This window comes from Mytilus californianus, unplaced genomic scaffold (assembly GCF_021869535.1).
Source record: "Mytilus californianus isolate M0D057914Y unplaced genomic scaffold, xbMytCali1.0.p SCAF_7, whole genome shotgun sequence".
Classification (NCBI taxonomy): Eukaryota; Metazoa; Mollusca; class Bivalvia; order Mytilida; family Mytilidae; genus Mytilus; species Mytilus californianus.
The window spans coordinates 20,115,097-20,403,454 of NW_026262723.1; the positions used below are offsets into that span (position 1 = coordinate 20,115,097).

At 32.3% G+C, this 288,358-nt stretch overlaps 6 protein-coding genes across 12 annotated transcripts; 4 read left to right on the plus strand and 2 right to left on the minus strand.

Moving 5' to 3' along the window:
* Window positions 1–32,973: 32,973 nt before the first annotated feature.
* On the plus strand, window positions 32,974–41,099 carry LOC127709919 (uncharacterized). The gene is made up of 3 exons (XM_052215623.1): window positions 32,974–33,117; window positions 37,221–37,430; window positions 39,519–41,099. Exon 3 carries the CDS (start codon window positions 39,814–39,816, stop codon window positions 41,080–41,082), a length of 1,269 nt encoding a protein of 422 aa, XP_052071583.1. The 5' UTR covers window positions 32,974–33,117; window positions 37,221–37,430; window positions 39,519–39,813; the 3' UTR covers window positions 41,083–41,099.
* Window positions 41,100–56,457: 15,358 nt separating this feature from the next.
* LOC127709922 (uncharacterized) lies at window positions 56,458–74,333 on the plus strand. Its single transcript, XM_052215626.1, has 3 exons — window positions 56,458–57,025; window positions 66,420–66,553; window positions 73,025–74,333. Exons 1-3 carry the CDS (start codon window positions 56,632–56,634, stop codon window positions 73,547–73,549), a joined length of 1,053 nt encoding a protein of 350 aa, XP_052071586.1. The 5' UTR covers window positions 56,458–56,631; the 3' UTR covers window positions 73,550–74,333.
* A 4,133-nt stretch (window positions 74,334–78,466) lies between these two features.
* On the minus strand, window positions 78,467–152,766 carry LOC127709914 (beta-1,3-galactosyl-O-glycosyl-glycoprotein beta-1,6-N-acetylglucosaminyltransferase-like). The gene is made up of 4 exons (XM_052215617.1): window positions 152,570–152,766; window positions 83,986–85,038; window positions 80,347–80,573; window positions 78,467–78,790 (listed from the first exon to the last, which is right to left on the minus strand). The coding sequence occupies exons 2-4, from the start codon at window positions 84,957–84,959 to the stop codon at window positions 78,474–78,476; spliced, it is 1,518 nt and encodes a 505-aa protein (XP_052071577.1). The 5' UTR covers window positions 84,960–85,038; window positions 152,570–152,766; the 3' UTR covers window positions 78,467–78,473.
* Window positions 125,162–132,916, plus strand: LOC127708279 (uncharacterized). Its single transcript, XM_052213123.1, has 6 exons — window positions 125,162–125,289; window positions 127,951–128,017; window positions 128,766–129,315; window positions 129,840–130,010; window positions 131,917–132,001; window positions 132,905–132,916. The coding sequence occupies exons 3-6, from the start codon at window positions 128,918–128,920 to the stop codon at window positions 132,914–132,916; spliced, it is 666 nt and encodes a 221-aa protein (XP_052069083.1). The 5' UTR covers window positions 125,162–125,289; window positions 127,951–128,017; window positions 128,766–128,917.
* On the plus strand, window positions 137,353–145,389 carry LOC127709924 (uncharacterized). Of its 4 annotated transcripts, XM_052215629.1 has the most exons (3): window positions 137,353–141,627; window positions 144,093–145,097; window positions 145,137–145,389. In XM_052215629.1, the coding sequence occupies exon 1, from the start codon at window positions 137,392–137,394 to the stop codon at window positions 138,397–138,399; it is 1,008 nt and encodes a 335-aa protein (XP_052071589.1). In that variant the 5' UTR covers window positions 137,353–137,391; the 3' UTR covers window positions 138,400–141,627; window positions 144,093–145,097; window positions 145,137–145,389. The 4 variants fall into 4 exon arrangements, 3 of the variants coding, with proteins under 3 accessions (XP_052071589.1, XP_052071588.1, XP_052071590.1); XM_052215628.1 differs by having other exon boundaries at window positions 144,093–145,389; XM_052215630.1 differs by having other exon boundaries at window positions 137,353–140,356; window positions 144,093–145,389.
* A 92,359-nt stretch (window positions 152,767–245,125) lies between the features above and the next one.
* Window positions 245,126–279,491, minus strand: LOC127709907 (trichohyalin-like). Of its 4 annotated transcripts, none has more exons than XM_052215601.1 (23): window positions 272,396–272,657; window positions 269,766–269,822; window positions 265,971–266,013; window positions 265,205–265,234; window positions 264,192–264,365; window positions 263,601–263,741; window positions 262,938–263,011; window positions 262,427–262,504; window positions 261,119–261,154; window positions 260,541–260,662; window positions 259,235–259,354; window positions 258,344–258,513; window positions 257,752–257,810; window positions 256,842–256,884; window positions 255,368–255,521; window positions 254,302–254,361; window positions 253,175–253,364; window positions 252,740–253,021; window positions 250,509–250,601; window positions 249,105–249,203; window positions 248,264–248,442; window positions 247,377–247,509; window positions 245,126–245,849 (listed from the first exon to the last, which is right to left on the minus strand). In XM_052215601.1, the coding sequence occupies exons 1-23, from the start codon at window positions 272,423–272,425 to the stop codon at window positions 245,769–245,771; spliced, it is 2,448 nt and encodes an 815-aa protein (XP_052071561.1). In that variant the 5' UTR covers window positions 272,426–272,657; the 3' UTR covers window positions 245,126–245,768. The 4 variants fall into 4 exon arrangements, with proteins under 4 accessions (XP_052071561.1, XP_052071563.1, XP_052071562.1 ...); XM_052215603.1 differs by lacking the exon at window positions 272,396–272,657 and adding an exon at window positions 279,473–279,491 and having other exon boundaries at window positions 245,127–245,849; XM_052215602.1 differs by having other exon boundaries at window positions 245,127–245,849; window positions 258,368–258,513.
* Window positions 279,492–288,358: the final 8,867 nt, after the last annotated feature.

The following is a 288,358-nucleotide window of genomic DNA, read 5'->3' on the forward strand; positions in this document are numbered from 1 at the left end:
ACCTGTTCTAGACACGCTCAGAAAATGTATACCTTGTTCTAGATAGAGACCTATATGTTCTAGACTAGTTCAGAAATTTATACCCTGTCACCAAATAATTCATTAATGTAAGATCCTGTTCTAGACAAATACTTTGTCTAAAAAAGACCCTGTTCTCACCAGCAAAGCATGAAAACGCGACCCAGTTCTAACCAGCAGGACATGAAAAAGGGACCCTGTTCTAACCAGCAGGGCATGAAAAAGCGACCCTGTTTTGCGGCACACTCGTACCACAAAAAATATAGGAAGTAACCCCCCCCCCCCCCCTCCTGGGGTCTTAACTTCCGACTTTTTTATAAAATGCCAAATAACTTTTTTAAAGCAAATAAGCAGTTTAAATGTTCGACTTATGTCCGGTTTTAAATTATGAAAATGTTCTATGTTTATCAATTCCTTGGTGATGTACATAAAGCATGCATCGATAAAATATGTACATGATAGTACCTTTTGGTTTCTGTAACTATTTGTCTTAAGAAATCCATTGTCATAAACAGGAAAAAATAAGATATAGGTCTTGAATTCCTTGGAGGAGCGTCTTGAAGTCCAACATTCTCGGCAAAGTTCTGTTGCATTTCATCTATTTCTGGTGGGTAGATTCTAAACCATGGACGTTGGTTCGGCACATTTTCATCTTCGCTACTCTCCGATTCTGTGATCTCTTGAGCTAGATCAACATCTGAATCCGTTTCACTTTCAATATCGGAAACTTCGGAATCTTCGGAAATGTCTGACATTTTGGAAGCGCAGTGCCAATAGTTCCAAAAATGACGTCATGTTTTTAATTGTGACGTCACTTAAATGTAGAAAAAATCAAGCACTTTTCGAAAAATTAGGAAAAAAAAGGTTATATTAGGCAACAACCATTTTCTTATCTGGGGGGGGGGGGGGGGGGGGGCTGGGATTTTTATTGTGTTTCAGAACCTTCCTCCGATATTTTTTTTTTTCTTATGAGAAGGAAAGCAACATTTTTTTTCCTATCATGTGAAATAGAACTACATGAAGCAGGTGACAGCATAAACATTTGTTCACGCTACAATGCAAAATCTAATTATTTTTCGGTCAGCAGCTAGGCCATCAACATATTTTTTTTCAAAAAAAATGGTGCAATTTGGTAATTGGACTAGAACTCCTCCGGCCAAAACAATAATTTGGAACTCAGATTTTAAGAGGTGGTTCTTCACCCTACCGTGATTTTCCCATTTCATTTTATTATTGTATACATCTGATTTTCAAATACGTTCAATATAATATTGGATCTTGGATCACGGATGTTTCTAAAATGCGGAAATCATAGTAATTAAAACATGCAGTTGAAATTACTTCTAGAATCAGATAAAATCAATCACTTAGCTTCAGAAGCAAAAATGTTCAAATTAAATTTGTTTTTGAAATAATAGTCAGTTCTTTGAATTAAATACATGTATCTGTAAACAAAATCGTTTTTACTGACAATATTGGCTTCCACTAATATCTAGAGCCGGCAAAATAGCATATATATTTTTTTGGCGACGCCAGAAAAATAGCTTCTGCCTTATAAAACTCAAATTGGGACAGAGTCACAGAGTGTGATCATTAATGGGCTTATAAGTACCCGTTTTTATCTACGTGTAGGTACAAATATTTATTTTATTCCTAATAAAATATACATTTTATATTCTTTTACATTGTGTAACATTCCAAACACAAGATTTACCGTTATCGCTTCATGACATGAAATTATTTTATTACTCTGAATCTTGGTTTGCATCCGTCCGTCCGTCCAAATTATGTATCCACATCTCCTCAGTAAGTAACAATTTTAGTTTTATTCTGGGGGGGGGGGGGGGGGGATATGTTTGAGGTCAAATGCAGGACGGGGTTTCTTAGTGAAAATATCAAGGATGAGCAATTGGTTAAAATAAAAAAGCCGGAACACAAAAGGGGCACAAAATTAAAGATTATTTTAATTCAGAAAAAAAAATTGCGCGCACCAGCGTGCCGAAAGACAATGCCACAATCGAAATTTTGCCTAAAAAATAATCAGGATCCATAATTTGATCCGGGCCAAATTCCCCATCTTGAAAATTAAATGATTGCTTTTATAGAGACAAACAAGATTGCATCTCTTTAGGGAAGGAAGCTGGACTTTTTGTTGTAAATATTCTGAGTTGTTAGTTTTTGTAAATATATTATGAAATATCAAGAAACTTTTGTCTATTTTCTTAGACCTCGGCGTTTTATAGTCTTAAGTGTTTCTTGCGAAAATAATATTTTGCACCGGGTGGACCTCTGAACAAAGTTTTCTTTGCTTGATAATATTTGACATAGTATGAAACGGGTGGCAAAAGGGTTTAGTAATGTATATGGTGGCCGTGCCGTGAATTGGGCTTTTCAAAATATCTGACGTTTGCATTTTATGCCAGTATCAATACATTTTTCGGAAGGAATTATAGTTTTCCCCTCATTATCCTACTACATGTTCTGCATAATTTGCATTGCATCACAATTTCAAATATAGCTAGACTTGGTGGTTTTTTTTTATTGATTGTATGTTTATAATATATCGTGTTATTTTGATTTATGTTTCTGAGGGTATAATGATTTGTTATTGAATCAACATTATATATATATAGATATTAATTTTGACAAGTAACAATATTGTATTATTCCGGAAATATCGGAATTGCCATATCACATGCTGTAGAAATGGAAACCATCATTCATTTCTCAATAGAACTTTCTTCTATTGTTGACGTCACAAAGCCTCCTTTACCTTCGCAACGACTTCCAAAACAAGCCGTGGCACTGAACGCAGAATTTTGAAATTTTGCCGTGGCAGCGAAAGGGTTAATCAATATTTGATTGGTTGAGACTATCCCACGTGTCATTGAACAAATCTTCATATTCCATTCTGAGGATCATATTCCCCTCTGAAATGTCGGGATTACTTCGTGCAACGTTACGCGCGGTTAATTTCAGTGCCAGGAAATATTTCGCAATTTTCCTTTTACTGCCAAGCTTGTTTTTTTCTAAAGTACACAAGAATATTTGCCGTCAGTGACGATAACAATAACGTCGCGTCATAAGATTTTGCGTAAAAGGGTACGACGTCTTTCAGTGATTGCATTTGAACGGCAATTTTGAGAATTTTTGCTACCGTATACGTAGAAGTAAATTGTACTTTTTCGGTAATAATTTTATTAAAAATATCAGGGGCATAGGTAGGATTTAACTTTTTTATTTCTTGTTAAATTCGAAGAGATGGTTCCACAGCGCTCAAACAAACAGTTGATAGTTGAACTTCTTCACGGGGTTTTTGATTATGTGATTACTTGGACGTTTTTTAATGATCATTTGATTACCAGACCAAATATTTCATGATTATTTGATTATTTGATAATCTAGGAGTGTATTTTTTATACGCCCGTTTACGGGACGTATTATGGTATACCGTTGTCCGTCCGTCCGTCTGTCGTCAACAAATCGGATATAACCTCAAAAACGCTTTAACCAATTTGCATAAAACTTTGGTGAATTGTTAATATCTATTGACGTGATCTCCCTTTTTTTTTTATAAATTTTAGATTTTACGTTTCCGAGTTGTGGGGTTGTATTATAAAGGAATTTACCAAATTAAAAACTATTATCTTCGAATCGTGCTGCAAAAAAAGTTTCAATAAAATTTTGATTGTGAAAAATAAAAGCGGCAAAATCAAGAGAACTAAACACCGTATTTGTTCACTCTGCAGTCTTTATTTTTTTTTTTACAGCAGATATATTTTTTTTATTTTTTGAAAGAGAGAATGTATAGATGGATGCAATTGAGAAATTCGATTTAAAATGCACATGTATCCTTTCGTTCGTATGTTATATATAATTGGCAGTGATTGGGGTTAAATTCTGGTAAACTTTACATTAATTAAACAGAGAAAATTCGACATTTTCTTGCGATTAAAAAACCAATAAGTGACTGCATAAAAAGGACAATTTATATCATATTTACTTTCAACTGATATTCTAAAAGAAAACTTGCATTCACTGTCCTTCTTTTCTAGCTATTGGAGAAAAACAGATTTTTCCTATATACACTGAACAACACAAACGAAGCACCACTTCTTTCCATACATAGCAATTTTTTATAAAATATAATCTTAAAATGAATCCCCGGGTTTAAGGGAAATTTTCGTTTTTGTGGCGACAATGTGGATTTCAACCAAACAATAGTCAAAAATCAAAATTAGTTATTTTCAAATTGGTCATTACAGAAAAAAAGATCAAATTTTAACATCGTACTAATTTTTCATTGTTTTTAGGTGAAAAGATTCACGCGACTTTCGTTTTTACAACATTTTTATACCCCACCTATAGGGACATTGTGTTTTCCGGTCTGTGCGTCCGTTCGTTCGTCCGTCTGTCCCGCATCAGGTTAAATTTTTGGTCAATGTAGTTTTTGAAGAAGTTGAAGTGCAATCAACTTGGAACTTAGTACACATGTTCCCAATGATATGATCTTTTTAATTCTAATGTCAAATTAAGAGTTTTGACCCAATTTCACGGTCCACTGAACATAGAAAATGATAGTGCGAGTGGGGCATCCGTGTAGTGTGGAAACATTCTTTTTCATTTTTGTGTTGACAAATTGATTTTTTGAGAAGTTTTTGTTGATGTTGATGACCCCAGTAACATTGTGTAAATTTTTGGACTCATTTCAAGCACTTATAAAGCAATCATAGATTTGGCTGATATGATCATAGGTACGTGTACTTGGGGACAGGACGATTTTTTTTACCTTCCCCTATTTTCCAAAAAATATATACACCAGTAACAGCTGTGGATAGTAAGCATGGAATTGATAGTAAATAGCAAATACTAGTTATTTATAGTATATTTATCATTTTATGTTCTTGTAATACAGGAAAAACGCGAAAATAATTGAAATTAATAGAAAACGATAAAATAATGGATTTTGGAAAAAGGGAGAGGGCCAAAAAAAATTGTCCTGTCCCTAAGTACCTATGGATATGATGACAGAGAGTTATTATGATGGACGAAAAACTTTAAAAGTATGGAAAAAGGTTGTTTTTTAATCTTATGCACCGTATTGTTATCAATGCATACACATTATACCAATAAAATACATCGGATAACCTTAAACTGTCAAGATTAGCTTTCACGCAGCAGCTTAATGAGGATCTCGTCAAAGACCAAATGATGCAAAAAAACGAAAATCAAGACAATTTAGACAAAATAAGAATAAAAATGGAATAAGGAAGTTGCTCGGTCATCGAGAGAAAGACTGTGATGTATGTTCAGACAGGAATGGTTACGGGGGTCGAAGGAGGAGTGGGACAGTGTGTCGAGTATGCAGTAAGGGGTGCGCCCGGATTGTAAAGATAATCATTAGTGTGTTGAATCTTGATTAAAAGTATATTATTTGTTTCTGATAAAAAAAAACGTTTTTATTGTAATACCAGGTATCGTTTTAAAATGGAGAAGTGAGAACATAAGACAACCCACCACACCTACATGAATAAATGATTGATAATGCATCAAATCCCCATCCCCTCCCATAAATATGGCTCTGTAGGATCACGACAAGCACTTTAATTACTCAACTTTACTTTTCCCTAGATGGTATTTTTAATTGACTTTTCGGTCATTCTGGTATTTGAAATCGCTCTTCGAACGTTTTTAGGCTTCTTGTTTGTTTGATAATTCCATAATTCGGATCTGGACCACTACTGAAGATTCATTATTTGATGAAACGTGCACATACAGTGCAACAAAATTGGTTTCAGTAATTAAACATTTCGACTGTTATCATGAGGGGCGTAAAGGGGGGTGTCTGCACGGAAGAACGCGAAATAAAATTGCCATTTCACGATGAACGAACAATTGAAAATTTATTGCACGTTGATCTTTTTACCGATTTCACGAAACACGGTGAATAACGAACCTTTTTCACGGCTGCACGTGAAATAAAAATGGCAAAACACGTTGCACGAAAATAACCCTTTACATGTACCACCCTCATTAATGAGTGAAACTTCTCCATTTCTTTAATATGATTTTTTTTTATATAAAACAAAACAGAAAAATCAGCAGAAAGTCCACAAAATGAAAACAAATTGAAATAATTTATATATATACTCTATAAAAGTATGGCCGACGCAACTAAAATGAAAATTTGAAAGCACTTTGCATGCATAACGTTACGTGTTGTTACGGCACAGTTCTTCGTCTGTGTAGCCACTCCCATAGTACACAAAAGAGGCAACGTAACTGAAGCCTATTGTTTGACGTAAGGAAAAAAACATCGGCCGAAAATCGGCCAGTGGCAGTCAACGTAGTATTTACAAATCGGCATAAAATCGGCCCGTGGCACAGAAAACGTTAAAATAGCGATAGCAAAAATCATTATCATGTTCAAATTTCATTCAGACGATAAAACAAAAAGACTTATAATTAAATTTTGATCCTTACTGTTTATCAATGGGTATGTCGTGTTTATTTTGACTTACAAAAACAAGCGGATAAGAAAAAAAATGTATGCAAAATAATATTTAATGTATTGATAGTAAACAAAGCATAGGCAGTGGAATAAAACATTCATTTCCCTTTGCCTCGGGAGATATGAAGATTTGCTCACCCTCGAAAAATCATATTTCCCTCGGGCAGAGCCCTCGTGAATATGAATATTCTTGGGTGAACAAATCTTCATATCTCCCTCCGGCACGGGAAATAAATGTATAATATTGCCTTTTTGGTTTGTTGTGAAGTTAGCTGTTGTATTGAAGACTGTCCCAGGTTAGGGGGAGGGTTGGAATCCCGCTAACATGTTTAACCCCGCCACATTTTGTATGTATGTGCCTGTCTCAAGTCAGGAGCCTGTAATTCAGTGGTTGTCGTTTGTTGCTGTGTTAAATATTTGTTTTTCGTTCATTTTTTTGTACATTAATTAGGCCGTTAGTTTTCTCGTTTGAATTGTTTTACATTTGTGATTTCTGGGACTTTTATAGCTGACTATGCGGTATGCACTTTAGATGTAGTCCCATTTGCGGAAAATCCACTGACGTCATAATCCCGATTGCGCGAATTTGAAAAAAGTACCTGCAATGAAAATCGGCCAAATCACGAGAATTGTTATATTTATTCATTAATAAGGAAGTCAACAATATTAACTTCGAATGGGAAAAAAATCAAATCCACATTCTTAACTTTGTATGTCTGTTATTTCATATATAGGAAATGAATAAGAGATATGAAAAACATAAGACGTCGATGAGAAAGAAACCCAACTACACAAAAAGAAAACCAAAACAATAAGTAATTTATATAGTAACTTCACCATTTGGCTCACAAAAAACGTAATAAATAATGACAGCGCATCTTACTGTTCCTGACTTTGAAAATAAAGAGTTTAACGAAATTTTTAGAATTTAACCCGTGGAATATATATGTGTATGAAGAAGAACTGTCAGTTAAAATGACACAGTTGTAAGCCCCGTATTATATCCCAAAAACAAAAACGCATCCGTTGATGTGCTAAGCATATCCTCTATGTACATATTGAGAGAGAAAAATCGGCACACAAGGAATTCGGTATTTGACAGACCAGAGTTGCAACTCATTGATGTTAAGTTACTGAACAATACGAAGTCTTTTTGTAAAGAAGTTTCTCAGATAAGAAACAAAATATTTGTTGGACCGGACAAACAATGTGGTTGCACTCACTCCTAGATTAAAGGTATAATACAGACAAGTAATTCAATGATTATATGTACCGTAATAAAAAAAAATACAAGACAAGCTTAGGTAACTTATCTATTGATACAGAATCATTAAATTTCATGCTCTTATATCGACTGCTGTATGAAATGTTATACTACACTGTAATGGACTAAGCTGACCCGATTTAATGTGGGTATGATTTTGTGTTCATGTAATGCCTATAGAGTAGGTCGTTAGTTTTCTTGTTTGAATTATTTCACATTTTCATGTCGGGGCTTTTTAAAGCTGACTATACGGTGTGGTTTTTTTTTTTTTGTGTTGAAGGCCGTAGGGTTACCTTTAATAGCGCTTATCTTCGTCATTTGAACTATGGTTGATAGTTGTCTCTTTTGCAATCATACCAAATGTCCTTATTTTTATATCATCCCCCTTACTTTATAATTGTTGCACATTTTGTCATGTCGGGGCCTTTTGAATAATTAAAACTATGTTCAAGCTGTGTTGTCTGCATGAATTGTATGACTAATGTCGGACATGCAGAGATGCAAATTAATTTTTTTATTATATATATCTGTTTTGTTTCCGAACAGTTCTTTTCTAAAAGTAATTTACTAGAATACTTTTTCAATCCAAGTTTCGTAACAATTCATAAAGGTTTGGCAAATATGATGCTATTTACGAGGAGCCAGCTTTATTAATTTTCATGATTAATATCATTGGTTTAAAAAAAAAAACCTTGGCTCTACCACTGAAATTGACAACGTAGTAGTGAACGGCGGAAAAGATTTCACGACGTTGTCATGCGAATAAAACTTATTCCAACGCAGTTTGGCGCCTTATTGGCAAACGTCCCGTTTACCAATAAAAATTAAGGTTTATTGCTTTTATTGAAAAAACAAACACATGGACCCCCAGTTTTTTCTATAGCAATCAATCAAGTTCTGTTTCAAGAACGCTCCGCCAAAATTTTAAGAAAAAAATCAACGATAGAATTTTTTCTGCACTTCTGTGTAGACGCAAAAATATTTTCATCTTCTTTATTTCACTTGTATTAAAAGAATTTAGGATATAATTATTTATTTCAACCGTTAACTTGCTACAGCATGCTGATGCCATGGATCAAGGGAACATTTTACAAAAAAACCCGGTTAAATTATGACTGTTCGTTCAAAAGTATTGGTACTTTCCTTAAAAGTCCTGATTTTTGAAATTTCAGGGTTTTTCCTTCAAATATGCAAATTTCGAACCAAATTATCTCAAAAAGTAAGTTATGAAGGTATATTTTTCTTTGCATATTTCAAAAGTACACATCGAAATTGACCTTCTACCAAAATTTCAAGAAAAAATCAACGAGGGATCTCTACTGTATCGTATGCCCTTAAATATTTGTTTTTCGATCATTTTTTTGTACATTAATTAGGCCGTTAGTTTTCTCGTTTGAACTGTTTTACATTTGTGATTTCTGGGCCTTTTATAGCTGACTATGTGGTATGGGCTTTGCTCATAGTTGAAGGCCGTACGGTGACCTATAGCTGTTAATTTCTGTGTCATTTATTCACTTGTGGATAATTGTCTCATTGGCAATTATACCACATCTTCTTTTTTATATTCTCGACAGAAGAACTACCTTTGTGAGAGCTGGGTTTTGCTTTTTACATTTCGGGGAAAACTATAGCCGTGGACAATGTCCATGGTGGTATTTGTATTACTGCGGATGTAGAGACAGGCCGGGATCGACTGACACCTATAAGTTTCAAAATTCAAATTGTTTTTAATAAAATAAATAAAAACAAAAAGAATACAAAACAGTTTCAAACAATAATAAAGTAAAACAAACATTTTCAACTTATTATTTGCTTAATAGAAAGCAATAAATATTTTAATAAAAACTTTTATTTTTGAAAACTTTAAATTATCTTTAATTTTGCTTTAACTTGTATAATTTATACTTTACTTTTAAATCTTAATAATTATAAAATCACGACTTACATACAAGTTTCAATCATTTGATTGATGTTGTGCGATGCAACATTACTTTCTTGGTCAGCGTAAAATTAGAAATTACCAAATATGGTAACTGTCTGAAATAGGTTCAAAATGTTGCAAGTTAATGTCCTAAATACAATATAGGTCACTATGACAGTGGTGATAATAAATAATTTTTAATTGACCGGAGAACTATTTGAAGTAACCCACGGTATAAATAGTGAAAAACAAAATGCTTGCCTTTCTTAATAAGTTTTAACGTAAAATTTAAGTAATAACTGTAACATCGCCTTTTTCCAAAATGTATGTCAAAATATATCTGCCATAATAAATCTATTGAAGACAAAGATGCAAATTTCAAAAATCGCACTTGCTCTTTTTAGTTTTTTACAGTGTAGTGTCTACTATTGGCGGGACAAACGAAAATCAAAGGACGATAAATGTGGCCCCGGACCTAATACAGGGCAAATACAAAAGGATATAAGAAATTCATAGTAAAACCATAGAAGGGAGCAGGGATTAGGCTAGTATTCTGATCAATCTGAATGATGATGCCTTATGCCGTGAAATGACAGCATGAGATATTTAATGACGAATACAAGATTATATAGGATATTTGTAGATTTGAATTCCCGGTCAGAATAAAAGCCAGATATTTTTTGCGTGAACTGAGGGGTTCACTCTTATATATTGGCGAGTTTTGGAAGCTTCTATGGGCCATTCGATATCCTCGAAAACAAGATTCTCGGAACGTCTCGAAAAGTTTCGATCATTTATACAGGTATTTGTTTATGTCTTTGATACGGTCTCTCTATGGATAGGCTACCACGTGACATTGTATAGTTCAACAATCGAAGTTCATCTGTAGATCGTAATATTGAAAAAAAAACTAGATTGCAGTAAAAAATCTATTTTGGCAGAACATATGCTTTTGTCATAATACGAAATAATCAGTATGTTAATTATAGGATTAAACGCCTTTTTAAAGGAATTTATTGGTGTATAAACTCGACCAATTCACTCACAAACAAATAAAAGTCCGAAGAAGGACTTTTATGATATGTTTGTGAGTGACTTGGTCCAGTTTATAAAGGCGTTTAATCCTTATAATTCTTTAAAATTTGAGATAACGAATTTAAATTTCCACACTCGTTATATCTATCACACGTAATTTGTATATTTGTGTCATTGATTTGGCCTGGCGCATGCATATATTTGTTGATTAAACGCAAAAATATGTACTCCATGAAATTTGCTATCTGATAAAAAAAAAACTACAAAAACTCTTGTCATTCAAATAAATGGTTTATGTTGATCATTTTTTTTAACGATTAACGTGAAGTGAAAATAATATTTTTAACGTCGAGTCGGATTGTGTTATTATCGCCGCCATCTTGTTTACATTGGTTACAAAAAGAAGTTCGGTCAACGTCGTCTATCGAAAAATAAACAACGTCAAGATTAGTTGCCGGAAGTCCTCTCGACCAATCATATCAATGTATTCTCTAATATGCAAATCATATAAGAATTATTCAAATATCAAGTATAATGATAACGCAATTATATACAACTGTAATCAATGGCTGGCAATTGTAGATATTGTTACGGTATTGGATGTACTTACAGAATTATAAGAAAGTTTTGTCAGTTGAGACCTTGTTGAGACAAGTATGAATAAAATGGAATGTACAGAAAACTTTCATTCAATGTAACAGCATCTCACTAATATATGAACAAAGAAATAAGATGAGATCAACAATGGTTTTGCGTCCGTCTTTACGTCACAGAAGATTTACTGAGTATGCATGTCCATAAGACAGCAATCAAACGCACCATACTCAAAATGATATCTAGAATCTAAAATTAAGGAGGTGTGGTATGATTGCAAATGAGACAATGACATGTATCCAACAAAGTTCTGTAAATTGACAGTAGACAGCTCTCTCGCCACAGAAAAAACCATAACTGTATAATATTAGGGCATACACCACAAGCACGGGGACACTTTCTACAGCATCCACAGACAGCATGAGCAATATAAGTCAACATATGTTCTTCATAAACAGACAAATAGTTATACAAAATGTCAAGCTCCGAATATTTCGTTTTGAAATTTGGGAATTAACTAAACCACTATCCATATCTAATTCCTTCAAGAACAAACAAGCTTTCAGAAAAAACAAAAAAACAGCCACTTTCCAGGTCCCTGAATATGGAACGGCACATGAACATGTGACGATATTTGTGTTATTTTAGGAATCAGCCGTGTGAAAAGGGTAAACTTCTTTTTAGAGTTTTCCAATCAACCGTATTTTTTTATTCATGTCAAGGGAAAACCCAAAGGGTACTTGGAAGAAATTTGAATAAAAATCTATTAAAACGCAACAAACTTTAATTTAATTATATAAAAGACAACAAATGACAAATGACGAGTAAAACAATAATAAATAAATATTTTCCACCAATGCTCGCAGTTACTGAAAGCAAGCTCGGTGTATACACTATCTGATAAGAAATAATCGACCATACATTCTTTTATCAGTAGCTGTACCTCTGAAATGAATTCATACACCAACACTATTGCTACGTTTAATATAGGACACAATCTTGTACAATACCAAAATTAGATTTATGCCTCAGAGATTTATGCAGGATTCGATGGAGAAAATTGTTTTTAAACTATAAACTATCAAATTGATGTTTTTTTTTTCTCAATAAAAACAGATATACGAGATACAAGGATTGAAATACAACAGTTAAGCATGTTAAAGTATTATAACCTTTATCAAACGTATATATAGAGTCATCGTCAGTGTGTCAACTGATTATCCACATAAAGTACAGACAATTTTCCGCATTTTAAAACCATGCACACTACATTCCTCATCATCCAGTACAAAAGGAATCGAGCACCACTCATATCAGATTTGCTTACGACTGCAGAAAAAGGAAAAGATGGAAATTCGGATATCTTAGGCCGTTACGTGAATTTCATGGGACAACCGGTAAAAATGAACAAATCAGAAATAAATATATAGACAAGACAAACAGAACATACCGAGAAGAAAAGAAAGTCTTAAAAAACGTCAATTTTATAGTGTCTTTTTAAAATTTAAACAACTTTTCCTAGATATAAAAAATGAGCATTATATTTACGCACAAAGACAGAACTATGTTTTGTGTGTGTATCCTTATCGACGCTATCCTCCCCAACCCTTTCAAAAGTAAACATCGAGGGAAAGTGAATCAGTTATAGATGAAATGTATGTTAGGCGTAAGCCCAAAAGAAAAACAAGCCGAAACGCTGCAACATTTACTTGACTAGGAACAAATGATTTAAATTTGATTTTACGGTTGTCACAAAGAGAAAGTTTGGTGTACCAAATTCTGCAAGCCTTTCCTTTTCTCACACAACATTATGAACATATCATGGAAATCTTTTACCCATTATTATATTAATTCAGTAAATCGCGTTCCAAAAACGTGGCCCAGGACTGTGTTTACCTTAATTAGAATGAGAAAATGAGGGATCATATTTCTCTTATAAAGTGCGTGACTGTCCCTCGGACAAATGCCGAAATGGTTATTTTCCTGTGCCGGGCTGTGGTAGAATAGAAAAAAAGAAAAACTTATCATTTTTAACTTAAAAGGGGGTGGGGGGATTCCTTTCATTTGGAATAATCTTTCTTAAAGAGGGATCCTCTTATTTTCAATAATAAAGGAGATTGATGTTCATGAAAACAATACCAGATAGACATGATAGAAGTCATTTGGGAAAAGTTTTTTTCAAATAATATGAATATGTGCCCTTTTTACTTTCAATATGACAAGACATTTCAGTATGAAATCTCAGTATGAATTAAAGAGGTTGTTAGTTAGACTGCAACCCTACATATGTAAACTTAGTATACACCATGTACATAGCATGATACACAGAGAGACCAATATGAAGTCTTTAACTTCACACATTTGTGACTATTAACCAATGTAAACCTTCCCTTCAATATGTTCACTAACTTGGGATGTAATGCACTCACTCATTAATCACATACTTTATTAGCCATTTGATATTTTTGCACAATGATTTGAACAGAACCTCTTAACACATTATATGCTGCAATATATATAAATTAAATAAGGAGATGAGGTATGATTGCCAATGTGAGTATCCACCAAAGTTCAAATGGTATTGATTTAAGCAATTATTGGTAACTGTACAGCCTTCTACAATGAGCAAAACTTATTTAGTAATCTCCGTCATGTTGTCATGTAAACCTTTCAAAATGACAAATTTTCACATTTGTTCCAGATTCGCGTACCAACAACTCCAATAATGTTTATTCAATTTGATTTGATTTGTGGACGTCCACACATCCAAGAGGTATTGCAGACTTGAACTTTTTTACATGACATCATCACAAGTACGAATATGGTCGGTCTTTCATTTCATCAATCATGACACCCCATGAGGTGCTTTACAACAAGAAAATCCATAAAATAAGAATTATCTATAACATTTTTTTTCAAAAGCGAATTGTTAAAATAAGTTTGTTCCTTCTAAAATAAATTGCTCTGCTGGGCGCAGCTTGATACGATCCCAGAAGTGGAAACCTGAACAAGTATGGACACAACATTCAAGCTTGATACAGCCCTGAATTTGGATTATAATTATATATTTGACACAGCATAGGTTTCTGACACAGAATGAATGTGGCCTAAGAACTTTAAATTTTGAAACTGGATATTTATCTAATATGATCCTATATCCAAAATATAAATACATGGTGAGATTCAGCATATCAAAGAACCAAAAGAATTCAATTTTTGATGAAAACCAAAAAAAAATAATTTTGGATCCTTAAGACCTCAATGTGGACCAATTTGATAATGGGGCCCAAAATCCACAATTTAATACAATTAGATTCAGCATAACAAAGAACCCCAAATCTTCAATTTTTTTTAAAATCAAACAAAGTTTGATTTTGAACCCTTTGGACCATATTGCAGACCAATTTGAAAACGGGCCAAAATTCTAAATACGCATTAAGATTCGGCATATCAGAACCCCAATTATTCAATTTTTGATGAAATCAAACCAAGTTTAATTTAACACCATTTGAACCTCAGTGTGGACCAATTTTTAAATGGGCCCAATATCCAAAATTTAAATACACAGTTAGATTCGGAAATTTATAGAACACTAATTATTCAAATTCAAGACTGACTTGAACCCTATTGAAATTGGTCAAGGAATAATCAATTGATCATGTTACAAAAGGTGTTAGAAAAGTACTGTTTTTGTCACCTAATTCCTAAATACAAATTTGGATAGGGCCATAACCCCCAATACCAATCTCAACCTTCTTTTTGTGGTATTGAAACTTGTGGTACAATTTCATACAGATCCGTTCACTTATACTCTAGTTATTGTCTGTCACACTTCGAATGACGACATCGCCATACCATTATACAGCCACCAATTTCTTGCAATGTATAAAAAATGATAAATGCAGTTTAAATTTATGTTACTTCTGAGAGAGAAAACAAACCTGCCCCTCTCCCTTTTTAATCGATGAATGGTAGATGTTTTAGTCCCAAAAATTATGAAGCCTATTCTTGTTCAATAGATATAAGATGTGGTATGAGTGCCAATGAGACAACTCTCCATCCAAGTTAAAATTTATAAAAGTAAACCATTATAGGTCAAAGCATTCTACCTAGACACCTATCAAATAATTCTTTCAAATTCTGAACCTTGCTGCATTAATTATGACAATATCTTTATTATTCTATTTTTATTTTTGCTTATCAAAAAAATTATCTTGATCCCTTCTCTCTTACATATAATCTTTACTTTTACTGCACATTACCCAATATCAATTATTTAATATACATGATTGGGGACTGGGTTTTAAGCTAACAGATACCTTGGTAGCTGTTACACCAAAATTATGTTCTGATACTCTTGGCATTAATAATAATTGTTATTGTAGTTGTGTGCATTAAACCAAATTGAATGATGAATATATGTACTGTAAATCAATTGCTACTATTTCAAGTTGAAAAGGTTTCTGGTCCAATGGCCCGTTTGTCACTGCTAAATTATTGTCTCACTAGCAACTAACACATCTCATAATTTTTATTCAGTAAGCAAACAAAAACTGGAAACTATACATGGAGCCTGAATTTCTCATCCGGTAAAATATGCCATATTGATATTTACATCAAATTCGGGACAAAAAAAATAATTGTTATTGTAGTAATAGAGGTAATAATACTGAATTTTCTTATGCATAAAATCTACCATTTAATCAAAAGCGGACATGATGTATCCAGTTTGAGATCCAGTTAATAAAATTGAGAATGGAAATGGGGAATGTGTCAAAGAGACAACAACCCGACCATAGAGCAGACAACACGGTTTGCATAATAATAACTCATTTGTAAGATAACTTTTATTACTGTTTTCTTTTTGTTGATAGCAGATCTTTATTTGTTGGGCTCATTTTAATATATTCACACATATTTACTTTTTTTCAGACTGGCCAATTGAGAGTTAAAACTTGTCTATTTTGGAAAACTGTATGTAATTTAAGACTTTTATTTTTTGTGTTGTTGGAATGCTGTCCAATGGACCTATATCCCACATCTCCTTGTATTCATTTGCTTAAATCTTTGAAAAAAAGTTAAATCAGAGTTTTACCTAAACATTACTTAATTTATGAGAAGTACAAACCAGAAGTCTTTTGTACTAAAATTAAAATGTTAACAACGTGTAACATACTACTTTGCTAAAACTGAGAAAAAAATATTCTTTATTTTTCTTTTTTTAATTTTTAACAACGATACGTTCAAAATAAAATTATGAAGACATACAATTTTTTCAAAAAAACAATTAATAAAATGGAAATCAATATTAAAAAATGCACAAATTTTCACATGCAACCAGATTTATTATACACTTCATTCCACTCATTGATACATGAGTCATCTTTGTTTGAGAGCACTTTAGTGTTGTCTGAAAGTTTATTTTAGTGTAAGTCTATTCCATTTGTGTATATGATCTCTGCAGGCTTTCAATACTTCTAATGTAACTTGGTAATCTTCCAAGAATTTGACATAATTATGATCTAAAAATATAAAAAGGACGTATTATCATTATGATTAATATGGTATGCCATTAGAATGTCAACACTTTGTACAATTATAACTTAAATTTGCTTTAAACAATTCTCATGAAATTTTAACACAAAATTAGGATTGAGTTCCCTTTTAATTTTGATTTTTTTGGGTTCGTCGTTCAAAAGTTGCAGGTCAGACCTATCAGATTTTGGGTAATTTTTCACATCTCGCATTGAACGTGAGTTTGCTTAGATCAATAAACTCAAACTGTACAATGTTGTTTGGAACTTGGGATTCAGATAAATAATCTCCTTTTTAATTTTTGCATTTTTTATGTAATTGTTCCAAATTTAAGTCAATTTTTCACACATCACACACTAACTAGAGTATACTTAGATTAGTTTACTCAAAACTGTAGACTGTTATCAATATTAAGATTGATAAAAGTCAGATTTTAATTAATTTTTAATGCTTGGATGAATTTCCTTTAAACTACACACAATTGTTGGATTCGGTACAAGGTTGATATATTTTGATTGTGAAAATTTTCCATTTTTTTATCAGTAAGGAAGGACTGTAATATTTTTTTCTGTCTATGAAGAAATAACATCAAAAATGTGGTGCACACTGAATAACTCGCGTAGCGGGTTATTTAAAAGTGTGACCACATTTTTAGGTTATTTCGAATAGACAGAAAAAATATTACAGTCATTCCTTATAATTAAATTCTAAAAAGGAGTAAATCATGATTAAAACGTTGATGACGTCACGGTCACATGACAAAATTATGTCTAAGAGCTGATAGACAAACACTTGCAGCCAATCAGAAGACGTGTTACATCCAAAATTAAATTATTAATGAGTAAAAGGACCTTAACGGTCAACTTTAAGTTAATTGTTCATGTAACACACTAGCCCTAGTATGCCAAATCAAATTACTGTAAACTAAAACTATCTTTATGCCTTAGTTAGGATTGATGAATATGCAGTAAAAGGATGTATCATTCAGTCTTTGTGCAGCTGTTTATTCATGATGCTTATAAGTGATGGAAGTAGAAAAGAGACAGCAGATTGCCTTTAATAAATATAAATATGTGATAAAATATCATTGTGATGTCTTGTCTACTATTCAATGCAGCTGAAATTTAAAAGTAATAATGAAATAAAAATGAGCATAACTAAAAATGAGGGGCCTGATGGGGGGAGGGGGGGGGGGGTCTCATCACGATTCACGAGTTGATTTTTTTGTCAATCACGATTCACAGAAAATAAATTTCCATGATCACGGATCACGAAAATATAAAAAAAAAAAAAATCTGTAGAAAAACGGATCACGATAGCGAAAATGCGCCGATCACGAAGAACGAAAATAACCCATCAGGCCCCTCAAACATAAAGTTACATTGTGTTGGCAAGGACCTGTCAAGTATTATTTATCATATAAAAAGTTTATATTGGGGTATAATTGACTATAAAAACTGAATGCAACCATTTTTATAATTCTTTCACATGCATCAATCTAATGTATCTTACTATCTTAATTAAGAACGATTTTGAGTATTTTAGTGTCACATACATTTGTAACTATTACTTTAAAATCTAAGATTTGTTAATATTAATTGCTTTGATAAAATACGGCTTCTCATCAAACTCAGTTTTTCATTTTCACAGTTTAAACAGTATTCCTTAGCATTAATATTACACATTGAACCATTTAACATGAGAAGTCACTAATTTGCAAACAGATTTTTTTAAAGTACATGTAAGTAATAATTTTATTCCATGTGACAGTGAGGTGAGATAATTAAATAGTATTTGTTTATAATTTGATAAAGTAATTACATGTAAGTTATGCAAATACATGTACAAATATTTAAAAAATAAAACAATACGTATTTGCAGTGATCTATTTTGCCACCATCTGTAAGATAAAAAGAAGAAAAAAACATTAGAATTCATTACTGTGATCATGGAATTATAGCTCCAGTGTATTTTTTTGCAGGAATAAATTCACTCATTTTGGTTCTGTAATTGTTTTTTGTAACTAGATATAAGAAGATGTGGTATGAGTGCCAATGAGACAACTCTCCATCCAAGTCAAAATTTATAAAAGTAAACCATTATAGGTCAAAGTACGGTCTTCAACACAGAGCCTTGGCTCATACCAAACAGCAAGCTATAAAGGGCCCCAAAATTACTAAATTAATGTAGAACCATTCAAACGGGAAAACCAACGGTCTAATCTATATAAAAAACGAGAAACGAGAAACACTTATGAACCACATCAACAAACGACAACTACTGAACATCAGATTCCTGACTTAGGACAAGTGCAAACAATTGCAGCGGGTTTAAACGTTTTAATGGTACCAAACCTTCACCTTTATCTGAAACAATATTGTAACATCACAACATAGAAAGACACACTAAAAAATACCAATTGAAATGGCTTAACTCAATCAAAAGACATACTAATACCAGTGAACATACACTGAACAAATAAATTTGATCTATGATACAATGTAAATACAAAATAAATAAACTAAGGGAAGAATAATTAAAGTAACATGTTATACCGCTGTGAAATGTTAAACAATTTAAGAAAAACAATATACTTGAACAAAAATATCAGCCATTTGCAATTACTTTAAACACAGGTAAATGAAAGTAATTGTGTTGTTAGGTTTACGTTTACAGTTCAAATGAAGAAAGAAAATAAGGTAACTGTTAATATATAGATATGATATAGTTGAAAGTATAGTAGCTTTAGGGTCCTGTATAGTGAACCAACAAACATGTGACATCTATTATTTTGATTTGAGTAAATGGCTTAATACTGCATAAAAATGCTATTAGACATAAAATTGAGTACATGATAACAAAAAATAAAGTGGTGTCTGTTTTTTTTTTTGGTGTTAAAATTTTGCTTGAGGGCAAGATAAAATATAAATGGATTTTCTTTCTGGCACTTATACATATGTACATGAATATATAGATATTGGTCAAGCTCTTTTATATTATCCAGAACTGGTATGTTAGAAATAAAAACTTATAATTTATAATATACCATTAAGAGTATACAAATGAGGTTCTTAAAGGAGTTAACAGAATAATAATTGGAAAACAAGATTAAATGGGAACATTTTTTAAAATATTATAGAATGGAGAAACATGGGGTGCTAAAGTACACAGTAAAATATAAATACTGGATAATAATGGACAAAAAAAATGAACAAAAAAATATTCTTGAATAAAATAGGAATACAGAAATGAGGATGCTCCCATCCAGACCATTGTAAATTAATACATATAACAAAAGCAAAATGCATAAAAACTTTAGTACATTCAGACATGTACATGTATGTAAATGGAGTCCCTAACTCAAGTTGGCTAAAAATAACCTGTATATATTTTTGATTGTAAGTTGATGAATGTTTTAAATGTAAATAGCTATGAGAAGACGAATCCGGGTCCGTTCGCACCCTACACGTTCGCATCCTTTTTATTGGTTTAGTGTTGAATAATTTTATAATTGTGTTTTGGTTAGTGTATTGATATAATATTTTTGTTTTCATTGTTTCAAAATAAAGGGGCATTCTGAACAAGTTTTTTGTGTTGATTAAATCTTTAATCATGTTTTGGTAAGTGTATTGCTATATTATTTTTTCATTGTTTCAAAATAAAAGGACATTCTGAAAACGTTTTTTGTGTTGATTAACTCTTTAATCATGCTTTGGTTAGTGTATTGCTATAAATATATTTTGTTCCCATCGTTTCAAAATAAAGTGACATTTTGAAAATGTTTTTTTTTTGGTTGAATAAATTTTTAAGCATGTTTTAGTTAGTGTATTGCTATAAATATTTTTTTTTCATTGTTTCAAAATAAAGTGACATTTTGACAACGTTTTTTGTGTTGAATAAATCTTAAATCATGTTTTGGTTAGTGTATTGCTGTACTGAAATACTTTTTTTTCCATTGTTTCTAAATAAAGTGCCTTTCTTTTTTGTGTTGTCATTTTTAAAACTTTTTTTTTTTGTTCAATATTTTTATATAAATATTTTTAACAACAACAACAACAAGGAATAACCAGGGCACAAATAATTAATCATCAAATCAATAATTAAAAAAACAACATTTCATATGATACATTGTGTAATTCCTGAATTTTTATTCATGAACATATAAATATTTTGGTATATACATATAAACAAGAGTGCACACGCTGAAATGTCTCGCATTCTTTACTGACCATTGATTTTATGTTGATAGTCCTAAATATAAAGTTTTACTACAAGTAACACATAAACTTAATATGATCCATGAAAATGAGGTCAAGGTCATATAAACCAAAGGGGGAATACATGTACACCTTACAATCATTCAATACACAAAATTTAGTTGACCTATTGCTTATAGTTTCTGAGAAATAGGCTTAGCTAGGAAAACTAAACATTGAACAATGAACCATGAAAATGAGGTTAAGGTCAGATGAACCATGCCAGACAGACATATACATCTTACAATCAATCTATGCATTAAATATAGTTGACCTATTGCTTATGGTATCTAGGAAACAAACTTTACCATGAAAACGTTGCATTGACCAATGAACCATGAAAATGAGGTCACGGTCAAATGATACCTGCCAGACAGTCATATACACCTTACAATCATTCCATACAACAAATACAGTTGACCTATTGCTTATAGTTTAAGAATAAAAAAACCAAAACACAAAAATAAACACTGAGCAGTGAACCATGAAAATGAGGTCAAGGTCAAATAAAACCTACCAGACTGACATGTACATCATAAACTATGTCTATACATCAAATATAGTTGACCTATTGCATATAGTATTAGAAAAAAAGACTAAAACACAAAAACTTAACTTTGACCACTGAACCATGAAAATGAGGTCAAGGTCAGATGACACCTGGCAGTTGGACATGTACACCTTACAATCATTCCATACACCATATAATGTTGACATATTGCTTATAGTATCTGATATATGGACTTTACCACGAAAACTTAACCTTGTTCACTGATCCATGAAATGAGGTCGAGGTCAGATGAAAACTATCTGATGGGCATGAGGACCTTGCAAGGTACGCACATACTAAATATAGTTGTCCTATCACTCATAATAAGAAAAAAATTAACATTACAAAAAAATCTTGACTTTTTTTCAAGTAGTCACTGAACCATGAAAATGAGGTCAAGGACAATTGACATAAAACAGACGTAAACTTCATAACATAAGGCATCCATATACCAAGTATGAAGCATCCAGGTCTTCGACCTTCTAAAATATAAAGCTTTTAAGAAGTTAGGTAACGCCGTCGCCGGATCACTATTCCTATGTCAAGCTTTCTGCGACAAAAGTCGCAGGCTCGACAAAAACAACTTATAAGTCAACAGGAATTTGATAAAAAATAAGGTGTGAACGTATAGGATGAGAATGGACATATAGGGCGAATGTGTAGGGTGCGAAATTGTATTGGGAGCGAACGGACCGGTCGATACCTGAGAAGACTAGCTCTGTTGCCCGACACTGCGCAAAGTTTTCGTGAGAACGTATACTCATTCAATATATGAATTTGGTTCCTTACTTGGAAGACGAAAAACCTGTGTGTGATCTTGTGTCAATATGACATTATTTGGACCCCCCCCCCCTCTCTATTAAAAAAATCCATAATTTATCCCTGGAGTCCAATTTTGTTTTTTTTTATTAAATATCTTCCATACATTGCCATAAGGACATGTGCTTCTCGGGAAAATTTTACCAACCCAAAAATATTTTTACTATATATATCTGATATAAATTCATATGTTGAAGAAACCACTTTGGGCGTCGAGTTGAGGTAAATCGTGAAGACGGTAGGTGGTCTGCAAACGAGTTTTATTTGCAATGAATGGGCCCCCCTCTCCATTTAAAAAATCCATAATTTATCCCTGGAGTCCAATTTTGTTTTTTATAAAATATCTTCCATACTTTGCCATATGGACATATGCTTCTCGGGATCATTTATACATATTTAGAATTATTTATATATATACATGTTAATATAATCAAATATTATCGGATGCCGAATTGACCTCAAATAGGTGCCGATTTGACCAGATGCCGATTTAACTAGTTGCCGATTTGACATTGAAAAACAAAATTTTAATCCGCTAACCGAGTCCCTGTCATTTGACCAGGTGCCGATTTGACTTGTACCTGTTCCGGACCATATGAGTATTTGGACCATACGCGTATGGTCATGACCAAATGGTTATATACTCATATGGTCCGACCATACGGGTATGGTCCGGTTAATTAACACGATGAACGTTGATAAGGGAGCTACCATTTGATTTTTAATGGGGGGGGGGGGGGGGGGGGGGGAGGGGGGGCTAGGATGAAAAATTTTGTCCTGCCTTTTTATTTTTCCCTCTATTCGGTCCTGCCTTTTTATTTTTCACTCTATTCGGTCCTGCCTTTTTTTTTTAAGTTTATCCTGACTTTTTTTTTACATAAATTGTTTTTTTTTGGCAAATAATCTCATCCTGCTTTTTTTTTTACTCAAAACTCCTGTCCTGCCTTTTTTTTTCAAATTTCATCCTAGCCCCCCCCCCCCCCCCCAAATAAAAATCACATGGTAGCTCCCTAAGGTGTCCCATAAATTTTAAAGAGCTTCTAAAAATGAATATTTTACTCATTCAATCATATAGTAATCATTGTTACATAATTAATGAATTAAAATGAATTTTACTTACAAGTAAGAATTGTAGTAAAATAATTCTTAAATGGTCATTTGGTATTTTATCTTACATATGAACTCTAAGAAATATCTTAATGAACTGTAACTTGCTCAAGAAGTCAATTGCTTAACTCACAGGAACTTTGGTAATTGGACCCTCTCTTTTTTTCTTTTTTTTCTTAATTTATTTTGGTGTTTTTATTAAGTAAAAATTTCTTAAATATTTCCAATTGATTTTTAGTTATCTAATGTGTTCTTGCTCATATTCATACGAACTTATGATAAGAGATCAATCGTATGAATAGGAGAAAAAACACAATTATAGAATAAAAATAACTTCAGATTATAAGAAATTTTGTTTCAGAAATAATAATTTTTAAGCACTTAGAAAACAGGTCCATTCCAAAAAACGCCTGTGGTTTCACTTGCGGACAAAAAAGTCGACAAGATAAATGATGAAATACCTATATTGCGTAAATATTCATATGGTCCGGCCCGTTAATTACCAAACGAGTATAAGAATACTCATATTGTCCGACCATATGGGTATACGCATATGCCCATGATCATACGCGTATGGTTTAAATACTCGTATGGTCCGGAACATACCCAATGGGATAATTGTTATCGGCAGCTCAGTAAAAGCATAAATATTATTTCAGTTGCACAATGTCACATACGATGATACGTGCGGACGTCAAACTGCAGATATGATTTTTATGTTTCTCCAGTGAGGAAGAATTTTTTGCAAAGTCGATCGAGTTATCCAGAATTGGTATCTTCGACGTAACGATACAGATGCAGAAATTTAATTTATTTTGTGACACTATTTGGATTGAGTGCTTTTTACTTACAATGATTGTTTTTTTCCACATATACTGGTGAAGTTGGTAAAAAATATCCTCAGTCATCAATGTTCAGCCATATTTGCTTCAGTAGCAAAGAAAGGTCAATCCAGGTCATACCGCTTGAAGATCGGGTTACGAAAAAAGCCGAAGTGTAGAGTAGTATGCGGATCAGAGCTGGAACTTCCAGGGAGTTTGGTCAGTGAAGTCGCCTAGGGCGGAAATACGTTGGCTTGTATATAAATATCAAACAGTTGTTGTAATACACATTGTCCTAACTATCAACTATAATAATCTATCATTTCACAGAATGAATATATATAGAAGTTTTTCCTCTTGAAAACCATCTTATTAGCAACCAAAAACATGCTTAAATGTTATCTAAATCTCTTCTAAATAACCCGAAATTTCTTTTGAACATGATAACAGGAGAGACAAAATATTGCACCACCTATCGAAAAATGTTTCAATATATTCTTGTGTGACATTATCAAGATTGCATCGTTTTATATGTTGTTCTATAAGAACTGCTTGTTTTGATTTGCTTATGACGACGGTTATTTGAATTTGTAACTTTAAATCAATTTTGCAATTTCAAAATTCGACATTTTTGAAAATGACCCATATAATTCAGGGGAACGTCTTCATTTAACATACGTCCTTCTTCTTCCTCGTTATACGTTTATTATTCTTGTTCCGGAATCAACATCTGTACGCAATAAACTCTCAGACAAATGATTGTAAAGAACAGAATAAGATGACAATATGTATTCCTGTTGAACTTATATTGAATCTGCGTGTTTAACATTGATATCATCAATTTTTCATTTTTGCGTCATGGGTTTGTCTTTACCTCAGAAAACTAATTTCAAATTTGTTCAAAACGTTAACGTTTAAAACAATCTTGGGAATCAATTCCTCAAAAAAGGCGACTTACAAGTGGGTAAATTCTAAATAGTCTAAAAGCATATTTCTCTCAACTTTGTTTTCTTATAAAAGATTTCCAAAGAATACCATTGATAAAGTTCAACAATATTATCTTTCAGGCCTGATATATGTGTTATCCATAGACTTTTTTCTTCCTTTTTTCTATGGTCAATCTTCAAATACACGAACTTTGTATTTTAAACCTTTCCGTCTATTATAGTTCCAGGTTTCTTTTATCGGATAATCAAGTTCATCCTCTTTTATTTCTGAAAACCAAAGTTTACTTTTTGTCCCTTTTATAATGGGATTTACCGGCTTACTACCACAGATGTTCCAATTGGTTAACCACCAATTAATTGAATAAAATATTTATTTGTCACTATCGATCATATATTCTTTTTTCAGTATTTGACCTTTGAATAGCATACGTATGAGATTTGTCGTTTATTTGTTCACGTTCTTACAATGAATATGAGTGAAATATTTGTCATCAAACATCATACAAACTTAACATCTCCATAAATTAGGATAAAAAAACATTAAAAAACATATTTCATTTCCAATTCGGAGCCCCTGTGGGGTATACATACATGTTATGAGAACAGAGTGATCCTAATAGAGATAGCAATACTATAAACCATGTGACATATTATGTTATTTAAGTAATTATATTAAAAGATTTAAGTACAGTTTAAATCCTTTGTTTGATGTCATAATACAAAATGTTTATAGAATAGTATGTAAACATATATTTTAAGAATGTTCCTGTTTCTTAATTATTTCATAATTAATTTGCATGAAATTTGTAAGTATACATAAAATGGTTTTGTCTTCATTATTGAAAAGCCAATAAAATGTTTGCCATTTGTTTAACAATAAATAGATTCAACATAATTCAACAAATAATATTTGTCATTTGATGACGTTATAAAATCAACCATATTTTAGAAGCAAACCGGTAAAGAACCTGCAGATGAACGAACATATTGGTTTTGTGTATTTGACCATTTCCGTAGTTAAACATCGTACTTTGTTTTCATCCTTAACAAGGATAGATCACTGTCAAATGTGGACAAATATAATACAGAAGACAGGTAATTAAAATCTGCGGTAAGTTTAAGATGACAGCTTAAACAATATTTGATCTCTACAACATGCATGAAATAGTTGCCACTGGACATTCAGCAGACAACAATCAATCAATTAATCAATCAAAAATATGTACATGTCCGGTTTTTCTCTTTTTATTATATCTACATCATGCTGGTGTTAATCGTTTGGTGTTTCTTTTTGTTTTTTTTCTTATCATAAAACGTGTATCCAGTCAATATTATGTCGAAAAGGAAAAGACATACATATTATACGTTTAATTCAAAGAGTAAAATGAACGCATCTTTTATTGGTGATTTCTGCGCAAACTTTCAATATTTCATTATATATCATTATTATGTCAGAGATAGATATTTATTTATGATTCTGAAGAATTGAAATACCCCATCTTTGGTAAAAAAATGAATAACAAAAACACAGAAACACTAGCTGATCTGAATTTGCGATACTGCGAAACAGTTTCACCTATACTATTAAATGAGAAGACCTCATTTTGTGTGTCGCTTCTCTTCTTTCCACAATAAATTAATCATCATGCCTTTGTGTCCTATAGGTACAATGCATAGTCGCATTTGTCATCCTCGCTTATGATAATTCCGTTTGGGTTATTTTGGGAGGAAAACGAAAATAAAGGCGTCCGGATATTGTTACCGTCATCGGACGGACTTTTAAGTCATAGACAAGACTTCCGTTTAGGACTGTTTAAAATTACACATATATTTTCATAGGTACTTGGGGACAGGACAATTATTTTCGCTTTTTCTGTATACTATGAACACACATATACTACAATGTATAAATAAAGTGTATTTGCTATTTACTATCAATTCCAAGTTTAATATCAACGGCGGTCATATAATATAAGAGATTATTTTCATAGTATACAGAAAAACGCGAAAATAATTGAAATTAAAAGAAAACAAAAAAAATAACGGATTTTAAAAAAAAAGGGAGGGCTAAAAAAAATTCCTGTCCACAAGTACCTATGACTTTTGTTACCTTTCCTGAAATTATCCAGTCATAAAATCTGTTACAAAAATTCATCCTACAACAGTTTACGTACTTTCAACCACGCTCTAAATGCCCGCGATTTCGCGGGTGTGTTCTAGTACCATTTTAAAATGATTAAACCTCTCTTCATCAGACCGAAACTCATAGCGTTTTACGATAACTCTTTTCGATAGTTAGAATTTCTTATATCGCATATCTTGCTTTTGGAAGACTGCATGTATTCATATCTTTTCCAAACTTCTCCTCTGAAATTTAAACTAAGCCTCAGAAAATCACTATGTATTTTTTCTAATGATACTGCTTTACGGGCTAGACATTATTCATTTGTTTTACTTTGTTGAGCGAATATTTCTATATTCTATATATATGTTACCAGACATGGGGTAATGCCAATTTGTAATTGTAATGCCCTGTAATGCATTACATTTCCCCAAGTAATGCATGTAATGTGTAATTCCAAAATTTGTTGCATTACATGTAATTGTAATGTAATGCATTACATTGGCAAAAATGCATGTAATTTATGCATTACATGGCAGTATATAGCATTACTTCTTGTCTGATAGTGCTATATATTTCTACAAATTTCAGGGATAATAAGTACTACTATTTTATTCTTTCCTTTAAGAAAATAGGAAAATGAAACACAAATCAATGTCTAGTGTAAATTTGAACTGTTGTAAAACTAATGATTTTCATCATCTTACCTTAATACTAGAACATTTATACTAATAACTAAAATAGATTTATTTTATAAACATACAAAAATAATATTGTTTTTTATTTGCAGTCATTTTCATATACTATTATAGTCATTGAAAAACCTATACATAGATATTTAAAGATGAAAGAAATAAGTTGAATGATTGATAATTGACACCTGACAAAAAACGCTAATTAGTTTGTATAGCAATCAATTCCTTGCTTTTGACAAGTGAATTTGTGATTTTAAAGTAATTAATCAACATTGAGATTAAGTTAACAATATAATCAAAAAACATAATGGTAGAATAAATTCCTTACAACATTTCTGTTATTTGTTTAACCTGTTCAGTCACTATAAAGTGTTACAATTCATATTTAGAAGCAACACATAAATAGTGACCAAAAAGGTACCGCTATCGCATGAGAGAAGCTAGAAAAAAATCAAATGTACACATTTTCGACATTTTTGTGGGACCATGAAGATGTGGTTTCATTGTCAATATATAGACAGACCATTCCAAAGAACAAATAAGCAAACAAATTCAAAAGCGGATGTAGGATGAATTATGAAAAAAATGAGTTCCCGGGGCCCCAAACTAGACAACGTTTGGTGTGGAACAGGTAAAAAGTCTGCATTAACAATAAATGTAGCCTTTATAAGGGTCGACCCGAGTCGCCTTCCCCTAAATCCACTTCTGAAATTAAAGGTAACCGCAGGGCCTTCAAAGTTTCATATTTCTGGGCCGGGTTGAAAAATAAATGAATATGACTTTAATAAAAGCAAGAATTTTAAGATAAAAGAAATAAGACCAAATGTGGGTGACATCTATTAAAATGTTTGAAATAATTATGAAGTCGACAAGAAATGAGCTTGTTCAGATAATTTACAGTCAGCCTACAGCCTTGTTGTCTCCTGAAATGTCTGCTTACACAGTGCAAAATGATTTGAAATCAATGTGATCGTTTTCATGATGAAAGCTGAGCGTATAATGACAAGATAAATGTTATGTTATTCACCCAACTAAGTAAAATATATAACTTCTCGTTGAACTTCTAAAACAACGATAAATCTGCTGATTCATATCATATCATTCTATGCTGATGCTATGTGAAAAATAAAGAAATTTGACCTACCCGTATGCTTCCATTATATTCGGCATTGTTATTCAGTTATGTCCAAAGCAGAACTAATGAAACGCATGCAATAATATATTTTCAATAGATGCATTTGAAAAATTTATTTTCTGCACTATTTAACGGATGTCTTTCTGAAAATACAACATATCATACTATGCTCATGATGTCATGTTATCATATTCTATATATAAGAATATTCCATTAGAGTTGATTTATTGGAGAGTGCTTTGAATACACCTTATTGCTATTTGTCCGCGTTTACTGGACATCACAAAGGTTCCCACAAAACTTTGACGTCATAATACAAAATATCTGACGCCACAATGGAAAAGTGATTCTTGTATGACGTCAACGATTCAACCGGGGCAGATTTTCAGGTCAGCCGGGACAGAATTCCAAATAGCGATAAGGTGTATGGTAGTTATATATGGGTACTATGTTTAGGAGGATGAATTCTAATATATATACGTAAAATACCTGTCAGTTTGGTTTTGGAATAAAATCCTGGATCTGGATTCCCTTATCAACCGCCATCATTGTTAACGCATCCAAGTCATAAACTAGAGCCTTTACATAGTCAGTTCCATCTGCCAATATCACATATTATAAATACCTACAAATACAGGCGATAGATTAAACTCAGCACCATTGTATTTTGATGATACATATAGTATCAGCTCATTCAGATTTGAAAATGTGAGCAAAATAGCAGCACCATCTGAAAATGGAAAACCTTGATTATCTCGAGCATGTGAATCAAACAAATAGTAATTATCATCACGACGAAAAATACTTATTGTAAGACCTGATGATGTGAACAAATTATAATATATCGGATATATCAAACGCAGTTCTCAGTGCTGTTGATATATCAATTGACAATGACTGTTGATCGCCACTGTGTCCAACAACTCCAAAGAATAAATCATCATGTACGAGTACATAAATTTAAACTGTCTACCCCACATGAGAACATCATTTGGGACCTCGCTGTGTTGCAAGTATCTTGGGTTTTCAGGAAATAAGATGCATATAAATTGCTGCCTTCGATAATAATTTCATCTATAGTCGTAGACGTCCAGCTATAGGGGTCATTAAACTGAACATTGTAAAAAGCAAATATAGCAACAGCTGCCACTATAGCAGTATAGTGCACTGAAACCCTTGCCCATAACTATACCGTGATGCTTGGTGTATGCTTCCTTGCACACACGAAACCATATTGCTCACTTTATTTGTTTGTTTTCTATTCTTCTAATCAGCTGTTTATCAATCGTCTGTTTTGTTTACACCAGAAATCAATGACGCGATGAAAGCGCGGGAAACGAAAGGACATCTTCGTATCAATACGGTAAATTCCGTGATTAAAATATTTTCTAATCAATATGTCCAAACAATGAAAAATATGAGGATAATATTTTTATTCATAGAGCACACGTTTTGTGTATTTACTATTTAAAAGTATAGTTTATGAAGAAATATAACAAAACACTAAAGCATCATTCAACCGTTTCAATACGCACTATAAGGTGTAGATTATATGTATTATTGTTGTTTTTTTGAAAGAACATTAATGATACATAAATATACACCTTCGTACCAAAACTGCAACATAATTTCAAGATAACATAAACTTCATTATCACAGAATGATATTTGCACCAAATTGACAGGGCTTCGTGGACTAACATTGGTTCATTATGATAGCAATTGAACACTTCATTATAATTTGTACCGATGACCTACTATCATGATTTTTATCCGACCCAACTTACGGACGCGTTGACATATAATGCATACAACTCAATAATACCCAATCAGACGTTAAGATATCCTTCACTCCACCCAGAAGCAGCCCGGAAGCAGCCATTTAATGTTATTTATAACCAATGAGATACCGTTAACAGATTTACCACATTCCAGACGTCCAGCCTTTGACTAATCAGACGGGATCTCAAGTGATCCGGTAATAAATTTAACAAAAAAAAGTCAATTATTTCAAGAAATTAACAACATTTTGATTTAATCGATGTCCCGTTTCATCTGTTCATAATGCATATCTATGATTTCGTAATGCACGGGTATGGTTTCGTAATGCATGACTGAGATTTCGTAATGACTGGCTGTAGCAATTTCTCCGTTCATAATGACCAGTTGTCGAAATTTTCCATTTATAAAGCATGGGCATTTCTATACATATCGTAGTAAGTTGGTTATCGATATTCAAATTCCTTCAAAACGTATACATATAAATAAGAAGAAGTGGTATGAGTGCCAATGAGACAACTATCCATCCAAGTCACAATGTGTAAGAAGTTAACAATTATAGGTCAAAGTACGTTTATAAAACAATGTCTCGAAAAAGGCAACTTACAAGTGGGTAAAGAGTCTAAGATCCCGTTCACACTTGGACATTTATATCGATTTAAACTAGATCGGTTCTCTTTAGATTGATTTCAGCCCAATGTGAACGCATTGAATCGATCTTTAATCGGTCTAAACTAAAACACAAAAAGAGATACTTTAGTTTGAACCGATCTAACGTTAAATGTGAACGCAGAGATCGATCTTAACTAGTACGATTGAATCTAAAATAATTTGTGCGCATGAATGGCGGCAAAATTACACGTGAAATTTATTACAAAATGAATGACCAACATTAAAGGGCTGAAAATTAACGAAAACTATACAAACAGCGGTATCAACATTTGAACTTGTTATTCAAGTGAAACAATAACTTCATCCATTATTTTTGTACAAGCGTGTGCATCAACACATTTATTTGATTTAATATTTCTATTTATACACAGTGTTTACAATTTCACGGGTAATTAGGTCATATCGATTGCATTTTAAATTGTAATGTGAACGCAGTACGTGGTTCAGTATTAGAACGATAGAGATCGTACTGTTAGGATCAAAGATAATGTGAACGCTAACTGGTTATATTTAGATCGATTCAAATTTAGATCGATTAAAAAAATGCTAGTGTGAAAGGGGTCTAAAAGAATGATATTTCTCTCAAATTTGTTTTCTTATCTCTATAAAAGATTTCCAAAGAATACTATTGATAAAATTCAACAATATAATCTTTCAGGCCTAATATATATTATCAATATGATAGACTATTTTGCTTTCTTCCATGGTCAATCTTCAAATACACGAACTTTCCATTGTTTAGCTTTCTGTGTGTTTTTGTCCCAGGTTTCTTTTATCAGAAAATGAAGTTTATCCTCTGTCATTTCTGAAAACCAAAGCTAGGTTACTTTTTGTCCCATTTATAATGAGATTTACCGGCTTGCGAACACAGACGTTCACTCAGATGTTTAATTGATTAAAACATTTATTTATCATTATCGATCGTATATTTTTTTTCAGTATTAGACCATTGAAGAGCATACCAATTAGATTTACCATTTATCTGTTCATGTTCTCACCGTGAATATGAATGGAATATTTGCCACTGAACATTATACAAACTTAATCAATCAATAGATTAGAATAAAACCAACTGTTTGTTAAAGGCAAACCGCTAAAGAACCTGCATATGAACGAATATATTGGTTTTGTGTATTTGAGCATTTCCGTAGTTAAACATCGTACTAACCACTTGACATACTATTAAGATTTTCATCACGACACAAATAGATTACATTTACTTCCTGTAAAATGAGACGTAAAAATAGGAAATAAACTTTGGTTTCTTCCTTAACAAGGATAGATTATTGTCAAATGTGTACAAATATAATACAGGAGACAGATACTTAAAATCTGCGGTAAGTTTAAGATGACAGCATAAAAAATATTTGATCGTCTTGAACATGCATGAAATATTTGCCACTGGACATTCAGCAAACAACAATCAATCAATTAATCAATCAAATATATGTACATGTCCGGTTTTTCTCGTTTTAATTATAAAACGTGTATGCAGGCATATTAGGTTGAAAAGGAAAAGAAATGCATATACATTGCCTTAGAAATGACAACAAATTTAAAGAGAAAAAAGAACGCAGCTTTTAATGGTGATTTAGACGCAAACTTTCAATATTTCAAAATATACTATTATGCCAGAGTTACGTCTTTTTATATTTTAATTATTATTGTGAAGAAATGAAGGACTTCATCTTCAGTAAAAATCACACAAACACAGAAACAATAGCTGACGTACATTTGTGATACTGCGAAGCACCTCATACAATTTTAGAAAGATTAAACTTGTCTACATGATGTTGAAAATGCTAATTCTAATAAATAATAAGACTTTCTTATGATAAATATCTTGGTTGATTTTAAAAGACTACATGTACATGTATTCCTATCGTTTCCAAACTTGATTATACCCCCTCCGCTGAAAATTTAATCTAAGCATAAGAAAAATTCATATAACAATGTTGTTTTTCTAATTATGATTTTTTTACCGACTGGCCATTGTTCTTTTGTTTAAATTGTTTAGCGACTATTTCTTATAATACTACATGTAAAGATGAGATTCTGATATACATTGACAAGAACCAACACAAAACTGGTATGCTATAATTTTAAATTAGCTTCAGAGTTTATTTCCAGAATAGTTCTGTAATAAACACTGTAAACACGTTTTTTTTATCAGTAACGGTATTCTTCTACATGACACTGTATGTCTAATATTGGGGAGAGATATACAGCGTTTTAAAATTAAAGTAGGACGTTTTCTCCTTATTTTTCAAATCATACTTAAAATAACGTATCTATAGCTATCCCTGATTTCTTGTCAGAAAAGTTATCATGCAAAAGTTATATCGACTCAATTAAACATACCTGAGGAGGGAAAAGCTGTCTGCGTACTCAAAAGTTTTAAACACGGAATTATTATAGATTATTTATCTTGTTCTGTATAAGGTACGCTGAATTGAAGCATTTTATCATACAAGGTCTAGGAAAAGGCGTTTTGTTTTGTTCGTGTAAAACTTATTTAGGACTCCTCGTCCGTAGACTTTGCACTTGATTAAACGAGAATGGCGTCATTCGACCAGGCAAAACTAAAGGAATAGATAATCAGATTTCAATTAGTTTATTACAAAAAAATGTATATATAGCCGTGTGGTTGATAACACAAGGTACCTAACTCATATATTTGAGAAATGTCACCCGGTCGCGAACTTCCGTTATATTTTGATTCAGCGGTTGTCTATCCCACTAAACCTTGTAAAGTCGTAAATCTACATTAAATTATCTACAAAATGGTGTATAACACACCTTTTTATAATGTCGAAATCATTCGTAACAGGCCTTCCAAGTATGTCAACCGTAATTGTGAATGATCCGGGTGACATTTCTGAAATATATTAGTTAGGAACCTTGTGTTATATTAAAGTAGATAGGCAAAAAAATTCAAAGACAAGTGCCTGTGGATTGATGGGTGCTTATTGCGTTTGATGCTTGGTCCTCAAATAAGCTTATTCTTGTAAAAATCACGACTATCAAACACGACGTAAGTGAATGACGTAATCAGTCGTCTTAGGGAAACACATTCTTAATAATGAATGATAGAAATAAAAATCAAATAGAAATGCAATTGCTTGAAATTCGAAAAGACTTAAACAGTGCCCCTATTTCTAGCTAAAATTTCGAATTAGCTAAGGATTGTATGGCCACTGTCAAAATGTACATGTATCATTGTTGAAACAAGCAAACATTTTAAAGACGTTTGACAATGTTTTTTTTTAAACAAAATACGTATCTATTCAACGTTGTTGTTATGACACAAAAATTAAGCCATTTTCATAGGTTGTTATGGTATAGGTTGACATGATACAGTGTCATGTGGAAGAATATTATCATGCGTCTGCAAAGATAGCTTTATAAAAGATCAACGCTTTGTAAGACAGTATAGATTACTATGGTTTAACTCCCCTTAATCATTGTTTTAAGCGACCAAAAGACAGAACACAGTCTTGCTGCTTTGTACAATATAAGTTACAATTATTATATGAATTTTACTAACTCTAATTTGCATTCGTGTTTAAGACCCATTGGTGGCCTCGGGCTGTTTTCTGTTCTTTGGTCGGGTTGTTGTCTCTTTAACACATTTCCTGGCCGTTTCCATTCTAAATTTTATTTCCAACACTCCTTGAAACATTGCCAGGCTACATTGTTGCCCTTTGTCGTTATGGATACTTATCTTATTGGAAATCATACCATACCTCCTTATTTTAATATTACGAATTGTTAATCAGTTTTTTATGTCTTCATGATTTTTTATAATAAGTATACAGCAATTAGAAAAACAATTTTATTATTTGGCTATAAGGAGTCAGAGAACTTTAATTTTCATTCAGTGATTTATTCCTTATATTTCATGTAAATTGATCTTATCTACTATTACTTGTCGGATGTTTACCAGACTACAATATTGCTTTCCACACATAGAAGGTGTTACAAGGGCTTCCGTTATGCTGGTAAACTAATGTTACCCCTCTATGTGACCCCTGTCCAAACTATTTCTTATGAAAATTTTGAATGAGATATTTAAATTATTTCATAATTGTTCAGAATAATGATTTATTGCAGTAAAGTATTTGGATATCTTTGGAAGCAGCTGGGATGGTCATATTTCCTTCATTATGAAAATAACATTGACAACAGTATCATGCGTATAGCTATGCTAACTCGGATTATTCTTTTGCATTATTTATTTCTATCATCTTTATCTATGTTTTAGCAACATGGAGCAAAGGCTAGATTGAAATTCACCTGTTTATCTTCGATAATATTTTTTTTACAATTCAGGTTAAATACACGAAATTAAAAAAACTCAATAGATACATCTCCCCCTCTTTATGTGTGGAAGATTGATAGGAAAATTAAAAAAACGGTATTTTCTAGTAATTGTTGTAATGGAGAAGTTCATAAAGTAGGAAAAATGTGGATTTTGATTTTAAATTGTTTTCTTTTTATCCATTTACCCGAATAATTCAGTCGTATTATGCCGCTGTTCTCCGAGTGGGTGAGAAAGACGATCACAGGAAGGGCCAGAATTATTCGGGTTACTTATCCATTTTCTTATTTTGTGTAATATTTATTAGTTTCATATGTAGGCCCGAGTTGAACTTTACGTAATAAGTGAACGGTTCTTTTTGTATTATACCTACATTATCGCTATTTTACGAAATTTTCCTTTGATCTTACTGACTGATAATTTCCTTTCTCAGCACAGAAGAGTGATATGAAAAATTATCGCTAGAAACTAAGGGCGCACGTGCCGTTGTCAATGAAATTAACAACGTCGTCATAGGTTAAATAGCTATTATCATTGGTCATCTCAACTCGATTGCTTTTCTCACTTTCGCCGTACCGGCTCAAGCGAGAAAATCAATCTCGTTGAGATGACCAGCGATAATCTATAAGTACTGTACATTCATGTCGAATGTTTTTACCTAATATGATTTGTTTTTCATAATTTAATTTTAGAACAACTTCCCTGTTTTGAATCATAAAAATGTTTAATTTTAGTGCAAGCTTCAAATTTGGCGTATGAATTAAGCAAGAAAACTAGTATTTGACATGCAATTCTAAATTGTGAACAACAAATATATTCAAAATTATTATTTAACACTAAGTTGGACACATGTGCTGATGAAAAAGGACAATGTTTTAATTGGCTGTCCAATTTTACTAATAGATTTCTTTTCCCAAAGATATAAGCACATACACATATATACATGCACTACTATTATATTGATTTGTCTTCAATCAACTTCTAAAAACAAGACATTGTACAGTTATTCCATATGTATTTAGCATTAGAAATCACGTGTTATGTAAAAAATTTCATTAAAGTAATTATAATAATTCTATTTAAACTTAATCATATATTCCATAAAATTAATATTTATAGGTTGGTAATGGCAGATTTTTGTTTATTGCAATCAGTGGAAAGATCCTCAGAGCATACATTGAACAATGAATCTGAAACAAATACCGTTTAAATATCATATGGGTCTGTAATTTCCGACGACAATGATCAGACCATAAGTGAAAGGCAGAAATCTACAAGGAACAATCAACAGGGATACAAATATGAGATCCAGAAATCGTGTAATGAACGGTAAAAAGTAAAATAACAAAAAATACTGAACTCCAAGGGAAATTCAAAACGGAAAGTCACTAAGGGTATCAAATGGCAAAATCAAAAGCTCAAACACATCTAAAGAATGGAAAACAACTGTCATATTCCTGATTTGGTACAGACATTTCCTTATGTAAAAATGGTGGATTAAACCTGGTTTTATAGCTAGCTAAGCCTCTCACTTGTATGACAGTCGCATTGAATTCCATTATATTGACAACAATTTGTGAGCAAAACAAACATACATAATAGGTAAAAACGTCAAAAATTGAGGTACAGCAGTAAACATTGTAATATAATCTTAATCCCTATAAAAACAAATAACTGTTTCAACAAAGAAACACACAATGGCATATAGACAAAGTACATAAGCAAAAATGAAAGACAAGAATTCAAAATTGACCATAGCACAATAACACAATGGCGGGATGTATATAAGCACCGAGCCACGTCATAAGTATATAACTAAAAATTGTAAGTTATTCTTCTTAGTCCATTTTCTTGACGTCTGTCTATTGTTCTAGTTGAATTTTGTATTTAAAGATACACTGTTACTTTTAACTTGATATTTACATCTGAAAAGAGGATGGTCACATCTGAGGTATTGCGTGCGTTTTCGAAAATAGCCATTAATATTCTCAGATGACAACATGTCTCTACTTCAACAGCCGAGCAAAGATTAATATAAAAAAATATATATCAGTAAATTGTGTATAAGCATCTAATTCATTATGTTTGTATTACCAGAAGTAGTAGTATTAAACTACTGGTATTTCATTAAAATTCTTCATCTTCTTGCCTTTATTGAAGATAACACGACAACATCATAACTTTGTTGAATTTCTTTTTTATATTATATATTGATTTCAGGATGTTGATATCTAAAATTAATTAATTATTCTTTAGTCATTAGGAAAACATTAGATGTAATCGAAATATAATAATAAAGATACAATTTAGATTGCGGATGTAAGATTCCCTTTTGATATGCACGTATCAAAATTACATCCGGGAAGCACATTCTATAATAATTATAAAGTATAAATTAATGAAACAAGACAGTTTTTCTGTATAAAGAAAAGGACAACCCCTTTAGCTCATGATAAACTGTGCGTAGACAAAATATGAATGATCGTAGTAAAATAACCTTTTACATTTGGCGCCCCTTTGAACGTCGAAGAAATAACAAATTGTCGTCTGGTGAAAATGACAGCGTCAACAAGATTCGGATACATTTCTGATTTACAAATATTTGACAATAAAGACTCAAAACATGCATGCAACAAAAGGAGCATTACTTTATACAAAGTTCAGTATAATAATACAATAGTGTAATTTATCAAAATTAATGAACCAGGTTAAATCCACCATTTTCTACATATGGAAATGCCTGTACCAAGTCAGGAATATGACAGTTGTTTTCCATTTGTTTAATGTGTTTGAGCTTTTGATTGTGCCATTTGATACCCTTAGGGACTTCCCGTTTTGAATTTTCCTTGGAGTTCGGTATTTTTTCTAGTTTACTTTTTAGTTAACTTGCGGAAAGAGGGAAAATAACTTTTTCTCAATTTTCAAAACAATTGTTGAATCCGATATGAAATTTAGACGAATGCCATCCCTGTAAATTTGACTCTTTCCTTGGACAAACCATTTATTGATGAATGTTTAAACTGGTTTTGACCAGAAATATTAGTAGGATGATTATGGTGAAATCTAGATTTTGATATAACAAGTTGAGCTGTGAGCTGTGAGCTGTAATTGCTCAAAAATTATATCCATTTTATAAGTGTTCGGTAAACAGGAAGTTGATGGATGTAAAAACACAGCACAATATATAGCATTTCTGACGGAGCGGGGATATAATGACTAACTCATTGCAGACAGCTCCTGTGAACTAATTTTACCAAAACTATAGTTTTCTATTATTTTTTCTTTACATCACTGAAATCATTATGCATGAAGTATAGTTACAAAAAATTAGTGTTTCGGGTTATACTCTTACCCTGAGATTTTTGTAGAATAATAAATGATTTTATATGCAATATTTTCCAACTTTTATTCTTTCAGAACGCCCACCAGGTCAGTGTGCCTTGATATTTTGCATGCAGTGTGCATTCAAACTACAACTGCTGGAGATTTCGTCAAACCTGGAATTTCTCGCGATGGCAAAATTTCATCTTTAGTTTCGTTTACCTTCATTCTAGCAATTATTATTGCTGTTTTGTTTGTCAGCACATGCTCAGAAAAATTGAACATTGACGAAGATGGTATTATATTTCGAGTTTTACTGATTTTTCTTTTGCTGGTTTCAACTGTGATTTACCTGATCTTGATCTGTAGACGACAAAAAGTGTCGAGTGATATGAAGAATAATTCGCCCCACATGGTAAAAAATGTAAAAATAGTTTTTCTTGGCATTTTCACTGTGACGTGCATCACTTTTCATGCTATGAGAGTTAGTATACATATTGTATGCCCAGAATCTTCAACAACAGACAATATTCTACGAATAGTGTATGATTGTGAGATATCTTTGTTTTACGTTTTGCAGTTTACCTTTATCGTGCTATACTCAAAGAGGATTGTTTACCCTTCCTGTTTAACACATTTTGGTGCCACAGTACTCGCAGTAACGAACGCTGCTACATTTATATCTCATTCTACAAAAGCGTACTTCGAGGAAAAGGGGGATCATCAAAGGATAACTGACTGTTTAAACCAAACAATAACATACGAAGTATATCATAGCACAAAACCATTCTTAGATCCCACTTTGCTTGAAAATGCACTATTTGCCATCCTATTCATAAATGACATTTTTCCAAGTTATAAAGTTAGATCTGGAGAGGACAACCCTGCTACAGACCAAACTTTAAAGGAGTCACGTGCAGTGGAACTTCCGGTAAATGCGCAATCTAAACGACCAATTAGGAAGTGGATATCAATAGTATGTTTTGGTTCAATCATATGTTCCCCATATGTCGTCATTAGGCTAGTTCAGTCTCATTACGACCATAAACAACCTTTTGCACTTTATATAACACAAACTGTTTTCTTTCTAATTTTTAAATCACTTAATTATCTGGCAGTAATAAAATGTTTTTACTTCCTGCGCGTGAAAGGACAACAACATGTCAAATCTGCAACAATATCTTTAAATCTTAGCCACTATTTGATTCTATTAAGTGCTTTTGGTACAGTTATTTATTTTGGGCTACATTTGATTGCCAGTTTTGTTTCCCGTGAGAAATTGTATTTGATGGGAAATATAATGAATGTGATGGCTACATTTATTCAAACTATCCTAATACTCCAAATGAAAGATTATCAAAAGATAAATGATAAAACTAAAATATCTTCTATATCCAATATGTTTTTATTTCTGTCAATTACAAACTTAGGTTTGTGGGTATATGCTACGTTCATTGAGGCCCATTTTGTATACAAACAGTTTTACGCGGTTCAGTTTTATGGATCCGAAACAATGTTAACGGTTAAAAATATAGTCTTACCTATGTGTATATTCTTTCGGTTTAAATGTTTTCTAGCATTTTTAGATCTATCAGGGTATTCTTTTTCATGTATTTGCAATAAGCAAACATCAAAAAGGGAAAATTATGAAAGAATGTAAATAAAAGAGAAAATGAAGCTATGTGTTTGTGCTTAATGGCTGGCAATTGTAGATATTGTTACAGTATTGTGTGAACTTACTGAATTATAAAAAAAAAGGTTTTTTTCAGTTGAGACTGCCAAAATTATGAAAGATATGGGATATACAGAAAACGTCAATGAAAAAAGCAACTCACTGACATCAGAACAAATAGATGAGATCAACTATGTTTTTTTTTCAACAAAATTATATATAAAATTAAGAATAGAAACGGGGAATGCGTCCAAGAGACAACATACCGACCAAAGAGCATAAAACAGCCCAAGGCCACCAATGGGTCTTCAACACAGCGCGAAAATCCCGCAAACGGAGGCGGGCTTCAGCTGGACCCTAAACAATATTGTATAGTAGTTCAGCAAAAATGGACATCACACTTAACTCCAAAACATATAAATGAACGAAAATTTAAAAAAAATACATGACTAACAAAGGCCAGAGGTTCCTGACTTGGGACAGGCGCAACAATGCGGCGGGGTTAAACATGTTTCGTGTCTTTTTAAAGGTTTGGTTAGCTTTTGAGGTGAATGACGACATTTTTGTGCTTTGTATAGAATATTACCATAAAAGATGGGATGTGAAATATCTGAACGTATAAGATGTCTGCACGTTGATTTATATTTACGAATGATATCTTTGTACCGATAATAATATTTAGTAAATGTTGTAAGAAGTTTGTGATATCGAAAACCCTGGTATATTATTTTTCAGTAACACAGAGATTTTTTCCGTTAAAATCAAATTCGTTGTTACATACACGAGCAAATCGAACAAGTTGAGATATAGAAACACCAAGAAGGTGCCAAGGGAACGTCACCATCTAAAAATGGATAATTAACAATAGGGGATGAAAAATCATTTCTATATATCTCTATATCCTATGTACGAGACACTAGGATTGAACTATGGTAGTTTGATTATAACCTTTATCAAATGTCTGTCGAGTCATATCCGTGTGTGAACTGATGATCCGCATAAAGTACAGGCAATTTTTCCGCATTTTATCTAGTGATTTATCATTAAGGAAATAAATGCATGATTATATAAGGGTCTGGATTGGGGTTTACAGAATAGAGAATAATGGGCGAAACATATTGAAAAAAGAGAAAAATGGACAAAAAAAATAAAGAATAGAGAATAACAAGATGCTAAAATATAAAGAATAGATAATAATGGACAAAAAGTATAAAGAATAGATAATAATCGTCAAAAAGTATAAACAGTAGGAAAAATGGCCTAAAAATTAAAGAATAGAGAAGACCCTCCATCTAGAACCTCTAATTTGATTGTAAACAAGAATGTGTCCATAGTACACGGATGCCCCACTCGCACTATCATTTTCCATGTTCAGTGGACCGTGAAATTGGGGGTCAAAACTCTAATTAGGCATTAAAATTAGAATGATCATATCATAGGGAACATGTGTACTAAGTTTCAAGTTGATTGGACTTCAACTTCATCAAAAACTACCTTGACTAAAAACTTTAACCTGAAACGGGACAGACGGACGAACGAACGGACGGATGAACGGACGAACGGACGCACAGACCGAAAAACATAATGCCCCTAGGTAGGGCATAAACATCAAGACCATGTATAAATGGTCATGTATAAAAAAAAGGAGATAAGGTGTGATTGGCAATGAGACAACTATCCGACAGAGTTCAAAATGGGTAGATATAAGCAACTATAGGACATCGTACGGCCTTCAATGATAAGCAAAAACAATACCGCGAAGTATTCTATAAGAAACAACGAAATGATTATATAAAAAAAAACAATTCCAACGCGAAAACCAACGGCCTGATTTATGTTCAAAACTATAAACGAAAAGCAATTTATGATATACGCAAAGAAAGATAACCACTGATTCGCATGCTCCTGCAATTGTACAGGCACATTCTGAATGTAGCGGGGTTAAACATGTTTGTTCGCGCCCAACTCTCCCATAACCTTGGAAAATGGTGTAACAGCACAACATTAGAACAAACTGTAAAAATCAGTTGAAAAGGACTTCATACAAAGCACCAAAAAAAATTCAAAAAGACTTAAGACGCAAAGTACCGATCTGAAAGTAGTTGCAAGTATTGAATAGAATAGAGAATAGAAACGGAGAATGCTTCAAAGAAACAACAACCCGACCAAATAGCAGAAAACAGGCCTAAGCCACCAATAGGTCTTCAACGCAGTCGTACCCGCAGGTGAGCTTCACCTGGACCATAAACGATAATGTATAATAGTTCAACGAAATGGACGCCACACTTAGCTCCAAAACAAACAAATGAACCAAAATTAAAAAACACACACAAGACTAACAAAGGCTAGATGTTCATGACTTGGGACAGGCGCAAAACTGCGGTGAGGTTAAACATGTTTTGAGATCTCAACCCTCCCCCTATACCTCTAGCTAATGTGAAATAAACAAACACACATCAAAACGCACAATAAAACTCAGTTCAGAGAAGTCCGAGTATGATGTTAGAAGAGGTAACAAAAGAAAAAAGAAGCAAAATTAAAATGATTTACATAAATATACAAAGGACTACTAGCAGTTACTAACATGCAAGTTCCTTTTTTTTCGTCATGAATATAAATTAAATTTGCCACCAAGGTTTAGCAAACACCAATCAATCAATCTAATTTGACAATTTTGAATTATATCATTTTTTGTTTACTACAACAATTGTATTTAACATAATTGCACTTCCTCGACATTTTATATACATGTATTGAAATTTGATGTTTTGTAAATCATTTTAGATTAAGATAATATATCCCTCATGCATAGCTCTGTATCATTGTTCAGGCTTTCACTTTGATGAGAAAACATGTTTAAGATGCAGCTTAGCATGTCGGTCCATTATATATACTTTACTCAGAAATTTAACACTTTCTTATTTTATAATGCAGTGCAGGCGTGCTATTTACTGATTAACTAAAGAACTGAATCTTCCTTCACTGTTTTGGATACCTAAACTACATAACTGTCCTTACAAACAACGTTTTATTGCTGGGTCTTCCAAGTGCTCCACGAAACCTCTTTCTGAATTATTAACATCACTTTTATCAGCAATCAAAGCCGGGCTTCAAAGTTGTTGCGAAACAACCTGATCTAGGGCTGGCGTGAGTCGGATGTGATACTAAAAAGTTCCAAGAGAGTTCGTTCTGCTTTGTTTCATACAAGGAAATAGCCTGTGTGTATGCAGGTTTCTTGTCTTGGGGAGGAATGGATCGTGCTTTGTGGGAAATCACTCTGATTCAAACAAAAATTTCTCTGAAACTGACATTATCAAGATGCTTGATTTCTTGATTGACAATATATTTGTTACGTTTGGAGGACTTGTTTTTTTCAACAAACAATCGGCATTCCCATGGGAACCAACTGTGCTCCTCTTCTTCACGTTCTTGCCGACTTGTTCCTTTATTCATATGAGGCTGACTTCATACAGAAACTTCTTAGGAAGAAAGAAAAGAAGATAGAAGTATCCTTCACTTTCCGCTATATAGATGATGTTCTCTCACTAAATAATTCAATATTTGGTGAAAATGTTGAACGCGTCTATCCCATCGGACTTGAAATAAAGGATACAACAGATACAGTATGTCCCATATCTTGGCTTAAATCTAGAAACTGACAATGATGGTCGGTTAAAAACAAAACTTTACGACAAAAGAGACGATTTCGCCTTACCAATTGTGAACTTTTCATTTCTATGTAGCAACATTCCAGCAGCGCCTGCATACGGAGTATATATTTCCCAAATGATACGACAGTCCAGGGCTTGTATTTCCTATCATTATTTCCTTGATAGAATGTTGCTGCTCACAAGGAAGCTTTTAAACCAAGAGTTCCAAGTGGTGAAGTTGAAATCGTCCCTTCGCAAATTTTACGGACCCCAGCACGAGTTGGTTAAACGTTATGGAATATCCGTTTCAAAGATGACAACGGATATGTTACATTTGTCGTAACTGCAATCCCGTCCCCTTTTCCCCGAATGTGACCTACCGAATTAGACTTATCACCGGGTTTGTGCTGGCATGGGTAACACGACGGATCCCACATGTGGAGCAGGGTTTGTTTACCCTTCCAGAGCACATGAGATCACCCCCAGTTTTTGGTGGGGTTCGTGTTAGTAAGTCTTTGGTTTGCTATGTAGTGTCTTGTGAACTGTTGTTTGTCTTTTTCTTTTTAGCCATGGTATTATTAGTTTATTTTCGAATTATGAGTTTGGATGTCCCTTTGGTATCCGTCGCCTCTCTTTTTACATGTAAAATGAGGCAATAGTTTGATCTTTTCCAATTGTAAAAGCATCGGGGAAAAAACAAAAGATTTTTTTGATTTGCCCTGAGAAAATAATTTGACTGAATATGTTTATCAAATCAGTTTCAAATTGCAAAAATAACGATGTCAGTCTTTTCATGCTTTTCATTTTCCATAAGATATTCATGAAAAAAAAGCATTTCTTTTGTATCCGATTTTTATTTCATAATCAGTCATGATATTTCAATTATCTTCCCTATTTGATATTTTTTTCTCTTTTCCTTTTTCTTTCTATGAATCATAACTGCTTGAACATCTTATCATTGAAACGAAGTATACCGTAAAGTTTATATAACTTAGCATTTCGTAGAATGTCTTAGGTTAAATAGAATATACATATATACACATTACGAGAACAGCACATTTTCTAAGAAGCAGTATTATAATACATTTCTCGGTATCAAGCTATTTAAAGTGGTCCTAATTTTAAAGTTGTCACAAACTTATACATGTTATAGTTAACAATTCACAAGAAATATAAATTAGTCAGTATAATAAGTACGTGAACAGAGATGATTTTTCCCTTGGGAGAGGAAGGGGCACTTACTATGTAATGAGTGGTAGGTGTGAGATCACTATTTCAAACTTCATAGTATATGATAAGGTCAAGAAATTAGGATGACATATATATGAAAAGGTTTCCGATTGAATCATAAGCATCGGAAACTAATCAGATCTCAATTTTTTCACGAAATCATGATGGCTATATGTATATTTTTATATTATTATATTTTTGTTATTCAAAATATGTGAAATGATGGAGTATTGTGTATCAGCTGTTCATCACTACATCAAAAGAATTGAAGAAACCCCGTCCTTTTTGAGAATTTTCGTTCTAATCACTGATCAAACGAAAAGATGCTACATATATACTGTGTTGCACTTTAAATGCAGCAACTTGAGTTGCTTTAATTAGAAAATATCTCTCCGTTCATCGATATAAATATTATCAAATTATTTAGATGCACGGGACAACCATTACGTAGATTTTTATTTTCATGATGATTTTGGTATTTTCAATTTCTGAGATTTGAGATCATAATATCTGAAATGCATAATCAATTTAAAAATCTAAAGGAATTCAGATATAGACATGTAAAAATGTAAAATCTTTCTACGTTCGATGTAAATAAAGTAAACCTTCACCAGAAACGCTAAGAGCTTAAAGTTCCGAAAGTCGTTGATACATTAATACAGGGAGAAATATGTTAGATCAGTTTAAAGTTACAACCATTACTGAAACCCATTAAATCAACTTTGCCGATCAATATTCTTTCAATTGCATGTAGGACTATTTACAAGGAAATCTTAACTTTTATTGTCACTTTCCTTGTAAAAATCATATAGTTATTATTTTCAAAGAAAGTGTTTCGGTTTTCAGTTTGTTACTTTTCCTCCGTAATTTAGTTTTGTAATTTCACGTGTTGAATATGGTGTATAAATAGTGTGATCATATATGTTATATCTAACCTATTAATTACATCATGTTCAACATATTCCAGCACCAGGAAGTGACATAAAGTTGACTGGCACACTGTGTATAAATAATATCTGTTTCTTTCAAGTTCAGTATATAAAATTTTCGTCTGTAGGAAATTCGTGCATATTTGATATATACTCATGATAATATGATATATAATATACAAGTTCTCTAAACGCTCTATTGACAGGAACCTAAAATTCAACAGAATAGACGGAAATATCAAATCGTTGAAAGTTTCAGTGTTGGACATACCGTACGCGAATAAATATGGATGGTGATGTATAACAATATTTGCTCTGTCAAATAGCACAAATACAGACAAAAGAGACATACAGATTTATGTTTATGATTAAAAGTAACAATTTACCGTATAGTTTTGCTTCCGTTCATCATCGAATGTCTACTTTTAATACTGGTAACAGCATGATTGATAACTTAATCAATGTAAAAATAGCACAACACATAGCAATTAGAAACATGTAGACAGTATAAAACAGTTGCCTAAAAATTGTGAAGATATTGAATTGGAAAACATATACGAATATTTACGAAAAAAAGATTTGTAAAAGGCCGAAATCCAGAAGTTGAGTAGTTAATTAAGTGAATTTCTAAAAGCAATGAGATCGACACTAAAAAAACTAAAGAACGATGGGTTTAATGACCAAATGTGGAATACAAGCTGTGCAAGTCTCCGTATTGAAGGCCGTACTTTGACCTATAATTATTAACTTTTTATACATTGTGACTTGGATGGAGAGTTGTCTCATTGACACTCATACCACATCTTATTTATATGTACACCGCAAACTTACTAAGGAGAAAGGGAGAGTACATGTATGCACTAGGTTTTTATTTATCTGTCTATATTATACAACACCTACGGCAACACATATAAAGATCCCATTGGAAATAAGCTTGTTTGCTTTTATGGGTCATCCTTGGGTTAAGGCATTAGAGGAACCTAAAGTCACAACCATTGCTATATTTAAAGGATGTATTTAGCTAAGGTTCTAAAACATATTATGTATTTGTATTTATTGCCTGTATCTGAATAAATATTATTATTATGATTATTATATTATTTCTCCTTCTCATTGCTTCTGTGTTGCACTTTTGTAATTGAAATTCTCTCGGGGAAAAATAACAATTTTGAATGCAATATTTTGGTGTTCTGTGTATGTTTTTTTTATATTTTGCTTGATAAATTTTATGTTTTTGGCTTTCAAAACTTTTTTATTTGATAAGACGTACTTTATAACGATTATTCCCGAAACAGTTTTCATACCCACAAAAAACCCGTGTCATACTTTTATATTAACTATATTATGGGTGGATAAGTATAGTGAATGAATGTAGTATTCCTTTCTTATTTAGATTTTACCTTCATTCAGTATTGAAAAACGACGCGGACCTCATAGAAGACACCTATAGATTTAAGAGTTTATCACGCTACACAGCAGAACAATATCAAGTATATACGATGGGCAGTAACTTTAATGATTGATAGTTGATAGCAACATTTCATCGAATGCATATGCCATTGCATGAATATTGTTGCAGGCTTGCATAATTCCGGTTGCTATAGCTGGGTGGCTTATCACAAGTCCATGTAGTCAATTGTGTTGTTAGATTTAATATTTCGCCCAAAACGTATAAACTTCAAGATCAACATTATAAAATGATAGAAATTATATGTTTTAATTTTGAACAACATTCCTCAGATTAAAAAAAAACATATTGTATTTGTCAATTCATAATCGTATATATATCAGAATTTTTAAAGTTACAACTTACATGTTACTTTCTTTCTCTCTGAACCTCAGATGATATGATTTTTTCTTTTTCTTTTCTTCATTTCACTGCTTTCTTTCAAATACGCATCAGGAAATAACCACAAAAGTGACCATCCCATTACATTCAGATTTCCTATAAACTTAATTACAAATTTGAAATGTGTCTAACATATCAGAATGTGCTTGATTAACAGACTGGCTGTATCAAATACCACTCTGTATATAATTGCTAAATTATTATGTTTCACAAAGTTTAATGAAAAAAGTTATAATAAATAATTATTGCAATAAATTTAAACTTTTAACAAGGCAATCTATGTTGACGATATACATTTGTTTATTACAGTAATGATATTCCAGAATAAATTTTATCTGGCTTATATATATATAGAGTATAATATAGGATCAACGTTGGCCCAGCATTTGCCCAACATAGAGTTGTAAATGTAATTTCAGTTGATGAATACTTTCGGTATAACATTAACTTTTCATAAAGCATGCAGCGATCACAATTATCCGCCTCCCAAGAGAAATAAAAGCGTAACTATTGCATATTCAATTTTATTTACAAAATTTCATATCGGCCCTATGTTGCTACTAACATAGTGCCAACATTGGCCCGATTATTTATAACTAACATGAGATAATAATATGGATTTACAACAGCAGGCCAACGTTAGGCCAATGTTGTGCAGCCAACACCAATGTGCGACCAACGGACCGACAATTTGCCAACGTTTGGCCAATGTTGTGCAGCCAACATTAACGTGCGACCAACGGACCGACAATTTCTCAACGTTGGGCCAACGTTGTGCAGCCAACATCAACGTGCGACCAACGGACCGACAATTTGCCAACGTTGGGCCAATTTTGTGCAGCCAACACCAACGGTCGACCAACGGACCGACAATTTGCCAACGTTGGCCCACTGTTAGTCTGTTGACTGGGATGTGTCTGAAATACCTTTCAATTGTTATATAAACAAAGATAGAATGTAAAAAAAAAATCAAAAGAAAACTGTGAAACTTTATTGACAAAAGTATGTCAAAAGCGAAATATATGCAATTTTCAAATCATTCCTGTTAAATTGAAAGGAAGTGTGAGTTAAACATATTATTGATATCATAATAATAAAGTTATAATGTAAGACATATCTCAATTGGATTATATTTATCCCTCGCTCGTGTATGATAAATCGCATAAAGGCATCCAAAGATGTACATTTTGTACTGCCGCCGATGCAGAGCTTAGCAACCTTCTGTTTTGTATCTTTAAACATTTAAGGTAGATAATATAACTTCGCCACGTCGGACTTCTAATAGCATGAGAGGCATCTGATATAATACGTAGTTGTTTCATCAAATTCTTGGTGCCTGCTTGATTTATATTCTCAACAGATATTTCATCTTTATCATCTGCGAGTCCTCTTTTTCTTTTGCCTGACGTTTTGTCACTGCGATAGCTATCAGAAATGTTTGATTGATTCTTTATTTCTGTGTTTGGTTAAGTTATCCTTAACGTACGTTGTAGTGGATTTCTGAAAACAGAATGCATGTGCAATACATAAACGATTAAACTTAGATAGAAGCAAGCAAAAGACAAAACTGATTATTTTTTATAAAATTTATTAAGTAGAAAAAACAGTATTATAAAACTGTGTACAAGAAACAGGACAAAAAAGTCTTTATTTGGAGGCTCGTTCATAACATCTTTTCGAATAAAGATAAAGATTGAAATAGTACAATATTTGCTGTAATAAAGCAAAAAATATGTTTTCTTATCACTGTATAAAAAAGAAGATGTGTTATGATCGCCAATGAGACAACTCTCCACAAGCGACCACATGACACAGAAATTAACAGCTATAGGTCACCGTACGGCCTTCACCAATGAGCAAAGCCCATACCGCATAGTCAACTATAAAATGCCCCGAAATCACAAATGTAAAACAATTCAATTGGGAAAACTAACGGCCTAATTAATGTACAAAAAAATGAACGAAAAACAAATATGTAACACAGCAACAAACGACAATTACTGAATTACAGACTTGGAACAGGTACATACATACAGAATGTGGCGGGGTTAAACATGTTAGCGGGATCCCAAATCTCCTCCTAACCTGGGACAGTGGTGTAACAGTACAACATAAGAACAAACTATAAAAATCAGTTGAAAAAGGCTTAACTCATCAGATGGATACAAATAGAAATACATATAACAATAACACGTGGGCATGAATGGATACTTGTACATCCCAACAACAAAAAAACACTAAAAACAGATCTGAGAGTACTCGCTGTTACTGACAGAAAGATCAAAGTTAATAACAACTAATATAAAAAAATCATGCATCTAAGACTAAAAAATCATGCATCTAAGAAGACTAATTGATCATGCATCTAAGACTAAATTATCATGCATCTAAGACTAATTGATCATGCCTCTGAGACTAATTGATCATGCATCTAAGACTAATTGATCATGCATCTAAGACTAATTGATCATGCATCTAAGACTAAATTATCATGCATCTAAGAAGACTAAACAATCATGCATCAAAGACTAAATTATCATGCGTCTAAGACTAAATTATCATGTTCTGTATAATCATCTTCGTTGTCTTCATTAAATAACCAACTTTGAATCTCAGTAACACTGCTGTCCCTCTGATTGCGTTTCGTCTTTCTCTATCAGGTTTTGAATACCCTTTATTGTCTAAAAAAGCAAAAAGATATTTCATAGCCACTTTATTAAAATTTCATTTTTCGTTTTCCGAACAGGTTGTTTGTTTACTTATTGTGATTATTTTTAAGCTGATAGTTCAAAATCACGTCATATTATTTATATCTTTTGTTTCTGTTGATCCACTATCTTCTATCATGGAAGAATTCCAAAACATTTCATTCATGGTTTCTCTGCTTGGAGTGTTACCAAACCTTGATATAAAAAGCTAACTAACATTAAAAAGTGATAGCCTTTATCATCTAACAGTAGACGCCGAAGATACGATTATATTTTATAAAACAAACTTCTGGCCAAAGGGAATGTGTATTAAGATGTTAAAAGAAACTGAGACTTAAAGATGATATAAATATTGAAATTATCATAACTAACGTCTGAAATAAATTTTTTCTTTAGCCCTTTGTTAGATGTCGTTATTATGTTTTCTGTAGCTTCGATGTGAATCATGAAAAAGAGGTTAAAAATACCAAGGGGACATTCAAAGCTCATAACGAGATAAACTGACGCCATGGCAAAAAACAAAAGACGACGAAACGAAAAACAAATTCACAAAACACAACATTCCAAACTAAATTGGCATATTCAAACGGACCTTAATATTACTCCCGACCGATATAAATATTAGATGCGAAAACTGCACATCATGTATAATAAAATCGATGCGACCTATTCTTAAAATCAAATCTTTTAAAAACTTTTAACGGATGCTTTTTTGTAAAACATATTTTAAATTCCCTCTCTTTTTAAAACTTGACAGACAAATCGTTAAATAAAAACAAAGAAAAACAATATGCATCGAAAGTTCCCACGAATATGGTCGAAATCTTCTGCAAAAAGGGTAAATTTCAAAAAGGAGTAGGCCCGATAAGACCCCTTTTTGGCCCCAAAATATAGCATTTAAAAAACTTGTTAAAAATGTAAACTTTTAGCTATTTATTGGAAAGTAGAATACTTTCATTACATTAATATGGAATGTTTTTGACATTACACTGCACATTTATCAGGTACTAGCATCTTTAATTCATGCAAAATTACTGAAATCTTCACAATTTTAGCATTAAATTTTGTGCTAAATTGTAGACGGTTTTTGTCTAAAATGGAAGTGGCCGCACTTGTGTTCAGTCTTAATATTTAGATAAATGTTGTATTTGATGATGATACATGACATATATAAAGGTTGAGACTGATCACGAATGCGGCCACTTCCATTTCAGACAAAAACCATCTGAAAAGTGACGTTTTGTGGCATATTTGATAGATTTTTCATATTTTAGATTGAATGTTGGCGTCTTTAATGACCAACTCAGTTCAAATCTTTTACATAAACTAAATGAATCGACTGGAGAAGACACTTAAACTGTCAAAAATGTTACATCAGATGTACTTCAAATTTTAGGCCAAAAAAAATCCCTTACCGGACTTCTCCTTTATATCATGGTTTGGTCTATTATAAAAAGTTTTAAATTGGTGTTTGGATACATAGCTTTCGATTGTATATGAACATGTTTGGTTTTTTTAAAACATCAATATAAGAAATGTATTATAATCTTTTATGTCGTTGGGTTGCTGTTTCGTTGACGATAATCCACATCTCCTTTTATTCACCAATGTAAATAAATCCCACAGAGGTTACCAAAATTCTAACATCAATAATTCATTATATATACTTCGAAAAAAATTTGATTCTTTTTATTCTCTCAATTAACTAACAGAAGCCAAAACAATCTTCAATCATGTCTATAGATATAAGAAGATGTGGTATGAGTGCCAACGAGACAACTCACCATTCAAGTCAAAATTTATAAAAGTAAACCATTATAGTTCAAAGTCTTGTTTTATGAATTCTTATGACAGCTTTGTTTAACATGCATCTGATATATAAAGTATTGTCGAAGACTACGCATAACAATGATGTAACTAATTAAGTCAGAACGGAATGATTGAGGAATGTCTCACATGTCTTGTTATAAGTCGTGTTTTTGATAGATGTAACTTGTCAATTAGCGTGTTAATGGCATGTCTTAAGGTTTCACAGGTAAACACATTGCACATATTTTGTCGAATTAATGTAATGGGTTGTTAATAGATATCGTCTGTGATTAAAACAAAAGTTCCAATCTCAGATTCCAATGAGAATAAAATTTAATGCATGTGTCTGTCATTACAATACAATTTGTAGAGCTTAATAGATTACAATCTTTATTTACAACTTTGAATGAAATGAAATGTTATCGAATTAAATCCTGTAAATACTCCAAAGATGCGAATATTTAGGGACCAGTCATTATTTATAAGGCGAGGTGGACAGTGCATTTTAGGAGGGGTCATTTCCAAAAGTATTATACCACTAATTATTGAAATTTGAAAAAAAAATCTATTTTATACTTAGGGTGTTTTTAAAGCAGGGTAAAACTGAAAAATGTTGATTAACATTAGCTGCAACAGCTTCAAAACAAAGAATAAGGAAGGTCATGATGAAACATCAAGGAAATTCAACCTAAGGATTAAACTCACTAATGACTTCTTACCAAACAAAATGAATGATCTTTATCAAATAAATTGATTATTTCAAGCTACCTATAAATTAATAGAATTATAGTGTAGAATGTATCCAAAGCCAGTACAAAATCAGAGAATATCAGTATTGTAATCAGGGGAAAATCATGTTCTGTTGTACTTGGTAAAAGGTTGTGTCAGTGTCCATTGAGCTGTCAAACTTTTGAAACTAGGTTCTTAGGGGGGGGGGGGGGGTGATTATGTTGTTCATAAGAATGATAGGTGGTGCAAACTTTTTTGTGAAAAAAATTTGAGCCGACCCCCTCAGCTGATAAATAATTACCGTTCCCTCAATCGATTGTTCAGCATGCCAAATATACCATCGATGTAAGGATTAAAACCAGAAGTGTTTCAAGCTTAATATAGTGTCTATGTTGTTTTAAAGACTATGATAAGTTCCCCAAAACGTTTTGAACATGTTGCATATGTAAGAAGAAACAACAGCAACACGATTGATGAATATCCAGATAAGGCCGTTTGTTGCTGTTTACTTCTTTTGCGTAAATGTCTTTTACAATTTTGTCAGTGTGCATAAAATCTGTTTATTTTGTTTTCTTCTCAGTAGAATTTATATTTTGCTTGATTGATCATACTTCCATGACGTGGAACAATGACATGAAATCTTAGCCTCACAAAAGTTCTGACTACAAATATTGTCATGTAAAGTATATTTCACGACCGTAGAATAGTCAATAATAATAAAAAAAATAAGTGATTCTTGCATTGATCCAAAATATCAGGTTATACAATTGATTCCAATCCTCGAAAATAAGGTTTAGGTTTAAATCGCCCAGAATCTAGCAAAGTGGAATAAGTTTGGTTAGTACAGCAAATTCCTGAGGGCCGATTAATTAAGCTCGGGCTAGTTGTTGTTTTAAAGCTTTGTAAAAGGATTAATTTCTTTTTTTGTTTTGGATCTTTAGCACGGACAATTTTGAAACGTCTTTGATTGTCACTGCAATTACAGTATAATCTCTTCATGTGTGTGCCGTGTGGTTAACTGGATTTGTGTAATATTATGCTATATTCTTTATATATTTAATAAAATACTTATAATAGCCTTTTCAAAACCACTTATTTGATAGCTCTTGACGCAATTTGTGAATGTATCTTACAATTAAACAGGTATGACATTGTTCATACAGACAATCATTAGAATTATTATCTTTGCTTACAAAGATGTCAGTTTCAATTGCTTAAGATTACGACATAATTTTTTCGATCAATGAGTTTGACTGTCCCTCTAGAATCTTTCGTCCCTCTTTTTTTTTCTATTCTCTTGTGGTAGAGCTGAATTTTGAAATTCGACATTTGAAATTTGTGTATCTCTGTTTCGATCTATTTAAAACAATCTTATTCTTAATTCGCACATTTTTAGACTTTCACTAATAAACAACTCGGACATAAATTCTAATTTTTCTGATGTAGAACTAATTATGATTTTATCATAATCATTTCCTTTGCACTATGTGTCCGTCAATATTATTTTTATTCACTTCCAAGCATATATAGAACCATTCAAAATGTTCAATTGCATATTTTCGAGTATAAGCATTTCAAATGTCAAATTATTTCTATTTATTATGTAAAAATTACTTTTTATGTCTCTAATCCGTTATCAATTATTTTCTTATGTATATCTTCTTTGCGTGCTACTAGTAATTGTACGTTTATTTAATTGTCATTCTATTACCGCGTTTCTGTATTAGATACACCTTGAGTGCGATAGCCCGAATGAATGTATCTTATTTACACTAAGATAATATTGTCAATGCAGAATGATAGTTTTCAATAATTTAGGAGGGGGTCTTTCAGCGATTTGACCATATGTAATTGAAAAGCATAATAAATACAGGTTATCCAATTTCATTTAAAGACATCTTGGAGTAAATGATGATATCATTGTAACCTAGCCAAAATTCTTTAATCAGTAGTATGTTTTCTGAAGTCTTTACCTCAGTGAGGTTCAGTCATTCAAACTGACAGCATCTTCCTAATTCTTAAATAACATGTATTCCGTCCAGAAATCATTAGGTTGTTAACTACTGCATAGACTTGTTTCTTGTTCTGCCAGTGGAGTTATAGAGAGTGGCATCACGCAAGTGACTAGGTCTTAGTCATTGTATATCTTTGGCAGTGCCGATTTCTGCAACCAGCTGCGTTGCATCTCGTTATCATCGTCATTCTAGTAGTATGTTTGCCGGTTACACTTTTATCAAAAATACAGATCATTCATCATAGTATTCTCGTGCTAGCTTTCAAATCAATATAATTACGGCGTCAGTTCAATGTAACCTAGTTCTAGAGTTTCATTCAAAAATGCACATTGTGCAAGAATGATGTGTTTATTTATATAAAATTATATATATCGTTCAATAGAACAGTCTTCTTCCCACATATTTCTTGTCGTATCACAAGGCAATGGAAGCATTGGCATAATTTGTTACACACAATGAATGGTTGATACGTATACATCCAAATGAATGGTTCGTGTTTGAAGAATTAAATTATGACGATTTTCGTTTTCAAGATCAGCAATGGGATAAAGTAGTAATACATGTAGGATTATTAGAATTATTTAAAGTACAAACGTCATCTCTCAGATAAGAATCATCATGGAATTTGATGAATTTTCTACACCTCCAGCGTCTCCCTGTGAAAGTGACTGCTCAGTGAATACTTTTACTTATAGTATAAGGATTCGTTGGTTGTTAAATACAATAAACATGATTCAAGAAACAACGAAAACTGTTATGCATGAAATTGACCATTTGATTAAACAGCCTGTAGAAACAATGATGAAAGAAATTAGTTTCGAACACTTAAGTAGAGAAGATATGAAAATGAAGGAAAAAGAACTCCAGGAATGGACTATTTTATTGACAAATAGATTACGAATAATGAGGGAAACAAAGGAACAACTAAGTGCAGACCTCGAAATGTTTTTTAACCAGTTGTGGAATAAATGCTCCCCAAAACAACATAGGTCATGTAAAGGAGACACGAAAGGTATGCTTAAGATTTGGGTAGCTTGCCTCTAAAAATATGAATTTCGAAATAAGATTTACAAAGACAAAGTTATAGAAGCGTTTGGGCGCATTATTGGGGATATTATAATATAGTTTATTTGTTCGGTTTATTCGTGCTTTTGTCATGAATTACTTACCACCTTGTTTGAAAGGTAGCAGTGTGTGTTCCTTTTAAAGTTTTGGGTTTTATGTGAACGGGTAGAGGAATTCAGAATTGGTATTTGTTGCTACCCATAGATGGCGGAATGTACGTCACGGTGTGTGACTGTCATACATGTATGATGCTTCGGCACATGATAAAAAATACGGTTTCAACTTCCTCGCGCAAAGTTCACCTCAGATTAGTTAGGCTATTATTTCTATATGTCCTTTTGTGCCATTCAGCTTCTCACGTATTCAGATAGTTATACATCATAGACTTTTAATGTTTTTGGTTTTAAGCGGTTTTTTTTCTGATGCTAAATCTATGAATTCGCTACGGATGCACCAAACATATAAAGTATTATTTACATTTTCCAGAGGAGAAAGTAAGAACTAAGACCACTATAGACTCGGAGCTGGAGTTTGCGTCTTGCTGTTGTATTATGTGTTCATAATGACTGTTACATTTTGCACACCAATAAGACAAACGCACGTTAAATACCTGGTTCACACGAAAAAAATCTTTAATTTCATTTGATGTTCTATTATATATTATGACTCCATCATTCTTGTATCTTGTTTAAAGAATCGAGTCCTTAACCAATCCAAATATCTCAATACAACCTTTAAGACAGATCCTCTCTTTTTGTACCAGTACATATAGCCAGCGAATCATAATAAGATATCGTTAACTTTTTCTTAAATAAATACAGTATTTATTTCAATTTCCCACCTATAAAGTGACTGGGGAATAGAAATATGGTCACTTTGGTCTTCTTCTGGCAGTCAAACTCTCGCCAAAGAGGGGCGTCCGTTTGGCTGTGCGAGATGTATCAAGTACGCAGCCACGTCCGGTCAGAGTGAGGGACGTGACGTTGCTAACGTAAAATATTATTTTTCGCGACGTCAAACTGCGACATATCGGGAAAAGATGCATTTTTTTGAGTGATTTTAATCATTAGCTTGAAAACGAGTACATGGACCCCTCTTTTTTAACATGATATTTCGCTTGATACTGTATGAAGATTATTTATTCAAAATTTTTATGAAGAAATCACAGATGATTTTTATTTAAATTACTAGTTAAATATACAGCAAAAATGCCGGTTTTTTTCTAAAATCTTGAAAATTTAATAAAATTAATTATTTCCAAAGAATTGTTACACAAATTAAGAGGATAGTTTTGTAAAGAAGATATTCCAGATCGTTTTTACAAATATCCGCATGTGTTTATCTTTTGAAACAAAAATGTTTAATATGTTTATCCAAAGGATAGAAATGTCCAGGAAACCAAAATTTTAGGTAAATGTCTAAAATTTCTACCCCATTTATCTCTAAATTTAGCACATGAAGGTATATTTTTTATTACACATTTGAATTAACCAGGTGAAAAATAGCTTGTATGCAAATTTTCGTAAAAAAAACACCGTTGGATCGAAACTGTATCGTATGCCCTTAAATCCGATGCTTCGTATAGAGAGAGTGTCACGCTCTCTGCACGTTAAGAACCCTTGCAACAACTCTTTGAGGGGTTCGTCGGTGGCCTGTTGCACTTCCAATTTTCTGTCCCTATCCAATGACCCTCATTTTCCAGTGGTGGTCGGGACCTTCATCCTGGACGGCCTATATTACAAGACCTACCTGTTGTAATTATTATCAATTTGTTCTCGTCTTTAACATGCATGAAATATTTACCACTGGACGTTAAGCAACCGAAAATTAATCAATCAATGTAGTTTTTTGAAATAGTAATTAAAATTAAAATTTTTTATCATATGTATCTGTCTAAATGAAAACTGATTATTTTACACCTACACTTGATTTGATTTCATATTAAATTTTATTGTATCTCGTATCTCGTATCTTGTATTGCTGTATCTCGTTACTTTGTATTGCTTTTTATAAATTCCTATAGAAATGGCTGTCACTCACAGCATGTATTCCGAGGATTTATTATATTAAGGTGAAGCAATACTGCAGATAAGAAACACAAGTGGCCATAACCATGATAACAAATTAATAAACAATCTAACTAATTTCAAAGTGAAATTATTAGATAGGGGTTATGAAAACGTCGAAATAGATGATAGTATTACTGATGCTTTATGAATTATGACCGTACTGAATGATTACAGCAAAACAAATTGAAAGAAAAAGAAAATATTCCGCTAAATATAACCCATATATACGTACATTTAAAAAAAAAAGTACAATGAAACACGAGCATTTATTGCAGTTTGACGAAGAATGTGTACAAGTATTTAATGTTGCACCAATAGTTGCGTATAGCAAACATAAAAGTGTAGGAGATATGTACTAGATCAAAGTTAAAGAATTTAACATAAAATTGACAGTTGGGCCCCTGATGATGGCAGATCTGTCATAATATCTAGATCTATAATAATTGATGAAGAATTAAAACCTAGATATATCAATATATGCATGTACATAATCGAACTTTTCTATTTAATTTGACCTGTTGATACTATTTGTAATGCTTTTTTGTTATTTAATGTTAACATGGATCTTGTCTATATACCAGCTTTGATTATCTGGTATTACTACAAATTTTCACTTCTTCGTACTATGAACCTCAAAATTATTTCATGATCCTTAGATGCTGTTCTTGGACCTGTACAGGAAGTTTTATCTAGCACTAATTGTATAGTTTTATTGATGATATTCACCCCATATGTACCAAGTGTTAGATTAGTTTTATTGATATTAAAGAAATTTCTTGGTAATCCTAAACGGAAGATTTTATACACACAGAAGAAGAAGTATACTTAACAACAAAATTATTTTCATTTACCTGTGTATAATATGACGCAGGTTTCTTCAAAAGTGATGATTTTCTAAAAATTAATTGACATTTCACAGTGATATCATACTTTAACTTTGTTTAAACCTGTTTATTTACTTTTGACTTTAATTATTTATCCCTTGTAATTTTTTATTAACTATTTAACTGGACTTTGCCCAATGTCAGGCGACCCTGGGAATTACAAATTATGGGAGCTTCGTTTGGGAGACTTCGTAACAGCATCCTGTTACAATCATTTCTTGTTAACTGTGTATTTGCATTCAGGTGTCACAGGTCAAATTTATTCGTTCATTGTGTGTTAATTTACGTTTTTTGATTGAGTTAAGACTTCCAATTGATATTTTATAGTGTGTTTTTCTATGTTGTGATGTTATACTATTGTTTCAGAAAAGGGAGAAGGTTTGGTACCATTAAAACGTTTAATCCCGCTGCAAATGTTTGCACCTGTCCTAAGTCAGGAATCTGATTACAGTAGTTGTCGTCTGTTTATGTAGTTCATACGTGTTTCTCGTTTCTCGTTTTTAACGGTTTTTCCGTTTGAATGGTTTTACTCTAGTAATGTTTTGGGGCCCTTTATAGCTTGCTGTTCGGTGTGAGCCAATGCTCTGTGTTGAAGGCCGTACCTTGACCTATAATGGTTTACTTTTATAAATTGTAACTTGGATGGAGAGTTGTCTCATTGGCACTCATACCACATCTTTCTATATCTATGAATAATTTTCATATTTGATTATATCAAAGTAATGCATCTTAAGATGACCGTCCCAAGCTTTAACTGCCGAAACGCTATAATAGTGTCGGGTCCTGTCAGGCAATATGGGATGCGTGATGGTATGGGTGATTTATAATAAATCAAATATCTAGATGGAAAAAAAGTATCTAGATAGTTCGCCAGAGTATCTAGATGTTTTCTTACAACCATCTAGATACTTATACGAAGCATCTAAATACTTGTTAAAAGTATCTAGATGCTTTCAACAAGTATCTAGATGGAAAACCCAACTAGATGAATCTACCGCTATTCTGATATGAATGCCCACTCATACACGTGTTGTCCAGTACAGTAATGCATGCGATATTAAAATGATAATTTTGTCGTCTTGAATATACAAATTTAAGGAGATGTGTGTCGTCAATGAGACAGCAACATGATTACCCAAAAGCTATATACACGTTACATACATGTTTATACTTGCTACGATCAATATTTAATAATTACATAGAAGTTTCATACGATTCGGTAATTGTGTGTTTAGACGTCTGTTGATAAAATCTTTATGTTGATCTCTATATAAACCAGATTTCTTTTGACTAGTTGAGTCATGGGTTGCTGTCCCATTGTCATATACCACATACACGTATCTATTTGAGTCATACAAACAATTGCTAAGTGAAATCTAACACAGATTACGATTTTATACATCTAAACATAAACACATAAACCCATTGCTTTAAAAACTTTTTATTTCAAAATATATAATTTTCATTGCTTTATGGAATTTATACTAACATTTGTGTGTTTCTATTCATTTTTAAAAGCTTAATTTGTTTCGTTTGTAACATTCTTGATAACAGATGTTATAGGTGTAGATAAAAAATAGAAAATAGAAATGATAAAATTCCTGGCTCTTCGCTATAAATCTTAATTGACTATGAATCTATATCAAAGATTGTGTTATATTTATAATAACCATAAACAAGAGGCTGTCAGAGTGACAGCAAACCGAATTTTCCTGCAAAAGTCAAACCCTGAACAGTTGAGCAAGTATGGACACTTCATTTAAGCTTAAAACTGATCTGAATTTGGATTGTGGTTGAATATTTGACACAGCATAGGTTTGTGACACAAAATGAATGTAGTCAAAGAACTGAAATATTTGAAATTGGACATTTATTTAATTACCTACTATGGTCCAATATCCAAAATCTAAGTACATTGTCAGAATCAGCATATCAAAGAACTCCAAAAATTCATTTTTCAATGAAATCAAACAAAGGTTTAATTTAGGACCCTTTGGACCACAATGTAGACCAATTTAATAAAGGAGTTCACAATCCAAAATCTCTCAATACATGGTAAGATTCAGCATTTCAAGGAACCACATAAATTCAATTTTTGTGAATCAAACAAAGTTTAATTTTGGACCCTGATTTGGACCAACTTGAAAACTGGGCCTAAAAATCTAATATTTAAATACAGGTTTAGATTCAGCATTTGAAAGAACCCTATATATATTTAATTTAAGTTGAAAACTTGAAATGAAACACAATTTAATTTTATCCATATATTTATCAACAACCAGTGATGACTAAGTTCTCTTAAATTAGATATGATTTAACACTCAAACATTGTTAAAATCAGCATATCAAAGAACCCAAGAATTCAATTGTTGATTAAACAAAAGTTTAATTTAGGACCCTTAGTACCTCGATGTGGTATGAACTAACTAATAATGAAAATAAATACAGGTTTAGATTCAGCATTTCAAAGAACCCTATATATATATTCAATTTATGTTGAAATCAAACACAGTTTAATTTTGGACCCTAATTTGGACCAACTTGAAAACTGGGCCCAAAATCAGAAATCTAAATATATGTTTATTAATAGACAATCTAAGCTAAGTTTTAAAAGGAGTTCACTTAATCCAAAAAATATATATAGCATTCAGAAAATTAGTTTTTACAGAATAACAAACAATTAACAATTTACCAAAGTAAAGAAAAAAAATCTAAAATTTTATTTATCATTAATACAATGTCTTTTAAAAATCTATAAAACTTATCTGTAATTATCTTCAAAAGTCTAATAATGAACTATATAGCTTTTAATCATCAACACTTAGAAAACAGAAAATTTTCAAATAAATCTGTCACTAAAGATAAGACATTAACCATATGTTTAGTAAACTGATTACAGGACTTATAAACAGGTGAAAATTATCTATAAAGGCTTAGTGTAATCAAACTTAATGCATATAATTAACAATTTCTGTTCAAAGGAAAATAACTCAATCACAAAAAAGACCCCAGGGGACTCAACTTTTATTTCATTTGATTTGTTTTATTGTAATATACAAGAAGAAAAATGGTTTCAGGATGGGGATCTTGACTGTTTACAAGTTAACCCAAAAAAAAGGGGGTGGGGGGTTACCCCAGGGGACTCACCTTTTATTTCATTTGATTTGTGTTATTATCCCATACAAGATTATATATGTTTTAGGGGTGGGGATCTCAACCGTTTACAAGTTTTCAAAAAGAAGGGGTTGGGGTTTACCCTTGTGGACTTCCCCTCAATTTCATTTGATTTGTTTAATTGTCCCATACAAGAATATATATGGTTTAGGGGAGGGGATCTCAACCGTTTACAATTTCTCAAGCAGAAGGGGGTGGGGGTTACTCCAATGGACTTCCCCTATATTTCATTTGATTTGTTTTATTGTCCCATTCAAGAATAGATATGGTTTAGGGGAGGGGATCTAGACCGTTTACAAGTTATCAAAAAGAAGGGGGTGGGGGTGACCCCCATGAACTTCCCTATATTTCATTTGATTTGTTTTATTGCATACAAGAATATATATGGTTTAGGGGTGGGGATCTCGACCGTTTACAAGTTCTCAAACAGGAAGGGGTGGGGGTGACCCCAGGGGACTCGCCTTTTATTTTTAATTTGATTTGTTTTATTGTCCCATACAAGAATATATATAGTTTCAGGGTGTGGATCTTGACCGTTTACAAGTTTTCAAAAAGAAAAGGGGTGGGGGTGACCCCCATGGACTTCCCCTATATTTCATTTGATTTGTGTTATTGTCCCATACAAGAATATATATGATTTAGGGGTGGGGATCTCGACCGTTTACAAGATCTTAAAAAAGGGGGGGTGGGGATGACCCCAGGGGACTCGCCTTGTATTTCATTTGATTTGTTTTATTGTCCCATACAAGAATATATATGGTGCCAGGGTGGAGATTTTGACCGTTTACAAGTTTTCAAAAAAACGGGGGGTGGGGGTGACCCCAGGGGAATCCCCCTCAATTTCATTTGATTTGTTTTATTGTCCCATTTAAGAATATATATGGTTTAGGGGTGGGGATCTCGACTGTTTCCAAGTAATCAAAAAGAAGGGGGTGGGGGTAACCCCCATGGACTTCCCCTCTATATCATTTGATTTGTTCCCATACAAGAATATATATAGTTTCAGGGGAGGGGATCTCAACGGTTTACAAGTTCTCAAACAGGAGGGGGTGGGGGTGACCCCAGGGGACTCACCTTTTATTTCATTTGATTTGTTTTGTTGTCACATAGAAGAATATATATGGTTTCAGGGTTGGGATCTTGACTGTTTTCAAGTAATCAAAAAAAAGGGGGTGGTAGTTACCCCAATGGACTTCCCCTATATTTCATTTGATTTGTTTTATTGTCCCATAGAGAACAAAACCAATTTTGGGACATACAGCATACGTACTTACAGACAGACAAATGTAAAACTTAATGCCCCCTCAACAACAGCGCAGGCATAAAAGTGTGGCAAACTGATTTGCCAAACTGAAGGACAAACAGACAGACAGACAGACAGACAGACAGACATACAGACACACAGCCTACCAAAAAAATTTCAAACAATTAACCAATGATATTTCGCCAATAACTAAAATTTATTTCCATGAACCAGTAACAAAACACCAAAATAATTCTCTAAAATTAGATATGACTTAACCACTCATAAATCTCTAAAATCTGATTTTATATCTATCAATTAAACACATCACTTTTGAAAACAAATAACTCAAACTTATTTCCATAAACCAGTAAAAAACAAGCAAAATACTTCTCTAAAATCAGATATGATGTTATATCTATTTCCATATTATAATCAAATTTAATTAATAGTTGCTAATATTGTTTCTTTCAGGTGTCAAAAAATAATACAGATCTGCAACTTATCTATCAATGTCAAAACTTTATCTCATAATAAAAATAGATTATTATCTAATTAAAACAAGTTTAGATTCAGCACTTAAAGAACCCTATATATATTTAATTTATGTTAAAATATAACACACACAAACTGATTAATTTTCCCAGGGGACCTGCCCTTTATTTCATATGATTCGTTTTTTTGTCCCATACAAGGAAATATATGGTTTAGGGGTGGGGTTCTCAACCATTTACAAGTTCTTAAACAGGAAGAAGGTGGGAATGACCACAAGGAACTCACCTTTTATTTCATTTCATTTGTTTTATTGTAACATACAAGAATATATATGGTTTCGCCGTGGGGATCTTGACCATTTACAAGTTTTCAAAAAAAAAAGAGAGTAGGGGGTTACCCCAGGGGACTTCCCCTAAATTTAATTTGCTTTAATTTATTGTCCCATACAAGTACATATATGGTTTAGGGGTGGGGATCTCAACCGTTTACAAGTTTTCAAAAAGAAGGGGGTAGGGTTTACCCCCCGTGGACTTACCCTATATTTCATTTGATTTGATATATTGTCCCATACAAGAATATATATGGTTTCAGGGTGGGAATCTTGACCGTTTACAAGTAATCAAAAAAAAGGCGGGTAGGGGTTACCCCAATGGACTTCTCCTATATTTCAATCAGAAAACAGTAAATTTTCAAATAAATCTGTCACTCCAATGATTATCATATACTACAATATTTCAAAGATCTAATTAATAATGAAAATAAATCATTATCATATGCTGAAATATTTATAATATCTAATTGAACAGAACTATGGTCGTTTAACATAGTACTCTAACATTATTAATAATGTAATAATCTTCAAAATGTCTAATGATATAGCTTATAATCATTACCACTTAGGAAATAGATAATTTTCAAATAAATCTGTCACTCCAATTTTTATTCTGAGATAAGACAAATCATAAAAAGATAACAACAGTAAAATAATTTAAAATTCTACTTTTTGATATTAAAAATGAAGATAACTCACAAAGGAGATATACTAAAATCTTGAAAATTAATAGAGACCTTCATTAAGTCCCAGGAAACATCATATTTAAATTTGAAAAAAAATTATTAATGCGTTTTCATGTTATTGTGCGGACTATGTTTGGCAGCCGCCAGAGCCGCCCAGCCGCCCGCCGTATATAACCATTTTAATAACCGATATTTCCTTCGAAAATCCGGTTAAAAATGACATGAGAAGCAGCCCAACCTGTGAAACAACAAAAGGAATTCGAATTTTATCCATTTAATACTCCTCAACTGAGACTAATTATCATGTGTCCTTGTCATTCCCAGCATCATCAAGAACTTCTTAAAAAATGCTCATTAACCTTTAAAACAAAGCTTGCTTTATGTAGTTCGTCCTTCATTAAAGTTTATATAATCAACATAATCTTTGTGTATGAGTGTATTTTTGTATTTTTTATGTAGACAATGAGACGAATTTCGAGTCAAGTTCAGAAAATTTGAACGCAAAGGGAAAAGAAAATAGTGAACATGGACTTCGCAGCAATCTGTCTAGGGATTGGAGACTTGACAATACAGAAATACACGAGACAAAACAGGTACGTTATAAAGAAGATGTGTTTAGCAAATTGCTAATTCAAGCGGTGGTGCAAAATGTGTTTTTATTTATTTCGGCTATATCGAACATAAAAAAAACCTGTTCGTTCGTCCACATATAATTATTTTATTTATGTATCTTTTTTTTAAATCTTTTCTTCTTTTTTTTTAAGGAGGGGAGGGGGGGTCTTTAACAAATTTTGCACTTTTACATATGCTCACAAATCAGACAGCGCGATTTATTTTAAACCGCCTCGATGGTCTCAATATAGAGTACTCGGCAAAAACGAAGTATGTAGGTATGATCCCTAGCCGGATCAACCTAAGACTTGAAAATTGGTCATTGTTGTTTTCCCGCTAACCACGTGACCTTTAGGAGTAATAACAAAATTGGTCGACTCGGAATCTGTGTCTGTCTAGTGTGACATGTCTTCTGCGAACTGTTAACTATTGAATTAGCACATCAAAGGTCGTAGCGTTTCGGTCTTTTACAAAGCAGGGTTTATTTTCATATAACATTAAAATTTTCACTTCCCTATATATGTAATGTGTAATGTTTTCCATTGGACGTTGAAAATCAATCCATCCATCCGGGTTTAATTGTGATCTCTTGATAGCGTTCAGTGTTTTTTCTCTGATTTTTAACATCTTTGTTATTCATTGCATGAAAAACACCATCAGTTGAACGGCAAACGCCTGAATCTGACAGATAAAGGCCAATCTGTCGACACAAAAAGTACCCGTATGTAAAATGTTTACGCCCACAAACAGCGCCACCTATAATTTTTTCTACGGCGTCTTTGAGAACGATGTTCCGTTCTTTAGTAAATTAAAACATTAAATTAAGTAAAACATAGAAAAGTAAGTGTATAAAACTAATTAAAAGATATATTTGCACATGACTGGTTATGCATGATACGCTGGCAATGTGCGCAATGTCCTTTAATCCAAGATTCAAAATTAGTTTGTTTCCTATGTCAAAATGGCGGATTCCAATGTTTACATTTTTCCATCGATTTGAGAGCTGACACAAATTCGTATCCAATCATTAATTTGCATATTATGTACTGTGTAGGGTAGCTTATCCAATGGGATTTACTGTTATAAAGTGGCTATACGTTACCATCCATCGTTACAAAAGTGCCATGTGTTTTGTGTGTATGTATTCAATATTTACGGTAAATAATCAATGTTATGTTCATTATATTTCCATGCATACACAAGTCATAACAGCAAATGCATTTTTTATAGAACTTATAAGGTAAACAGACATGTTTAACTGTCTGCTTTAGCAAATATTCGTGTAAATAAATCTGATGGGTCGTTTTGAATATTCAAGCACAGCAGACAAACACATGGTAGATTATTGATGTTTGTTTACCTAAATTGAACGTTGTTGTTTCTAAATACTAATATCGTGTTATTATTGTTTAACAGCAGATAAAATTAATTTTACAATTGCATTTTACTACTTTCAAGAGTTATATAATACACCTTGCCTAAGAAATAGGTCTAGGTCCAGGGACTTCCTTTACTAGGTCCTTAAAAAATGAGGCTGTAATAATGTACATGATGTAAATTACCATATTTACATTCCAGCATTTTTTTGCATTTGATATATTTCATATACATGTACATGTATGTACATAGAGAACAATAGAATAAATGAACATACATGGGTTTAATTCCCACCCTAGGTATTAATTTTAATACTCGTTAGGGGTTGGAGCAAATAGGGCAGATTGCAATTGACCATAATGTAGTGTCTAAAAATGCTGATTGATGTGGCCAAGTCCTCAACATCCTTTTTTCTAAGGATTAGTAAGGGAACACTTTACATATAGTCCAGTGGCTAAGTCCTGTCTTTTTTATCTCTATTATTTCCTTTTTTATATTATTATATTTCTTATATTCTCTTGTACATGTAGTAAGCTAAAAAAGCTATCATTACTCTTTTTCCTCATCTGCCTGATAACAATGAAATGTATTCATTGTTGATGTCTGTAGAGTGACTTATAATTTAACTGCTAACAGACATTTGGACTCTGGTGGATAGTTTCTATACTGTTATCTCATTGGCAATCATACCACATCTCTTTATTTTAGTATAGGTTAAGTATTTAAAGTAAGTGACTAACAAACATTATATCATTTGAAAGAAAAATTCTGCTATGATTTCAGTTTACATATATCAACAATAAAATTTGGTTGTATAAATTGTGTCATTATGTTTATAATGACCACTGTAATTGTGAACTGCCATGGCTGTCTTGTACAAAATATATTTGAATAAGTTCCTTTATGAATAGTATATAGATGTTTAAAAAAACAAATGTATGTACTAGTTCCAGATCTATCAATTCAAAAATAATTTATGTTTATTCTAATTAATTGAATAATAACAACTTATTGCAATAATCATGATAATCACGATATTAATACAAACTAGCATTCTTATATGTGATACATATATAACTTAATGCAGCTTATTCTGAAATTGTTATGTATATCATAAAAAAGAGTTTTTTTGTAAAAGTTACCAAAATTGTCTGTATTTCAACCACATTTAGGCCTAGGAACCTTAAATTTTTAAGTGTAGAGGTTGACAAGCTAAGTCATGACTGTGAATTCAGATATTATCATGAGGTTTTTATTAAAGTAAATAATGCGATTAAATTGATTATCCCAATAAAAAGAACTCGCATTCTGATTTGATACTATGAGAATTTTTCTGATATCAGAAAAATTAATATCTCATTGTTGTCCATTCTTCAAAAAAATTCTTAACATACTGTACATGTTTTTAAGTCAGCTTTGTTTTTATCTCAGAATACTATAACATGGGAAGTGACCAATCTCTATACATATTATAGTAGTCTCAGGTTTTTGTTTTGTAGTTCAATTGACTATGCATTTTAGAGCAGTTAAATATGAATTTGGATTAAATTTGAAGTTGATTCAGTATATTTTATGACATAATAACACTCTTTTATTTAAACAAAGCATTTTCAGACTTTATTTACAGATCAGCTTAGCTAATCATTTATTTTTAAACGAATAATTTAATTAAAGGACTCAACAGTTGTTTGTAGGACTTTTGAATTCAAATATAAGGAAAATAAAATCAAAACTTGAAGTAATACATGTAATAGGAATTATGAGAACTGCATGATATCAGATTGCAATACAGCTTTTTGTTCAGTTTTCTTTGTGTTGATTATAATGATTTAAATCCCTTTCTGGCTTTTTGGATGTTCAGATTTTTTCTCTTGATTAAGAGCGAGCAACGGAACTTGTACATTTTATATAGTTTCTTATCTCGGGGGCGGATCAAGCCAATTTTCAAAGACGAGGGGGGGGGGGGGGGGTTTCAACTATATGTTTCCATTCAAATGCATTGGTTGTCGATAAAAAGAGGGGATTCCAATCGCCGGACCCCCGGGAGATCCGCCGCTGTATCTTATAGCAGGTATAATATAAAAATAAAAAATTGTACTTCTGTCCACTGCAAATTGACTTTTTTTTCATTCAATGTCAATGTTCACAATTTTGAAGCATGTTTTGTCTACATATTCTTTTTTTCCATATTGTATTTTAATGTAATGCAAAGTTAAATTCTATTGTAACACAAGTTCTGCTGACAAATGGCTGATAAACCCCTCTTGTATGTAATTATTTGGCATGAAATGAAATATGTTTTTTCTGTATATGGAAATTAAGAAATAATCAACCCTCTCTTTATAAAAGACCTGGATCTGCTTAAAAGTTCTTGCTTTTCTCAGAATTTTCCATTGTTACATCAGGAATAAAGGCTACCAATAATCATGCTTGACAATCATTGAGGTCACACATAAAGAACCCATCTCTTTGCAGATCATAGTAGAAAAACAAAGATACAATGTAGTTGGTAACATAAATGTATTGTTTAAAAATATCAAGAGAAACATTCCCATACAGAATCTCTGTCAATAAGTTATTTTTCCACTCTTAACAGTGAAATCTTAAATATGTAAATTGATCGGCAAGCCTAACATCTTGAAAAATAAAATGTCTGTAGGAGAGAACTATTGTTTCACAATTGATGCTGTGTTAGAATTTATAATATCACTCTTTTTCCCCATATGATCAGCATAAAAATTGACAATCTATAAGTTCTTCAGTCTAAATAACTTTTTTAAATCTCATTTCTGATGGAACATTTTCAGTGCACCAGATTAACAACTTTATATGTTAGATACTTATTTAATTATAAAAATTCAAGTCTAATTTTAGAGTGTAATTTTAATATATTTAAACAAACTGTTCTATAAACAACCAACATGTACAAACACTGAGTTTATTTTCATATCCTTTCTAAGAATATTGATACAAAGAAAGTAAAACAAAGACTTGTATCATTCCATCTACCAAAAGGGTGTTTGAGAATATTAAAATAAGTCCAAGTTTCAGAGAAAAGTCAGTTATCTATAATTTTCTTTTTTGGAAGTTTTCAAAAACCTGTGTTAGGGTACTTGAAAAAATGCCATATTCAACCATTCCATGACTATTTTAATGTTACAAAAGTAGAGGAACATGAAATATTGGATGGGTATTCAAGAAAGTGTCGAAATATAACTACAATCATTAATTTTACTCGAATTTACTGTTGTGAACTTGCAATTTCCTACAACGCGTGTACGGAGTTATCTCCCTTTGATCATCAAAATTTAACGTAAAAAATGGTATTTTATACCCCTCAACACGTTACCATACCTATTTAAGGAATAATTAAGGATTTTCCGTGGACCTACGCAAATTTTCAGAAAAAAAGTTTCACTTCACTCGTGAATTTATAATACTTTAACAACACTTTTTAATAATAATTACAAAGAATAATGAAGCTTATTCAATCTAGAATTGAACACTTTGATTTTTATTGATGTACGAGTACAAATAAGACGATACGAGTAAAAAAACCACCAGGCATGCACGTTTACCAAAAAAAAACCCGTAAACTCTGACCTTTTGTCACGTGACCAATGTCTTGACCTTAGAAGCCATTAAATCGTTTGCCGTCCAACTGCTACTTATCTAAATTTCATGATAAAAAAAAAAGAATTCTTCGAAACAAAATACTTCGTTTTAATTGAAATTCTAGATGTTCTAAAAAGATGAAAGGAATTGTGCATAGTCCAGGTTATTGCTTTAATGAGATTCGTTATGGAGATTTATAGAATGCAAGAGTATAGTTGTTCATTAAAACATGATTGAATATGGTAATTGTTCTTTATATAGAATTGAATTGTTCTTTCTGTATATGCTAGATCGTTTTTTAAAAAGAATGAAATAAAATCAGTATCTAAAATCGAATTAAAGGTATCTCGTACCATTGTAATCTCGTACCAATGTCAACTCGTACCACTAAAAAAGAACTCGTACCAATGCAAACTCGTACCACTGCTAACTCGTACCACGGTAAATTCATACCATTGTAAACTCGTACCAACTTATTTAAATGCATTCAAATGGTGTTTAATGATGAATATATACTTTAATTTCACTCGATACCTCTTAAGTCTGTAAAATGTATATAATTTGAAATTACAATGACCAATTTGTAGCTACCTATATTTCCGCACTTTCTGTGTTGCCATTTAGAACATACATCACACTCTTCTTGTCGGGGTCTAACCAGAGAGAGGCACCATATACAATTGTCGTCTTCCATTGTGGTTATGAGAAACCTCACAAACATGCCCCATTTTATGAGGAAAGTGGGCTTTGAGACAACTCATGTCAGCTTATGTTTTGATAATCAGGAATTTCATTTAATAATAAACATTATACATTTAATTCCAAGCTGTTAAATTATAAAACAACAATCAAAATTTAATAATATGGTTAAACAAGTTGATTTTTGTCTAAGTTTTCATTAAAATCTGGTATAAAATTCAAAGATATTTTAATTTTTTGTATAAAGCTTAAAAAAAAATAATCAAAAAATAAAATCTAGTATAAAATTCAAGTAATTCAACTTTTTTTATTAAGTTTACCAAAAAAAAAATCATAAAACATTCGTATTTTTGAATATATTTTTAATGGTACGAGTTTGCAGTGGTACGAGTTCTGATTGGTACGACTTCCCAGTGGTAATAGTTCACATTGGTTCGAGTTAACTTTTTTGGTACGAGTTTACGTGGTACGAGTTTACAATGGTACGAGTTAACTTGCTTCCTCTAAAATCGACTTAAGGTCTGTTTAATTTTTCTAAGTATCGTTTTAACCCAACTTGTTTTGCTTAAAAGATTTTACCGGCTTTTTTCAATTATTGATTCCTGCTATAATTTTATCTTTAAAACTGCAATGTTATGAATATCAAAAAGTGTGTTTCAACCTACAACCACCTCATGTATATCAACCCCTTTGCATTCTAACTTATTTCTATACAGTGTATTCATAACACGCGCACTAAATGTGATTTTTTTATTTTTTAGAACTATTGCCACACATACCTTGACGATAACTTGAACACGCTTTCGGAAATTCAGAATACCTACCTGTCTGACATAAGTAACAGTGAATGCAGGGATAAAAGAGCGAACGAGAGAAACAAAGAACACAATGAAAGTACGAACAAAGAGGTTGCTTTCGAAAATTATAACCAAAGGCACATGAGTAATATAAGTAAATGCAGACAATCAGAATTCGCATTGCCGGAAGTTAACGGTAAACCAGTTCTTAGATCCGAATGGCGTATTAACCTGTTAAACAACTCTAAAAATACTCAACGGAAGGTTGCTAAATACTGTATCGGAAGTATGAGCAAATGTATATCTTCTATTGCCTTTATTCGATTTTACTTGAGAGAACGAGGGATAAATATACTCCTACTTAGATATATTGGAATTTCATCAAACAGTGTGATGCCTTTTCATTTGACAGTAGACGTTGAAGATAAAGCTAAGCTGAATACTATATTTAACGGAATGCGCATACAGGAAGTACAAGAATCAGAATAACAAATTTGGTGTAATACTGAATTTAGATTTATCTTACGCATGTAAAGCCTGAATTTGATTATAATCTAAAGTGTCTGGAATTTCTACACAAGTGGTTCTTTCGCTGTGTATCGAACCTATCAGACATACCAAAAGTCCAGTCCATTACAAGGGGTTCCTCTAGTAATGGATTTCTGGACATACTTATTATATACATAATAAGGAATTTGTAATATTGGCGATGGACAATCAGTTGATAATTTTCTGGTACAGGGGAGATAATCAAATTTGGATCATGTACCATCGTCCTTAGAAATGCAATATGTGTATGCCTTATAATTTCGATACGTTAGAAAAGTACGGCTAATTTCAAAAGTCATGTTCGTTTCTCTGACATGAATGAAGAAGATTTTTTCACCTAAAAGTTCTTATAGAGAAAATATACATGTAAACAATTTACAAATATGCAAAGGATCTGTGAATTTAAAGTATAGATCAGAAAAATCTGTAAATAAAAAGTGCAATCAACATAAAGTTTCACATAAATGTATTTATGTCTTTATAAAATAAACACACAGTGCTTTTTACATATATACATGTTTGTAATGCATAACAATGAAAGCAGTTTGACTTTTTTTACCAAAGTTCCCCGAAGTCATTATTGTAAAAAAGTCCGATCGATGTTTACTTAATTCACAATGAAAACAGATCCTAAGTATGCATAATACACAGTATTATAGTCTTCCGTAATTCAAAAAATTCAATGTAAGCAGACTTCGTCAAATACCTATTATACCTAGCTTACTTCTTCCTTGAGTTCTAATTTAGTACTTTAGAAAAGTATTCACTGCACGTGATTACTTACTTAATATACATGTGCATATACATTATAAACAGAAAGATAGCTAAATATATATGGGTTCAGACCAGGGATGGGGTAATCGTATTCTGTAATCGTAATCGATTGTAATTGATTACATTTTTTCCAGTAATCGACAGTTATCTGTAATCGAAGACATTTTCGATTACATGTAATCGTAATTTAATCGATTACAGCAAAAATTGTGATGTAATCATCGATTACTTTTCGATTACATTTCGATTACTTTAGTAAAATAGTTTGATGAAATATAACCTATTCTAAATGAAAGTATGTATGTATTAAACAGAATGTATCAATATGATTTAAGAGTTTATCAACTGCTTTATATCTATCTATTGTCACAAGCTGCATTATGATCAACCAGATCCCCTACCAAATTTTTCTTTATATCTAGCTTTTAAAAAAAAAATGGATGTATGTGCTTGTCAATAATTCAAGACCTTATATATTAAAATAAGAAAATTGATTTGAAATAAGAAAATAGAAAAAGAATAATTAATGAGTCTTAAATTAAGTACTGTACTACATTAAAGTAGTAAGCTTATTTGTATTAACATTCTTTAAAGCATAATTTTAAATAAGAGTTGGAATTTTAGATTAGAATAGATAATCAGTTGATTCCTTATAATGTTATGATATAAAAATTAAAAAGTACACAAAATCCTTTCGACAATGAACCATTGGCTTTGCACTGAAATTCTTTTGGAGAAATAGATACATGTATCCCATTTTGACACTATGAATATATATTGTTTATAATTTGATTAGAGAATAAAAAAATCTAAACACAATTCTTGTCTTTACTAATCAGATGATAAAAGACTTCTAATAAATAAGATGTAGACTTTGTTTTCATTTCAATTATGTCTAATTAAGAGGGAGATTTACATTATTTTGCCCCAGGTTATAAATTGTACTCCATTGGCAGTTTTATAACCTGTAATTGGGGTGGTTAACCAAACAAAAGGATTAATTCATGCATGACATTATAATTATAAATATTGATCTTTGAAATTAGCTGAACTAATTAATTATTCTACTTTTTTCAGAGGAAAACTTCCAACATTGCAATTAACTATGTTGAATAAAAATATACCTGTTTTTAATGAGTAAAAACAAAAAAGCTACTCTAAGTCAGTATGAAAGCAAAATTTTTGAAAAAAAACTTGCAATATAAATAAGTGATTGATGCAATGCGATGTCATCTCTCGTTCATGTTGAAAGCAAAATTTCAAGAATGTTTGAATATTTCTGATCCTCAGTAAGAGATTTCATCTAGAAAAAAAATGTCAATTTAAAATTTGAAAACAATGCTCTAAATGCTGTTTTTGGTAAATTTCTAAATATCCACTATACAAACGTTGAGCAACATAATTGTGTTTAACTTTAACTTACTTTATAATTTGTTTTGTAATTTTGTAAAATATAATTGACAGTAATCGAAAAGTAATGTAATTACTTTTGATAAAGTAATCGATTGCAATCGATTACCTACAAAAATCAGAGTAATCGATTATTAATCGATTATTCAAAAATCCTTCATGTAATTGATTATTAATCGATTACATTTGTCAGTAATCGTGCCCATCCCTGGTTCAGACTATATATGTCCTCATACCAATATAAAAAGAATTGCAGAATATTCTGATAAAGAATATAAGTTTCTTACCGGGAAAATGACCTTCTCTTTATTTTTCTGATTTATTCCGCCTTTTAATAATTCAACGGTTTTTCACAGATTTTGCAGTTGAATTGTACTTAATTATATCCACGATCCGATTGTAAATCTTTCACGATCAGATCGCAACGCTTGACCACCATTACTTATTCTTTCACGATAATTTTTCCCGATGAACAGAAACGTCAGTCGTTTACATATAGTTCCATTAAGAGAAAGCAATTGAACTGAAGGGCATGCACTTTATTGCAAATAGTTTTTATTAAATTTAAACTGAGTCAAGAGTCAGACATAAAACAAAAGTAGATCGATGTCACGAAGTATAACCGCCTTCAGGTAATTCTGAACGTTGCTGTGAATTGAAGTGAGGTTGATAAATACAGAGACAAAATACCGTCATTCCAAGATTGATTGATTGGTGTTTTCAAGATAAATAAATATCCAAAGATTTGTATTTTCTGGGCATTTTATTCCTTCAAGTGTAATTTGCATTCGAACTGTGTTCAATTTCTAGACATGCTGACATATTACTTGATGGATATTTATAAATTTTACGAAAACAGAGATGATCTAAGCTTCCCAATTGATAACTTTCTATTTCTAGGTAGCAACATTCCAGTAGCACCTGCATATGGAGTAACACCTCACAGTTGATACGATATTCCAGGGCTTTCGTTTCCTATCATGATTTCCTTGATAGAGGGTTGCTGCTCATAAGGAAGCTATTAAACCAAGAGTTCCAATTAGTAAAGTTGAAATCATCCCTTTTGAAATTTTACGGACACTATCACGATTTTGTTGACCGTTATGCAATATCTGTCCCACAGATGACGACGGATATGTTCCAATCGTCGTTACCACAATCCCGTCCTCCGTTTACCCCGAATTTACCTTCATCTGGAACGCTCAAGGCCAAATATTTGAAAGCCGAGGATGTATCAGACCCAAAACACTTGAAGAGCTACATGATTAAAAGGGACCTAAATAAGAGCTAGTCAAATCCATCCAAGGTCAACTTTGCCTGAAGGATTTGAAACCATAGTTTCTTAATAATTTCATAATTTGATAAACGAACAATTTTAAACAAAAGGTATGTTATAAGTCATGTTAGTATCGAAGCACTGACTACTGGGCTGAATATACATCCTGGGAATAATTCTCTACTTGCATCTGCTAATAAAAGGTTATTAAATGTTTTCAAGATAATATAGAATAATGTTACAATTGGTCAAAACTCGTTTTATGGTTTGATGGTTCAAACTGCTATAAGGAGTCATTTTTGGTATTAGGCATAACGATTTTAGGTAGATTTTATATTAATGATACTATTTGCTGTTTACAGTTTCTGCTATCTGCTTTTCCTTTCGGATAACTAAAACCAACTCCTGTTTTCCTAGGGTTTTTCTTGACCAGTCTTTTAGTTTCTATGAGTGTTTTGAAGACTGTTTGGGGTCTTCAATGCTCTTCAATTTCGTACTTGATTTTGCCTTTTAACTTTTTTTATTCGAGCATCACTGGTGAGTCCGGATAGAACCTCCTTGTATTGATGATCTTTTTAGCTGTTGAATGTTTCTGTTTATCTATTAAAGGTAGGCATTCACGTTTAAACCAATATAAAAAAAAAATCGTCATTTATGAGCAATCCCTCTTATTAAGAACCTAGAAAGAACCATCTTGACATTCTGAACATTACTCAAAACCCCGTCAGATGTTTTGCATCCTGATAACATACAATTAGTTGCATTTTATCGTATGTTCTATTTTGTTTGTGATGGACCAACATATAATAAAGCATACATTCAGACACACTGAAGATCAATCAACTTAAGTTTATCTTTAATCGGTTCAGTAGAGTCAGATTAGAGGATGATTGAAATGTTTTCAAAAGTCGTAGACCAAGTGACAGCAAAAATTTAAAATGACTTCGAACAAATCGGCTAAAACAATTTCAAAAGGAGGATTTTATTCGTAAGTATTTGCAAAATAACATGAGTTATTTGTCACATGTAGAGCAGGATCTGCTAGCCTTTCATTAGCGCATGAGTTCAACCGCGGTTTCTAATGGGGGAATATGTTGTGCAGACATTTTTCTTTGTAGTTGTTGTTGGTTAGTCGTTTTTCATTATTTTGTTTGTCCAAGGCGTTGTCAGTTTGTCCTCGACTTATGAGTTGTAATATCGCTTTGGTATCTTCCGCCTCTATTTGCCTTAATCAATGATTCTTACTTACTTTTTAAGTTTTGTCTCCCATCAGTTATTGTTCTGATTTAGAATAATTTGGGAAACTTTAATGATACGCTATTTTGCAATCACAAATATAAATAAAAAAATCAAAAGACAACTGTCCACCATGGATAGAATGACGAATTTAAGACCAGTTGAGGTTTAGATGGCATTTTTAATAAATGCTAATGACTGATACTTAGCAATGTCAAGTTTAAAGCCATTGAAATATTCGTCTCTTGTTCGATTAAACATCAGCTGGTCCAAACATTTGAGAGTGTATGGCTGATAATTAAGGTGGAATTTGTTTGCAAACATTTCTGGTCTTTTTGCTAATAACGGCAGATCTCCTACTCCAAATATACATATCTGTCTCACAATTTTGCCGTGACAGGGCCAGTTGAAAAAAAGAGATGAAGGTCCCCAGTTTTTAAATCTTGTCAGAAATGGATTTGATGTGCAGTCTGTTTCCGGAACACCTGAAAAAATAGGTTACTGGTTACTGGAAACATCAATTTATATCTGTTACAATAAATTTGTATAACTAGGGATTATGTACATGTATAATCCATGAAACTGTTTGGGATTATTTTATTGACTGGTAACTTTAGTGATTATTAGTCATTTATATTTTCGGGAATAATATGTATAATCAAAAAGAAAAAAATATTAGGGATTATACACAATAACTCGATTGAACTGTACATGAATGAAAGTTAAATGATTTCTTCTATAAAAATCATCTCTCGTTCTAAATCCCGAACATGAATGGCAAACACTTAATTCGTGGCACACGTGTACACTTGTCACTATCATTGAGAATGTTGGTATTATTAATTTCAATTAAAATACTTTTTTGTTGGTTCAACAAATATTTAATTAGCATACACTGGAAAAACTGTTCACTTTAGATTTGATAAATAAACAATTGTTTCATATTTTTCATGTCGGGGCCTTTTATAGTCGATTGTACAGTATGGGTTTTTCTCATTGTTGAAGGCTGTAACGTTTGCTTATTCATGTTATTATTGCTTACATCTACTTTATTTGAACTTTGGTGGGTAGTTGTTTCATTGGCAATCATACCACATCTCCTTATTTTTATATGAAAATGTCTACTTATTCCTTAAATGGGTAAGACAAACACATGATTTATTTTTTATCAAACAAAGAATCATTGTGTTATTGATAAGTTCTAAAATCATATAATTTCGGGTGATAGCTAATGATTTTATTAATTATGCAGAAATAAAAAAAAGTGTTAAAAAAGAATACAGTGTCATAAGATTCGTATACTAAGTTGTTTATGAAATAACTTATTTCACACTCAAAGAGAACAACAAAACACATAGAAAGTCGACAAGAAAAGGGAAATTATTCAAAAAGAGACAAAGACAAAATATCCAAACCAATCAAAAAGCTCTTTGTGTACAAAGTGTGTAAAGAAGTAATAAGTACAACTCATTGAATGACCATAACAGAAGTTATATGTACGACACAGAGAATGATTCTAAAGAAGTTATATGTACGACACAGAGAATGGCCCTAAAGAAGTTATATGTACGACACAGATAATGACCCTAAAGAAGTTATATGTACGACACAGAGAATGGCCCTAAAGAAGTTATATGTAAGACACAGAGAATGGCCCTAAATAATTTATATGTACGACACAGAGAATGGCCTTAAAGGAATTATACGACGACACATAGAATGACTCTAAAGAAGTTATATGTACAACACAGAGAAATACCCTAAAGTAATGTTATGAACGACACAGAGAATGACTCTAAAGAAGTGATATGCACGACACAGAGAATGACCTTAAAGGAGTTACATTAACTACTGAAATAATGACAATTAAGAAGTGGTACGTTCGCACACAGGTAAGCATAATGAATATAAATGTCACGGTACGACAAAGAGAATAATGTATATATATATTTAAGACACAGAGACCGACTCTAGAGTTACATGAACTACCCAAAAAGTTATGACACAACCCAATTGTGTTCAGTCGATTTATATATCTTACCTTTGTACGATCCAGATATGTTAAGTTGCGGATTATAATTAAGTGTATTGAAAAATGTTTCTGAGGCATGTTTAGTATTTTTAGTCCAGTTAAAAAAATCTTTAGCTACTTTGTTAAAGAGAATATATTCTACGAATTTCCTGTTGACAACAATATGCAATGATCCATGTATAGGACGAATTCCATGAGGAGGTGGCGGTAGACCTTCCCACCTTCTTGTATGGGCTCTACAATATAAAAAAAACCTACTAGAGGTTTCATATCAATCTTTGATAGCCTCTATCCAGTTTGTTCACTATTTTAGACTCTATTTAGCAATTTCGAGTTTTAATATGTCAAAATCAAGGTTCTAAGTCCCCTGAACTAAGATTAACTCAGACTTGGAACGGTTTCAGCTGAGAGTGTTCAGTTTAGCTTCTTTTTTTCAATATAAAGTGTTTATGCTTTGCTTCTTAAACGTTTGTTTTCGAACGTTGATGATGAAGGTTATTCGTAAAACACATGGCGTGCACGCGAAAATCGATATCAAAGATGTCTTGTTTGTGTGAAACATTATCGTTGTACTGATATTGAATTCATGCTATTATTTTTCATATTTTTTATATAGATTCTTGAAAAGCTAAGCATATGCAAAACGATCAACAATAATTAAGCTTGTAAGAAAGTCTACACTAATGCTTTCAAGGTTTGATGCGGTTTTAGAGAAGTTTTTGTCATTGGAGGGGCCATACTATCCATTGTTTGATGCGGTTTTAAAGAAGTTTTTGTCATTGGAAGGACAATACTATCCATTGTTTGATTCATTTTTAGAAAAGTTTTTGTCATTGGAGGGGCCATAATATCCATTGCTTGACAAAATAAAAAGTCTACGTGGACCAATTGGGTCTATATCCGTAACTCATTTTAGGTAGGCGGTAATGGTAGCATTTACCTTAATTCCTCTACCAATGTCGTAAACTTAGATATGTTTGATGGCTCGTTTCGACCCAGCGATATTTTCACATAATTTTTTATGTGGTTACATTTTGGGGGTTTGAATTGAACTTCATTTTTCCATAATTAAGCATACCCAAAAATTCCCGTGGCTTCTTTAGGTGAAAAAAATTCCCTTTTAAAAATAATTCTTAAAAATATATTCTGTCATATTTGTTGTCAGTACCTCACAACACGCTCTGAAACTGTGATGTCTAGTCGGAGAATTTTTTCCTTGCAACCGACTATAACAGATGTACTACAACGTACATAGAGCTTTGCATGAAATCATTGCTATTTGACTTTATTTATTCTGTCTGGATGTGGATTCATATCAGTCATCCTGCACAATTAAACGGACTCATTCAAATCCGAGTACAGTCTTATTAATTGACAGACAATGTCCATGGTCATTTATTTACATTTAGGAAAAAAATATATTGATTTTTAACTAATTATGTCCAGGTCGATGATATATTGCTGAAGAAGGTTTCGTCTCCGAGGGTATAACCAGCCCAGTAGTCAGCAGTTGTGTGTTGGCATGAAATATCTTTCATCTGTTCATTTTCTGTAAATTTAATATTTGTAACATGTTGATTTATTCGAAAATGTTGTCCAACCATAGATTGCCTTTGTCGTAATTGGCACACCTTTTTCTGAATTTACGTATTTTAATGCTCTTCGACATCGTATTTGATTTTGAATTCCAAATGTTTTGATTCGAACGCCCCTGATGAGTCTTATGTAGACGAAAACTCGCGTCTTGCGTTCCAAATTATAAGTCTGGTACCCTTGATGACTTTTTAACCACTTATTTTTAATATAAATCAAATCAAATAAACCATCCATTAGAGTATTTGTTAACATACTTGTCAATGAAACGGCAATCCAACATTATAAATAACCAAAAGACCTGTAGTAATAAAAATACAGTCTTCAACATTATATATGTAGACAGGTGTTTATATCGTCCAGAGGTTGCGAGTGAAGAAGAAAAAAAAAAAAAAAACAGAAGCTAGATTTGCCATCGACGTCAAGTTCCCCAAATAATAAAATATACAAATATGACATAAAAACCCCACCGACGAGGCCCCATTTTAGTATTTTGTGATGCCTCTTGTAAAATATTTTTTTTCCAAATGAGGACTAAATGACTTAACCGAATGTCTGGATGAGTAATGAAATATTTGGAATTAAAACGCAAAGATCTTGCATTATTGAACGTGAACACGTACATTGTTATTAAGCTGAAAAGTCCGCAGGTTGAGTGTATTTGGATTCCATGATATTTTTTTTCTTATGTGAGAATGAAAAAAATTTATAACAATATTTTCTCATTAACATTTTATTTTGCATTGACAGGCACTGAAAGATTTTTTTTTTTATATTTAGCTCGAAGTGTTTCTGTACACTTTAAAACGTTGCTCTTCGATTAAGCCATCCAGTGGATTCAAACATTTTATAACATGACTTTGATTAACTTTCTTTAACGAATTAAAAGTATATTTTGACACTTTTCATTCATAAGGTACTGATACAACAACCTTTTAACAAAATATATATTTACAAATATAAAAAATATTCCATGTAGGTCTGGTTATCTTGATAAATGGTAACAGTAAGACTTGTTGGATATCGATGTTCAAAACTCGATTGTCAAGTGTGAAAATACAAATGGAGAGAAATAAACATGGAGGAATCATATGTACTTCAACCGGAGCAAGACATTGTGCAACGACAGGGTAAGAGTATCCTACTATGCATCCATCACTCACCATCAGTATCCAGACTACATAAAAAATGTCACAATTAGGAATTCCACACAATTAGTTAATATTCAGATCTTATGTATCTTTGGATGTAAGTACGCGAAAATATGTCTCTCGTAAGTTGGGACAGAGACACCTAGTTTTGGGTCAACAAATTCGTGATGGTGACATGGGATCTTTTTCAGTTGTTTTTCCACCCTGATATAAAAACCTGGTGGATAGGAATCACCTGGACGAACCCTAAACGGAGCGAAACAGATACACCGACAGAGTAAATGTCTTCTGTTATAAATGCATCATCTACAATCCAATTCTAGACTACGTCAAAAATGGCAAGATAGGGAATAGGACAGGATCGGTTAATTTACAGATCAAACTCTTTTGCTTGTGTCTTTAGATTTAATTGTGAATTCGATAATCATCAGTTTATTTTCTAATTACTAGTAATGAAATGAGGTTTACATATTTGTAGCTGTTGCAGTCTTAACTTTCAAGAATTTTACATGAAACCAACTCGTCCAAACAATTTCTGATGTCATTTGATAAACTCAGATCCTTCAATTTTTTTTCTAAAAATAGCTTCTTATCAAAGGATATATTTCTATTTCTAGTGGAGAACCCCTGGTTTTGATGTTGTGTTAGAAATCATGGAGATTTCCCTCAAAGTAAACAAGAGGCGGAATATTGCTAGGGAGAATCCAAATTCATTAGTCGAACTGTGACTGACAAAATCGTGGCAAAAAACTAAAAACGACGAAAAGACAAACAACAGTCTATAAAACACTACATAAAAACTAAAGCCATATTCCTTGTTTAACCTATTACAATCAGGTCTCAATAGTGATCTTTCTTTCAATTGGAAACAACAATGTATCGGATATTTTATAATCAAACATACCTTTTAAATGTTCCTTCAAGATTATTAGCACCATTGTAAGTCTTCAATATTCTCACTAATTCTAGATTTGTTCGTAATGGAAATTCTTGACCTGTTAAATTTATAAAATATTTCCATTTTTTATGTCTCCAAAGATCTTTCATGCACTCCATGTCAGGTGTTAAACAACTAGTGTCTCCCCATGTTACACTGATTGATCTGGTTGACATAAACACATTGTCAAAGCAACTTGTTATTCCTTTAAGTGCCTGTTTGAAAGTACTGTCTGCCTTTTTATCACAGTGTATACAGTAAACGTTTTGTGGACGATAAATTGACCTTAACAATCTTTCAACTTGTTCTATATGTTTATATACAACTATACTATATGCTATAGGGAAGTTTTCTTCTTCTTCTGTCAAAGATGATGTTATAAAACCAGTCTCCTTTATATATTGCTGACAGTCTGTAGTTCTGTTTAAATATGATGAAGGGGGGACTACCACAAACTGTGTTTTAAGCATCGATCTTAAGATTCTTTTTTGTTCGGTTGTATTACCATTAAAAAGAAAATTACAGTTGACACCTTCCACTTCCCTATTTTGTTGAAATTGCATCCAATTCGGAAACTCTTGGTATTCACGCAATATTATATCGTTTGATTTTATAGTTTGGTAAGGATAAAACCCAGGACAATCGACACCTTTCCCAGGAGCCTTATTTTTTTCAATGTCCTCGTGACTGATAAACAATGATTCATTCGTTGTTTTTATGGAAAATGTATTTCCTATGTTGATACTTTTAAAATGTCCTTTGGTATGTATAGTTTTTTTATCATCGTTACCCTGTTCCGTCTTTCGACTTTTTGAAATGTTTGATATTCCAGAATCAATAGTATAATAATTAAAATTTACGAATATAAATACAAACAAAATTGTACATGTAACGATGAACTTTACTCTTGTGTATCTACGTGGACAGAACATAGTATACATCGTTAGAATACTAACACGTGTGTTTATATTTCTCTATGACAATACTGTTTAAATAAGATGGAAACGTGTTGGCATTTCACTGCAACGAAAATCATATATATATATATTAATCGGTACATATCTATTATTAATGAATATAACTCGTATTTTCCTGTTTGCATACAGTAGTATTTCTTTATGTTTCACTAAGAAAAATACTGTTCTTAAAACAATATAGAAAAGTGTTGTCCTTTCACTGGAACGAAAAAAATATATATATTTATCCGTACATATCATATTGTTAATGAATGTAAAATAAAGGCAACAGTAGTATACCGCTATTCGAAATTCATAAATCGATTGAGAAAAAAACAAATCCGGGTTACAAACTAAAACTGAGGGAAACACATCAAATATAAGAGGAGAACAACGACACAACAGAAACACAACACTAAAATGTAACACACACAGAAACGAACTATAATATAACAATGGCCATTTTCCTGACTTGGTACAGGATATTTTAAGAAAACATGGTGGGTTGAACCTGGTTTTGTGGCTAGCCAAACCTCCCGCTTTTATGGCAATGTTTAATATATCATTAAAATGACAAGATTACATGACAGGACTACAATACGAATAAATGGGAGAACATACAGGACAGAGACACACACAAATTATAGCTATCAAAAGGTACCAGGTTATAATGTATAATTGCATACGCCAGACGCGCGTTTCGTCTACATAAGACCCATCAGTGACTTTCAGATCAAAAAAGTTCGAAAGCCAAAACAAGTACAAAGTTAAAGAGCACTGAGGACCAAAAGTTCCAAAAAGTTGTGCCAAATACGGCTAAGGTTATATGCCTGGGATAAGAAAATCCTTAGTATTAAGAATAATTCATACTTTTGCAAACAGTAAATTTATAAAAATGACTATATAATAGATATACATGTTAACACCAAAGTGGTAACTAACTACAGAATAAAAACGAATACGTAAAACAACCTAAATCGGCACATAAAAAAGGCATAGCCGAACAACGTATTATATGTTAGCCGAAGAGATCGACGCACAATGTGACGTCACATATAAATTTCTATATATTTCCAAAAAATAGGATAGAGTTCAAGATTAGGTTTGTAATACTGATATAACATGTATTAATAACAATGAAAATTACAATACTTATTAATATACAATTGTGGTAGTAATAGATAATTAATTGTATTTTCAAGCTATGTTGGTATTTCTTCTAAATCAAACTGTAAACCAAATGCATCGTATAAATTTAGTTGACCCAAACTAAAATCTTATAAATGAACTGGGTGATTAATTATCTTTACCGTAACACACGATAAACTCGCATTTTCCTGTTTGCATATAACTGTATTTGCCTCCTTCTAATGTCATTAAATTCCAATCGCTAATTATACGATGAGTCGATGGGTCTAATGTGGTGGATTTTTCAAATTTACATATCCTGACTGGTGAATGCTAAGAACTGAATTTTCAAGTACTTCATAGAACTTTGTTTACTTAAGTTAAACTTTTGAAATGTAACATGACGCTTGTCCGGTGTGCAAAGAATCAAGAGAAGATTTAGAAAATATGTTTATTAATTGTGTCAATCTGTCACAATTCACTGGTTTTCTGAAAGATTTTTTGATAAATGTTTATGGGCAATGTTGATACCTTTGTAAACACGCTTGATTTTGACCAAAAGATGCTAATGGCTTTTTGAAAAAAAAATCACGGTTTTTTTTTCGCAAATTTTATTATGAGTATAGCAAGATTAAGTATCTATAAAAGAAGAAATTTCGTATTGTTGAATTCTCAAGCTAAACTCGGTTTAGTAGACATTTTAAAATAGTTTTACAAAAATACATCTCTCACTTTTTTATCTTTTAAATCTGAGAAAAGAACATTTATTATCAGAAAAATATTTTATATCAGACAATCCTGTTATTAAAGTAACAGATAACCGTGCAGAAATATTGTATTGATTCTAAACTATGCTAGTTGATATGTAATAGAAGTAGCATATTTAAACTTTTGTTGAATTGCTTTTGATATTGTTTTAATTGAATGCATGTAACTGTTTGTTTGTGACACCAGGTATTGTCTGGTCAATTTTTATTGTTCATATTTGAATCAAATTTTATCAAGAGAAAATATGGTCAATTTATAATTATGTCATGAATTTGACAGGATTAATGGAGTTTTAATATCTGCATGGGGTTTTTGTAGACAGTGGTTTTGTCCTTATTTTTTTTTCTTTAAGTGATTTAAATCAAATCTAGTCTATATGTTATATTGGTGTATGAAAGTACAGTTAATATGCTCATAAGTTGAAAATTTATGATATTTGTGAAAGCATGCTGTAATACCGATAGAGACGATGCAAACATACCATTTGAGTGCGTCCGAGTTGTACTTGAAGGAATGCTTTGTCTCTTTAAATGTATGTTGAAATTAAAGTACGTGCTTAACATTTAAAATAACATTCCAACGCCATAGTTGTTTGATATCCTCACATACAATGTAAGATCTCCGTGCAGATTAATGCGACACTGAAAAAGTATCAAACTCTCCTCATACACGACAAAATGACTTTTTCTCCGAATTTTTAGAAAATATTACCATTTCCTTCTTTTATTTTTGTTGAAATTTGCATGAGATATATACTGAAGTATTCTTATTATTCAAATACATGCGGAAACAGATCTTATTACACATTGTCAGATTATCAACATTGTTTTAAACAAGATGAATACAAATGTGTCTTTGTACTGAAATGAAAATATAGAAAATATTGGAAAAAACTATTAGAACTGATGAGGGTCAGATAATAGTTTATTGACCCGGAGGTCATTTAGACGTAGAACATTGACCGAAGCAAATATTCCATGTAGTATTTGGAAAATGACTGAACGGTCTATAAAACGCTACATGGTCCTGGGTTAATTTTTTATATAAATAGCGAATTCTTCGCTTAGTACTCAATTTGTGAAAGGGAATTTATTTAATTCTTCAAATGACCAATATTATCTACTGTGGTTGTCTAACAGGCTGTTAATTGATACGTGTCCGTTCAGTAAATGTATTATATGTCAGTCCTGCGCTGAGTGGACATTTAGATCAAAATAAAAGTCGAGAAAATTTAAAAGTTTCCCTTTTAACAAAAATAATGCTCATCTATATCAATATCTAATTTTTGTAGGTATTTTTACATGTTTTAAGCTTACGTTATAAATGTTAAATCAGCTTAATTATGTAACGGACTTAACGTCTTTAAAATGGTGGACTTCCTGCAATTATGAAACTATTGCTTATTATTTTACCTAAAACTTTGTTTGTTTTGAAAAAGCATCTTTAATTTGACTCTCAGATATATTGATGATGTTCCTTCACTCAATAACCTACACTTCAATGGGTGCTTACATCTCATATATCACAGTGTACTTAAGATTAATGATACTACCGAAAGTAGAAGGTCTGCTTCATATCTTGATCTTTTCTGCGATATTGACACCGATGGACGACTAAAATTTAAAATCTATGACATACGTGATATTTTCAACTTTCCAATTTGTCAACTTCCCATTTATTAACTTAACATACCTCAGTTAATACGCTACGCTCGTGCATGTTCTAACTACATGGAGGGCATTAACAGGGTTGTGCTCCTTACACAATAAGTCATCCAACAGAGTTATGATGAAGAAAGACCGAAATCAACACTACGTTAACTATTCTATTACGAATAGTTGACCGGTACGATGTGTCGGTGTCTCAACTTACTAGCAACATGTTTTCGCGGTCTTAGATCTTTAGATATAAATAAAGACGTTTGATCTGTAATTTTATCGATTGTGACAATTTGATTGAGTGTGAGTACGTATGGCGGGTGCTGCATCCATAGCAGGAGACACTTACCCTGTCAAAGCACCCGGTTTCGCTGCTTTTGAAGTTCATGCGATTCATGCAGTTTCTGTTTGTTACTTTAATTTGTCTCTTCTTGATTGATTTACCAGATTTGAACATCGGTAAATTACTGTCGCCTTAATTGTTTACAATACAAGGGCATATTTTATATTTTAATGAACAAACGTATTAGATATTCTGATTTGTATTTGATAAATTTATATATTATAAAGTAGAATTTAAGTACCCATTTTTCTAAATAGATAATTTGCAATCAAACCAAATTTCTTTTCTTGTTATGTCATAAGAGTTTAATTGTCAATATATGTCAATATATCCTCCAAAGCATTTTCACATACTCAGTAAAAGTTATTTGTAGACTGTCATGTTCTATAAATCTTACCAAAGGATTTTTTCCTTGAAGTAGACGCTGTTTATATATATTTACTATTCAAATGCAAACATTCATGTTAAACCTTCTGTTAAACTTTGCTTATAAATAGTATTTGCGAAAAACCTCTAGTCATTTTGGATGAGTTGGTTAAAGGTAAAGTTTATTGTCTCAGTGTCTATCGATAAACTCATAATGTTGGCCTTAAACATCTGAAAAAATTTAACTGCGATAAACTTGTGAAAATTTGATGAAAACGTTTGTTAAAATTTCCGATTGTTTCATTTAAAGAAGATTTTCATCAATTGCGTCTTTAAATTAAGGCAATAGTAGTATAACGCTGTTCGAAACTCATAAATCCATAGAGATAAAAACAAATCCGGGTTACAAACTAAAACTGAGGGAAACGCATCAAATATAAGAGGAGAACAACGGCACAACAAAAACACAACATTAAAATGTAACACACACAGAAACGAACTATAATATAACAATGGCCATTTTTCTGACTTGGTACAGGACATTTGAAGAAAAAAATGGTGGGTTGAACCTGGTTTTGTGGCATGCCAAACCTCCCGCTTTTATGGCAACGTCAAACACAACACCAAAACGACAACATCACATGACAGGACCACAATACAAATAAATGGGAGAACATATAGGACAAAGAAACACACAAATAATAGCTAACAAAAAGGTACTAGGCTAAAAATTCAATACGCCAGACGTGCGTCTCATCCACACAAGACTAACCAGTGACGCTCAGATGAAAAAAGTTTGATAGCCAAAACAAGTACAAAGCTGAAGAGCACCGAGGATTAAAACTTCCAAAAAAGTTGCGCCTATCACGGCCAGGGTTTTCTGCCTGGGACAAGAACATCTTTATTATTTAGAATAATTTATAATTTTCCAAACAGTAAATTTTATAAAATGACTATATAATAGATATACATGATAAAACCGAAGTGGGGACTAACTACAGAATAAAAACGGATACATTACATAAAACAACTTAATCCAACACTTAAAAATACACAGCCGAGTTAGCCAAAGCCTCAACGCACAAAGTGATGTGATGAATCTGTGACGTCATAAATGTTGGTAAATTTCGTTAAAAACTGACTTTCGCATAAATTGGCAAAATTTGTGACAGTTTTCTAAAACTCCACTCAATTTGCTGAAATAATCTTTACATACCACATTTTTACAATTCAACAAATATTCTTTCTTTCCTTTTTTGCGGCTAAATAGCGTCACAGTATATTTTTTTGTAACATTGCAATATTATTAGATAAACAGTGTGCTAGTGATTCCATATAGTGACCCCATATATATCGTATTAGGTCACTAGCACACTGTTTAACGAATTTATCTTATTGACTATCATAACATGTGGCATTTAGACTAGTGGCCTATCAAGTCTTCAATATCAAAAACCTAATTCAAATCTTCTATACAAAAACAAATGCCAACAATAACATTTTGTTAGCTTTCAATGTGTTTTCTGCATTTATTTTCAATCGTTCATCATCAATTTCTTCATCTGTTGTCCGGTAAAACGTTTCAGATTTTTCCTCAACGCCGTGTTGTTTTCATAAAGAAACGTAACACCACTACTAACCGTGTATTACAATAAAACACGCCCACTAACCCCATATCAAATATTCGTGGTCTCCACGTGTTCGCTTTTAACCAATGCTATTCCTAGAAGTGTATAGTAGGTAAGATACAGTTATATTCTTTGTATACCATATTCTTACAATTTAACAAATATTTCAATAGGCGTCGTCACATATTCAATCATGAAAATGGTCAAAATAGTGACAAACTATTAGAAAAATGGTTTAAAGTAAAATCTAAAAAGATATGAACCAAATATACAAGTTTTTATATTCTTATTTCAAAAATAATGAAAGAATTGTTTCGGATGGTTTGTTTTTTAATGTATTTGCGCCTTAAATATATTGTGGCAACTACAAGTACAGTCATATATACAAACAACTTGATTGTTAATTTTTTCTTGCAATTTTTATATGATACACAATCAATCGCAATAAAAAAATTGGATGCTCTTGGCTTATGCTTGATGTTTAGGTAAAGAAGACTCCTCTTTCTTATCTATGTTTTTCGTTTTTGTTTTTTGCGGCTAGATAACATCACCGTATTCTCTTTTGCAACATTGCCATACAATCAATTTCGATGTTCATCACATCGTCATACGATTCAATGTCATTTATTGGAACTAATTGATGATAACAGAGTGTTCAGTCTTTATCTATATTCAGCTTAATGAAATTTTCTCCAGTATTAGATTTTAGGTGCTTCTTTCAAATCATGCTTTCGCTTGAAGACATTTTGATAATTGTCATTAACAGCATCATAAAGATCGCATTAAATTTTGATGTTTGTCATTAAAAACATCAAGAAACAGCGCATTAAATTTTGATGTTTGTCATCAACAATATAAAGAAACAGCGCATTAAATTTTGATGTTTGTCATCAACAATATCATGAAACGGCGCATTAAATTTTGCTGCTTGTCATTAACAACATCATGAAACAACGCATTGAATTTCGCTGCTTGTCATTAACAACATCACGAAACAACGCATTCAATTTTGCTGCTTGTCATTAACAACATTATGAAACAACGCATTAAACGTGCTGCTTTTCATTAACAACATTATGAAACAACGCATTAAATTTAATGCTTGTCATAAAGAACATCCTAAAGAACGCATTAAATTTTTATTCTTGTCACTAACAACATCATAAAGAACGCATTCAATTTTGCTGCTTCTCGTGAATATCATCATGAAACAAAGTATTAATTTGTCCTGCTTGTCGTTAATAATGTCATAAACAACGCATTAAATTTTGATACTTGTCATTAAAATTATAATGAAACAGCGCATTAACTTTTGATGCTTGTTATTTACAGTATAATGAAACAACGCATTAAATGTTGATCCTTGTCATTAACAATATATATAATGAAACAACGCATTCAATTTTGATGATTGTTATTTACAGGGAAATGAAACAACGCATTAAATTTTGATGCTTGTCATTAAAAAAATCATAATGAACACATTTAATGTTGATGCTAGTCATTAAAACATCATGAAACAACCGCATTAAATTTTTATGCTAGTCATCAAAATCATCATGAAAAACGCATTCAATTTTTATGCTTGTCTAAAACAACATCACGAAACAAGTAATTCTCAATTTTGATTTTTGTAACTAACATCATCAAACAACACATTAAATGTTGCTGTATGTCAATAACAATATAGTGAAACAACGCATTGATTTTGTATCCTTGTCATTTACATTATAATGAAACAACGCATTACATCTTGATGCTTCTCATTAACAACATCTTTGATTCGACCATTATATCATAATCTTGCAGCATGTAGATAATAATACATTTACGATCGATGTCGTTAAAAAAAAACCGTCTGCTGAAAAAAATGTTTCTTGTTTCCAAATTGAGTTGTGCAAATGAAAACTGGATATTATTTATTATTTCAATTATTTTCGATATGAATATTCACAATTTTCTATATGAATATTCATAATTTTCTATATAGATATTCACAAAAACTATGCATGTGTATTCGTAAGTCTTCACCGTTACATCCATTGTTTCAGGGAAATGTGTATTTGGTCTCTTATATCATAAGCTTTGAGAAAATGAACACTTTTTTTCTATTTTAGTTCATTGGTATATTTTGGAGTTTAGTGTGGTGTCCATTTCGCTGAAATAGTTTACATTATTATTTAGTGGCCAGCTGAAGTCTGTCTCCGGGTGCGGGATTTTCTCACTGCGTTGAAGACCCACTGTGGCCTCGGGCTGTTTTATGATCTTTGGTCAGGTTGTTGTCTCTTTGGTAGCACTACACAGTTAGGTGTGTAGTTTCACATTTTGGCCACGGTGGGTTTTTCAATTATGAAAGCTAGTGTGCAATAAAATTCATTTTTGGATAGCTTAAGATTAATATAACCTTCATAGTGGGTTTATATGAACATCAAGATTGTGTTATGTATGTATTATTGGCTGTTTTCTGTATGGGGTCCTTATTTTCATATCCATACCAGACATTGGTCCAGGAATTATTGTTATTTTGTTTCAACTTTGTGTCGCACGAGACTTTGTGGTTCAATTTTACAAAAAAAAAGGAGGCGAAAGACAACCAATTGTTATTTGATCGTTTGGTAGATTAATGTCAATAGTTTCAGAAAAGGTATCACTCAAAGGGATTGAAATCTTAGTTTGGATCCAAATTTGGGGGAATACGCGACGTTTTCATGTCCCTCTTTGCAATATTTTATGGTAAATAAATGCAGAATGTTACCATGCATACACAAAAGAGAGGCAAAAGATACCAGAGGGACATTCAAATTCATAAGTCGAAAATAAACTGACAACGCCATGACTAATAAGGAAAATGACAAACAGAGAAACAATAGTACACAAAACACAATATAGAAAATTAAAGACTGAGCAACACGAATCCCACCAAAAACTGGGGGTGATCTCAGATGCTCCGGAAGGATAGGCAAAACCTGCTCCACATGTGGCACCCGTCGTGTTGCACATGTTAGTACAAACCAAGTAATAAGTCTACTTTGGTATGTCACATTCGGGAAAAGGGGACAGGATTGTCGTTACGACATTATGAACATATCCGCTCTCATCAGTGAAACGGATATTCCATAACGGTCAGCCAACTCGTGATGGCGTCCGTAAAATTTACAATGAGACAATTTCAAAAGAGGGACGAAAGATACCAGAGGGACAGTCAACTTCACCACTTGGAACTCTTGGTTTAATAGCTTCCTTGTGAGCAGCAACCCTCTATCAAGGAAATCACGAAAGGAAATACAAGCCCTGGAATATCGTATAAACTTGGAGATATATACGCCGTTTGCATGCGCTGCTGTAATGTTGGTACAAAAAAGTGGAAAGATCACAATTGGGAAGCTGAAATCATCTCTTTTGTCGTAAAGTTTTGTTTTCAACCGACCCTTATTGTCAATTTCTAGATGTAAGTCAAGATATGAGGCAGACTAAACTGTATCTGTTGTATCTGTTGTATCTTTTATCTCAAGTTCGATGGGACGTTGCGATTAAATTTCACCATTTTAACTTTTGAAAATCAAATCTATGGGAGATTTCATACTTATGCACACGTATGAAACAAACATTTGGCTTAATGTATTAGAAAGCCGGGAAAAGAAGATGATTAAACATTTTGTGGTTCAATTTTAATTTTATTTTCTAACTGTGTAGTGCTACCTTTGACACATTCCACGTTTTCATTCTCTATTCTATGTTGAACTCATTTTTGTACGCATGTGTTGCCGTTACCAGATTTGATCTTGCTTCGAACTATAATGGTGTAAAATTTAAAACTGTTGGCGATGAAAAACGTTTATGCTATTTTAGTCAGTTCAGTTTTTCGTCAAAGGGAGTCGAAGTTTTCTAAAATAAAATGCTCCCAAGGAACTTCGTTCTTGTTGCAAGGGTCCATCACCCCACAACTCTATGAATTGCTTCTGACATTTGTAAGTACAATAAAGATTTCCATCCCTCCTCCCAACAGGCAGGTCTTTTTTAATAGTCTTGATGGTTATCGGTGTCGGGTTACAGTTTCACAAATAGATATCCATATGGCCTCTTATTAGCAACCTTCTAAACACAAATTGCACGGATGGGCCCATTAGTGGTTCAGGAGTCAAGATCAATGTCGATCAACTATATCAAGACTTGAGAATTCGTGTGGAACTGAATTATAAACATCATGTCTTGAACTGAAGATGTTATGAACGTTGATTAGTTGATATCACTTTTTGGTGAGTGATAAGGGACAGGTGTCGCGTGACCCCTTTATATCACGACCAAACATTTCAAATTAAAAATTCAAATGCTTATTGACATGTAAACTTTAAGCAATATGTTTGTGACAAAGTACAAAATAAGTATATAATATAATTGACAATTAACATTTGTATGTTACAGTCAATTGATATAATCATCGATTATGTAGAATCCCTGATTTTTCAGGGATTTTGCATAATCACTAAAACTATAAGTGATTATATATAATCCTCAAAAAATGACCAGTGATTTTAGATAATCGCTGAATATTTTAAGAATTATTTTACAAATTAGATTTCAAGGATTATCAATGATCATACAAAAATTCTTTGTTTAATAAAAAAAATCAACATAGACAAGCAAATCATCTGTATGTCGTACCCCTTTAAGGTTTGAGTGGACAGTTTTCATTCCCTGTTCATTTATCAAATCTTAAGTGAACGGTCGTCCGTCGTCCGTCGTCGTTAACTTTTACAAAAATCTTCTCCACTGAAACTACTAGGCCAAATCAAACCAAACTTGGCCACAATCATTATTGGGGTATCTAGCTTAAAAAATGTGTCCGATGACCTCACCCGCCAACCAAGATGGCCGACATGGTTAAAAATAGAACATATGGGTAAAATTCAAGTTTTGTCTATTATTTTGAAAACTGTTATATGATGAGGGCAAAAATGTTCAGAATGTTGAGCCCTACCTTTTGTTTATTGACGTCTAATTGTCAGGCGACTTCTTATAGGAGTTATTGCCCTTAAATGACAAATTTTACCATTTTGTTTCGTTTTTGCCTTTTATCTTGAAAACTTCAATAGATGGAGAAAAATTGTATGTTGCAAAAATGATCAGCAAGACAAGATCTACGATAAGTACGCATGGTTGAAATCGTCAGTCGACTCCTAATTAGAGTTTGATGACAATTTTTACCAATTTTTTTGTGTTTATGCTGTATATCTTAAAAATCATAATAGATAGATAGAAACTTAGATGAAAAATGATCAGAAAGACATAATATACATTTAAGACCAATGGAGGAAATTTTCCGACGACTCCTTATTGGAGTTATTGCCCTTTAATGACGATTTTTAGAATGTTTTGGCATTTTGCCTTAAATGATAAAAATTATAATTTATAAATATAAACTTTAAATAATAAAAATGATCAGCAAGGCAAGATCCACAAACAAGTCAAATTTGCCGATATAGTTAGTAGACTGTCACTCTTCAAGGGAGTGATTGCCCTAAAATGAGGATTTGTTTACCCTTTTTTGTGTTTTGAGCAAACCCTTATGAAGATAGAGAGAAATTTAACAGACAAAATGATCAGCAATACAAGATCAACAAAAAAGAAATTTTTGTCATGAACTCTATTCTTGTCTACAAAGTTGGAGAGAGGCAATTGTAGGTTACGCGCATAGACCTAAGCGAGCGATACAGGCTCTTCAAACCTCTAGTTTTGCATCTTATTATGAATCAAATTTTCAAAGTAGATTTTGTATTTAAATGTCACCATCACAATGTCTGAAACGATTATATCTATGAACAAAACATTTCATAGCACGCACTTCAAAATACCTCTTAGCATACATAGCTTACTGTTCTGTGTGAGCCAAGGCTCCGTGTTGAAGACCGTACTGTGACCTATAATGGTTTACTTTTATAAATTTTGACTTGGATGGAGAGTTGTCTCATTGGCACTCATACCACATCTTCTTATATCTATGTCTAATTGTAAAATTTTAGATATGAAATACACAAAGAAGAAGAAAATTATTTGAGCAAACACCCAACGCACCTCAGATTAAACCGTCCAAAGACAGATGCATGTAAAAAAGATGAAATTTATACAGATTTCAAATTTCATTAAACATGTAGCCGCTGCGGTAACTTTACACTATTAAATAAAAGATAAAGTCTATTTTAACATCTTACAACATCTCGTATAGCTTCTCTTCTGTCTTTTGATTCTCTGGTTGTTTTTTACCATTGGACTATTTTGTTTTCAATTCGTTTGAAGTGTTTGAGCTTTTGATATTGCCATTTGATAAGGGACTTTCCGTTTTGAATTTTCCCTGGAGTTCGGTATTTTTACTATCTTATTTTTTGCACGTTGTTGCAATAATTCACCGTGTTGGTGCAATAATTCACCGTGTTAGTGCAATAATTAATCGTGTTGTTGCAATTATTCACCGTGTTGTTTGTTGTATGCAAATCATGGAATGTGTTCACGTTTCTCCACCATTTGATAATTAGACTAAAACAACATTAAGGATTAGGGGGTTCTCGTAAGGACTAGCATCTTGATATTTACCTGTCATTCACCTGTTTCAGTTCTTAACTAAAATATTGTTAAAAGGGGTATTTTTAAACATTTATTGTAAAATATTTTAACAAAACATATTTTTCGCGACGTCAGACTGTGACATATTGAGAAAAGATTCATTTTTTGACTGATTTTTATCATTCAGACTGATTTAAATTGAAAAAGATTTCATGGACACCTCTTTTTAAAAATGCCATTTGGCCTGATTATGTATCAACATTATTTGTGCCTTTTTTATGAACAAATCACCGATGTAAAATTTTTAAATTAGATAAATATACAGCTTAAAATGCTGGGTTTTTTTTACTGAAATCATGAAAATGTGATAAAATGAATTATTTCCGAAGAATTGTTACACAAATTCGAAACACGCATATGTAGAAGAGATATTCCAGATGTTTTTTTTTTAAGTCACTTGAGTTTTTCTTTTAAAACAAAAAGGTAAGATATGTCTTTCCTAACGATAGAAATGTCAAAGAAACCGAAATGTCAAGTAAATGTCTAAAATTTCTACCCTATTTATCTCTAAAAGAAGCACATGAAGGTATATTTTTAATTACATATTTGAATGGACTAGGTGAAAAATAGCTTGTATGCAAACTTTCGTCAAAAATTCACCATGGGATCAAAACTGTATCGTATGCTCTTAAGACAGCATGCCAATAACATTGACTTCGGCTCTTATGATATACAGACAGAACGACCAGGTAGACGATATATGGTTCATCGCACTATAGAAGACAACAGCTTTCGATGAATATATACTTACATAAAACTTCGTTGTTGCGCATAGTTTTAGATTTGGATATCTACATGTTACATGAACACAAAAACATACCAAGTAAAAGAATAAATTACTAAAATGAGGTACAGTCAGTGAACATTTCAATTTTTCATGTTATTTTCAATAAAAATTCATTTTTTTTCAAAAATCATTATTTCTTGATAAATTTTTATGAAATGTTCACAGTTGAAGAAGAAATATTTGAATTTTCCTTGTTTTTTTATGGATTTTTTTTTTGAAAAACTTTTTAATTTTGTAATACAAACACGGATAAAAATAATTACGTAACATTTTCGGGTTATATTCAACCAAAAAAATATGAAACACCAATTATTGTAAAAAAAATTTATATGTTTTGTTAATGTTTTCATATAATTATATGATCTCTAAACAATACCCCTTTTTACAATAGTTTAGTTAAGAACTGATACAGTTGAATTACAAGTAAATATCAACATGCCAGTCCTTAAGAAGACCCCTTATCCTTAATGTTGTTTTTTGTCTAATTATCGAATGTTGGATAAACGTGAATAAACCCTTCACTTCTGCCTTTATCTTTCTGTCATGTTTTCATTGCGGTGTTCAATTAACTTTTAAATGACTGATAGATATTAAAATGTAGCAACGCACGGTTTACACATTTTATAGTTCTGACATTTTATTCATAAACATTTCATGTACCAATTTCTTGCATGCTTCATAAACAACAAGGAATGAATAGTGGCAAACAATTATTTTCGGAGTTTCACAGGATCAATTTATTTGAAATTTTCAGACATTTTTTTTTAAACGAAAGTAAGATTTTCTTCTCTAAATCATTTCTATTTTACGAATTATGTAGTTCAGACAAAATTTTTTCTAAACGAAAGTAAGATTTTCTTCTCTACATCATTTCAATTTTACGAAGAATGTAGCGGGTTTTTTTTTGTATATTGCATTGCCATATATCATATCAGCTGGAAAATTTAATGTTAGGTTTTAGTTTGAAATATGATGTTAAATTGTATACGAAAGGTTTTATGTACATGATATACATTCAAAGAATATTTAGTAAAAAGATTTACAACGCTTACCTTATCAACATACAGAACTATTCTATAAATTGAAGACGAACTTTGAGTAAACCTCCATGACGTGTGAACAGATATTGGTGTTTGCGCCAAATGGTACAAAAAGTTAATCAGTTACGTTACAAATATAATAAATACAGTATCATTTGAAATTGAATATTCTAGGTTAATTATGTTATTATAAAATTGAGAATGGAATTATACATCTTTTCATAGTAGTATGTAGCAGGTGGTTTGAATACAATATAAGTACAAATGCACTAACTGTCGTGGGCACAGGACGTTTGTGTTTTTTACCTGTAACACTAAAGGATATTTGCGCTCCAAACACTATAGAGATTTGCGCTTTAAACTTTGATGCACCTGTTCTTAATTGACAGGATATTTGCAATGTTTACCTATAATATCTTAATGAGTTAAAATCATTACGCAAATTTAAATCAACTTATATGTGTTCATTGATTGGAAAACGGAAACGTTTCCTCTCGTGTTTGTTCTATTAACAAGAATGTCGAAGGACATCTATCATCATTGTTTATCTAGATATAAGAAGATGTGGTATAAGTGCCAATGAGACAACTCTCTATCCAAGTCACAATTTGTAAAAGTAAACCATTATAGGTCAAAGTAATGACTGTACGGCCTTCAACACGGAGCCTTGGATCACACCGAACAGCAAGCTATAAAGGGTCCCTAAGCTACTTTCAATTAATGAAGATCAAAAACTTATAGCTCTTTCTATATAATTGTATATCCCTAGATTTAAAATATTGGGTTTTTTTTAGCATTAATGATGAAGGTGAATCCAGGAAAGCGCTTCAAACACGATTGATTGATTGATTGTTGTTTGCTTTACGCCGCATTAGCACAGAAAGGCTATATCGCGGCGAGTTCAAACACGAAACTCTGTTACTGTTCAAGTTGAATTTGAGAAATAGTCACTGTTGTTCAAAGGAATTTATTTTTATTCGATAAAGTCTTGTCGTTTTAATTTGACACAAGCATGGGGGCGAAAGATTCAAACATTAGGACTTTCTAAGAAATACAAATTGTACATGAGAAGTATGAAAATTGTTACATGCATTTCTACCAGCCTTGTAAATGAGAAGGGAAATCATAAAACACCAACACTAAAATGTTATGTTGATGAATGTAGAAAAAGCGCAAATGATATTTTTTTCGCAAATGTTCTAAAAATTAAAGTGCAAATGTCCATTTAAAAAGCGCAAACGTCCCGCTCTGACTGTCGTGACGAGAATCTTCATATTTTATCTTTAAAGCCGTCTTAATCATCATTAGGTTTTACAACATTTTATAAGAGTTACATTTTATTCTATTTATTTAAGAAAATTGACCAATTCCATTATAAGTCATTTTAAAGGAATTAGAAGTTATTCCAAGAGGATATCAAGTTTTGGGGTTTAAAATGACTTGTAAAACGTAAACTATATTGAGCAGATAAAAAATAATATTTTTATGAACAACTTGCATGGAATTTACTTATTAATAAATCACATTTTATAAGAACAAGAACAAAAAAATGTTCTAAACGACTCCATGTGATTGAAATAAAACGCTCATACTCATTTATGCCAGAGTACCACATAAACAGATGTGACGTTCCATATGACAGTGTTATTTAACCAGTGTTCACCTATACCAATGGACATCGGACTTAAAACATTCATGGCATTTTCTATCCTTCACTGACTACTATCATTGCTACTGAGGAGATGATGATACTATTACAATAATATAACAACTAGTTATATCCATAAAAGGACATATGGGGTATACACCAATGAGACAACAACCTTCAACAAAAATACCTGAAAATATATCTAGGAGGGTCTGGATAGGAAGGGTCTGCATTTCTGTAATCAGTCATTTCATTTTATTTTATTTTTTTCTCCCAATTTTTTTTTTATCAATTTTTGTAAGCGCCTTATTATCCTTAAATAAAACTATATATTGGGTTTTTTTTTTTTTTTTTTTTTTCTCCATTCTTTAGTTTTTCCCTTATTCATTTTTTGTTAAAACATAATCAAGACCTTTGTCGGTCTTCAGCAAGCAAACACAAAATTTAAATATGATTGCGATCTTTTCATTAATCTACTGTTATGTTAAGATATTCAAAGTGACCCTTAAAATAGTTCAAAACATCGTCTCTCATAATTGCATTTGGTAAGTCGCCCAAAACGTATAATTTGTAACAAACATTTACAAAATTTTAGTGGAGCGAGACTTAAAAATAAAAATGGAGAAAAGTTTTGTTTACAGAAAATAGAAAATCTTTTGCATAAATAAATATCTAGCTCAATTATACAACTGAAGGACGATAAGTAATTATTGTATCCGGTTTAGTACACAGCATCGTGCGCAACATGTCACATTAATTTATCACCTCCTTTAACAATTCTAAAATAAGATTGTCTTCCTAATCAAATATCATTTTATTTTCGGACGAAAGCATCCTTTACAAGAAATAATTGAATTCATTCTTAATTTTCACCAACAACTTTTTTCTTCAATCGTTACATTGATGTGGCGCAAATGAAAGGAAGAAATTGATAAAACTGAAAAGAATCCGATATTAGCAGTGCTATGCAACACATGGTAAAATAAATTAATAAATACATTCGTTAACAATTGACAATTTATAATTATAATAATATTCGATCACCAAAACCATTTGCTCGGTCATCTCCTAGAAAGCAACATGAAAAATTAAGGGGGAGGGAATCAGTCTGTGATAAAAAAAATAGCATGCTCAGGTACACGATACCGATCAGACTACGTTTAAAGTTGGAATCAGATCCATGGGACACCATCATAGGTACAAGGTTAATCAACATAAAGAAGAACGTTATATAGATAGATATATATATATCGCCAATAGCAGTCAGCAGGGTTTAAGAACATCCGTTGTTCGACTTGTTAGTCAAATGCGTTTTGTTTAAATATACCTTTTCACTTTTTTTTTTGTCTTTTGGAAAATGTTGTTTGTGCTGAAATTTGTTTTGCATGCACACGTATAAAAATTGCGGTTTTTATCCAACGTAATCATAGGTTTGAACGTTGTTTTCAATTTAGACTTATATACATATATATATATATATATATACACACAAAAACAGGGAAATCTTTGTAATAGAAACACTTAACATTTTAGCTTTTAGCAATATTACGTCTCACATTACCAACATATGGAAGAATTGGTAAGAATTACACATCAAACTACTCAGAATTCACCATTCACAATGGTAATAAACTTAAAATGAGTCAAATTTTATCTGTTTTAAAATTGGAAACTAACTTTTTTTAATCTATTATTTTCAACCAATCCTAATTTTCATTGTTTAATCGTCAGATAGATTTATGTATTGGTGCTTACTTAACGTCCAGTGGAAAATATGTCATGTGCATATTTGGGAAGCAGCAAATTAACAGATAAATCGAATAAACAATTTCTGCAAAATGGGGTCGACCGGGATAAAGGCAGGGAATGTCACTGGCAAACAAAGATACGTTGAATAAGGGCATGCAACGTTTTTCTACGGACAATTCAAAAAGAGTTGTCGGATTCTTTAACATGTGGCGCTCTCCCTACATGAGGAATCGGTTGAATATTTTAATGTTGAGTAGACGGACGAAGCTTTGTATTAGCACAATCAAACGGATGTCCCTCTTTAGCATGTGTATTAATGGCAAAATTGTAAACCCCGGTCAAGGATTGGTGTATGGTTTGAACTTTGGGAAATATTTCTAAGATCCTTCGAACATTTTAACACATTAATGAACCAGCCACCGACTTGTAAAGTAGCATATGATATTGATATGCTAAAATGTTTACGAGTAGAGTCCCCGAGAGAATATCGGATTTTTTTTAATTTCTTGGCTTAAAAATATTGCTTTAAAACTTCAAACAATTTATTATTAGTTTTCAGTTTTGTTTCACGAAAGTATTCGTTTACAAAATTTTCAAATTTTAGAATCCTGAACCGTGTTTACGCCTTTTATCGTTTTCTCGTACAGGTGTGGCAATAGAGTACATGTAACATAGGAATAGAAAATAATAGATGACATTACTTAAATGACAACAAAACTGAAAAGATAACATATATTACTTTAAACGTGAGCAAAACCGCATTTTTTTCAACAAGCTGTCGGACTATCCCAGTAAATCAATTATTATAACAATGCTCTGGAAAAGTTTTAACGTACATATTTGTGTCTTGTTGTAATTTCCAGTACGAGGGAACCGTAGATTTGTATAAGAAAAGTATTACATATTAAGATGCACAGTAAATCATCTATTGTTGAAGGAAGACTTAAAATCAATAACTAACATTATACAAGGTAATATATGGAAGTTCATAGAATAGTAACAAAGGTACAGTCCGCTCCTCAGTGTCTACATTATGTAAAAGTCCGTATTATATTAAAAGTTCGAATCGCTTTAGTTAAGAATGACGGTAATAATTATAATGTTGAGAATTGACCTTCATTTTTAATTTGGACTATTCACAATTACTCAGCGCAAAACTACATTTTTGGCTAATTGAACGACGGGTGCTACATGTGGAGCAGAATCTGCATACCATTCCGGAGTTCTTGAGATCACCCCAGGTTGGGGTTCGCGTTGCGATAAAAAACTAATGGCTCTTTCTATATAATTGTATATCCCTAGATTTAAAATATTGGTTTTTTTGCATTAATGATGAAGTCGAATCCAGGAAAGCGCTTCAAACACGAAACTCTGTTACTGTTCAAGTTGAATTTGAGAAAGAGTCACGGTTGTTCAAAGGAATTTATTTTTATTCGATGAAGTGTTGTCGTTTTCATTTGACACAAGCATGGGGCGAAAGATTCAATCATTAGGACTTTCTAAGAAATACAAATTGAACATGAGAAGTATGAAAATTGTTACATGCATTTCTACCAGCCTTGTAAATGAGGAGGGAAATCATAAAACACCAACACTAAAATGTTATGTTGATGAATGTAGAAAAAGCGCAAATGATATTTTTTTCGCAAATGTTCTAAAAATTAAAGTGCAAATGTCCATTTAAAAAGCGCAAACGTCCCGCTCTGACTGTCGTGACGAGAATCTTCATATTTTATCTTTAAAGCCGTCTTAATCATCATTAGGTTTTACAACATTATATAAGAGTTACATTTTATTCTATTTATTTAAGAAAATTGACCAATTCCATTATAAGTCATTTTAAAGGAATTAGAAGTTACTCCAAGAAGATATCAAGTTTTGGGGTTTAAAATGACTTGTAAAACGTAAACTATATTGAGCAGATAAAAAATAATATTTTTATGAACAACTTGAATGGAATTTACTTATTAATAAATCACATTTTATAAGAACAAGAACAAAAAAATGTTCTATAAAACGACTCCATGTGATTGAAATAAAACGCTCATACTCATTTATGCCAGAGTACCACATAAACAGATGTGACGTTCCATGTGACAGTGTTATTTAACCAGTGTTCACCTAAACCAATGGACCTCGGACTTAAAAACATTCATGGCATTTTCTATCCTTCAGCGTCTACTATCATTGCTACTGAGGAGATGATGATACTATTATAATAATATAATAAAATGCTCCGCAGGGCGCAGCTTGATACGACCGCAGAGGTCGAACCCTGAACAGTTGGGGGAAGTATGGACACAACATTCAAGCTTGATACAGCTTTGGATTTGGATTGTGATTAAATATTTGACACAGCATAGGTTTCTAACACAGATTGAATGTGGTCTAAGAACTTAAAAATTTTAAATTGGACATTCACCTATTATGGTCCAATATCCAAAATCTAAATACATGGTTAGATTCAGCATATCAAAGAACCCCAAGAATTCAATTTTTGATGAAATCAAACAAAGTTTAATTTTGGACCCTTTTGACCTCAATGTGGACAAAGTTGATAACGGGGCCCAAAAATCAAAAATCTAAATACATGGTTAGATTCAGCATATCAAAGAACCCCATATATTCAATTTTTGTTGAAATCAAACAAAGTTTAATTTTGGACCCCGATTTGGACCAACTTGAAAACTGGGCCCATAATCAAAAATCTAAATACATGTTTAGATTCAGCATATCAAAGAACCCTAAGAATTCAATTTTTGTTAAAATCAAACTAAGTTTAATTTTGGACCCTTTGGACCTTAATGTAGACCAATTTGAAAACGGAACCAAAAATTAAGAATCTAAATACACGGTTAGATTCGGCATATCAAAGAACCCCAATAATTCAATTTTTGATGAAATCAAACAAAGTTTAATTTTGGACCCTTTTGACCTCAATGTGGACAAAGTTGATAACAGGGCCCAAAAATCAAAAATCTAAATACATGGTTAGATTCAGCATATCAAAGAACCCCATATATTCAATTTTTGTTGAAATCAAACAAAGTTTAATTTTGGACCCCGATTTGGACCAACTTGAAAACTGGGCCCATAATCAAAAATCTAAATACATGTTTAGATTCAGCATATCAAAGAACCCTAAGAATTCAATTTTTGTTAAAATCAAACTAAGTTTAATTTTGGACCCTTTGGACCTTAATGTAGACCAATTTGAAAACGGAACCAAAAATTAAGAATCTAAATAAACGGTTAGATTCGGCATATCAAAGAACCCCAATAATTCAATTTTTGATGAAATCAAACAAAGTTTAATTTTGGACTCTTTTGACCTCAATGTGGACAAAGTTGATAACGGGGCCCAAAAATCAAAAATCTAAATACATGGTTAGATTCAGCATATCAAAGAACCCCATATATTTAATTTTTGTTGAAATCAAACAAAGTTTAATTTTGGACCCCGATTTGGACCAACTTGAAAACTGGGCCCATAATCAAAAATCTAAATACATGTTTAGATTCAGCATATCAAAGAACCCTAAGAATTCAATTTTTGTTAAAATCAAACTAAGTTTAATTTTGGACCCTTTGGACCTTAATGTAGACCAATTTGAAAACGGAACCAAAAATTAAGAATCTAAATACACGGTTAGATTCGGCATATCAAAGAACCCCAATAATTCAATTTTTGATGAAATCAAACAAAGTTTAATTTTGGACCCTTTTGACCTCAATGTGGACAAAGTTGATAACGGGGCCCAAAAATCAAAAATCTAAATACACAGTTAGATTCGGCATATCAAAGAACCCCAATAATTCAATTTTTGATGAAATCAAACAAAGTTTAATTTTGGACCCTTTGGACCTCAATGTGGACCAATTTAAAAACGGGGCCCAAAATCCAAAAACTAAATACACGGTTAGATTCAGCATATTAAAGAACCCCATGAAATCAAGAATAAAACCCCATTGAAATTGGTCAAGAAATAAGCAATTTATAGGAAGTATCTTCTTTTGCACAATCCTGTGCTATTAAATATTTCTTGCTATTGCGCAATACTGTACAATTGACAATTTCTTGCTATTGCGCAATATTGTGCTATTGGATATTTCTTGCTATTGCGCAATACTGTGCAATTGAAGATTTCTTGCTATTGCGCAATACTGTGCAATTGAAGATTTCTTGCTATTGTGCAATACTGTGCAATTGAAAATTTCTTGCTATTGCACAATACTTATTATATAATAATTTACACATCCTGTTTGGTGTGTATCTCCTACCATATCATTATTATTTGATTTTAAATATAAATCAGAAATAACCAACTTAAAATGGAAAATTTAAAAAAAAAAAAAAAAAGGAAAAAAAAATAAATCCCCCCCCCAAAATTTTTTGAACCCCCATTATGATTCATCACCCCCAAACTCAATCCAAGCCTTCCCTTTGTGGTATGGTACCTTGCAGTACAATTTCAGAGAGATCCATACACTAGAACACAAGTTATTGTCTGGAAACTAGAAAAAAATGTGTTTTTTGGCCCCTTTTTGGCCCCAAATTCCTAAACGTTTAGGGCAATTACCCCCAAACTCAAACCCAGCTTTCCCTTTGTGATATGGAACCTTGTAGTACAATTTCAGAAAGATCCATACACTAACACACAAGTTATTGTCATGAAACTAGAAAATTCTTGTTTTTTGCCCCTTTTATGGCCCCTAATTCCTAAAATTTGGAGGCAATTACCCCCAAAATCAATCCCAGCATTCCTTTAGTGATATGGAACCTTGTGGTACAATGTCAGAGAGATCCATACACTAACACACAAGTTATGTCTGGAAGTTACAAAAATGCTTATTTTTGGCCCCTTTTTGGCCCCTAATTCCTTTACTGTTATTACCATAACCCCCAAAATCAATCCCAACCTTCCTTTTGTGGTATTGAACCTTGTGGTAAAATTTCATAAAGATCCATTCACTTAAACTAAAGTTAGAGTGCGAAAACCAATGTGTCTTCGGACGACGCCAGACGACGCCGGACGACGACGACGACGACGACGACGACGACGACGCCGGACGACGACGACGCCAACGTCATACCAATATACGACCACAAAAATTTTTTTTGCGGTCGTATAACAACTAGTTATATCCATAAAAGGACATATGGGGTATACATCAATGAGACAAAAACCTTCAACAAAAATACCTGAAAATATATCTAAGAGGGTCTGGATAGGAAGGGTCTTCATTTCTGTAATCAGTCATTTCATTTTATTTTATTTTTTTCTATGGAACGCCACAACTGTCTTATGTGGAACTCTGATATTACTTTATGTTGTTTTATTATTACTTGATGATATTTTGTCTTTACTTAATATGGTTTTGACATTACGTAATGATGTTTTGATATAACTCAATATGGAATAGTCATTACTTAATGATATTTCGATATTACACGATATGGTTTCGTATTGACTTGATATAGTTTTGTCATTACTCAATATGGTTTTGTCATTACTCGATGTGGTTTCACCATTATTTAATGTGGTTGTGTCATTAGTCAATGTGGTTTTAACATTACTTGATGTGAATGTGACTTAACGTTATGTAGTTGTTTCATTACATGATGTGGTTTTGTTATTTTGTAATGATGATTTGCCTATTTTTTTATATGGTTTTAACATTACGTAATGATGTTTCAAAATTTGACGATTTTACACTACATGATGTGTTTGTTTCATTATTTGATGTGGTCCTGTCATTCTTTGATGTGGTTATCCCATTACTTGATGAGGTAAAATCACGTGACCAATTCGGAAAAACCTGTTCTATTTTTAGATAGATTTCCATGTTGTATGTGCCCTGGATGAGTGTGGCCATCCATTGAATTAGAGTTCAAATTAAAGTTCGGGTTACTGTTTGAGTTATACTTTGAGTTAGTCTTCGATTTAGAATTCAAGTCATTATTAGAATTAAACTTTTAGTTAGCATTGAGTTTCGAGTTGAACTTCGAGTTTGAGTCACATTTAAAGATAGAGTTCTAGTTACAACATTAAATTTGAGTCAATTTTTGAGTTTCAGTAAGATTCGAATTTAAGTCTCATTCAGATTAATTAAGATTTTGAGTTGAAATTCGAGCTATCTTATATGAGTTCGTAATTAAATTTTCTATCGCGGAACAAGGACTTTTGCTCGGGTGTCTGAAAAGAGGGCTCCTGGGTATGCGTACAAAAGATAAACAATGTTATAGTATACAAAACGCAACATAGAAGTTGAAATAAAGTTAGATGTGGTGTGATTGACAATGAGACAACTATCCACCAGTGTTTAAATGCAGTGGGTGTAAGAAATCATATTTAGGCAACCGTACAGCCTTCAACACACCGTATAGTCAGCTACAAAAGGCCACCATGCACCATGTGAAAAAATTCAAACGACAAAACAAACGGTCTTATTTATATTTAAACAATCTACAAAAAAAAATGACGTTCATTTATACAACAACAACAATTGAACTTCATGCTCCTGACTTGGGGCAGGTACATAAAGAAAGTGCACGTGGTGGAGTTTAACATGTATGTGAGCGCTAAATCATAACCTTACATCGGACTGTTACAGTTGTGTAAAAGCAAAAAACGAGAAAAAAATGTAAACTAGACAAAGTGATGCCCCCGCACTCAACTCATTTAAATTAACCGCTTATATCCCAAAAATGACAAAAAAAAACTTCAATTATCTCCCAAAAGAGCAAAAGATCATAAAAGTAAAAACCCTGACCACATGCACACCTTCAATAATTGTACAAACAGCCAGCAGAGTGAAAACTTCCTAGGATTCAAACTGTAGGAGGAGTTATGCGGAATAACTATATATCCATAATGGGACGGACAGACGGACGGACGGACAGGGATAAAACAATATGCCCCCAACTTTCAGTTGCAGTGGCATACAAAACAGTTTCATTTGGCTGACTCAATAGATCGGTATGACTGGGTAATATAAATCCATCGGGGTGATCTCGGATGCTACAGAAAGGCACCCGTCGTGTTATTCAAGGAAGTACAAATCCAGTGATTTGGTTTTATTTGGTAGTTCACATTCAAGGACAAGATAACGGTATTATGGTTACGACCACTGGAACATGTCCGTCGTCACATGTGAAACAGATATTCCAAAAAGTTTATTTTTCAATTAGTGCGAGGTAGATCAGGGAATTCAATTGATTACAAATAAAAGATTGATATTCATATAAGTTCGCTAAAACAAAATTCGGAAAATTCTTATTTTATAGTATTTATGCTTTGTCGCTAAGTCCGAGCCCCCCTCCCCCCGTTTCCCTGTAACTTTAGTGTGAGTTGATTTGAAGTGTTTCATTTGTTAACAATAAAGTTCAAGTCTTTTGATTTGTGTCGAGCCTGCGACATCAATGTAGCGGCAGTGAGACACAACAAACCTATATTTCGTCATCGATAGTGGCGTCGGCGTCGGCGTCTCCATCTCCATTTTTTTTTTTATTTCTATTGATTTTAACCTTTCATTATACATGTTACTAAACATGTATGCCATCATAATTTTGTACTTTTAGAATATCATACTGTATTTGTTTACCTCAACTATTGTATTTGTATTTATATTGTATGTTTCTCTGTAAACATGTAATTAGTTTTTAGTTTTTAGTTTTTAGAGAATAAAGTATCTATCTATCTATCTATCTATAGATCGTTAGGTTTCTAGTTTTTTACATTTTTCATTTCGGGACCTTTTATAGCTTACTATATGGTATAAGTTTTGCTTATTGTTGAAAACCACACAGTTTTGTTTTAGTTAAATAAAACCGAATTAAACTGTTTTGACATGATAAATTTGTAAACCCCCATGAAGTGTTTTAAAACTTGCATAGGAGTTATTCCTCAATTTCAAGAAAAAGCATCTACAGAAAAACATTTTTTTTTTATTTTGTTTTTACCGATAAATGTATAGATAAGTGTACAGCCGATCGACATGATACTTTTACACTTACAGCATCAATATCAGGCGAGACACAGGGTTCCGTGGAATATTTACAAATTTATTACAAAAATACTGCTTCCGTTTGAAAACTTAGGATAAAAACAACAAGACCAAGTGGTTTGGGGATATCCCAATTATGTACGAAATACTGTAAACTTTTCATACTTTTTTTCTTATTATTGTCTACCGTTCCCCTTTTTCATACCAAATAACTCTGAACAAACACTCGAACTTTAATTTGAACTTTAACTCAATGGATAGCGATACCCATCGAAAGCACATTAAACGAATGATAAATTGAAATCTGTTTAAAATTGAACATATTTTTTTCCGAATTGGTCACGTGATTTTACCTCATCAAGTAATGGGATAACCACATCAAAGAATGACAGGACCACATCAAATAATGAAACAAACACATCATGTAGTGAAAAATCGTCAAATTTTGAAAAATCATTACGTAATGTTAAAACCATATAAAGAATAGGCAAATCATCATTACAAAATAACAAAACCACATCATGTAATGAAACAACTACATAACGTTAAGTCACATTCACATCAAGTAATTTTAAAACCACATTGACTAATGACACAACCACATTAAATAATGGTGAAACCACATCGAGTAATGACAAAACCATATTGAGTAATGACAAAACTATATCAAGTCAATACGAAACCATATCGTGTAATATCGAAATATCATTAAGTAATGACTATTCCATATTGAGTTATATCAAAACATCATTACGTAATGTCAAAACCATATTAAGTAAAGACAAAATATCATCAAGTAATAATAAAACAACATAAAGTAATATCAGAGTTCCACATAAGACAGATGTGGCGTTCCATATTTTTCTCCCAATTTTTTTTTTTATCATTTTATCAATTTTTGTAATTGCCTTGCTATCCTTTAGTATTACTGTATATTGGGGTTTTTTGTTATGGTCCATTCTTTATTTTTACCCATTATTCATTTTTTGTTAAAACATAATCAAGACCTTTGTCGGTCTTCAGCAAGCAAACACAAAATTTAAATATGATTGCGATCTTTTCATTAATCTACTGTTATAGCAAGATATTCAAAGTGACCCCTCAAAATAGTTCAAAACATCGTCTCTCATAATTGCATTTGGTAAGTCGCCCAAAACGTATAATTTGTAACAAAAATTTACAAAATTTTAGTGGAGCGAGACTTAAAAATAAAAATGGAGAAAAGTTTTGTTTACAGAAAATAGAAAATCTTTTGCATAAATAAATATCTAGCTCAATTATACAACTGAAGGATGATAAGTAATTATTGTATCCGGTTTAGTAAACAGCATCGTGCGCAACATGTCACATTAATTTATCACCTCCTTTAACAATTCTAACATAAGATTGTCTTCCTATAGTCTAGCTCAAGCTTTGCTGTCCATCAAAAAATTGCGATTTTTTTTTATTTGTGCAAACATTTGTTTCAAACAGCGATTTTCTTAAAGAAAATAAAATTACAACACGTTTCACGTACCTCGATCGTGTCATCCAGAAACTGTCTAAATGCGTGTACGTAGCATTTTAAATTTCTCTACGGGAAATTAACATTGCAATGGTCGCCTAGATTTTTCCGGATGTTTTGTTTGGGAGAATATATTTACGTCATCAAAGTTCACGCGACGTTACACATACTAATCAAAGGGAAATAACTCCTATGAAAAACGCTGACTTTGACTTGCAACCAGCTATAAACTCACGTGGGGGGGGGGGGGGGGGGGGGGGGGGTCTCAAGATTTTGGGTACAGTTGTGCAGCTGGGATTTAAAAAGAACACCCCCCCCCCCATTCATATATTGAATAATATTGTGAAATCCCTACCTATACATATATTTCACAGCGAAATCATAACCCATTTATAAATTTATCAGCTCATTATATATCACAATTGGTCAATTACTACCTATTGATATATTTCCTCGGTAAAATTGCACCCCATTGATATATTTGACGTATCAAAAAAGGGACCCATTCCAGCGGCACATATGTATAAACCTTCATGTAGGAAGAGACACCCCCCACCCCTAGGAAGAGACACCCCCCCCCCCCCCCCCCCCCCCCACCCCCCCCCCCCCCCCCCCCCCCGTGTTTAAACTACATGTTGTGGCAAATTAAATAAAAATAAATGTCAGATGTATGTGAAGGAATTTTGTAAATAAACAAATGTGCCATTGGGATTCTGTTACCCTACCCTTTTCATTTAATTTAGATTTTAAAAACGAATACCTTTTCCTACGTTCCGTAGGTAAAAATGTTACCTTTTCCCATATTGTTTGCGTTTCATATGGTGTGTACTGTAACAGTGTAATACAGGTACTAAAGTTTAAAAAGAGAGAAAATTGGTTGAAAAAAAAACCACAGCTGGGAACACCAAGAAAGATGACGAAAGAAGAAGTTATGGGAACTTTATTGACCTTATCATATATTTCTGATAGTTTTCCCGACCGAGGCACGTTCTATCACCTTGTATATATGAAGTGACGCCGGGAACACTGTCGTTAACAGTAAAAGACGAAAATATACACATGCAGGTCCTTATAAAAAAGATGTGGTGTGATTATCAATGTTCATTATAATATCATAATTAATACCCCCATTAAATAATGCATCTATAGTTGGCATTGGGCGTTAAACAACCAACTATTAATTCATCCATCTTATATCCTTTAAGGTTTGTGATTATTTATTTTATTCTCATATAATCTCCTTGATTAACTACATGCCAAAAACTGCAGATTTACACTATACTTAGGAGGCCGAAATAATTGCACACATAAAAAGAAACAAAAAAAGACAAAAAAAACCCAACACTTTATATATTCCATGCATTTTAAGGTAAGGTTTGTTGTCACAGGGAGATAACTCGTATTCAAATCGTGGAATGCCGCCGATTCACTTGAGAGTTTGAAATCAGCGAAATATACTGTGACAGTGTAATACAGGTACTAAAGTTTAAAAAGAGAGAAAATTGGTTGAAAAAAAAACCACAGCTGGGAACACCAAGAAAGATGACGAAAGAAGAAGTTATGGGAACTTTATTGACCTTATCATATATTTCTGATAGTTTTCCCGACCGAGGCACGTTCTATCACCTTGTATATATGAAGTGACGCCGGGAACACTGTCGTTAACAGTAAAAGACGAAAATATACACATATACGTTTTTAGATCAGCTGTTCTGAATCGAGCTCCGTATATTTTTCAATATCTAAATAGCTTTTAGTAATTGTTTACCTTTAAAATTAGGATTATTTATCCTTAACTTTAAGCTATTGGAGTATTCTGTGATTGTTTATAGAAAGACTTTCTGTGACTTTTGCAAAGAAAAAGACATATCTTGTGAACTTGTATTGGATGCGTCCATAGTAACATCCGTTCAGGAAGAGATATTTATTTCTGTTCTTATTAATGTGTGAATTATTCAGTTTGGAAGTGTAGGACAATTATTTTTAAATTCTTCATTCCGGTAAGACAAAATTTTCTCAATATTTTATTTACTTATAGTTATTTTTCATTCAATGAGAAATTATCCATTCCGTTGTTGATAAACATTCATTGTGACGTCATCATTTTGTGTGTACATTCTAATCTCCCGGTTTAAAAATAATCAAGAAATTACATAAGAATATCATTCAAATTACAGAAGAATAATTTTAGTAATTTTATAATTTAATTGTTTCCCAAATATTTATTAATGTATTATAACTAAAAACTAATCCCTGCCAAGGCCCAATTTTTTGAAATCTTGAACCGATAGTACCACCCCCTTTTTTACAGCTATATTTCAACCAAGTACCAGATATATTACATCAAATCTACATGTCCGAAGCCAAACTCGCCAAATATCTTAGAACTCATAACTTTGAGCCTCCAAAAGGCCGGTCAAGGCGGCGACCAGTCATACTATCTGATAGTAAAGGTTTCACATTACGAAACAATATTGTTAACCCATTTGATCAAAATATCATATGGTGGTGCAAGTAAAGTGTGGCAATTGAACAAAGTTTTGCCTGGCTCAAAAGAAATCTTGCAACTCAATTATATGAAATTGGAGACATAGCGCTATATGTCTGGCTTGGAACATGTAATCTCACAATCAAAGAAAATTCTTCAAAATATATATCAATTAGAACTGATAATTCTGATACTGTTGACAAAATTATCTCCTGCATTAATGACATCAAGAGCTATTTACAAGATTTTCCACAAGTTAAACTTATTTTTCTTAAAATACCAGTGTACTCAATAAAAGCTTACAACGAATCTAAAGGGCACCCAGACCCACAAACTTTTAAACAACAAGACGAAACACTCGCACTTCAAGTCTGGCAAGTGAATGAAAAAATAACAGATACCAATCAAACTTTAAATACTCGCTCTGCTAACTTCTCATTATTTCTACAAGCACGCAAACAACACCGTACACGCTCAAGAGTTGAAACCTGGGAATACTTTAACTATAAATTGTACAGGGATGGAATACATCCTGGCCAAAATCTAGCAAGGGCGTGGCTACGAGAAATATCCGAAAGAATCAAGATTGACTGCTGGAACTAATCATAATTTTAAATTAAATATCTACACTTATACTGAACGGTTACAGGTCAGTATGCATGGGATGCCAAGCTAACTGGTTCTGTAACTAATTCATTACATACATTGTCGATAAAATATATGCCAATTTTGTATCTCCAACAACGACTAGTTGATAATAGAGTCTGCATGGGATTCCAAGCTAACTACTATTATAAACATTAAAATCATAATTTAAGAAGCAATTTAATTAATAATCAGATTTATAAGCATAACATCATCATGGACTTACAGGATATAACAAGACCTACAAGATCTAGAAACCCTCCTAAAGCGTACACGCCCAGTGTCACTCGTTCCCATGAAAAATAATCCCACGACGTACATACTTAATGCTAAAAAGGCACTTGATAAAAAATTAGAATCAACAGACAGGGACCATTCCTGCAATATAGAATTTAAAGAAGGTACTCTTGTCATAACATGTAATGCAGGAGCCTATGAAATTTTGAAATCCTCTATTTATAAATATTACGATCAATCTACAGACAGAACATACAGGTTATATACCAAAACAAGCAAGTCAAATCTACCAGAGGTTAATAAACAACTAATGATAGTTGAAGAATCATTATCAATCAAAAATAAAAACACATCCCTGTCACGCCGACAACTATTTAGAATAAACATGTTCAATACCACCTGCAGAATTGATGCTAATGGATATATGTTACAAACATTTATTCAAGTAGACCTACATAAAATATGTCAGGAACTCCAGAGCAATAAATCTTGCTCCCATCTAAATGAAAAAATCAAACAAATGTGTTTGTTCACTATAGGCCAAATAAATAACCCCCAAAACGAACAATCTAAATCCATCTTATCAGCTAAACCCATACTTAATACAACTGTACCAAGTAATGCAAATGATGACATCAGAGTTAATGCCAAGGACAAATGCACTAAGAAAGAACATCATCAGCAACTAGACAAAATGCATACAGAACTGAATGATAGTAACCATGATATAGACATTCATAATCACCAATCTAATTCACCATATAAATTAATGACTATTGTGGACAAAGATCTAACAAACCCCTGTTGTACATATATAAACAATATGGATAAATCAATCTCTAGTCTGAATGATGAGCTTATGGAATCAGAGCTTCAAAAACTAATTAGTGAATGTGAAGAAACAACAAATCAAATCTGTATGGTATGTAGAAATGCTATCCTAAATGAAAATACCATCGACTGTACAGTATGTGGACAATGGCTACACACAGCATGTGAAAGAGTATCAGAAAACTCAATAAACAATCATACAGAGTATATATGCTCGTCATGCCGGATACTAGATAGCACGATTCCATACGATGAGTCCTTGCATGAACTACATAGTGAACAGATTCAACAAAAAGATGAAACACACCCCAAACAACTATATGAATCAGATAGCCAAATGCATACTGACATTATAACAACATGTCAAGCAGAAAATACAAAAAAATCCAATACATACCCACCATTTACGTCAGAACAAAATTTTCATATTCCACCTATTGAAGTAAAAGCTAAACAAAAACGGACAAAGAAGAAGGACAATCTAGAACAAAACAATCTTGAACTACAACTTGCTGAATGTAAAGTGAAAATCAGTAATCTCCAGACTGTCAATCAAGAATATAGTCGGACTATTAATCTACTATCATCTAAATTAGGTATACCAATTCCACTAGAGAACAACCATCAAGATTCTTCTAACCTTCAAATTCGGCAGCTAGAGATGAAATTTGAGGAAAAAATTAATAATTTAAAAATGAATTTTGAACATCAGCTTAATATTATGTCCCTGCAAATAAAACATCATACAGAAGTCAATGAACTCAAATATAAAATGTATCATATGGAAAATGAATGCAATAAATATAAAACTTCTGCAAGTGGTAATCAACAATCGCCTAGTGAACACTATCAGATGAATACACAATTTGTTCCATTTTCGGATTCTCAGTATGGGAACTTAAATCAACAATCACTAAACCTTCCACAAATACCTAATGCGCAATGGACAAGACCCCCAATATGGACTAGACCACCTCCATATCAAGCGCCTACAGGACGGGTATTTACCCCAAATGCTCATCATATGCAACAACAAACGACTAATCATAGGCATAATACAAGACCAAATAACAATCAACCAACATATCAAGCGCCTACAGGACGGGTATTTACCTCAAATGCTCATCACATGCAACAACAAACAACTCATTATAGACATGATATAAGACCAAAAAACAACCAACAATCATATCAATCGCATACAGGACGGGTATTTACCCCTAATGCTTATCATGTGCAACAACAAATGACTCATTATAGACATGACACAAGACCAAAAAACAACCAACCAACCCGCCAAATAATAAATGCCGAAAATCATGGGCAAAATCGAGTAAGAACGCAAAGGGCAAATCAAAAACTGACAAACAACACTAAAACTAACAGTGAACGAGTTCATAAACAACAAACTATAAATCATGATAATCAATCACATGGAAATATTTTACATCAAAGGAGTCAGTCAGAACCAGTCTTAAACAATGAACAAATTAATTCGACCAAGCCTTTTTTAGGAGCAGGCAGAGCCTCAACCGTAAATTGGACAACAGATCACTTGATTTTACAATAGGAACCATCAATATTCAAAACATAAAAGGCAACACCCTATATCTTAATTCAATCCTGGATACGGTACAAATTTTATGCATTCAAGAACATTGGCTACTATCTTTGGAAAAAAATATAGCAAAGGAAATAAATAAAAAATTCTCAACAACTATAAAATCAGTCGATGACGAATATCCGATATTAGATTATAAAGCAATACGTGGCTACGGTGGAACAGCAAAAAGACTTGAACAACGCAGTCAACATAATGCCAGATGGGAATTCTCGCATACAAGTACTAACAATAAACAGCAGCCCAAATCCAATATGCCTTATAAATATATATATGCCATCTGCTCAAAGTAGTGGGGATAATGAATACAAAGATACACTAGATCAAATTTCAGAAATCATGGATAAGTACAAAGAACTTTACCAGATCATCCTATGTGGAGATATGAATGCGTCCTTACATCGTGATAATAGAAAACGGGACAAAATATTTGAAGAGTTCAAAAATTTAAACAATCTTCATATACCAGATAGCTATCCAATAAAGCCAACCTTTTTCCATCACAATGGTAAATATACCTCGCAGATTGATTATTTTTTGTTTAATGAAAAATGTATACAGCAGATAAAACCAGCGGTGAAGATAGCTTCAAGACACCCTACAAATACCTCAGATCATACGCTTGTTACAGCAAATTTTGTTATGAATGTAAAAAGATGTACTCTCCGCCCAACTAAAATATATACAAGACCAAACTGGAAAAAATGTGACAAAAGTGTATACAAGTCAACTATTGAAAACAGTCTAGGCAAAACATCTGGACAAAATAACATACTAAACAACGTAGAATCACGTATACAGAAATTAGAATCTGTACTTCATAAGGCGGGAATGAAATCTATCCCAAACTATAGAAAACTAAAAACACTAAAATCAGTTGGCAAAGGTATATGGAACAGCAAAATTAGTCAAGCATCTACTGAAGCAAAGTCTGCACATAAAATCTGGAAAGATAAAACCATCAAAAATCAGGATGCAGTTTTAGAAAAGCAAAATCTCAAAAACAAAAAACGCCGTCTGCGACAATTACAGAGACAGGCATATGCATCTAAAAAGGAAAAATTCATAACCGAAATTATGCAAGCTTCGGAAAAAGACAGTAAAACATTCCATAAATTAATAAAACAACAAAGATCGAACCATCCATTGAATACTGATATACTTTACATTGGAAATACAAAATATGAAGGAGAAAATATACTTGAAGCCTGGTCTATACATTTCGAAAAGCTTGGAACACCAAATTATGACAAAAATATTTTTGATCTAGAACGTTTTCGCCTAGCAAAATTGCAAAATGACATCATCCTTAAAAATCAATACTAAAAAAAAGAAATTAAACAAACAACTCCTGAGGAAGTCAAAACTGCTATAAAAAATCTGAACACTGGCAAAACATCAGATGAAAATGGTATATGTTCTGAACATTATAAAGAAGCAGTAGATGAAGTATCTGTGGAAATTGCAAGTATAATTAATGATATTTTCACAAATCTGGATGTACCAAAAAGTTTAAAAAATGGTATATTAACACCTGTCCTTAAAAAGAAGAAAAATAAAACCATACCTGGAAACTACAGGGGAATTGTCGTTACAAGTATCTTTTCTAAAATCTTTGAATCCATTGTTAAAGGAAGACTAGAATATGAACTACTATCATCACAGAATCCACTACAACGAGGTTTTACAGAAGGGGCATCAAGTCTTTTTGCAGCCTTTATTACAACAGAAACAATTCTTTTATATCGTTTATTACAAATATTATTAGAACTCGTCGCTCTAGATGCAGAAAAGGCTTTCGACACGCTAAGCCATGAGATCATGTTAAATAAACTTTTTCATGATGGAATTGAAGGAGACATGTGGATTTTACTTCGTAACATTTATCAAGATTTGTCTCTAAAAGTAAAGTGGAACAATGAAACATCAGAAAGCATTAATATTTTGCAAGGGGTACGTCAAGGTGCAAAATTATCATCTCTATTGTACAAACGGTATAATAACACCATTCTCAATGCAATATCCACCAGCGATTTAGGCGCAAAGCTAGGCAACATACATGTAGGTTCACCAACATGCGCGGACGATATCGATTTACTGGGAGAACAATCCGATATACAAGCAATGCTAGGCATTATAGAATTTCACACCAAAAGGGACATGGTTAAAATTAACCCAGATAAATCCGAAATTATGTGTGTCTCTAAAGGATCAAAACAACAATCCCAATCATACAACTTCAACGGAAAAGAAATAAAAAGAGTAGAAAAATTGAAACATCTAGGTATCACTAGAGCTACAAATGGCAAAGTCAACTTGGATGAAAGACTTAAAACAGGCCGACAAACTATATATGCCTTGCTAGGGTCTGGTCTACATGCAAGAACAGGAATGTCACCCATAATGCTTAAAAAAGTATGGAAAACCTACGCTGTCCCACGTTATCTTTATGGGCTCGAGGTTCAAATATGCACAAAAAAGGATATATCTGAACTGGAAAAATTACAAAGGAAGATATTTAAACAATTCCAATGTCTACCAGAAAGAACAGCATCCGCAGCAGTATATATACTAATAGGAGCTGAGCCCATTGAGTCGATTTTAGACAAAAACATGCTAGCACTATTTCTCTCAATCTCTCGCCTGGATAGCTCGATAGAACGTAAAATATTAGAATGGGAATTGGAAATTAGTTCAAATTTTGACAACTCTTTTATTTGTCGTATAAATAAAATTTTGCAAAAATATCAATTGCCAAAAGCAGAAGAAATTATGGAACATCCTCCATCAAAATATATGTGGAAAAAACAATTGAAAACATCAATAAATGAATACTGGTCTTCAATTTGGACAAGAATGTAACACAAAATCAACACTTAAACATTTATCTCTTCAAAAAAATCCGGTCTATAATCCACATAACATTTGGAAATGTGTTAGAAATAACCAATATGACATAAAAAAGGCAGAATTCAAATGTAAGCTAGTAACTGGTACAATGTACCTACATGCTCCAAAGTACTAGGGCAAAATTTAGTAAAAATGCTATTCAACCAAATTGCAAGCTATGCAATGAATCTGAAGAAACCTTGGAACATTTCCTACTACATTGCTTAAGTCTATCTGATGTTAGGCAGCGATATATGGATAAATTATTCAAAATGCTACGAGAAATAGAAAGGGGTGGTACAACAAATGTTATTAATAATGAACTATTACTCAAAATTATATTAGACTGCTCAGCACTAGACATAATGAGTAATCAACCAATAGACAAGTTGCTAGATATAGAAAGGAAGACACAAGATTTATGCTACCATTTACACATGAAGCGTACACAACTTTTATGTGATATCAAGTGACATGAAAATATAACAGTAATATTAAATATAGTCTGAACAGTCTGCATGGGATGCCAAGCTAACTGGTTCAGTCTATAAATATTAGCATAAAAGATGCTATATAATTTTAACATTTGCCTTGGCAGGGCACCTATTGACTAGAAATCGTTAGGTTGTAAAATTTTATTTATTCATATTGGTGAATCAAAGTGCCGTAATTTGTAACGTGTGAATAATATTATTTTTTTTTTGTATTAATATCTTTTAAAATATCATCAAAGACATTATAAACTTTTATTTTATTCACTTTAACTAACTAATTTTATTTTAAAATTATATATTTTTCATATCGTAAATATAAAAATATCCGCTTTTTCGGTTAAGTATTTAAAATTTTAATACTCATTCGATAAGTGGAGTGCTCCGATAAAACGGAGGAATATACCAGAACAGAACAGAACAGAACAGAACAGTTGATGCAAACTTAATTTGCAAACATTCTACTAATCGTCTGCAAAATGTTGAGAACTAAAACAGGAAAATTTCAATCGAAAAAATCCTTTCTTAAACAGTTCAAAGCTCAAGAGTCAAAAAGAAATTTATCGGTAAGTCACCCTGTTGATGAGCCGACAATAGAAGACCACAACTACCTGCATGATAACACTTATCCGGTGCTCTCAAACTCGGATCTTGGACTTGGTGCAAGCTATACGGTTGATCCAACTCAAAATGACGACTGGAAGACAGGTAGACGGATAGTCGAGCTACAAGCCTTAGCCCAACAGATGTATTGCACCTCGTGTGATGCTCGACTACACCTGAGCGACATTGAGAACGAGAGAAGACATGGACTAGGGAGCATACTATTCATACGATGCCAGAACAGTGTGTGCAGTTCATTGAAGGATGTAAGAACTGGAAAGAGAAACAGCGGATCATTTGTCATCAATTCAAAACTAGCACTAGGTAATCACAATGTTTTTCATATATATACATTAAAATACCATACAAAAAATTCGTTATAATAATAAAATGAAAGGGAACAACCATGTAACTTAGGGGGTGGGGGGGGGGGGGGGGGGGGGTATTAAAAAAATTACTGTGATTTCAATGCCAATGGGAAGGAAAAATCAATATTCTGTCGCAGATTTGTTATTTTTAAACCATAACCCCCACACCTTCAACTGCAGTTAAAAGATTGTTTTCGTATTTAAAACAAAAACAAAAAACATACAAGATTAATGGCTGTTGCATTCAACATGTATCTTTAATACTCTATAGTATAATACTTTTAAATGAATTCAATCATTCAAAAAAAAAAACCTGGTGCAAACATTGAAATTGTAGGCTTTTTACAATGTCTTTTCTGTGGATGCCCAAAATAGGACAAATGCCTGTGTCAAAAAGGGTTTAGGGTAGCTACATATAGTTATACTAGTGGCTCCCAAGGCTTTGAGAAATCAACTGGATATTTGGTTCAGCAAACAATACTTCTGAACTGGTCTAGACTGTTTTTTAGCAGACATTACGCATATAATTTGGACAAAATTAAAAGTTTTACTGGTCATTTTGTCATGTTGGTCCAGTAATGCAATACATTTAACTGGACAAGACCAATTTTTACTGGACTTTGCCCAATGTCCAGCAACCTTGGGAATTACTGAATATACACGCATATACATATTAATGATGCCAGAAAAAGATTGCTATCAAGGATCATTAAAAACAAACTTCACATATAGAAATAATACCAGGCTTTTCATGTGATTAATTTAAGTATTGAAAAAAAAATATAAGATAATAGAGAAGAAAAGATATTGGGTATCAATCCATGACACAAAATCAATAAATGCACAAGAAATAACACTAAATTCAAAAGAACAGTCCTTGTATTGCTGTTCTTCCTCTCAAAGTCACAGGGAGACCTTCAACACAGAGCAAAAAACTCTCAACTCAATGCAAGTTTAAGACGTCCCTAGCAGCAGGTTTTTTGCAAAATTGAAGAACAAAGTTGTGCAGTGATACCAATAAAATATATCTGGATTTAAGAAATCTAACATACATACATTGTATACTATAATAAATTTCCTGACTAATTGCAATCACTCTGAAGCGTGGAAAAACAGTACAAACATAATAATTAGTTCCCTAAGGCCTAAGCATGAATTCGAATGTGACTATACATGTACCGGTATGCTGTAAATATGGGCTGCAGTTTACATGGTTTAGAAGAACAACTTAAAGTTCTCTCTACAAAAATAGAACAAATAAAAGGCAGCTAATTTGATGTAACAGATGCTGTTCAGTCTATAAAGGTACTAATTACAGTTCATCATATGACAGTTTTAGACCACAAACATTATCCTTAAGAGACTAGACCAGTTCTTACATCCTTCAATGAACTGCACACACTGTTCTGGCATCGTATGAATAGTATGCTCCCTAGTCCATATCTTGTATTATTTTTAATTTTAGTTTCTTGTGTACAATTTGGAGTTTAGTATGGCGTTCATTATCACTGAACTAGTATATATATTTGTTTAGGGGCCAGCTGAAGGACGCCTCCCGGTGCGGGAAATTCTCGCTGCATTGAAGACCTGTTGGTGACCTTCTGCTGTTGTCTGTTCTATGGTCGGGTTGTTGTCTCTTTGACACATTCCCCATTTCCATTCTCAATTTTAGTATAATAGTTTAATACAATGTTGGATAATTAGCTTTGTACAAAGAACAGATTGAAGATGAATATCAGTTGCTATTTTAGTGTTCAAATGATGAAATCAGTGTTGCAATCTATAGTTAGATTAAAGACCATGGTGATTATTCAATTCTTCATGACATTCTTAAATAAAATAAACTTATGATTATATCATTGTACCATGTCTGGGAACTTTATGGGTAAAAAAATATTAAAAAAGAACAGAATAAATTAGCCGGAATATATATGATGGCTAAATAAGTCGACATTTTTGTGTTATTTTGCACTCCGTCTGTCTGTCTGTCCATCCGTCAATCCGGCAAATCAGTTTTCCACACGTTTTTCCTTGTGCTTGAAGATATTAATTTGATATTTGGTGTATAGATCTATCATGACCAGTTACAGTTCAAGTTTGAATCCAATGCTATAAGGTTAAAGATGAAATTTTACTGCTATACAATTTATTATTTCGGTCTCCATGACAAAAAAGAGCAAGCACATGAACTTAACTTCAGATTATATTTAAACTTGTGTGAATGCCCCCCTCCAACCCAGACCCCTAGAAATAAAACATATTAAATGGTTGTTTCCCCTTATCATCTAACAGTGGTGTTATGTTTTTGTCCAGGTTAATTCATATAATGCTGAGTTAGACAAAAGAAAAGTGTATGACTTGTGTAAATTTCATGCCCATCAAATTTCCTCCCTAAGATGAAATTTTGCATTATAGGGAAAAAAATGGTGTTGGATCAGGCAGTCCTGAATTTTATTTCTTCCTTGAGTAAATAAATAATGGATGAAAGCATGAGTGGCTTATTAGCTCATTGATAAAAAATTCATTCTACTACCACAATGTATACATTTATAACTTCTCCACAGCTTGAAAATGAATACACTATAAGTATGTCAATTTGACAATTATGATTTTAATAATGGATTGATATTTCTGTTGATGCATTTAATGTAATTAAAAATGTGACTGTTCTCTGAAGCAATTGTTCTTATTAATAAGTATGCAAAACATTGTAGCCATGGTACACATAGGAATGGGCCCAGTACAAATTAAAACTTGCTGGCAACTTTAAATTTACCACCAGTTGTGCTGTCCACTCTTAAGAGAAGGGAACAGAAGATTGACACAACTCTGGAGACCATAGCCAAAAAATCCTGTCTTGAGGCCCAAAAGGAAGAAATTGAAAAGGGAAATGGAAAGGTAAAAAACTTAAATTTACAAATGATTATATTTATATTATCATAAATAAAGTGTATTATCATAGAGCAGACAACAGCCGAAAACCACCAATGGGTCTTCAATGCAGCGAGAAACTCCAGCACCGGGAGGTGTCCTTCAGCTGGCCCCTAAACAAATATGTATACTAGTTCAGTGATAATGAACGTCATACTAAACTCCAAATTATACACAAGAAACTAAAATTAAAAATGATACACGACTAACAAAGGCCAGAGGCTCCTGACTTGGGACAGGCGCAAAAATGCGGCGAGGTTAATCATGTTTTTTGATATCTCAAACCTCCCCCTAAACCTCTAGCCAAATCATACATTTTTGTAAATAAAGTTATTTTTATATTTGAAGAAGAAAATTCATGGACAGGTTACTTACTTAAAAATAGTGATTATCGAAAAGTGCACAGCAATTACATATATATAAACACCAGAATTTCTAAACAAGGGGCTGATTCAGGACTGGCTTGGTGTTGATCAGGAGCAATATTTTGGACATTTTTATGCAAAGTAATTATATTGTTTTAGTTAAAAGGAAAATATGTCTTATACTCTGTTGCCTAAATCTGCTTCTGTAAAAACAGCTTTGGGTATTTGAAAAATTATACATGTTATGTATATGTTTCTTCTGGCCTATAGCCTAACAAATACTGTGTTTGTTAATGGCTGAAGTAGCCAGGGGGGAAATTTCAGTGCATGTATTTGCTAGACTTCTTTACCAGTTATTTTATATACTATTTATAGGGATTTTGTATCAAATTCTCTTAGAATATCTTTTCTCATTAAAACATGAGTATTTTTTTTTTTTACAGTTAATCATAATTGCACTGCTAAATTTTTAGTTGTTGTTGAACATAAGGCCACTCTAAAGAAATTCATTGTTTGATGTTGCCTACCCATGCATTTTAGGGTTGGGTAGGGAGGAAGGGATTTTATTTTGTTTATGGCCAACAACAAAAATTACATGTTTTAGACAAAGAAAACAATGTAAAAGCAGGAAAAAATCTTTAAATAAAATGCTCCGCTGGGGCGCAGCTTGATACGACCGCAGAGGTCGAACCCTGAACAATTGGGGCAAGTATGGACACAACATTCAAGCTTGATACAGCACTGAATTTGGATTGTAATTAAATATTTGACACAGCATAGGTTTCTGACACAGAATGAATGTGGTCTAAGAACTTAAATTTTTTTAATTTACCTATTCAAACCATATCATTATTATTTGCTTTTATATATAAATCAGAAATAACCAATTTAAAATGGAAAATTTTAAAGAAAAAAGGAAAAAAAAATCCCCCCCAAATTTTTTGAACCCCCTTATGATTCATCACCCCCAAACTCAATCCCAGCCTTCCCTTTGTGGTATGGTACCTTGCAGTACAATTTCAGAGAGATCCATACACTTGAACACAAGTTATTGTCTGGAAACTAGTAAAATGCTTGTTTTTTTGGCCCCTTTTTGGCCCCAAATTCCTGAACTTTTAGGGCAATTACCCCCAAACTCAAACCAAGCTTTCCCTTTGTGATATGGAACCTTGCAGTACAATTTCATAAAGATCCATACACTTACACACAAGTTATTGTCCTGAAACTAGAAAAATGCTTGTTTTTTTGCCCCTTTATGGCCCCTAATTCCTAAAATTTTGAGGGAATTACCCCCAAAATCAATCCCAGCCTTCCCTTTGTGGTATGGTACCTTGCAGTACAATTTCATAAAGATCCATACACTTGAACACAATTTATTGTCTGGAAACTAGAAAAATGTTTCTTTTTGGCCCCTTTTTGGCCCCTTATTCCTAAACGTTTTGGGCAATTACCCCCAAACTCAATTCCAGCTTTCCCTTTGTGATATGGAACCTTGTAGTACAATTTCATAAAGATCCATACACTTACACACAAGTTATTGTCATGAAACTAGAAAAATGCTTGTTTTTTTGCCCCTTTTTTGCCCCTAATTCCTAAAATTTTGAGGCAATTACCCCCATAAATCATTCCCAGCATTCCCTTTGTGATATGGAACCTTGTGGTACAATGTCAGAGAGATCCATACACTTACACACAAGTTATTGTCATGAAACTAGAAAAATGATTGTTTTTTGCCCCTTTTTGGCCCCTAATTTCTAAAATTTGGAGGCAATTACCCCCAAAATCAATCCCAGCATTCCCTTTGTGATATGGAACCTTGTGGTACAATGTCAGAGAGATCCATCCACTAACACACAAGTTATGTCTGGAAGTTACAAAAATGTTTATTTTTGGCCCCTTTTTGGCCCCTTATTCCTCAACTGTTGGTACCATAACACCCAAAATCAATCCCCACCTTCCTTTTGTGGTATTGAACCTTATGGTAAAATTTCATAGAGATCCATTCACTTAAACTAAAGTTAGAGTGCGAAAACCAATGTGTCTTTGGACGATGACGACGACGCCAACGTCATACCAATATATGACCGCAAAATTTTTTTGCGGTCGTATGAAAAAATATAAAACTATTTGTGACATAATTATTTTTCTGGTAGACTGCTTTTTAGATGGTTAGTTCGGCAACATCAAACAATTCAAATTTTATTTCTTGCCTAACATGAATTGTTCAGTACATGTATTTAAGATATGTATCTATTTTTTAAAGATTGAAGTAAGCTTTGACGGTGGGTGGCAGAAAAGGGGTACAGGATGGAATTATAATAGTAATACAGGTGAGAATTTTTCTGTTTTTTTACTTGTACAAAAAAAAGAAAGATGTGGTATGATTGCTAATTTTAGACAACTATCCACTATAAACCAAATGATTTAGATATTAGCAATTATAGGTCCCACCATGGTCTTAAAAAATGAGCAAAACCAATACTGCAAAGCAAGCCATAAAGGGCCCTGAAATGACAAATGTAAAACAGTTTAAGGTGGATGGGGGGGGTCTTAATTAAAATCCATAGAATTTTTTAATAATTTGTCAAAATGTAGTTTTTATCATGCTGTTTTCCAAAATATAATAAACAATCGACCTGATATATGTACGAAAACAATGAATCAGAAAAAATAAAAGAACCGAGTTCCAAGGTCCCTTGTGTTGCACATTTTTTATTGTCCAAGGTCAATAACTAAAAAATAAATTAAATTTTTAGTTCTTTAAAACTTTTTAAATAATTATCTTATAGAAATATAGGCAATTGGAATGCTTACAATGCAATTTTCAATATAATTGATATTTTCAAGGGACATAACTCTTTTAAAAATAATTGATCTACGCTGATTTTCGAATTTGTCCGAGACATTGCTGATAAAAACCTATGATATAAATTTCATAAAAATCTGGTAAAAATTGTACACATGTAATTTTACATGTAATTAATATTTCCAAGAGGCATAACACTTTTAAACCCTGCCTTCATGGTCATGTATCTGTTTGGCATCACTTTTAAGTAAAAATAACATGCATAATTTCAGGCCATGCATCATTGATTGGGAAAGAAACGGGAAAGGTACTACAGTTCTCTCTTAGAAGTAAATCTTGCCAGATATGTGCCCTTCATCAGAGCAAAAACCACACTATACCTGTACATGAATGTTCAAAAAACTGGGACGGGTCTAGTAAGGCAATGGAGCCTGACATGGCAATATCAATGGCCAGAGAGTTAGAGGAAACTGGATGTTCAATAGATGTCATCCATGGTGATAACGACTCGACCACAACTTCTCGTCTGCAAGCTGTTTTCCCTTCCATTGAGAAAAAAGATGACAGCAACCACACCAAAAAAGGTATAACATCAAAACTATACAAGCTAAGCCAGAAATATAAAGTGCTGAAACAACCAAATGTCATTTCTTACATTGGAAGATGCTTCATGTACGCCATAAAAAATTGCCAGACAAAAGACCCAGATAGCCTTAGAAAATCACTGGATATTATAGTTCCACATTTATATGGTGACCACTCCCTTTGTGCCAATGAAGATGTTACCTGGTGCAGTTATCAGAAGAATCCTTCTCAGTTCAGGTATAGTACTACTATAAGAAATTTACGAATTAATTAAAGCAATTTAATGCTCCTAATACTATTGTATATATTAAGCATTTATTGTACAGGATATCTTTAAAATTGGTTAGCAGCTTAACAATGATGAGTTGTAAAGTCTTAGCAGCATGAACCAAAAAAAAACAGGGATTAACTCAGATGCCCTGGAAAAGTTCTTAATATCTGTCGTCTGTAATCCTCTTATACAGTATATGTATAACACAGTTCAATAACAATAAGGTTTCCCAAGGTGCCAAGTATTCAAGTAAAAAAGTTATAGCATTGTTTGTTAGTTGATATTAATATGTTAATATAAAATGTTTCTGTATTACTATAGGTAATATAAAAACAAGAACACAAAAAAAAATTGTCTAGATTCATAGCCAATAAACACAGACAGTTGAGTAATGAGAATGCTTTGTATAATTGATTTTTTTGTTTTTAATCTAAAAAGTTGTTTTGGGTTGAGATTTTTATCCTAAACATTTAAACAATCAATTTTATAGGTACCGCAGTCTACCGGAGGGTAAGCCTCTCACATGTCCAAGTCTTCAGACAGATCTAAAAGCTATTGTGAACAGCCAAAAGGATAGAGCTGCCTGCTTGACCAACTTAGGATCAACCCAAGCAAATGAGAATTTTAATTTCATCGTTTCAACAAAAGCTCCAAAAAGCAAGTAAGATATCTGTTCATAATCATAATGAATTAGGATTTATATGAGTTTATTTGACATAGCTAATATTCATGAAAATTTGCATACAATGAAATTAAGTTCATGAAAATTTGCATACTATGAAATTAAAATGATATCTTTATATACATTAATGTAACAGATGTAAACATTGTCTGTCATAAATATACGATCAAACTGTCCATTAATCTTGAAATATAAATGCAATTTTTAGCTCACCTGGCCCAAAGGGCCAAGTGAGCTTTTCTCATCACTTGGCGTCCGTCGTCAGTTGTCCGTAAACTTTTACAAAAATCTTATCCTCTGAAACTACTGGGCCAAATTTAACCACTTGGCCACAATCATCATTAGGGTATCTAGTTTAAAAAATGTGTCCGGTGACCCGGCCAACCAACCAAGATGGCCGCCATGGCTAAAAATAGAACATAGGGGTAAAATGTAGATTTTGGCTTATATCTCTGAAACCAAAGCATTGAGAGCAAATCTGACATGGAGTAAAAATGTTAATCAGGTCAAGATCTATCTGCCTTGAAATTTTCAGATGAATCGGACAACCCGTTGTTAGGTTGCTGCCCCTGAATTAGTAATTTTAAGGAAATTTTGCCGTATTTGGTTATTATCTTGAATATTATTATAGATAGAGATAAACTGTAAATAGCAATAATGTTCAGCAAAGTAAGTTCTACAAATAAGTCAACATGACCAGAATGGTCAGTTGACCCCTTAAAGAGTTATTGCTCTTTTATAGTCAATTTTTAACAATTTTTCGTAAATTTTTGTTATCTTTTACAAAAATCTTCTCCTCTGAAACTACTAAGATGAATTTAACCAACGTTGTAAACAATCATCATTAGGGTATGTAGTTTAAAAATTGTGTCTGATGACCCAGCCCGAGAACCAAGATGGCCGACATGGCTAATAATAGTACATAGGGTAAAATGCAGTTTTTGACTCGTATATCTAAACCCAAAGCATTTCAAGCAAATCTTTCAGAAAGAAAATTGTTCATTAGGTCAAGATCCATCTGCCCTTAAATTTTCAGACCATTCAGGCAACCCGTTGTTGGGTTGCTGCCCCTGAATTGGTAATTTTTAGAAATTTTTTCAGCTTTTGGTTATTATCTTGAATATTATTATAGATAGAGATAAACTGTAAACAGCAATAATGTACAGCAAAGTAAGACCTACAAATAAGTCAACATGACCAAAATGGTCAATTTACCCCTTAAGGAGTTATTGCCCTTTATAGTCAACTTTTTACAATTTTCATAAATTTTGTAAATTTTTACAAAATAATTTCCACTGAAACTACTGGGCCAAGTTCATTATAGATAGAGATAATTGTAAGCATCAAGAATGTTCAGTAAAGTAAGATCTACAAACACATCACCATCACCAAAACACAATTTTGTCATGAATCCATCTGTGTCCTTTGTTTAATATGCACATAGACCAAGGTGAGCGACACAGGCTCTTTAGAGCCTCCAGTTTCATTGTTCAATGGATTTAAGTGAAAATAAACAACAACAAAAAAGGATGCACAAAATGAAGCTATATAATTCTTCTCTGTTTGATCCCAGGACAGCAGGTAAAACCATAGACTTGTTACCTTGTGAACTACATGTTGCATGTTAAAAAATCTGGCTCAGCCTGTCAATCTTGTACATGGCAAGTTGCATATTCATTATCATAGTTACATTTGAAATGTTCTTATCCTGAATATGCATTTAATCTGCCACTATATAATTTAAACATCCAATCAGTCATTAATTCTGTCAACACTTGCCTCATTGTTCATTGTAAACATGTTGTGCTGCATTTAATTTTCCTTGCAATTACCAATTCAACTGCATTATATATATATATGAGACCTTCAACTTTAATATTCACAGGTCATTTGGATCAAGCAAATCTCTGACAGGGAGAATTTCAGCATCTGTTCTGCAGAAGAATGAGGGTCACAAGTATTTAGAAAAGGTTTGTGTTAGATATAGAACTATAAATGAGAAACGGGCAGGTAGATTAAGCCTGGTCTGTGGAATGATTGTAAGGTGTACATTTCTGTCTGGCAGGTTTCGTCTGACCTTGATGTCATTTTCATGATTCGAATCTTTGTTCATTGTTAAGTTTTTGTGATTTGGTCTGTATTTCAAATGCTAAAGGCAATAAGTCAACTACATCTTGAGTATTGAATTATTGCAAGCTGTACAGTCTGGCAGGCTTCACATGACCTTAGAACACTAAAGGAAACAATATTCCAAGCCATGTAGTTATAATGACACGGAGACAAAAATATATGGATATTAAAATTTCACACAGAAAAAATGTTCATAAAATTGTGCTACATTTGTGTACATTATTTAATCAACTTTATCAATACCAAGTAGAAATCTGATCCAAGTCAAGGCCTTGAGTGCAGGACTGGAGGTGGTGGATTAGATCCCCGGCTGAGTCTAACAAAAGGCTTTAAAACTTGTATTTGCTGTTTATCGGCTGAACATGCGGCTTTTTATGAGTGCATAGGGGCAAAGTCAAAATAAATGGTTCCCTGCATATAAAGCAATATTTATCAATCATACTGATCCTTTGATTGAATAAAGTAATTTCAAATGATGTGGCTTGATGTGTAGAATATTCCTGCAAAATATATTCTCAATTTTCTGCTCATCAAAGTTGAAGTTGTTGTAGACTTTGATGGTTTGTTTGTATGCACTTAGCCTGTCTGGTTTTCTTCTAAAGTTCAGTTTCACAACCATCTTTCACATCTTTCATAATCATTCAAAGGTTGGATCATAAAAATTGATCTCAAAATGTGCAAAACTGCTTGTTGTGGAAAATTCATGTCAGGAGTTCAACACAATTAATTGTTTGTTATTACAGTTACTAGTATAATAATTTGATTTGTATAACATGCATGACATGAAACCATTATAAAACTTTTAAATTGAAATATGGTTATTTTCTTATCAAAAGACACAGTTTATGGCAATTAGTTTCCTAAATTCAAAAATTATATAAAAATTCATCATTCAGATATAATTGCTTGTGACAAACATTAATTTTTGGATCAAAGTCCTACTTTGAAATTCACTCTTAGGAATTTATTATAACTTATACATGTAGTCTTATTATATATAAATAGTAAGAAAACATATTTGAAGGCAAATAAGTCATAAGGAGCTGATATTATCTTAAAATATAAGTCCAAGAAAATAACATTTTAAAACTGTTGCACTCCTGACATCAAAGAAATGGCGCAAAAAGATAAATTCCTTGTCTAACAGGCTACTCTTTGGGTGCAATCTTGTATCTAGTATAGTATCTTTTGAAAAATAAAACAGAACAATATGTTGGCTTTTGTATTTATTAAGTGTGAGTCTTTAAACTTCAAAGTTGCACTCCTGAAATTTATAGGGAAGCCTTTTTTACTTGACTATCACACATTATTTATATCAATAATCAGGTTAATAAAGTATTTATTCTGGAAAGGACATATCTTTTTTACAGGATTGACTTTTGTTTATGTTTAAGAGTGATTCATATATTCAAAAATCATTCTATTCCTCAGTTGTACTAATTTTTGTGTTGCACTGCTGACAGGGCACTACTTTTTTTCAAACACATCTGTATCAAAATGATTTAATGGAAAAGCTTCATTCTGAGCTTAAATCATCACTAAGACATAATAGTTGTAAAACAAATAAGAATTTAAGGCACATATCTTCAGACAACAATTTGCTGTGTCTTTAAAAAAAAGTATTTTTTCAAAATGTCACAAAAAAGTGTTGCACTCCTGACAATTTTGGCATCTTTTTTTGAACGTCATTTTTTTAATACTTGAGATTTTCCAAAGATATTTTGCAGTTATATTCTACACATCAAGCCACAAAATTCAGCCCATTCTAAAACAGCAAAGACTGCCATTTAAAAAAAAAATAGTAGCGTAATGTGATGAGACTTGAACTTCTGTATACAATAAGTAATAGATATGAAAAAGTTCAAAAATATTGTTTAAATGAAATTAAAACGTTAAATCTGAAAGGTATATACACTTCATCTAGAAATCATGGGCTATTTTGATGATGTATAACTGTTTTGATATGATATATATTGAGTGTCAGGAGTGCAACAGAATAGGAGAAAAAAGTATGTTATATAGGTAATAATTTAAAAAAAATTATAGTTCAGAAAAACTTTAAAGATTGCAGATCTCTTTATAAGTTGTCAAACAACAATTCTGTTGAATATTTAATAGAATTTAGTTCATAGTTTGGTAACTTAACCTGATTTTAATAATAATGTGTCAGAGAAATCAATTTAAATATGATCTGAAGTGCATAAGATGCATAAGTTAAAATAGAAATAACATTCAAATGATAGATTTAGGTCTATATTAATCAGCAATGATTACAAATTTTTAAAAATCATGAGTATTTTGTTCTAGTTTCTGTATTTTTTGTTTGGTGTATAATATGTCAGGAGTGCAACAAAAACAGGGGAAATTGGATGTATTTTCATTTTGATATATCTTCTTTATTAAAAGATTTATCAATCAGTTTTTTTTCCTCAGTGAATTTGAAAAAGGGTTCATTTTAATATGGAGAAGTTTTTTTATCAACTAATTGATGATTTATGTTTTAATCAAAACTTTTTCAATCAATTTTAAATGAATTGATACAAAAAAAAGCCAAAAACATAAAAAAAAATGATAATCAAAGAGGAGATTATTAATTATTGCATCAAAAGTAATGTTTGGATCTCTGCAATCAATTGGGGTGAAAAAAATATAAATATTTGATATTGTTTTTCTGAAATCATATTCCAAAAATGTATACTTGATTTAAATTTTGTTTATTGGTTTATGTCAATAAAGTTTCAGAACTTTTTTATTTCTTTATACTTTTTTATATCCTTTTGGATTTATTAACTTAAATGTATATGTATCAAGATACAACAAAAGAAAATGCACTGAAACAATGTTGAAATTTGGGCAAAAATTTAAAATTTGGACCATTTATTTTGACTTTGCCCATAGACAGGTTGACTTGGAGTTGGGATAATGTGCCTGAGTAGTCAGGAGATATGTCTTCTTGTGTACTGTTACTTTATATGTTACCATGACACTTAAAACATGAATATATTCATAGTTCATTATCATGTTAACGTCCTGGATATGGGTGTAATATTTGCCGCTCTACGTTAAGAGGGCACCGCCAATCAACCCAGGTCAAGCTTTTGTAGACTTTTTATTTCCCCTAAAAAGGAATTTTTAAGGTAGATTCATGGTATACCGCCATCTTGGATTGTACAATCGCAGTACACTTTTGGTCTAGATCTTTGCCCAAATCTGCAGATTATTTAATTTCACTTTCAGATATATTGATGATGTTCTTTCCATTAACAATCCAAACTTTTCTGATTGGGTTCAATTAATATATCCCCCAGAACTAGAAATTTAAGAAACAACAGACACGGCTTCCTCCGCCTCATTTTTAGACTTATACCTCAAATTTGACATACACAGTCATCTCAGTACCAGAATCTATGACAAACAAGACGATTTTAATTTTGAAATTATCAATTTCCCACACCTTAGTAGCAATAAACCAACTTCACCTGCATATGGGATATACATTTCCCAACTTATTCAATATTCAAGAGCTTGCAGCTCCTACTCAGACCAAGACCTTGTTGATAAATATTCTGTATCAACTTTAAAAATAATACATGATGGTCTTGATGTATAGATTCTGCGTACTGACGTTGCTTACTATCTTAATAACGTGTTCTATTGTTCTTTTATTTGTCTTTGTTCTATTATTAATATCGCTTTTAATGTTTGGTATGTTTTCTGTGATATCCATTTGACGTGGCTCGGTACTTAAACATCTCGTCAATGTGTTTGTATTATCTTTCATTTTTGCTGGTGTGTTTTGTACGTGTAACTTTATGTGTTTCTTTGGTACATATGACGTGGCTCTGTACTTTCAAAGATCCCACCATTTTATTATTGGTCTATTTTATTACTATTACAAATGTATGTTATTGTTTGATTATAATTTTGAAAATACTTTGAACGACAAAATTATTTTACTCGCGTAGTGGTATTAACCATATGTGGATTCTTAAAAATTCTAAAGAACTTCTGGATAATTTTAAATCTCGGTCTTTTTGTGAAATAAGTTCTAACAAAAAGTTTTGTTTTTCAAACCTGTATACCACCATTCCCCATATGAAATTATGATTTGGAAAATACTTTGAACGACAAAATTATTTTATACATGTATTTCTTTCTGTGTGACGTTTACATTTTCTGGCATCAAACATTGTTATATTTGATAGATGTTTTATGTGCTTCTTTGTTAAATGTTTGTTTGTTTTAAGATTGTGACACAGTGATGACTGCTGTACCCATATTTTGACAATGTTACCTATTATGTCTGTTTTTGTTCCCGCATCGTTGTAAATATAATGGAATTTGATGCGACTGTCATACAAGCGAGAGGTTTAGCGCTATAAAACCATGTTCAATCCACCATTTTCTACATTTGAAAATGCCTGTACCAAGTCAGGAATATGACAGTTGTTGTCGATTCGTTTGATGTTTTTTATCATTTGAGTTTGCCATTTGATTGAGGACTTTCCGTTTTGAATTTTCCTCGTAGTTCAGTATTTTTGTGATTTTACTTTTTTTGGAGACAGATTTGCAATTTATAGGTCAGACTGTTGATTTATAAAAAGAAAACTTGGTGATTTATTGCATTATTCAAAATGTTTAAATAAATACCAAATTTTTGTGTTTTTAGAATCATTTTTTCAACTTGGCCATTTAAGGGGAGATAACTCTTTTAGTAATTTTTTTTATATACTGGACTGATAGGGATATTTGAGTTTTTTACTTGTTTCAAGAAAACAAGTTCGGTGACACCATTTTTCTTTTAATTTTCTTAAAGCATGTTATAAAACCTATCTTCTCATATTTAATTTCAAAATTCTATCTCATAGATTTCTTTTTATGCACAAAAATGTGTTTATTCATGAACAATCACAGCAAATTTGGACAATTTCGTACGACACGTGGCTTGAAAAAAGCACAGTGACCCATACTTTTTATTATATTTTTGGAAAAAATCATAGAAAAAACGTTATTTTGGCAAAGTATAAAAAAATTCTATCTGAGGAAATATATACCTATGATCTACCTTAAAGGACCATTAGGAAGGATTTGACTCTGGTCACTTTTTCATCAAATGCTCTAAAATCTATATCCTTATCTTTGATTTATAAAGCTAGTTGCAATAAATTCTGTCTCTTTTTCATAGGTTGACAAAGCTGTAGGATTATCTCCTGGAGAATTCACCTTTAAAATGGCCTTAAAAACTGCTGCCAAGAGAAAACTACAAAAAGCTAAGCAGATTAGTTTACAAGCAAAGAGGAAACGTCTGGTAAAAAAAATGTCGAAGAGTTGTAAAGAATCAACTAAGGAAATTCATGAAGGTGTTACCTACTCTGAAGCTGCTGAATTACATCAAGATGAAGAATTAACCCAAACAACAGAAATTCCAAATAGATTGAAACTGCCAGAAAATCCCTTCACATATGTTGTATTTGATACTGAAACAACTGGCAGAGGGAGAAATAGTGACATTTTGCAGATAGCAGCTGGTCATGACTTTAATGTTTATGCTCAGCCACGTTGTGAAATTTCTGACCAGGCATCTGCTGCGAATATGTTAAGATATGATAAAAGAACAAATACTATGTTCCATAGAGGTATTCCAGTTACATCAAAACCTATACAAGAAGCTCTTTTGGACTTTATTGACTATTTAAAGAAAGTCCCTAAACCTGTACTTGTAGGGCACAATGCCTGTAGTTTTGACATTCCCATTATTTGCAATAGAATGGCTGAATTCAAATTATTTGCAGAATTTTCGTCTCATGTTTTTGGTTTTGTTGACACTCTGAAAATTTCAAAAATAATCTTCAAAAAGTCTGATGTTGGCAACTACAAGCAGGAAAATCTGGTCAGTAAACTTCTCACCAACTGCACGTATCAAGCTCATGGTGCGAAAGAAGATGTAAGAGTATTGACTACTTTATTTACGGAAAAAATACAGAAGGAAGTCCTTGATGAAGACCTTTTTCACATATGCTTTCATGATGTGAAGAAAAGATATGATAAAATTTTACAACAGAAATGTATATCATTAGCAGCAGTGACGAAGTTGGCCAGAAATGGTGTCTCTCCACTTCATCTTCAATTAGCGCATAAAAGAAACTCTGGTTTAAAATTATTATTAACTGACCTGCATATAAGATTAACCAACAAGAACTTAACATCTATGATTAGTTTTCTGGAGAAAGAAGAGTGAATTTCACGTTGTTTAGTGTTAGCATCACGTACATACATACGCGTACGGACAAGGGTAAAACTTAATGCCCCTCCACTACTTGGGTATGATGTTATGAGGGTGTGACAGTTATAGAAACTTGGGTATGATGTTATGAGGGTGGAACAGTTATTGGAACTTGGGTATGATGTTATCAGGGTGTAACATTTATAGGAACTTGGGTATGATGTTATCAGGGTGTAACATTTATAGGAACTTGGGTATGATGTTATGAGGGTGGGACAGTTATAGGAACTTGGGTATGATGTTATCAGTGTGTGACAGTTATAGAAACTTGGGTATGATGTTATCAGGGTGGGACAGTTATAGGAACTTGGGTATCATTTTATCAGGGTGTGACATTTATATGAACTTGGGTATGATGTTATCAGGGTGTAACATTTATAGGAAATTGGGTATGATGTTATCAGGGTGTGACAGTTATAGGAACTTGGGTATGATGTAATCAGGGTGTAACATTTTAAGGAACTTAGGTATGATGTTATGAGGATGAAACATTTATAGAAACTTTGGTATGATGTTATCAGGGTGTAACATTTATAGGAACTTGGGTATGATGTTATCAGAGTGTAACATTTATAGGAACTTGGGTATGATGTTATGAGGGTGGGACAGTTATAGAAACTCTGTATGATGTTATGAGGATGTAACAATTATAGGAACTTGGGTATGATGTTATCAGGGTGTGACCATTATAGGAACTTGGGCATGATGTAATCAGGGTGTAACATTTTAAGGAACTTGGGTATGATGTTATGAGGGTGAAACATTTATAGAAACTTGGGTATGATGTTATCAGTGTGTAACATTTATAGGAACTTGGGTATGATGTTATCAGGGTGTAACATTTATAGGAACTTGGGTATGATGTTATCAGGGTGGGACAGTTATAGGAACTTGGGTATGATGTTATCAGGGTGTGACAGTTATAGAAACTTGGGTATGATGTTATCAGAGTGTGACAGTTATAGAAACTTGGGTATGATGTTATCAGGGTGGGACAGTTATAGGAACTTGGGTATGAAGTTATCAGCGTGTAACATTTATAGGAACTTGGGTATGATCTTATCAGGGTGTAACATTTATAGGAACTTGGGTATGATGTTATCACGGTGTAACATTTATGGGAACTTGGGTATGATGTTATCAGGGTGTAACATTTATAGGAACTTGGGTATGATGTTATGAGGGTGGGACAGTTATAGGAACTTGGGTATGACGTTATCAGGGTGTGACAGTTCTAGGAACTCGGGTATGATGTTATCAGGGTGTGGCAGTTATAGGAACTTCGGTATGATGTTATCAGGGTGTAACATTTATAGGAACTTGGGTATGATGTTATCAGAGTGTAACATTTATAGGAACTTGGGTATGATGTTATGAGGGTGGGACAGTTATAGAAACTTCGGTATGATGTTATGAGGATGTAACATTTATAGGAACTTGGGTATGATGTTATGAGGGTGTGACAGTTATATAAACTTCGGTATGATGTTATGAGGATGTAACATTTATAGGAACTTGGGTATGATGTTATCAGGGTGTGACAGTTATAGAAACTTGGGTATGATGTTATCAGGGTGTGACAGTTATAGGAACTTGGGTATGATGTTATGAGGGTGAAACATTTATAGGAACTTGGGTATCTATGATGTTATCAGGGTGTGACAGTTATAGGAACTTGGGTATGATGTTATGAGAGTGTAACATTTATAGGAACTTGGGTATGATGTAATCAGGGTGGGACAGTTATAGGAACTTGGGTATGGTGTTATCAGGGTGTGACAGTTATAGAAACATTGGTATGATGTTATCAGGGTGTAACATTTATAGGAACTTGGGTATGATGTTATAGGAACTTGGATATGATGTGATGAGAGTGTAACATTTATAGGAACTTGGGTATGATGTTATCAAGGTGGGACAGTTATAGGAACTTGGGTATGATGTTATCAGGGTGTGACAGTTATAGAAACTTTGGTATGATGTAATCAGGGTGTAACATTTATAGGAACTTGGATATGATGTTATGAGGGTGAAACATTTATAGAAACTTGGGTATGATGTTATCAGGGTGTAACATTTATAGAAGCTTGGGTATGATGTTATCAGGTGTAACATTTATAGGAACTTGTGTATGATGTTATTAGGGTGTAACATTTATTGGAACTTGGGTATGATGTTATCAGGGTGTAACATTTATAGAAACTTGGGTATGATGTTATCAGGGTGTAACATTTATAGAAACTTCGGTATGATGTTATGAGGGTGTGACATTTATAGGAACTTGGGTATGATGTTATCAGGGTGTGACAGTTATAGGAACTTGGGTATGATGTTATCAGGGTGTAACATTTATAGGAACTTGGGTATGATGTTATCAGAGTGTAACATTTATAGGAACTTGGGTATGATGTTATGAGGGTGTGACAGTTATAGAAACTTCGGTATGATGTTATGAGGATGTAACATTTATAGGAACTTGGGTATGATGTTATCAGGGTGTGACAATTTTAAAAACTTGGGTATGATGTTATCAGGGTGGGACAGTTATAAGAACTTGGATATGATGTTATCAGGGTGTGACAGTTATAGGAACTTGGGTATGATGTAATCGGTGTAACATTTATAGGAACTTGGGTATGATGTTATGAGGGTGGGACAGTTATAGAAACTGCGGTGTGATGTTATCAGGGTGTAACATTTATAGGAACTTGGGTATGATGTTATCAGGGTGGGACAGTTATATGAACTTTGATATGATGTTATCAGGGTGTGACAGTTATAGGAACTTGGGTATGATGTTATGAGGGTGAAACATTTATAGGAACTTGGGTATCTATGATGTAATCAGGGTGTGACAGTTATAGGAACTTGGGTATGATGTTATGAGAGTGTAACATTTATAGGAACTTGGGTATGATGTAATCAGGGTGGGACAGTTATAGGAACTTAGGTATGGTGTTATCAGGGTGTGACAGTTATAGAAACATTGGTATGATGTTATCAGGGTGTAACATTTATAGGAACTTGGGTATGATGTTATAGGAACTTGGATATGATGTGATGAGAGTGTAACATTTATAGGAACTTGGGTATGATGTTATCAAGGTGGGACAGTTATAGGAACTTGGGTATGATGTTATTAGGGTGTGGCAGTTATAGAAACTTTGGTATGATGTAATCAGGGTTTAACATTTATAGGAACTTGGATATGATGTTATGAGGGTGAAACATTTATAGAAACTTGGGTATGATGTTATCAGGATATAACATTTATAGAAGCTTGGGTATGATGTTATCAGGTGTAACATTTATAGGAACTTGTGTATGATGTTATTAGGGTGTAACATTTATTGGAACTTGGGTATGATGTTATCAGGGTGTAACATTTATAGAAACTTGGGTATGATGTTATCAGGGTGTAACATTTATAGAAACTTCGGTATGATGTTATGAGGGTGTGACAGTTATAGAAACTTGGGTATGATGTTATCAGGGTGTGACAGTTATAGGAACTTGGGTATGATGTTATGAGGGTGGGACAGTTATAGGAACTTGGGTATGATGTTATGAGGGTGTGACAGTTATAGAAACTTTGGTATGATGTTATGAGGGTGTAACATTTATAGAAACTTGGGTATGATGTTATCAGGGTGTGACAGTTATAGGAACTTGGGTATGACGTTATCAGGGTGTGACAGTTATAGAAACTTGGGTATGATGTTATCAGTGTGACAGTAATATGAACTTGGGTATGATGTTATCAGTGTGTGACAGTAATATGAACTTGGGTATGATGTTATCAGTGTGTCACAGTAATAGGAACATGGGTATGATGTTTATGATGGTGTGACAGTTATAGGAACTTGGGTATGATGTTATCAGGGTGTGACAGTTATAGGAACTCGGGTATGATGTTATCAGGGTGTGACAGTTATAGAAACTTGGGTATGATGTTATCAGGGTGTGACAGTTATAGAAACTTGGGTATGATGTTATCAGGTTGGGACAGTTATAGGAACTTTGATATGATGTTATCAGGGTGTGACAGTTATAGAAACTTGGGTATGATGTTATCAGGGTGTGACAGTTATAGGAACTTGGGTATGATGTTATGAGGGTGAAACATTTATAGGAACTTGGGTATCTATGATGTTATCAGGGTGTGACAGTTATAGGAACTTGGGTATGATGTTATGAGAGTGTAACATTTATAGGAACTTGGGTATGATGTAATCAGGGTGGGACAGTTATAGGAACTTGGGTATGGTGTTATCAGGGTGTGACAGTTATAGAAACATTGGTATGATGTTATCAGGGTGTAACATTTATAGGAACTTGGGTATGATGTTATAGGAACTTGGATATGATGTGATGAGAGTGTAACATTTATAGGAACTTGGGTATGATGTTATCAAGGTGGGACAGTTATAGGAACTTGGGTATGATGTTATCAGGGTGTGACAGTTATAGAAACTTTGGTATGATGTAATCAGGGTGTAACATTTATAGGAACTTGGATATGATGTTATGAGGGTGAAACATTTATAGAAACTTGGGTATGATGTTATCAGGATGTAACATTTATAGAAGCTTGGGTATGATGTTATCAGGTGTAACATTTATAGGAACTTGTGTATGATGTTATTAGGGTGTAACATTTATTGGAACTTGGGTATGATGTTATCAGGGTGTAACATTTATAGAAACTTGGGTATGATGTTATCAGGGTGTAACATTTATAGAAACTTCGGTATGATGTTATCAGGGTGTAACATTTATAGGAACTTGGGTATGATGTTATCAGGGTGTGACAGTTATAGGAACTTGGGTATGATGTTATCAGGGTGTAACATTTATAGGAACTTGGGTATGATGTTATCCGAGTGTAACATTTATAGGAACTTGGGTATGATGTTATGAGGGTGTGACAGTTATAGAAACTTCGGTATGATGTTATGAGGATGTAACATTTATAGGAACTTGGGTATGATGTTATCAGGGTGTGACAATTTTAAAAACTTGGGTATGATGTTATCAGGGTGGGACAGTTATAAGAACTTGGATATGATGTTATCAGGGTGTGACAGTTATAGGAACTTGGGTATGATGTTATCGGTGTAACATTTATAGGAACTTGGGTATGATGTTATGAGGGTGGGACAGTTATAGAAACTGCGGTGTGATGTTATCAGGGTGTAACATTTATAGGAACTTAGGTATGATGTTATCAGGGTGGGACAGTTATATGAACTTTGATATGATGTTATCAGGGTGTGACAGTTATAGAAACTTGGGTATGATGTTATCAGGGTGTGACAGTTATAGGAACTTGGGTATGATGTTATGAGGGTGAAACATTTATAGGAACTTGGGTATCTATGATGTAATCAGGGTGTGACAGTTATAGGAACTTGGGTATGATGTTATGAGAGTGTAACATTTATAGGAACTTGGGTATGATGTAATCAGGGTGGGACAGTTATAGGAACTTAGGTATGGTGTTATCAGGGTGTGACAGTTATAGAAACATTGGTATGATGTTATCAGGGTGTAACATTTATAGGAACTTGGGTATGATGTTATAGGAACTTGGAAATGATGTGATGAGAGTGTAACATTTATAGGAACTTGGGTATGATGTTATCAAGGTGGGACAGTTATAGGAACTTGGGTATGATGTTATTAGGGTGTGGCAGTTATAGAAACTTTGGTATGATGTAATCAGGGTGTAACATTTATAGGAACTTGGATATGATGTTATGAGGGTGAAACATTTATAGAAACTTGGGTATGATGTTATCAGGATGTAACATTTATAGAAGCTTGGGTATGATGTTATCAGGTGTAACATTTATAGGAACTTGTGTATGATGTTATTAGGGTGTAACATTTATTGGAACTTGGGTATGATGTTATCAGGGTGTAACATTTATAGAAACTTGGGTATGATGTTATCAGGGTGTAACATTTATAGAAACTTCGGTATGATGTTATGAGGGTGTGACAGTTATAGAAACTTGGGTATGATGTTATCAGGGTGTGACAGTTATAGGAACTTGGGTATGATGTTATGAGGGTGGGACAGTTATAGGAACTTGGGTATGATGTTATGAGGGTGTGACAGTTATAGAAACTTTGGTATGATGTTATGAGGGTGTAACATTTATAGAAACTTGGGTATGATGTTATCAGGGTGTGACAGTTATAGGAACTTGGGTATGACGTTATCAGGGTGTGACAGTTATAGAAACTTGGGTATGATGTTATCAGTGTGTGACAGTAATATGAACTTGGGTATGATGTTATCAGTGTGTGACAGTAATATGAACTTGGGTATGATGTTATCAGTGTGTCACAGTAATAGGAACATGGGTATGATGTTTATGATGGTGTGACAGTTATAGGAACTTGGGTATGATGTTATCAGGGTGTGACAGTTATAGGAACTTGGGTATGATGTTATCAGGGTGTGACAGTTATAGAAACTTGGGTATGATGTTATCAGTGTGTGACAGTAACAGTAACAGGAACATGGGTATGATGTTATGAGGAAGTGACAGTTATGGGAACTTGGGTATGATGTTATGAGGAAGTGACAGTTATGGGAACTTGGGTATGATGTTTATGAGGGTGTGACAGTTATCGGAACTTGGGTATGATGTTTTCAGGGTGTGACAGTTATGGGAACTTAGGTATGATGTTTTCAGGGTGTGACAGTTATGGGAACTTAGGTATGATGTTTTCAGGGTGGGACAGAAACAGGAACTTGCAATTGGATATGATGTTATGAGGTTGGAACAGTTTTTGGGACTTTAGTAGAACAGATATGACAGGGGTGACAGATATAGGACCATTTGTATTTTTGGCTGTCTAATGGATTGGTTACAAATGAAGATTTCTGGTAGTTTTGGACCTGCTTATATCCTATTGTTTTTTTTTTTTTTTTAATTTACATTGTTCATGTAAAGAACATTTATTTTTCAAAAAGATAAAAAAAAATTATACTTCAATTTCATTGTTCTTCTTTGAGTATATAAGTGTTGCACTGACCATTCAACTGAAGGGGAAGGCCATAGTGCTACTTTTGGAAAAAAATGACGAGATCCCCCAAACAAGTTTAATGGTCGTCTCTTACTTCTGAAAGGTTGACAATTTTTCACTTTAAAAAATTCCATCTAAACTTGCATAAATACTGTAATCACCAACACAATCACCAACAAATCCATATCAAGGAACAAATGTGAAAAAAAAGACAGATACAAATGTACATGCCAATCACACATAAACACCACAAATCAAATAATGGGGTATACAAAACAGAACTTCATTGAACTGATTTTAATTTATAAAAGTATGTGAAAGTTTTCATATTACAGATATAAAAAAGAAAATGTGGTATGATTGCCAATGAGACAACTCTCCACAAGAGACCAAATGACACAGAAATTAACAACTATAGGTCACCGTACGGCCTTTAACAATGAGCAAAGCCCATACCGCACAGTCCGCTATAAAAGGCCTCGAAATGACAATGTAAAACAATTCAAACAAGAAAACTAACGGCCTAATTTATGTACAAAAAATGAACGAATAACAAATATGCAACACATAAACAAAGGACAACCACTGAATTACAGGCTCCTGACTTGGGACAGGTACATACATACAGAATGAGGGAGGGGGGGGGGGGGGTAAACATGTTAGCGGGATCCCAGCCCTCCCCCTAACCTGGGACAGAGGTGTAACAGTACAACATAAGAACGAACTATAAAAATTAGTTAAAAGAGGCTTAACTCATTAGATGGATAAAAATACAAATACTACAAATATAGGTGGACGTGGCCGGGTACTTGTACACCCAAACAACAAAAAGACACAAGTACAGATCTGAGAGTACTCGCAGTTACTGACAGCTAGTTCAAAGACACTAACAACTAATAAAAAAATCATGCATCTAAGACTAAATTATCAATCCGTATACATCCAACATCCAATGCATTTAGTGTAAAGATGGATTTAGGTCTACATAACCACATTACTTATTTTATATATAATAAACAATACATATACAGCTGGTTTGTGTTCCCTGGCCATCTTCTGTTTCGTCTATCCTCATGTACAATTGGAGAAATCATACCAGAAATCTATCTTTCTCATGCAGGGCTTTTTCCTGCTTATTCATAAATATTTGTACAATATTTGTTGGTGTCTAGATTGAAATGAATGGAATAAACACGGCTGCTGTACATGACTTTCATAGTCAAAACGTATGTCTTTTCATCCAATTGCTGCATGCAAACAATTTACCAAACATTGGGCAATAAAGAAATACTCGTTACTCTCAATGGCAATCAGAATGTTATTCTAAGATTCAAAATATAACAGTTTGAAGCACGGAAACAAAATACGTGTTTCCTTCAAAATCAGATACTTGTACATGTAATACAAAGTTTGACCAAAGTTAAATACCCCCCCTACCGGCAGATAGATGTGGGCATAAAAGGTAAGTTAATCACTATTTCCTCTCATTGGTTATGATAAATCATAAAGTGTTACAAGACAAAATGATTCTGTGAAAAAAGAAGCTATCAAATATGACGTTGACTGTGAAATCATCTTTGAAGATCCTCAAAAAATACATTTTTGCATTTTACAGAGATGACATGATGAAGATATAACGCCCATTTCTGTAAAAACCGAAAATACTAAAATCCCTAAGTTCTCAGTTTTTTACAAAAACGGTGGACTGGGAAACAGTATATTTTTTGGCTTTTTGTTGCCATGGCAACGGTTTTATTTTCATAACAACGGTTTTATAATAACCCAAAAAATTTTGTTTTTGTTTTTTAGTACTTTTTTATGAACTTTTGATTTGAAATTTATTATTAATGAATGGACAACAATTGTTTATTCATGTTTTATTCAGTTTTATTTTCCTATTGTCACTTGCATGCATTATTGAATAAGTAGAGTTCGAATAAAGTTTTCCCTAAAAATCGTCGAAAATCGAAATTTTGAGCTTTTTTCACAAAAAAACGGGACGGGTGATATTTGATTTTTTTTCATTAAATGATCGGGTACTCCTCCCTGAACAAAATGATATATCATATTGGTATAATATCACTAAGAAAAAAATCCAGGTATCATGCAAACCTTACCTTAACTTTCACCAGGAACTCTCAAAGATAGATATTTTAAAGCCAAAGAGCGTATAAAAAAGGATAGGAGTGAAGAGCTATATGACCAATAAAGGAACTACACATTCGCCACATTCCTTATGTACCTGTCCAAAGTCCGGAGCATGTAGTTCAGTGGTTGTCGTTACTTAAAAAGTCTATTACATTTTATAAATTGCTTTGTTATTAATTATGCCGTTAGTTTTCTCAATTGAATATTTTCATATTTTTCATGTCGGGGCGGGGCCTTTTATAACCGACTTTACGGTTGCAGTATTCTTTCATTATTGAAGGTCGTGCGGTTGCCTATATATAACCGCTTACATCTTTTTAATTTGAACTTTATTGAACAGTTGTTATACACTTATCCGGGAATTACATTTAGCCCGATAATTTACTCTTACGAAATACTCTTATCCTAGAAATTTCATTTTTATCAAAAAAATATACTTACAAGTATTAACAAGCGGTTCTATTATTTGAGATCGTAAGTTATATTGATGAATTGTATTTTTTTATGCATTTACTATTAATTTAGTTACAAATTCATTTAACTAATACCGAAATAAGAATCATAGCTGCCGAGATCTAAAATGATGTCTCCCATGTATCTGTTACCCCTTAGAAAACTTGAAATAGGAACCAGCTCTAGTTCGCGCTATTTCCGAAGTCCGTTATCAAGATGAAGTTTTCAACAATATTGATGTTGTTTCACTTTTTATTATTTCTTCTGATGAAAAATGTCAACACTCACAGAAATGAAAAAGAAAAGGTATGTATTAATTATTTGTGGCTATTTTTTAATTGATAAAAAGCTTGTACACACAATTTTAATCATCATGGATCAGATTTTTCTGAATTTTTCCCTTGTTCCATTGGTGTTAGGCAGGGAGAGAATCTCTCTCCTTTGCTTTTTTCCATTTATCTAAACGATCTGGAATTGTTTTTACAGAATAATAATATAGAAGGTTTGTGCACTATCTCTGATGAGTTAGAAATAGAGTTAAATGTTTATTTAAAATTGTTTGTCATTTTATATGCTGACGATACTGTCTTAATGGCAGAATCTCAGATAGATTTACAAAGACAACTGGACTCCTTATATGAATATTGTGAGTTATGGAAACTTAAAGTAAATGTGCAAAAAAGTAAGATTGTAATTTTTTCACAAGGTAGACTACCGCAGAATATTGTTTTTAAGTATGATAATATAATACTAGATATTGTGAGTGAATTTACTTATCTTGATGTATTACTGTCTAGGTCAGGAAATTTTTCAAGAGCTAAAAAAAAGCAATGTGAAAAATCAACACATGCTTTGTACGATATTATTCGAAAAGGTAGAGTACATAATCTGTCAATTGAATGCCAACTTGATCTATTTGATAAAATTGTGAAACCAATACTACTGTATGGGTGTGAAGTTTGGGGTTTTGGAAATAATTCAATAATCGAGAGGGTTCATATTAAATTTTGTAAAATATTACTTGGAGTAAAAAAGTCTACTCCTGATTTTATGATTTATGGTGAATTGGGAAGATATCCATTAGATATTTCAATCAAGTTACGAATGATAAATTATTGGTTCAAGTTGGTAACTGGAAAACATGACAAATTGCCTTATATTTTGTATAACTTAGCAACTGTCAAATATGGTACAAATATTTTATGGTTAAAACAAGTCAAATCAATTTTAGACACGTGTGGCTTGTCATATGTATGGAACAATATCTATTTTGTAAATAAAACATGGCTACATGTAACCATCAAACAGAATTTAATAGATCAATTCAAACAAAAATGGCAAGCAAGCCTACAGGAATCACCAAAAGCATTAAATTATCGTTTATTTAAAGATACTTTGGAGTTTGAGAAATATTTAAATATTTTGGATGACAGGCAGATATCCTTATTTTTTAAATTTCGAACTTTGAACATGAAATTTCCAATAGAAACTGGAAGATGGCAAAACATAGAAAGAGAAAACAGAAAATGTGTATTGTGTAATTCAGATGCCATTGGTGATGAATACCATTACATTTTTAATTGTTCAGCTTTTGATAACTGTAGAAAACAATGTATTGCATTTTACTATAGAAATAGACCAAACACTTTGAAGTTTTATGACTTAATGAATTCTAAAAAATGTACAGAACTGAACGAACTATGTAAACTTATTAAGGAGATTAATAACAAATTGAACTTTTCTGGGTGAAGAATTGTGAATGCCTCTATCTACTTTCGTACATTATTTATTTATGTAATTGTATTGAAATATGTATAATTATCTCTATACCTTTGTAATTTGGTTTATGAGAATAAAGATATATATAGTGCAAGGAATATGCCGAAATCTTTTTAACATATAAAATTCTTTCATGTCAAAACAATTAAATCCAAATGATAAAGAGATAAACAAGAAACTTTTTTTTTTAAACTTATACCGCTCCAACCATAACCCAACTTACCCTATTTGATTATATTGACATGTTCTCAAATACCGAAAATACAGAAAATATAGTGTGAGGGTTCAAGAAAAAACTTTAAGGTTTGTCGAGGAAGAAAAATTCGTAAGATATCTTAAGTTTAGATAGGTAATTGTTCTAAACCTCATAACTCATTTAATCTATGATTTTGAACATCAAACTCTTACATTTATATGACAACGGGACGATAATTTTATTTTTGAGAGGGTGTAAAAGGGGGAGGATTAAAATTTTTGTAACTTAATACTTCATTCTTTGTGGATATGAGAATAGGTGTGCATACTTTTGTAACAAATCTAACAAAGGTGATCCCACAATACCTTATACTCTATATTTCAATTTAGCCGGTGATTAAACATTTGTAGTAATTATTCAATCGGAAAGTACAGCATCAAATACTGTACAGCAACATAAACATTATCACAAATCAAATTTAAATATTACTGATCCGACAGAAATAAAAAGATATCATATTTTTTTTTTTGTTCTGGGATTTTATAATACTATTTAGAGGGTACACCGTGTATACATATAATACATAAAAAAAAAAGAGCGGATCGATTGGTTTGAGCGTGCTCGTATTTAAATGAAATTCTGGTAAGCTCATACTTGTATATTATTTATTTTTTTCCCTTCTCAATAACTAGATACAATATGAGTTTACAAATACGACCGATTTATTTTACTTAAAAAAGTGTTTTCTCATTTAAATGGATATTTTGATATATATGGACCTTCGTATTTTCCTGGAATAAAATTCAAGTAATTTAATTGATTATATTATACACTTACAGTGTATACAAAAAAATCTTGAGCTATACTCCAAAGGTACCACCGCTCTAAGCCCTCTTTGTTTGTTTTAATGTATCAAAATAAGCAGTATATGCAACTGAACCAACCATTACAAAATTAATAAATCTGTCAACATTCAGTCATTACCGTCTCCTCAGACTGCGGCTTTCTTACTACCTGATTGGAAGATATTACTGACGCTGTAATAATTAAAGTTCTTTGATTGGTTGGGACAATTCAAACCTAGTAAATGTCTTTTAATCCCGTAGAGTGTCGGATCTGAACTAATTTAGTAATTAGATGTGCCTGGTTCCCAATCATGCATATCGGTACAGCACAGGTAACACTTATCTATAATAGCCGAATCTCCTGAAGATTTGTAAACACACACGTGATTATTTCAATCCAGTCGCTCACTGTTACGTACATTTTATACGTGAAAACATAAGAAAACTTTTAGGAAAATGTTTTTTTCTTAGGTTATATTTATTTATACTCAGTAAGAAAATCTAAAGGCAACACAAACATTTTAAAACGGAGATATCAAATAATTTCTTTTCGATTAATATTAATTTACACGAGAATTTTTATCTCTGAGGGCGGGGGCGGGGGCGGCGGTACTTCGACCTTTCTATGGCAGGGGTGAGCAGCTGAGACATCCAATACCCCACCCTTTATATATATATATATATATTGAATGATAAAAGAACATACATGTAGTTACCCTAGCTATCATATATTTTTTTACAATAAGTATATATACCTGCACATAGCTATCATTGTTACGCTATTTCATGGGGAGATACTAGTAAATAGATTTGACAAATATCTTAAACATTTACGAAAGTGATTTTAGAGACATCTATACACAATCTCTGGTGATTTTAATTGCATCTGTAAAAAAAATATCGACATCTGATTAGTTTCAGATTCAATCATCAACCTTGTCTTATATTTCACCTAAATTTCTCGACCTCATGCAATATCATGAAGCTTCAAATAGTGATCTATCCCAGCGACTCATCCCTTCCACTCATTACATAATAAGTGCCCCCGCACACACCCCAAGTTCGTTGGGCTAAGTTGGATGTTGTCTAGATCTACCTAGCTAGCTCTTCCTAGCAAGATAACAGACGTTGAAGAACAGAAGGTTAAAAATATATCTAAAAGGGAATATTAGAAGAACAAAAAACTACTCTCAGACGATAAAAGCAATTATACGTGTATGCTAACATATTTTAAGCAATGTTTAATTTCTATGAATGATTTTTAAGGAGATGTGAAGTATACATAATTAATTTAGACAGCAGCCCAATTAAGCAACAAACAAAACGTGACAATTTACTTCTAAAGTTCAATCTACGGTCTTCTTCAATGGACATGTCATTACAACATTTTAAAGTTTTTTTATCCTCCCAAGTCTAACTATAATATATAGAATAGTTGTGAATATGTGAGCCACAATTTGTTCCTGTGAAAAAAGTTCCAGTGGAACAAATATCACAGGAAATATATTCTGGGAGAACTTTTTTCACAGATAATTTCTATATGATTTGTTCCATCTCTATAAAATAAGTTCCACAATTTACCTTGTGAAATAAGTTCTGGGTTTGTGAAATTTGTTCCTTACCTAGTGAAATACGTTCTGGGTTTGTGAGATTTGTTCCTTACCTGGTGAAATAAGTTCCTTGTCTGTGAAATATGTTCCACTAGTTATACAAGTTATCTTTAATACTGAGCATTGTTATCAGTGAGTTTAAAGTTATAATTCAAGTACATTATAAAAACATGTATTAAATTGATAATGTAATAAATAAAAGGTGTAAACATCCAATATGGATTCTGTGGAGTATAGCAAAATGTTTAATTACATTATCCATAAAAAAAAATACCAAAATGACAATAATTTAATGAGTCAGAAAAGCGAAGAATAAGAAAAATCCATCAGAAAATTTTTATAGATCAATCATTTATTTATGAATATTGCAATTCAACATATGCTACTTCATATCATAATTTGTAGAAAAATGAAATAGTGTGTTTTAAATATTTATCACAGTTGTTAATCATAGTTATGCATTTGTTTTTTAATCATATTATCTACGTACAATATACATGATATTGAATTTCTGAAAGATTTACCTTATTTTGAATGTTTTCGTGTTGTTTAAAGACTTCAATGTTGAGTATTAAATTTGTCAGGTACAACTATAGAATGTTTTGCTTGATATAAAGTTAATGCATCATGTTAATTTATTACCTAATAAAGAGTATTTTACTGTTTTATTAATATTTCTATATTATTTGCTATTTTTCTGCCATTTTTTGTTCCATGGTTTATTGCACTGGAAATTATCGTTCTTTTGCACCTGTGTGCAGTCTATTGCACTGACCTGTTATGACCTCTTATTCTGAAATCTGATTAGTTTAAAGGTATTCATGTTGTCCAATCAAATTGGGTATTTTAAACGTTCTTGGGTTTATTGTTTGATCGTTTATTTAATATGTTGACTTTAATGATTTCTTGTTATTTAAATTACTCTGATTTCATGTTCGTTTTATTGAATTTCTAAAGTATTGGTTGTACATGTATGCTCCTTACACATTATAATTAATACAGTTGTTACTTTCATGTGTTTTATTTCTAAAAATTTGCCAGTTAGAACTGACTCAGTATGTATTAGGTAATAAAACAGTTATTGAATGTGTAACAGTGCAATAGATCAAAATATATTTCCCTCGGTATGAAGATCAGCTCATTGTTCTATTGCCCTCAGCCGTTGGCTTCGGGCAATAGAACAATGAGCTGATCTTCATACCTCGAGAAATATATTTTGATCTATTGCATAGTTACATATTAAATAACTGTATACTATAACACCCGGAACTTATTTAACATTTAGTAAACAAATTAGTTCCGGAACAAATTTTACAGTGCTGGAACATATTTGAAAGGCCATATAATTTGCCTCAATTTGGGATAGACTCTTGAATTTTGAAAGAGTCAAAATATGATGAACGGATCATATAAACCCGAAGGCAAATATAATACAAGCCCAAACAAAAAAATATAAACAAGTCTAAATTGAAAACAACGTTCAAACCTATGATTGCGTTGCCAATGGATAAAAACCGCAATTTTTATACGTGTGCATGCACAACAAATTTCTTGGTAGAGGGGTCTAAATACAGCACAAAAAACATTTAACAACAGACCAAATGAGTGAAAAAGTATATTTTAACAACACGCATTTGACTAGCAGGTCGAACCACTGATGTTCTTAAACCCTGCTGACTATATGTATATATAGTGTCTAAAATAGCATCAATCAACATTCAATCTTTCTAGGCGTGGATCAGTTTGAAGATTAACTGATGCAGTTACTAAATTAAATTATATGAATGCCTAAGAATGTAACTTTAATACACTAATGAGTGTTATAAAAATAATTGTTATATTTTATATATTCACGCAATATTTCGCTCATAGAATTAGCTTCATCAGGCGCGTGCAGCCATCCAGGTAAAAAAATCGGAGGCTGTAAAGAAATTTTTGCAGCTTAATATACATGTCTTTAATATATTTTTGCAGCTTATTGTACATTGCGATTCTTAAATCAAAACAAATAATTGTGTTAGTAATAATCACCGGTCATTTTATACCAAAGGAAGAAACTGTCTAATCACGAGACACCTCTTAAGGACAGGACATACTTTTGAGAATATCACCTTTCAAATAATAAAGGTAAACCAAAATTGGAACACCCAAAGTAGAAAGCAGAGAGAAAGATTCTGAATGCATCAGCTACGTACTCTTGACCCTTATGGACTAAATGAGAGACATGAAAAACAGTTTTATCCAAAACCAAAGGAATAAATCCTGAACTTCATACTATTTAACTAACACAATTATTTAGTGTTAACTAGTCAGCAAGGTTTAAGAACATCAGTTGTTCGACCTGTTAGTCAAATGCGTTTTGTGAAAATATACTTTTCACTTTTTGGTCTTTTGGAAAATGTTGTTTGTGCTGTATTTAGACCCCTCTACCAAGAAATTTGTTTTGCATGCACACGTATAAAAATTGCGGTTTTTATTCAACGCAATCATAGGTTTGAACGTTGTTTTCAATTTAGACTTGTTTATATATATATAATCTATAATACCCGGAACTTATTTAACATTTAGTAAACAAATTAGTTCCGGAACAAATTTTACAGTGCTGGAACATATTTCCTTATAATGTATATTCCGGGTATAAATTTTCTGTGATTTAAATTCCGGTGGAACATATTTCATAGGAAATAAGTTCCGGCAGAACAAATGTCACGCCGGAACAACTTGTTTGTTACAAAAAATAATTCAGATATTACTTGAAGCTATGAGCAGGGTCAGGAACAAACTTCTAATGTTTGTTTTGGGGTTTATTGACTATTTATACTAGACATGCTATATGAGAGAAAGAGAAATAAAAGAAAATTATAAATTTAAAAGACGAAAATACTGTTGGCATTTTAAAGGATTATTCTTAATTGTATGTTTTCTACAAGAATTGTAAAACAAGTATAAACATACATATACTATGATCATAAAACAAAAAGCCATTTATATGTCAACATACGAACGGTCTCCAAATAAAAAAGATTATGTCAAGCTTTTAAGGGTAAGTATGATAAGGGCCTTATTCGTCATCCAACATTTGATGGTATAGTAAATAAATATGAAGATATTTACCAGTAAAACAATAACAAAAGATACAGTATCAAGCTGTATGCTTAATAAAGTTTTTGGTCAAATTTGTTGAATCTCTTATGTTGATGGCCTCATAGTGAACTTAAAATAGTTTTGCAGAACTTATCACCTTCTTTATAACCAACGACGTCCATTATAATTTGAAAAAGAATGGCGGCGAAACTACTATGTTTTGAATTGCAGGCGCTTACAATAGGTCTTATATAACTAATTACCCGTCTCACGACTCTGAGTATTTTTCATCAAAAAATATAATCAAGAAGTCCAATAAAACCAAATAATCTGAAAAAAGAAACATTTAATTGTAAGGATACTCATTATTCAAATATAGAAAAAGAGGCGTGGGGCATTCCATATTGCAGTCCAACTACAATGAATAGACAAAATCTTCATCGACAACAAAAATAACCATACATATATGTGAAGCTTTACATTTTAAGGATCATTTTTGAAAAGATGTGAGATACCATTGGAAATATATTAATTGTGTTCTTGTATGTTTAAATTTTACTACGTTTCACTCTCTACACTTTTCGATGACTATTATGAACGAAAAACTTCCAGGTGGAAGCGGCCATACTTTTCTAACACAAATAAATAAGCAAACAACCAAAGAAAAAGTCAACGAACAACTCCGATATCTGTTTGAAAAAAAATAATCGATAAAAAGACATTACCCCTCCATTTCCAGTGTTAATACTTTCCCCAAAAGAAATTGGTAAATCTAAAAAATTGTAAAAGCCTTTTATAATTTTTGTAATCCACTACAATTTACATACAATTCTGAACGAATTAAACTACAGAGAGAAAACATTATCCACTTTCATCAGCTATGAGACGGCTAGCTTTTTAGAAAAGCTATTACTTGTTACTAATAAGCCTTCAAATAGATATTTGAAGGCTTATTAGTAACAAGTGCCTTGTAATCTAGCATCGTGTTTCAAACATTTTAACTTTCTTCAATAGGTTATCATACGATAAAAACTATCATAATATATCCCAAAGTTGTATGGTTTTAAAACAGATATTCAATTTATTCAATTCCTGAAATACAATCGCTATAGGTAATCGTTTTATTGCTGCTCATTCTGAAATTCAACATTAGCAAAAGCTTCATTCTCTAAATGTTGTATATAGCTTTTTTCAACTGAATCCATGATTATGAAATAGATTTATTTAATGATACAAGTGGGATCATTTTTTGGTTTGATCATTTTGTATGAAATACATGGGATAAAAAAAAAATAGTAATTATAATTCAAATTGGATGACTAATTGATTGTTATTTGCTTAAATAAATGTGGTATGAATGCCAATGAGACAACTTTCCATCCAAGTCACAATGTGTAAAAAGTAAACAATTATAGGTCAAAGTATGGCCTTCAACACGGTGCCTTGGCTCACACCGAAGTCCAATTGCAATTTGTTATGAATATTCAGGAGAGAAACTATAAACAATACAGTAGGCACGTATTGCATGGTATGTCGACTGGAATGAATGGTTTGAAATTTGGACTGCCATAACAAAAAATAAAAAAGGAGCATTAATACATATTTTCCCTTCATAACAAATCAGCATGTGCGCAGCCAAAAAAAAAATGCAAAGGAATAGTAATTTTTTTTCATCATCTCAAAGTCAGTGAGGCCTTGAACACAGAGCAAAAAAAAAAAAAAAAAAAAAAGGAGCATATACATTTTTTATCTTTTTACATATTTCCGGGATAAGGGTACCGACATATTAAGTAAAATTGTAAGCGAAATTTTTCAGATAAATTTCGATAAAGGTATAATCTAAAAAAAAAAACATAAAACATTGTTAATCTTTATTTAGATAAAGGTATACACATCGTCGCATTATATATGACTTGAAAGTGAAATGTTTTGTTTATTGGAACATATTGGCCACACGACTTTAAAACGGAAAAGCATTTAAAATAAAAAATGTGAGCAGTTTGCACAGAATATACGAAATAGATATATATATGAATACATATATACAAATATGTTATTTTGATGAGAAAGGGAAGACTTCTGAAAGCATCGCAGTTACTGACCGCTTTTCCCTGCATCACATGTTTTCCCTTCATAACATATTTCCGGCATAAGAGTACCGACATATGATATAAAAATTACAGGCTAATTTTTTTAGACTGATAAGGAAAACGGTCAAATTAAAAAAAATAGCATTGTTAAGTCGCTATTTCTGTTTACTGTGTATTGTAAAACAGTTTGGGGTAAATAATAATATATTCAGTCCGTTTAGAACGTTCAAATATACACAATTTACACATTGTTCAGTCTTTTTTTTCTTTTTTTTTTCTTTTTGTTATATTTTAACCAGTCTTGCAAACAGATTCGGGCATAAGGAAACATCCTGTTCGCTCGACTGTCCGTTTGATGTGAGCAGTTTGTAAAGAAGGTAAGAAACAAAATTGTTTTATTTTGGAAAGAAAGGAAAGGCAACTGAGGGAATTTACTTACCCTTGCAACAAATATTTTCCCTTCATAACATTTTTTCCGGGATAAGGGTAAGACATAAAAAGTAAAATTGCGAGCTAAATTTTCCTGACCAACTTACACTGTAAAAATAACGCTTAAATTTAAATGTAAGTGTTACATGTTTAGGTCTAAATATGTTTAAGATTGTGTTTAAATTCTATAGGGATGGCTCCCTAAAGTGTATTTGATCATTGCATGTTTAGATTTTAAACATGTAATGCCTATCTATTGTGTTTAGGTCCTAAACGTGTAATGTCTATTGTGTTTAGATCATAAACGTGTAATGTCTATTGTTCTTTTAATGATTCATCTACCTTGAACAGGTGGCGCTGCTAATAAATAATATTTGAAATCAAACAAAGGAAAAATGAGGTCCTGTTGGCAAATATTGATGCCGATACCAATGTGACAGAGTGGTGAAATATAATTCGTCATAATCATTTACTTTTGAACTCATTCATATGAGAAGCGAGTCCAAAATCATCTTGGACATTTCAATGGGTTTATGTTTTAAATTTGTAACACTAGAAATAGTGTAGGTGCAAACGGACACAATTCGTCACAAACTTCAAATGATTATCAATAGGGACACCTGAAATCAAAACAATATGTACATACCTAAGCGCGAAAATTCCTAAACATTAAAAATTTGAGTCCCTCAATCCCTAGGCACATAAATTTTTAAAAAGCTTAATGCGTATAGATAAAAGTGTTTAGATGATTTTGGTTTTTCAGAAAGTGGGACAAGAATGTGCTCAGGATTGTGTTTAGGATATAAACGCTATTTGTGTAGTGTAGATAGAGGTATAATAAAAAAGATTATAGTATTGTTTAATTGATATTTCTATTAACTATATTGTGTTTTTTTAGTGTTGGAAAAAAAGTTATGGGTATTTAGGAGTCAGTCTGTCCTCTCGACTTTCCTTTTAGAACGTTAAAAAATATTACAAAAAAGTATTGTGTTATTTTATCAAAAAGCGGAGACACCCGAAATCATTGTAACTAATATTTACATAACTCCATTGCATATTTCCGGGATAAGAGTACAGACATAAAAAGTACAATTGCAGGTACATTTTTGCAAACTTATTCGCATGCAAATCTAATATAGAAATATTCGTTGTTTTATCGTTATTTCTATTAATTGTGTCGTATTTGTTTTACGTCTTGCAAGCAATTTTTAGGGTATATAGGAATCATTCTTTCATACCGATATAACATGTTACTTTTATTATTCTTCCCTTAGTTTATTTATTTTGTATTTACATTGTATCATAGGTCAAATTTATTTGTTCAGTGTATGTTCAATGGTGTTAATATGTCCTTTGATTGAGTTAAGCTATTTCAGTTGATATTGTATAGTGTGTCTTTCTATGTTGTGATGTTACACTATTGTTTCAGAAAAAGGGTGAAGGTTTGGTACCATTAAAACGTTTAAACCCGCTGCATTTGTTTGCACCTGTCCTAAATCAGGAATCTGATGTTCAGTAGTTGTCGTTTGTTGATGTGGTTCATAAGTGTTTCTCGTTTCTCGTTTTTTATATAGATTAAACCGTTGGTTTTCCCGTTTGAATGGTTTTACACTAGTAATTTTTGGGGCCCTTTATAGCTTACTGTTCGGTGTGAGCCAAGGCTCCGTGTTGAAGACCGTACTGTGACCTATAATGGTTTACTTTTATAAATTTTGACTTGGATGGAGAGTTGTCTCATTGGCATTCATACCACATCTTCTTATATCTATTTCCACACGACTGTCCGTTTATAAGTTTAAGTATTTAAAAAGGTATGATATGAGTAGTTGTACAGAATATAAGAAACAATATTGTGTCATATTTGGGCAGAAAGGGGAGAAAACGGAAAGCATCGCAGCTTTCCCTGCAACACAAACTTTCTCTTTACATCATATTTCCGGGATAAGAGTACCAACATAAAAAGTCAAATTGCAGACTGCTTCGGAAGGAGGTATGATATGAACAATATAACATGGTCTTATCGTTTCTTTTTCCGTTAACAGTGTCGTAATTTTACATGTCTTACAAACAAGTTTGGAGGTATATATGCATTATTCTGTCCACACTGCTCAAGGCTCAGTTCAAAGCGCAATTACTTTATTTATATGATGCCAGCAGTTTCGCAAGTTTACAAGAAACTTGGTTTCATTCCGGAAAGAAAGGGAAAAAAAACCAACAGCATCAAAGCAACTATCCACTTTCACTGAATCATACATGTACTTTTCTTTAATAAAATATTGACGGGTTAAGAGTACTGACATTAAAAATAAAATTGCAGACTAAAACCAGACTAATTCAGATGAAAGTAAAAACTATCAAAAGACATATAAATATTTATAAGATAGTCTTATCTATATACATAATATTGTTTTCTATTTCGTACGTGTTTTAAACGATGTTTAAGGTCAACAGAAATTATCATTTCCATATAATCGTGAGTTGAATACGTAAAATGATTTGTGAGAAGTGTTAACAGAAAAATTAGAATTTTTTTTTTTTATATCAGCCTTAATTTTTCAGACTTATTTATATACATGTAGCTGTAATATGATAAAGTGTTATTATAAATACATTTTATCTTATCTCTGTATATATATAGTGAGCCGTTTCTTAGGGAACCGAGGGTTTGGCAGTAGCGGACTTATCTTATTTTTTGTAGTTCTGCAAAACAGCTGTTGGTCGTATGTTTTTCCGTGAAATGAGAACTCACTTTTTATTTCCGAGATAAGAGTATTGACATACAGTAAAATAGTAGACTATATTCAGAATCTTCTATATACATTGTAGTCTGTCTCATATATTCGAGAGAAAATATGTTGCTGCATTTATCGGATAAGAGTTTATTCATTAAACTAAAATTACAAGATACCTAATAGCCTGAATCGCTCACCTGTCAAAAATATATCTTGCATTGTTGATTATTTTATAGTTCCAACCTATCATAGTTTTCGAGATAAAAGGCAAACATCGCGAATAAGTCAAAAGTCGTCATTTTAGGAGGGGGGGGGGGGGGGGGGGGGGGGGGGTATTCTTGAAAGGAGTCATTCAAAGAACCCATCTGATTATTTTGGTGGAAATGGGAAATAAGTAAAAATTGATATTCTGAGCATTTTTTGCGCGAATGATTTATTTCTCTATCTATTATGGTTTTCTAGATATTAGACAATTAATACATATAATTCCTATGTTCAGGTAACATGGTTTTTAGACATGGCAGCCATGGTGGTTGAATTTTAAGAAGATAAAAAACACGAACAAAAAAATATAATACTATCGCGCTCATCCATATATATTAAAGATATCCTGAAATTTAAATACTGAAGGACCTTTAAAAATAAATCAATTTTTACCGATTATTTGGAAAGGTCATGAAATATTTCAGGATATCCTGAATTCGAATTATGAAGGTCCTGAAATACTTTAGGATAAAAAACAAGAGATGTGGTATGATTGCCAATGAGACAACCATCCTCCAAAGTTCAAATTAAGTGGTTGTATTTGCGGATTGGCTATTCATTTCCATGATTCAAGATTCAATAGTTTATTAAAGTCTCACCACATACATACAAGTATAAACACATTATAATATCAAGTACACAATATAAAAATTTAGAATGCATGTGCCATTCTTAAAAGAACTATGAGAGACTGGTATATACAATTATAAAACAACAGAATTAAAACATAATTTTGTTATTTACACAAAACATAAAAGTGCAATATCACCATGCACATTCAAGGATAAAACCTGTTACATATACATAAAAAAAAATAACAATGATTTTTTAACAGTATAAGATACTATTTCGTCGCAATAAAATATTATGGCAGGTTTTGGCAACAGAACTACAAACATTTTCATTTTTGAACAAAAATATAAATTTTTCATCATCTGACAAAGTTAAAAACATATTATTATGTTGAATTATATCAATAAATAAAGACTGCCTTAAATTTTCATATAATGGACATGTTAACAGTACATGTTTTTCATCTTCTATATCATCACAATTGAAACATAATCTTTTATCTAAATTTAATCTTTCGTAACGACCAGTTTCAATTTTTAAAGGTGCTACTCCACATCTAAATTTCGCATATGCACTGCGATATCGAATAGGTATATTTTGCAACAAATATTGTTCAGTAGAGTATGAAAATTTAAACAATTTATAAGTTCTCAACTTATTTCCTTGACCATAAGAATCAAGCCTTGTACTCCATTCAGTTTTATAATTATCAAAAATATTAACTTCTAACTGATAAATTATATATTTATCCAGTATATAATCATCTACATTACAAAATCTGTCCATATTGTAAAGTTTCAACATATCTATAACTTTATAACTCAAATTTTTAATTTTATAACTTCTTTTTCTAATTGACCATATAAATACTTGAATTTATCCTGTCTTTATCCATTTTTGTACATCTTGCCCAGTGTCTTAACATGTTAGACCACTGTTTAACATATGGAGGCTTCCAACCCATGTCACCTGAAACAGCATCATTGGGGGTATACTTTCCAACTCCCATATAAAATCTCATGGCTCGGTTCTGAACTGCTGAGATGCAGGAGAACTCACTTGTACCCCCAAATAGCTGAGCCGTAATTGATGACTGACCAAACTAAAGTGTCAAACAATTTGGTAAAAATATTGTGTTGAAAGCCACCATGTGCTTTACATTTTACTACAAGAAGGCCTAATGCCCGACTTGCTGACTTTGCAACTGCCTTTGCCATAACTTTATAATCTAAAAAATCATTTAATACTAATCCTAAATATTGATAGCTAGAAACATAATCAATGACTTCACTATTTATATTAAAAACAAAATCTGATCTTATCACAGAGGGGTTTCTAAAATGCATGATTTTTGATTTATATAAATTAACTTTTAAACAATTATCATTACACCATACACCTAATACATTAATCAATTTCTGCATATCTTCTGTATTTTCAGACAATAAAACAAGATCATCTGCATATAATAAAATAGCAACCTTTTCACCGTCAATGTCTATACCAATATTTAATGCTTTTATTTCATCAATTAAGTTATTAATGAAAATATTAAACATGACTGTGGATAAAACACATCCTTGTTTCAAACCAGTATTTACACTGAACCAATCAGTAGTATTACCGTTCACACGAACACAGCATTCTATATTTGAATAAATGGCTTGCAAAGCACACATAAACTTTGTACTTATACCTAAGTCTGTTAATTTGTTAAACAATAGTGACCTGTCAATTGTATCATATGCCTTCTTAAAATCTACAAAAGAGACAAAAGTTGACATTTTACATTTTTTCCTAGTTTCAATTATTGACGTTAAAGTGGAGACATGGTCAATAGTACTCCTGCCTTTGATAAAGCCATTTTGTTCATCATTAATTATCTCCCTTTCATCTAACCATTCTGTTAATCTATTATTTAAAACACCACAATAAAGTTTGTATGCACATGGTGCTAAAGTAATACCTCTGTATGACAATGGATCTCTAGGATCAGAAGTTGAACATTTTGGTATTGGATTAATTATACCTTTATTCCAAGTATTTGGAATTTTACTAGATTTAAAACATAAATTAATTAATTTTGTTAAGGTACAAATAACTAAGAAATTTTTACACAATTCAGATTGAATTAAATCTACACCTGGACTTTTATTATTCTTTGAACTCATGACAATATTATGAACTTCATCAAAAGTTATTTCATTATCTAATAAATCAGAAACAATAATATTTTCTAAATTTAAATCTTCTTTTACAAGTTTAGGATCTGAGTTGTTACTCTGATTTAACAAATTATAAAAACAATCCCTCCATTTATGCAATACTGAGTCCAAATTGTTTGTTACAGAGCCGTCTGACAGCACAACTTCATTCGGAATAGCCGATTGCCTTTCATTTCCTATACCAATGTTACCAATTTTCCGCCAAAATTGTTTGGAGTCATTATTGTTCATATATAACAAGTCTTCTAGACATTGGTGCCAATAACAGCGTTTAGATTGTTGAACAAGTTTATCAAAGTCCTTTCTCTTGTTCAAATACAGAGTTCTTAATGCAGATTTATTGCTATTGTTCGTACAACGCAGATACTGGTTCTCGGCCGAACATGTCTCATTCCACTTTGAAGTCAAGTCATTGGAACACCACGGTTTCTTGAAACGTCTTCTTTTATTGTTACAACTATTCAAAAGTTTTGTTTTTGTATTTAGTTTGGAATTCATCTCATTATGCATTATATTAACAAATTCACAATATATATTATCTACATCATCTTGATCACCATTACTTTTTTCTATATCTCTAATACAAGAATTTATACTATTAATCACATTTTCATCTTCAAACCAACTATTCGGAATATTTTTTACATCATATATAACACGTTTCTGAACATTTTGGTTTTTTACATTGATATTTTCCTTTTCAATATTACCACACATATAACTTTCCATTTCCCAGCATAATATCGAATGATCAGGAATAAATCTGGGTTCAACTGACCCTATAGAAACACATCTATCATAACGTTATGCACGCTTACATTTGTTGCGCGAAAATTTATTTTCACTTTTGTGCCCAACTGTTTCCTGCACTTTGTGTTTATTTACAGAATATTCATTTAAATCCTTTCTTATGCAAGGTTATATATTTTCGGCTCTTACCAGGCTAGGATGTTATTTTTCAAAATCTTCCTGCAAACCCCACCCCGGAAAATCAAATGATTGTCTCCTTAATGATACAAAAAATAAAATTACCTTCGACTTTAAAGCTACAAGTCTATTGAGGAAATAAAATTGCATTTGTGTTTGTGTTCATTTATATCTATTTATTTTTAGTTCATTAAATAATGGATATGCCTTTCTGTGTTCAGACAATTAGTCAATAATAAAATATTACATTTTCTGGATAAGAGTAAACGCGTTTCCGTTTAAGAGTAATAAGTTGCAGTTGTCTCCCTTTCCATGAAATTCAATTTTTTAATGTATTCTTCCTTTACAAATAAGAATAATTTCAATATTTGTGCATTATTCAAAAATTATCGAAAGACTATATATCGATAAATGCTTATTAGTTTACTGTAAATCTATTTAACAAAAAATACTTTACAAATTTTGCTTTGTTGAAGAAATATTACAGAATATGTTTGTTCCCTTGTTAAGGGTAATGGGATAAATGTAAATTTCCGGGTTAAGGGTAATTCCCGGATAAGTGTATGACAAACAGTTGTGTCATTGGCAATCATACCACATCTCCTTATTTTTTTGTGCATTGTTCGAAAGATAAACATATGCGAATTTCGGTGAAGAGATTTGGAATATCTTCGTTACAACATTAGACTTTGCATTTGTGTAACAATTCTTTATTCATTTTTGTCGAGCCTTCGACTTTTGTCGAAAAAGCGAGATATAGCGATCCTACATTCCGTCGGCGGCGGTGGCGTCCACAAATATTCACTCGGTGGTTTAAGTTTTTAAAATTTCAATAACTTTCTTAAACTATCATGGATTTCTACCTAGCTTGGACAGAAGCTTGTTTATGATCATTAGATAGTATCCAGAAGTAAATTTTGTAAAAACAATCTTTTTATCCGTATTTTACTCATAAATAACTTAGTTTTTCTACCACTGAGTTAACATTACATTCACTCTGTGGTTAGAGTTTTAAAAATCTTAATAACTTTCTTAAACTATCCTGGATTTCTACAAATTTTTGATAAGGAAATTCATTTTACAAAAAAAGACCTAAAAAATGCATATTCATCTGGTTAAAAAAAAAACCGTCGGTGATTTTCCTCATTAAAAGTTAGGACAAATAATCTTCAAGCATTGATTAGATCGTTGGTTTTCCGTTTGAATGGTTTTACACTAGTCAATTTTGGGGACCTTTATAGTTTGCTGCTCGGTGTGAGCCAAGTCTCCGTGTTGAAGACCGTACTTTGATCTATAATGGTTTACTTTTATAAATTGTGATTTGGATGGAGAGTTGTCTCAGTCATTGGCACTCATACCACACCTTCTTATATCTTTACCATCCCAACTGTCTAAATTACAGTGTCTATTTCATAATAACTGAAAAGAACTCGTTTTAACATGTTTATGTCGTGATTTTTTAAGAGTATAAAGATGTATGCTTGAGGTAAATGCATGTATTTCAATAAATTGTGGGTATGTTTTTTTAGAAGACTGGTTTTTTTTTATCGCCTTGGTGAACGGTACATTTCCTCCGGCTTATTTTTTTTCCCACCTGCAGCCTGAAAATGTTCTCCACGCTGTCAACTGACAAATCTCAAGTAATAGCAAAGTAAAAATAATTGATTTTTATTGATAAAAATGAATACCCCAATGGGATTGATGGCATACGTGAAACGTGAACACATTATACATGTATAATACACCACAAAAATGATAAAATAATCATATATAGAAATGAATTATTGTGCGGCCGATTTATTAATTCACGGCATATATTGTTCAGTTGCGTATGTAATGATTTTGATACGATGTTCCAAGAGATATTATTGACTTCGGCACTTTTTGTAAGGTAGTATTCAAGACTTCGACACTATCTGACTTCCGAGTTTTTACAACACAAGTTAAATATTTTTAAGACGTGTTCATGTGTATACAGTTTCCAAAATGAAACCTTCTTTTCAAAAAATGAAACTCTGATAGGATGGCATAAGAACTTTAGCAATCAATAACACTTAAAACTATTTAAATCGATAAACAATACCGTTTTGCAAGCCGTTGACTGTACAACACTACAAAGGGTACTATTTTCAAGTACCTGCAAGTTACTTTATTTCGACGTCTTACACATAAACGTCACAACTAACACTCTTTTTAATGACGTTATATGCTTTAACGGTACAGTTTGAAAATAAAATAACAATGTTTTTATAATGTCAACTATGTAAACTTAATGTTTACAAAGTAAAAGACATCACTACAGGCATATTAAGTCAGGAATGTCAGGAATGTGTATCCAGAATATGCGTAAAATATGCATTTTACCACGAAAAAATAGGGTTTTGATAATTATTTGGGACTGAGAGGGTTAAAATGTCTATATATAGAACGAATTATACAATATATAATTCTTTTAAAAAATCATTTTATAGGTAAACATTATTAAGGTCATCCGCAAAAGTGATGAGAATAAATTTAAATATACTTATTGTTTTTCATGCAACTGAATTTAAATGCTAAAAGTTACATAAGAGAGAGTTTAATGTCTGACGATTTACATTAATTTAGCGATTTTTTTGGTCTACACCAACATCACGAGAGAGCGAGAGAGAGAATGACAACTTTATGTGAACATGCATACTGTTTCTGATTTGTGATGGGCGTGTTGGCTACAGAAACCGCGCAAAGAAGATGGAAGTTAACGGTTTCGTTGATTGGTTGACGGAATGTCACGGAAATAGTGGAAATAGTCGAAGTGAAAAAAAACAATAACGACTCCCTGTTGTTACCAGGAGACGGAAAATGGCCGGCATAACAATGTTAAACCTCCGTAAGGATCGGAAAGTGGGCGGTACATGATGATCAATGGACCGGTTAGTAAATAAATAAAGCTTAATTGAATGGAGAGACAGTTATCGAATGTAATTTGTTGGTCAAATTATTTAAAACATAGGGGTAAAAAAGTTGCATTGTTTTTTAGCCGGGCAGGACCCCTTGAGCCAGACTATAATCAAATATCATTTTATTTTCGGACGAAAGCATCCTTTACAAGAAATAATTGAATTCATTCTTAATTTTCACCAACGACTTTTTTCTTCAATCTATATATTGATGTGTCGCAAATGAAAGGAAGAAATTGATAAAACTGAAAAGAATCCGATATTAGCAGTGCTATGCAACACATGGTAAAATAAATTAATAAATACATTCGTTAACAATTGACAATTTATAATTATAATAATATTCGATCACCAAAACCATTTGCTCGGTCATCTCCTAGAAAGCAACATGAAAAATTAAGGGGGAGGGAATCAGTCTGTGATAAAAAAAAAAAAATAGCATGCTCAGGTACACGATACCGATCAGACTACGTTTAAAGTTGGAATCAGATCCATGGGACACCATCATAGGTACAAGGTTAATCAACATAAAGAAGAACGTTATATAGATAGATATATATATATCGCCAATGGCAGTCAGCAGGGTTTAAGAACATCCGTTGTTCGACTTGTTAGTCAAATGCGTTTCGTTTAAATATACCTTTTCACTTTTTTTTGTCTTTTGGAAAATGTTGTTTGTGCTGAAATTTGTTTTGCATGCACACGTATAAAAATTGCGGTTTTTATCCAACGTAATCATAGGTTTGAACGTTGTTTTCAATTTAGACTTATATACATATATATATATATATATACATATATATATATATATATATATATATATATATATACACACAAAAACAGGGAAATCTTTGTAATAGAAACACTTAACATTTTAGCTTTTAGCAATATTACGTCTCACATTACCAACATATGGAAGAATTGGTAAGAATTACACATCAAACTACACAGAATTCACCATTCACAATGGTAATAAACTTAAAATGAGTCAAATTTTATCTGTTTTAAAATTGGAAACTAACTTTTTTAATCTATTATTTTCAACCAATCCTAATTTTCATTGTTTAATCGTCAGAAAGATTTATGTATTGGTGCTTACTTAACGTCCAGTGGAAAATATGTCATGTGCATATTTGGGAAGCAACAAATTACCAGATAAATCGAATAAACAATTTCTGCAAAATGGGTCGACCGGGATAAAGGCAGGGAATGTCACTGGCAAACAAAGATACGTTGAATAAGGGCATGTTATGTTTTTCTACGGACAATTCAAAAAGAGTTGTCGGATTCTTTAACATGTGGCGCTCTCCCTACATGAGGAATCGGTTGAATATTTTAATTTTGAGTAGACGGACGTAGCTTTGTATTAGCACAATCAAACGGATGTCCCTCTTCAGCATGTGTATTGATGGCAAAATTTTAAACCCCGGTCAAGGATTGGTGTATGGTTTGAACTTTGGGAAATATTTCTAAGATCCTTCGAACATTTTAACACATCATTGAACCAGCCACCAACTTGTAAAGTAGCACTTTGATATTGATATGCTTAAAATGTTTACGAGTAGGGTCCCCGAGAGAATATCCGATTTTTTTATTAATTTCTTGGCTTAAAAATATTGCTTTAAAACTTCAAACAATTTATTATTAGTTTTCAGTTTTGTTTCACGAAAGTCTTCGTTTACAAAACTTTCAAATTTTAGAATCCTGAACCGTGTTTACGCCTTTTATCGTTTTCTCGTACAGGTGTGGACATAGAGTACATGTAACATAGGAATAGAAAATAATAGATGACATTACTTAAATGCCAACAAAACTGAAAAGATAACATATATTACTTTAAACGTGAGCAAAAACAACAAGCTGTCGGACTATCCCAGTAAATCAATTATTATAACAATGCTCTGGAAAAGTTTTAACGTACATATTTGTGACCTGTTGTAATTTCCAGTACGAGGGAACCGTAGATTTGTATAAGAAAAGTATTACATATTAAGATGCACAGTAAATCATCTATTGTTGAAGGCAGACTTAAAATTAATAACTAACATTATACAAGGTAACATATGGAAGTTCATAGAATAGTAACAAAGGTACAGTCCTCTCCTCAGTGTCTACATTATGTAAAAGTCCGTATTATATCAAAAGTTCGAATCGCTTTAGTTAAGAATGACAGTAGTAATTATAATGTTGAGAATTGATCTTCATTTTTAATTTGGACTATTCACAATTACTCAGCGCAAAACTACATTTTTCGCTAATTGAACGACGGGTGCTACATGTGGAGCAGAATCTGCATTCCGGAGTTCCTGAGATCACCCCAGGTTTTTGGTGGGGTTCGCGTTGCTCAGTCTTCAGTTTTACATGTTGTGTTTTGTATACTGTTGTTTGTCGTTTTTCGTTTTATGCCATGGCATTGTCAGTTTGTTTTGCGGCTTACGAGTTTTAATATCCCTTTGGTATCTTTTTCCTCTCTTGAATTTACCTATACCTTCATTTATCTAATATTAGCCAAATAGCTAGATAATTTGGTACAGTTTAAGTAAAAAAATAGGAGATTAAGCATGAATACCAATGAGACAATTATTGTCCACCAGAGACCAAAGAAGGAGAATGTAAACAACTGTTGGTCACAGTAAGGCCTGCAACAATGAGCAAAACCCATAACGTATACTAAGATATAAAAGTCACCTGCATGAAGACATGTGAGCCAATTCAAAACGGAATCCAAAGGACTTGAATGCTAAAATCAACTTATACGCGAAAAAAAATACACTAAAATTTATTTATTTCATTTTATTAATCACAATAATGAGGAAAAAATTGACGGGATGCGTGTTGCCCAGTTTTTGATTTTCTATGGAGTTCTTTTCAGGCTTTCTTTAATATTTTAACAAATAATATTGCAGATGGTCAAATTGAAGCAATTGATTTTGAATATATATTTCAAGACTAAAAAGAAAGTATGAGCTATACACAGATGAGACAGCAATCCAATGATATAAAAAAAATGAAACCATAATTATCAACCAATGAAATAGTGAAAGACTGTCACATATCAGATATACCATCAAGGTAAGATAAGAACCGTATCCAATTCACAGAAAGTAAGAGATACTACTATAGGCTGTTGAAGAACTTTAGGTAGTGCATTTGAGCCGGTTTCTTATTCTGTCTTCGGCTACTTGGGGCATAGACCCACTTTTTTCTGAATATATATATATATATATATATAGTCAGCAGGGTTTAAGAACATCCGTTGTTCGACCTGCTAGTCAAATGCGTTTTGTTAAAATATACTTTTTCACTTTTTTGGTCTTTTGGAAAATGTTGTTTGTGCTGTATTTAGACCACTCTACCAAGAAATTTGTTTTGCATGCACACGTATAAAAATTGCGATTTTTATCCAACGCAATCATAGGTTTGAACGTTGTTTTCAATTTAGACTTGTTTATATTTTTTCGTTTGGGCTTGTATTATATTTGCCTTCGGGTTTATATGATCCGTTCATCCTATTTTGACTCTTCAAAATTCAAGAGTCAATCCCAAATTGAGGTAAATTATATGGCCTTCCAAATACCGTTTCGATTCCTAACATCACTGAAGAGACATTAATTGTCGAAATCCGGATATGGTGTACAAATTTTTGCACCTCATGTTTGCGGTTTACCATCTTTTCCGCAAGTTTATTGTTTTCTGTTTGGTATTTAATTAATAAATTAAGATCCATTTTTACATCTGGTGATCCGTTTATTTGGCAATCGCCATGGCAGTCAGCAGGGTTTAAGAACATCCGTTGTTCGACCTGCTAGTCAAATGCGTTTTGTTAAAATATACTTTTTCACTTTTTTGGTCTTTTGGAAAATGTTGTTTGTGCTGTATTTAGACCACTCTACCAAGAAATTTGTTTTGCATGCACACGTATAAAAATTGCGATTTTTATCCAACGCAATCATAGGTTTGAACGTTGTTTTCAATTTAGACTTGTTTATATTTTTTCGTTTGGGCTTGTATTATATTTGCCTTCGGGTTTATATGATCCGTTCATCCTATCTTGACTCTTCAAAATTCAAGAGTCAATCCCAAATTGAGGTAAATTATATGGCCTTCCAAATACCGTTTCGATTCCTAACATCACTGAAGAGACATTAATTGTCGAAATCCGGATATGGTGTACAAATTTTTGCACCTCATGTTTGCGGTATACCATCTTTTCCGCAAGTTTATTGTTTTCTGATTGGTATTTAATTAATAAATTAAGATCCATTTTTACATCTGGTGATCCGTTTATTTGGCAATCGCCATGGCAGTCAGCAGGGTTTAAGAACATCCGTTGTTCGACCTGCTAGTCAAATGCGTTTTGTTAAAATATACTTTTTCACTTTTTTGGTCTTTTGGAAAATGTTGTTTGTGCTGTATTTAGACCACTCTACCAAGAAATTTGTTTTGCATGCACACGTATAAAAATTGCGATTTTTATCCAACGCAATCATAGGTTTGAACGTTGTTTTCAATTTAGACTTGTTTATATTTTTTCGTTTGGGCTTGTATTATATTTGCCTTCGGGTTTATATGATCCGTTCATCCTATTTTGACTCTTCAAAATTCAAGAGTCAATCCCAAATTGAGGTAAATTATATGGCCTTCCAAATACCGTTTCGATTCCTAACATCACTGAAGAGACATTTATTGTCGAAATCCGGATATGGTGTACAAATTTTTGCACCTCATGTTTGCGGTATACCATCTTTTCCGCAAGTTTATTGTTTTCTGTTTGGTATTTAATTAATAAATTAAGATCCATTTTTACATCTGGTGATCCGTTTATTTGGCAATCGCCATGGCAGTCAGCAGGGTTTAAGAACATCCGTTGTTCGACCTGCTAGTCAAATGCGTTTTGTTAAAATATACTTTTTCACTTTTTTGGTCTTTTGGAAAATGTTGTTTGTGCTGTATTTAGACCACTAAAAATTGCGATTTTTATCCAACGCAATCATAGGTTTGAACGTTGTTTTCAATTTAGACTTGTTTATATTTTTTCGTTTGGGCTTGTATTATATTTGCCTTCGGGTTTATATGATCCGTTCATCCTATTTTGACTCTTCAAAATTCAAGAGTCAATCCCAAATTGAGGTAAATTATATGGCCTTCCAAATACCGTTTCGATTCCTAACATCACTGAAGAGACATTTATTGTCGAAATCCGGATATGGTGTACAAATTTTTGCACCTCATGTTTGCGATATACCATCTTTTCCGCAAGTTTATTGTTTTCTGTTTGGTATTTAATTAATAAATTAAGATCCATTTTTACATCTGGTGATCCGTTTATTTGGCAATCGCCATGGCAGTCAGCAGGGTTTAAGAACATCCGTTGTTCGACCTGCTAGTCAAATGCGTTTTGTTAAAATATACTTTTTCACTTTTTTGGTCTTTTGGAAAATCGTGTTTGTGCTGTATTTAGACCACTCTACCAAGAAATTTGTTTTGCATGCACACGTATAAAAATTGCGATTTTTATCCAACGCAATCATAGGTTTGAACGTTGTTTTCAATTTAGACTTGTTTATATTTTTTCGTTTGGGCTTGTATTATATTTGCCTTCGGGTTTATATGATCCGTTCATCCTATTTTGACTCTTCAAAATCGAAGAGTCAATCCCAAATTGAGGTAAATTATATGGCCTTCCAAATACCGTTTCGATTCCTAACATCACTGAAGAGACATTAATTGTCGAAATCCGGATATGGTGTACAAATTTTTGCACCTCATGTTTGCGGTTTACCATCTTTTCCGCAAGTTTATTGTTTTCTGTTTGGTATTTAATTAATAAATTAAGATCCATTTTTACATCTGGTGATCCGTTTATTTGGCAATCGCCATGGCAGTCAGCAGGGTTTAAGAACATCCGTTGTTCGACCTGCTAGTCAAATGCGTTTTGTTAAAATATACTTGTTCACTTTTTTGGTCTTTTGGAAAATGTTGTTTGTGCTGTATTTAGACCACTCTACCAAGAAATTTGTTTTGCATGCACACGTATAAAAATTGCGATTTTTATCCAACGCAATCATAGGTTTGAACGTTGTTTTCAATTTAGACTTGTTTATATTTTTTCGTTTGGGCTTGTATTATATTTGCCTTCGGGTTTATATGATCCGTTCATCCTATTTTGACTCTTCAAAATTCAAGAGTCAATCCCAAATTGAGGTAAATTATATGGCCTTCCAAATACCGTTTCGATTCCTAACATCACTGAAGAGACATTTATTGTCGAAATCCGGATATGGTGTACAAATTTTTGCACCTCATGTTTGCGATATACCATCTTTTCCGCAAGTTTATTGTTTTCTGTTTGGTATTTAATTAATAAATTAAGATCCATTTTTACATCTGGTGATCCGTTTATTTGGCAATCGCCATGGCAGTCAGCAGGGTTTAAGAACATCCGTTGTTCGACCTGCTAGTCAAATGCGTTTTGTTAAAATATACTTTTTCACTTTTTTGGTCTTTTGGAAAATCGTGTTTGTGCTGTATTTAGACCACTCTACCAAGAAATTTGTTTTGCATGCACACGTATAAAAATTGCGATTTTTATCCAACGCAATCATAGGTTTGAACGTTGTTTTCAATTTAGACTTGTTTATATTTTTTCGTTTGGGCTTGTATTATATTTGCCTTCGGGTTTATATGATCCGTTCATCCTATTTTGACTCTTCAAAATTCAAGAGTCAATCCCAAATTGAGGTAAATTATATGGCCTTCCAAATACCGTTTCGATTCCTAACATCACTGAAGAGACATTTATTGTCGAAATCCGGATATGGTGTACAAATTTTTGCACCTCATGTTTGCGGTATACCATCTTTTCCGCAAGTTTATTGTTTTCTGTTTGGTATTTAATTAATAAATTAAGATCCATTTTTACATCTGGTGATCCGTTTATTTGGCAATCGCCATGGCAGTCAGCAGGGTTTAAGAACATCCGTTGTTCGACCTGCTAGTCAAATGCGTTTTGTTAAAATATACTTTTTCACTTTTTTGGTCTTTTGGAAAATGTTGTTTGTGCTGTATTTAGACCACTCTACCAAGAAATTTGTTTTGCATGCACACGTATAAAAATTGCGATTTTTATCCAACGCAATCATAGGTTTGAACGTTGTTTTCAATTTAGACTTGTTTATATTTTTTCGTTTGGGCTTGTATTATATTTGCCTTCGGGTTTATATGATCCGTTCATCCTATTTTGACTCTTCAAAATTCAAGAGTCAATCCCAAATTGAGGTAAATTATATGGCCTTCCAAATACCGTTTCGATTCCTAACATCACTGAAGAGACATTTATTGTCGAAATCCGGATATGGTGTACAAATTTTTGCACCTCATGTTTGCGATATACCATCTTTTCCGCAAGTTTATTGTTTTCTGTTTGGTATTTAATTAATAAATTAAGATCCATTTTTACATCTGGTGATCCGTTTATTTGGCAATCGCCATGGCAGTCAGCAGGGTTTAAGAACATCCGTTGTTCGACCTGCTAGTCAAATGCGTTTTGTTAAAATATACTTTTTCACTTTTTTGGTCTTTTGGAAAATGTTGTTTGTGCTGTATTTAGACCACTCTACCAAGAAATTTGTTTTGCATGCACACGTATAAAAATTGCGATTTTTATCCAACGCAATCATAGGTTTGAACGTTGTTTTCAATTTAGACTTGTTTATATATATATATATATATATATATATACATGATACAGCACAAACACCAAATGTTGTTTGTGCTGTATTTAGACCCCTTTACCAAGAAATTTGTTCTGCATGCACACGTATAAAAATTGCGGTTTTTATCCAACGCAATCATAGGTTTGAACGTTGTTTTCAATTTAGACTTGTTTATATATACATGATATATATATACTTTTTTTTATATGTATTGTGTTTTAAATTTTTTTTGTGTAAATATTCCTTAATATTTTAACTTTTTTCACTTATTTAATTTGTTCATGATCTTATCCATACGATATTACATTAACAGTAGTTTATATATGATACCCCTTTACTGATAGTAAACAGTAGTGTTTTCAGTCAAATTTTGCCTCCGAGAAATTTTTCGAATTTGAGCCAATGAAAAAACATATAACATTAGGGTGTTCCCCGAGAATTTTGGCTCAAAATAAGCCTAATTTGATTGGCAGTTCCACGAGTGTGATGTCATGGGCTACACAATTTGCCGAATCAGACGAGAGAACTGAAAAGAAACTGTCCGAACTTCCCTCCTCTGTCCGGTTTTACTCTACCGTGCAATTAACGACATGATGGGTAAACATGTCAACATACTTTCTTCTGCAATTAACGACAAGATGGATAAACATGTCAACATGCTTTCTTCTCTAATTAACGACAAAATGGGTAAACATGTCAACATACTTTCGTCTTCAATTAACGACAATATGGGTTAACTTGTCAACCTACTTTTTCTGCAAATAACGACAAGATGAGTTAACATGTCAACATACTTTTTTCTCCAGTTAACGACAAGATGAGTTAACTTGTCAACATACTTTTTTCTGTAATTAACGAAAAAATGGGTTAACATGTCAACATACTTTCTTCCGCAATGAACGTCAAGACGGGTTAACATGTCAACATTCTTTCTTCTACATTTAACGACAAGATTGGTTAACTTGTCAACATACTTTCTTCTACAATTAACGACAAGATGGGTTAACATGTGAACATACTTTCTTCTCCAATTAACGACAAGATGGGTTAACTTTTTTGATTTTTTATTCGAGCGTCACTGGTGAGTATTTTGTAGACGAAATGAGCCTCTGGCGTACAAAATTTTAATCCGGATACCTATGATAAGTTTATTTACTTCTATTGAGATATTAATATATAAATATGAACTTTCACGATGTAATAAATAGTCTGCAGGAAGACATATCATCCTCCCTGGATACGTTATTCTGACCATGAGTAGACCAGTTTTTTCTCTGACTCCTGAATATTATATGCTTGGTGGAGAATCATAAAATGTCAATATTCAAATCTTAGATTTGACCTAGCCGGGGATCGAACCATCGATCTCAAGTACTGAAACAATGTGAAGAATCTATTGGATATTTGAAATACATGATGGGTTTATTCATACATAAATGCATAAGAAGGTTAAGTTCATAAAACATACAATAAAAGAAAAGATTCAAGCAACAACAAATAACATTTATTGCAAAACGTTAGAAAATAAAGAATTTAGAAAATATAAAACATAAAATGTAACAAAAAGTAGTCAATATTTTAATGATAATAATACATTGAATATGCACCATTATACAGGGATTGGCTCAGATGAGGTTCATATGGTTTTTGTTATATTAAATTCTAATGACTGATACTTAGCAATGTCAAGTTTACATCTATTGAAATACTCGTCCCTTGTTCGATTGTATATCAACTGGTGTATACATTAGAGGGTATATGGTTGATAATAGAGGTGAAATTTGTTTGCAAACATTTCTGGTCCTTATGCCAACAACGGCAAGTCTCCTATTCCAAATGTGTATACTTGTCTGATACGTTTGGTGTGAAAATGGCCAGTTAAAAATTTAGTTTCCCCAGTTTTTAAATCTATATTCAAAAATGGATTTGATATGCAGTCTGTTTCCGGAACACCTGGAAAAAAGTAATTCAAATTTGAACACTATAACAACTGACTCTTTTACTATTATTTCTGTTTAATTGTATACATTTTTGTACTACCTTTTATCTGAACGTTTTTTATTGGTTATATTATTGGTAAAAGAAGTAAAAGAAATTTTCCTAAAACAGGGTGAAAAAAAAATATTTAGAACAAATGTACATATATATGATGTATATATGTTTTACTCGATATAATTGTGTATAAAATTGAAAATGAATTTATCAATAGCTTAACATCAACAATCTTCCCTTCTACAATTTTGGTAATGAACGTTCCAGCGTCACATATACAAATGTATACTAATAATAGTATTTTTTCTGGTTGTATATGTGTACAAAATTTATAATAAATACATTTTCATTCATAAAATGAATAAGCAGAACAGCCAACAGGTAAAAATTAATACTCTGTGACAAGGTTGGGCGGTAAATACCGCCCCCGGTATTTTCCAGTTGTATTTACCGGTATTTACTGCCCCTGTCAATACTCCTCAAGTGATCAATACTGGCAAATACTGGTCAATTGAAATTTTCATGGTTTTTTCGACAGATTTTACTATCAATTCTAATTAAACCTTAGTTGATAGGGGAAATTATTTTAACTTTATTCCTATGGCATGATTCAGTTTATAAAAAAGAATATATTAAAAAAAGATATTGCTATGTTTTATCAACAATAAGCATGAATAATGAATAATTTAGTTCTTAGTGATAATGATATAACATAGTTTAGGTATAGATATTAAATTGCTATATCAGTTATTTCAACATGTATAAAATCTATATATTTTTTCTTGAAAAGGTTTGATTTTAACAGGTAAATAGAATTACAGGTGACAAGATTGCAAGGGCATTACCTATTATATGACAAGCAGGTGTCAAAAGTTTAATTAACAATACAACGGTGTCTTCCCATTTATCCAACTTTTTAAAATAAGGTATTCTCATTTAGCCAACTTTTTATTTTTGTTCTTTATCGGGTTGTTTGTTTAGTAATAATAAAGTGTCTTTCTAAAATTTGACAGTAAATTTGTTCCTGTATGTTTTTATATTATTTAAAAAATATATATATATAATAGGCGATAGTAAACTTGTTACATTTTATTTTTAAAGAAAATTTAGTATATTTTAAATAATAAATAAATGTTTCATCATTTATACAGAAGAAACCCAAAAATCAGTAATATTTTTATATTAAAACTTTATGAAAGTAAATATGACTATCTTTATTACTTGTTTAAATTGTAGGTGCAAGTTATAACATAACAATAAATGTGACACCTGTTAACTTTTAATTGTGGTGCTGATTCAAGGTGATTACCAAATTAAACATTGTTCGTGTTCAGCATATTTGCTAATCAATGCAAAAATCTAAAGAATATAAGAACGATCCATTACTTCATCAACACGTACGACGAGCATCAGCACTTCCTTTAGTACCTCCTCACCAAATTGAAGAAGTATGGTTCTACGCACTGAATAACTACCAGACCGAAGATGCACAAGTCACCAGCTTTAATGACTACGTCACAGAACAGTAGGTTGACAGAGAACCAGAACGATGGAACCACTTCACTACCGTAGGACCAAGGACAACAAACCATTTGGAAGGCTGGCACCACAAACTCAACAACCAGTTAAACAAGGCTCATCCTAACCTGTTCCTCATCATACAGAAGCTTCAGAATACACTGGCTGCCACAGAAATACGACTCACCCAGTACGCCGCATGGGGAAAACGCATGACTCGCAAGTTAAAGTACCGCAACATAGACAACAGACTGACCCAACTTAAGGATATACTACAGCAAGGACAGATCAACATATATAACTACACTGATGCAGTATCCCACCTACTTAAACTAGGATGACGATCTACTGAACATTCATTTAGTCACTGTGTGCTATTGATATTTCTGTGCCAGTATTTTATAACCATTGTGCTTGAATTGCTTTTGCTTTTGCTTTTGTTTATATATATATGTATATATGTTGTGTGAATTTTGTTCTGTTCAGTCTTTGTGCAGTAAAACGTATTCAACTTATATTTTGTCCCATTTGGATCATTTGGTCAGAAGAACAGAACAAAATGAACGAAGAGGATCTATTACACAAAAAAAAGCTCCATCTCATTGACAAATCTCTTCATGAATAAAAGTGCAACTGATATTTTTCTATCCAATTCACATTTTAATTAACGGTTAAAAAACTTAAAAATACTTTCAAATGATTTACATTACATTAACTAAATGTCAGTTGCACATTTTAACATGCTATGCTAAATAATACTACAGAAAATTTAATCCCAGGTATAATTTTCAGTCTTATTTTTCACCTGTCATTCAACCCAAACTCTAATTGAAAAACCCTTTGTTCTTGATTACCTTTGATCTCATCTATCCAACTTTTTTTTTTACCTGTACTACCTATAATTTTAAAAAGTTGGATAAATGAGAATGAACCAATACAACTGTCCCCTAATAAATGTTGACAAAACAGGGAAAAAGTCATAAAATTTATTTTTGAAGACTTTTTAAAACAATGATTTTATTCCTGACTATTCAACAGCATGATAAATATCTTCTAAAACTAAATACAGCAAAAAGGAAAGTTTGAAGGATCTTTACTCTTATGGCTGCTTTTTTTTTTATCTTTTTCTTTAATATTTTATTCTAATAATCACTATCCATGATGTGTTCATGTAGAATTTCAATTTATATAAGAAAAGAAAATATTAAAAAAGTCTAATTTTGACTTGAAAACTCATATTTTCATGACTAACAGTAATTGAATGTAGGGCAAAATATCAGAGGACAGAAAGTCACAATTCAATTTTAAGAGAACTGTTTCTTTGATTAAGAAAAAAAATGATTTTTAAGACATTGTTTTATTACAATTGATGAAATTACTGTTAAGAAAACAAGCTGTCATAGTCTTTTTAGTGACTGGCTTCATGGTGCCAAGAAATATCCTTTGTACGATTAATATTTAATAAATCTTCATTTAACCATGTTCATTATCATGATTATCAATCTCACCAACATTACAATGAATTTATTTCAAGGATTTTCCCTAACATATTCAAACACTGGTTAACTAATTAATTGTGACTTTTTGTCCTTTACAATGTAGTAAATAAGTGACTTTCTATCCTGTGAATATATATGTCCATTTACCTAGTAATTGACCAGGTAGGGACTGTTGTAATATCTTATCAAAATTTCTATTGACCAGTATTTGCCAGTATTTGCCAGTACTTACCGCCGGCCTGGTCAATACTAGTATTGACCGCTTTTTTGCCAACCTTGCTCTGTGAAAAATCTGGCACAGCCCTTTTTTTTTTTTGGTTCAAACACAACTTTGATGCATTACAGCAAACAATAATGTAGGTGCAGCATTTTTCCAGAGCCTCTGGTGCTCCCTGAGTGTATAACATAAAGAGAATATAGGTGCTACATTCTTCAATAGCCTCTGGTGATCCCGGATTGTATAATATAAAGAGAATATAGGTGCTACATTCTTCAATAGCCTCTGGTGATCCATGAGTGTATAATATAAAGAGAATATAGGTGCTACATTCTTCAATAGCCTCTGGTGATCCCTGAGTGTATAATATAAAGAGAATATAGGTGCTACATTCTTCAATAGCCTCTGGTGATCCCTGATTGTATAACATAAAGAGAATATAGGTGCTACATTCTTCAATAGCCTCTGGTGATCCATGAGTGTATACTATAAAGAGAATATAGGTGCAGCATTCTTCAATAGCATTTGGTGATCCCGGAGTTTATAACATAAAGAGAATATAGGTGCAACATTCTTCAATAGTCTCTGGTGATCCATGAGTGTATAATATAAAGAGAATATAGGTGCTACATTCTTCAATAGTCTCTGGTGATCCATGAGTTTATAACATAAGGAGAATATAGGTGCAACATTCTTCAATAGCCTCTGGTGATCCCTGAGTGTATAATATAAAGAGAATATAAGTGCTACATTCTTCAATAGCCTCTGGTGATCCCTGATTGTATAACATAAAGAGAATATAGGTGCTACATTCTTCAATAGCCTCTGGTGATCCATGAGTGTATAACATAAAGAGAATATATGTGCAGCATTCTTCAATAGCCTCTGGTGATCCATGAGTTTATAACATAAGGAGAATATAGGTGCAACATTTTTCAATAGCCTCTGGTGATCCCTTATTGTATAACATAAAGAGAATATAGGTGCTACATTCTTTCATAGCCTCTGGTGATCCCTGATTGTAAAATATAAAGAGAATATAGGTGCAACATTCTTCAATAGCTTCTGGTGATCCCTGAGTGTATAATATAAAGAGAATATAGGTACTACATTCTTCAATAGCCCATGGTGATCCCTGAGTGTATAACATAAAGAGAATATAGGTGCTACATTCTTCAATAGCCTCTGGTGATCCATGAGTGTATAATATAAAGAGAATATAGGTGCAACATTTTTCAATAGCCTCTGGTGATCCCTGATTGTATAATATAAAGAAAATAAAGGGATTCATTCTTCAATAGCCTCTGGTGATCCCTGATTGTATAACATAAAGAGAATATAGGTTCTACATTCTTCAATAGCCTCTGGTGATCCACGAGTGTATAACATAAAGAGAATATAGGTGCTACATTCTTCAATAGCCTCTGGTGATCCATGAGTGTATAATATAAAGAGAATATAGGTGCAGCATTCTTCAATAGCCTTTGGTGATCCCGGAGTTTATAACATAAAGAGAATATAGGTGCAACATTCTTCAATAGTCTCTGGTGATTCATGAGTGTATAATAAAAAGAGAATATAGGTGCTACATTCTTCAATAGTCTCTGGTGATCCATGAGTTTATAACATTAGGAGAATATAGGTGCAACATTCTTCAATAGCCTCTGGTGATCCCTGAGTGTATAATATAAAGAGAATATAGGTGCTACATTCTTCAATAGCCTCTGGTGATCCCTGATTGTATAACATAAAGAGAATATAGGTGCTACATTCTTCAATAGCCTCTGGTGACCCATGAGTGTTTAATATAAAGAGAATATAGGTGCAGCATTCTTCAATAGCATTTGGTGATCCCGGAGTTTATAACATAAAGAGAATATAGGTGCTACATTCTTCAATAGTCTCTGGTGATCCATGAGTTTATAACATATGGAGAATATAGGTGCAACATTTTTCAATAGCCTCTGGTGATTCCTGATTGTATAACATAAAGAGAATATAGGTGCTACATTCTTCAATAGCCCATGGTGATCCCTGAGTGTATAATATAAAGAGAATATAGGTACTACATTCTTCAATAGCCTCTGGTGATCCCTGCGTGTATAACATAAAGAGAATATAGGTGCTACATTCTTCATTAGCCTCTGGTGATCCCTGATTGTATAATATAAAGAAAATAAAGGGATTCATTCTTCAATAGCCTCTGGTGATCCCGGATTGTATAATATAAAGAGAATATAGGTGCTACATTCTTCAATAGCCTCTGGTGATCCATGAGTGTATAATATACGGAGAATATAGGTGCAGTATTCTTTAATAGCCTTTGGTGATCCCGGAGTTTATAACATAAAGAGAATATAGGTGCAACATTCTTCAATAGTCTCTGGTGATCCATGAGTGTATAATATAAAGAGAATATAGGTGCTACATTCTTCAATAGTCTCTAGTGATCCATGAGTTTATAACATACGGAGAATATAGGTGCAACATTTTTCAATAGCCTCTGGTGATCCCTGATTGTATACCATAAAGAGAATATAGGTGCTACATTCTTCAATAGCCTCTGGTGATCCATGAGTGTATGATATAAGGAGAATATATGTGCAACATTTTTCAATAGCCTCTGGTGATCCCTGATTGTATAATATAAAGAAAATATAGGTGCTACATTCTTCAATAGCCTCTGGTGATCCCTGATTGTATAACATAAAGAGAATATAGGTGCTACATTCTTCAATAGCCTCCGGTGATCCCTGATTGTATAATATAAAGAGAATATAGGTGCAGCATTCTTCAATAACCTCAGGTGATTCCTGAGCGTATAACATAAAGAGAATATAGGTGCTACATTCTTCAATAGCCTCTGGTGATCCATGAGTGTATAACATAAAGAGAATATAGGTGCTACATTCTTCAATAGCCTCTGGTGATCCATGAGTGTATAATATAAAGAGAATATAGGTGCTACATTCGTCAATAGCCTTTGGTGATCCCGGAGTTTATAACATAAAGAGAATATAGGTGCAACATTCTGCAATAGTCTCTGGTGATCCATGAGTGTATAATATAAAGAGAATATAGGTGCTACATTCTTCAATAGTCTCTGGTGATCCATGAGTGTATAACATAAGGAGAATATAGGTGCAACATTTTTCAATAGCCTCTGGTTATCCATGAGTGTATAACATAAGGAGAATATAGGTGCTACATTCTTCAATAGCCTCTGGTGATCCCTGATTGTATAATATAAAGAAAATATAGGTGCTACATTCTTCAATAGCCTTTGGTGATCCCTGATTGTATAACATAAAGAGAATATAGGTGCTACATTCTCCAATAGCCTCCGGTGATCCCTGATTGTAAAATATAAAGAGAATATAGGTGTAGCATTCTTCAATAGCCTCTGGTGATTCCTGAGCGTATAACATAAAGAGAATATAGGTGCTACATTCTTCAATAGCCTCCGGTGATCCCTGATTGTATAGCATAAAGATAATATAGGTGCTACATTCTTCAATAGCCTCTGGTGATCCATGAGTGTATAACATAAAGAGAATATAGGTGCTACATTCTTCGATAGATTCTGGTGATCCCGGAGTGTATTACTTAAAGAGAAACATGTACGCATGGTGAAACCTTTTAGGTATAAAATTGATGTGTGAATGATACTTAATCCTCATGAGCAAAATGTTCCGGAGGACATATATATGTATATGTGCATATAAACCCATGATTTACAATGTATACAAATACAGGCACATGAAAGTAATGCACTTGTGAATATTAAATATATATTTAACACTATTAACATGACTAAAAAATTGTCTAACCAAAAGGAACACCTGATCTGTGATTTCAATTCTCAATATACACAGTTTTATTTTTTTTTAAATATATTACATTGTTGGAAAAAAAACCAGAATCCAAATAATAGGTGTTTTCATTTTTAGATTTTCCTCGGCAAACTGATGATTATACATTTTTTATTAACTGTTCGTCCAGTCTTGAACAAGAGCAAGTACAAACCTAATCCAGGAAAGAATACATGTACAGACGTTGAAACCATTTTACAGGAAACGTTTATGATTAAAATGACATGTTGGATTTACGCCAACGGTCAAAGAGACAGCAACCCATAAGCAATAAACAGCCAAAAGACATATAAGGGACAACATACAGTCTTTTTCAACAATAGGCAGTTGTCTTTACAATATGTAAAGCTATTTGTTGTCCTGAGTCTATAACAATTGTTTAAAAAAAGAACTTCTGTTATCACCAAATTCTTTAAAAAAAAACTCCAGAAAGATGTAACAAAATATAACCATTGACAAGTTTTGTTTACCTGTTTACCATGAAGATGTGGAAGTAGGTTCAAAAAGAAGGACAGGATAAGCATTCAGCATATATTTTTTCCTACAATTTGCACATATAGTGACTACAAGTACTATTACCTTTTATATTCAAGCTATTGCCAGCTTTACGATGCCTAACATTTGTACAACAACAGCGTATATCCCAAGAGTGAGCACTATCTCTAAAAGTTGTAGCAAGGTTATTTGCACTGCGACTAGTTAATTTGTTATACATTATCTTATATTTGTAAACAGACAATCCTCATGCTCATATGAACCTCAACCTTAGAATAGTTGAAGCATTTCATATGATTTCGTCAAAGACTACTGTCAGCATAAGTTTTGATTGAAGTATAATATGGACTGTTAAAGGGCAATTAAAGCATTTTATTTCCATTGGACCCAAACATATGTTATTTACCAGGCATACAAACAAAAGAAGATTAATTAACTTACAAGATAAATATTAACTGCAATATTTTGCCAGATGTAAAGCCCGTTTATTTTACCATCTGTACTACCTACTGACGGTTTCCAAGTACAAAAGTGTCATCATTCATGTATATCGACGTAAAAGGATGAAGTATAAAAAGTAAAATAACAAAAGTACCAAACTCCAAGGAAAATTTAAAACGGAAAGTCCCTTATCAAATGGCAAAATCAAAAGCTGAAACACATCAAACGAATGGAAAACAATTCCTGACCTTGTACAGGCATTTCCTTATATGGAAAACGGTAGATTAAACCTGGTTTTAAAGCTAGCTAAACCTCTCACTTTTATGACAGTCGCATAGAATTCCATATAAGCACAAGGCCAAAATTTTATATCCCAGGATTCAGCACTATCTCTTAAAGAAGTATTAAGGTTCTTTGCACTGCGACCAGTTCATTGTTATGCGCAATTTTTAGATTTGTAAACAGACAATCCCAATGCTCATATGAACCTTAACCTGTAAATAAAGGCAACAGTAGTATACCGGTATCAAAAGTCATAAATCGATTGAGAGAAAACAAACCCGGGTTACAAACTAAAACCGAGGGAAACACATCAATCATAAGAGGAAAACAAAGGAACAACAGGAACACTGAACTGCAACAAAAACAAACGCCAATATACATAGACACGAACTATTTGATAACTGCCATATTGCTGACTTGGTACGGGACATTTTAAGAAAAATGGTGGGTTGAACCTAATTTTATGGCTAGTGAAACCTCTCGCTTATATGACAATGTTAAAAATGTCGCTAAAATGACAACATTACGTGACAGACATACAGCACAAACATACGCAAGAACACTCATCATAGAGAAACGCACAAACAAATAATATAATAGTCGACACAACATGCAAACCGCAGAACAACAACGAACATCTTCCATCACAAACAGTGACGCACTTACGTAACGAACATGCAATCTCGAACTTTATACAATTATTTTCACAATACCAGTCCAAACAAATATCAACTGTAAGATAGTTGATGTATGTACAGGATTTCCTTATAAACTACTGTCAGCAAACATTTTGATTGAAGCATAACATTGCCTGTACGTTTTTTTTTTTTTGATAAAATCAAAATGTTTTGTTAATAATAATATCAGCAGTGATCTCTTTTTATACTACAAATCAGAATTGCATTCCTTTTGTGGTAAACGTATTTTCAATAACACTTTCTATCAATATTTATATCTTTTTCCACATAGCAAAAACTTCACAAAAACGTATGCTCTTTTTCTTTCCATACATATTTCTTTCAGTTCAAACAAAATATCTTAGAAATATTAAATCACTTTTGGTTTACCATTTTACAAATGTTAATTTTGAATTTTGAATTTGTAAACATTTTCTTTTACATTTTATCAACCAGGCATTGGGAGTCATGGCAGTAAGTATGTTCAAATAGAGAGGCGAAATTTACCAAAAGGGAGATTCAAAAATAGAACTAAAAGAGGGACGAAAGATACCAGAGGGACAGTCAAACTCATAGATCGAAAACAAACTGACAACGTCATGGCCAGAAATAAAAAGACAAACAGACAAATACGAGTACAGATGATACAACATAGAAAACCAAAGACTAAGCAACACGAACCCCACCAAAAACTGGGGGTGATCTCATGTGCTCCGGAAGGGTAAGCAGATAAAATTACCGGTACATAACAAAATATTTGTTCTGCATCTTCCAAAGGGTAGTGTGGGTATTTGTCATTACTTTGCTTCCATTGGCGTCCTTAAAATTCATAAGTTTTAATCTTTCTCTGCGAAACCACTTGCCAATTGGAACTAATCTTCACATCATCTTCGTTTGATAGTAGTTTACATATTTGAGATTTGTTAATGTAGATGGAACATTCATAATAAATGCAATTCCAAAATGTGTTTGTAGATACAGTCACATTCAGTTTTAATAAATTAAATTTTGCACTGACGATCCTTTACTATTTGCATATGTTTTTTATGCTAAACCAAAATATGAAATGACCACCATGATGAAACACAAAAGAAATATATAGGTTGCACTTGGTAAATACAGCTGTTTCACAAACCACGCCTCTTTTGGGGAGATATATAATATTCATAGATATTTTGTTTTGTTTATCTACTGGTTCCCATATATGATCTTTATGTTCCATCTCGTAGAGACATAACTTGGGAATGTTATCAGTATAAATACACATCGATAGCGGCCAAATTGAATTCTGAGGAAGACCAAAAGTGAAGGGAGGGGTAGTACAGAATTTTAGTATAAGTTTAAAGTCTTAGAAGTTCGAGGCATATAAATGTTGAAAATATGCCGCACAGCCCTATGTTTTGACCTTTGAAAAAAATTGTAGTCCAAATGAACTTTCTAGGATATATTTTTTACAAAACTTCATAGTAAAAGTGGCACTGTTTTAGCCGGAAAGGGAAATTGCATGTCTATATTTACAGACGTGCAACTTATAGGAAATACATATCGCGTGCAGCTTCTCCGCAACTGTTACACTTATTATACCAAATGATACACTAGTGCACAAATGGAGAGTTTCTCTAATTTTGAGTTTTTTGGTGCCTATTTAGAGAATGACCACAAAGAAGTCACATGAACTACATAGAGAATGACTCTGAAAAGGTTGTATGTACGACTTAGATAATAATCCAAAAGAAGTTATATATACGACACAGAGATTGACGCTATAGAAATTATATGAACGACACAAAGAATTACCCTACAGTTACATGAGCTACTCAGAGAATGACCCTAAAGAAGTTGTATATACGACACAGAGAATGACCATAAAGAAGTTGTATATACGACACAGAGAATGATCCTACAGTTACATTAACTAATCAGAGAATGACACTAAAGAAGTTGTATGTTCAACACAGAGAATTATCCCAAAAGAAGAAGTTACATGAACAAGTCAGACAATTATCATAAAGAAGTTTCACCACTACACTAATGTGATATCATTTGTATGCGTGTTCTGTTGATTAATGTATCTAACCTTTGTACGATCCAGATTTATTAAGTTGTGGATTATAGTTAAGTGTATTGAAAAATATTTCTGAGGCATGTTTAGTATTTTTAGCCCAGTTCCAAAAATCGTTAGCTACTTTGTTAAAGAGAATATATTCTACGAATCTCCTGTTGACAACAACATGCATGGATCCCTTTATAGAAAGAGGGGCGGTAGACCTTCCCATCGTCTTGGTTTAGCTGTAAAATGAGAATGAAATCTTACTAGAAACTTTATATCAATATTTGATAGCCTCTGTCAAATTAATTTAATATTTTAGGCTCTGGCAAATGTTGTGATTGACATATTGTATAAACACGTCTATTATTGATATTTTGGTAAAATTACATAATATTTCGACATACCTAAATATCTAAAAAAGTGAAGGAAAAAATAGCTTAATTCTTATGAAAGGACACAATCTTCCATTATGAATTGTGAAGAACCCCTGGTTTTGATTTGGCGTTTGAAATCGAAAAGTCTGAAACATATTTGCTTACTAAATAACTAGTGAAACCTATTGCGGAGCACCTCAGTTCACCCCCAGTTTTATTTTAGTTGGGTTCATTAAGACTGGTTCCCTGTCCCTTAGCTGTTTGGCTCTGACAGATATATGGATCCTTGACAACAAGGGTGTCTCAGATACCCGTATGTTACAAGGGAGAGAACAAGCATAGCGTTTGTTTTGCTCAATCTTTAGCTGGCTATGTAGTGTTTTGTGGACTTTTTCGTTTTTTCGTCGTTTTTGTTTTCTGCCAAGACGCTGTCAGTTTATCTTCGACTTAGGGGTCTTTAATATCCATTTGGTAGTTTATGCCTTTTTTCAAATCATGTGTCTGTAGTATTATATCCTTACCGATACGAAGCAACAATGTATCAGATACTTTTAAACAAACATACCTTTTTACTGTGCCTCCAATATCATTGGCACTATTAATTTTTTTTAATATTCTGAATTTGTTCTTAATGGAAATTCTTGGACTGTAAAATTCATAAAATCCTTGTCTTATGTCTCCAGAGACCTTTTATGAACTCTGTTTCCGGTGTCTAAACAATAGATTATCCCCACACCACGTTAATTTATCTTGTAGATATGAAAACATTATTGAAACACTAATCCACCATTTTCTACATAAGGAAATGCCTGTACTAAGTCAGGAATGTGAAAGGTGTTTTCCATTCGTTTGATTTGTTTGATCTTTTGATTTTGCCATTTGATAAGGGACTTTCTGTTTTGAATTTTCCTTGGAGTTCGGTATTTTTGTTATTTTACTTCTTGCTATACCTCGCAGTGTCTGCTTGAAAGTATGGTCTGTCTTTTTATCACAATATATTCATTTTTTTTTTCGGACGATAAATTGAAGTGAGTAGTATTTCAACTTGTTGTATGTCTTTAAACACAAGCTGGCTGAAAGCTATAGGAAACTTTTCTCCTTATTCTGTCAAAGATGATGTTATATAATCCAGTTTTTTTATTATATAACTTTGGCTGTCTTGTTTAAATATATTGAAGGCGGAACAGTAGCAAGCGGTGTTTGCGACATCAATTTCAAGATCCTCTTTTGTTCTGTTGTATTGCTGTCGACATTTTCTATTTTCTCTGTTCTGTTTTAATAAAAATCCAATTCGGGAAAATCATTATACTTACTCAGATGCATATCATTTGTCTCAGTCGATTGGTAGGGATAAAATCCTGGGCAGTCTTTGTTCAACTTTCTGGTGCTTGGAAAACAACGACTTATTATAATGTTCAATAGAGATCTGTTTTTGAAGTTGGTATCTTTAAATTATCTTTTGTAGTGTAAAGTATACTTGTCGCTGACATATTGAGTAGAAAATTACCTCACAGCGTTACCACTCTCCTTCTTTTCATTTTTTGAAAGGTTAGTTTTTTTATATGGGGAGGGGGTTGGTATTTGTTTAACTGACTTACTAGCTAACTAATTTTATTCAGTATAAAATCTAGAACAAAAAGGTCATCACTGAAATACATAAAAACATAGGGGGGGGGGGGAATAAAAAAGAAACAACAATGTTGTCACGTACAACAAACAAAAGACAAAACACACACATCAATTATGCAATTATTCCCACCGATGAATTTGTGATTGTGATACATATATCTATATATATATATATGTATATATGAAATCTGTTGAAAACATCAGTCTCAGTACAGTTTAATAAATATCTAAATTTATCAAAACCATGAAAATTACAAAGACATGATATATTGTTAATAATGTCATCATAAAACTTTTTCCTATAGTCTTGATAAAGATAGCATTCACATATAAAATGAAACTCATCTTCAATTTTGTTATCAAAAAGTAAAATAACAAAATTACCGAACTCCAAGGGAAATTCAAAACGGAAAGTCCTTTATAAAAGATCAAACACACCAAACAAATGGAAAACAGCTGTCATATTCCTGACTTGGTACAGGCATTTCCTTATGTAGAAAATGGTGGATACAATACATTGTTTACCATTCTTTGACCCAAAGGTGTATTATTTTATCTACCTTTTTCGATGTGTAAATCATGATTAGAAATTCTTAGCTTACAAAACTGTCTACTATATTGTATCGAGACATTTAACTGTGTATAAGTCTCAGGTTTATATTCCTTTTTTAGCTTGTAATATGTACGTAATTTTGTTTTGGTCTCCACCTGATAAACTTGAAAAGAAATATTTTTCAGATCTTTCTTGTAATCTTTTTTTCACTGAAGATGTGAGTTTTCCTTCTGACAGTGTTCCTTAATTATTTTAGACATGGTCAAAACCAATGAATTTTAGAAAATGAAAAATGTGTTTGTTAATCGATTGACTTACATGCTAATTTTGAAAAATTCAAGAGATTGTCTTTATATAAATATAGCGAGTATTTAAGATTCTGCAAAATGACAAATAAAGAAATCGGGAAGCGACCAAGTTTTGTCATTCTGGCAATGTCAAATGCATATTTAATGGCAACAATTACAAATTTACAAAAATCGAGTGTGAACCTTTTCAGGTGCAAAATTAAGAAAACTCTTTTCTAAATCATCGCTTATACCTGGTGTTAATCTTTTGTGTAGGTTAAGAATGTACGGTTTAACGCAAGAGTCAAAATGTTTTAACAGCAATTGTGTATTATTATATACACAATGAAATTTACATTTAATCATAAAAACTACTTTAAGAGCTTTTTTACTGAGATCTAAATGAACCTAATGTTTCATTACAATACCTTCTTTATTTTTTTCAGTTTCTAGCGATACTTCATTAATTGAAGATTATTCGCCGGACGTCGACTTTAAAATTTGATTTATAATTTACAAGGTAACCAGAAAAAGAAAACAAAATCAAAAATCAAAATAATATATGTACATTTGAAAAATAACATTTAGATAAAACTATATACATTTGATAACAATAACAGTTATGGATAGAAAACAGGAATTAGAGCGGATTCTGGGATCATACTCTTGAAACCCTGTACTGTACTGCATGAAACTATTTGCTGTGGCAATTGATTCAAATTTAAAACTGTACGCGAATAAAATGAATATATTATTACTGTCTGTAGAAAATAATCCTGTCCAGGAGTACAATCAACATTTAAAAGTTTATCAAAATATTTATATATTAGAACTCTGATCATTGATGATCTTGTCAGAATATTTAAATTTATTACGAATATCCCAATAAGACTTGTGATGTTTTTCTTCCAAATCCAGCAGGGAGTCAAGCACCTTTGCTTATACTGTCTGGTTTTTTTCCGTACTAGTTTTTTTATTGCTTTTTTAGTCTGTGGTAGTTCTTCAACTTTTCTTCATTTACAGAACAAATAGAGAGTGAACGAGAAGATACATTGACTCGCACTCATTGTAAAACTCTAAACTTGAATTCTTTTGGTTACGTATTTTAACTTTAATCATGTTTCACTTGGGAAGATTTAAATTACTTCTTATCTTCTCCAGAATGTTATGAAAAATATCTATTAAATCATTAGTGGCTTCATCAACCCCATTTCTTTGTAATACCCTGTCTTTACCTAAGAATAGTTGTACATTTGATTCATGTATATTCATTGTAGAAGTCTATGTGTAATGTCAGCTGATTCATATCTTGTGTATTAGATTGATATTTGGACAGGATTCCTGACTCGAGGAAGCATACACGTAATCAAAACATATATACGTACCACTTTTATACTTAAAGAACGTGTCCGTTCACTTAAACGTTTCCAGTCTCCTAAACTTGCCCACAAGACGTCACATTTGTAGTTGGTGTTTGACGCCATAAACGTGACTTTTCGTAAACACCCAAATTTGTCCATATTTTTATAATAACGTCAAATTGTGGCCACTTTTAAAAACAAAAGGATACGATATCGCATACAAATGAGTATTGTTTACAAAAAAACCAAGTTGAAATTTCATGTATAGATATCAAATTCAATACAAATTTTCTTTTTTTGAAACTTTCCTCTAGAAATTCTTATTTATTTAAGACTTAGATCTACACGAATTTATATTGAAAAGTCAATTATTATGAAACATCTTTAACACTTTTACTGACCTAAACATACTGACATACCGTACACTAATGCCTAATGCACAATGTTTGTCAACTTTCAATTTCTATTTTCCTCATGAATATGCATTAAACATTTACAACTGTGACTAACATTAAGATTTTCATTGTATAAATGTCTGGATTCCTTATCACAAAATACCATTATATATTGATTTATTTTATCATTTTTTTCTATGACCCTTCTGATTATTTTTTGCAGTTTGACGAGGTCCCCATTTTGAATTTCTTCTTTTAACTCCGTATTTCTTTCAATCTCCGGGAATTGTGTCCAAAATACCTCTACTTTCTATACTGAATGGTTCTCTCTTTATTGTTGTTCCTCATGATATGTTAGGGACTGCCATATGTCCTTTAATGTATTGTTGTTTGCTTAACGTCCAGTGGCAAAATTTGTATGCCTATTCAGGTCGAGCCTTAAATGTATTGATTTTTGTTTATTTATATGCATTAATATAAAAATAAGAAGATTATAAGAGAAAATGAATATGATTGCCAGCTGAGTGAGACAACTCTCCACAAAGGACCAAATGACGTAGACTTTAGCATCTATGTCACCATACTGCTTTTAACAAAGAGCAAAAAACATACAGCAAGGCAAGCTATTGTTTTGTACTTTTATCAGGCTGTTACTTTTCTCATTTGAATTGATTTAAATGTGTCATGTCGGGGCTTTTAATACATGTTTACAATGTTACTGTTAGAGTAAAAGTAAGCCAATAAAACAATTCTCAACAAGTGTCTTTTTTCGTTTAATGGATTTTGGTCTTGGTATGATATTTTTCTGTTTTTAACTGCCATTTTGTGAATAGAAAATGTATCTAACATTAACTTACCATACAATTAGTGACCTTTAACCAATATTATAAAACATACTTTTAAAGAACAGAAGATGTGTTCTGAAATACTTTTTTGTCCTTTAGTCTTTTGTAAATGCTATTGTATTGACAACATCATCACATCTCCTTATTTTCGTTTTCTTTTTTAATGTATAAGCAAGCACCATGTTAATACTTAACCAGGAGGATGAATGCAGTTTTTAAATTCTTATGTATAATGAAAATAAAGTTGTTTTTAGTTTAGCCTAATACCAATTATATCGAAAACTTAACCAAGTTTGATAACATCTTTTCTAAAGGAGTTTTTTTTTCAAAATCTTCAAGGTTTTTTTCTTTTTTATTCAATCGATTTTAAATTTTTACACTATTTTAATTCTATTGCTATGGTTATCGGACGCATACAATTTAGAAATAGTTGCTTTCATTTTAATCTTTTAAATGCAACGTCATAGTATATTTGTTACTTAAATAATTAATTAAAAAAAATATATTGAATGTAAAAGGGGCATTAGCTACGATTTAGACAAACCATTGAGGCATGATTGTTCTTGGTTTCAAAAATTAATAAAAGCGGTATATCTAAATGATAATTCGCTATTAGCAATCGGTTTGGTTAAATTTTGTAAAAATAACATAAAAACATCGCTGATATATTTCTGTCTTGTCAGCCAAACATTCGACATCGTTAAGGTGCGTATGCATCGGGCCTTCAGTTTGACTCTTACTTTGCGCATGTGTGTTTGAAACGAATATCATCTGAAAAAGTGAAACTGGGGAATGCAGCTACAGGAGGACCTATTCATTTATTGATTCGACCCTCAAAAATTAGTCTCATATAGGTTATTAGCAAATTTAATTTATACGTTCGTATGTATGAAATGAAATCAAACAGAACTAAGAAAGTGGACATTTGCTGTTGTTTACTTACCTGTCTATTTGTATTTATGTTTTCCTGTCTGTTTATATTTATACTTATAAAAGGGTCACATATTACCATCGACAGTTTTCAGGGGTCATGTCGATGGCTACTAGACCTTTTGAGTAACTGTCTACAGCTACAGCTGGGACAACGATACCGACAGGTAAAAGACCGTAAAATGTAAGGGATTGTCTCAAAAATAGTAATTATCGTTTGTGAATATTACTAGTACATGTTACCTACTGGCTTGAAACTATGTCTTACCAGTACATTTTATTTTGGTTTTAAAGCATTGTTAAAGTTCCCTTTATTTTTGAACTGAGTAATAAGAATAAATGGGGCCTCAATATTCCATTTAATAATTCAGGCGGTGAACTTCTAGTTTCCATAGTGAAATTTGAAAAATGAAAAACAACCTTTTAGTAGAAAATGTTTAGTCAAAAATAGTTGGCGGCTATAAATAAGGGACATGTCTCTACAATGTATGTTGATTTTTTTTGGCCTCAGATGCCTTCACAACGTACTAATTTCCTTAACTTTTTTTTTTAAATCGCTAGACTCAATCTAGCAGCCACTCCGCTAGCAGCCAGTTTTCAAACATGTCTATAGACCCAAAAGTTGCATAAGATTCAAACTTACTAAACGTTTTTATTTTATATAACCACTACAATATTTGTTTTAATTTGAATTTAGCAGTCGAAAACATTATTCAATGAATTTTGAAATTTCATTTCCTGTTCAATATTTAAACACTGAAACAATGAAATTATTTGAATATTGGCAAAATTTTCTTGTTACATGGTATCGACTTTTCCATCGGAAAATGTTTGTTCGATATTGTGTGAAATAGCATTTCCTGTAAAATAGTTCCTAAAAATAACAATATTTCAACGCTACAAGAATACAAAGTTGCGTTCGTACTGTAATACTTTCATGGCAGCCAAATCTGTTTTAGCGAATCATTCTCTTTCTATAACAATGGGTTTCGCTTAGTTTTGATGACACGCAGGTTTTTTTTCAGTAATTATAGTATGATGTGCAGGGACATTACTAATTACAATGTAGCTGTATAACCAATTTTAAGAAAAATCCGTGCTATAGCCCACCTGGATATTTTAGTCAAGCATGCCTAAGGGTCCCAACTTTCATTTGCACCTAGTGTGGAAAAAAGTATTGCCGTAGGAAATTTTTTATTAACTTTGAAAGTTAGGGTGGGGTGGGGTGTCGGACTCCAACTTTTGACCTATTAAAAAAAACTAAAAGATACTTCACCCAGGATTTTTTTCTCAAGCAAACTTAGTTCCCCAACTTCTGTTTTTTTCTGTTATGGAAAAAGGACTTTGATGCAGTTAACCATAATTTTGTCATATTCGGTTGTAAGTGATCGCTTAGATTTAGCCGTATGTTTCAATTGAACAATCACTCTGTCGAGGTATTCCTTGGTTTCTTCGCCCATCGATAGGTGCTCCGGAAGGGTAAGTAGATCCTGCTCCACATGTGGCACCCGTCGTGTTGCTTATGTTATTACAAATCAGGTAAATAGTCTAATTCGGTAAGTCACATTCGTGAAAAGGGAAGGGTATTATAGTTACGACATAAAGAACATATCCGATATCATCTGTGAAACGGTTTATTCCATAACGGTCAACCAACTCGTGATGGCGTCCATTTACTAATACTCCTGGTCATCATTCTATTCTTTACACTCTTTTTCATCTGACTCTTCCTAGTCCTTTCCATTCCATTTGACTTCATTCGACTCATACCTGTCATTTGTAGTGTCAAGCTCCGCGGCAATATACGCCAGAAACTTATTTTTAGTATATTCAATTCTCCAGTCCAGTATAAAACACTTTCCTGAAGACTGGAGGTGTATATGTACATATGGGTGCCTAAATCTACTGCCGTCAAATCACGACTCCATTCAAGAGCTTGTTAAAGGGTCAAAAGGAGTTCAAAGGTTTCATATTTATATCCATCTGCATATCCATGTGCATACCCATATAATTTGTAAAAACTTTGCATAGCCATATAATATAGGTGTTTCAAACTTGTATAACCCAGTTCGTCGGATGAAAATGTAAATAACACTTTATGAACGTTGATAATTTATTAATTTGGTGCTGTCTTAGTGTAAGATAAAAGCCAATAGCCAATCCGCTATTGCGTGATGCCAAATCAATTGATATAGCTAATAAACATATTTTATAGGTATAGGAGTAACACAACGGGTGTCACATGTGGAGCAGGATCTGCTTACCCTTCCGAAGCACATGATATCGCTCCCGGGTTCGTTTTAGTTTTTGGTTTTCTATGTTGTGTCTTGTGTACTGGTGTTTGTCTTTTTGTCATGTTTTGTTTTTGCCCGTGTCATTGTCAGTTTCTTTTTCAACTTGGGACTTTAAATATCCCTTTGGTATCTTTCGCCTCTCTTTTAATCCCTCCCAAAGTGTCTTTTCTAAACCACTCACGTTGATGAATATATTCGGATTGTTTTTCTCAAACTTGGTAATGTTCTTCACATCCATGATGGCTTTATTGTCTGCCAGCCACTTGTGTAAGACCTAGTATTGAGATCCGGCAATTGATCTATATTTGCCGATATCAAATTTTATACTAATCACCTCTTTCACTTTTATCCTATGACTGTCCAACTTGCAAATTTCTCTCCAAAGCTATCATACATCATTTTCAACATATTTTCAAAGTCGGACGCCTTTGTGAATACTTTGTCGTGCAATGAATGTTTACTAAGCTTCTTCTTCGTCCTTCTTATCACCAACCATCTTTTCAATGATACAATGTAAAATCACATTTTACTTTTGCGCATTTTCGTTTTACCCCATTTATAATTTCGATTCTTTTGAAACGAATGGTATTTCTCTAATTCCAGGTCCACCTTTAAAGTTCACTGTATGTCTTTTCCTTACCATCAGATAAATGTCCGTTTTGTATTGAATCGGTTCAATTATATGAGCACTCCTTTTCTTTTCTTTTTTTCATGTAGTTGAGTCCTTGCAATAAATGTTTTACTGTTTCAACAGCCATCATCCTTCTTAGTTACTTATCAACATGCAGGGAAAATAAGTTTATAATGATTTAAAAGCCAAGACTTTATTTATTTCCAGTTCTTCTATTTCTAAGAATAATTTACTCTGTCAAAATTTTCCATCCACTTTTGTAATTTTAAATATCACATTTTCTGGTAATTTTATCCAATTTTATAGCTTCATGATTCCTTTTCATTCAGATCATCTGTGTAAATGCAATCTACCTCACCTTACATTCTATTTGTTGATGCCATGTCTTTATTGAATATTTCTCATTTTTATCATTCTCGTGCCAGGGCAATTGTTCTTTCGCACTGGACTAATATTTGTAAGGGTTAAGGGTTAATATTTCGGGTTTATATTTCAAAAACCAGTGCTATGACTTGTGCAGCCAAACTGTCAATTCTATACTACTTGCCTAATGTTTTCTGGAACAAAAGACCCAGGGGAAAAACCCACGATATATCTCACTACAGATCTAATATCGAGGTCTGATAATACTCACCTCCTTCCTACGGTCTAAATCTAATTAATAAAATCCCAACTGCAGTACTTTTATCCGGACAACACGCATATGGCAGATATATACTATAAGGTTTTATCGAAGAAAAGGCCCAGATGGTTAACTAACAGAAGATCCACATCATAGGCTTCAAACGGGGGTCTGAGATTGCTGACCCCTTACCATCACTTAATTAAAAAGTTTCCTACGACATCATTTTGTTCCGCACATGATGCAAATTAAAGGTGTCGGGCCACCAATTCAAAATATTATACCTTAAGTTTAAACCAGGTATATCCTGAATTGTACATGTATCACCTATCTACATGCCAGTTTTCAACCTATGTTTAAAGTCTTGTAGTAAAATACCAACGTTCCGAAGGTAACTACTACTAAACTAACCCCTGGTTTTCTGCAAATTTTAAATAAGTATCTTCTTATATCTATACTATGGAGCGCATTCATCCTCAAATTTGAATGCAAGCTAATGGAAGTAAATTTTGGCTCAAAATGGTCTAAATATATTTATCTTTCATCAACAGTTTCATTTCTGCAAATTTTGTTGGTTAGTTTAAATAAACAATGACATCAAAAGCACTATTTTTGGTCAGGGAAGGGAAGGGCTACTTTCACACACGTTCTAAATTGGACTTAATAAATCGGTGGTCTGACACCTAAAGTCAATGACTTCAGGTTTCCTGGACCAAAAGATCCAGGTATAGGACTCACTTAAGGTCTACATTATATGTTGAATATGGGGGGAAAGGGGGGGGGGGGGTCTGATATAGCTGACCCCTTAGCTACTCTAAATTTAACTCCATACATCACATTATGTCATAATTATAAATTAACTGTTTACAAAATTTTAAATATTTTAAAAAGGTAGTGGTTTATGGCTTATTAAATCAAGGAGCCCAGATAGGACACCCCCACGGAATGTATAAACCATATATATATAATATATAGAACATAGAATACCAGAATTACATAACTGACCCTATCAACCCTATTTCTATTCGTTAAAAAAAATCAATAAGACAATGCTTTTATCTGCACTATGTACAAATGCAAGGCAGTAGCCCAATATTTCCTGGACCAAAAGGCTCAAGTGTGACAATTCACAGAAGGTCTATACCATGGGTCCAATATCGGGGTATGACTTATCCAACCTAAGTCTAACTCATAAACAAATCCTTATGGCCATACTTTTATCTGATCTGCACAAGGTATAAATGCAAAATAGCGCGCCTAAGGTTTCCTGAACAAAATTCTCTACGGCAATTCTTTATCTGCACGAGGCCTAAAAGCTTCCTTGACGAAAAAGCCCAGGTGGTACAACCAACGGAAGGTCTTCTACATTGGTCAATGTCTGACATAAATAACCCCCTAGCCACCCTATAATGGGCAGGTTGCAACTGTTTTGACTACATTTTGCTGAAAAATAAATGAGTTCCAATGTCTTGAAAAATGAGAGAAAAATCCACAAATAATTCAATAATAGCTTCAACATATGTGCAATCGTCCTGCGAATTTTCTAGGGACTAGCTTGAAAACTGTAGGAGGATTTAAATACACAAAACTTGTACCCTCTTTCATAAATTTAGCTGAATAATCACAAAAAGTTCCAATTTTTGAAAAAATGGGAAAAATCCTCTTATTATTCCATGATAACAGGTGCACAACTTCAAAATATGTACAATCTTCCAGTGAAGGATCTGGGTTGAAAACTGTCGGAGAGTAAACAAAACTTGAACCTCGTTTCAAAAATGTTGCTGAAAACTGACCATAAGTTTAAAAGTCTAGAATGAAAGTTGAAAAAAATCACTCAAAGAATTCAATCATAGGACAAGGTAAGAGGTGCACAACTTTAACATATGTTCAATCGTTTTGTTAAGTGTCTGCAGGGATCTGGGTTAAAACAAAACAGTATTAGGAGTTCATTAGACAAAACTTGTACCCTCTTTCAATAATTTTGCTGAAAAATGACTAAGTTCCCAAGTCTGGAAAAATGAGCCGGCTGGCCAAATTAAGACATTCTCCACATTGCCCATGGTACCGGATATAGAGGTAGACATTGCCTCTCGAATGGCCAATAACACTTATGCCCTAGACCCGTACGAATTTGTCACCATAGTGTGAGGGGTACCTGGTGAATAACATATTCCAAATAACTATTTTCGATTGCCTAACCTAAGACATTCTTCACGTTGGCCATGGTACCAGAGGTAGAGGGAGATATGGCCTTTACAATGGTGTTTACCACGTATGCTCTAGACCCGTACGAGTTTGTCACCATAGGGTTGTGGGTACCTTGTATGTCACATAGTTCAAATTTACTTTTGTCGGTTGGCCAAACTAAGAGATTCACCACGTTGGCCATGATACAAGAGGAAGAAGAAGAGGTATAGGTAGGCATTGCCTCGAAAATGTTCCTAAGCACTTATTCCTTAGGCCCGTACGAGTTTGTCACCATCGGGTAAAAGGGGGGACTTGGTGTGGCACAGAGTCCGACTTAAGTATAACCGGATGGCCAAACTAAAAGATTCTCCACGTTGGCCATGGTACCATACAATACTGTATTTTCTAAAATCCAATACTACAAGAGGTAGAGGGTGACATTGCTTCTTATATGGTCTATAGCACGTATGCCCTAGACCCGTACAAGGTTTTCATCATAGGGTTCGGGGTACCTGGTATATCACATAGTCTGACTTGTCTATGACCGGCTGGCCAAACTAAGAGATTATCGACGTTGCCCATATGATACCCGAGGTAGACGAAGACATTGCTTCAAACTAGATATGGACAATGCCCCCCTTTCGGCTCTGCCATATGCATGAGTATAGTTCCACATATTTTAGATTTGACAAACAGTGATGTTGGCATACAACTTGAAATTGTTACGCTCTCTGTAAGACACAAATGATGCCCCGCCTGACCATAGGAAATTATAAATTTAACACTATGTATGATGATCTTAAAAAAATGATTAAGTCCAACTACCTGTCATTTTCAGAATATTTGAAAAAAAAAATCAAAATCCTGTAGCCATGCACACCTCCATAATGCTGTGTATGAACATCCTACAAAATATTAAAGCTGTACCTCCAAAACTGTAAGAGGAGATAGCCGGACAAACCATGATCTCTTTATGCAGCTAGTACCAAAAAAAATTACTGTCCAACTACCTGTCATTTTCAGAATATTTGATAAAAAAATCAAAATCCTGTGGCCAAGCACACCTTCATTATGTGTATGAACATCTTACACAATATTAAAGTTGTACCTCCAAAACTGTAGGAGGAGATAGCCAGACAAACAATGTATCCTAATCCTGATGGACGGACGGACGGACAGACGAACGGACAGAAGGACGGACAGGGGTAAATTGTTATGCTCATAGCACTGATGCCCTATACCCGTACACTTAACAGCATATGGTGAAAAAGAGGCAGGTACCTGCTATATATCACATAGTCCAACTCGACTTTCGAAGGCCGGCCAAACTAATAAATTTTCATAGTTGGCCATAGTACCAGAGGTATAGTAGACATTCCCACTAAAATGGTCTTTTGCACTTATGCCCTAGACCCGTGTGGGTTTGTCAGCTTACTTGAGTGAGCTGGCTGGCAAAACTAAAAGATTCTTCACTTTGGCCATTGTACTAGAAGTAGAGGCAGACGTTGCCTCTAAAATGACCAATAACACTTATGCCCTTGACAGCATAGGGGTAAGGAGGGGTACCTGGTATGTCACGTAGTCCAACTTAACAAGACAAGAAGTTTTCCACGTTGGCCATGATACCAGAGATAGAAGAAGACTGTGCCTCTAAAATGGCTCATAGCACTGATGCCGTATGTCCGTACACTTTGCAAGCATACAGTGAATAAAGGGATTTGGTGGTGGATCGAGGGGGGGGGGGGCGGGGGGGGGGGGGTTAACCTGCACTATATCACATAGATCAACTTAATTTTTGCCGACTGACCAAACTTGACATTCTCTACGTTGGCCATTGTACTAGAGGGATAGGTAGCATATATGCCCTAGATCTGTACGAGTTTGTCAGCATCGGGTGGGTGAATTTGGTATGTCTCATAGTCCGACTTACCAATTGCCGGCTGGCCTAACAAAGAGATTCTCCACGTTGGCCATGATACAAAAGGTAGAAGAAGACATTGTCGCAAAATTAACTTTGACCACATATGCCCTTGACCCGTACCAGTTTGTAAGCATCGGGTTGGGGAACTTGGTATGTCACAAAGTCTGACTTACCAATTGCCAGCTCGCCAAACAAAGAGATTCTCCACGTTTGCCATGATACAAAAGGTAGAAGAAGACATTGCCGCAAAATTAACTTTGACCACATATGCCCTTGACTCGTACCAGTTTGTAAGCATAGGGTTGGGGAACTTGGTATGTCACAAAGTCTGACTTAACTATTGCCGGATGTCCTAACTAAAAGATTCTAAACAGTTGCCATGATACAAAAGGTAGAAGACATTTCCTCTAAAATGTCACTTGGCACTTATGCCCTTGAATGAAACGAGCTTGGCAGCATTGGGTGAACAGGGGGAGGAAGGGTTTCTAGTATGTCACAAAGTGTGACTTAACTATTGTCGGCTAGCCAAACTAAGAGATTCTGCACTTGGCCATGGTACTAAAGGAAGAGGTAGATATAGCCTAAAATGGCTCATATCACTAACGCCCTAGACCCGTCTAAGGTTGTCAGCATAGGGTTCGAGATTCCTGGCATGTCACATAGTCCGACTTAACTACTACCAGCTGGCCATACTAAGAGATTCTCTACGTTGGCCTTGGTACCATACAATATGTAATTCTCTAAAACCAATACTACCTGAGGTAGAGTGTGACATTGTCTCTTAGTTGGTCTATTACACTTATGCCCTAGACCCATACAATTTTGCTAGCATCGGGTTGGAGGTACCTGGTATGTCACATAGTCCGAGTTACCTATTGCCGGCTGGCCAAACTAAGAGATTCCCCACATTAGCCATGATGCAAGAGGTAGAAAACTTTGGCTCTAAAATTGCCCTTATTACATATGCCCTTAACTAATACTAGCTTGTCACTATTGGGTGGAGGGTGGGGTACCTGGTATGTCACATAGTTTGACTTAACTATTGCCGGCTGGCCAAACTAATAGATTTTCCATGTTGGCCGTGGTTCCAGATGTAGAGATAGATATTGCCTCTGAAATCGATCATAGCACTTATGTCATAGACTCGTACGAGTTCGTCAGCATGGGATAAAAAAGGGGCACCTAGCATGTCACATACTCCACCGGCTAGCCAAACTAAAAGAGTATTCACGTTGACCATATGATATCAGAGGTACAAGTACGTGTTGCCTCTGAAATGGCCTACAGCACTTATGGCCTAGACCCGTACGAGTTTTCAGAATAAGGTTAAAGGGAACTGGTATGTCTCATTGTCCGACTTAACTATTGCCGGCTGATCAGACTAAGAGATTCACCACGCTGGCCATGATACAAGAGGTAGAAGAAGAAATTGCCTCTAAAATGACCCTTATCACTTTTGCCATTGACCCATACGAGCTTGTCACTATTGGGTGAAGGGTGGGGTACCTGGTATGTCACATACTCTGACCTAACTATTGCCGGCCGGCAAAACTAAGAGATTCTTCACGTTGGTCATGATACAAGATCTCAAGGTAGAAGAAGACATTGCCTCTTAAATGACCCATAACACTTATGCATAGACCCGTAGGAGTTTGTCCGCATGCGGGGGGTCCTGGTATCATGATATGTCACATAATCCAACTAAGCTTTTGCCGGCTGGCCAAACCTAGAGAATATTCACGTTTGCCATTGTACCCAATTTTGGCATGAAATCTTCATTAACGGAAATTCGATTCTTCCAAATTTTACCGAGTTTGATATTTTATATTCGCCAGACCTGCTTACTTTTCCGGAGCACCTGAGATCACCCCCGGTTTGTTGTGTTTAGTGTTGTTCAGTCTAGTTTTGTGTACTGTTATTTGTCTTTTCGTCGTTTTTCGTTTTTTTGCCATGGCATTGTCAGTTTGTTTTCGACTTATGATTTTGAATATCCCTTCGGTATCTTTCGTCTCTTTTTTTCACGAAAGACATAACAGTATTATGAAAAATGAAAACTGAAGAATTAAGGTTTACATACATCTCATTGTACACGCGAATCGTAGTAAGCTTTTTTCTAAGATAAAAGACCTGTGAGAGTGCATTTCACTCGAAAGTTTTTACTAAAATTGTCCATATGTATTAACATCTAGCAAAATGTTTATTTTTTCGTGAGACAGTAAGTCTGTGAAGCAAAGTCCGATGAAGTTAATACTTAGGTACTCATTGATATCAGCAAAACACTCGTTTCGAATTAAGGTAAATTCAGAACATTCGAGTACGACTTCTCAGATTTATATGAACACTTTTGACAAATGGGAGTCTCGCTCACATTCAATCTATACAAAAATGAAACAGTTCGTGTTCAAGTTTTACAGATATTACTGTTTACCGGGCGTAAGATTGCATGTAGAGAATATATCTAGACTGCTTTTATTTCTTATAACTTCATATTCCCTTTTACAAACAAACTTTCCAAAAATCTGTTTAAATATGTTCAAGTTAGTGTCATATGAAACGAGTTTCTCGAAATTTTAATGTTATCGAATTTATTGAACCAATGGATGCATATATTATAAGTCTTGCATGTACTTTTATTGTATTTATTACGAATCTACAACGTATTATCGACAAATAATATTTCATTCAGTGATTGTTGATCGCAAGCTCATTTATATCGAGTTTGTTGCCGAAGTTTACCGGATCGTGACATTGATAAACAATAAAAATAGAGCACGTTGAAAGCGTGACAGATAAGTGAATTGGAAAAGCCATGACATTTGTTTTTGTCGAGCCTGCGACTTTTGTCGCAGAAAGCTCGACATAGGTATAGTGATCCGGCGGCGGCGGCGTTAGCTAACTTCTTTAAAGCTTTGTATTTTAGAAGGTGGAAGACCTGGATGCTTCATACTTTGTATATAGATGCCTTATGTTACGAAGTTTCCGACTGTCACATGTCCATTGTCCATGACCTCATTTTCATGGTTCTGTGACTACTTGAAAAAAAAGTTAAGATTTTTTGTAATGTTAATTTCCCTCTTATAATGAGTAATAGGATAACTATATTTGGTATGTGCATACCTTGCAAGGTCCTCATGCCCATCAGACAGTTTTCATTTCATGGATCAGTGAACAAGGTTAAATTTTGGTGGTCAAGTCCATATCTCAGATACTAGAAGCAATAGGTCTAGCATATTCGGTGTATGGAATGACTGTAAGGTGTACATGTCCAACTGGCAGGTGTCATCTGACCTTGACTTCATTTTCATGGTTCAGTGGTTATAGTTAAGTTTTTTGTGTTGTGGTCTGTTTTTCTTATACTGTATGCAATAGGTCTACTATATTTGGTGTATGGAATGATTGTAAGGTGTACATGTCAAGCTGGCAGGTGTCTTCTGACCTTGACCTCATTTTCATGGTTCAGTGGTCAATGTTAAATTTTTGAGTTTTGGTCTTTTTTCTAATACTATATGCAATAGGTCAACTCTATTTGGTGTATGGAAATATTTTATGATGTACATGTCAGTCTGGTCGGTTTTATTTGACTTTGACCTCATTTTCACGGTTCATAGCTCAGTGTTAAGTTTTTGTGTTTTGGTCTGTTTTTCTATTACTATAAGCAATAGGTCAACTATATTTGTTGTACGGAAGGATTGCAAGCTGTACATGTCTGCCTGGCATGGTTCATCTGACCTTGACCTCATTTTCATGGTTTATTAGTCAATGTTTAGTTTTCTTGGTTAAGTCTGTATCTTAGAAACTATAAGCAATAGGTCAACTATATTTAGTGTATTGAATGATTGTAAGGTGTACATGTATTTCTAATTTGGTTTATATGACCTTGACCTCATTTTCTTGGATCATGTTAAGTTTATGTGATAGTTGTAGTAAAGCTTTATATTTAGAACTATCAACATAATACCAATGATTAGTAAAGAAGGCGAGACATTTCAGCGTGTGCACTCTTATTCTATTTTCTATGCGTTCCTATTTGTAAATTAAACTATTCCTTAACAGTTGTTAAATGATTTGTTGTATTAAACTTGTTCTTTAAAAATCTGTTATTTTTATTTACCTTCAAAAGCACGTGTGTTTATATTCTTTCGTCACAGTTTTCCCTTTGCACTTGCGCTGTGCGATGGCTGAAGTTATAACGAGAGGTCTCGTAGTTAAGGTCACTGCATACGGGAAAATATCGTCGAATTTGTGTCTGGGAAGTCAATAATTCAATTTTGGTACATTTATGAAGATTTTGATGATCTAAAGGATATTAATTTTAAAAACAAAGTTCACGTTCACTTCTTTTAGAGTAAAACCAATCAAGTATTTAAAACATGTTTAACTTTTTTATTCAAATTTGAAGTTTCATATGACTTTAATATTCTAATTGTTAAAACAACCGTATAAAATATTTTCCCCAAATACTGTGGATATCCCCATCCTTTTGGGGTTAAGTTTTAACTCCACTTTGATGCAAATGTATCTGTTAAATCAAGCAGACGATGAAGTCCTACTTCCCGATAAGGACTACATCATCAGCAAATAATAGACAATCACTATAGTTGCAAGAATAGTTCGACGCCCATATCATACTTACAAGGTCGTGCATTTTTACAAAGAAAAGAGCTGGAGACAAATTAAATAAATATATATATAACATATTCTCATTTCGGGTCAGAGGAGCTATTCTCCTCACTTGACATCCTTCGTCCGTCGTCGTCGTCGTCATCCATTGTCCGTTAACTTTTACAAAAAGCTTCTCCTTTGAAACTACTAGACCGATTGGAACAAAATTTTGAAACAATTGTCATTGGGTTATGTAGTTTAAGATTTGTGTCCGTTGGCCCTGCATGCCAACCAACATGATCGACGTGGCTAAAAATAGAACAGAATTTAGGGGTAAAATTCAAGTTTTGTCTTCTATCTTGATAATGTTCAGAAATGTTCAGAATGATGAGATCTACCTACTATATAAATAAGAAGATGTGGAATGAGTGCCAATGAGACAACTACTGTTTATTTACACCAAAACTGTCAGACGATGACTTATACGAGTTTTTCCATATTTGTTTTTCCATTTTTGCCTGCTATTTTGAAAACTATATATAAACTAGAGGCTCTAACGAGCCTGTGTCGCTCAACTTGGTCTATGTGTATATTCAACAAAGGACACTCTCCAACATCGAGATGAGAAAAGAATTCATGGAAAAAATCTGTATAGTTTCTCTCTATCTTCTCTAGATTTTGCTCAAAACACCAAAGAGGGTAAATAAATCCTCATTTAAAGGCAATCACTACTATACAGAGTGACAGTCTACTAACTATATCAGCAAAATTTTACCTGTTAGTAGAACTTGCCTTGCTGATCATTTTTGTTATTTAAAGTGTCAAAGTGTCTATATATATTTATTTATTATCTATTATAATTTTCATCATATAAGGCCAGAGACGTATAATACATTGTATTATATGTCTCTGATAAGGCAAAACGCAAAAAAATGGTAAAATCGTCATTAAAGGGCAATAACTCCAATAAGGAGTCGGCGGACAATTTCCTTTTTAAGCTTTTATTGTAGATCTTGCCTTGCTGATCATTTTGCTTATTTATTTAAGTTTCTATCTATCTATTATAATTTTTAAAAATATAAGGCAAAAACGCAAAAAAATGGTAAAAAACGTCATCAAAGGGCAATAACTCTAATAAGGAGTCGACTGGCGATTTCGACCATGAGACTTATAATATGCAGAACTTGTCTTGCTGATCATTTTTGCTGTTTTTAATTTCTCTCTATCTATTATAATTTTCAACATAATAAGCAAAAAAAAAATGGTAAAAAGGGCAATTACTCCTATAAGCAGTAGCCTGACAGTTTTGACGGATATGGACAATAGGTAAAGCTAAACATTCTGAACATTTCTGGCTCTGTCCGATTTTCACTTTTGATAACGGTTTTCAAAATAATAGACAAAACTTGCATTTTCCCATATGTTCTATTTTTAGCCGTGTCGACCATCTTGGTTGGCAGGCAGGGACATCGGACACATTTTTTAAACTAGATACCGAATGATGAGTGTGGCCAAGTTTGGTTAAATTTGGTCCATCAGTTTCAAAGGAGAATATAAGTTAACGGACGACGACGACGGAGACGACAAGTGATTGGAAAAGCTCAGTTGGCCCTATTAGGGCCAGGTAAGCTAAAAAAAAAAAAGGAGAAACTGTAATAGGAAAACATTTCCATTTAGACAATTATTATCACGATATCTACAAATAAGTCAACATGACCGAAAACGTCAGTTGACTCCTTATATGAGTTATTGCTTTAAGATAACGATTTTTTATCTACTTCTTTCTTTTTTCTTTTTTTTTTTTGCATTATTGCCTATTATATTAAAAACTATAGGAAGTACTCCACAGTTAGGTGTGTAGTTTCGCATTTTGACCTCTGTGGATTTTTCAGAAATGCAAGCTAGTGTGCAATAAAATTCATTTTTGAATAGCTGAAGATTTATTTATCCCTCATAGTGGGTTAATAGGAACACCAATATTGTGTAATGTATGTTTTATGGGCTGTTTTCTGTATGACAGTCCATATTTTCATATTCATGCCAGACATTGGTCCGGAAATTATTGTAATTTATCCAACTTTTAGTCGCACGAACTTTGTGATTACGAAAAAATGAGACGAAAGACTTTAATTTGATCATTTGGTAGATTTATGTATTTTATGTTAGATAAAAGCAGAATTTTACCATGGACACACAAAAAAACAATTATATTTCACCATTTTAACTTTTGAAAATCGAATCCATGGAAGATACTGATTACATACATATGCACATATATGACACAAACAGTTGACTTAATGTTCTAGAAAGCCCAGAATAGAAGTTTTAAACATTTTGTGGTTCAACTTTAATTTTATTTTCATACTGTGGAGTGCTACCATAATCAAGAAACAGAGACTTTGAAATGCAAAACTGATTCGTAAAACAAGAGCTACAAATAGTCAATATTGCCAACATTGTTGGTCGACTCTTTATTATGAGAGTTACAATGTATTTGCATGCCATATCGAAATTTTATTATCAAATATGACCAGCAAGACAAGATCTACATACAAGTCATCTTGGCCCGAAATGTTAGTAAACTTCTTATAGGAGTAATTACCCGTTACCACTTTTGTCTATTTTTTTAAAACTATTATATATGGACACGATCTACAATATGTCAGCATAACTAAAAGCGTCAGTCAACTCTTCATAGGAGTTACTGTCAATTAAAGACGATTTTTACACAATTTTTGCATTGACAAACTGTAAATAAAAGGATCAGCAAGACAATATCTGCAAAATGTAGAAAAATGTGAAAGAACTGAATAATTAAGGTAAATTACTGTTTAATATCGAACACAATCCGTGATATGTATATTTTTATTCTTTATTAAGCATATTGTTATTGCGCAGTCGTTCTCTGATGTGGGATTATTGTATAATGCTTATTATTTGACGCTGATGCATTGAATATTAATTGTAATATTGTATATTCTATAAGCTGTTTGGTTTTGAATAATAAATTATAGGTGAACATTGCCAGTAGTGGAAGATACCATAGGAATTAAAACCCGTAAGTCTAAGAGAGACTAATAAAACCATGGCAAAATAAATGGAGAATGTATCTGAGGACACGAATGCTCCCGCTCAAGCTTCCTTGTAATATGTGAAAATACTTTTGGGACGGATAGAAAGACGGAAAGACGGAAGCTCAAGGGTAACACGTAATGCCTCCTTCACATAGCGGCGGGGCATAAAGACGAAAAACGATGAAAAGACAAACAACAGTGAAAAAACAATACATACAAACTAAAGACAGCAACGCTAACTCCACCGAAAACCATGGGTGATCGCAAGTGCCCTGGAAGGGTTCATGAGTTCATGGTTCATTTGGGGACAATATCGGTTAAACATCCAAGCACTATAGCAATATCATATTATGAGTGAATTTGATTGAATCTGTGTAATTCCAGACAAAGTAATTCATTTGACTTCAATTACCAAAAATACGTCTTTTGTCATGTTGATGTATGTGATTTCGTTGCAATAAAGACACCAATATTAAAGTATAGAAAGTCATCATGTCATAAGGGCAGGTTTAATATCAGTAATTAAGATACGGTATTTTCTAGAATTGGTTGGATTGTACTTGTGCTAATTTAATCAATTATTACTAGATCACACGCGGGTCCGTGACTGAATTAAAGTACCTACGACTTATTTTCAGCCTGAATTTTTTGTATTCGTATTGTCATTTGATAAAGTCATGCTGATTATAAGGTGCACAGTTTTATCTGCGAAGGGACTACAAACTTGCTATTACCCGCACAACCAGTCATTAGGTGTTTTATTATACTGAACAACACAGTCATTAAGTGTTTTTATATACCAAATTAACTAATTTTCTAAAAGTGTACATATATCATCTGAAAGAAAAGAAAAAAATGTCACATAACTTGACATGCACAAAATGAACTATACGTTTTTTTTTATAGTTCTTCTTGTATTTGTAAATATTTCATTAATTGCAATCAAGACTAGAAATACTTGTGTTAAATTTTCTGTGCATATGATAAATTTAAGCTAAAGTACACCAAACGCAAATTCGCTTTTAGAATACGACGACCGAACCCATATTATGAATAAGGTACTATATTTTAGATCTTTAAAAAATGCGCGCGAAGATTTTCTCTCTTTTATAATTGCTTCTTGTAAGTGAAATTACAATCGACACAAACAGATTATACCGTTTACAATATTAGAGTTTGGCGTTGCCAAGCAAAATAGTCAATGACATCATTATTGTCCAATGAAAAATAAGCATGAAAAAGTACGGGAAAGATGATTATGAAACTATTAACCGGGGTAATAGTCTTTGAAACTATTGACTGGCAAATAGTCTGTGGAATGAAATAGCACAATTATTTCATTATTTTTTATATAGAAAAAACATACTGAGGTATAATAATAATTATTAAGGGCCTCGAATGGTGTAATTTTTAATCAATTAGTTATATATAAAGTTGAATTATTTGATTTGTCGTTTTTACGTCATGCCGGCTAAAAAATTGGATCTTTATTGTACGTCATGTATGTACATTTGGTTATTCCTCTGATTACGATAAACGGAAGAGGATTGAGATCTAAATAAACCAGGTTAAACCCGTAATTGATTGGCAACCATTTTACATTCAACACAATTTAGAGTTTGACATACCATATGTTGTCCTCCAGATGTGTTTTGTTTTCCTTGGGTTTTTTCTGTAAGTTGCTATCAGATATGATGCATACTCCACATTTCCTTTCATTTATTGTACTTCGGTAGTGTTTTTGTAAATACGTATATTGATTGGAGATTATCTTTCATTTAGCTCTTAAACGGCAGTAGCACAAATTTAAGTGTTTTTCATCAATAACTGTTGCGTATATAATTACCCGTAATATAAATACGTTGAGTGCAAAACAATCCATATTAAGTGGTAAGATAAGGAGATTAATAATTATAAAACTAGATTAGTTTAATCTTAATTTTAGCATTAACTATCACAGTTACATATAGGGGGCCTCGGTGGCCGAGTGGTCTAAGTAGTTACTACTGTAATCACTAGCCAGTCGACACTGAGGTTGTGAGTTCGAACCCCGCTCGTGCGGATGCACTCGACTCAAATCTTAATTGACAAGGATTGTCAGTTTTCCTATCGAAGGTCGGTGGTTTTCTCCAGGCACTCCGGCTTCCTCCACCAATAAAAACTGGCCGCCACGAAAAAGCCCAAAAGCGGTGTTTAAAAGTGGCGTTAAAACACCAAAAATCAAAAATCAAATCAGTAACAAATATAATAATATTTTAAAGAAAATATGACAAAAATGCATTGATTTTCCATGTTTTACATTTAGCAATATAACGCGATTGTCGTATACGTTCTAAAATATCACGTAGGACACTTACAATAATAATCTTTTATTCGTAAGCAATACAACTTATAGAATATAAATATTACAAATATTCAATTACATCAGTGAAATATATATAAAGCATTTAAACAATCAGTCAAATAATCATATAAGTAAGTATACCCATATAACAGTACAGCAGAGTATGATAAAATATAACATATATTAAGCATTTATAAATGAATTTAATTACGTGCCTTCTCGGCCAGGAATAAATACTTCCTTAAATTGTTAATTTCCTTTACATTCTGAACAGATAGCAGTTGTACGAGTTTAAAACTCGAAGGTTTTCTCCAATATGGTTTAATAAATTTCTTTCGAAGTTCATTATACTTTTCACATACTAAAATAAAATGATATTCATCTTCAATTACATGTTTATCACACATATTACAAAGTCTCAGATGTCTCTCAATATTATAAAATCTACCAGTTTCTATATTCAAACAATGAGCAGATATGCGGTATTTACAAATAAATGGTTTATAAATATAATTTACAGCATGATCTCAATAAAATTGTAACATGTTTGGGTCAAGTACATATCTATACAACATACATTTTGGCGAATCTTCAAAAAATTAGTTCATTTCACTATGAAAACTACCCTTTACTCTTTCTTTAAATTCAATTAAAAACAAATCCACATTTTTAACACCCTGATATAACCATACATCCTGGAACCCATACATGTATAATATGTCTCTAATTCGACAGGCCCAGTTATATTTGTCGTTTGGTTTTTTAATACATCTCTCAAGCATTTATTCATAACAGCATTTTTAAGAATACAGTTATCAGTACATATTAACTTAAACCAGTATTTTAACATTCGACAATATCTTTCTATAAACATAGGGTATCGTTCCAACTCACAATAAACCATATCATTAACAGTAGATGCTTTTACTTTTGAAATACGTTTAGAGTTCTATTTCCATGTCATTTATGTACAATGAATATAAAAATGGAGATAATAATTCCCTCTGCATTAATCCAACTTTACTATTAAAGAAATTTGAGTAATTACCATCAAATTTTACACAACATTTAAGTTTTGAATACATGGATTTTAATACATTTAATAATTTACCAGTTACACCTAAACTAATAAGTCGTAACCATAATTTCATATGTGTGACACTGTCAAAAGCCTTTATATAGTCTATGAAACAACAACAAAACCTTTTACCAGATCTCAAAGATTTTGAAATTAAAGAATTAAGAGCGAAGATGGCGTCAGTGGTACCATAATCGGGTCGGAAGCCAAACTGGGCATCTGTAAGTACATCATGGTTTCCACTCCATTTTGTAAGTCGAGCGTTGATGAGAGTTGTAAACAGCTTTCCAATATGGGACAAAGTTATGATTCGGTAATATAAAACTTGTGAATGAAGCATTCACTATGCCAATCAATTTAGATCAAAAGGTTCCAAAATGTTTACATTTAAACAAAAAAAGCGAGTCGATAATATATACAACTAAATCACTTCTTTACATTTATAAAAGCTGATGTCTGTTTTTTATGATGATATTTTTCATAGCGACAATTCTTTTAGCTATTAAAAAGGCGAAAAACAACAAATCGCCAGGTGAAGATAAAATAATCAATGAATATGTTGCAAATTCTCTTGAAAGTATGATTGATGTATATTCTAAATTATTTAATCTTATTTTTGATACGGGTATTCTGCCGGAGGCCTGGCTTATTGGAAACATAATACCAGTGTTCAAGAACAAAGGATGTCAATTAGAAGCAAAAAATTATAGGCCTATTACTTTATTGTCATGCCTCGGTAAGATTTTTACATCTATTCTTAATGATAGATTGGGGGAATTTGTTGATGAACTAAATATCTTGAACGAAAACCAAGCAGGCTTCCGACAGGGCTACTCTACCAACGATCATATTTTTTCATTATATGCACTCTTCGAGTTGCTATGTGTCAAACGAAAAAAATTACATTGTGTATTCGTTGACTTTGAAAAAGCCTTCGACTTTGTTCAAAGAAACTCACTTCTACATAAGCTTGTTTTAAATAAGATAACTGGTAAATTTCTTAGAATTGTAGAAAATTTGTATAAAGATGTTAAATTAAGAGTTGTACATAATAATGAAGCATCTGACATGTTTGTAAGTGATATTGGAGTCCGTCAAGGAGAAAATCTTTCTCCTTTATTATTTTCTTTATACTTAAATGATCTTCATGAATTTTTAGAAAATAGTGATTTAAAAGGTATACATTCAATTACTTCTGATATAGAAGATGAACTGGATATTTTATTTTAAGATATTTGTCTTATTGTATGCTGACGATTCGATTTTACTCGCTGAGACAAGCACAGATTTGCAATTATTTTTAAATAGTTTTTCTCAATATTGTGAAAAGTGGAAACTTAAAATTAATGTTAACAAGACAAAGGTAATGATATTTTCCAAAGGTAGACCACAGAATAATTTGAAGTTTTATATTAATAACGAAGAGATAGAAATTGTTAAGAACTATAAATACCTTGGTGTTTTATTCTCTAGAAATGCTTCTTTTTTTGCAACTAGAAAATATCTTAAAGATCAAGCTACTAGAGCTATGTATTGTGTTATTAAGAAGTGTAGATCTAACCATCTATCTATAGAATGCCAGCTCGATATGTTTGATAAAGCTGTTTTACCTGTATTTTTATATGGGGCCGAAATCTGGGGATACGAAAATCTTGACATTTTGGAAAGGGTACATTTGAGTTTTTGTAAACATGTTTTACGGTTAAAAAGATCGACTCCAAAATTTATGGTTTACGGGGAATTGGGAAGATATCCTATTTCTTTATACGTTAAATTACGGATGATAAAACTTTGGTGTAACCTTCTTGATAACACACTTGATAACAAGATTTCGTCAATGTTATATAAGTTGATATATATTAATTTTAAGTATGGAATTGAAAACAAATGGTTGTTATGTATCAAAATTATTTTTGATAATTGTGGAATGTCAAACATATGGCAAAATCAAGATTGTATCTCAAAAAAATGGATTGTATTAAGCATTGAACAAAAGTTAAAAGATCAGTTTAAACAAGAATGGCTAGCAAATGTAAATCAATCATCAAAAGGTCTATGTTATAAATTATTCAAAACAGAACTTAAATTTGAAAATTATATTTCAATTTTATCGTTAAATAATGCACTGAAACTATGTAAATTTAGATGTGGCAATCACTGTTTGCCAGTGGAGACAGGGAGGTGGCAAAATGTTCAAAGACCCGAGAGACTATGCCACCTTTTTGAATCTACTGACATCGGTGATGAATTCCATTATGTAATGTCTTGTCCTTTTTTAAAAAAAAGAACGATATAAATATTTACCTCACTATTGTTGTACAAATGTTAATATTCTTAAATTTAAAAATGTATTCACTACAGTCAATATTGTCTTACTAGAAAAATTGTGTAGATTTATAAACTATATATCAGTGAAAGTCTGTCCTCCTGGTTAAATTACATTTATTTATGTATATTTCACACATGCAAAATATGTTGTATTTTGTTTATATTTTCATCTCTGTAACTATGTTATTTAGTTAATGAGAATAAAGATCTATTTATCTTTAATTTTGTTTTTAACCTAAATTTAAGCAAATTGATGGAATTCTTCAAAACATAAAATTTATACTCCCTTCACATTCACGGATTTTTTTAAGAGTCCATACGGATTGCAAACTTATAGTCAAGCGCAAACATCTGTCAATAACTCGCTGGTATGCGCAAATAAATCGTCATAACTCGCAGACACTCTTAAGGATCGTGAAAAGAGAGGCTAATTTTTTGACATGTCTAAAATCTTCTTACGATTGTTAACTGGTTGTTTTTTTCCGTTAATAACGCATAACAATCCGCAAGTATCGTAAACCGCACGCAAACTGCTCGCAACAACACGTTACCAACCGTAAACTGCTCGCAAGAATCCGTAACTGACTCTTCACAACTCTTTCTCTAACGATTTGTTAAGTTAAGTTCACGTTTTGTTTACGGATATGTTCGGACTATTACGAATGCTCACGTGTTGTTAACGATAGCGTTCAGGTCGTGGTACGATGACTTTACGGATTGTTACGAGTTATTACGCGCACTTTACGTGTAGTTACGAGTACTACACGAACATATACTATACTTTACGTATTCTTATGTATTGTTTACGATTTTGGGAAAGATATAAAAGCTACAAAATCGTAAATACTCGTAACTAACTCGTAACTATAAGAATCAACACGTAAGGGTGTCGTAACTAACACTCAAAAGCTTTGATGAATTGTAATATTCCGTAATATAATCCGTTAAATGCCGTAAATGCATCGTAATAACTCGTAACGATCTTTTATTATGTCGTTACAACTCTTAAATCAGTCGTGAAAGTGACCAAATCGTAAGGATTCGTGAATTTCTGCGATCCGTAAGGACTCATGAGAAAAATCCTTGTATGTGAAAACGGCATTATATAGTTTAGCGAAACAATTTCAAAAGTATACTTGCAGTTGCAAGGTATACATTCCGGCTGCGTATTTGTTTTCATAATATGTTCGTGTTTTATTAAAAGTTATATCCGATTTGTCAACTACAAATAATAACCACGATTTTCTCAATTTATAAAATTCATTATTTTGGTTTTATTTCAAGCCATTTACATAAGCTATTGAATGCTGGTTTTATCTTACTAAACCGGATTCAATATTTCTACTTTTTGAGATCCTCCATTTTATCAATATTCATTATCTATAATTGTCCATTTTTCCCTTTTAGTAACAAGTACTGACTTTTGTTCATACGTTTCACGACACAATATGTCATCTCATACGAAATATAAAGAATCAAATAAAGATGAAGTTTTTTCCAAATTTTGTAACTAACATAATACTCAAAGCTGATATTCTTTTTAAAGAATAACCATAATTATCTTTATCACCATTCCAATGATTTTATTGCCTCATCTTTCGATATGTTTGTCCAGTCAAAAGGTAATTCTGGATACTGAACGTTGTATCTGCATATGATTTCTTCTTCAAACCTGCATAAAAACCAAGCCCAATATTTAGAGGACGACAAGCTGTTATCGGGTTTTATGTCCCAGAATGGTGTAAAGTTTTTGTAATTACGATATTTGTGTGTAACGTGCTCACTATTGTCAGAACATGATAGGCCAACCGCGTTGCAATAAAATTTCATATTAGATGCAACTTTAAATTCACACGGATCTATACTAATAATGTGTGTATCTGCATTTCTCCAACCGGCAACACCAGTTGGTCTATGTTTCAAACATGAATGAGGTTGATAATGATTTTCTTCAAACTGACAGGGCTCAGAACAAAAGGGACACTTTTCTTCACATCCCCAAATACTTTCAAAAATTCGTTGGTATGGCGCACATTCAGGCCAGCTAACGGAATAGCATGAAACTTCTCTGAAATGAGAAATACAAGATTCTTTAGTATTTATCAGATTTCCAATTATAAAATTGGTCAAATCGTCAAAGCTGTAAACGGATTTATATCTCTCTGACGAAATGTGTGATGTATATATAAAATTAAGTTGTTCACTTAATTTTATGCACCAGATATCCATATCTGGTATACAACTCGAGTTTATATCTCTTATCGCTGATTTTGTTTTTTCAATCAAGGAACCCACCTTATCTTCTGCAAGTCTTGAATAAAGATTATCATTTGTAAATAACTTACTGTCTGTAAATGTTTTAATGAATGTGTTTACGTAAGATGTTGTAGAATTTAGATAAGAATTAAAATCCTCGAAGTCCTCACGCTCCGCTAGATTTTTCATCAGAAATCTTATAAGTTCACGTTTTGAGCCGTCAAAGTATTTTATTATTTTGTTGATAACTTTGTTCTTTAACGATTTAGAAACATGTGAAACAATGCACTTTTTAATAATATTTGTTATAGATAAAGCTGTTTCTTTATCTTGCTTTCTTACTCTTTCTTTTTGCTCTTCTTTCTCTTTTCTAAGTTGTCTTGCTTGTTCTTCACTTTTTTTCTTTGCTATTTGAAGTTGTGAGACAATATCTGCTTGTTTTTTCAGTTCCTTCTCTAATTCTTTTTCTTGTTGTGTTATTTTTTTTTCTGCCTCTTTCCTTTTAGATTCAATTTCTTTCTCTGTTTGATCTTGTTTCGTCTTTATTTCCATATCTAATTGATTTCTCTTGGCTTCTATGTCTTGTTTTGATTTCTTTTGTAATGCCATCATTTTAGCTTCAGCTTGTACTTTTCTTCTATTTATCTCTTCTTCCCGTTTAACTATATCCTTCTCTTCCTTTTCCGTTCTTCTTTTTTCTTCCTCTTTCATCTCCATTATCTTTTCAGATTTTAATTTCATGGCTTCAAAAATTAACTTTCGAAAATTATTTAATAGTGTTGATTTATATTCTCTGCGCTTTGCTTTGAGGCCAGATTGCTTTTCATACTTCTCATGAATTCTCTGGTAAAATAAAACTAAGTATTTCCAAATGTAAACTGCAAGCATGGCTTTGAAATTCTTTGAAAATGCAAAACTGCAGTTTCTTGATACGTTGTCGCATTTTCGGAATGATTTTAAAAACTTGTCAAATATTTCTCTGATTTCAATTATACTGAATCTTCGAATTTCTGTACTTTGTAAAAAAATATCTATTTCTGAAAATAAATCATTTGCCATTGAAAGTGCATTTTTTCTCTCGGCGTCAAATCTTTTTCCGGATAAATGTTCTGTTAAATGTCTTTCCATAATGCATCCTCTCAGCTGTCTTATTTGTTCAAAGTCTTCCTCCCTTGTTTGATTTTTAAATATTTCCAGTTCTTTTTTTAAATATATCTCATCGTTTCGAAAGTAATCTTGAACTATTTTCCAAATTTCGTCATTAATAGATAGTGCCTCCTCATGACATTCTGTTGTAAATCGTCTAAGATTAGCTGAAAATAATTTTTCGAATTCAGTTATAATGTCATCATCAAGCGGATGATCCGTCGTGCATTTTTCAACAATGTTAGTTGCATGATATTTCCAAATTTCCTGCTCTTCTGGTGTCAATATTATTTTCTGACGAATCTCTAGTCTAACCTCGCTTTCAATCTCGTTAATTCTTTTCAAAGCAAAACTAAGCTGATCATTTCTGTGTAATCGTAACTGATTTAGTCGATTTTCTTTCCATTGTATAAGAATATCTCTCATAGGTGCATCTTCTATGAAACCACTCCATTCTTTTTCCAATTTGTCGAAAGCAGTTGATAGTTTCTCACGGAGTTTATCATTTACTGCATATTTAACTGTTTCGAGATTCCGTTCTTGCTCACAATTTTTAAAAGCCGGCTCTGCCTCGTTCAAGATGAATTGTGAAACGGTATTTTCCAGTTTTCGATGTAATTCAAAATACTTTGACTCTGCAGTTCGTTCAGCTTTTAATTCAACACCATTTCTAAAGCTAAAGATGAAATCATCCGACAGAATCGCTTCCCACAAATCATTAATTTTTGTCCATATCTCTTGCACGCTATAATATGTATTCCTGCGCTCACTAATGTCAGACATGATGAACTGTCTTAAACGTGCAACGTTCTCGCTGTATTCAGTGTTAATTGCGCATAATGGGGGAGATCCTCGCCATAAGTTAGGAAAGTAGAAAACATGCTTTTCATGGTTAAAATGTATTATTCTATCAAACGAATGACAATTTGGCAAATTTTCCTGTTCAGCAGCCTCATTTGTTATTTCATCAAGACAATTAACCAATTGCAGTGTTCCTGGAAGCATTTTGCTTTTCGCATTGCTGTCAGCTACATCCTGGTGAACGAAAATGCAAGACTGCTGTATTTTAAAATTTTCGTTAACTTTTTTCATTCGTATAAAAGCATGGACTACTATTTCTAGAATATCGCTTACTTCCGACATGTTTTCCCCTCTGATATTTATTATTGTTACGTCGCCTACTCCAACAACGAACGTTGCTAGTTGGTTATCATGTTCATGTGTGACACTCAATTCTCTGTATTCATTTGAACGCAATCCTTCTGTATCAAATACTAAAACATACTGAAAAGGAAACTGATCTTTGGGCATAGGTATTAATTGCAGGAAAACTCCCTTTGTACATCTTCCCGTGCTAACTGCTAACTGAAGACCAAACATTGCGTTCAAAAGTGTCGATTTTCCTGAACTTTGTATTCCCATTATTGATAGTGTTAATAGTTTTGCATTTGATCCAATTTGACTTTCCAAACACCTAAGTACATCCTTAATCCAAACCAATGGGACATCAGAAGCCATCCCGTCCATCACTTCTAGTGGGTATCCTTCGATGAGAAGGTTAGCAGCAATACCTGGACAGCTTTCAACATACTTTAAAACATTAGACCCATCTATGGCTGATACAGATTTCGATACTTCAAATATCTGTGCAACCTCTCTCATCAAATGTTCGACACCAAATGAAGCTTCTTCTATTTCAATCTTAATCTTTTTTATCTGAAGTTCTAACTGATCATTTTTACTTCCCTCTTTCTTTCTACCGATACTTAAATCATTATATACAGTTAGCAAACCGGGTAAAATCCTTTTTGATCTTTTATCGAGGAGAAGTTTCAAACTTTTTAGGAAAAACATTAACCTATCAGGAAGGTCTTTTAAATCGTATAGGTTCTGCAGCATTGCAAGCGACATTTTGGGAATATTTGATATATACTTCTGTTGTTCGGTACGAATTTGTTGGATTTGCTTTTCAATATCACGTTTCTTTTGAAGATTTTTCTCTTTATACTTTTGTTTCTTTAATTTAGACAGTTTCACCCAAAGTTGTTGGACAGGTGTCGATTTTTCATCGATCATACAAAACAGTTCTTCGGCATGTTGACATCCTTCAGTGCATTCGTTTGATGCAAAGTCGCAAGGTATTCCGGAATTGTTTACAACGCTAGAAAATGCAAATAACCGTATGTATTTAGTATTTGCGAGACACCTCAAAATGTCTGACCTTGTTTCTTTCACGATTTCGTCCATACCTCTAAAGTTTCCGTCTGCTTTCAATTCAATGCAATTGAATTCGCATTTTGCGTCTTTAGCTGTGACTTCTAACTTTTCAATAAGTACTTCTTCTTCTTCATAGCATATACTATCAGATGATGTTTCTAATGCAATGATTATCGAAGCGGACGTATTGTAGATAGACGATAAAACTTCAAGAGCTTTGTCATCGTTTTGAAGTGTCGTGGTTTGTAGCAGAACAACAACAACATTTGATACTGATTTAATCACATCTACAAGCAATGGATGTTGCAGGGCATCTCCTCGCAAATTGAGAAAAAGAATTACATCATCAAAATTTTCAGTTTTTTTCTTCCCAAAAGGAACGAAATGTGAAGCTTCGACAGTTCCTTCTAAGGTTCTTTTCGAATTAGTACCTAACGGGCAATTTCTAGAGTAAAACGTCTGAAAAAATGGATCTTTTGATAGCACATTGTTTAAGAAATCTGATTTTGAAAAATTTGATTTGTGTAACCTGATGAATGATACAATTTGTATATCTTGATCTGACAAAAAACCTTCGATACGCTTTCCAGTGCTTGTTGTGCCATCTGTTGCAACAAAGTCGAAGGGCCAAAAGAAACCTCCAGTTAGTTGTTTGGGTTGGAAACCTGCAGTTAGTTGTTTGGGTTGGAAACCTGCAGTTAGTTGTTTGGGTTGAATTATGACAGGAACAGCAATTCTGCACATAAGTAGCTTCGAAACTATTACTTGTTTCAAAAATGGGGAACAGCACAAATAAATCGCATTCAAAACATCTTGTGGGTGAAACAGCGAAACTTTTCGCAGACGCCTTTGTTTTCTTTTAGATTCACACTTCTGTGGCAGGTTTAGTTTCATCTTGGTGGTTTCCGGTTGAACTTGCTTATTGATAATTTCTAAAATATCTGACAAGACATCATCTCTAGCCCTTAAATCGACGCTGATAATCTTATTCAATAAATGCCATTTAATGTCTTTATGTCCTAATGTTTTATTCAAGTTTGCCTCAAATACATGTCGTAAGGAGATTTTGCATGGCCTATAACTTTCCAATTCCAATAGAGACAAAACTTCCTCAAACGTATCACAAGTTGCCATGTCTCTTAACAACAATGTCTGCAATGTATTATGCTCTCATATATATATATATATATATATAAGTCTAGAGATTTGCACAACGATACTAATATAAGATGGTATTATACGAAGATGTTGTTAATATTATTAACAACATCTTCGTATAATACCATCTTATATTAGTATCGTTGTGCAAATCTCTAGACTTATATAATTTTTTCCTTATCTGCACAGTATCGTCTATTCTAGACGATCCGGTACATAGTAAATTTGCTGGTTGGTCCTTTTTATAGACTTCTATATATATATATATATATACGGGTACCATTATGGTAAGTTCTTAGTTCAAATAAATGATATAAAACGATATTACCAATACGGTAGATATTTTCTCCGTATTTATCTGTATAATCTACCTGAAAAAATTAAAGTACCATCTTTATTTCAATTTCTATACTTTATTAGATTTTGATATTCTGTTGTAAAATAAACTTTTTTTCCATATACAACATACGAATGTTTACGAATTTAAAAAATAGACACTTTTTCAATGATGCATGTACATATAATATAAATGTAAATTATTTTGAGTTTCTTTTGCCAGATTATTTGTTAAATTGGAATTATAAAAAAAAACACGAGCTGACTTCAAACTTTTTTTATTCGAGCGCCACTGAAAGAGTATTATGCAGACCAAACGCGTGTTTGGTGTAGAAAATTATAAGCATGGTATTGTACTATGATTTTCACAACTGTTTGTCTCCGTCGGTGTTACCAGTATTGATTGTTATTTATTTTCTGTAAAGTTTCTGTTTATAAAATCATGAATTACTATCAATACTAAGGTTTTTAAGCCCCAGTCATTCATTGCTTTAGCTTTATTTGATAAACTTTTTTAAAAAGTTTTCGGTTTTATTTTACCTTCCAAATTGTTTGTTTCGAACGTCAGTGAAAAGTATTATGTTCATGAGTCTGGCATAGCTAATTTTAAGCCTGGTGTTTTGGCTGAGTTTTTACTTCATAAGACCTTTTGTTTAAGCACTGAGCTACTACTTGTCGATGTTTTTTCACCTCTTTAAGATATTATTTATAATTCTAATAGTTTTAAGCTTGATATATGTATGGATTATTACATGGCATTTTTCATATCAGACCCTTTATCGGCCCTAGGTCATGATATCAGCCCAAGAGCCGGAGGCTCGAGGGATGATATCATGAACGAGGGCCGATAAAGGGTCTGATATGAAAAATGACATGTAATGATCTTTTTATCATATACTTCAGCAGAAGAAATACAGACAAGAACTATTAAAATTTTGTCTTTCTTTGAACTTCTAGATAATAATTTACAGACAACCAAATACAAATTTATTAACTTTAATTGTTTTTACTGATATAACAAGCATTTCATTTATTATGTGACATATCACAACAATTATTATGTTCTTAGTTTGAAAAATTTATTGTCACGTCTGCCATGGTAACAAACAAATTTCCGGAAATGTACGAAGTTGCATGTGATAAACCCCACGGACAATAACGGAAAGGCATGTGATAACATTCCGAAAGCAGTCAATAAAGGTTCGTTTATCAGCCCGCCGAGGAAATTCTTAGGAATCTGGTTAATAAACATAATAACCCTTTCATACCCTTTTAATCATTTTTAAATGTTATTGAACTGTAAAATTTAAGTAATATTTTATACAAGTATATGATAAATATAGTTCTGGGATGTATCAGAATAAATTGTAGTTTATAGCTGTTCATAGCTCATAAATCTATGACGAAAGATGTTTAAAAAACATAGAACTCCAAAAGGACACAACGGGGCGCTGACAGTGTCAGAGTCTCCTGCTATGCATCATCAGCCGCAATGCGAATCCATTTTCAGTCGAAATGTCACAATCGGGACCATTCTGTTATCTTATTTTTTGAAACCGCTAAAAACATTTTGCTAGCGATTTGATACATTAGAAAATCGTACCAGTCAACAAATTTTTTATGGTGACCGTAACCTATGCAGTGTTCATTTCAGTCCTTTTTCCTCAATACTCTGTTGGGGCAGTTTTTGTGTCAAAAGCACACCTTGTTAATGAAGTCATTATATTGTGAACATGCACGAGCGTAACGAATCAATTGAGATATGTATACATAATACGATAGAGATACGCTGAGATGTGGTAAGTTGGCGGTTGGAAAGTGAAATCACGACTTTTGTCAAAGATTCAAGTTTGAAGTCGTCCTTCTGTGTTAATATCTAGGAAAATATATGATGATTATGATCATACGATGCATATTTATGATGAAAACATGTTAATGCGCTATGACTGATAACCCTGTTAGCCTACAAAGCACGATTCAGCAGGAACAAAATTGCGCAAAAGAAATGGCAGAAACAATTTTATTCTGTCACATAGATGATATCACTATGACAAAAATGAAAAACAAAAAATAAACATAACATAGTTCGCACTTCTAGCGATGATTCATAAGGGGCCTTATTGCTATTATTACATTTGTTTTGATTCGTTTCTTCATACGATCAGATTAAAATCTTGAGTTTGAGACGCACCAATTCTATACGTTACTTTCCATTAAGGATACTTAAATAAGTGGCAACAGTAGTTTATCGATGTTCAAAGCTCTTAAACTATTTAAAATGCATAAACCAAACAACAAAAAATAAAAAATATCGTGCATCTTCTTACATGAGAATTCTTGCACATGTAACTAACACAATAGGGAAAATGGTACAACTAGTAAATTTACCACGAAAAGACGACTGGTTTGTATCTTATGATTTTATGAGTTCAGACACAAACATTTCATATCGATAAACCAATTCGTGATGGTCACAGTAAATCTGATATAGTGTCGGTATCGGTCGTTCTTCTTCATAACACGAAAGGAGACCAACTGTCTAAATAAAAACTTGTATAATGCGAACATACGTAAAGTATTAATTTAGATATGTAAATATGAATCAGATCTTAAGTTCTTTAGTTTCCTTTAGTTCACTGGAATATATAAAAACTAGGCACTCACTGAAATGTTAGGTATAAAGGGTTAGGACATTATCATATATATACCTATATCATGTATATATCTGAGAGTCAAATTAGAAAAATTGGTAAGATTTTTTTCTCTTTACTGTGACTTGACTGTGTTGTTCTCCACCTATTGCAGTTTATTTAAAATTCTGACCAAATTGCAATTTGTTTTATCAAACCAAACTGTTCAACTGGTCAGAAATTTTAATGAACTGCTGAAAACCACAGTCAAGTCACGAAAGTGCAAGGTGATAAAATAAAGCATACTTACAATCCTATTAGACTTTATTTCCACTTCATGGATGATATCAAAGGTGATAGGTAGTAATTTATAAATTGCTATACAAATGTCCAAACTAAGCTTTCAATTTTTTTTCTTTAAAAAAATCAAACCAAACTGTTCAACTGGTCAGAAATTTTAATGAACTGCTGAAAACCACAGTCAAGTCACGAAAGTGCAAGGTGATAAAATAAAGCATACTTACAATCCTATTAGACTTTATTTCCACTTCACTGATGATATCAAAGGTGATGGGTAGTAATTTTTAAATTGCTATAAAAATGTCCAAACTAAGCTTTCATACAATTTTTCTTTTAAAAAATCTTCTAAATTCATAAGAATAAGACATCAGTTTGAATTAAACCATGTTATGGAAGATAACCTTAAATCATTGATCATTTGAAATATTGATCTTATCTCTCTTTAAAACTTCAAGAGAACATCTTTATGCTTAAAGTACATTTCACGAAGTATTTAAGAGATTAATTTAAGGAAACCTTGTAGCATGCATACAAAACACCATTTCAAAAGAAATAATTCAAAAACTTAAATTTGGACATTTATTAGCAGTTCAAAAATTACTACCTATCACCTTTTGAATGACAATAACAATAAAAGAATGTAAAGAAATTCTTATAAACAATTTCATAATATACATTGAACTGGATTAAAGGCTATTAGGATTGTAAGTATGCTTTATTTTATCACTTTGTACGACTTGACTGTGGTTTTCTACAGCAGTTTGCTCAAATTTCTGACCAGTTGAAAAATTTGGTTTGATTAAACAAATTACAATTTGGTTAAAATTTTAAATAAACTGCAATACGTGGACAGCAACACTTACAGTCAAGTCACAGTAAAATGGTTTAATATAAATTCTTCTGTACAAAACAAGTCGTATAATGTGGATACAAGTAACCATAGTAATACCAACAATTTGCTGAAATTTCAATCTACTAAACTCAATTGTCGATTCATTTCGACCCCGATGTTATGTTTCAAGAGCACACGAAGCTTGTAACAAAATGTTGATCATTTGCATTTACGAGTTTTTAAAAGATGCTCCCAGCTAAAGCAAAATCTATGATATGATTTCAAGCACATACAATAATCTTGATCAGACCAAATAGGAAATACGCCATAAAATTATATGGTTAAGTGTTGTTTTCATTTTTACAGCACTTGGTCGATACCGCTGCTGGTGGATTATCTATGTCATTTTGACTCTGGTGGTGAGTTGTCTCATTGGCAATCATATTACATATTCTTATTTTTATATATTAGTTCCCGAGAGTATCATCAATCCAGAAGTCAATAACGGCTTTTTATGTTTATATTGCTTCGAAATTTTTAATAATTTCTAATAAGAGATTTGGGCGGTGAAACAGATACAAATGTGTATTATAGTGTTGCGATATAACAAAGTCAGTTTCATTGCATATTTAACACAAAAAAAAACATTTAGAGGAGGAAATCGACAAGGAGGGGCAAAAGTTTAGCAAATGAGTAACATTCTGTGTAAGATTCAGTTGCAATTTTAATACAAAAATGGAACAGAATGACGGACGAACAGACGAACGTACGAACAAAACTCTCAACACTATGATCTATATAACTCCCGCATCAGAGAACAGTAGGTAAATGATAAAAATAAAAGATAGGAGGCACAAAAGAATATTATGCTAGATAATATATAAACATGCATGTATTTTCTCTCCTGTTACGCAGTAACTGCGGCTGAGATGTATTTTGAAATATACATCTTAACATCATATTCTTAGTTTACCAAAACGTTATCAAGCGGTTCAGGAGCAGTAGCTGATACAGAAGAAGGGCGGGAGGACAAATGAACAAACGGACAAACAAACAGACACGGGCTCAATCACATTGATACAATCGATTCGGTCCACCTTAAAATAGAATTGTAGCATAAAGGGGACACTTTGTTCCGGATTGTGATGTAATGTGTCCAAGTTTGAGAGAGGGGGAATATAAGGAATATAACATAATGGCATCAAAGGTATGACGTATTGACAGCGTTTTGAACAGCCTGCCATTTCGTGCCTATATGCCATTTTGTTTTTCTTTGTTGAAATAGTTATTTGTTTTTATAGTGATTAAGATTATAACACAATGTTGACTGCTCTACCCCAAATTTTGACAATTTTACCTATTATGTCTTTGTTTTGTTCACACATATTTGTCAATATAATGGAATTCTATGCGGCTGTCATACAAGTGAGAGGTTAAGCTAGCTATAACACCAGGTTTAATCCACCATTTTCTACATGAGGAAATGTCTGTACCAAGTCAGGAACATGACACTTGTTTTTCATTCGTTTGATGTGTTTGAGCTTTTGATTTTGCCATTTGATAAAGGACTTTCCGTTTTGAATTTTCCTTGGTATTATTCCTATTTTACTTTTACCAGAGGTAGAGTTGGGTTTGTCCTACTTTTATAATAATACCGCATCTCCATAGCATTGTTTTTTGCAGTATGTTTTCTCCGGAAAAAGCGTAGCTCAAACTGATTGAGATATAGTTCAGATTATACATGTTGTTTTCATGTTGTCTTACAGACGTAAACTTTCTTCCCGTTTATTTGCCGATACATATTGTATACACTTTTGAATGCGAAGTTCTCCCAATAGGATAATAATCTGAAAGTATGTACCGTCACAAATAGTTGGTTCACAGACGTAAATACATCTACAAATGAGTATGAAATTGAAGTAAATTATTCTTGTATTTAAGTAAATATCGTTCTAATCAAGACAATGAATTGGTTCTATTTTTCTTCTATCGTTGCGCCCAGGAGCCGGATTTTTTCGCCCTTATTTCCATTCGCCCTGGCTCCTTAAGTGTGAACAGACATTAAGTACTTACAGAATGTTCACTAACAACACATCGTCACATATAGATAGAGCAAGTATTTGTAAAAGTAAATGAGTATAACGATTTAGCGAAATTTTCATAATGATTTCCATCCCAATTAAAAAGATAGCATGTTATTGGGTTCAATAAATGACTATCAGTCGAATATGTTAAAAATCATTACATGATTTGTTTTCATAGCAGTCCAGGTTATGGCGAGATATGGCAATATGCCAACTTTGCGAATAATTTGCTAAAAGTTTAGAATCTGACGCACTATGAAGAATGAAAATCTCATGGACTTAAAATACAATCGAGTTTTATTTTTAAATTTGATTCTACTTTTTTAATCTTTTTAATCTATTTTTGTTTTTACGATTTGAACCACGGTAAACTGTTGATTTTAATTCATATCAGGTAAGTTTAAAACATTTAATATAGGTTCCATTTACACAACAATGTTTAGTGAACGTCAAATAAAGTCCACTTAACATAAACTCAGAAAATTCAGGCACTTGCAACGAAAAAATTGTTCTACCCTCTGTTTCTTTTATCCTCACGCTTGTGCAGATTACTCTCTACTGATATACAGAGTAAAGAGTAAATATACTGTTTTAAATCATTAGTTGAATCATTTGTAAAAAAAAATCAAATGCGAATTTTGAAATTAAAGTATCAATGATTTTAACTGCACAGGGAATGCAATAATAACATTTTGTTGTCGTTAAAATCAAACAATCTTTACTTAATAAATGATGACTATTAAAGTACAATGATAGAAGTTTTTTTTTAAATCACTCATTTCAACGAATTATTAAGCAAGCAAGCACTTGTATATATAGCCTTATTCTTTTTTACATTTGTTTCATTTCATTGTATTAAAGCCATTCTCTTTTAAAAAACAAAGCATATTAATTCAATTGCGAATGAAATTTTTCGCGCACAATTGCGTGTTTTCATGCACGAAAACCAATTACCTCGTTGTAATTATTTAAGAATAAATTTAAAGATTTCACTTACATCTTATTTGTTTTCTGTTTTCAAATCAACTGTATGTCTGTTATGGCCACTGCGTCTTCCGTCGTTCGGTGTGTATAATGATTTGGATCATGTTATCATACTGTAATATACAGGACATTTTATATCACAATCTATATTTAACCTGACATTTTTATTAGCACCATAGGATTTATCTTTTTCGTTCAAGGTTAGATTAAAACGTTTGTTACTGATTTGTTAATATACCATAAAGCATATGTAAAAGATAAAATATGTTGGCTGATTCTCAAAGTGCTAAGGCTGTCATTACTAATTTTTTCCTTAACCGAACAAAGATAATTCGTCTATGTTAAAAAGTTGTCCTTGGTATATCAAGATTTAAAGTTTGTTTGTCTTTAGGTCTTTCCCCCATAGCGTTGTCAGTTATTGTCGACTTATGAGTTTTAATGTCTGGTCATTTTGGTATCTTTCGCCTCTTTTTTGAAAGGGATTGACTCATCAGATCATACGAATCACAATAAACTGCTAACAAAAAGACAAACGATGTACCGATCTATAAGCACTTGCGTTAACTAAAAACTAGTTAAAATGCTTATTACAACTAATTAATAAATCATGTTTTCCCAGACCAAAATGTGATAGTAATCAATCAGTACACACCAAATTGATTGAAGGTAAAGAGAAAACATGACCTTGAGTAATGTCAAAATTATTATAAGTATCAAAAGGATGTAGGACCATAAGTATTCATAACTGTACAGCAATACATATTTAGTTTTGTCGTACTGCTGTTGTTATTGGTTTTGGTAGGCGGATTACTTATATAGTAATAGCGCCTTAAATTCATATAACATAGTGCAGGCAAACTTCAAAATCAAATCTTTGTGATTAAAATGTTCAAATATTCACCAGTTATACACAGATAACGTTCTTTGAAATATACAACGTCACTAAAGAAAAATGCATATCGGACAATTTGAGATATATACATAACGTAAGAAAGGGCCAATGGAAGACCGTCAAAAAAATTAACAAAAGGAAGCTTTTCTCGTTTTTTTTTGTATAGTGTTTCCTGTGTGAAACTGAAATATGAAAATCTAAAAACGGACAACATGTTGTAATACATGATCAATAATTGTTTCCTTATGTCGTGAGAATAATCAAAATTGTCAAATTGATATACGATATGTTCTTGAGAAAAGCTGACGGCGAAGATTTATATGAAAAAAAACTAATCTAGTAGTTCGCAATGACAAAATAAATACCTTAATAGAGGCACTTTGAGAAGTTTTTGACATAAAATTATAAAAATGCCAGAAATATAAAAACAAATTGCAGTAAAAAAGGTACTCGAGGTACTTCACAGAGAAAATCTACAATGTATATGAAAAAAATAATTCATAAGAGCGCAATAACTAATAAATATCTTAATGAGTGTCTTGACTAACAATCATAAATTTTTTACAAGGTTAAAAAGCTTTCGGTAGAGAACAAGTGGTTCGGAAAACTGGTTTTAGAAAAATGTGATTGAATGAATTTCAAACGATATATACGAAACAGAGGAAAAACCGTTCACTGTTCAAATAATTTCTGAAATATCAGAAGTCAAATTGGTTAAAGTCAATTCAATGTACCAGCGATTGTGAATCATGTATTTCGGGGTGGTCTTCCCATAAATACAACATACAAATTGGATAAAACAGAATGAATCGCATAAGAGAGTTCAATCAATTTTCACCATAGAATACATACAATTGAAATTATTATTTGTTCACACTTCCTTTAACCTTATCGTTACTTCTACATTATGTGTATCTGGCATCAATATGCTACCATACCCAATTTTGTCAATATAACTGAACCATAAACAATTGTCATAGAAGTGGGAGGTCTGGCTAGCTGGAATATGACGGTTGTTTTCCACTCGTTCCGTATGTTGATAACGTTTGATTTTGTCAGTTTTTCTGGACTTCCTCTTTTTGAATTTACCTTGAATTTCGGTCTTTTAGTTATACTTCTTTATAAATAGCAAATAAACCGTTCAGCAACTCATGGAATAAACCAGTAGTACATTCTAAGTGATTAAACAATTATATTTTTTAAAAGAAAACTTGTTCTTGTTTCATTTAAAACACGCAAGAAGATTGTGACCTATTTTCTTACTTATTTTGAACACATTTGCAGCCTTCGTGTGACAAGAAAAAAGAAAACTGCTCAATTGTCAATACATGCAATTAAACCTAAAACCGAGTACAAAAAGGAATGGCATTTACAGTGTGTGGTCAGATGAGCAGATTGAATAGTTGACTTTTTAATAAAAACTAAGCTATGTAGATTAATGATTTGCGTTATGTATTGTTAATTGTGATCTCAAGCTTGATTTAGGCGTTACAGATACAAATTCTCTGCCATTACAACTTTCGAATCAATAATAACATTATCATTACCACAATAACGTGACACACAGAGATAGTGGCCACACAAAAAGGGTGCGTTTAAATCACAATTCTTAACATCCTGGGTCCGCAGACAATGATATTTAACTCAAATGAGAAATGCAATGTGAAAAATACTTAAAGTTAAAAATATAAATATAGGTTAAAGTCTCTGTAATTCTTTCAAACTCCACTGTTCGTTTATTAATCAGAAAAGGAAATCACTTTTTAATTGTTATTCGACAATAACTTACAAGTAAATCTCATAACCGTATTTAATATGAATAGTCCCGGGCGTAAAAAGGTGCATTCCCTGTGACCATTTTTATTGCGTATTTTCAACGGATAGAACTTCGGAATTGGACGGTTGGCATTATCTGTTTCGGCCTGAATGACTGTACGACTGCTAGTTTCCACTTACGATTTGTATCATTGTATACTTGTTCAATGTCTTTCATTTCCATTGTTTGTTCGTTTCTTTCGGATGTGCTGTGGAATTCGCGGAAGGACGTCATATGTTCGTTTTTCCATCTTAATCTAAATTGGTTGTTTAGTTTGCGTTGTCTCTGTAGATTTCTATTTAGTTTAATTGGTTAATCTTCAAATGTAACACTATAAAAATAAGGAGATGTGGTATGATTACCAAAGAGACAACTATATACCAAAGTTCAAATAAAGTGGATGAAAGCAATTATAGGCAACCGTTCGACCTTCAACAATGAGATAAACCAATACCGTATGAAAAATATGAAACAATTCAATTGAGAAAACTAACGGTCTAATTTATAACAACACACTTTACGAAAAAACAAATATAACAGACGTCAACCAACGACAACCATTGAACTACAGGCTCCTGACTAGGGACAGGCACATACATAATGCGGCGGGGTTTAACATGTTTGTGAGCGCTCAACCCTCCCCTAACCTGGGACAGTGGTGTAACAGCACAACATAAAAACAAATTATAAAAATCAGTTGAAAAAGGCTTAACTCATCAGATCTATACAAAGAAAATACAACAAAAACACAGACAGGACGTGGCAGGGTATATATGGCAGTCATCAGGGTTTAAGAACATCAGTTGTTCGACCTGCTAGTCAAATGCGTTTTGTTAAAATATACTTTTTTACTCATTTGGTCTTTTGGAAAATGTTGTTTGTGCTGTATTTAGACCCCTCTACAAAGAAATTTGTTTTGCATGCACAGGTGTAAAAATTTCGGTTTTTATCCAACGCAATCATAGGTTTGAACGTTGTTTTCAATTTTGACTTGTTTATATTTTTTCGGTTTTATATGATCCGTTCATCCTATTTTGACTCTTTCAAAATTCAAGAGTCTATCCTAAATTGAGGCAAATTATATGGCCTTCCAAATACCGTTTCGATTCCTAACATCACTGAAGAGACATTAATTGTCGAAATCCGGATATGGTGTACAAATTTTTGCACCTCATGTTTGCGGTATTCCATCTTTTCCGCAAGATTATTGTTTTCTGTTTGGTAATAATTTAATAATAAGATCTGTTTTGTTACATCTTGTGATCCGTTTATTTGGCAATCGCCAATGGCAGTCAGCATGGTTTAAGAACATCAGTTGTTCGACCTGCTAGTTAAATGCGTTTTGTTAAAATATACTTTTTCACTCATTTGGTCTTTTGTAAAATGTTATTTGTGCTGTATTTAGACCCCTCTACAAAGAAATTTGTTTTGCATGCACACGTATAAAAATTTCGGTTTTTATCCAACGCAATCATAGGTTTGAACGTTGTTTTCAATTTAGACTTGTTTATATATATATATATATATATAATCATAGGTTTGAACGTTGTTTTCAATTTAGACTTGTTTATATTTTTTCGTTTGGGCTTGTATTATATTTGCCTTCGGGTTTATATGATCCGTTCATCCTATTTCGACTCTTCAAAATTCAAGAGTCTATCCTAAATTGAGGTAAATTATATGGCCATCCTAATACCGTTTCGATTCCTAACATCACTGAAGAGACATTAATTGTCGAAATCCGGATATGGTGTACTAATTTTATGCACCTTTTGTGTGCGGTTTACCATCTTTTCCGCTAGTTTATTGTTTTCTGTTTGGTATTAAATTAATAGTTAAGATCCTTTTTGTTACATTTGGTGATCCGTTTATTTGGCAATCGCCAATGACAGTCAGCCTACTGTAGCTTTAATTGACTTTATCGCGAGTCAAATAAGGCGTTCCCAGAAGACTCCAAAACACGGTGCTCTGTTATGTTTACATTTTCATTCGGTTCCACTATGGGTAAGTTTTTCTAGGATACGGTTTTCTCGGTTTGATCTTGTTATCTCTTCGACGGCTGTCTTGAATGTTGCATGTTGCGTTATCCGAAAACAAGATTCTTGGAATAGATCTTCTGGCAATATATCTTTTAAATGCAAGTAAGAAAGACACTTCAGTTAAATTTGTGACTATCTCCAAGAAGCTCGGGTTGCCACACATGTGAATAAACAATGATATGCTTTATTTAGTTAGTTGTGTTTTCTTTTCTGTACAAAGCACCTGTGAAATCGACACCTGTAACGGAGAAGGGATAACCGTAGTCGATTCAGTCTTTAAGGCAGTTGTAGCGGTTCGGATGCGCTGTTAAGCATTCCTGATATCTTGATGCATTTACGAAGTTGTGACTTTACGCACTGCCATATTCGGGGTATCCAATATCTCTGTTGAATGTAAGCCATTGTACTGTTAAGTCCGACATGTAATGTCTTATTGTGCGCATCAATGACGATTAACGACGTAAAGATGTGATGCGCGTTAGGTGTTCACCCGGTACACCATAGCAGATACATATAATACATATATAATATTGTAATATTAATATGTCTCTGACCATAGTAATTCATTTTTCTCTCAATACAATTTAAGTTGTGAATGTCGTACAAGCAAGACCTTTTTCTGTGAAGATGAAATCAAATGAACAATCTCGTCCGAAAATGTTTCATGTTGTACGGCACCTCTAAGAACGTTTCATACATTATATCGTTCCTATACACTGATAAATCCGATTTGCCGTTTTTCTTTAGAATCTTGGATGTTTCAGTTAAAACGTAAGACGTATGCTGTATCGTTGTATGTCTATAAATGGAATTGTTTGTGTTGAAGCATTTTTATTTATATCCAAATTTTCATCGTCTGTATATTCATCGCTAATTGTTATTATCGTGCTGCAATCCTCTGTTCTCCTCGTCCATGTCGGCCAATTGCACGGTTTAAAATCCATTGTGGACCTTTCGTTCATAATTTGTTGTGTTTTAGATGTTCAGCGTTAAGTCCGCACGTTAATTAATCAGCTGGATTATCATCTGTTGAACAATAAGTTCATTCACTCTCTTCTGCCAACTTTCTTTTTTCTTTAAATCAATTTGCTCCGAATTGTTTCGAGTCTTTTGACGTCATAATCCAACTCAAAACGATTTGACTACCGCTCCATATATATACGAGTTCTGTTTTTACCATTTTTAGAAGATGATTTGCTTATCTTGGTCCAATAGGTGCGCCCATAAGTTCTAAGCATGTTAGTGAAATCGGTTTCACAGGTGATACCCTGTTTTGGACATAGTGATGATCGGTGAGTTTGCTGTCACTTAATAAGCACAAGCTCCGTATGCTAACTGAATGGCGTCCGTGAAAATATGTAGTGAGATTATTTCGCGTTTGACTGCTTTAGTTAACATGCATGGAATTATACTATTTTGGTAACCTCCTCGATATCTGAAGCAATAACCTGCCATTTACTCTCAATTCGTCATACAAACATTCAACCCAATCCAACTTTGCCTTCGTAAAGTCTGCATAAATGAATAAGCTTTCACCTTCATTTGTGTGGTAATCCTAAGAGGTCGAAAATCCTAGACGATGTGCGCAAAATCTCTCGCTTTGTTACCATGTTGTCCTTTTCCATACTGCTGAGATCTCAGATTGTCGGATTCCGTATCCCATATCATGCCTAAAATGTTTACTATGGAGTTGTTGTCAGTGATGTTTTCTCGTCCAACGACGTTCTGTATATCTTTACTATCATATTTTAGGCCTCTAAGTTGTATCCTGTCTCTGACAATAATTTCTTTGACTGCTGATAGAATTTCAGAACTGATTGTTCATCTGTAAAACTGGTCAAGACGATATCAACGTTTATATTTCTCTGTAGTTCTGGTGATGTAGTCGATGGTTTATCCCAAAAATGTTTTATTAGCGTGACGCTCAAGATAAATGGCGAACAGATGGCACCGAAAAGTACAACCCTACTCGATGTCCATGGGATTATCAAAGAAAAAGAATCTATTCAATATGCAAAAATGCTTTTTCGATATCCTCTGTAACTGCATATTTCACTCTCTAAACCGTACTAATATCTACGTCAAATCATTCATCATTGTTGCAATTGGATATGTGGCTGAACAATCGTTAAGACACGGACTACTGTCGTTCGCTCTACTGCTACAGTTATATACTATATCTATTGGGATGGTGGCTGAATCCTTTTTGACGGGATGATGCGGAATATAGTGAATCTTGTTGCTGCATATTATTTCATCAGATACCTTTTCAATGAATCCTCATTGTTCTTGTTCTGCCGTTATCTCACCATACTTTCGGAACATCTGGATCTTTCACTAGGCGACAAATAACGCTTTCTGTTCTGCGTTTAAAGATGGTTTACTTGTCGGTAGCTCTGGTGAAATCTCTCTCCATGGCAATTTCGTAATGTGCCTAATATTTTTACTTCGTAATTGAGGTATGAATGTAATTTCCAATTGCGGATCATTTTGTTCTCTATCGTCGATTCCCAGGGAGTCCAGTTTCCAATTTTTGATTACATTCATCTTGTTTGTGACCTACGAGTATATGTATCTTTGAGAAAGAAACATCATTGGCTCTTGTAGGGACATGAGAAAGTAGATATCCAATGTTCGAGCTAATAGCTGTTGGGCCATTACAACGCACAATTTTATCTTGATCTGTGTTCCAGTATAACTCACCTTTAATCAATAAGGATATCTCAAACTGTGCTAATTGAAGACCATGTAAATATGTAAAATTTCTGTGTCATTCTTATGTTGTGACTTTGAAGGTGCGAAAAATTTGTTGGTACAATTAAAATTTCAATTGGCATTATTTTTTTTTTCAGTAGACTTGTGATGAATTGTTGATTTATAAACATTTTTTTTTCTTTTATGTAGTGCTTCCAAATGTAGCTATATTCAAACTTCCAGACCCCTCTTTTATAATGTTCAATTGTGCTGCAAGCTCCTCGGTAATAAATGAGCGCTTACATCCCTCGTTATAGAGTATATTTGCATCTGTACATGTATTTTGGTGAAAGACTGGATTGAATGCGGTTTTCAATAGGACAGTGGACCTCTCTTCGCTAGCAGTTTCTGTTTCTACTTTATTTTGCTGTCTTTCAGCTTCAAAATGAGGTTTATTTGAGTGTGAATTTTTTTTACATAGTGACGAGTGATGTTTCGATGTCAAAACTTACATGTATTCTTGGATTTGCAATCAGCTACTTTGTGCTTACCTTAACACTAAAACCGTTACCTCTTTTGCTTTATAACGGTAACTCTTTTATAGTGATCTATGACTTCTTTACATTCGTATGACCAGTGGTTTCCATCACAATATGTGCATTGTTTCTTCTGACTTGAGTTTAATGATGATTGTCTGTTGGGTCTATTTGGACGGGTCAGGGATGGGCACGATTACTGACAAATGTAATCGATTGATAATCGATTATTTGAAGGTTTTTTGTGTAATCGATTAATAACTTTTCAAAAGATATTACATTATTTTTCGATTACCGTCAGTTACATGCTACAAAATTATAAAGAAAGAAAGACATAATGTTGCTCAATGTATTTATAATGGAAATTTATACTTTTACAAAAACAACATATTAGGCATAATTTCCTAATGTTATTTCGACAGTTGTTTTCTAGATGGAAGCTCTTACCTCGGATCCAAAATATTTTTAAAATCTTGAAATTTTGGTTTTCAGCAAAAGTGAGTGGTGATAAAGCTCTTGCAATGACATTGACCATTGCACTAATCACTTAATCATATTTTAGGTCATTCGCTTTATGTTTTGCAAATTTTTGCTGTCATACTGACTTAAGTTTGTTTTTGCTCATTATTAACAAGTACATTCTATGCAAGTGTCATACAAGTGAGAGGTTTAGCTAGCTATAAAATAAACTGTTATCACAGAGATATGTCTCACTTTTTTGTAATTTTGATAATGCAAATGTTGAAATTAGAATAGCAATACTTTACATGTAACTTATGCAAATATTCAAAGTCGATGAACCATGACTGAAGGTACGTGGCTAAACAATCTCCATGGAAATGAGATGTGTCAATGCTAATGCAAGTGCATACCAAATACCATTGACTTATAATAAGTCGTTCCATATAAACAAACCTAAACACAAACATTAACTTGTAAACTATGTAAAATATCCAAAGTCAATGAACCATGATGAGAAGGTGGGGCTATATAATCTCCATGGAAACGATACTTGCAAATGCAAATAAATTTGCATACCAAATATCATTGACTTAACATAAGCAGTTCATCTTAAACTGGTCTAATCACAAACTAATACATGTAAACTAAGCAAAAGTTTCAAAGTCAATTGAACATGACTGAGGAGGCTGGGCCAAATATTCTTCATGGAAATGAGATGTGCTAATGCTTATACAACCGAATACCAATTAACATTGGCCTACCACTAATGGTTCCCCTTGAACTGACCTAATCACAAACTAATACATGTAAACTAAGCAAATTTTTCAAAGTCAATAGACAATGACTAATGGGGCGGAACATAATAAGTTCCATGGAAATGAGATATGCCAATGCTTATACAACTGCACACCAAATCTCATTGACCTACCACTAGTGGTTCTCTATAAACTGACCTAATCACAAACTAATACATGTAAACTAAGCAAAAGTTTCAAAGTCAGTAGACCATGACTGAGGGGGCAGGGCCAAATTATCTCCAAGGAAATGAGATGTGCTAATGCTAATTCAACTGCATACAAAATATCATTGACCTATCACTTGTCGGTCACCATAAACTAGACCTAATCACAAACAAATACATTGTTGACGCAGCCGCCGCACCGACGCCGGAAACAGCATACCTATGTCACGCTTTTTGACTCCGTCAAGCCGAGACAACCAGGTTTAATCCACCATTTTCTACATAAGGAAATGCCTGTACCAAGTCAGGAATATGACAGTTGTTTTCCATTCGTTAGATGTGTTTGAGCTTTTGATATTGCCATTTTATAAAGGATTTCCATTTTGAATTTCCCTTGGAGTTAGGTATTTTTGTTATTTTACTTTTGAATATAATTCATTACAATGTCGGAATTTTCATTATCAAAAAGTAAAATAACTAGTTCGGCTAATTTTAAAGAGGAAATCTAAATTTACAATTACATACATGAATTTATCATTTTGTTTTGATAATCTCCCTAATTACAAGTTATATAATATATAATATAATGTAAATCTCACACTTGATTAGACATAATTGAATTCATAACAAATTCTGTATCTCACTGATTAGAAGTCTTTGATCTTCTGATTAGTAAAGACAAGATGACAGTTGATAATTCTTTATTCTCTATTCAAAATTATAAACAAGACATATTTTTAGTGTCAAAATTGGATACATATATCTATTACTGAACAAGAATTTAAATGCATTTGTTCATTGTCAATACGATTTTGTATACTTTCTTAATCTTTATATCATAAAATTATGATGAATCAAATGTGTATCTAATCATTTTAATCTGATTGCTTATTTTCAATATATAAATGGTTTTTATTAATGTATTGACAAGCATTGAAAGTCATTTTTGTTTCAAAAGCTAGAAATAAAGAAAGAAGATCTGGTTGAACATAATGCAGCTTGAGACAATAGATCGGAATAAGGTATATGATAGAATTCTCGTCATATTTATACATAAAACTTAAAAATTCAGTTGTCTATTTTCATTTAAACTGGTTATATTTCATCAAACTATTTAATAAAGTAATCGAAATGTAATCGATAAGAAATCGATGATTACATCACAATTTTTGCTGTTATCGATTAAATTACGATTACATGTAATCGAAAATGTTGTCAATTAAAGATTACTGTCGCTTACTTGAAAACATGTAACCAATTACAATCGATTACGATTACCCCATCCCTGGCACGGGTTTACCTGTATTACTCTTCTAACGCCTGTGATGGAATTTGCACATGGTCTTCAATACTGTACGATGTTCCAGACATTACACAGAGATACTCAGACATAAATAGATCAACACAATTTTCCATGACAGAAAAGGTTCAATACTGTATGTTGTTCCAGACATAACACACAGATACTCAGTTATCAATAAGTCAAAATGATTTTCCATGACAAGCAAGGTTCAATACTGTAATTTGTTCCAGCAATTACACCATAATACTCAGACATCAATAGGTAAACATGGTTTTCCATGACAGACAAGGTTCAATACTGTATGTTGTTTCAGACATTACACAGAGATACTCAGATATCAATAGATCAACACGATTTTCAATGACAGACAAAGTTCAATACTGTATGTTGTTTCAAACATTACACAGAGATACTCAGATATCAATAGATCAACACGATTTTCAATGACAGACAAGGTTCAATACTGTATGTTGTTTCAGACATTACACAGAGATACTCAGATATCAATAGATTAACACGATCTTCAATAAAAGACAAGGTTCAATACTGTATGTTGTTTCAGACATTACACAGAGATACTCAGATATCAATAGATCAACACGATTTTCAATGACAGACAAAGTTCAATACTGTATGTTGTTTCAAACATTACACAGAGGTACTCACATATCAATAGATCAACACGATTTTCAATGACAGACAAGGTTCAATACTGTATGTTGTTTCAGACATTACACAGAGATACTCAGATATCAATAGATTAACACGATTTTCAATGACAGACAAGGTTCAATACTGTATGTTGTTTCAGACATTACACAGAGATACTCAGATATCAATAGATTAACACGATTTTCAATGACAGACAAGGTTCAATACTGTATGTTGTTTCAGACATTACACAGAGATACTCAGATATCAATAGATCAACACGATTTTCAATGACAGACAAGGTTCAATACTGTATGCTGTTCCAGATAGAACACATTGATACTCAGACATCAACCGGTCAACTTGATTTTCCCTGACTGACGAGTTGCAATGATGTATGTTGTTCCAGACATTACACAGACATGATTTTCCATGACTGACAACTTTCAATGCTGTTTGTTGTTTCAGACAACACTCAGATATACTCAGACATCAATAGGTCAACATCATTTTCCATGAAAGACCAACCTGTCAACATGATTTCCGTGACAGACCAGGTTCAATGCTGTATGCTGTTCCAGTCATTACACAGAGATACTCAGCCATCAATAGGACAAAATGATTTTCCATGACAGACAGGGTTCAATACTGTATACTGTTCCAGTCATTACACAGAGATACTCAGCCATCAATAGGTCAACATGGTTTTACATGACAGACCAGGTTCAATACTTTATCTTGTTTCAGACATTAGACAAAGATACCCAGGCATTGTAAACACTGACAGTAATGCCACTTTTATAATTGTCATCAAAAAGAAACAAAAACAGTATATCAAGATTTTTGATAAACATGAAAACTTTAAAAATATTTTAAAAACTACTTTTATTTCTGGAATGTTCTCTCCATCTCATACAATTCTACTTTACATAATGAGACATGTTCCTGTTACAGTTACTATTACATAAAATGAAATATCCTTTGTTTTGTACATATTTTTGTGCACAAATATGAAAATATAATGTAGTTCTAGTACTTGATGAGGGCAGCAACTGTCTACCTGTAACATATATGTTTTACTGAATCTAATTCTATGTTATCAATTTAAATATTGAAATTTGTCAAAATTGACACTAAGATTATTACAAAAAATAATTTTTAAAAGTTTAATGGGTGAAACTTAGGTAAAGGGTAAGTAAAAAAACCCTATTGATGTGCATGCAAACTACAAATAAGGGATCTCAACAAAAATTTCCCTAATGAATACTGTCAACCAACTTTTTTTTCATGTTTAGCCCATTCTAGCCTATTTCGCAGAGGTTTATTTTCAATATTTTCTTACCTAATTTTGTATTCTTACAAGAAAAGATCTAAGTTTGTCAATCTAGTGATGATTTATTTTTGCCTTATCTACTCCTGAAGTTGCAAAAATAATTTGGTTTACAGTATGCAATGTCATCAATCAGTTCAAATATTTAAAGACTGCAGCTTAAAGTGATACACATATAGAAAACTTGTTTCGACATAATTATGAATAATTTATGACAAATTTGAAAAAAAAAGTCCGTCCCTATATGCATATTAAAGAACAATCAACATTGTGCCCTTAGATATATGTGAGGTAATCCTTCTATTTAAATTAGTAGCGAAATATAAAGCTTACACTTCTAAATATTCACCAAATAGAGAAATCATTTTAAATAAATCATTTTTTTATATTCGCTTTATGGTTCTGGAGACATTGGAAAATTTAGCAATTTTTTGAAAAATTGGATATTTAAACTATTTGTTTTTTAGAATTAGAGATAATTCTATTTTCAGGAACAAGCTATATTTAAAAATAAATTTATTTTCAAGGATATCAAATATCTTTAATCTATTTTCTGCGATTTAAATTACTCTTGTAAGTTATAAACATTTTTGCTTAATAATTTACTATGAAGTCTATATTTATACTAACCAAGACATTTATGACAATGTCCTTAAAATGACATGAAGTAAGATGAGTTTAATAAATGTATTCTCTCATTAGAAAAGAGATATGGGGTACACATCAATAAGACAACAACCCAACGACACTATATATGTCAATCTTACAAAACACACACAGAAACATAACATCTCTACAATGAAGCACCACCAACATTATTCCAGGGAATTTGCTTCATCCTTTTCTTATAATAAGTTATTTCAAAAGTAGTCCTACTTAATTGTTCTATCATTCAAACATTGACAAGAAATAAAACATAAAGATATAATAACATACAAAAGAAATATTGCAGCAATCAAGACTTCAAAAGATTTGATTTTTTCCTTGATTAGAACAATAAGAATGTTTTTAGTTAGTACAAAATATTTTGTCATGTTGAAAAACATTATAATAGCAATAAACAAATAAATAAAACATAAAAGAAACATTAAATATCACAGATAATATCTATTTTTTATTCCGCTACCCTTACAAAACACAATAAATATGAAAAAGATTTCCAGGTATCCAGTTCATTATCAAAAGTCAGTCGAAAATTCATAATTCTTGAAAAGTATACACCAAACAGTGAACTATCAACGTTATTTTGGATACATATAATACTCCACTGAAGGGTAAAACTAAAAACCTGTTTTTATCTCTAAAATTGTTAGATGAAAAGTGTTTATAAAATTTTCTGACATTTGCCAAAGTCATAAAGTAACCCTTTTCATACACTACAGATTGAATGGATTTTATCACTTTCACCCAACAAAATGGATAGTCCCCTCTTATCCAATCAAAACTTTTCCTTGTAATGTATGTGCAGGTCAATAGTGTAGGACATATAATATTATTCTATTTAAGTTTTAATCTGTAGATAATATCTAGCATTTTATTCAATAATTTGCTTATTCTTTTTTTTTTCTAAACTTTGTAATTCTTTGCTTTAATCATGAGGGTCTGGATAGGAAGGATCTTCATTTCTTTATTTTTTTTTATTTTTTTGTCCATCATTCTCTATTCTGTATGTGTTAGTACCTGATTATTCTCTATTTTAATTTTTTGTTCATTTTTTTCTTAATTATTTCTTTATGGCCCATTATTCTCATTTCTGTAAACCCCATCCAGACCCTTACTCATTAGAAAAAAAAGTGTATAAAAAATAGTTTTGTAGCATTTTCTTAATAACAAAAACACAAAACAAACTTTATATACAAATTAACATGAAAGTAATATAACACAAACATATGTGAGCAAGATTTTTTTTTCTGGATTGCAATAAATACATATCTAAATATAGATATGTTAGCACTAACTTCTTAATGTACATAATATCAACTAACATATTATAGAAAATATATGTGACATGTCTTAGATCTTTAAATTTCAAACACAGTCTCCAATATATCTCTAGAAACACAATGCAAACTGTCAGTTCTTTATATAATTCTTAAGATATTTTTTACCCAGATAACTTTTTTATGTAAGAAATTCCTCTTGGAATCGGTTCAACAGAATGATAAGTATACTAATTTAAAATGTTAAACAACATACTTTTTTTCAAAATTGAATTATCAACAAAATTGTATTTTGAAAACAACAGCAAAAGATCAACAGCAATAAATTCACTAATTCTTAAAACTTTAACAATAAAACAAACCTCAGCCCACAAATTATCAGTGTCAAAAGCATATTAATAAAAAATAGATAATATATGCTGCTGATCTTATTACTTTAAAAATTAAATTTCATAAAATTTTGATAATTAATTGTATTTCTGCAGTTAGCATAGAAAATACTCTAACAGCTCACAATTTGATATTGGCAGTTTCAATTAAGGTTTTATTCTAAACATTATTACAGAATGGCACAATGGTCTTCTTTGGTTTCATTTGGGTGTATCTTTGACCTTATCAAGATGACATGTTTATATATTGTTAGTCCAAACTGCAATAACATCTTGATAGCATATAAAATTCCATTAAGAATGTTTATTAATTGGGTATTGTCAAAAAACTTTTCCATAACAAACATGAATTTGAACAATGCTGCTGCTCATCTATATAGAAGCACTTGGCATGCATTTAAAGCTTACAAATTAAGAAATTGAAAGCATCCTGCTTTATACTTGAAAACTGGCATTGCGTTTAAATGTGCTTCAAAATAATAGGACAAATCCATGTAAATGAAGAGACATAAAATAACTATGCAAATACACTCTGCTTGAGCAAAGCTTTATACGTTTGGCAAAATAACTAACATTATTCTACATAATTCCTTTGAAAACTAGCTATCATTGAATTGTACATTTTTATATTATTTTAATGTTAAATGTTAAAATATAAATAAATGGATAATTGTAAACAAAGAAAAAAATTTTGGATGGGCGGATTTCAATTAAAAACATCATTAACATTTCTTGAGTCACATGAATGGCAGTATTTTACTGACACAGATGCCATTTTTTTCCTCTACACTGATTCCACAGTCATTAATTCTACTTCCTTTCACATTTCAATGTCATCATCATCATCATAATCAGAAGCCATTCTGTAGTTTGTTTTTCCTGTATGTCTGTTGGCGCTTCTCTGTAAAATTGAAGGAAATTTTTAAATCAATATTTGAATTTATTATATACTTAGTAGTAAATACGAGTAAATTGTATGTGTAATACAATCAATGGCAATTGTGCTGTATCAGCCATCCGTGATGATATTAATATCAGTCATGGTTGCAAAGGCTTTATCAAACCCCTAATCTGTACGAATAATATGCATTATGTCATGTCTCATGAAAAACATCTTAATGAGTTGTACTTGAGGTATATGTATATAATAAAGTGTATATGATATGGCTCTTTTAATATCACACACCGTATCAACCTTCTACCAATATGGTATTCTCTTTACATTCCTCAATGTTTACTTTATTGTATGATGTATTTGGCAGGGTGTTGTCTCAGGGACAATCTGAATGAAGATATTTGGCAGGGTCTTGTCTCAGGGACAATCTGAAGGAAGATATTTGTCAGGGGGTTGTCTCAGGGACAATCTGAAACAAGATATTTGGCAGGGTGTTGTCTCAGGGACAATCTGAATGAAGATGATTAATTATTCTGTACAGTGAGTTCATTGTCATTCTTGGTGTACTAATTATCACCGAGGGTTAACAGGAGTTGAGATTATCTAAGAATTCAAGTGTCCAATAAAATACAAACTTCCTTTTAGTCTGTATGAAGTATGTTTTGATAGCATGAAACTGTGTACAGTGGATTCATTAATTCTCATTGGTACCAACTTTCATGGATTGAGGAAAAATTGTATTTTTGTGGATATTTGATTTTGTGGTTTTGCCAAAATATGCATTCAAGCCTATAGAAAATTTGTACTTCGTTTAACATTCAAATTTGTGGTTTACCTTTGCCAAGGAATTACACAAAAATTGGTATCCCACGAATAATAATGAATATCAGTATGCACAAAAGTACAATTTTCCTCAATTCATGAAAAACGGTACCCACAAATATATTAAAATGAACCATCAGTGTTTCAATTTATTGAATCAACCACTTAGCTTCTTCATGAAAAATGAAAGAGAACAAAAGAAAAACAAAATGAAAGAATTTGTTATAGCTTCTTTTCTGTGCACATCACCTAACTGACTGTTAGTATACACATGATACACAATTCAAATGGAACAAACATCTATTCTAATTATTGAAGAAAAAAACAATACAAGCATATTTTAATTATATTTCAAATTCGCACTTTGAACACAAAACTATAACACATTCCTCCCCTCCCTAAATGACATGATCACTTATTATCAAACACCATATTACAGATATTTTTGGAAACAAAAATGCATACATTGTCAGGCTAAGCATACCCTTCTCGTAAATCAAAGTATTGGCAAACAGAAGTAGGCATCTAACATACTAGAAAAGTGCCCAAATATGTGTAAATATGAAGTTGTTCTGTGCAGCAAGTTTTTGAGAAAAGTGTGAAGAAAATATTTCTTAGACAAAGAAACAATTAAATTAAATGGACAGAAAAGGTGATTGCCGTAAAGCCCCACTTCTAGAGTGAAGGTATAACATTTTGTCATCATCTTACCTGTGAGGAGTTACTTGCTCTTGAATGTGCTGAGCCTGGTCTCATTCTATTTGGAGGAGTATATTGTCTTGAATGTGATGTTCGTGATGCCCGTCTACTGCTGGAAAAATCTTCTTCTTCATCTGATACATGTCTGAAATGAAGTAAGCATTATTTGAACACGAAGAAAACAAGAGTGAACAGGTTGAAATTTCTTGTCTGTGACCATTGGTGTAAATTGACATATTATGGAAAAGAAGGTCAGACAACAAAATCACTGCATGCACTTGAAAAACACAAAACAAAGGAACACCACTTTTATCCATGGATCATTCACGTTAGGTGATGACATGCTCAGTAACATTAATTATTTATAGGTAAAAAGTTTTCCTTTTTAACTTTTGAACTTTTGATTTCCTCCCTTAATACTTTCTGTGCAATGTTTGAATTTTAAAGCAAGAGGTAGTTATTTTCCAAATAATTGGTTTCTGACAAACTAAAGTATGTCATAAGGACCTAAGAGCTACGGTTCTGCACTTAAAGTCAAAATAGAAAACTAACTGCCAGATTTATGTACAAAACAATAAACGAATAAACAGCTGCGCCATAAACGCATGATACGCCCATCGTTTTTTCAAAGAATAAAGTTCAATAACTTCTCAGTGTCATATCAGAAATTTATGAAAAACTAAAGGGAGGTTATCTCAATAGATATAAACCAGTCACCAAAGTTTCATGAAAACTGCTCAAATCACTTTAAAGATATTGTCCGAAAATTGGAAAATCACCCCTTTTTTATAAATAAAATCACATAACTCTGAAACGTAAAATCTTTGATCAGATAATGGTATGCCAGTACTGTGAATGAAAATGAAAGGCAACAGTATAAGTTCTTCAAAACAACATACCTCATTCTTTTCATTTTATCTTTTCTGTTATTGTGACCTTTCAAACTTGAATATATCAGTTCTGTAGCATCTGTTAAGGATTCATCTTCAGTCTCACTCTCATCGTAATATTGGAACTTATGTATTCTTTGTTGTCGTGACTGATGGCCTTTCAGTGCTGCTGTTATAGTGTCTGCTGCCTGAGATAAGATAAGAAGATAAACCTTTCAGTGTTAGTTCAATGGTAGGGACAAGTAGAGCTATTTTTTTAAGGTCAAAAGACATTAAGGGTAGTATATGAAAATATAAGTTTCTAATACTAGTAACTGAATTAAAATACATCAAGATATAGTACTTGAAATCGCAAATTTTTCTTCATCCTGGAAAATAAATAGATCAAAAATTAAGGAAACCACAGCATTATGATTTTCCCAATCTCAAATCAATTCTATTTTCTCAATGATCACATATACTCCAAAACATTTTGTTGATAGATTTTTTTTTTTTAATTTGTCAAAAAGCTTATAAAAGAATAGATAAAATTGAGAATGGAAATGGGGAATGTGTCAAAGAGACAACAACCCGACCATAGAACAGACAACAGCAGAAGGTCACCAACAGGTCTTCAACGCAGCGAGAAATTCCCGCACCCGGAGGCGTCCTTCAGCTGGCCCCTAAACATATGTATGATAAAATATTGTTGTCTCATATACATTCCCATTATATAAATTCATTTTAAAATTTAAAATTTCTGATATATATTGCTTATTATAACACTTCTCTTTCCTATTTTTTTCTTTCTCTTTTGTGGCAGAATTTTGTTCTATGCAACATGTGTCACTGTTGGTAAAAATTTGTTTACCTCATCATAATCAGCTTCATATTTACGATGTTTGAAACCCGTCCATTCATTCTGTATTTTCTTGGCTGCTCTGTTTTCCACAAACTTTTGAACTTTAACCTTAAAAAGTAATTACAACATATTGTTTCAAAGTATTTTCACTTTAAATAAAAGTGAAGCTTAAAAATAAGTCTTGCTCCAGACCAATACTTTAGAAATTAAGGCACCATTCATAAAAGGTATCAACTATATTTGGAGTTGAGTCATTTGTGGCAAAATTATGTGCTTCCAAGGGAACAACAATCATTATAAACTCCTACATATTTTCAACCACTCATTTTTGGTTACCGGTACTAGCCTCAATAACAAAAAATTATATTCATATGTTTGTTTTGAAAAACACGTCAAGACAAATTCATTATCGATCTGACAAAAAACTGTGAAGCCATCCCAGTGAACAGCAATGAAAGATATATCACAATATAATTATTTCTTAAGACTATTCAAGAAAAAAAGTATGGGTAGAGGGGGTGGAAAGCATTTATATACTCATATCCACTCTCTTTGCCATTTCTTCAAGAAATCTCAGAGTATGCTTCATAAAGTTTTATTTTAAACTTCTTACACCAGAAACTGTTAATAAGAAGTGCCATCCAAGCCCATATCCTTTTCCCATATATTTTTTTCTTAAACAGTCCTAATAATTCTTAGAAATTACCATCCACCTGTTTTCCTTTAAAAATAATAAGACATTCTTTTCAATGACCATGGGATTTAAAATAAAAATGAGTCTATATTTTTTCTGTGAAATGAATTGGAGAAAAAAAAAAATGGTGTAAAATCATATACATGATATACATGTATTATATATATGTTATTCAAGACAAGCATTCCCAAGTGAAACATGATATATGATCCAAATGCTAGATGTAGTTTTATATCATGGTGTTTTTTACCATCTGTTCATATAATGACTCCTCCTTTACACAGCCATTTTTACATCCTTTGGGAGATTTTGGAGATTGTGGTTTTTGGTTCTTCTAAAATTCAACACATTTATTTTGTCATATTTTATCCTACACTAACTGTATATATATGATATAAGTAAAGATTTCTAAGGTTCAATAAAAAATCACTTTAACTAATATACAAAATGTACCACACACTATTATGTTTGAGAGAACAAAAATTTTACCAAACTGTAAACACTTATAACTTTTAAGAAAATTATACTTTAAGATTAACTATTAATTCATAAAAATAAAAGGCCCCATATTGCAGTACATGAAAATATGTATCCAATTTATTTCAAGATTTGCTGAAAGAAATAGGGATTACAGTAATTTTAAAAATAGCCACTTTGATGAACATTATAGTTTTATATTTAAAACGGAGTTTTTGTCTTATTTCATTTAAAACACATACATCTCTTTCCTTCTCCTCATCTCCTTTCTTAGTTCTCCATCCTCTTTGTATTTTCTTTGCTGCATGTTGTTGTCGTAATCTTTCTACTTTTTCCTGAATGTAAAAAAACAGTTGAAATTTTTAACATCAATCATGTGTAAAACTAAATATCAATTTGATATCTAAATAAAAGGAGATATGTGGCATACATGTAAATGTCATAGAGACAACAATACAACATCACAAGTAAACAAAAATAGACATCTAGAGGTGAAATCCTTCAAAAAAAAGACATTTAGAGGTCATGCCATCAATCATGGATAAGCACTATTGTATGAAAAGTTCTAAATCCTACCCAATTAAAAGTAATTTATTTATAAAAATGGGCAGAGAATAAAATCAATTAAAATGATCTATATCAACCCTCAATATCAAATTGCCTAACAGACAAAACTATCAAAAGGAAGCAGCAAAAACTCTAATGAAATTCTTGACTTAAGATAAGAACATAAATGTAAACATGAGAATTTAATTTTCAACTTTTTTTTAAATCCTTTACTATAAATATACATTTTAATTTTAAGTGACTTCCAAAACCTATACCCAATGCCATTTTTGTGGAGTATTCCTTAAGTTCATACCATATTTGTGTTTAAATAAGAAAATATGAATTAATGGAAGAGTTTCATCCTAAAATTGGATGTCAATTTATTGCAAACAATGTACCTGATTCAAAGATTAGAATAATAAATAAAAAAGAATAGACAATTGGTGACCAAATTGTAATTTTGACATTTTATATTTGCTGCAAAAACCAAGTTAAATGTAAATATACAAATGCATTGCATACAAAATATATAATTTGTGTTCATCTCGATCACCAGAATCATTCATACCCCACATTTAATAATACCATTGAAAACATTTCATTATCAGGGATCAGGATGGGCTTGGCCAATGTTGCAAAATGTGATTTTCAATTTCATCTAACAAAATAATATTGCTGGTGGCAAAATTTCTGGTGCCACTATTTTTTCTGTGTACAAAATTTTCATTTTAACTGTAACTGTAATTAAATCAATACCAGGGACCAATACAGGTAAGTTTTTTTTACTTCTAGCATGTGCCAATATCACCGGTACAGGCGCATTTACTTAAGGATTCCATTTTTCCTTTGATGATTATAAAACAATGTATGTTACTGATAGACCCTAATGGCTGAGTAAACAAATTATCAACTGATTGACCAAAACATGCACCTGTTGATAATTAGGTCAATTGTCTTCATGACCCATTTGGGATAATTGAAAATAATTTCCAAACCTCCAAAGAAGTAACCATTTTATATTTTAATCTTTAAATAGAAGTGAAATAGTGGTTACAAGAAATCATCCTGATGTTTAATTACTTTTTTAAACAAAAAATTTTGTAGTTTCTTCAAGGTTAAACAGTATTATTTTTCGGTTCAAATGTAAACAATCATAGATGTTCTGATATGCTTGCCATTTAAGCTCCAAAAAGCCTTACAAATGCTTAACAATTAGGCAGGAAACTTTTATTGAAAAAGGAAATAACCAAATGTAATGCATGTCTTAAAAGATGAGCAAGCAAGTAAATTGGCTCAAATAATTTGAAATATTGATGCAGGAATTATCTGGTGACAACCTTTTGAAGGTCAGTGAAAATTACATATCAATATGAAAGGTTGTAGTTTTGTCCCCTTTACTGCAAGGTTGGAGGTCAACATGCAAGTATTAATTAATAAATCAACAAAATTAAAGTTGTTTTGCTGATCGATAAACCCTAGAAGAAGTTGTGTTCTGTATAATTTTAACAAGAATCTACATAAGGGAAATAACTCACAACTAAAATTACATCATATAGAAAACTATCATTTGGTTGACAAATGTTTTATCATGCTTGGTTTTACATGTACTAATGGAATATCTCTCATTCAATTATAAACAAAAGAAATGTGGCCAATCTTACAACATGAATCATTGGTCATAGGTAAAATCAATGTTTTCAATAAGATAATTCATTTTCAATTGTATTTTCAAACATGGTGTATATGTGAAAAGAAGACAGTCAGAGTGAATACCTATCAGTTGCAACCATTTACACAAGGCTTTATTGATGTGTAAAATTGCTAAGTGAGCAATTTGTGACAGCAAAATTGTAGACCATAAAATATATAATTCCGTCATTTGTGAGATATGCATCCTTGACCTACACAAGACAACACTTCTTACTCTTTCTTTTTCCTGTTGTCTTTGTTTTTCGATTTGTCTCTGTTTTTCAAGCTGTCTTTCTACTTCTTTTTGTTTATCAATCTGTCTTTCAATTTCTCTTTGTTTTTCTATTTCTAACTGACGTTGTCTTTCTAATTTTAACTGTCGTTCAATATGTATTTGTCTTTCAATTTGAATTTGTTTTTCAATTTCTCTTTGTTTTTCAATGTCATGTTTATGTGTTCTCCAATTTCTCTGAATTTTCTTTGCAGCATTTTTTTTACACATACTTTCTATTTTTTCCTGCATTTAACAAAGAAAAAGATGAAAATAAGAAGAATAAAGACTTTTTTTTAACTTTTTAAAGTTATTATAATAAGCAATAATCTTTCAAACAGTAACTATTTCTGGAAAATTTTAAACATGCATAATTTTTTTTATAATTTTTTGAATTACCTCCCTTTCTCTAGCTGACCTATCACTTCTACCACTATGAGGTCGACTTTCAGCCCTGACACTTCGAACACTTGATGGTCTTTCACCTCGTACACTAGAAGGTCTTTCTCCACGTACACTGTACTCCCCACTGCCATCACTTCTAGCACTTAATGGTCTGTCACGTCTACCTGATGGTGGTCTGCCTGGCCTAAAACATTATATCTAAACTTCAAACAATTTCTGTTTATGGCTAAAGACATACTTTACTGCCTGGCCTTAAACATTATAATTATACCTCAAACTAACTCTGTTTATGATTAAACACATACTATAATTTTTAAAGGATAGAGAACTTGCATAATAATTCGTTTTCAAATACTCAAAAGTTTCATTCTAATTTAAATTAATTTTGGTAGAATGATGAAAAAAACTATTAGATGTTTTTTGAGAAATAACTGCTTGTTTGTTTTTTTTACAATATAGTATAGCATATTCTCAGTACTATCAAAGAACTTTAGTTCTTAACTGGGTCTAGGACAAATGCCTCCTAGGACAACAGCCCCTGTACTGTAATTACCTTGTCATACTTTTCATTAAGGTGTTCAGACCATGATCACTACATAGGACTTAACAAGAATGTGTCCATAGAACACGGATGCCCCACTCGCACTATCATTTTCTATGATCAGTGGACCGTGAAATTGGGGTTAAAACTTTAATCTGGCATTAAAATTAGAAAGATCATATCATAGGGAACAGGTATACTAAGTTTCAAGTTATTGGACTTCATCAAAAACTACCTTGGACGGATGGACGAACGAACTGACACACAGACCGAAAAACATAATGCCTCTAGGTGGCACATAAAAAGTACCAAAGATCTGATTTCAAAGTATTCCAAACATGTGATTCTCAAAGTAATATACCCATATATATCTGTCATGTTTGTAATCAACTTAAATCTACATGGGATTTTCTGTTGCTAAGCAGCAACCATGAAATGCAACAAGAACCATTGGTTACCTGCCCTATTTCTACTTCTGTTGAATATGTATTCATATTGCAGTTATTCTTACATCTGTTGCATATTTATTTTTTTAATTTTTCACTGAAATTAAATTTTCCTCTTCATACACTATACATACGTAGTAGGTGATCTGCTTGTTCTTCTTCCTGTCTGTTCTTCCAATTCAATAATTTCTTTTCTGTGAAAATAAAAATTACCAATAGCATTATTCTATGAGATCTTTATAAAGAGGACATTATATCATAAGAGATTGAATGAAATCTCTACTGGTGTAACTAACTTGCAGTTGATCTGGAGTCTAAGAATTTTTTAGGTTCCAACTCTCATTAATTGTCAATAATTTCCTGTTTTCCTGGTTATTTAATATCACTGATTTATATCATTATCTATCTCATTAATTTGAACAACATACATTTCTTTGATTAGTTAAATAAACTGTTGACAAAGAGATATCTCATCTTAATGTTGTTTTGATACTAGTTATATAATGCAAATTGTAAAATTCAAATCGCAATATTTTAGAATGTAAATAAAACATTCAAAGTAAATTAACCATGACTGAAGGTGTAGGGCCAAATAACCTGGGTGGAAATGAGATGTCACTGCTAGTACAACTGAATACCAAATACCATTGACATATAAACTTACCAAATGTTTATGCTGGAAGGGCAGACCAAAGAAAGAAAATAACAATTATATTATAATACCATATGTCTAATTTTAACAGGCATATACAATATAAACATACTTTACAGCTTTTCTATAAAAGCATGCAAAGCAAACCTTTGATCAACTTGCTTGCTATGTTTGTTTGGATGTTTGTAAACAACAGGTAGGTAGTCTAGTTCAGTCTGTTTACTATATACTGGAATTTGATTGGACAATAAACATTAACTTCATTTAAATGTTAAGGTTCACATTGTACGTCAATTTTTATTGTCCAATTAAAAACCAGTATATATTAAACAGACTGAAACTCCGCCTACCCTTTTGTTAACAAAAATCCAAGCAAACATAGCAAGCAAGTCGATCAAAGGTTTGCTTTGCATGCTTTTATAGGAAAGCTGTAAGAGATGAAATCCTTTGGTTCTTATTTAGACAGATGATTTTCCTTTATATGAAATATTCAGGCAAATAAAACTTATATAGAAACTAGGTCTACCAAAAGCCAAAACAAAACTTACTCTTTATCATCAAGTTTTCTGTACAGTAATTCTTTTTCATTTTGTAATTTTGTAATTTGTCTGCCCTGAGTCTCTACTTTATCCATTAGTTCTGTCTCTCGTTTGTCTAATTGGTCTAGTCTCTGCTCCATGCTACCTTCTAAGGCTATTTTACCTAAAAACATCAATACCAGGATTGAAAATATAGGTAAAAAATACTACTATATACATCCTTTTTTATCTAAATTATATTCTCAACCAATATATCTATAGTGTACAATTGTATTGATACTGTTTAATACAGGATAAGTAGAAAATCAGCTTATGGAGTTTGAAAAATAATAAGATCTGAAGCAAAGGTATAAATTTTGCATTATGACACTAAAAAGTTTAGATTGAATTAGGTACTGTCAAATTATACTTATAACTGGCCACTAGACTGACATTTACATTTACAACCCAGTAGCTTTCAATCAGTATAAAAATGAAAATAAAACTGCTTCTACGAATGGCTTTTTGAATAGACCTTAATGCTATTTGGATATCTGCAGCACTTGACCTGATAATCAGCAACACTTGAACTATTGTTGCGCAAGACATTTTCCATTGTGACGTCAAAATTTTATGGGAACCTTTGTGATGTCCAGTATTGGAAGACAATAGAGATAAAGTCTATTCTATCTAAAATACAGGGGGCCTCGGTGGCCGAGTGGTCTAAGTAGTTACTACTGTAATCACTAGCCAGTCAACACTGAGGTTGTGAGTTCGAATCCCGCTCGTGCGGGTGCACTCGACTCCAATCTTAATTGACTAGGATTGTCAGTTTTCCTATCGAAGGTCGGTGGTTTTCTCCGGGCGCTCCGGCTTCCTCCACCAATAAAAACTGGCGGCCACGAAATAGCCCAAAAGCGGTGCTTAAAAGTGGCGTTAAAACACCAAAAATCAAATCAAATCAAATCTAAAATACAATTTTTTTTTTAACTTAAATTTCACTTGCTAGTTGGTTTCATTGTTCAATTTTCAGACAACTTCTGCTAGTTTCATGAATGCTAAATGGAAACAGTTGTTTCTGGTAAACCACAAATAATACTTTTCCTATTTGAATGGGTGAAAAAAGGTGATACTACATAATAAAGGAAGAAGACACACTCTTTCTTCTTGTCCTCTATATAAAAATTGGTTGATTGATTGATTGGTGTTTAATGCCACTTGCAGCACTATTGCCTATTTCTTGGTGGTCAGTTTTTATTGGTTGAAGAAGCGGGATTGCCGGAAGAGAACCATGACCGTCTGCAGAAAAACTGATAATCCTAGTCAAATAAGATTAGAGTCAAGCACACCTGCCACATAATTGATTCAAACTCATAACCTCAATGTTGATAGGCTAATGATACAGTAGTTGAACTACTAATCGAAAAACACTCAGCCACCGAGGTCCTCCTCTCGATGTAGAAATATAAATCTAATTAAATTATCTATATACATTATTATATACCTTGCTTATCAGCTTTGTAAACTTTGTCTGTCTTCGACTTTTGCTGAAATAAATGCATATGATATAGTTGAAATATAATATTGTATGCATACTAGCTGTAGGATGACACCAAGCTCAACAATAAATTAATTTGTGAGGTTAGAAAAATGTTTTGTTACAGTTTTTAATTTTGCTGAATAAATCATTTAAAACTATGGCATAACAAGTAGAAACTGTGAGTTATTGCTCATTAATTATACATGTGCTTTATGTATTCTGTAATCAGCAAGTTGAAGAGCAATGGATATGAAAATGCATCACATAGTATAGCAGGTTCAAATAAAGCCTGATAACAAATTTCAAGAAGCTCTTATTTGTAGTCCTCTAAAACATTTGACAAATATTTCATACATGGCCATTATGTGGTAAAATATATAAGTATTCAGTATGCTGGAACTTGATGAGCTATGAATATGAAAAACATCCCAAGTTAAAGCATGTTCACATGAAGCCTAATACCAAATTTCAGGTAGCTCTTAATTGTCATTCCCTAGAAAAATACTACTAAATTTCATACATGGCCATTCTGTTTCAGAATATTTATTTTAGGTAAACAGGAAGTTGATGAGAACTAAATCTGAAAGGCATCACTCATTTTAGAATATTCACATGAAGAGTGATAACAAATATCAGGGAGCTCTTATTTGTCATGCCTTCCAAAATGTGACAAAAATAATGAACAAAGGACAAAGATATGAACAATTTATAGTTAAAAGTATGGTCTTAAACAATGAACAAAACCCATACCATAGAAGGCTATAAAAGTTTGATTTCAAAAGGGAGGTTACTCTATTGTACTGTTTTAGAAAGTGAAAATGGATATAATTAGTTATGCTGCATATAGATTGTATTTTTTTGTCTTTAATCATACTTTCTCAATCTTTCTAATAGCTGCTATTAGCTGCTTTCTGTTCATGTCCTCATATTCACCTATAATTTGACCAAAAAAAAAATTAATTAACAAAAAATTATAACTACATAGTATGTGCAATATAAAATGTTATTATCACAACAGAAAAAATATTGATTGCTCTGTTCTTATTTTATTTTCTAATCTTTTTTTTTTTTTTTTTTATTATTTATCAGACATCAACTAATTTTTTTTCCATCTCCAGCGTCATGCTAACAGCAAATCCTTTTTTTTTATTCATGATGTTATTAACAATTTACAAAAACGATAGCATTAAATCAACATTGCAGTTTTTTTTTATTTTCAATCATTTATTCTTGCATATTTTTAAAGAAAAATAATTTATGCTAATTTAAATGTTCCAATATTAATAAAAAAATAATATGGAGAATAATTATATGTAATTATGATAAAATTTGGAGATTTTTTAAAGGTCCCTGATTATACATTCTAAGCAATTAAATTGTTTAAAATGGTCATTTTGAGCTAAATATTTACTATCAACATTTCAGATTAACTTCTTTTTTTCAGAAAAGGAAGGAAGAGAATTTACACAATCTATCTATTTCATTTTTACCGCTACTATCTTTGTCATCTATTTGTCTGTTGAGATCCTCTTTCAATCCATGACTCTCAGACTTCAGCTGCTCGTTTTCTTTGTTTAATCTAAGGATTGCTTCATTTAAGGCTTTTATTCTCTTGTCAGTTCCTGGTTTTGCAGGCCTACATAAAAAATATAAATTCATAAAGTACTGTAAATTCATAATTGTTTACAATGTTTTATTATTCCAAAAGGGATACATTTTGCAAAAATAGAAACTTGCATTTCAATTATCTCTACAATTACTTGTAAGCAGCATTTTCTGAAATCATAATAATAAATCTTGCATTTATTTCTATTGTTCAAATATCTGAATTCACCTAATAGCAATGCATGCAGCAGCACAATACCTTTCTTATTCTTATACCATATTATTACATTACATGCCTTTTATCACAATTGATTTTGATGTTATCCAATACATGTGTATATCAATAAATGCAACTTTGTCATCAAAGAACTGAAAATTTCTGTGGTAAAATGTGAGTGAAAAGTACTATCCTCTGTGTCAAGATCACTAAGTTTTAGCTTATCTATTTGAATATCATCGTTTAATATAGGACATTACATGCTTAATTGTGTCAATATTAATTACTATCTTTGCAAGTAAGTAAATTGTAATATTATTCTAAAATGGGAATTGTTTTTCATGAAACACTTTTTATATTGAAACATTGGACTAAATATTCGAAGCCAATAGGACCTTTACCAAACAATATCCTTTCATGGGACCGAAAGACAGGGGTACCCCCTCCCCCTCCTTTCGAGCACTGTTATCATAAATAAAATTTGATATTGATGCAAAGCACTACAAAATTTACCAGTGGTACTATATATACATACCCTAACCCATGAGCACCTGTTCCTTTCGAGTTCTGTAGTCTTACAATTTCTTGAAAACAAACTTCTAATTGCTGTTTAAGTTCATCTATTTTTGTTGTTTTAAGGTCTGTTTGTAATTTTCTGCAAAAAAATATAAGATAAAATGGCAAATCTTTCTCAGGTGACATACATTAACATCTCCAAGTTTAAATGAATAACAGTAACATAGTAAGATTTCTATAAATTCAAACAATAACAATTTCATAAATAAAATATCAAAGAAAACTAATTGTGCACTTGGCTGGTTAAAAAAAAAACCCAAAATCAAGTACTTTAAACTTATGTTATATAAATTATCATTTTTTTTCAGTCACAGCATGCTAAGGCCAGAGGTTTTTAATTTGTTGATTTCAAGCAGTCGCTGAACCATGAAAATGAGGTCAAGGACAATTAACATATGACAGACGGAAACTTCGTAACATAAGGTATATGCATACAAGGTATGAAGCATCCAGGTCTTCTACCTTCTGAAATATAAAGCTTTATACAAATAGTTTACGCTGCCACCGGATAGTACTCCTTAAGTCTTGCAAGGCGAGACAAAAACCCCAGTCTTACAGGAATTTATTTCAGCCGTTTGATATCAGTAGTATCATGTGTATTTTATCATAAATCCAATCTGTTAAGGTAATATTTTTATTTCTTTTGTTTGTAAAGAGAAATAATGAAATTTCATACATTTATAGTACTTTGGTTTTAAAGTTTTGATGTGAAGCAAAATTAATGTCATAAACAACATCACAAAACAACATCATTATTTAGAACTAAAAACATTATTTTTTTTAATGTTGTAAGTTTTAAATAGGATTTAATTTTCCTAGAGACTTTCAACTTTCACACATCACAACATATCAAACATTTGTTATACTACAATCTTAATTTTTCCATTAATTTGTTTGGTTTTTATATCTGTCTGTGAAACTAAACATGTATATTTAATACTGTAAATTAAATATTTTTTCCAAGCAATTTAATCTCGTGACTTTGGTAAGTAGAAAATAATTTCAAAATTTTAAAATGCAAGGAATACATCAAACTTGAACCTCTTTTATATGAACAGTATCACCAATGTCAAGGCTACGTCGGCTAGAAAGTACTAAACCTAAAGGAATGTATCTGTTAAAAATGTTGAGTAACAGTATCACCAATGTTGAAGCTATGTTGGCTAGAAAGTACTAAACCTGAAGGAATGTATCCGTTAAAAATGTTGGGTAACAATAGTTATCATTGATGCATATCAATATGAAAGAGATAAAAATAAACTTACACATAAGCAGATTCTCTATCTCTGTTTTGAATTTCTAATTTTAGAATTTTCTGTTTTAAGCTGTGAATAACTGAGGCAGAATCTTGCTGTTTTGTACCTAATGTTCTCCGTACATCATCACTCTGAAATCAAACAAATATCAAAAGTAACTATCTTTTACCTTGATTTTTGATTGGTTAACAGTTATTCAAATCTGTGTGGTTCTGTTAGATATCTATGATAATGTTCATTTTAAGAAATTGTGCATTTAATAAAATTTTCATGATTAGGAAGAGAAAGGACATGAAGAGGGTGTCCTAAGATAAAAATCGAAAAAAAAACAGAGCAAAAACCTTTATATCAAAATACCAGCAATTGTTGTTCTCCATCTTGACTGTTGCAAGATGGTCTTTGAAGATAATGTAAAAACTCACAAACTGCAGCAATACATATGTGTTCTTCACAAAAAATGCAAAAATCATTTATCATAGTTCAAACCATACCATTTGACATCCATAAAGAGAAATCATTCATTAAGATGAACTGATGTATTACAAGCGTATCCAACATCAGTTTATATAAAAAAAGTTTTGACTTACCTTTTTGGGGTCAAGAAGACCAGATATTTCTTTTTCCTACACAAAAAAAAGAAAAGCATTAAACTAGAATAATACATATTTATAGTTTTCACTGACAACTAACAGGTGACATTAAAGAAAAGAAGATAAACAGGATGGATTCATTGGAACATTAAACAATCAACAAAAAAATTCAAGAAACAAAACAAATAGTTTTTTTTTTTTTATTATTATATTTTCTCTTCCCAATTTCAAAGGCCAAATAAAAAGATCAATATTGGTTCTAAGTATCAACCTTTGACCAATATCAGGATCTTGAACTAAAGATCACTATTCAATATGGGACTCTCTGGATGATATCAGAGACGACATGGAATATGTCATGTAATAACCTCTTAAAATATTACTTTAAGTAAAAAAAAAAAATTACAGAGAAGAATTTGAGAAAAATTTCTTGTCATGCATCTGACTTGGTCAAATCATATTGATATGCAATATTGTAGATATGAACTGATAATGAAGTGTTTTGCATATTTATATTGTAAAATATCAGCTGCTAGTCACAATACAATTTTGATGAAGTAGGTGCAGCAAACAAGCTCAAAAAGCTTCATATTATGAAAAACAGCTGATTTTAACAATATCTAGATAAAGAAAATCTGAAAATTGATTAATCAGATTTTATTTTCGTAGTTTTCATGTTTGAAACAATATTTTTACCTTGTTTTACTGGAAAAAGACTGGATAACTTTGGGTCAATGTCATGTCAAACTTTATTAAAACAGTCAGGGTCAAACACAATTGATGTCATATAAGATATAAGAAGATGTGGTATGAGTGCCAATGAGACAACTCTCCTAGTCACAATGTATAAAAAGTAACAATTATAGGTCAAAGTACGGCCTTCAACACGGAGCCTTAGCTCACACCGAACAGCAAGCTATAAAGAAAATAAAGCCCTGATATGAGATTTTACAAAGAGCTAAACAGGGTGAAACAGGCACAAGGAAAACCTATAATCTTAAATATCACCATACTGTGGATTCGTTATTGTTCTTTGGATATTAATATTCGTGGATATCGTGGGTAAAGTTAAACCACAAATATAAATGTTCAAAGAAGTACAAATTTTCTATTGGCTTGAATGCAGACTTTGGCACAAAAATATCAGTTTTCCTCAATCCACAAAAATTGGTATCCACTAAAAATAAATTAATCCACCGTAATTCTTAATACAGTATGGATACTTAAAAGTGGAGAACAATTTTAAAACTACAAGGTTTCAATGGTGTATGCCAGTATCAATTTGATTGGATTATCATTGCTTACCTTTTTAATATTATCTTCTTCGGTTCTCCTAACTTTTGACTTTAGTTCATTCTTTTCTTGATTAAGACCTTGGATAATCTGTAATAAATATCACATGTCAAAAATTAATAGCCTTATTCGAAATTATAAAAAAAAATATATAAACCTCACCAATTCAAGAATTCAATTATTTACACCATAAATATTCAAGTAATCTGTAAAAATAAAAAACTTAAGTCTTACCCATTTCCTGAACAATTTGTTCCATTCAAAGGTGAAATGTAAGAGATATTGCATTGAAAACTTTTTGTGAACAAAAGAGAGAGAGAGAGATAGTGAGACAATAAACAGATAGACACAAATTGAAGTTCTATATATATATGTGTGGGAGACATAATTTCTAGGAGTCTGTAAAATCATTTGCAAACAGCTTTCGGCTACATTTTTAGTGAGCTTTGAAAAAAAATATTTGTATAGATAACTGTAAATGTGAATAATTATAATAATGTATGGTTTATCACTTAGATCATACCTTTTTTAGCTCAAGCACCTGGTCATAATATTCTTCTGGTGTTTTATATGCTGGGGCTCCAATGGGAGGTTTTGCTGTAATAGAAAACACTCAATTGAATTGCTACAAATTTATCAAAACTATTACCATGATAAACGGTATGAAAAGAAATCTAAATTTATATTAATAATTTACCCATATTAATTATAAGAGAGAGTAAAACAAAATATCCCCACAGTGACTCTAGTTCTAATTATTTAAGAATTATCCACTGTGGAAAAAATTGAAATTGTAAATACAATGCCTATACAAAGCCTGCACTGCCTATGACCATTTAGACTTTCTAAATTTTAAAATGATATATGAAGGTTCACTGACAAAATTCCAGTTGTCTGATTTTTTTCAATGATTTTACATTTAGAACTAACTTAAACCATTGAACGCTTAAAAAAATAACATAATTTGCACACCTAATTCCTTTAAAAATCTAAACCATTTTAATAAAATGCCTTGATATTCAGGTGCAAAATTAATTCATATAGTATTATGTAACAGATATGAATATTGCTGTGATCAACACATCTCATAAATTTTATGGTTAAATAGTAGATAACTTTCTTTGTAATGTTTGCTTATAAGGGAGAGAAAAATAATATGAATCAACGAGATCTATCACAGCCTTACTTGTTGGATCCCCATATTTCTGTGGCTTTTCTGCGCCCATCATCTGCCTCATATATGCTGAAGTACTGAGATACGCCATGTCTTGTTCACGTGGTCGTTTCCCAGAAAATGTGTTCATACCAGTACTTTCTGTACTCCTTCCTACAATTACACAAAAAACAAATAATTATGATGTTTTGGGTCACACAATATACTCTGCAAGTTTACCTTGATTCAATTTTATATTTGCAATTGTAAAATTAAAAAAATTCTAGCTGGCATAAAACATCCAGTTATAAAGGAGAAAATGTGATAATGACAATTGAACATGTAAATCCAAAAGTATTAGTTTTACTGAGAGCATCAATCTAAACCAGGGGTTCTTTTCACAAAAAATCTTCCAACAAAAATTTGATTATAAGTTATACTGAAATGTTCATGATTTTTTGTGAAATGAGTTGCAGACCCTATCATTTTTTCCCTCCATATCATCACTGATGTCAAATACACTTGTTAAAATGGCTAGAGTGTACTTCTAATTTTTTCCCTATCTTTTAGCAAACAATGTAATTTCACATGTCTTATTACATATCCAGAATGAATTATACAAACCTATTCCTGTTTTCCGAAGAGTATCAACCCAATACTCTGTGGATGTTTTGTGACGTGGACTCTCTGGTCTACTCCGTGTAAGGTTCTGTGTTTGTCTTTTCTTCACTGCGTTCATCCACAAATCACGACCAACCTTTGCTGGTGGTGCACTTTGGGCTCTTTTTCGTGGGGTTTCTGAAACAAAAATCAGGTATTAAATAATGGACAATTGGAAGGTTTTCAATTCAATTAATCTTAACATGCATAATTGGTGTTCTCCTAAGCTTAGACCTTTAAGCATCATGGTAATGTCATGCTAAATTGCTTGAATGTGATGCTACCATAATCACAATTGGCCAATTAAAGCTATTGCTATTTAGAAATTTCAGATGAAATGGTTCAGAGTGAAGTATTATCTGTTTGGGTCAAATATTGACATCATTCAAAAGTCAGGTTAAGTCAAAATGACCAGTCAAAAAATCAAAACATTACAAGCATTGACCAGAATTTCCTGTTATGCACAGTGGTGAAAACACAGGGAAATATGATATTTTTATACATGTATTGGAAAAGAATAATTAATAATATGATTTGCATTCAAATATATACACCGAGAGACATCATTGTAGTTGTCTGATATTGTACACCTATAAAACTTAGCCTCCATAATTTTTTTATTCACTCCATTAAGTTTTCATACTTTCAATTCAAGGTTTATTTATTTGAAAAGATATTTACCATCGAACTTTAAGGGCACAATGACATAAAATTAAGGTTTATATTTTCATCTTCCTTTAACAAAAACAAGAGAGGGAGAGAGAGAGAGAGAGAGGGGGAGAGCTAAAATATCATGTTATACCTATTGTTGATTTTAAATAAAATTGCAAGAAAATTTTAGAGATATCTGAAAATGTAGAAAGAAAATGAAAATTAGAGCAAAAAAAGGAAATGGATGAGAATATTAAAATTAATTGTAAGTGGTTTAAGACAATTAATAACTTCCACAAAACACTGTATTAGATCAATGTCCATACCTTTTTGTTTTCCTGACTTTTTGTTTGAAGCTGAAATGTAAAGATGCAAGCATGGAGAAGAAATGTTTACAAGTGTTACATGTATGTCTAAGTCATTGTCAAATTATCATTACAACAAATATTCATATCAACAGCTTTAGAAAAATTGACAAATTCCCATTCATTTACAATGTAAGTTCAAAAGGTTGTACATAAGATTTATTCTGATTTCTAAAATTAACGTATAATAGGTAAAACTAATATTTTCTCTGTGTCACATGCAATGAAAAGAAACTGTAGAATCAAGAATTTCTTGTTCCCTCTTTTGGTACCAGTTTAACATTGAACATCATGAATTTGTGAATTGTTTCAAAGTTGTTTGTGTGGTCTGTTGTAGTGTCTAATGTTTTCCATATTTCTTCTTTTTATGCATTGCTAAAAGAGCTTGAAACTTGATATCCTTTGAAACTCAGGATCACGGTAAGATCAAAAAGTGTAAATAGTTTGGCTATGGTTTTCTAACTATTTTTTTTATATTGTTTGCTCCTTGCAAAGACTACTTTTGACAGAACTGTCATAGGTCTATTCAACAATCTGTGCACAAGTGACTAATTCTATTACATAGATTAATATATTGATACAAAAATTGTTATCTACTAAATTATACTGAAATTAAAATTGTTCAAGGGAAATGTTTTCAAAAAGCTCTTGTTTTAATCTATTTAAAATTGTCCAATTACAAGAAAGTACATAATCAAATGAAGAGGTATTTAGAAATTTATCTTACCCTTCTTCTTCTTTGTTGACTGCTGTGAGAAATGTTTGGAAAGCTGAAATTATAATTGTCACATATTTAATAATTTATTTTTACAATTACTATAAACAAATTATCTTTTTCTAACCTAAACAATATCTTTTTAAATATCAGAGGTTATCATCTCATTGGCGTGTTTAATATTTTGTATTGCATATACATGTACTGTGAAACCTGTCTTTTAGCTAATCCTGCGCATGCATTATCCAGACATCTGTTAAAGTGGACTCAAATATAAGGACATACAATACATATTCTTTATTTTAAAGTATACCAAGTGTAAACCAAACACCTTCATGACCTTTATAACCATAACAAAAATTTCAGAACCAAAGGATTTCCGTTTACACAAGTTTCATTGTATTTCTATAAATATAAATACATTGTTAAGCAGAACCTATGTTGAGTAAACATATTATTTTGGAAGACCAGGTGACAGTCACATGAACACTTTATTAATTCTTATGATGTAATTTGTTTAAGGGTCAAATGTCAGGAAAACACATTTGATTGACAAAATGGGTGGTCTTTCATTATACTTGTAGGTTTCACTGTATTGAAAAGGGCAATTTTTATGTACTTGTTTTTCAAACTTTTACTGAAAGCAGCTGTTTAATGTACTGGAATACTACATTCATAATTAGTTTCAAACAGAGACTTGGACCTCAATCCATTTAAAAAAAAGTAGTATTTATATCATTTTTTGGTAGCGTTAAGTAAAATATTCACCCCAGGTTTTTGGTGGGGTTTGTGGGTTGCTTAGTCTTTTGTTTTCTATATTGTTTGTCTTTTTGCTGTTTTTGTTTTTTTTTTTGCCATGGCGTTGTCAGTTTTTCTTTAACTTATGAGTTTTAATGTTCACTTGGTATCTTCTGTCACTTTTTTAACATACATTTATCTTTGCAAAAACAGAAAAAAAAACTATTGTAAAATTGAAATCATTAAACATAAATTTGCATGTTCTTGTAAACTATTGATTATTCCAGAAATGTGATGTATGTACTAATGTACTATGCATACATATTATAGTATTTGCAGACCCTTTTATACCTGTACCAAGTAAGGAATATGACAGTTGTTTCCCAATCAATCCATTGGTTAATATAGCTGAGCATTTATTTTGTCAGGTTTTATAGAATACTATCTTTTTTTTTATTTACCTTTGGAGTTTGATATTTTTGTTAATACTTTTTTGTCAAATCACATGAAATATGGTAAACCACGATTTTTTTTTATTAATTACAAATCTACATCACTTTTATACCAAGCAACTAGAAAAAGGTGCTAAATAATGTATCAGGTTTAAGCTCCAATCAAGAATCAGTCAAATTTAATCAAGATCAGATTATTTATACTGGATATTTTCATCAATAATGCATAAAAAAGTCTGAATAATCTTATGATCAGCCTGATATTCCTTTGAGATTGAAAGATCATACATTTGTACATCAATATGATTAAAATACAGTCGGATCCTGTCTCCAAGCTTTGCTTACAAGGATCTGAAAATGTTCCGTTCTACTTTCTGTTTCAAAGACCTTTCCACTGTTTCCAGATCTTATTTTTTTGTCAGATTAATACATACCTTCAAAAATTTGAAAGCTGAAATTTCATTGGCTGATGTAATAATTACCAGAACAGAAAGTAAAATGAAAAGTTATCAGATCCTTGTAAACAAAGCTTGCATACAGGATCTGTATTCGATTCAAACTGTTTTTAGATGATACATGTACCAGGTAATAAGACTTAAGTTTAATCAATGCAAATATAAATTAATTCAATATTTATTACCATCTAAGTAAAAGATTTTTTTTAAATGTGACGGCATACACAAAGAAAATCATACAAAACCAAAATTTAACAGATAAACTACATATTAAACTATATAACTATCTGCCTGTTTAATTAGTTTAGCTCTTTTCTAAGGTTTTGTCTTGATGATTAAGATTAAAATAATACTTGATAAATGTACATGACTTTTCTATGCTTGATCTGGAGCTTTTAGAAGTATATATAATATGGATTATATGTGGGAGAAAGATTTCAATATCAGTAATGATGTATAAATATCATAAAGGGGAGGAAAAAAAAGCAGTGAACAGACAAACACCATACATGAATGAAGGATGTTTGTCTCGCCTGAAAAGTGCTTTAAATGCCACAGATAATTTCCAGTGTAAATTGTAATTCATACCTTTTAAATTTTAAACCTACAAATTATTAAATATAACAATTGGAGAATCCATCCAATTTCTATTCATTGATTTTAGTACTTAAGAATTAGTATGCCTCCAAGGCAAAATAATTTATCAGGAATGGACATTTGGCAGGGAACCATTAGCCAAAGGGTATAACAATTTTGCATCAGCTAGATAGTTAATATTTGTCCATTTACTTTGTTATACCAGGGGCGGATTCAGGCGGGGGTTTGGCGGGTGTGCGCCCCCTAAAATTTGCAAAGCATGGGTTGTCCTCAGCTTAATAAAGTATATTTCGTTAATTTTAGCTCCAAAAAAATTTCGCCTCGCCGCTCGGCGAATATTTAAGTTTGTGCCTCCTAACCTAAAATCCTGGATCCACCCCTGTATAAACGCATATGTATGTCGTGTCCAGCTCCAAAAAGCATAGGGTGGCCCTACTAAATGCAAAGTCAAAGGTAATACATTTAAACAATCAGTTTTATCCCTTCAAGAAATAATTTCATTTACATGCATAAACACTATATATATATCACTGTTTTTTAATCTCAATCTGAAGATTAGTTAATTTTACATACTTACATACATGTAATGAGGATATGATTTTCAAACATACCACTGATAAAGCTACTTTTATCCTTATGGATTATTTTTCAAATTTTAATTCAGTGTTAATTTCTGTTGTTAACCTGTTTCAACATAGAATAAGGAGATGTGGTATGATAGCCATTGAGTCTTCAACAGAGTCTAAATGAAGCAGATTTAAGCAGCTATATGTCATTGTGTGGCCTTCAATAGTGAGTAAGACGCATACCATATAGTCAGCTATAAAATGTACTGATATGGAAATATGTTAAACCTTTCAAACAAATAAAACAACCAACCTGATTCAGTTTTTTTTTATCCAAATACTTTGAAACAAACATGTAAAAAGAAAACTTGTGAATTAAATACTTGATTTTTCCACTTTATTATTTTTTTTAAAAACACATGAGCATATAAGAGAACACAAATGAGAAAGGCAAAAAATAAACTATTTCAAAATGGATGGACTCAGAATGAAACCCAAAACATTAAAATTTCACTTAAGACATTAAAAACACTTACACACTGATATTGCAAAAATGCATGTGACCTACGGTGACCTATAGTTGTTAACTTCTATGGCATTTGGTCTCTGGTGGAGAGTAGTCATGCCACATCTTCTTAATTTTATGGTTAAAACATGTGTGTGAGCGAGGTGTGCTTAAATCTCAGACGAGACATTTGCCAGTCCACATAGTCATATATATTTTCCATTAAAAGCAAAATATGTATATATTTGTGTGGCAAATGAGAGATGGTCATGTGAAGAAAAAGAAATAGAATTTCAACATTTACAAAATGTAGACCCAGATTAAGAATTTAAAAAAGTTATATGCATAAAATATTGGTTAAACGATTATATAATAGAATTGCTTACATTCGAAAAATGAAAGACAATAAAGAATCAACATGTACATTACTTCAGTCAATCAGAATTGAACTTCTCTTTTTTAAATGATAAAGTACAATATAAATCTATACTTACCAATGTTTCTGTGTTGTCTATGTCTGATCCTGATTCATACTCATCTAGTTGATAAACCTGAAAGATTTACATATACATATATATTAACAATATAAAATGAAAATAAATAAATGAAATAAAATTTTCAAACTGACATTGTTCGCTAGCAAATACATGTAGTACCTTATATATGTTATTCATGACGATGATGTGCAGGATTGAAGTCCAACTGCTCATGGAAAATTTTTCCATTTGCAATATCAATTTATTCTTAAATATTGCTGCATCAATGACACACAGTTGCTACAGAGAGTGCTTCAAGTTCCTAAGAGTCTGTGACCGTGAGATTGACATTTTACAATATTTAGACAAATAAGTTAGTTATCCTTGCTAAGTTGGGTGTTACAACTGATTTGCATCTAATAACTCAAGTGGCATTATACCTACAACAGTAAAAATTTCCAAAATATTTCAAAATCAAAAGAAAGTCAACATTCACCAATCCTAACAACAGTGTAAAGTTTGTAGTAATTTGATCCAATTCAAGCACACTAAGGCATTTGCAGGACATGTAAAAAAATTGCCTTAAATCTTATTGTTAAAGTCCTGTAAGTCTGGAACAACAAACAAGAAAAAATTAAAAATCATAAACAAACTTTCTTTTAAAAATCCAAACTAAAGTGAGTTTTGAGGGAATCAATTCAAACATACTGGAGAATGTGTGCAATATGTGAAAAATTGACTTAAATCTGACAGTCGAAAACCTGTAACTCTTAGAACACCACACCCACAAATTTCCAAAATCGAACAAGAGCTTTTTCTTCAATCCTACTGTTGTGATAAAATTTCATTGAATTGGTCAAAGCAAATTTGAGTAATTGTACAACATGTTGACATAAGGACAGACAGACTATGGTATACCCATAATACATCAAATCTAAGACAGCTATATAAAGATCAAATACATGTATATAGTCTTAGATACATGGTTTTTTTATCATGTTTATTAGTTGTTTATGGCTTTGAACTAGCTGTCAATAACTCTCAGATCTGTACTTAGTGTCTTTTTTTGTATTTTTTATAGTTTGTTCATATGTTGTACTGTTATACCACTGTCCCAGGTTAGGGGAGGGTTGGGCACCCGCTAACATGTTTAACCCCGCCACATTCTGTATGTGCCTGTCCCAAGTCAGGGGCCTGTAATTCAGTGGTTGTCGTTTGTTGCTGTGTATTATATTTGTATTTCGTTCATTGTTTTTTACATAAATCAGGCAATTAGTTTCCTCATTTGAATTGTTTTACATTTTTCATTTTGGGGCCTTTTATAGCTGACTATGCAGTAAGGGTTTTACTCATTGTTGAAGGCCTTACGGTGACCTACATGTATAGTTGTTAACTTCTATGTCATTTGGTCTCTGTTGGAGAGTTGTCTCAATGCAATTATACCACAATTTATTTTTTATATATACATTGTATCTATAGACTAGCTACACATGTTGTAGAACTATCATATTCAATTTTCCTAAATTTTTGTCAAAAGTTTTTAATATTTTCTTTATAATAACTTCTTGGGCTGCAAATTTAAAGTTATAAAATATTTTAGTAATTAACATTAATAATATCAAATAAGTGTGTACATTCTAAACCATAATGGATTTTACAAATTCCTATATGATCATGATAAATTTTTGGTAAAAGCAATGGAAAAATCTAGTTGGTATGTACATGTACATAACCAATTTCTTAATTTTTTAAAAAACATAACTTATTTCAAACATTATTGAGATAAATGGATATGTGATACATGTACCTTCAAAAACCAAAATTAGTTATGATCATGCTATTGCATTATGCATAATCATGATAATGAATGTCTGGATGCTTTCATTCTAAAAAGTATGTGCTTTGCATTTTACTAATAATCCGTAGAAGATTGGAAGACTCCCTGTAAACTAGGCCAATAACAAACTTGGAATATCACAAAATCAGCTTCACAAACAATGCCAATAACAAACTTGGACAACTACAAGAATTTATGTATGACAATTGATTTTATTTTCTTTATTTTCAAAATAATCATCAGTACTCATAGTTACTCAATACAGAATCAGTGTACAAAAATAAATACATTTACGTTTTTTAGCATCTCCTTTTTCAAAATTTGAATCAGGACCTACAAACCCAGTAGGAACAGGTATTAGGGCGAAAGGAGAAAACCACAGACCTTCGATAGGAAAACTGACAATCCTAGTCAATTAATATTGGAGTCGAGTGCACCCACACGAGCGGGGTTCGAACTCACAACCTCAGTGTTGACTGGCTAGTGATTACAGTAGTAACTACTTAGACCACTCGGCCACCGAGGCCCCCTCGAATTTCGGGATGTCGGGATTTAAAAATTAACAAAGAAGCCGTATTGCAAACTGCTGTTTAATCCACAGATGAGGATAAAAACTAATTTAATCATTGTAATTTAAATTGTTTTTTTCTGCATTTCCTGTATACCTGTTAAGCCTTAAGGTACCTAAAACAGGTACCGAAGTGACAGGAATTCAAGTAACTGTTGAAACAAGCAAATCAAAATTAATGTCAAACTTCAATAAACAGACTAACTTATCCAGTTTTCAAATACAGTTGTTAATGTTACATACTCGACTTTTTGGCATTTCAGTAGTTTTCATTTTTTAGTGTTTTTAAGCAGCAAAACCCGGCTTGACGACCACTTTGTTGATGTCGGGCAAAGACAGGTGTCTGTTTCGAGTATTACTTGTACATTTTTCTGAAAGTCAAGTGACTGGAAATTTCTTTGTTAACTGTGTATTCCACTTATTTTCTATATTTTCTTCTTTATATCACAAAATAATAATAACTTTTATAAAATTTGTAAACATTGCATCCATGAAAGCTTTTAATCTCTACTCAAACTTCCGGTTTTCTGAAAACATTGTCTTTACAGATCATTGATGCAAAACAGTTTTCGTTGCACCAAATCATTCTCACGTTTGATACAACCAAATTCATTAAATATATAAGCCATAGAAAAGTCCCAGGTAAGAGTCATTTCGCAAGTTTTTTTGGCAGGTGTTTGGAGATTATTTATGTAATGGTCTAGCTAATACCACTTTTCTATTGTCGCAAAATAGACCAACATGTACGTATTTCAGACGAGGATTTTAATAAAGTTTACAGGAATAGAGAAATTACATGAGATACGGACAGAGAATAATGAACTGAAACATTTTGACAAGGGAATACAGAAGGTCTAAAATTAATAAAAGGAATATCTATTAATTTTAGATTTGAAAGTGTTCGATGGCCTCAGCATGCTCAGTGAAGTCTAGTACAAGTTAGCATGGGTATAGGGCTCTTGAAATTAAGTATTTACTTACTTTAGTCTTTCTTACTCACTGAAATACACATAATGTTTTAAACAAACTAGAATAACAGAAAGCTTAATATAATACGATTTATATATTGTATATTTCTACAGAAAAAGGAACAAACGTATTTAACTCGACACAAACATACAATTGTATGTTTGTGTCGAGTTAAATACGTTTGTAGACACGAGACCAACCAGTTCCTGTATATTCTTTTTGCTGAAATTCATATGAAACGAGTTTCCGGTGACTATTATGTTAAGAAAATTATTGAACAAATGCATGCATACATTCTAAACTTAGTCATCTGTGTACATTTTATCATATTTTAGGAGTCCGTAACGTATAATCGACAGACAATATTTCATTCATTGATAAGCGAAAACTTTGGTTGCTAGTTTACCATCGGAGTTTTTGTGCCAAATTTTACCGATTGTTACCTTGATGAAAAAATCAACACAGTATCTTGGAGCACATGAAAAATAATTGAGATAATAGAGCTGGGACTATTATACTTAGTATAATAGTACCAGAATAGAGCGATAATTATTCTCGTGGTCCAATTAGTTAATAAAACTTTGTCATAACAATTGTTATATGATTTGGTGTATTTTTTAAAAATATGTCTTTTGATACTATCTTCTATCCACGTTTGTTTAACCTATTTTTCATTTTGGGGTTTCCTTTCGGTCATGCCGATCTTCGTTGTGCTATGTGGTTGCCGAATTTCAAAAGAGAGATGTTATGGTTAAGGTTACTACATACGTAAAAGTATCAAATAATTGTCTTCCCGCACTCAGTCTAATCGCCTACAATTATTCAATAGCAGTACATTTTTGAAGATTTGGATAACATAAAGGATTTTTTTTTAAAAGAAAGTCTTTGTACACCAGTTTTATAGTAAAACTTAGCCACTCAAGTATATAAAACAAATTCAACTATTTTGTTAAATTTGAGGTTTCATATAAGTCACACGGTTTGGGATTAATTTTAGATTTCTTTCACAACATTCCTTTCAAGACCTACGTTTTAGTAATAAGTCAACTAATACAATTTAAACACAGGTATAAAGATAATACAATATTTTCCTCACAGAAAAAAAGTCAATATAAAGAACGAGTAAAAAAGATTTTTATTGGTGGAAGAAGCCGAATAACCCGGAGTGACCCACCAATCTTCAGCAGGAAAACTGGCAATCCTATAGTCAATTAAGATTGAGATTAAGTCGAACTCACAACTTCAGTGTTGACAGGCTAGTGGTACAAAAGCTGAATTACTTAGGCCACACGGTCACCGAGACCCCCATTTATGCTTAGTTGTCGTTTTTTATTAGTACACAGTCAAAATTCCTGTCGGAATGAAAAGTGTTCTTTCCATTCTCAATTTTACTTTTCAAAATCTTGTCGTATGAAGAACATTTCATACAAAGCCATCTTATAAAGAGAATGTAAAGAAGCGTGTATCATTCTTTAATTTTACATTTAGCTGTATATTAGATGCTTTATTTTCAAGGCAATTGTTGATCAAAATCATACCTATCCTATCGAACTGGAAATGAAGGTTATTGTATAAAAAGCACACCATGCACAATATATGCACAGTAACTGTTATGGACGTTTAAAAAAATTAACTTTATGACAAATGTGAGTCTGAGGACTTCAATTTACCCTTGAAAAATTTTCATTATGATGTAACAAAATTCCAACTGCACCTGTTTGTGTCCAGAACAAGAATTTCCTTGATAGCCGTTGTTGGTTACATATAATTCTGAATTTTGATTGAGACAAAATAGCAACGACAATGACACCCTACCTTTTTCTACATGTATACATTTTCACATCGAAAATGGTAAAAGTGTGAAGCGGCGATAGTGACAACATTCAACTCGAATAGAAATATAAAACCTTGATATTTAAAATTCTTTTGTAATTTATTTTTAAGATAGGTTGATACTTTGATGAGACTTCATTGCATGGACGATCAACCAATAAAAAAGCTATTAAAACAATACAAAAGAGCTTACATTTCTTAGTGATTGACTGGGTATGATTTTACTTTTACAAAACATATTAATTGATTAGTTTTTGCTCATATTTGTGAGTGAGAAATATTCAAGGCACGCTAGATCTAAATATAAACATTGACGATAAAGTTGTTGTCTTCCAAGAAACATGCCGTTTTGTTTCACACAAAGCTCTATGATTTGTAGGCAATCGCCTGGAAGTAACTTTTCTATTAGTTCATCACTGCTATTATATTGACGTCATGAATACTAAACTACCTGTAACCGATTTTTCTCTCTCAAAAAGTTTAAATGAGAAATATGCACAGAAATTCCCTTGTCATGTCTTGTTCTTTTATCAAATTTGTTGTAAATAACTTGACGGGCATATGCAACGAACGATTAGTTTTAAAGAAAACAATTCATTTCAATTGGACAATAGGATCAGCAGGTTAGAAAAAAAATGATTAAAATTTATTAAATCTTAAACTTTATTTAAATGAAAACTAAGTATGTGTCAAATTAATAAATAAAATGAATTAAAAAAAAAATACTCTTATACTTTTAAATTTGCTTTGTAAAGATTTTTATGACTTACACATGTTACAGCTACTAGTATAATTTAGCAAAACATTAGCAGCCTCTAGCCCTGTGCCACCCTATTCCACTGCATCTGATAAATCTAGTCAAGAAGTGATCTAGACAACGTTCCTGGGTAATTTGTTTGACGTAATGTTTAGCGAAACTTAAATAAATGATGCACTCCTTTACGTGGACAAAGTATTTTACATAACAGTACGTGAATCTGAAAACCACCACAAACCATATGAAAATGATGCACACTTTTAATTCAAATTCAAATGCTTTACTATCATATAAATCATGAACGATTTGTGACATAATGAACATAATACACAATAAACACAAAAAAAACCAACAAAAAACAAAAACAAAAAACACAGGGAAAAATACCATATCTCTAGCAAGTATAAAAATCAGAACAATCTATTCGTTTATAACATACACTCAGACAAAAGTTAAGAACTACCATTTTTTCCGCGATGTATCATATTTTAGAATTAAAAAAGTAAATATAGAAAAAAAGATGTGGTAAGAGTGCCAATGAGACAACTATCCATCCAAGTCACAATGTGTAAAAAGTAAACAATTATAGGTCAAAGTACGATCTTCAAAACGGAGCCTTGGCTCACACCGAACAGCAAGCTATAAAGGGCCCCAAAAAGACTAGTGTAAAACAATTCAAACAGAAAAACGGTCTAATCTATACAAAAAACGAGAAACGAGAAACACTTATAAAATATCAATTGAAATGGCTTAACTCGATCAAAAATAAAATACACAAAAACAAAAAAATATACACTGAACGAATAAGTTTGATCTATGACACAATATAAATAAAAAAGAAGTTCAATGTCAAAAAAGACAACTTTAACCTAGGACAAAATGGCGTTAAATAAAGTAAGGTACAAAGGTAAATTTAAATATAATAATTTTGTTGTTAGGAGTACAGAAACATTTTTTACAAAATAAATTTTTTATTCATAGTACGAGTACAGAGGTGAAATGTTTTTCGTCGTACTAAATACTTATCAAAGGTGGTTCATATAAAAAAATAGGAAAACGAGATATAACACAAAATAAGTAAACATTGAATAACAGAAATGCATTACAAATTGTGTCAACAGGTCAAATTAACACGAAAGTACGATTTGACAGTATTCGCAGTTACTGAAAGTTAGTTAAAAGCCAAAAAAAAACAATTAATAATAAAAAATCATGCATCAGAGACTAAAATCTTGTCTGACGAGGTTGAGTGTTGTCATCCTGAAAGAAAGGACTTTAGGACATAACATGACCATCAAAATGTGGCGATACAATCCTATCAAGAATGTCATCAAGGTACTATTTATCATTCGGGGTGCCTTCAAGCATATGAGGCTCCAACTTGCAGTCATGTGAAAAGCATCTCCATATTGTTACACCGCCCTCTCCAAACGCTGTTCCAAGAACATTATCGCCTCTATAGGCCATGTTTTTTCTCTCTCTACAAACGAATTTTACCGTCAACCAGTTTCAACAAGAATCGACTCTCGTCTGACCAAAGGATTCTTCTTCAATGGCGAATACTAGTATTCAATTGTAGATGGTTTTTAGTCCAAGACATTTGTTCCCAATGATGCATTTCAGTAAGTTCTGTTTGTTTGATTGTTCGGTAAGCCCCAAGGCAGAAGCTATGCATCCTGTGTATTACAATTTTAAATTGCCAAAATTCGGTAGCACGAAAATTGCCAAACATGAATTTTAAAAATCCGTTTGAACAATCAAACTCGATCCAATAAAAAAAAATTTCCGTCTCTGTCAGTTAGGGAACAGTCTTTTTTTACCAACAGGGGGGTTTGGGGAATTTTTCACCCAAGCCATGATGATAAAATGACCCCTCCCAGGTTAGTAAAATCTAAGAAATCACCCCCTCCCCCTTAAAGAAGCAATTTGAAAATTTTGACGCCCCTATTCCTTAACCTAGGAAAACATCTATACAATTGACATTTATTTTACATTAATAACATTTGTACATGTAATACAATTCTTTGTCAATTTCAAAACCTTTTTCAAAGGAACCACAATCAGTCCTCACCACTCTCAACTATATTACATCATTCTTTGACAGCTTTCACTCTCTATTTGCTCTTCACTTCCATGACCACTCATTTCTTCCACACTGACTCACTGATCGTTAGTCTCTACCTAACTTTTATGCTGTTTTTCATATAATTCCCAATATCATTCTGCCGCAGGATTATCCAACATTTAAAAAATCAAACATTTTGCTGTATGATCAAAAACATTCTTCTTGAATAAAACAAATAGAGCTTTTGCCATTTTTTGTACTTTAAAGAAATTTTAACCAATTGTTCAACATCAATATTGTAAGTACTAAAGGGATGCTTTTCTTTGTTAAAGTCATACCATTCATTCCTGATGGGAATACAAATTGTCTTGATTTTCATTGGAAGGACACAGCCGTTTGTTCAAATTATATGTATTAGACTTTGAAACCAGAATTTTCAATTTTCTATTAACAGCCTTTCTACGGTTAAGGCTATTCTTTTTGTCTCTCATTCCAACTAAAGTCCTGCCAACTCTTATCTTAGCTCCAAAAATTTGCTTGTAAAGAAAGAAATCTAAGAAATCTTTGTAAATGGTGCAAAATTTTCTTCACGGTATCTATCCGATCATATTATCACAAAAAAACTATTTCTAATATAAAATAAACAGACTTGTTAATTTTCCTCTGACCACAGCAAGGATTTGTATAGTCTTTTTGCCCCTCTCCAGTTTAAGTATGAACAAAATTTCAACCCCCTAACCCCCTCCCCCCCCCACACACACACACACAGCCCCAGCTGGCAAATAATGACTGTTCCCTTATACCTTTTATCAAACATTTTATGATGAGACACTTTTTTTCTTTTGAAAGTTATATCCTAAAACTTAAATTTGGTGGTGAGTGTATATACATAAATTCCAATACCCGTTCAATAAAGGAACCTTAATTAACCATTCTTCTTTGTTGGGATTCGGTGGATACAGAAGATATTTAATTTTGTCACTTTCTTGTATATTTTTTCAAAAGACTTATATTCTCCAAATAAGTCAACTCGATTTTAGTTTTGAATTTTTTATCAAAATAAAATTAAACGAGTTCCATCCACCATTGTATCATGTGTATCACAGGATGAACTCTAGGAATTTTTAAATGCCTTCCTTTTTCAATCAATAAATTGATCGCTAATTCTAATGTTTGTAGTATTACTTCTTTTTTCAAAATTCTTGATTTCTAAATGTTGCTTAAATATTTTGTAAAATTACTTTTTATTATATATACATTCCAATTTTATATATAGAACAAACCATCACAAATATTGAGATTCTTATTGAATGTGTGAAGCGGCCGCATATTTCTGTTTACAATATTTTACGCCAATAAAAAGATATTACTTCCTCTATTAGTTTGTTTTTACGTTTAAAATATGTAAACTTATATTTACATAGGGATTCAGCGGATGATCAACCGATAAAGAAGTTCATAAAAAGTTTCATGTACGTACGTGTATTGTAAAAGTGAAAGTAACCTCTAGCTATGTTAAAGTAAAGAAGTTATCATTGATAAACCAAAATAGCGGTTCGGGCGCACCAACTTAAATTGTTAAGTCAACCAGAAGAGACATCGACCAAATGCGTGAAATTAATCTAGTCCTTGTGTGTATATACATATCACAAGCTCAGTAATCGGTGAATCGATACAGACATGGTTTATAACTTACTTTTAATACTTAAACATGTTAAGTTCTCCGTTGATTTTAGAAACTAAAGTTTCACCTCCCTCAGGCAAAGTTGACATTAGGTTGATTTGGCTATTCCTATTACGCCCGTTGGTAATATAGCTCCTTAAGTATCCAAGTATTTATACATCCTTGGTTTTTCATTTTTTAGAGTGCTTCCGACTCACCAAATTCATTCAGTGTTATTTTCATGTAGATACTGCATAAAAAATCGCAGGTATATGTGCAAAGTCTAAACTGTAAGTGTAATGTCTTTTAAATATTATGAATATTCATTTAAATTTGAAGGCCGTTTAACTTAAATGATTTTTGCAAAGTTTTTGATAATAGTCATGAGTTAAAGTATCAAAGGATTTCCGGAACCATATTTATGAAGTTCAAGGTTATACGCACATTTTCAATTATGATTTATATATCGATTAATCAATACTTGGCCATGAATATGTTTGTGCCTGCTTCAGGTAAGACTGAGTACTTTTATTTTTCAAAATCATTCATTAAATAAATAGCGAATGTGTCCATGGGACACAGATGATGCCCCGACATGCATATAACATTAAAAAGGGACATAACTCAAGAAATGTTAAAGTGACGGTACCCAGATTTGTACTTGATCTGAGTTTTGTGGAAATAAGCATTAATGTTTATAATTTTCATAACAGGGACATAATTATAGAACGGTAAAAGTGACGCCACCAAAATTCGAACTTGATCTGTGTTTTGTGGTAATTAGCATTGTGCATAAGTTTCGTAACATTTGGTTGAGGCAAACTAAGTTAGAGAACAGACACGAATATTTCAGCAACTTTTCCATTTGTAATGGGGCATAACTCTAGAACGGTAAAAGTGACGCCACCAAAATTCAAACTTGATCTGTGTTTAGTGGTATTAAGCATTGTTTGTAAGTTTCATAACATTTGGTTGAGGCAAACTAAAGTTAGAGAACGGAAACGAAAAATTCAGCATTTTTTTCATTTGTAAAGGGGCATAACTCTAGAACGGTAAAAGTGACGCCACCAAAATTCAAACTTGATCTGTGTTTTGTGTTAATAAGCATTGTGTATAAGTTTCATAACATTTGGTTGAGGCAAACTAAAGTTAGAGAACAGAAACCAATTTTGGGACGTACGGACGGACGGACGTACGTACAGACGGACAAGGGTAAAATTTAATGCCCCCTCCACTACGGCGGGGGCATAAAAAAAAGATACACACAATTAAAAATCATCTTTTCGAAAATCGTAGATTTGTTTAATAATGTTATCCTGAATCTAAATCAATAGAAATTAAACATACTAGTCGTTCAAACATCAAATATAACTTTTTATGTATTAATTAAACTCATCATTGATACCAGGATTAAAAGTGTGTACGCTAGACGCCCGTTTCGTCTAACAATGTAATATCTATTTTTATCATTTCCTTTGCTTTGTAGATTCAAGATTCAATATTTTATTAAAGTCTCACCACTTGTATAACATTATACATTCCAATATACATATAAAACATTGCGTATAACATAAAATATTGAAAAACATATATAAAACATATAGTATATTAAAACTAACAGTAAAATATCATTAGCTTAAATACTAAAACATATACAAGCGCCATTCTATTAAGAATTATGAGAGACTATTAAATGATTAATTATATACAATATTTAACATAATTTTAAAACTATATCTTATCTAAGATTTAAAATACATCATCAGCTATATACAAATAAGAAATTTGTTCTTCTACATAAAATATTAAAGCAGGTATTAGCAACTACCTGACATAGTTCTTCATTTCTGAATAAAAATATAAACTTTTCGTCATTAGACAAGTTATAGATTGATCATTATGTTTTACTGCTTCACTATACAATATATTTCGAAGGTCTGCATATAAAGGACATAAAGTAAATACATGTTTTTCGTCTTCAATTTCATTTTTACACATAAAACAAGATCTTTCATTTATTGGTTTATTCTCATATCGTCCTGTTTCTATTTTAAGTGGAGCAACACCACACCTAAATTTTGCATAAGCACTTTTAAATTTAATAGACATATTTTGTTTTAAATATAACTCTGTACAATATTGTGATTTATATAGCTTATAAGTACGAAGCTTGTTACCATTACCCTGTGACAAAATTTTCGTTTGCCATTCTGCAATATATTTATTAAATAAAACGTTTTCAAGTTGTAGAACAATATTCTTATGCAGCACACTATCAATACAAGCATACAATTCAAAATTACAATCTTTTAAGTTTTTTCATGACTCTATTACACCAGTTTTTCTTATTGTATAAGATATAAGACGATTACTTCTGATTTACATAGAAGTAATAAATAAATATTTTATCTTTTCTATTGTTTTAATTTGGATTTGTAGAGAAATCTTAATTGTATCTATTTTCTGTCATCAAATTGATACCTTATCACTGCTTTTGTATGGCAATATTAATCTCTGTACTAACTTTTCTTTTTCTGGTTTAAATTGTCAAAATCTGAACTTTTTGCTGATAAATGATAAAACTTCTATGTAAATACATAAAAATCATTGTTCATTAAAACACAAATGATAACTTTGACTCTAAGGTTTAATATAATGTTTGAACTAAGTATTATTATACCTATTCCTACTCCTCCTTTTTATGTTTTATAAATGTCAATATAATGCTTGCAATATTCAAAACTCAAATTAACTGAATGTTGCCATTTCTTTGTATCATTCTATGTAATGATTCCACGATCCCTTTATGAAACCAATACGATTTAATTTGATGCTAGGAATCACACGGTTAAGGTTATCAAACATTTCAAAGTTATCCGACGTTAAATTAATTCCAGATTTTTTAGCTGCTTTTCATTTGATAAAATTACATTCATTTTTTAAAAATCTTTTGTAACTATAGCTTTAATGTGATACCAGTATATTTTTTAAATGAAAAATGAGTATCATATATGTTGGGACGGTGACAAATTTTGTCAAGCTAGTTGCTAGTCTTTACCAACTACTGTTATTTTATTGTATTGAAATAACACCCAAAAAAATGAAACACTGAAGGTGCACATAGCTATTCTTAAAGGACACATAAACATTACACAGACTGCATATACTCGATATTAATATGGGAATATAAGGTAACTTACTGTATTAATTTTGTCTTAATCCCTCTATTGCTTTCCATCCATTTTGTGCAGATTTTCTTTATACATGTTAGATTGGTATTTAGAAAGACCAGAAACTTGCAAACAAATATGTAGTGCACAGAATGTTTATTAGTATTAAATTGAGAAGCATTTAATACTGTTAGAATACATGTTTCCTTAATCCTAAAATATATGTTTAAAAGTTAGAACATCAATTGGTTCATGAACAGTCTTTTCTTCCAGTTCGAAGAATGACATGAGATAGTTTAAAATGTCGACAGCTTCTTATATCACGCTTGCAGTAGGGCAACTCCTAACCCAACACTCCTCATCAGGCAGTACACAAGTGACAAACTGTGCTAGAATCAGTCATGCTGATCTGCAGCTTCTGCCTGAAATATTACAAGATCTGATAAGTATTAAAGAACCAACAGCATTGTTAAACAGCCATGTAGCACATAATGCATTTTTATCAAGGACACTTAAGCAACACGAGTGGAATATGATCAGCAATGTTAACATGAATCGATATGCTAACTTTTGATGTACCGATGGTATATAAACTTGTAAGAAATTTGAATTTAGTTCCAAAGCCGACTCAGGGATGGGACTATAAAAACCCACCTCAGCATTCAGAAATTACAGCAGGTAATTATATTCGACGTGTAAGAAATGATATATTCCATAGAGGTAACTCGTCCGTTTCAGCCACTGAGTTAGCACAGTATTTTAATTTGTTCAGAGATATAGCTGGTAGATTTACCTTGGCAAATCGGTAGGAGATTTTGTAAACAAATTTAATGTTTTTGAAAATTGCTGTTTAAAGGATGAATAAACGTAGAAAACATATCTCAAAAGATTAGACGAACTGAAGCGAAGAGAGAAAGATTTTTCTGAGAAATTAGAAGATATGGAAGAAGAAATGAGTGTGATCAAAATTAGTGTTACAGATATTAAAACCAAAGATGAGTGCAGTTATTGACAAGAATCCTAACCTCACATATATTCAATCGGTTCAAATCCAACGGTTCCTATATTATCCAAACACAGGTATACCCTTTATGGCTACATGTAATATCTTCCGTATAAAAAGTGCACAATGGTTTGTTTCTGTAGGTGTACATGCAATTATGTCTCTCTATCAGTATACACATGACTTTGTTATGTATGGTATGTTAAGTAGCAAGGTTATTTTCTGTTATTGTAAAATAAAATAATAATTAAATCTTACTAGTTTTTCATCTACAAAACAATTGCACATCGTATACGCAAACTTGACAGGTAAAACTCTGTTAGTACCATTTTTCTTACAGTGACCATTTTTGAAAAAAACTGATTGTACGCAATTCCATGTAGATTAGCTCTTCTTTGACAGACAGTTTCGATAAAACATGCAGAGGCGGAAGGTACCAAAAGGAATATTAAAACGAATAAGTCGAAAAACAAACTGACAACGCCATTATGGCAAAAATATACCAAAATAAAAAAAAAAAACAGTATACAAAACATAACATAGAAAACGAAATACTTATCAACACGAAGTATTCCAAAACCGGGGGTGATCTTCGGTGCTCCGGAAGGTTAAGAATATCCTGCTCCATGTGGGACACTCATTGTGTTGCTCCCGTAAGTTCATATTCGTTGATGTCTCATTCGAGGAAAAGAGGACGGTTAATTTGATAAATGCCTTTCGAAGTTTTAATCCTCGATATTTGTTCATCTACTAGCACCACTAGGTCCTTGCTGGTAGACTGGTAGGCCCCAATACTATATCAGATCAGAAGTACAGTACTTACATGGTCTCTAAATTTTCCCGTTGATAAATAGAGATTATTTAACATCTAAGACTCCAACTCCCTCAAGTAAAGTTGGCCTTAAATGAATTTGGCTAATCTTTTTAGGTCCCTTTTGCTGTTATAGATCCAAACGTTTCTACGTTTTGTGCATCACTGGCTTTCAATTATGTAGGCTTGAGCGTTCCTGGTGAACGAAATTTATGAAGTAAGTAAATTTCAATGATAAGGAACAACTATAACTAGAACTTGTTATGTAAGTGAAAAATATAAGTAATGGTAATAAAGAAGTGATCTTACATATGTTGCATCAGTCAGTACATGTATCGTGTGTTGTTCAATATGCAATATATAGTATACAGGTCACTAATATGGTCAATATAAATGGAATGGCTATCGTCCCATGGAATACTACGAAATACAAAGTAAAGACAACTGAACTTGACCGACATATCCTAATTGCCAATCAGATTCAACGATTCAAATAAAACCCCAATGATTATTCATAATATATCAATAGAAACTAAAGTGTATAATATTATTATTCACATAATTCAAGTTGCAAGGAACAACTTAAACTTTAATTCAATATTCAAAATAAGGAAACTTCTATTATAAATACAGATGATTTTTACAATATTACAAAATAGTCCTAAAAATGTATAAAGCGTATGTTCCTTAAAGAAATACGGTCCCCCAATGATTTAAATAATCAATAAAAATACATGAAAAGGGTGAAGGTTTGGTACCATTAAAACGTTTAAACCCGCTGCATTTGTTTGCATCTGTTCTAAGTCAGGAATCTGATGTTCAGTAGTTGTTGTTTGTTTAAATGGTTCATAAGTGTTTCTCGTTTCTCGTTTATTATATAGATTAGACCGTTGGTTTTCCCGTTTGAATGGTTCTACACTAGTAATTTTTGGGGCCCTTTATAGCTTACTGTTCGGTGTGAGCCAAGGCTCCGTGTTGAAGATCGTACTTTGACCTATAATGGTTTACTTTTACAAATTTTGACTTGGATGGAGAGTTGTCTCATTGGCACTCATACCACATCTTCTTATATCTATGATAAATTGTTTTAAAAATGTGTAAAGTCAAGTATTTTGATTAGTGAAATAGCATTTTTTGGGCATTTAAAAAAAATTACAACAGGTTATAACTAACGTATTTTGACCAACACGTTTACGACAATGATGAAGTTTTAGTATGGAAATTATATAAAAATGGTACTACGCACCCAACTTTTAGGGGTAATATTATCTATAAATCTTTCGAATTTTCATTAAACTCTTTCGTTTCAATGATTCAGAGAAATAATGTGTGATTTCATGTTTACTTAGACCTTTTCAACAGCTCTCGACACCGACTAATGATACCTACAGTTTACCCGGTGAAACAGAAGGGTCGTATCAAAGATAAACATCATTTAGGTATAACATATTAATCCTGGCATCTATGATGAGTTTATTTACAACCACCAGGTCGATGAAACTGCTGGTGGAGGTTTCCTGTTGTGTTGACATGGATTACCATTGATACGGTTTAATTATGAATTAACTGTTTACAAAGCTTTGAATTTTTCGAAATACTAAGAAATTCTACCCTAGGAATAGATTACCTTAGCTGTATTTAGCAAAACCTTTCGGAATTTTTTATCTTCAATGCTCTTCAACTTCCAACTTTATTTGGCCTTTTTAATTTTTTTGATTCGAAGTCACTGATGAGTCTTTTGTAGAAGAAACGCGTGTCTGGTGTACAAAATTTTAATCCTGGTATCTATGATGAGTTTATTACAGCTGGTTGATTAACATGTACGTACATATTCGATTCAATGGTATTACCTTGAAAAAAAGAACGGATATTAAGCAAATGGCTTAATGGGAATGTTTTTCTCAATCTCTCGTATAATACTTTCTATATTTATTTATAAAACATTTCATATTAAATTCAATAAACCGGCAAGTACAAAAGTACTGCAATCAATTCAAATCCGAATTATTTGATTATAGATATCTAAATGTGCGAGTCTACCCCATGAAAGACATGCCAATATCCTATAACTCGTTTCTTTTTTTCGAATACCGGTATCGTTTTATTACTCTATACTCTATTATTCCCTCGCATCAAGTGTGAATATTGTAACTGGACTATTCATCCGTCAGTAACGCACTCGTAACAGTTATGTTTGACACTGTAGAGATTATGGTTCTCAACAGACCTTCATCATACTTATACTGTACATATTCAAGATAAGAAGGACTAGAAACCTTTTAATTTCAAAAATTAAAGGTAAGTTCACATCTATTTTTTTAGTTTCCAATGTTAATGTTGCGTTACTTTCTTAATGGATAGGAACAATTTGGAATCATCTTCCCGTTCCTATGTAGCAAATTTCCAGTAGCATCTGCTTATGGAGTTTATTACTCTCAACTCATACGTTGTAAGAGACCAGTTAACGAGACTATTTCGAAAGGGCAGTACTGTGAACTCAAACATGGGATTTTTATCCCATGATTAAGGTATTTAAACTGAATAAAGAATTTGAAAAGGATGGTAACTGCGATCCTGACATTGAACACATTAATCTACACATTTAGGCTTAATCTCCCTCCCTCTTATATGTTAACCACATATCTAAGATTGATTCTAATCTAATATAAGGGAACTGCATTCTCTGAACTTATTTCTAATTCATTTCTCCATGTTTCCAGGATTTGGATCACATATTATGCTCTGAGGTTTATTATCTAACAACCCTTGCTCTGCACTTATAACAGTCTATTTTAATAACTAAATGACATTGACCTTGAACACATTGGTCTAAAATTCAATAGGGATATTAGTTTATCTTTTTTAATAGAAACAAAGTTCCTTTGCATCAAAATTAAATGGAATCTTATGTTTCTTATACCTCCCTTGCCTCTTATCTAATGTTGGTTCTAATCTAATATAATATCATATAAGGATCGTGGATTTATCTTGAAACATATTTTTCCCCCAATTTCGGTGTTTATTTTTTAGAAACTTTGATCTTGACCTTAGAAGTGGTGGGAATCTGTCTCCTGTCTTATATTTGACCATTTATCCTAGTAAGGTTACTATTCGATTTAAAAAATGTATATCGTCGGTAAATAAGGATGACTAATGGACTGATATATGCATCACAAGGATAGCCATGATTTAATTGCGTACCTTATGTTTATTTACATTTTATAAATCAATTGTACTGATTGTGGAAGCTGTGAGATGTAAGTTTTGATAACATTTCTTAAAGTTATGTTTTTCTTCAAATTATTACCATACCTCGTGCATTATGTTTTAAGCTTAATGTGAGAGAAGTCGCTTCATACACATTTATTCATACTCATTTAAATGTTATACTTACAAAATCTATACTAAACATTACTTGTTTGTTTTACAAGCGAGAACAACGCAATAGTTTTTAAAAGTGAAATTGATGAAGTGAAAAGAACAACAACACATATTCAAGAAGTGAAAACACTGCTAGAATCTAAACACAATTCGAACTTCAGCGAGTTTTTAACCAAAAGACAAATGAAATAGAAACAAAAAGTTCATGTTTGACTGAACAAATAGCAGAGATAACAGCAGACCTTAAAGATGTAAACACGGAAAGGAAAGATGTTAAAGATGTCGTAGACAAACTACAAGTAGAACAAAGATACATAGAAACAAACATGAAAGAAATAAAGTTAAAAATGGAAAGTCAAAGCATTAGCATAACTGATTTAGAAACAAACAAAGATGAAATCAGCAAAATATTTGAAAACATAGCAAAGAAGCAGCAAACTCTAATCCTTGAAGTTGAGAAATTGAAGGTTTTATTACATGACTCTATCCAACCTCATATTAAAGGTATGGTAATTTTTTTCTTCTCCTTTGGTATGAAGTACAATATCCGAATA

Bases quoted from the DNA above. Each gene is read 5' to 3' on its own strand.
- LOC127709919 (XM_052215623.1), top strand. From the start codon at position 39,814: ATGAAGAATAATTCGCCCCACATGGTAAAAAATGTAAAAATAGTTTTT.
- LOC127709922 (XM_052215626.1), top strand. From the start codon at position 56,632: ATGGAATTTGATGAATTTTCTACACCTCCAGCGTCTCCCTGTGAAAGT. The intron at 57,026-66,419 runs GTATGCTTAAGA...TTTTTTATGTAG, and splicing joins ATGTAAAGGAGACACGAAAG to ACAATGAGACGAATTTCGAG. The intron at 66,554-73,024 runs GTACGTTATAAA...TTTATTTTTTAG, and splicing joins AAATACACGAGACAAAACAG to AACTATTGCCACACATACCT.
- LOC127709914 (XM_052215617.1), bottom strand. From the start codon at position 84,959: ATGTATACTATGTTCTGTCCACGTAGATACACAAGAGTAAAGTTCATC. The intron at 80,574-83,985 runs GTATGTTTGATT...TTTATATTGTAG, and splicing joins CTTGAAGGAACATTTAAAAG to AGCCCATACAAGAAGGTGGG. The intron at 78,791-80,346 runs GTAAGATATATA...CTATTTTTTCAG, and splicing joins CATATCTGGATCGTACAAAG to GTGTTCCGGAAACAGACTGC.
- LOC127708279 (XM_052213123.1), top strand. From the start codon at position 128,918: ATGGAGCCTGACATGGCAATATCAATGGCCAGAGAGTTAGAGGAAACT. The intron at 129,316-129,839 runs GTATAGTACTAC...TCAATTTTATAG, and splicing joins AAGAATCCTTCTCAGTTCAG to GTACCGCAGTCTACCGGAGG. The intron at 130,011-131,916 runs GTAAGATATCTG...TAATATTCACAG, and splicing joins ACAAAAGCTCCAAAAAGCAA to GTCATTTGGATCAAGCAAAT.
- LOC127709924 (XM_052215628.1), top strand. From the start codon at position 137,392: ATGGCCTTAAAAACTGCTGCCAAGAGAAAACTACAAAAAGCTAAGCAG.
- LOC127709907 (XM_052215601.1), bottom strand. From the start codon at position 272,425: ATGAAAACTACTGAAATGCCAAAAAGTCGA. The intron at 266,014-269,765 runs GTAAGTATAGAT...TTATAATTTCAG, and splicing joins TAGACAACACAGAAACATTG to CTTTCCAAACATTTCTCACA. The intron at 263,012-263,600 runs GTAAGGCTGTGA...TTTCTATTACAG, and splicing joins GAAATATGGGGATCCAACAA to CAAAACCTCCCATTGGAGCC.